We start from the raw sequence: 243793 nt of genomic DNA on the forward strand, positions 1-243793 counted from the left end.
GGGAAGCCAGCTGAAATTCCCAGAAGTAGTGGTCACAACGCTCCGGCCAGACCTTGTACTATGGTCAACTATAGACCAGAAGATGATCCTGGTCGAGTTAACAGTGCCATGGGAGGAAGGCTGTGAAGAGGCTCATGAGAGGAAGGCCCTCAAGTATCAGTCCTTGGTCCAGGATTGTAGGGACAAGGGCTGGCAGGTGTGGCTCTACCCAGTTGAGGTTGGCTTCAGAGGTTTCCCGGCCAAGTCAGTGTGGCAGATGCTGTCAGCACTTGGCCTTAGCGGGAGCAGCAAGAAGCAAGCTGCACGCAGAATGGGGGAGGAGGCTGAGCAAGCCTCCTGTTGGTTGTGGAGTAAAAGGGAAGAGGAGAGCTGGAGACCAGGAGCAGATAGGCAGTGATCTGGCCAATCACAGCCGGCCCGCCAACAGGAGAGTGTAGTGGTTGAGGGCCGAAACACTCAATGAAAGTTGGACACCACCTGATGATATCTGCTCCTGGCCGAAAGCGATAGTTACCAATTTAGGTAACAGAAAAAGGCACTTAGTGTATGTTTTAAGCATCCATCATGTATTTTATTTTATTTTTATTTATGTGAATCATAGCATTTTGTGTACGACAGATTCAATATTGTTCCCAATCTCTTATTTATTGTTCCTTTTATTGCAGCTTACTGGTACATATACCTGCAAGCGAATGACAGCCCGCTGGCCTGTGGCACTGTTCCACAACATACTTGATGTGACCCAACCTGTAATTAGGGGAAGAATTTCAAGAGGAGACTTTTCCTAGCAGAGCTGGGGAAAGCTTTGGTGACTCCTCTTATTCAACGGCGCCAGCACATTCCCCGCACACCAGCCTCTGCCAGTCTGGTTATGAGTGTGCAAGCCCCAGCCTCAGCCGCTGCCCTGGCTGCTCTCCCCCAACAAGGACATGGGCAGAAATGGAAGCACTGTGAGCTCTGTGCCCCTAGAGACAACAAAACAAGCCTGAGATGCTGCAAATGTGATGGCTATGTTTGCAAGGCCCACTCTGACCTGAGTGTCACATGCCACTCATGTGCATGAATTCACATGCACACACACACACGACTTCATGTTGAGTTTGGTCTTTGGTTTTCCATTTATTTTTTACATTACATGTTAATTTTGTAATACATTTTCAGTGCCATATTATGGAGGGAAATCCCGGACATTTTTCAAAAGGAATTGCAAATTGCATTTGCAATTGCATTTTCCATATGTGGACGCATAAAGTGTGACATATGATTCAAATGCAATTGCAAATTTTGGGAGTGACGTCACTCGCAGTCGACGACCAAGAGGGGTGTGGAAGTAAATTAATGACAAAAGTCGTTGATGAAAAAAACACGTTGAATTACACTTATCGAATAATCCAAAATTAAGTTCCAAAACATACGTATTTTAAAGTGCATGTTTATAATTCAACCACATGAATTCAGTTCATTTAATTTCGCCTCAAAATAAATTTCAAAAGAACAAATTCAGTTGAAAATATTCCATGTGTTTTATTCAAGCAGTAACATTCAGTCCTCTTATTTCTGCTTTACAATATTCAGTACCGTTATTTTCGCTGTTTCAAATACGCTGCCACAATTTCAGTGGTTTAAAATACGTTCCGAAATTCAACCCTCTACATCTGGGAATAGCAGGATGAGCGATAGACTGCCGATTGAGTTCTCTTCGATATAGTTATCTATTATAACTTATTGCGCCCCCCAACTAATGGGTTTTTATGTCAGTAATTCGCTAGCTGCATTAATTATCACCAAACTTATCTTGCTAACGTAAGATGCCTGCGGGCAACTACAAGCTGCAAGCTGGCCAGCTAGGTAGTTGGGATGGGATAGTAGTCGACTTGGGGACTGAGTTTTGGAACTTAATTTTGGATTATTCGATAAGTGTAATTCAACGTGTTTTTTTCATCAACGACTTTTGTCATTAATTTACTTCCACACCCCTCTTGGTCGTCGACTGCGAGTGACGTCACTCCCCATACAATCACGCCCCACAGTATAGACCCACCTATTGATTTTTATAAAGCCTTTGATAAAGTGATTCATGGTTTTATTTTCAAAGTTATTAAATTATTTGATTTTGGAGATATGTTTTTGAAAGCAGTTAAAGCATTGTATAGTGGGTGTAATAGTTCTGTTAAACTTGCTCATGGTACTTCACAAAGATTTGATATTCATCGTGGCATTAGGCAAGGATGCCCTCTCTCTCCCTTTTTATTTTTGTTAGTCACTCAAGTCTTAGCATCGCATATAAAAAGAAATCAATTTAATGGTATCACAGCTTTAGGTGTACAATTTAAACTTAGTCAGTTTGCGGATGACACTACAGTGTTTTTGAAAAACAAATTTGAAATACCGAAAATAATTAGATATATTGAGGAATTCACTGATGTATCAGGCCTTAAAATGAACTTAGATAAATCTGTATTATTTCCCCTTAAAGATTGCTCCTTTACAGAAATAGAGAATATTCCAGTTAAACATAAACTAACATACTTAGGTGTAATCATTTGTAAAAATGAAAAACAAAGAAGTCAGTTCAATTTTGAGCCAATTATTGAGAAAACTAAAAAGAAATTCAATTTGTGGTTAATGCGGGATCTCTCAATATTTGGAAGGGTATTATTGTCCAAGGCGGAAGGTATATCTAGATCGGTGTATACGTCATTATCGTTAGATGTACCTCCTAAGATTATTAAAGATCTAGATCAAATTCTTTATGACTTTATTTGGAGGAAAAAAACACATTATTTGAAAAAAGGGGTAATTTGTAATCCTAAAGAGCAAGGGGGACTGGAGGTCTTGGATTATAATACGCTTAATGACACTTTTAAAATTAAATGGTTAATAGAGTTTTTGAAGAATAGAGAAAGTCCTTGGAATGTATTTCCTAATTATATATTTAACACGCTGGGAGGCATAGATTTTTTGTTAAAATGTCATTTTTCTGTTGACAAAATTCCTGTTAAATTGGCTGGTTTTCACAGACAAGCCCTGTTAGCATGGCAATTGGTGTATAAGCACAATTTTTCACCCCACAACTATTTCATATGGAATAACAAAGATATATTATTTAAAAACAAATCTTTATTCTATCATACTTGGTTCAATGAAGGTATTCTTTTAGTAAGACAGTTATTTAATTCTCATGGATACTTGTTGTCATATACTGAATTTCTTCAAAAATTTCGATTACCAATTAGACCAAGAGATTTTGCTATTGTTATTGACGCAATTCCAAAAAGTGTGACAATACTTTTAAAAAATTATATTTCAGAAGGAATCAGCATAGTTAATCCTTGTGGAAACATTTTCATTGGAAATGTTGACGTGTTAAAACAAAAGTGTAGTAATAAGATTATAAGGAATGCTCTTCGTTCTGTGTCTTTACCTGCAGCAAGATTTTTCTGGTCTTCTTTATTTGATAATATCTCTTGGGTTAAAGCATGGAATCTGTCAAATAAGTTTTGTATCAATAACAAAATTAAGGAAGTGTCTTACAAAATACTTCATAGAATTTATCCTGCCAAGCATACTTTGGAAAGATTTAAGCTTAATATTTCATATACCTGTGAGTTTTGTGGTCAAGAAAAAGAAACCATTTTGCATATTTTTTTTCATTGTATTTACTCAAGAGTATTTTGGAAAGATATGGAATTCTATATTAGCAGAAAAATGGAATGTATGATAGAAATTTGTATATTTGATGTGCTTTTTTATACGGAAAGTGAAAGGTTGAATTGTAAAGAACAACATATTATACATTTGTTTATTTTATTAGGAAAATTCCATATACATAAGAAAAAGTGGGCTCGGTGTAAACCAAATTTTTCTCATTTTATTAACAACTTTAAATTGTATGTAAATCTCCTGGAACAAACAAAAAACAAAAAAGCACTGAAAACATGTAATGCTCTAAAATTATTGAAATTTATGTAATGTATTTTCTTTTCTTTTTTTTTCTATTTTATTCCTTCTTTTTCTCTAGCAGCTAATGTTAACTTGACATGATTGTGTAATACCTCTTGTTCCTGTGGCACTGAGTTAATAATAAAAAAAAAAAAAAAAAAGAGAAGTATAGACCCACCCCTGACCCTTGTAAGACATGGGAAATGCAATTGCAAATGGACTTTGCTTTTTCATTTGAAATGTGGCAGTGTTCGTTCGCGAATGCGAAAAAGCAAACGGTAATGCAAAATTTGCAATTGCATTTTAATTATGTCACACTTTATGCGTCCACATATGGAAAACGCAATTGCAAATCCAATTTGCAATTCCTTTTGAAAAATGTCCGGGATTTCCCTTGTAAGACATGGGAAATGCAATTGCAAATGGACTTTGCTTTTTCATTTGAAATGTGGCAGTCAGTGTTCGTTCGCGAAAGCGAAAAAGCAAACGTTAATGCAAAATTTGCAATTGCATTTGAATTATGTCACACTTTATGCGTCCACATATGGACAACGCAATTGCAAATGTAATTTGCAATTCTTTTTGAAAAATGTCCGGGATTTCCCTCCATACCTATTTGTATTTTCACTGCAGTTATTTTATGTCTAATTCTATAAATTAATGTTAAACACTAATTTGAGACATTGTTCACAGCTAAAGAATGTTGAATAAAAATTTGGTGGTGAAAAATGTTTTTTTTTTTGCTAATTTAAGAGCAGTTAAAACAGATCGGTCAATTTTGACTGGGAACACTAAAATAAGGGGCGGGAGGTGAACGGGACCGGAAGGTTAAGAGAGGACCAGAAAGTACAGGGAGAGGCTAAATGCAGATCCCCGAAGACAACACATTCCGAGAGAGGCATGCAAAAAGTAAGTACAACAAACAAACAAAAGACAATAATAACACTTCAAAATAAACTATCATTACTTCTATCTTTATATTTTCATAAGTGCTTGTTTAAACTTCCAATGATTATTACTTTTTGTATACCTCAGAATAAAAACCTTGAGGAGTGATTGTTAGTGTTATGGCAGGGGATGCTAAATAACAATCCATGCTGTGGCTCACATAATAGGGAATTTATTGACAACTAAACAGAAGAAACAAAAGGACCAGGAGGGATTAAAACGAAGTAGGAAGACATCATTGACTAAAGCAGGGAGCTACACAGTAGTGACGGACCAACCAATACTAAAGTGCCAACGCATGTGTCTGGTACCAGAGGCAATGTAAATGATGCCTGTATCGACGCGCGTATTGCTTTAAGGATAATCACGTGACTTTCAGTTAACGTGTCATTTACGGAGCTGAGCTGTCTGTACTGCATATAAGGAAATCAAAACTCTGAACAATGTCGCATATCGGTGCCGAAACTTGTGTTGAAAGTTTCTCAGGACATGAAATAAACATCAATAAATCCACCCCCTTCACATACATGTTCACAGGCACTCCCAGTTGCACAATCACCTTTATTCCCCCAGTTGTCTTCCCATAATATTTTCATTAATTTCCAATTAATATAACATATATTTCACCGGTTTCAAGTACATGGAAATCTTCACAGAAAATAAGATAACATCACCATATTATTCATTTTATTTTTTGGTTTAGTCAAAGTCAAACTAATACGTCGTGTACATATATTTATGGCAATTGAATCAATAAGTAGTTGATAGGATATCTCAGAAAATCGCAAAATAATAGTTGGTGTACCCAAGCCAGATTGAACGACGTCATTCAGTGGTGTCCTTCACCCTGCTATGATTTCTTCATTCCACTAGATGTCGCTAGACACACAGAAACAGCAATACTTTTCCCGACCCAGATAGCGGAATGTGTCATACACTGGATGACACTTAATTTCCCCATTATTACTACACAGGAAGAAGTACATTGAAGCAAGGAGCAGGTGTGGGTAATAATCAGATACAAAGGGTGTACCCTTTGTACACAAGAAGAAACTAGAACGCAGGAACAGAACATACTACAAGACAAGATACAACAATCAGGGATAACTAATGCACAAAACAGTTCCAAAAAGAGATTCAAGAAAACATAATTAACAAGAAGCACAACAAAAATCAGGCCACCAGAAAACAGATAGAGTGAGGCTAGTCTCTAGCCAGCCTCAAACCCACAATTGATGAGGTGCTTTGATTAATGGTGGTCATCCAGCCACACAGTGACCCACAGAACAGGGTAACACATATGGAGCCGTAGGAGTGCCATAAAAAAGAATAAATCTGTAGAAGAATAAAGAAATAAATGTCAAGTAAGAAAGTAAAATAAATACAAATAAAAATATAAGAATAAGAAGATAAATATTTGACTTTATATTTTATTAGGGGTACAAGCACTCAGTGCTGGAACCCTATTGTATTTGCTAGAATTTTTCTTCTTCTTCTTCTGCTAGAATCCTATTGTATTTGCTAGGATTTTTTTCTTCTTCATTTGTATTATTATTATTATTATTATTATTATTATTTATTCAGCACTAAAACAATATGGGGAGCAGAGATTGTAAAGTCTAGAAACACAAAATTTGGTGGAGCAGTCCAGAATTCCCCCAAATACTCAATCAAGCAAAGTCATACCCATCAGCCTGATGGTGGCGCTATTGTGTAATGTTTTACATTTTGGCCTATATTTCTGGAACCGTGAGTCATAGAAACATTTTTTTCCAGACATTTCTTGGCTCATTCCAAAAAATATTGGGACTATAGATTTTTTGCTAATTTGCATAATGTAATCTCGTTCTAGGTTTTTCATCCAATTCACACAAAATTTGAACTGCAGCATCTTCAGACTACGCAGACAAAAAGTTTTCTGTAGAATTTTGATCAGGATAATCATGGTCTTTTTGCACTTGTTTGCTGCAGAAAACACCCCAAGCACCAATGCAGTACACAGCCAGAGCTGACTGACTATGATACAAATATCAGAAATTCAGGTGGGCTGTATCTGGGATGACAGTACCAACAGTGGTATTCAGGGACCAGACATAACAGGACCATCAGTGGTGTTCAGGGACCAGACATAACAGTAACAGTAGGAGTGTTCAGCCCAAATTTAGGAGCCGAATTCAAATAACAAAACCGAAGGGCAAAGGTAAGAGGCAAAGTTGAAAACCCAGGAATCTAATGGAAACAAGGATGAGTATGTAGGCTTCCAGATTAACCCTAGCCTGCAAAAATACTCAGCAATTGGCCTCACTGCAAGCTTGCAGACTCTCATGGTCAATTAACCAGGAACACTTCTGGGTTTGATCTGTTGCGGAATGACCATCAGCAAAACAACCATGGCAAATCGTAATTATGGGCCTATTCATTTCAATGAAAAGGTCCATATTATTCTTCACCTAGTAAACAATACTTTCCAAATTTGCGCTTAGCCCTTAAAATAAATGGAACTCACTTTGGTGCCAAGTCGTAGGGCTTGCCTAGATGGATGGATTGACATATTTCTTGTCTCAGTACACCTTACAGATCGCGTACAGTTCCTTCGCAAAGTTGAATTCATTTTTTAATTTCAATGAAAAGGTCCATATTACTCTTCACCTAGTAAACGATACTTTCCAAATTTGCGCTTACCCATTGAAATGAACAGAACTGACTTCACTGCCGAGTCGTAGGGCTCTAGCAATGCCTAGCGACAGTATAGCAACCACATAGCAGCACCATAGCAACCAGCTAGCAACATACAGTAGTAGCAATCACCGAGCAATGCACATACCATCCACTTTATTAGGAGCACCAGCTCTTCCACGGTGAACAGAATAGGCCCATCTCACAATTTCTTCAGGAATTTTCATTGCATAAATGTGGGCACCCTTGTCGTTTCATTGATTTGAATACCTTTAGCACTAATTATTGGGACACAAAATTTGTTTGGTACACTCATTGACCCTTGACCTACATACACAGGTGAATCCAATCATAAGAAAGGGTATTTAAGGTGGCCAATTGCAAGTTTTTCTCCTCTTTGCATCTTCTCTGAAGAGTGGTAACATGGGAGCCTCAAACCCACAAATGACCTGAAAACAAAGATTGTTCAACATCATGGTTTAGGGGAAGGATACAAAAAGCTATCTCAGAGATTTCAGCTGTCAGTATCCACTGTGAGGAACATAGTGAGGAAATGGAAGACCAGAGGCACAGTTCTAGTTAAGGCCCGAAGTGGCAGGCCAAGAAAAATCTCATATAAGCAGAGGCGAAGGATGGTGAGAACAGTCATAGTCAACCCACAGACCAGCTCCAAAGACCTACAACATCATCTTGCTGCAGATGGCATCACTGTGCATCATTCAACTATTCAGCGCACTTTGTACAAGGAGATGCTGTATGGGAGAGTAATGCAGAAGAAGCCTTTTCTGCACACACGCCACAAACAGAGTCGCTTGGACAAGCCAGCTTCATTTTGGAATAAGGTGCTGTGGACTGATGAAACTAAAATTGAGTTATTTGGACATAACAAGGGGCGGTATGCATGGCGGAAAAAGAACACAGCATTCCAAGACAAACACCTGCTACCCACAGTAAAATTTGGTGGCAGTTCCATCATGCTGTGGGGCTGTGTGGCCAGTGCAGGTACTGGGAATCTTGTTAAAGTTGAGGGTCACATGGATTCCAGTCAATATCAGCAGATTCTTGAGAACAATGTTCAAGAATCAGTGACAAAGTTGAAGTGGCGCCGGGGCTGGATACTTCAACAAGACAACGACCCTAAACACTGCTCAAAATCTACTAAGGCATTCATGCAGAGGAACAAGTACAACGTTCTGGAATGGCCATCTCAGTCCCCAGACCTGAATATTATTGAAAATTTGTGGTGTTATTTAAAGCGGGCTGTCCACGCTTGGAAACCATCAAACCTGACTGAACTGGAGATGTTTTGTAAGGAAGAATGGTCCAAAATACCTTCAACCAGAATCCAGACTCTCAGTGGAAGCTATAGGAAGTGTTTAGAGGCTGTTATTTCTGCAAAAGGAGGATCTACTAAATATTAAGAACATAACAACATAAGAAATTTACAAACGAGAGGAGGCCATTCGGCCCATCAAGCTCGTTTGGGGAGAACTTACAGTAACTACTAGCTCAGAGTTGTTAAAATCTTATCTAGCTCTGATTTAAAGGAATCCATGGTTTTAGCTTCCACTACACTAGCAGGAAGACTATTCCATACTCTACACGCTGTGTAAAAAAGTGCTTCCTCAAATTTGTTTTAAAATTTCCACTTATGGCCACGAGTTCTAGTATTTAGACTAATATTGAAATAGTCATTTGGCTGTACAGCATCCAGACCCGTTAGAATCTTATAGACCTGAATCATATCCCCCCTTAGTCTCCTTTGCTCAAGGCTGAACAGATTTAGCTCAACTAATCTTTCCTCGTATGACATTCCTCTAAGACCAGGAATCATTCTTGTGGCCCTACGCTGCACCTTTTCTAAGGCCGCAATGTCCTTTTTAAGATATGGTGACCAAACCTGCACACAATATTCTAGGTGGGGTCTCACCAAGGAATTGTATAATCTTAGCATTACCTCCCTTGACTTAAAGTCCACACACCTAGAGATATACCCCAACATCCTATTGGCCTTTTTTATTGCTTCCCCGCACTGGCGAGAATGAGACATGGAAGCATCAAAATACACACCAAGGTCTTTCTCATAATCAGCTACCTTTATTTCAGTAGGTCCCATAAAATACCTGTACTTTATATTTCTGCTCCCTGCATGGATTACCTTACATTTATCTGTGTTAAATTTCATCTGCCAAGTATCAGCCCATTCGCTAATTAAATCCAGATCCCGTTGAAGCCTCTCTGCTGCTAGATTAGTATCTGCTACACCGCCCACCTTGGTGTCGTCTGCAAATTTAACCAGTTTACTGTATGTATTTGTGTCAATATCATTAATGTAAATTAGGAACAATAGTGGTCCTAAAATTGAACCCTGCGGTACCCCACTATGAACGGAGGCCCACTGTGACATTGTGCCTCTAATAACTACTCGCTGCTTCCTGCTTCCTGTCAGTTAGCCAGTTTTTGATCCAAGCTGCCACAGTTCCTAAAATCCCTGCAGCTTTAAGCTTTAGCAAGAGCCGTTTGTGGGGGACAACATCAAAGGCCTTCTGGAAATCTAAGTAAATCACATCATAGGCCTTTTTGTGATCAATTTCCTCAAAGAACTCAAGTAAATTCGTTAAGCAGGATCTACCTCTCCTAAATCCATGTTGGCTATCCTTTATGATGTTATTTGCATCTAGGTAATCTACCATTTTCACTTGAATTATAGCTTCCATTATTTTTCCAGTAATGCTAGTTAAACTGATTGGCCTATAGTTTGCTGGATTACTTCTATCCCCTTTTTTGAATATGGGTGTTATATTAGCATGCTTCCAATCTGATGGTACCACACCCGCAGATAACGATTTCTGGAATATTAAAGTTAAAGGTTGGCTAATAATATCCCTCATCTCTTTTAAGACTATAGGTAAGATGCCATCAGGCCCCTGCGATTTATTTATTTTGAGTTTAGCTAGGCTTAGTATCACATCAACCTCAGTTATACATATATTGGTCATAGACAATGCTGTATTCGTATTAATTGGTGGTAAGTTACTTGTGTTCTCTATTGTGAACACCCTTGAAAAATAATCATTAAACTCATTTACTATATCAATTTCGTTATCAATTATAAGTCCCTTATTATCCTGCAAATTAGTGATTTCAGCTTTTAGTGCTCTCTTGGAGTTAAAATATTGGAAGAAACCTTTACTGTCATGCTTGGCCTCCAATGCAATTTTTCTTTCTACATCCCTCTTGGATAGCCTAATGTCATTTTTTAACTCTGCCTGTAGACTTAGATACTCCTGCTTAATTTTGAAATCATTAGTTATTTTCCAATTGTGGAACAGAGCCCTTTTCCTCCTGACTTTATTCTTAATTTCCTTAGTAAACCATTATTAATGTAATTTTTCTGTTGGGGTGCACCTGCCTAATTTATGCACCTGCCTAATTTTGTTTAAATAATTATTGCACACTTTCTGTAAATCCTATGAACTTCATTTCACTTCTCAAATATCACTGTGTTCGTCTGCTATATGATATATTTAACTGAAATTGCTGATCCAAACAACCAGTGATTCATAAAGGAAAAGCATGAAAATTATCACGGGTGCCCAAACTTTTTCATACCACTGTATAAGGTATGTTCAGGTGTGTGTGAATGAGTGTCTGTGTGTGTGTGTGTGTGTGTGAGAGAGAGAGAGAGAGAGAGAGAGAGAGAGAGAGAATTCTACAGTAATTCTACGCTATCCCATTCAGTTTTCTGCTGACTAAAGCCCTATAATTGGTCTGTGGTGCAACAGTCACAAATGGAGATGAACTAGATTGTTTCAATGTGTCACTGACTTTCCTTCATATTTTTTATCTTGCTACAGTCCTTCCATGTTCAAATACTCCAATGTTTGACATGACACAATACACTGCTCACGTCAACACATAAATGGACACCATTATAGCTGAGTTTCTGTGCTAAAAGGCATCAGTGGGAAACTGATATAGACACAGGATTTCATACAGTGCATAAAACTGTCCTTCCTGTACAATAGTAGTCTGTGCTTTGCATTGTAATGAGAGCTTGTTTGTGCTTATTGATGACAGCTGTGTTTGTGTGCCTACTCTATCAATATAGTAAACAAAGTATCAATATAGTAAATAAATAATTCCATTGTGTAGACACTACACATTAGTCAGTTAATTGCTTGAATCTTGAGTCTAGATTTTCAAGTGCATACTCAGTGATTAACTACAGAGAAGTTATAAATAAAGGTGCATAGCATTGGTCAGATAGACAGGCCTACAGGCTGCAGATGAGGGAGCAGACCAAAGTGGGTTCTCTGCCACGTAGTAACCAAGACTTTCATTTCTCAGCTTCACTCAGCTTTTCTTCACGTTGATCTTTATGCTCTGCAGCTTTTTCCTAAAGCTTTACATTTAAAAATAACACAGCCATCCATCTTTTGCAACTTCTTGTCCTATTCAGGGTCATGGGGGGCCTGGAACTTATGGGTACAAGGCAGGGTTGGGGTGCCAACCCATCACAGGGCACACTCACACATGTTATAATTGACCAGAAGAAACCCCATGATGACACAGGAAGAACATGCAAACTCCATGAACATGGAATCCTGGTGGAGACTTGAACCCAGGTCCCAGAGGTGTGAGGCAACAGTACTAACCACTGCACCACCATGCCGCCCTGCACCCCATTAAAAATAAAAAAACATAAAATTTTTATTAAGTATATGAAATATTGTTGGCTTAAAGAACAAAATTATTTTAGACATTAGAATTTCAATATCTGCACTATAGTAATGTCCACCTAGTTAAGCAAAATTTTTCAAGATAAAGAAAAGCCTGACCCCTGGTCTCAAAAATATGATGATAAAATGCTTGTAAAATCACCATTTTTTAGATGGTTTGACACCACCACCAAGGTCAGCAACTCTATTGAGGATTACTGTTGAAGCTGCCTCCTCAAACCATTGCTGCCATTGTGTGTGGCAGGCATTGACATGGAGTACTTAGTGTCTGAATTCAGATTTCACTTAAAGCTCAGTGGGATTTTCAGCATATAATATACAGGACAGTTGTGTTAATCCTCCAGCAATTTTGTGATGTTTTGTTATTCATCATGCAAGATCGTAAAGCCCAGATCTGCTCCCATTCCAGTTTATCACAAGCACCATTAACAAGATTTTGTTTCAACTAACCAGTTGAGTATAAAGAGTCACAGTCACAGAGTATTCAACTGGTTGGTTGAAACAAAATCTTGGTCTGGATCTGTACTATCTGGACCTAAAATCTTCACCTCTGCTGATTACAAATGTTAATGTTCATATCCCTTAACTATTAAAAGCTCCGCCTATCAGCAGTTGTGCATGAATTGCCTCCTTGACAACTGTGTGTTTTTATCTGCCTCGAATCATGATTGGACAAAAGCATCTACGAAATAAATGGGCATGTCATTGCTTTTGTAATTGCTTTTTATATACACAGTACCAGTACATTGATGCATGTGACAAATAAAACTCTTGAATCTTGAAACTAGTAACTGATGAATAGTAGTAGTCTAATCGCTACACTTTTTTCATCATTATGTTGGCTTTTCATCATTTGAAATTTGTACTTCATTGAGTGAATGATCACTTCTGTTCATCATTCATATTGCTTTTGTTTACTGACACACTATATTTGATACTTGTGTAATGCTCTTATGTTTTCTTTATGTTCTTTCTCAGTGATGGATGTATGGCAATAAACAATATGTTCATTCATGGTAAATGAAAATTTTCATCGCAATAAACTATCTCTTGCTATCGATGGACTGGTTGATAAAATATTCTACGGTTCACAGGGGTTATTTGGAAATATCAGAGTACTTTTTCATTCTACAAAATGTACAAACATACCTGACATGAAAGGGGTCAGATAATGTATAGGGGAGTTATTGGACTGGGGTATTTGATGGGAAATAATATAAGTATATTCTTTGGAGTTACCATATGTATCTCAAAGTCCTCATGTCTTGCAGCATCAAGCCTTTAAGATGATACTGTAGCTCACTGTCACCATTCATGCTGCCTCCAAACTGGGATACTGTGGCTGTGAGTTCAGCACCACAGAGGTTTGGCAAAACCTCCCATCACCGCCTTCATTCTTCCCTCTCTTCCGTGACTAGCATCTACTCTGAATACACAGTGGCACCTGCAGCATTCCAGTTCTGTGAGCAGAGACAGAAAAGTAAGTGCAATGCCTACAACTTTAAAATATCAGAATTTCGGTTAGTGTGACACTGCAAAAAGGTGATGGAATGTCACGTGAGTGTACAGTGTAGTTTGTGTTTAGGTTTCTGCAGCCCTTATGGCTTCCTACTCCTTTAATATAACTTTTTTTTTCTCCTTAGTTTGGAGTTTTTGGTTCTTCTCCTCTGTTGTCTTTTGGCTTGCTTTATTTAATTTCTTTCCTTCCTTTTTCACATTCTGAATTTCTCTCTAATGATGTTTAATGTATCACAATACAACCCTGTAAAGCACTTTGGGATGACTGTCATAAAAGGTGCTATATAAAAATAAATTGAATTGAAGAAGTCAAGAAAGAACACTGCTCTCACCTGTAGCTGTATTTCACTGATGAGACACCTTAACACTCTTATCCTTCAGCAGTTTACTTTGTTTGCATTTTAATTATTTTTCCTAATTTATTGCAATTTGGTATATGGATTTGTCTATGCTTATAAGTGGGTTTCTTAATTGGCTGATGCCTATTGACTCATGTAGGTTTCCTGATGTTCATCTGTTTAGTTCTATAGGGATAATGATCAGGGGCAATGACACTTTGAAATTCTAAACAGTTAGATTAGTCCTAGTTTGATATAACCCATCATAATATGGGGCTGGATTTGTTATAAATACTTAAAATTGTTATAAATACTGTTATAAATACACCAGCATAGCATTTGTTTTCAAGGCGCACAAGAACAATGACCCCCATGACTAAATGTATGAATAAACCCAAAGTGGAGGATCATGTTCATTCTATATTGACTAAGGTGCATCAAACAAATAAGATATACTATGACAGGTCTGCTCGACTATTGCCCCCACTCTGCAGAGGACAGACAGTGAGGATGCAGTAATCATTCGGCTATGACAGACTAGCTACAGCTCTTGGCCAGGCTTCTCAGCCAAACAGTTACAGATTCCAGTCTGCAGCTTCAGTGAATGTGAGGAACAAGTGTCACCTGCTGCAGACACTTGAGAATTACATTGAATCTCTGTCAGAAGTATGCCAACAGACAGCAGAAGTCCTCAGTCTGGAGCAACCCCATGCTGGTGTTGTCATTTCTGATGTCTCACAGCTTGACTCCTCAGAATCCCAAATGGTTACTTCACCAGAATCGACCCAGGAATTTGTGCCCTATGCATCTTGTGCAGGACGGATTCAAAAACCCAATCCCAAATATGCTAACTATGTATCCTAGTGCCAGGTTTCTCAACCACTGGGATGCGGCCCATCAATGTCATCGTGTAGGCTGTGAATCTAAAATTGGGAGAGGCCATTGGCTCCCCGCACCATGCTTAAGCATGAGTAACTATTTTGAGTAAAAAATAGTAGGGAAGAATGATTTTTCGATTTGAAATGGAAATTGCAGTTTGAAATAATGTGATTAGAAAAAGGCTGCAATTTAACATTTGCATTATACAGCATGTCTGACCCGGGGTTTAAAATTGTGTTGAGAATAGTTTTAGAAATTCATCCCATCCTCCTTGTGTGACAGTCATTCTCACCAATCAAAAGTGGCCCAAGGCGACTATGTACATGCCCACAAACAACAAACACGTAAAACCCAAGGAAAACGTTACACTGGCAGCATGAAAAAACATCAGTATCATTGGTGAGCTCTAAGTGAATTACCTGCCTCATGGTCAGAGAGGTTTTACAGAAAGATCCTATTATTAGGGGTCCAAGCAGCATTAGCTGCAGGATCCCCATAATTTTTTCTTCTTACCGATATTGTTTTATTTTTATTATTATTACTTTATTTAACTTTATTTATTTAACACAGTCACAGCTTTTTAAATAATTGTTTAATGTGTCATTGGTCTCTGCTAATTTAACCATTTTGTACATGGGACTTTCAGGAACCACTATTATTTTTCTAAGGGTAAAAAAGCTGTCTGAGTGCTGTTTGCAAATGCAGCAGTTTAAATGTGTAATTAAAAATCCAATCACTTTACCATACTCCGGTTGCTAGCAACCTGGCACTTTTTTGGAAAATAAATAAGCGTAATTTTTTTATTTTGCCTTAAATTTATAGTAAGTTGTTGCAGATGTATGTGGCAAAACCTGAAAACAGCGTCCACATCGAATTATATGACCATTGTCATCATATGACAACGTAAAAAGTTCAGTTTTTTTAGAGACTGTTTTTAGTGTTCAGGAATGAGGTGTTCAATATAAGTTAGCATAGTTATGGTTACCTGTGGCTTGATTTTCAAATATATATTTGGACTGGGCAATAAAATGATAACGATAATTCGCAACTTAACTTCCCTCGATATCAATATCATAGATGCTCTATAAAAGTGTGATATAATATGATATGGCACACACGAGGATCGGACGAGCCGGGCGTGACAACAGTGACTGGGAACGTGGACTAACCCTAACCCTAACCTTGTACGTGTTCGAGATTTCCCTCAGCATGACAGCTAACGCTGTGGCTTTAAAGCTGCCGGACTTCTGGCCTGAAAATGCCGCTGTGTGGTTTGCACAGGCTGAAGCTCAGTTCGCCGTCCGAGGCATCACGCAGGACAACACAAAATACCATTATATTGTTGCTGCACTGGACAATGCCACAGCATCGTGGGTGGTGAGCTTTCTCCAAGATCCCCCAGTGGACAGCAAGTATGAAGCTTTTAAATCGCCGCTGCTAGTGACTTTCGAATTGTCGGAGCTGGAGCGGGCACGTCGGCTTCTTGCCTTGCCTCCCGTGGGAGACCAGAAACCGTCCGAGCTTATGGACCACATGCTGTCTTTGCAGGGCAGACATCAGCCCTGTTTTATTTTTCACAAGCTATTTATGCAGCGGATGCCAGATCCCGTTCACTCAGCCCTAGCGAGCCCCTCACTTACAGATTTCCGCGGCAAGAGAAGTGGACAGAGTTTACATTGCCAGTCAGCAGTCTTGAGCCGTGCTGGACAGCGGAGGACGTGCTGATTTCACTTTTACTGACCCTGGTGTCATTGTTGTGGCTCAGCATGACTCTAAGTCTGGTCACTGTTTCTGTCATGCCCGTTTCGGTGTGCATGCTAAGTGCATCCCGCTGTTTTTAGCCGGTGTTTTCTGTGTGACACGGGCGCTTTGGTGAGCTTCCCCCCCGCCTCACAGCTGGACAAGCAGTCAGGAGTGTGTGGTTTTCCCCTAGAGGCTGTTAATGGCACTTCGATTGAGACTTTTTGTGTGTTTGTGTGTGGATGTTAAAAATAAGTGCCTGATAAACGCAGAGACTTTCTGCTCTTTTCCATGTACGCTCAGCGGGACTGGGCCTTCCATCCTGTCTGGTATTTCTGCTTCAGCTGATGTTTTCCAGCGCCTCCTGGCAGAGTTTCTCACCCTCACCACACCCACCTTTTGTGCATTCTCGGCAAAACATGGTGTGGAGCACCACATAACCACAGCAGGCCTGCCAGTGCATGCCAAAGCTAGGCGCCTTGACCCTGTGAAGCTGGCTGTCGCCAAAGAGGAGTTTGCCACGTTGGAGCGTTTGGGGATTGTTCAGTGGTCTGACAGCCCCTGGTCTTCTCCTCTCCATATGGTGCCCAAGCCTCGGGGTGGCTGGTGCCCCTGTGGGGACTATAGACGCCTTAATGATGCCACCATCCCTGATCGGTACCCTATTGCACACACCCAAGATTTCTCTGCCCGTTTGGCAGGTACTCTCATTTTCTCCAAAGTGGACCTGGTTAGGGGCTACCATCAGGTTCAGGTACATCCCCAGGATATCCATAAGACCTCTGCTGTTACGCCTTTTGGTCTGTTCGAGTTTCTTAGAATGCCTTTTGGGCTCAAGATCGCAGCTCAAACTTTTCAGCATTTGATGGACAGCGTTGTGCGGGACATGCCTTTTCTGTTTCTTTATTTGGACGACATTTTAGTTGCCAGCACCAGTTTGGATAAGCATTTGACTCATCTTTGGGCATTGTTTGCATGTCTCAGTGCTTACGGGTTAATTGTGAATGTGATTAAGTGTCAGTTTGGTGTCCATTCTGTTGACTTTCTTGGCCACCGCATTACCTCAGAGGGGGCGCTGTCTCTCCCTGAGAAAACTGCTGCTGTTCGGGATTTCCCACGGCCAGTCACGATCAAATCTTTGCAAGACTTTCTGGGCATGGTTAACTTCTACCATTGTTTCATCCCTGGGACTGCCCGCATTATGTGTCCCCTATACTCTGCACTTAAGGGTGTTTCTTCTAAGGCAGTGGCGGAGTGGACTCCAGAGCGGTGTCAGGCATTCCATAATGCTAAACAGGCCTTGGTGGATGCTACATTGCTAGCTCACCCCTTGCCGGATGCTCCCATTGCCATCATTACAGATGCTTCCGATGTTCCTGTGGGCGCAGTACATGAGCAACTGGTTAATGGGTTTGTGCCAGTTGCACTCAAATGAGCGCAAGCACAGCACTTTTGACCGTGAGCTCCTTGGTCTGTACTTAGTTGTGTGCCATTTCCACTTCCTGTTAGAAGTGCGCCCATTCACTGCCTTTGTGGATCACAAGCTATTAGTGGCCACAATGAGCAAAATTTTGGACCCTTGGTCCGCACATCAGCAGCATCATTTGGCGTTCATTTCCGACTTCACCACAGATATCCATCATGCTGCTGGCAAACACAATGTGGTGGCTGATTGCCTTTCGTGTTCAGTGGTTGGTTCTGTCCACCTCAGTGTGGATTATGCACTAATGGCAGCGGACCAGGCAGCTGACAGTGAGATTCAGGGGTTGCGTTCTGCTGACACTGGTCTGCAGCTCCAGGATGTGCCCTTCGGTGGCGCCTCACTGCTTTGTGATGTCTCAACAGTTTGTTTGGCGTGGGCTGAAAAAGGACATCCATGACTGGGCCGCTTCTTGCCTTGCTTGTCAATGCTGCCCTGGCGCATTTTGCTGTCCCGGTGCATTTTGCTGTCCCAGTACATTGATTTGATCATGTCCATGTGGATTTGGTTGGTCCGTTGCCACCATCCCTGGGTTACACGCACCTTTTGACAATCATTGCCTGAACAACCCGCTGGCCAGAGGTGGTGCCATTAGCCTCCACGGCGACAGCAGATGTGGCTCGGGCTTTCATCGGCTCCTGGGTCTCTCGTTTTCGTGTGCCTGCTGACCTGTCATCTGATCGCGGACTGTAGTTCACATCCGAATTGTGGGGTGCAATTGCCCATGAGCTAGGGATCACTCTACATCACACCACCGCTTATCACCCACAAGCTACCGGGTTGTGTGAGCGCTTTCACCACTCTCTGAAGACTGACCTTTGTGGGTCTCTTCAGGGTGCTTCTTAGTCTGACAGGTTGCCATGGGTTTTGCTGGGTTCGCGGACCGCTCCGAAGGCTGACCCGCAGGCTTCCTCTGCTGACTTAGTCTATGGACAGCCCTTGCGGGTACCTGGTGATTTTCTACCAGATACGTCAGTTCCTTGGTCAGCCTCACAGCAGCGCTCAGCTTTTCGGGACACTGTGGCCACTTTTGGTCCAACACCCACGTCACATCACGGTTTCCTGCGATCTCATGTTCTCCCGAATCTGGCGGATGCCCATTTTGTTTTCGTTTGGCATGATGCCCATCGCAATCCTTTGCGCCCCCCTACGATGGGCCTTTTTGTGTGCTTCAGCCTGGGGACAAGTTTTTTGTTTTAGAAATAGGTGGTAAGGCCAACCACGTTTCTGTGGACCGTTTGAAGCTGGCCCATTTAGATTTAGATGCCCCAGTGCCACTCGGCCAGCTTCCTCATAGGGGTTTGAAGCCGGCCCATTTAGATTTAGATGCCCCAGTGCTGCTCGTTCAGCTTCCTCATAGGGGTCGCCCGCGCTGTTCAGTTCCGTCACCGGCCCCGGTTGTGCCTGCTCCTGTGGGGGACTCTGTGAGCAGGTCAGGGCGGGTGATCAGACCGCCTCTGTGAATTCTGGGGGGGCCTGTGTAGTGGTTTCTTAGCGATCAGAATTCTCAGGACAGGTGTGCTCTTATTCTGAAGGCTTGTTTGACTTCCGGTCAGAGTTTTTTGGTATCTCTGCGGCAACCGGATCTACTGCTCTTCTCTTCCTGTTTATTAGGGTTCAATTTTAGGACCACTATTGTTCCTAATTTACATTAATGATATTGACACAAATACATACAGTAAACTGGTTAAATTTGCAGACGACACCAAGGTGGGCGGTGTAGCAGATACTGATCTAGCAGCAGAGAGGCTTCAACGGGATCTGGATTTAATTAGCGAATGGGCTGATACTTGGCAGATGAAATTTAACACAGATAAATGTAAGGTAATCCATGCAGGGAGCAGAAATATAAAGTACAGATATTTTATGGGTTCCACTGAAATAAAGGTAGCTGATTACGAGAAAGATCTCGGTACGTATGTTGATGCTTCCATGTCCCACTATCGCCAGTGTGGGGAAGCAATAAAAAGGCCAACAGAATGTTGGGTTATATCTCTAGGTGTGTGGAGTTTAAGTCAAGGGAGGTGATGTTACACTTATATAATTCCTTGGTAAGACCCCACCTAGAATACTGTGTGCAGGTTTGGTCACCATACCTCAAGAAGGACATTGCTGCCTTAGAAAAGGTGCAACGAAGAGCTACGAGAATGATTCCTGGTCTCAGAGGAATGTCTTATGAGGAGAGGTTAGCGGAACTGAATCTGTTCAGCCTTGAGCAAAGGAGACTAAGGGGGGATATGATTCAGGTCTATAAGATTCTAATGGGTCTGGATGCTGTTCAGCCAAATGACTATTTCAATATTAGTCTAAATACTAGAACTCGTGGCCATAAGTGGAAATTAGCGGGAGAACATTTTAAAACAAATTTGAGGAAGCACTTCTTTACACAGTGTGTAGTCAGAGTATGGAATAGTCTTCCTGCTAGTGTAGCGGAAGCTAAAACCATGGGTTACTTTAAATCAGAGCTAGATAAGATTTTAACAACTCTGAGCTATTAGTTAAGTTCTCCCCAAACGAGCTTGATGGGCCGAATGGCCTCCTCTCGTTTGTAAATTTCTTATGTTCTTATGTATGTTCTTATTAATAAATAAAGTGGTTTCATCCCTCTCACGGGCTAAGCAACTACCTCCTGTATCTTCTCTCTCGCCACAACACGACTATTTACTGTTCACTTGTACAATATGATTTACTATGTGCTAATTATCGTGAGAATGTCTGAGTTATGTTAGCATCAAACGCTAGTGGAATTAACATTAACTTGCATAAATTGGTATTATGAATTCATTCCATTCAGCCATTTTTTAAGTAGGAGGTTGGAAATATTCTGGGTTATCAAGAATGCATCAATACATTGCAATGTGCAATACTACTAATAATGAATAATACACTCACCTAAAGGATTATTAGGAACACCATACTAATACGGTGTTTGACCCCCTTTCACCTTCAGAACTGCCTTAATTCTACGTGGCATTGATTCAACAAGGTGCTGAAAGCATTCTTTAGAAATGTTGGCCCATATTGATAGGATAGCATCTTGCAGTTGATGGAGATTTGTGGGATGCACATCCAGGGCACGAAGCTCCCGTTCCACCACATCCCAAAGATGCTCTATTGGGTTGAGATCTGGTGACTGTGGGGGCCATTTTAGTACAGTGAACTCATTGTCATGTTCAAGAAACCAATTTCAAATGATTCAAGCTTTGTGACATGGTGCATTATCCTGCTGGAAGTAGCCATCAGAGGATAGGTACATGGTGGTCATAAAGGGATGGACATGGTCAGAAACAATGCTCAGGTAGGCCGTGGCATTTAAACGATGCCCAATTGGCACTAAGGGGCCTAAAGTGTGCCAAGAAAACATCTCCCACACCATTACACCACCACCACCAGACTGCACAGTGGTAACAAGGCATGATGGATCCATGTTCTCATTCTGTTTACGCCAAATTCTGACTCTACCATTTGAATGTCTCAACAGAAATCGAGACTCATCAGACCAGGCAACATTTTTCCAGTCTTCAACTGTCCAATTTTGGTGAGTTCGTGCAAATTGTAGCCTCTTTTTCCTATTTGTAGTGGAGGTGAGTGGTACCCGGTGGGGTCTTCTGCTGTTGTAGCCCATCCGCCTCAAGGTTGTGCGTGTTGTGGCTTCACAAATGCTTTGCTGCATACCTCGGTTGTAACGAGTGGTTATTTCAGTCAAAGTTGCTCTTCTATCAGCTTGAATCAGTCGGCCCATTCTCCTCTGACCTCTAGCATCAACAAGGCATTTTCGCCCACAGGACTGCCGCATACTGGATGTTTTTCCCTTTGCACACCATTCTTTGTAAACCCTAGAAATGGTTGTGCGTGAAAATCCCAGTAACTGAGCAGATTGTGAAATACTCAGACCGGCCCGTCTGGCACCAACAACCATGCCACGCTCAAAATTGCTTAAATCACCTTTCTTTCCCATTCTGACATTCAGTTTGGAGTTCAGGAGATTGTCTTGACCAGGACCACACCCATAAAAGCATTGAAGCAACTGCCATGTGATTGGTTGATTAGATAATTGCATTAATGAGAAATTGAACAGGTGTTCCTAGTAATCCTTTAGGTGTGTGTATATGGCAGGGTTCTTCAAATCTGGACTTCGATTCCCAATCCAGGCCTTGTTTTCAGTTTTCCCATGTAGTTCGTTTAATGACTACTTATTCTGATTGGCCACAGATGCTTCACACTTGGCTCACAGGTAAAAGAATGCTTGTGGACTGTCATTTGAATAGCCTTGCTATATATATGCCATTTTCAGATAATCTATGCATATGATCACCAGTTTCAACATGTATTTTAACCAATTAGATGGTGGTGATGCAAACAGCTCAATTTAGCAATGCTGGTAAGTAGGGCCATGTCAGCATGGGTATGGGTCGGGTGTGGCTCACATAATGTAAAATGGAAAATCATCTTTTCTCGGTATGCCTGAGAATCAGCTCGGTTCTTGGTGGCAGTGGAAAAGCGTCATAAGGCTAACATTAGTTTTTACTTGCTAGTTGTCTACCTAGGGCAGCGGTGACCAATCTTATCCGGAAAGGGCCGGTGTGTATGCAGGTCTTTGGGATAACCTGTAGGTCAGCTGTTCAAACCCAGGTGTGAGGACTCTTCAGCCAATCAGTCCTCTAATTAGTAATACAATTAGGGAGCTGCAGCGAAAACCCGCACATACAGCGGCCCTTTGTGGATAAGATTGGCCACCCCTGACCTTGGGTCTTGAACATTTCTACCATAGCTTCCAAAAAGAATTACTTTTTTGGGCTACAAATCAGGGGACAAGTTTCCCAAAATCGTCATAGTGTAAAGATCACTGTAGCCCAAAGAACATCAAATAGCGCTTTCATTTCGAATATTAATGAACCTTCCCTTGCTGTCCTACATTTTGAAAATTTGTGTGCTGGCACTTCTACTCTGTGCATCATATTGCTACTTTAATTATCGATCCATCACAAGAGATCAATGCATCTTTACAACCTTAGTGCCAATAAAATTACTCCATTCCATCCTCCAATACATGTCTTGTGGATCTGTTTGCTATCCAGAAGAGTAAGGCAATGACAATGTGTCACATTCCATTTCCACCTAATAATGATGCCACATCATAAAATACTATTAAGTAGTGCTGGCGATAAAACGATCTTGATTTTTTATCTATAAAAAATGAGGACGTTCACGATGATACACACAGACTGTAAAACTCAATCAACCAAGTTTGCTCAGTTTTAGAGAATGCGCTGAGACAGAAAACTCAATGGCCTATCACCTATCAAGCGGAGGTTTACTGAACGCCAGCACAACAGCCAATCACCGACGACGTTGTAATTTTGCCCATCCTCCCTTAAGAAGCAATGGGTGCGTTCGACTTGGGTTTAGGTCTGTCTGCAGCTGACGTGACGTGGAGCGAGGTCTGCCAGCGGCTGCAGGGGTGGAGTATAAACTGATTGCAGCCAAGTCGGACAACTTCTACGCCTCATAGTGTGCGAGATCTGACTGCAATGGCAGCTGTGCCAGAAGGGTGTAGATAAAGCTATACAAATATCACCTGCATGCACATTACTTCTTTTACAATAACCAACTCCTGATCCAAACTGTTAGTAGTGAAAAAGAATAAACTATTGTGTTTAGTGGCCCTGTGTAAAAAGATAGCTTACAGGAAAAAGATCAAATGTATTTCAAGGATTAAAAGTTTTTATTGTCATGTACAGAGCGATTAAACAAATAAATCAGCGCAACATTACAGGAACTAACAATAAATAAACCACTAAATTACATGTACTGTTAGAGCATTTATGTAATTTATTAAAATTTTATTTTACCTGAAAATTAACTGAAAACCAGTTCTCACTGCTTTACGTGCTTTTCGGGAGAAATAGCAGATACATCGGAACTTCCTGGGATACAAACGTCATGCATGTAACTAAACTCTTTAGCCAATAAGGGCAAAGTTGTGTCGTCACGGAGGCGGTTCCAGTTTGTGCAGCCGGCTGAGAGGTGCTGCACGATCTGTCATCTTGCTCTCGCGACGATTTTGTACCATGTGACATGGTGACGCGTGGTGATGTTTTGCAGCGCCGGACAAAAAAATCTAACCATGATTTGGCATTTTTTTGAATAAGTGTTTTTTGTTTGGTTTAGATACTTTTCTACCTCAGAATTTTAAAAAGTTTTTAAGAGACCAAGAATAGAGGCAGATACTTGTTGCAGTCAGTTCTGTCCTGCTTTATTTTATGTTTGCCCTTTAACATATTTGTAATATTATACTGTTTTGTACATTGTTACATTATTATATGGTTTTGTTCATTTGAGCTATGTTTCTTAGAATACTTGAAAATTAATAACCTTTTATAATTTTAAGGGAATTTTGTATGTAAACAGTAAAATTTGTTGGAAAATAAATATTTGTTTACTAATATTGTTTATTTCAATGTATTCATTCTATTTGTCAGAATAGGGGTATTTTTATTATTATTTTGATTATTACTTTATTACATGGAACAGCATTGTGAAACTATAATGTTGCTAATTATCGATATCGGTCAATACAGGAAAAAATATTGTGATAATTTTTTTTTCCATATCACCCAGCTCTACTATTAAAGCGTTTTTCTGTAATGTCCATCACCAATAATATTTGTTTTCATAGATTATGTTAAAGAATATTTGACACCATTGCAAATCTGAATTTCTACTCTTCCTGTTTTCAGGTATCACAGATTACGTGGGCAAAGAGATGGGTTGTCTCTGGGTCGCTCTAGCAGTGACAATGCTCAGCACCATAATATGTCAAGATTATGAATATCGCTTCTACAGTCAACCTGAACCAGACTATGACCTAGACTATGAAACTCAGCCAGAATATGACCGTTCTCCTCAGCATCAGGTGGATTATAGCCGCTTAGCTGAACTGCATCCAGACTATGACCACTCTCCCCAGCATCAGGTGGATGTCAGGCGTTTAGCTGAAATAGATCCAGACTATGACCACTCTCCCCAACATCAGGTGGATGTCAGGCATTTAGCTGAAATAGATCCAGACTATGACCACTCTCCCCAGCATCAGGTGGATTACAGGCACTTAGCTGAAATGCATCCAGGCTATGACCGCTCTCCCCAGTATCAGGTGGATTACAGCCACTTACCTGAAGTGCATCCAGACTATGACCGCTATATAGATCCACAGACAGAATACAACAGCTATGGTCAACACCATCCATATTATGAGAGCTATGCTCAGCAGCAGCTGGACTATGATAGTTATACTCAGCCCTCAAATCCTGTGCTGCCCCAATGTGCTATGGAGTGTGATTGTCCCATCAACTTCCCCAGTGCTATGTACTGTGATGACCGCAATCTCCACTTCATCCCATTGGTACCCTCTGGTATCAAATATCTCTATCTGCAGAACAACATGATACAGGAAGTAAAAGCTAATGTCTTTGACAATGCTACTGACCTCCTGTGGCTCATTCTTGATCATAACCATATCACAAGTGAAAACATTGAGAAGGGATCTTTTGACAAGTTGGATAATCTTCAGAAGCTGTTCTTCAGCTATAATAACCTGACAGAGCCAGTGGGACCCCTGGCTAAGTCCTTAAATGAGCTGAGGATGATAGGGAATAAGCTGTCCAAGCTTCCCCTAGCCACACTCTCAGGACTGGAGAATCTTACTGCTCTTTACCTTCAGGGCAATGAGTTAACCTTTGAGTCTATTGATGGGGTCTTCATTGGACTAAAGTCTCTACTGTATCTGGACATCAGTGACAACAAGCTCAATAATCTGCCCTCAAGCCTTCCAACCTCCCTGGAAACTTTATATGCAGACCAGAACAACATTGACAGCATTCCTACTGCCTACGTGCAAGAGCTGCTGTCCTTGCAGTATCTACGTATCTCTCATAACCAGCTGGTTGACACAGGAATCCCTGTGGGCACCTTCAACATCTCGTCTCTCATTGAACTGGATCTCTCTTACAATAAGCTCCACACAATTCCTGAGGTCCATGAGAACTTGGAGAATCTCTACCTACAGGTTAACAGGATCAACAGTGAGTCTTTTCTCTTAGTCCATTCACTCACATTATATTGTGTATCTATTTTTCTAAGCTTGTCGCTGTGTCTCTGTCATGTTCATACAGTGGTACCTCAGTTCTCGAACTCATTAGAACTCTAATTTCTTAAAAGTCGAACCAACCAGTTCAGAAAAAAAATTACCTAGAACTCGATCTGAATCTCAGAAGTCAAACCGTGAACGACGACCTAAGATAACTTATATGCGAGGGGAAATGAGTCACGCGGCACATCTCTCAGCAGAAACAAAGGGTAACGCTTCAGTCTCAGCCTCGCATTCGCTGTGATAGCATCTTGCATGTTTACACTAGCTGAATATATATATTTATCAGGGCTAGACATAAGCCGCGGCACCGCGGCCAATGGCCGTCGTGCCTTTCAAAATTGGCCGCACGCCTCCTCAAAATTGAAGTACCTTACGGCCAAGATTGGCCTGCCTTTAATGTTTGTCTGGCCGTATGCCCCCTTTTTACCGAAAGTAACGTTCATTACACAAAAGACTTGCGCACGACACGGTCCACTTTACCTCGTCAACAATCGATGCATCTGTACTGAACCCGAACCCAACCTTCGATACGAGAAACGAGGTCGACCTGCACATCTCGTAATTCCCAACTACTGAATGAACCGCAATGAATTCTGGACTAATACGATCATGTGTTCGTCGCATGATTGGCTGGTACGGTATGTATCGTCCAGCCTACTATGGAGCCACAGCAATGACAATGGTGCATCATCGGGGGTTACGTTTTTGATTGGAAAAGCCATCCGACGGTTTCCGAATAACAGATAGGTGTCCTCTTCGGTAATCATCGTGTAGTTGTCGTCTGCTGCTTATGCTGTCACCATGCCTCGCAAAGATCGAGAACGTAAAAGAAAGCAAGCTGAACTCGCGGCTACTGCCGCAAAATGTTGCAAATTATCTACTTTGTTCAGGTAAGTGTCAGATGGTGTTGTAAAAAAACATTTGCCGAGGCAGAGCAGATTTGACTCAGAGAAGTACCAAGCTCTGCTGGGAGGATATAGGACTGGTAGCGTGCAGTGTGCAAAAAACGAACGTCAAGTCAATTGTCATGTACACTAAAAGAATACGGGTGTTCTGAGCAAACAAATACAAAAATATTGACAGCTCCTTTATTGTTGGATTTTGTTTTTTGAAATAAAGCTATATATATATATATATATATATATATATATATATATATATATATATATATATTCTGTCTCAAATCTAAGGTCGTATTGCGTAAGTTGTCTAAACTTGGTAATTACAGTAATTGGTAATTAGTGACTCAGTATTGGCCCAATGCCTTTTTGGAAAGTTTCTGCTTTTTTGAAAATAAAAAAAAATGCATCCTTTATGGAAATAAAATTCCTCCACAAGGCCCGAGGTGTCCTATGAAATTTAAATAAATGAAAAAAACATTTTTACTCCAGATTTTGGCCTTGTGCCCAGGCTTAATGGCCTTGTGCCCTAGAAAAAATATGAATAGCCAAGGCCAAAGTGGCTGTGCCCTCCTAAATCCTTATGTCTAACCCTGATTTATACAGTAAAAGTACATTTAGACAATGACAGACAGTAACAATAATTATTATTATATAATAAAATACATAAAAAATAAAGATTTCTTATTAATTATTTTAATATTAATAATAAACCATTAATGCATTTAATTATAATAATATTGTCGTGCCCAGCGGGGACAGAACGGAGACGAAGGCGCAGACGTCAGGGTATCGGGGAATATGGGGTTTAATTACAAGTAACGCAGGCAAAACGCAGACGGACAATACAATGACCGGACTGGGGAAACAAACTGAAATGGACTAAATACAGAGGACTAATGACAACAACCAGAAACAGCTGATCACACGGGGATTCCACACGGGGTTAACGAGGGGGCGTGGCACACGGAAGGAGCGGACGATTGGGGCAAGACGCATTGTTTTTTTTTAACTTTACAAATTGTTTGGATACATTTATTTTCTTACTTTACGAATTACTGTTTTGATAAATGTGTTTAGATGTGTTTAGTACAGTATATGCTTTTCTTGTTTTGTCCAGTTCATTTTGTTTAAATGCTAAAAAAACATATTTCGGTGTAATTTTTTGTGGCCGGGAACCAATTAATTGGGTTTCCATTATTTCTTATGGGGAAAATTCGATCAGAACTCAAACTTTTTAGGATTCGGTCTGGAGTTTTGAATGGATTAATTTCAAGTTCTGAGGTACCACTGTATTTGTATTTGATACAAATTTGCATTTATTTGTATTTCACATTTAATCTAGTATATAGTGCTCATTTTAAAGTTTGCTTTCTCCTCCATCTAGGATTTGACTTATCCAGTTTCTGCCAGTTTCCAGGAGTCTCTTCTAGGCTAACATATTTGCGTCTGGATGGCAATAATATATTGCGGAGTAGCTTGCCAAAGGAAATATCAACCTGCCTCCGCCGAGTCACCATGCTACTTATTGATTAGAAGCTCTTATCCACCTACTCTCTTTATTATCCTAGTAATTTAAATCAGAACCCTTACAACTCACCATCCCAATCCCATGAAATAAACTACAGTCTGAATCCCTACACCATACTAATCCTGTGTAGTAAACTATGACCTGAATCCCCATTCCATATGAACCCTATGGAGTAAACTACGGGCTAGATCTCCATACCATACTAATCACAGACTTAATCCCTCTACCATACCAACTTTGTGGAGTGAACCACAACCTGGATGCCTCTACCATACTAACCTTGTGGAGTTATCCATGGCCTGGATCAAGTGCTTCGTCCCATACTATCTCACAGCTTACCTCTGTGTTGCACTTTTAATTAAGGGAACAAGGCTTGACCACACAAGCCCATTATTTGGATTAAATTCTACAGTGAAAGCCATAATTTGATTATAACTCTATTTTGGTTATTTGATATAAAAACAACTGGCTTCACAGTAGATTGTTATTCCCAACTGATATTGATTGATTGATTGATTGATTGATGAAACCCTTTATTGCTGTTGCAATACACCATGTCACTAGTCACAAGTACCAGTGAAAAAACTGGCCATCAACCTGACCATACATATACAAACATTGCATACACAAATAGGGGGTAGACAGGTCAGGAAGACAGGGGACTATAGGAAAACTCAGAGAAACAAGATTACGTGAGGAGAGTGGAGGTGAATAAAAAAAAACAGCCCCCAGACTGTACTCCAGTAGGGAGTACAATATAGGAACAGAAAAAACACCTCAGATATTCACTATACAGTACATCTGCAAGTAAAATTTGAATATATGTATACAATATACATTTATAGAATATACATCAAAGGCTGCATTATATGCTCCTGGCTATAAGAACTCTGTGTGAGCTCTGTTGTAAACAAGCAGTAGTGGATAATGTGCTATTTAGAATGGTTGCTAATGGGTAATTGTTAGTAATACAAGAAGTATTGCACACCTTCTACACACACAAAAAGAACAGATGTAGATAATGGTTGTATGTTTTATACATGAAGCAAATTAGCAGTATACATGAACATCTTTTTCACAGAATTAAAAAAAAAATTCTCGGGTTATATTTTGACTTTCTATTTGAAATTACATTGCTTTGCTGTGTAACGACAATGTACTCAAACTAGACCTACAGTAAAAGTAAATGCACAGATCATGCTTAAATATAACTGCAATGGCAGAAGGAAAGCAGCAATGCTCAAGATGTCCTTTCAAGCAGCTAAACGATTGCTTAAAACAAAATGCTTGTACAAGTATATGTGTGACTGGATTATTAAAACTGTATTCAAACAACTTAATAAAGGATCAAATATGAATGCGTGTCTTGAAGTCTTTTCTATATGTCATCTTCATAACGATCATCATTTTCTGCTTTCATTTTTCTATTTAAGTTATATGAATAATAAATTATATTCGATGCAGGGCTACTTCAAATTTCAAAATTAAAATAGGAAAAACATTTGCAGTTTAAGATACCTTAATCATTGATTGTAGATCAATAAATATAAACAACACACACAATATTTCTGATCTCTGCAATTACTTTTTCCTTTAAAAAATACACAAATACACACATAAAATTCTGGGGGATTGACATATATATATATTCATGCTCTTGTGTGGCATTGAATGGTCAAAAATATTACATTACTACTGACATGCCAAGTCAATTCATTTGAGACAGATGGATTAGTTTTTTGTTAGTGATGAATGTGAGGTGGATCTCTCATATATTACTTTTATTTGAAATCTGGCAGATTCCTAAATTCAGTTGCTTACCTACTTATTGGCAGAATTAAATCAGCCTTCTTCCCTGCTTAGGAACTAGGAGCTTTCTCAGCCTATGCTCTCCTCCAAAAATATGCCGAACAATTGTTCAACAAGCTGTAATTAGCTCTTTTGCCCTGGATCCCAGCTTAAAATACATCCTGGTGAATATTGATAAAAAATAAGCGTCTTAAAAGTTGGAATTCTTAAAATAGTGCTGGCAACATCATGGAATATGGATAATATTAATGTCCAGGGGCCTCATGTATAACGACGAGTGTAGAATTCACACTAAAACAAGGCGTACGGACAAAACTAGGAATGTGCGTAAGCAAGAAAAAATCCAGAAAGCACTGATCTACGCACATTCCCTTTATAAATCCCAATGAGCGTGAAATTTAACGTACGTGAACGAGCCCACAGCCACCCCCCCCCGACCCGCCCATAATTATGTATATTTGCATATGTAAATCTGTATAAATGCCCGCTTTGTTCTATGTTTTTCTTAACCACAATGAATAAACCACGTGGGAAAAAGAAGTATTTCAGTGAGTGCGAAGTGGAGGTCATGTTAACAGAAATCGAGAAAAGAAAAGTGATATTATTTGGTGGTATAAGTGGCATCAGCAATAAACGAAAGTTGACGGAGTGGCACAGCGTGGCAGAGTCAGTTAAAAGTGTTGGTTCCGAAAATGGCACGGTTTCCGAAATTAAAAAGAAGTGGTCGGACATTAAAATCGACGTGAAAAAACGAGCGGCCGCTCACCGTAAGAGTCTTAAAAGCACAGGCGGAGGTTGCGGAATTCCCGGTATCACACCCTTTGAGCAACTAGTTGCTGCGATGATTGGGGACACACTTTTATCGGGTGAGGGGGACGCCGATGTCAGCGCGGGTGAGTTTTTCTCGTACCATACTTGTTTGAATTACTTGCATGTTTATGAATAACACGTAGGGCGCAGATGCGGTGTTACTTTAGTTTATTCTGTTTGTTTATTCTTACAGACAATTAGTACAAGAGGTGCCCCCAGTGCATTAATAGAGTACATTAATAAAGTGAAAGTGCTTTCTATTTACATAAGCAAAAGCAAATTCGTTCTCTGAAGGTGATTTTATAGCAATGTGCGCGCAGTCGATAATTCGACTACATTTGGAAAACCGGACATCGCTGCGAATTGCGCTTTAATGTTTGCCTGTTCACCCACAGTGTAGGGAAAATTTATATATCTCGATGACAAGCGGATTATGCCATCCCATACAGCTGGCATGGCACGACTCAGTGATGACTGAGAAATGCCTGATCGGTCCGCAAGTTCACGCTGAAAAGCACCTGTGGCTAAAAATCCGAGGGTGGAGAGAACTTGTACAGGTACCGGTAAGGCGCAATTTCTTGCAGTCTTCCTCCGTAAAGCTGGCTCCAGTTCAGCACACAGCTCCAAGAGGATAGCTCTTGGAAATCTGAATCGACTTAGTAGCCAGTCATCATCATGAGCCAAGAAATCACTGTGATCCCTGAATACGCGCTCTCTTCTGACTCTTCCATTTGCAATGTCCTCTAACAATGCAAGAGCAGCCATGGTTGGAATATTTTTTGTCTTTCCCTGCACCGTTTTATTGTCACAGATTGATTACGATCAGGTGACCGATGGCCAATTAATTTCGGTGTATTTCATGCAGATCGCGTCATGAATGCGAGTCTGACACAGTGAAACTGCAGTAGCACTCTTTTGCCAGTAGGTGCCTCCATTTTGCCAAATCGAGCAGAAACTTGCGTACGCCTTGTCTGGGGTTGCCGTGAGAATGTGCGTGGCGGTACGCCAAGTTTAGTTTTTATACATCTCGACGTGAGCGTGGAAACGGGCGTGCGCAACATTTTTGTGCGTAAGCACCGTTTATACATGAGGCCCCTGGTAAGTGAATTCTTAAGATGAAAAACTAAGGAAGGATTCTGGAGGACTAAGTCTAGGCCTCTGATAAATTCAGTACTGAAGTTAAATGTTGAAACATCAAGACACACTATAGCCTAGCAGAACTGGCTGTACTTTTATCAAAGACCGCTTAATATGCATATTTATTTCACAGTGCAAATTATTGAATATTACATATGGTAGCTAATTGATGATGCACTGGCAAACATAGATGTCTAAAGTGAGATAATGTGACAAGTGATGTGCTGTCAAGGTGGTGCAGCATGGCACACACGGAATGAAGGTGATGATCCACTAATGGCTCCAGGAGATACGGGATTTAATAACAAAACAATGATACAAAAACAGAGGACCACGAGTGGTCGTAAACAGACGGGGAAACACTGAGTTAAATAACTAAGACTTGACCAGGATACTGAACTTACAAGAAGTCTAAAGAACAGGTAAGGGAACAGAACTATAAACTGAAACCAGCAAATGGGGCACATAGCAAGCTCATGAACTTATTCACACTTAACACATTCTGACACATAGCAACAGGGGCTTGAACAATGACAGACTAGAGAACAGAATGGACACAGGCACTTAAATACACACAGGCAAGCAAGGGACAGGTGAACTCAATAATCGGTTAACCAATCAGAGGCATTAACAAAGAACAGGAACCAGGTAACCTAACAAACACTAAAGCAGGGGTCTCCAACTCCGGTCCTGGAGAGCTAGTATCCAGTAGGTTTTCTGTCCCGCTTGGCTTCTGATGACCCACACCTGTTCCTGGTATTTACCTGAGAACAGGTGTGGCTCATCAGAAGCCGGGTATGATAGAAAACCTACTGGACGGTAGCTGTCCAGGACCGGAGTTGGAGACCCCCTGGGGAAGACTAGGAACATTAGGCTACCAAATAGAAAACCAGGCAGAGCAGGGTAAATAAAAAGCAAGAACAAAAAGCAAACACAGGAAAAACTAATAATATTTAAATGATAGATGAGGCAGGCCTCTGGCCAACCTCAAACCCCTGACCAGAGGGTTTACAGTCTTAGGGCTGCATACTCATGCCCATTAAGCTCAACAACATTCTGGGGAACAAGGGAAACATACTAGGGGCATAGAACTAAAACAGAGGAGGGAACAGGATGGTCAGCAACACATGCTGGTCAAGCAGGGAAGAGACATGAAGGGCAGGGATGGATAAGCGCCAACCCTGCATGTGCATAATGATAATTACAATTGGTTGTTGTTGTTGTTATTGTTGTTTATTATTATTATTATTATTACTACTACTACTTATTGGGGGCTGCATGGTGGTGCAGTGGTTAGCATTGTTGCCTCAAACCTCTGGGACCTGGGTTCAATTGTCTGCTAGGGTTCCATGTGTAAGGAGTTTTCATGATCTCCTCATGTCATTGTGGGATTTCCTCCAGGTACTCCAGTTCCCCCCCACCACAGTCCAAAAACATGCTGAGGTTAATTGCCCATAGGTAAGCATGTGTGAGTGGTGTATGAGTGTGTTCTGCGATGGATTAGTGCCCCATCCTGGGTTGTTCCCTGCTTTGCGCCCATAGCCTCTCAGATAGGCAGACCCCCCATAACTCTGAACAGGACAAGTGGGTACAGAAAATGACTGGGTATTAATAATAATTATTATTATTATTATACAAGGCCAAAGTGAAGGAAGAAATTGGCAAGTATTAGTCTGGTTATGTCTGACCCCTATAGGAAAGGATAGGCTCCGAACTCCCCAGAATTATGTGTGTGTGTTTGTGTGTCTGTTTTTATTTATTTATTCTAAAGTGACTCCCCTTCCTATCTGGGCTAACTGGAGGTCGCTGTCTTTAACATATTTTACTCTTTTATATTACTCAAAAAATAGAAATCTGCTGAACTGAAAACTGAAAATTAGAAGTGTCCCTTCATTTTGCTGGTAAACCACAGAGATGTCAGGCAGCTGAAAAGTCTTCATGCAGACTGTGATCTGTGAAATGTGCTAGTTTGAGGTTTGCTGTGATTTACTGCACCATAGTTTGGATAGCTCAGCATGCCTTTCATCCTCAAGTTTTTTACACTGCCACGCACACCAGCTTCTGATTACCAAATGCAACAAACTGACTTCACTTAAGTAATGTGGCCCGGCTGTTGTTTCACCACTAGCGCACTAATCAATAACCAAAAGTCCAAACACTCTTCTGTCATGGATCCGGGTGGCTCGGGCACGGGAACGAGGCATCAGACAGGCACAAAAAGGGGCGGACGACCCACTGGCGGCTCCGAGACAGATGGGGTTTTAATCAAAACAGAATACACTACAAACACAAAACCAAAAAGGACCATGCGGGGTCAAACAACTAAAAAGGGATTAACAAAACTAAATAACAAAACCCAAATACACGTTGAACACTGAAAATGCCTAAAACCATCCAACATCCATGAAACATCACACACAGAACACAATGAACCACTGGTGAACTAAACAGAAGCAGGAACTAAAATACTAAAGGGGTAACGAGACTAACACAGGACAGGTGAGACTAATTAAAGACCAGGGAAACAGGGCACAGGTGAAACTAATAACTCAAAGGAACTAAAAACAGGGAAACTAAGAACTAACCAAGGAAACATAAACCAACACTAGGGAATTAAACAGGTAAAGACACAAGCAGGGGCACAAGGAACAAAACCAAAACCAACTACAAAATCAGACACAAGAACTAAAGAAACTCAAATGAAACACTAGGGAGCAAAATACAAAGGTATATACAGGAGGTGGGATTCAAACACAGGACAGAAGGGTACTCAGGACAGAAGGGTACACAGACAACCACATGCTCAACACATTGAGCCACATGACCAGACAGGTAACAGGGGAGAACAAAGACTAACATGAAGGACGGGATGACCAGCAATGCCTGCTGGTCAAACGGGGAAGGGACACGGTAGGACCACAGCAGGGGCTGACCCTGACACTCTTCTAATACATGGTTAACTACTTATATTTATTTTCTTACTTGTAACCAGTTGTTTAGTTTCCTTGGAGCATTTCCAGTGCACATATAACTAGATTATAGTGAGACTGACACTTAAATAAGGCAGGAAATTAAGTTTAATATTTATAATTGCCGTATATATTTTTGCGTCACAATACTTAAACATAAAGGCCAGTTGTGTAAGAATTTTAAACTCCACTGTAGTGTACATTAACTTTGTTAAATCCCTCTTAAAGAGTCCAAAGTAATATTTTATCATGTACTGAATTGCATGTTTACCAAAATTGAAATGCAAGTGTATTATGCACATCTGTGCACATTGACTGACCATATACAAGGAAATTGACTAGATGTTTCTATGTGCCAGCCCTGACTTTCATAGAGCAGAGGTCAACAAAAAAAAGTAGAAGAACAGATGTTCCTGTAGTTATGGTGAGCAGTTATGAAGAGGTGTAGAGGTACCCACATGCCTAATTTTGCATATTGTCCAGACATTGTACCACTGTGTACTGTGTTTTCAAAAGCAACACTATTCCAGCATTTTGAAATTAATACAATTCAGCAATTTTTGTATTTTTTATTGGGGGTGGGGCAATTTTGTGACAAGGATTTTAAAATCCCACAGTAAGATGTATTACCACTTTAATTTACAACAGTTCATAAACGTATATTGATTTCATTACACTGCTCGTATTTGTGTTTATTGCAATACGTCTGCCCTCTCCTGGTCTGGTGGAATATTACTGCTGTAGATAGAATACATTGTTACACCCATTGTTACAACCTCCTTTTCTGTAGAATCTTTTCTTACAGCTTCCATTTCTGTTTGGTTTGGCTCTGCATCATCACACTTGTGGAGACTGCAATGAATTGTGCAATTTGCAGAGAAGATTATTGGCTGTCAGCTCCTTCTGCCTGAAGCCCTATATTCATCTAGGATGTGGAATACAGATAAGAAGATTATGTCTGGCCCCTCTCACCCTAGTCAGTCGCCCCCTCTTCCAGCGTCTCCCTGAAAGCTAAGAGTAAGAGCCCTGAGTACAAGGATATCTCACCTGAACAGCTTCTTCCCCCAGGCCAGGGGTGGCCAATCTTATCCGCAAAGGGCCGCTGTGTATGCGGGTTTTCGCTGCAACTCCCTAATTAGATTACTAATTAGAGGACTGATTGGCTGAAGAGTCCTCGCACCTGGGTTTGAACAGCTGACCTAAAGGTTATCCCAAAAACCTGCATACACACCGGCCCTTTGCGGATAAGATTGGGCACCCCTGCCCCAGGCCATCGCCCTCCTAAACAAGGTTTCATGAGATGGGACCGTTCCACACTTAATAACCCACTGTACTTTAAACTCTTAAGCTTATTCCCTTATCTTATTTTCACAAACTGTTTGTACCCCACATCTTGTCCCCTCACCCTTATTTACATGCCTACTGTCATGCCCTGCATCCCTTCCCCCTCGTTCTCTCCCGGTCTGCTGGACCCCTGTTGGTCTGTGGCTGTCGTGCTGGCCCCTCTGGGCTCTCCTGCCCTGTGGTTCTGGCGGTGCCCCCCTATTCCTGCCCTGTGGCTCCCGTGGTGCTTCTCGGCCCCAGTCCTGCCTTCCCCTTGACTCAACCTGGCACTACTTGCTTCCTGAGACACTGGGGGGCTTGTGTCCCAAGGTCAATGCCCCGGTTTCTGGGGACCCCCTAGCTCAGTCCTGTCCCCTCCTGCCTCAGTTAAGTTTATGCCCCAAGGTTCAGTCCCATCTTCGTTCTTCCAAAGCCAAGCCCCATTTTCAGTTTGCCCTGTAACACCCCCGTGTTGGTTCTTTTACCCTGCCCTGTCTCAGTTCCTGCCCCAGTGCCTTATCCCGCCTTGTCTCCTCCCTTGTCTGTCTGTCACTGGTGACCCTTCATCTGTCTGCCCTGAGCTGGTCTGTGTGTCAGTGGTGTCCTACATTCCCTGTCTTGTCTGGTTTCTTGTCCATGTTTGGTTCCTTTTAGTGCGGTGCCCCTGTCTGAGTGTCACAATTATCCTGATGTATACCCAGTGCGTCTCTATGGTGTTCCATTTTTTCATCCTGGTCCTAGTTTCCCCTTACCCAATCATGATCCATTTCCCTACTCCTGTGTGGTCTTGTCCTGTTGGGTCTGGTCTCCATATAGTTCCTTGCCCCGCTCATGTCCCCTACCTGGCCCTGCTAACAGTATGCCTTATCTTCCACAGGATCTGTTTCATGTGGGCTACATGTCTCATCCCATGTTATTATATGTCTGTGGCTTTGTCCTGGTGTGTGTTGTGCGTGCTGTTCCCCTAGTGGCATCCCGTCTTGTCCCACAGAGTGCCTTATCTTGATGTCGCCCCTACCTACCCTGCTCTGTCTCATCCCCTAGTGGTGTTTGGTTCATTCTGTGTCCCTAGTGTACTGCGCCCTGTACTGTTGTGCCGTCCAGTCCAGTGTCCATTGCCCCTTGCCCTGTTTGGACATTCCCTCCCCAGTCTGCCTACACGCCCAGAGTGTGTATGTTGCGGGGGTACTGTCACGCCCTGCATCTCTTCCCCCTAATTCTCTCCCTTGTGTGGCTCTAACAAGCCACACCTGTTGCTTGTTTAATTGTACCTCTTGTTACAGCCCTTGTGTGGATCACCCCAGGTGCCTCTTGTCTGCTCCCTCACATGCCCTGTATAAAGCATCCTTGAGTCCTGCAATCCCCAGTCCAGTCATTAATGTTGATACTTGCCTGTGCTCCTCTGTGTGCCCTGTGCCTAGTGTTCCTGCCTGAACACTAGGCTCCCTACCCCGTTTTTACCCCTCGTGGTCTGTTTCCTTTACCCGTTCCTGTATTATAGTTTTCTTTAATAAAGTCCCTTTTGGTTTTCCCCTATGCCTGCCTTCGCCTCCTTCCTTGCCCTCGACATGACACCTACATGTTTATTTGTTTATTAATAGCACACTTTCTTATTCTATAGTTCTCTATGTATTTTTGTTGTATCTAGTTATGTGAATCCATGTATTTATGTATTCTTTGTCTTGACAGTGTGATCCAAATTGCATACTCATTCCACTGACAAAACAAATTCCTTGTACTTTTTTGCATGGCGAGTAAAAGATATTCTGATTCAAAGGAGCTTACTTCTCACTTTATCTCAAAACTGTCTAGCGGGACCCATTCCTCTCTAGTCTAAATAATTTAATCAGGCCCTGGGATTGCTACTTTTTGTGGTTCAGATTATTACAGAATACATTTGATTATACTACTAATTTGTATTTTGGATCACTGATAATCATATCATACAATTTTATCAAAACAAGACCTCCACATCAAATCAAGATTTCCAGCAAGTACCTGTTGTGTAAAGTTTTGTTTGGTCCAGTGGCTTGTGGTGATCCTGTTAATGACCCGTGTGTCATGCCCCGATCGTCCGCTCTTTCCGTGTGCCACGCCCCCTCGTTAACCTTGTGTGGATTCCCCATGTTTTCAAGCTGTATCTTTTTGTTGTCATTAGTCCTATGTATTTAAGTCTGCGTTAGGTATGTTTTCCCCAGTCCAGTTTTTGAAGTCTACCGTCTGTCTGTGTGCCTTGCCTTGTTATTTACAACAATAAATCCCTCGTTCCCCAATTCCTCGTCTCCCTGCTCCATGTTTAGTGTTTTTACTGAAAGATGAAGTGTTCAGTCTAATGGAAAAAAACATTTAACTGCATATATGTGCAGCTCAACTACACAGCAAATTTATCTAGGTCGGGGTATTTGACTATCAATACAGAGCTTCCATTGTTTATCAGTTTCAAAACACACAATCCAGTGTGTGGAGATATAAAGGAAGAAAAGGATCACCAACTTGTATAGGAGGACTTAGGTTGAAGTTTTATGTGTCATGTCGGTGTGGATGTTACTGTTCAATAAATGGGTTTTCACACATATATGCGCATTCGCACACCCACACATACACACACACAGACACACACACACTCCATTGAACAGACAGTGCTCCATTGGTCATATGCTTTCTCTACACTCATAGCTTGCTGACATGGACATTTGAAAGCGGTATTTGAAAGCAGACGGCAGAGGTGAGCACCATGAGTCTTTCCTGTATTTCTCTTTTTTTTTGTTTAACTTGTGTTAAAATATCATTCTTATTATGATTTATGATATAATTTATGTCAACTTATTTATTTTAAAAACATGCTTTAAAATGGATCTTGTTCCATATAAATATTTGTTATACAAAATGAAAGCGTGATGGTGGAGGTTTTTATAAATAATTTTGCATGAAGATTGTCATATATGAAGCAGAAATACAATTTAGATTTATCCTTTGTGATGGGTTATTCCCAGCTTTCAAAATAATTTCAGTTTGAAACTGAAATTGATATGTAAATTAATTTACACCTTTTCTTCGAATTTAAATTTATTGCATATTTTGATTACTGCCTGGTGAAATTACTTAAAATAGTTAAAAAATGTTTATTGATGCAAATATTAAGCGGAAATCAATTTAATACAGTTCACTTGAAAGTTTGATATTTTATACACTGAAATGAACACAGTCACACACACATGCATACACAAATGATCTGTTTTTACATGCTTTTGCATATATAAATGCATGTGTGGACAAGGTGTGTGTGTGTGTGCGTATGTGTGTGTGTGTGAGGCCTCTTTTCTTCCAGATGTGAGACCTTTCTCCGCATTCATAACTTTCTGCCTTCCTTTCCACATGTCCTGGTGGAATTTCTTTGGTACATGCCAGGGTGTGAAGTGACAGCCCCTCATAATAGCTCTCTGTCAGTAGCAATCTCTGCACCTCTCCACTTTACCCCAGGCCTCCCTTAGCTCTCGCTCATCTCACCAGCTGTCATCCCAAGATTTATGCAAGAATACAGTTTTTGTATAGGGTTATTTCTGAAACTCCAAAGCTGGGTTCCACCAACATAGATTAATTTAATCTTGGTTTACACTTACAGTAATCTACAATTAGTAATTCTAGGTTTAAACTGGTGTTTAATTAATCAGATACATTTCACATCTCAATTTTAACCCTGGATTAGTTATACCAGTTTAAACTATGAATAAAATAGCATTAACTTAGGTGCACTGTCTGCCGTGATGGATACAGACGAAATGTAAACAAATTCACAATGCATCCTAGGCTAAATAAATATGGCCATAAATAAAGTTAACACAAATGTCTCAAACTTTTAAAAAAGAAAAGCTGCTACTTTTACCACACTTTTGCTTGAGTTATGCTGATTTACTTTACTTTTTTCACAAAAAACTTGAACATTAATCGAGCAATAGTCCTTTAAATTACAAAAAAGTTCCCCATTCTCACCCCCCAGTTAGTAATCAAAATAAGCAAGGGAGATGCATTAAGTTTGTAGGTATCCCACACATTCAAAGTATATTGCCTCAAAAAACAAAATCAAAAACCTTTTCTCCTTTTTATGTTAAAGTATTTAGTTATTGACTTTGTATATGTATATTGTCTGGCTGTTTTCATGGCTCATTTTGCTAACTATTATGTTTTATGCTTTAAATGTCAATGATTTGTTAATCTTAATCCAGTCCAGGGGTGCGGGGGAGGGAGGGAATGTTAAACAAAAAGTATGAAAAAATGATGTACCATGTTAAAGTGTTAACCTGTACTTGTGCAATAAAGAGAAGGTTAAAAAAAGTTTATAGGTTAAACTTCATACATAATTTCATATGAAACTCCATGTGCATGATTCTTATTAAATTTGGCCAGATCGATCTTTCATTTTCCACAGAATAAAAAACAGTGTAACGGTATTCTGCTAATAAGTTTCACCTCCGGCACCGGTGATATTATATAAAAGTATATTATATAGCAACTGAATTTTCCAATGCAGAAATATGGAGATGCGAGCAAAAATGTATTAAGTGATGCATTTAATGTTATTGGGGTAGAAAAATAATTCCATCTGCCCAGTTTTTGCTCTGATACATCTCTTCTGCACTTCCACATAACTTCCATGTCAGCGCCGGTGCTTGTGGTCAACCAGTGAGTGAGCTATGGCGATGTGAAAGCACCTATTTCTGTAGACTGTGGTCTTGTGAACTCTAAAAAGATTGCCGTGAAGCATTTGATAACTCCCTGTAGCATAAAAACACAAAGCTACCAGGAGCTGGAGAAGTGGAGGTATAGCAGAGTTCCTCTCACTTCCATGCATGATAACTGGTCCAACTTTCCAACTGAGGTATATGACACACTCTTTTGTAAACTGACATTGCTGGGAAAACTCACTATTGCTGTAAAAAAACTCAGTTGGGCCTAACCTGTCTCAAATTTTTCTACATGGGACTCTTTCCTGTGATCCCAACCAGCAAATAAATGTAGCCATGTTGTCAATAAAACTGAAACAGGCATAACATACAGTAAACCTCCTCAAGGGGTGGTTTACATATGACTGCTAATCCATTTTTATACTAGGTTTAAATTCACTGGTACAACAGACTTGAATCTAATCTAAGTTTAAGTAGGAGTTAAAATTGAGATTACCAAAGTTTTTTATTTAACCAGGATTAATTGTAAACTAAATTTAAACTAGGTTTAGAGTTTGGTGCAACAGGATTAGTAGATATATTTTGATTTAATCCAGTTTATAAGTTAAACCATGTTGGTGCAACCCAGCCCAAGGCTTTTCTGGTTGAAATCTGCTTAATTTAAACAGCTCAAAATTTGGAATAACTTGAACTGGCAAAAGATGAATCTGTGAAGAGGTATGAGTCTGAGAATTTTGGAGAAGGACCTGTTCAATAAATCAAGCATGGCTCTATAACAGTTCCCAAAATGTGGGTTGCAAGTTTCTATCACTGTGATTTTGTGGGTTGCAGGCTGAAAAGTTTAGCAGTGGTCCCCAACCTTTTTTCCACCATGAACCAGTTTTATTCTGTTAACATTTCCGCGGACTGGGGGGAGGGCGTGTTAAGAGACGTGCGGAGACGTGTAATGGTCCCCAACCTTTTTTGCGGCATGTAAAACAATATATAAACAAACGGTATAGAAATAACTAGAAACAAAGTGCGTAAAAATACAACTCACCATCCCGCTGAATTAGTGGGCGCCTTGAGCTTGTTTCCCTCTTACGTGCCGGGTTGGGGGAGGGAGCGGAGATGTGTAACAAAGATAATGAGGTGCACAATATTTAACTTCAGTAAAATCCCGTTATAACGGACTTCAAGGGACCTGGCAAAACAGTCCATTATATCCAAAGTCTGTTATATCCAGAGTTGCTGTTTGCCCAGAACACAACTGCAGGACACCATTTACTCAAGCCACACCCCAGCAGACACATTTGTGGTATAGATTATTATATTGTACATATAGTAGTATGTAGTAATCCAACTTTACCTGACCAGATGCGTGACTATTAATAATCCCGACTACGTATCTGTGCAGAGTGTGCATGTCCGTTATAGCCAAACAAAACTACAGCTAAAAGCAGCCCTGGGGACCAAATTGTTTGTCCGTTATAAACAAAATTCTGTTATATGCAAGTCCGCTATATCCGATGCTTTTTCTGTATGTTGTTAAAGGCGCACAGCCGGGACCAGCGGACCTCGTCCATTATAGACGATATCCTGTTATAAGCGAGCCCGCTATATGATCAAGTGCGTCACCTTATCGCCACCTATGAGCCACAGATGGAAGTATTTTTCAAAATAAAACAGCCTCTGTTATCTGTTCACCGCAGCCCGGCACAAAATGCTCCCTGGCCCGGTACCGCAGTGGTTGGGGACCCCTCCTCTAGAGCAGAGGTCACTAACAGGCAAAACATAAAGTTATGATTTAAAACTTGACGGGGCGCTTCTATTTTAACTGGTGCAGCTTTAGTAGTCTTTTCGGTAGTGGTTTAATGCAGTGTTTCCCAACCCAGTCCTCGGGGGACCCGGACAGTCCACATTTTTGCTTCCTCTCAGCTCCCAGCGCACCTGTCCTGTACCAGGTATTTGATGTTCCTGATTGGCTGGGAGCTGGGAGGGAGCAAAAACGTGGACTGTCCGGAATTCCCCGAGGACTGGGTTGGGAAACACTGTGTTCATGGATGAAGAAACGCACAGACCAATTACATGCAAGTTAATTAAGCCATCCCATGTGATACCACTCAACATTATACATACCGGCAGGCAAACATATATGTTCAGTTCTATGTCACGTGATAATAAATATTGTCAAAAAGTTTTTCAATTGTACTGAATTAATTTGATTTGACAATCAGGTATGGATTACATGTAATGTACTTAAATATATATCACACTACACAGTTATACATTATGATCTTCTGGACCTTTGCTTCAAGACATTTTGTCTAACTGGACCTCTTTAAATCTTAGTTGAATACCCCTACTCTAGAGGGAGTGCTGGCCCTAGCCAAACTGAGGCCCTAAGCAGAATCTTCATCTTGCTTTAATTTGAACAATAAATACAGTGGTACCTCAGAACTCGAACTTAATCCATTCAGAACTCGGGTTCGAATCCTAAAATGTTCGAGTTCTGATCGAATTTTCCCCATAAGAAATAATGGAAAACCAATTAATTGGTTCCCGGCCCCAAAAAATTACACCTAAATATGTTTTTTTTTTAGCATTTAAACATAAAATGAACAGGATAAAACAAGAAGAGCATATACTAAAGACATATCTAAGCACATTTCTCAAAACAGTAATTTGTAAAGTAAGAAAATAAACACAGTGCGTAACATTTTTTTCTTAATGGCTTCCAAAACGATAAAGAATGTAGCCCAATACTACCCCAAGCCACGCCCCAACACTGCGCCAACACTAGACTATGCCATGCGGTCCATTGTTTATTTTTGTTATTACTCTGTATTCATTAATTTGTTCATAAATCACAAACTTTTAGCTTTTAACATTTGTACAACTATTGCGTAACTTTTTTTTTTTTTACCAAAATGATATAAAGTACAGTGTATTACCTGATATTTTCAATAAAAAAGCACTATCACCAACAAACGATGCTATCACAGAGAATGCGAGGCTGAGACTGAAGCGTTACCCTTTATTTCCACTGAAAGACGTGCCACGTGACTCATTTTCAAGTTATCTTAGGTCGGCGTTCACGGTTCAACTTGTGAGATTCAGATCGAGTTCTTGGTCACTTTTTTTCGAACTGGTTGATTCGACTAAGAAATTCGAGTTCTAATGATTTCGAGTACTGCGGTACCACTGTAAATAATAAACAAAGATGCACACATCAGAAATGTAACCATAATTTTTTAAACATCAAACAAAATGAAAAGGATATTTCTCCACTTCACTATGGTTATAATATGACCCCTATGCTAGCCATATTGGGTATATATAGTTCTGCCTGAATTACTATTCTATATATATCTTATTAACCAGATTAGCATATTCAAATATCAATGATGCATTATTCATTACCATGGGGGTGTTTTTCGTGCGTGGATTACTTGTTTAGCCAGATGTAATTGTTGACAATTTGGCATTGATCCTGGATCTGTCGGTTATTCGAAACTTTTGCTGGATGTGTTATCATAGCAACACATCCAAATCCTCAAACCTGCTTGGAGCAGGTTTGTTCTACAGTATGTAAACAAGGATTAGCTCACACACTTAATCAGTGTCCATGCATGGAATTCATTCAGTCATGGCTTCGGTATTCATGAATGAGCGACCAATTGATATCAGTGTGCAAATTATAAGAAGAGAATGTCATAAAGAGAGGGTTTTGCGCGATCTGCAAGATCCTTTATTGCTCCCGGAGGAAACTCTTTTCAAAAGATACCGCTTTAGCCGAGGGGGAATATTGTACCTCAACGATTTATTAGCACCTTATATTCACAGTCAAACTAGGTGAAGTCGGGCTCTCACAACCACACAGTCAGTATGCATTGCTTTGAGATTTCTTGCAAGCGGCACTTTTTTATTTACTATAAGCGATGCGGAAATGCTAGAGACAGAATTGTGGCCTGATATTTTCAATAATGATGACACAGTTGGTTTACACAATGTTCACATTTATTACAAAGACACTTCAGATGATTGGATCCAGCTAGACTAATCTACTCCTCAGGTGCATTTGAAAAACCTACTTAACAGGATGACTTTCACCATCGTTAACTTATCCGAGATGAGGCTTCTGATCTTGGATGATTTAAGCAACGTACGGAAAATACCCCCCATGTCTGCTTCAGGTGATGTGTGAGGCACAAGAAATTGTGCAATACTCCATTGCTCCCTCTAATGTTAGCAAAGTACCTCTATCTAGCGGCATGTTGCTTGGCATTACCAAGTTACATTGCCATGTGCAACAGAAACGGACACGGATTCAAGCCATTGTTACTGGCATTCCCATTTGAGGTGATTATATTGTAAATGCCTCAGTTTCAGGGAAGTACTCAGACTCACATTAATAGCAGAAGCCATTCTCTCTCACACTAGTGCTAACTAGCTTACGCAGTTGGTGCCTGCGTAACTGGCAAAAAACGTGACACAAGCATAGAAGAGGGAGAGATAGCTCATTTTGCTCCTTTATTTGTTTATTTAGGTAATAGGTAATAAATAACTTTTATATTATTTTTAGTTTATAGTTGCTGATTGTATTATAGTTCATATTGATACTCTAAGTAATGATGTATAAAATACAGAAGAAATAAAACAAGGAACAGGTAGCAGCCCTAAGTGGTAACTGATGTAAGGTTAGCTAGCTTATGGGAAGTTACACAAACTTTCTAAACAGATCAGCAATTGCAGCACATCTTGTGTCAGAAAATACTCCAGAGGAATTCACTGCCTGAGCAAGCTGGGTTTTATTGTAGCCAAGGCAGCCCAAACAAAATCAGAAAGCAGAGTCATGGAGCTGGCTAGGCAGAAAGCCAGGGAGATCAGTCCTACAATGATGACCCTGCATGACAGACAAGCAGAGAATGCTCAGTAAGTAGCTAGCCACATGGAACAACAATAACCCAGGATTATATAGGGAACTTCTCAGGTGCAGCTCCTTTCCCAATTGATCTGGCATTCTCACAGGCTGCTTTTTTGTGCTTTCATTTTTTTCATTTCTGTGCTAGTGACTGGTGTTGACTTGAAGCTACACTATATGAACAAAAGTATTGGGACACACCTCTTAATCACTGAATTCTGGTGTTTCATTCAGACCCATTGCCACAGGTGTATAAAACCAAGCAAAAGTGCTTGGTTTACAAACATTTGTGAAAAAATGGGTCATATGGATCAGTGAATTCAAGCATAGTAATGTCATAGGATGCCACCTTTACAATAAGTCACTTTGTGAAATTTCTTCTCATCTAGATATTCCACATATATTCAACTGTAAGTGGTATTATTGCAAAATGGAGGCATTTAGGAAGAACAGAAACTCAGCAACAAAGTGGCATACCACGTAAAGTAACAGTGGAGCTGTCTAGTGCTGAGGTGCATAGTGTGTAAAAGTTGCCAAAGCTCTGCAGAACTCCAGTATTCCTCTAGCATTAACCCCAGCACAAAAACTGTGCACCAGGAGCTTCATAGAATGGGCTTCCATAACTGATCATCAACAACTACAATGCCAAACATCAGATGGAGTGGGTGTAAAGCATGCGCCACTGGACTCTGGAGCAGTGGAGATGTGTTCTGTTGAGTGAGGAATCAGACTTCTCTGTCTGGCAGTCTGATTAATGAGTTTGGGTTTGGTAAATTTGCCAGGAAAGCATTACCTACCTGACTGCATGGTGAAGTTTGGTGAAGGAGAGTTATTTTTATGTTGTTATTTTTCAGGGGCTGGACTAGGCCCCTTAGTTCTAGTGCAGGGAACTCTTAATGCTTCAGCCTAGAATGAATTTGGACAATTATATGCTTCCAACTTTGTGGGAACAGTTTGGGGAAGGCCCTTTTCTGTTTCAGCATGACCATGCCCCAGGGCACAAAGCAAAGTCCATAAAGACATGGTTGGGTTTGGTGTGCAAGACTTTGACTGCCCCTCATAAATCCCTGACCTCAACTCCATCAAACAACTTTGGGATGAGCTAGAAAGGAGATTGCGAGTCAAGCCTTCCCGTCCAACATCAGTACCTGACTTCATAAATGTCCATGGATGAATGGACAAAAATTCCCACAAACATGCTCCAAGGTCTTATGGAAAGATTTCCCAGAAGAGTGGCAGCTGTTATAGCTGCAAAGGGGAGACCAACTCCATATTGATGCCTATGCATTTAGAATGGGATGTCATAAAAGTTCCTGTAGGTATAATACAAGTTCTTATGTTGCACTTCCGGTTATTAAATTTATTGAATTTTGAATATTAATATGCTTTGATAGAATTTGTTGTGTTGCTCTTGCTCCAGTACCGCTTACACTTGTACTGGACATTCATTGGAAGCTCTTCGGAAGCTTTTTCTCCTCATTTAAACACTCGTCTTTATGGAAAAAAACAAAAATTTATATAATAATGAATACTTCATAAAGAACTAGCATCACCTCTAAGTTTTCCTTGCCTTATGCCTTGTGCTTGCTAGGATAGACTTCAGGGTAATATTGTTGGAAGCTGTAAGGAATTTGTCAGTCATAACAAATATGTGTAAAGATTATGCAAGAAATGGTGTATCCAGTAACAATCCATCAAATAATAAGATCATGGCTCACGTTGTCATGGGGTGCATGTGGATTCCATGTCTACTGTAAAAAAAATTACCAAAAAAACCCATCTCCTTTGAAAATACATGAAGATAAATCAAAAAGTAAAGGCAACTTACCCTTTAATGCCAGTAACTCTGAGCAAATGAACATAACAGTTATATCACTTCTCCACAAAGTCTTCTTCTAACTTCTACATTCGTTAGGAGAAGAAACTTTTTGGCTGCTCCTGAATCCAGGTCTGCACTGCTTCCTTAACCCCACCATCAGAGGTGAACCTGCAATTTGGGAGCAGTTGAAAAGCTCCTAAGGAATGTTGGAATTAAGTGGGTACAAGAAGTACATCGACCTGCAGGAAGATTATGTGGATAAGTGATATAACTACTATATTCATTTACTCACAGTTACTGGTAAATTGCATTTACTTTTTGATTCTCCCTCATACCACCATAAATAGTTTGTAGTTGTCACTCATGTAAAGGTAAATATACTGACTATCAAGGGTACCCCACTGCCAAGAACCTATGTGTACAGTCTAATGTTCAAAGTATTTGTAATAGTATGTTTTTCCAGATGCATTTCAGTATTAAATATTAGGTATTTTGACATTTTGTTTGTGAAATTTGTCCTTGTCAGTTTCGCAGCGCCAGGAAAATGAGGACACTGCTGAAGGTCACGTTGGTGCTTTTCACCCTGAAAGCCACTCTGGCTATTACTTCCAGACTTGCCCGGCAGGCGGCATTCGACTCTTATGACAGTGCAAACTACGATGTGGACCTGGACAGTCTGAACTTAGAGAACCAAGACATTTTAGACTATGATGATGGCTTGACTATTGACGAGCCACAGGTGAGAACCACATCTTAACTTTGGTATGGCTCAGCTATGATAAAAATGGTCTGAGTCAGGATAACTTGTGAAATTACTTGTGAAATGTTTCTTTTCCAACCTACCTGTAGCACTGATTTTCAAAACTGACCCAAAATCATTTTGGCTGTGTAATAACACATTTTGTAATAACACTGCATAATGTAATAACTCGACAAAATGTAACAAATTTTCATTAGACAAATTAATTAAGTTTAGGTAAATTTTTGAGGGTGCATTTCCTGAAAGCTTTGTGACACTAAGTAGTTTGTTACGTCGTATTTATTTATAAATGAGTGTTTCTCAAAACCCTTTATAACTAAATTAATGAGTGGTCTAACACACTCATTATTTTTTAGGTCATTCTTTATTTGAACTTTTGCCTGCTGTTCTGTCAAAGAGGTACAGAAGTCATCCTGGCCACGTGGATCACAAAAAAACACACTGATGCTTTTTTGGACAATGTAATAATATACTTATTATTATTATTATTAATAATAATAATTATATAAAAATAATAGGTTAATGTTCAATTATAAAAGTTTAATGTAAGCTAGGAATTTGTTACATTTTGTGAAGTTATTACATAATGTGGTGTTATTACATAATGCATTGTTACATGGTGTGTTATAACATTATGTAACAACACCTCATTATGTGATGAAAATTTGTTGCATTTTGTTATTACATAATATGTCATTATTATAATATGGCATTGCTACAGGCAGGTTTTTGTGACAGATTTGATTCTTGGACATTTTATAGTTACATGTGATGACAGTGACTATTGGCCGCAGGTCTGTCTGTTTCCTAGAGGAAGCTCATATCTCTCAAGGCAAAGCATTGTATCATTCAATAATTCACAATTCATTTAAGCCTTTTATCTGTCTGATAGCCAGCACAAAATAACATTCATCATCCAACCACTCATCTGAGACATGAGGACCTGGAGCCTATTCCTATGGCAGTTGGTAAAAAGCTGAGATTATCACTCCATTTCATGATATTGTTGGTTTTAAAATATAACATTTTATGCAGTTACTTGAGTCTGAGTAGAAAACCTTCCCTTCTTCAAAGGCACAGATTCACACTCTTGCTTACTCTGCATAGTGAGTACACAGTATTCTGCTACTTTGAGTCTTTTAGACAAAAACTCCCATTAGAAACAAAAATTTCAGCCAAAGGACTGATGATGTGTCCTACATGCTCTTGTGTGTCATGAGCTCCCACTTTTGGTCTGCAAAACACAGACAGAGAGTGCAATTCTGAGTGTAGTTCAGTGTAGATCTACAGCAGAGGACTCATGACAGAACCCCCCCCCAAAGGTGCACACTCAGGGGAGGCGACGAAGGAGATGAGACCGGGGACACGGTACCTGAAAAACAATAGCAAAAACATCAACGAGGGACCAGGAACAGAACAGACTCACAGAACAACCACAGGGGCAGAAACCAAGACAGAATCTGACAAAGGACGTGGAACGTGGACAGGCACACAACAAAGGGAGAGACAGAGGGCACAGAGAATGGAGGAACACAAGGACCAGGAGAGAACGGAGGCATGACAGGGGGATGAGGAGCAGAGACAGGCAGGACACAGGGACGAGGAGCAAACAGAGGAGGCTAAACAGGAACAGACGGGGGACAAAGGGGAGCCCAAGGTGGGCGACAGGCGGCGGCTGGAGGGGCCGCAGGCGACAGGGAGGCAAGGAACAGGAGGGGAACACGAAGAGGGCAAGGAGACAAGCTGAGGGACGAGGAAGGAGTTGGAGGGGGCACTTGCGAAGGCAAGGAGGGGGGGGAAAGCTGCAGCAAGCGACAGTGCAGTCATAGCTGGCAAAGGCGTCGTCCATCGACGCACCGGAGCAGGGGGACCCGCAGACAACCGATGAGGAGTCGGAGGCGGGACCGAGGTCAGGCGACGAGGCGTCGGAGGGGGACCTGCAGGCAACCGCCGACCCAGAGCCGCAGGACCTGCAGGCGCCCCCCAAGCTTCAGCCAAAGCAAGCGAGGGCGAGCCAGGGGGCAGGGCGGGTGGGACCGTGACCCTGCGCCTGTGTCCTCTCCCCTTTCGGGACACTGACAAGTGGGGCTCTTGCCGGGATCGACCTCGCCGGGACGAGGGAGGTCCTCGAGGGGTCCCACTTTAGCTCCTCCTCCAAGAGGGAAGGAGCGGTGGTCGAGAAGTCTGGGACCTCCTTGGGGACATGGACTGGGGTCACAGGAACAGGAGTCACAGGCGCAGGCGGAGCCGCAGGCGGTGCCGAGACCTTGGGCGCTGCATCGGACGGAGCAGCAGCCGGAGCACCCGGGACCTCAGATGCGGGCGGAGGCGGGGCCGGCGCAGGAACCCCGGATGTAGCTGCAGGCGGAGGCAGAGCTGCAGCAGGAGCCACATGTACAGCAGCAGGCTGAGCAACGGGCAGGGCCGGGACCTCCAGTGGAGCGGCAAGTGGAGCCACGGGTGGAGCATTGGGCACGGATGTAGCTGCAGGTGGAGGCGGCATTTGGACCTCGGGTGTAACTGCAGGGGCCGGAGCATGGCCATAGCCCCCCTATTCGACAGGCGCGCCACCCAGTAATGGTAGGCCGCCAGCGGTGGCAGCACTGTGGCCGTAATACAGGCTTTGCGCACCTGAGGGGGCGTTGCGGCAGTGATGTCCAGTGCAATCGGGGATTCCCCCCAATCACTGGCAAGGAGAGGAGCAAGAGAGAGAGGACGATCGTCGATTGTTCCACCTCTTTCTGTTCACTTCTCCTCTTCTTCTTTCTTCAGCTGGGGCAGGTCGGTTGAGGCGGGGTTGCCTTGGAGAGGGTGAGCGGCTGGAGCCGCTTCTCTGTTACCCTGTCCATGAGCTGCCGGAGGTTTTCACGCACTTCCGCCATTACGTGCATTTCCGTGAGCGGGGTTAGTTCCTGAAGGCGGGTCCCGCTCCGGCTGGCCAAATCCAGTATTCCGGGGTCCTCCCGGACCTTCGGCTGGTGAACCCAGTAGATCACCTCTTGCAGCAGATGGATACGCTGGTCCTCCGTCTGCTGCGGCGATTCTTCATGGAGATCTGTCATTCTGTCATGTCAGCGTGCAGGTAGAATGCAGGTAGAAACGGGGTTTATTGGGAAAACACGGGGCAGACGGCAACTAAACATCACACTACATCAATGACAGATCTGGGGAATACTGACTCAGACGCGAACTAAATACACAGGACAGGCTGAACATGACAGGCAACAGGTGATTACAATCAGGAATTAACATGAGGTAACGAGGGGGTCATGGCACACAGGAGGATCAGACGAGCAGGTCATGACAGGTACATTGTGGAATTAATATTTTACTTAAAATTAATAAAGGTTTTCGAGACCCGGAGCCACAAGGCAGCCTAATATTCCCACCATTTTTATATAGTTGGTATTGTCACGTCGGGTTCAGGCAAGCAGGCGAATGAAGCCGTGGATATGAACGAAGGACTTTATTCAATGGGCAAAACTCCAAGACAAGCAATATTAATGACCAGACTGGGGACTTAAATACACAGGACATAGGAATGACACGAAACAGCTGAAAACAATTGGGGTTTCACACGAGGTAATGAAGGGGGCGTGGCACACAGAAGGATCATATGAGCAGGTCATGACAGAACCCCCCCCCAAGGCGCGTACTCCGGGCGCGTCTTAGGGGAGGCGAAGTACGAGATGATATCATCACAGTATACGAGACGAAACCGGGAACACGGAACCTGGAAGATAAAAGCAGGAACATCAACGGGAGACCGGGAACAGAACAGACACACAGAACAGGCACAGGGACAGGAAGTAAGACAGCACCTGACAGCGGACAGGAAAGGCAGACAGACAAAGGGAGGCACCGGGGGAACACCAACGGGAGGAACGAAAGGGCCAGGAGTGAACATGGGAGGCACAGAAGGACGAGCAGCAGAGACAGGAGGGACGATATAAGGAGGCCGAACAAAGGCTGGCGGACAATGGGAAGCCCGAGGGAACCGCAGCGGGCGAGGAGTGGCAGCCGGGGGGGCCACAGGCAACAGGGAGGCAGGAGCAGGAGGGGACCACGAAGGAGCCGAGGAGACAGGCCGAGGGACAGGCAAAGGAGTTGAGGAGGGAGTTGAAGGGGGCACCAGGGGAGGCAAGGAGGAAGTTGGAGGGGAGGCCGATGCAGGCAAGGAGGGAGGTGGAGCTGCGGCAGACTATGGCACAGCCACAGCCGGCAAAGTTGCAGCCGACCAACGAGTCGGAGGAGGGGGACTCGCAGGGGACCGAGGAGTCAAAGCTGGGGAACCCGCAGGCAACAGACAAGGTGTCAGAGGCTAGACCAAGGACGGGCGATGAGGCGTCGGAGGGGGACCTGCAGGTGCCCCCCGAGCCCCAGCCAAGGCGAGCGAGGGCGAGCCAGGGGGCAGGGTGGGCGGGACCCGACCCCTGCGTAGGTGTCCCCTTCTCTTTCGGGACACCGACAGGTGGAGACCTGGCCAGGATCCACCGCGCTGGGGCGAAGGTGGAGGGGTCAGTCCCCTAGAGGGGTCCAGTGGGGCCATCAGGGAGGTCCCCAAGGGGTCCCATTCGAGTTTGTCCTCCTTCAAGGGGGAAGGAGCGGTGGTCTGATAGTCCAGGACTTCCTCGGGGACTGGTGCCGGGGGGACTGGAGCAGGAGAGACAGTGGGCGGGGCCGGGACGTCAGGCATGGGCAGAGCGTAAGGCGTGGGCAGAGCAGCAGGCAGCTTGGGCAGAGCAGCAGGCCGGAGACGGTGCCTCGGGCGGCGGTGTAGGAACCGCCGGCTCAGGACCAGCAGGGGGTGGCGCGGCAGCCGGAGCCTCTGGGACCGGAGCCCCGCAGGATGGCAGTGCTGCAGGAACTGCTGGGGGCGCTGTAGGGACCTCGGGTGGTGCAGCAGCTGTAGCAGGGGCCTCAGACTGTGCAGCAGCCTTGGGCATGGCCCCTTTAAGAGCCTTTGGGACAGGTAGGGCAGGCTTGGATAGTACAGACAGGGCAGTGTCAAGCACATCAGGTATAACCGGCAGGTCAGGAACAGGCATAACCGTCGGGTCAGGAACAGGCATAACCGGCGGGTCATGTACGGGAGCCAGGGTTGGTATCTCCGCAGCTAGCGTTGCCCCTTTAAGGATTTTGGAGATCCGGGGAATGGCATCTCCTATTGACCTGGCCCCTTTAAGAGCCAGGTAAGTTCCAGGAGAGGGGCATGCTGCGGGCAACAATGCAGTCGACGGTTGCTGAGAAGAGGTGGCGGTGCCGTTGGCCGCCGGCTCCTTCCTCAACTGGAGCAGTCTCTTTATGCCATCTGCTAACCTCTCCAAATCGCCCCGGGGAGAGGTTGGGGTGAAGGTAGCAAACTCTCCCTGTAGCTGGTCGGCGAGCTGGGCTGCTTCCGGGAAGTTCTGCATGGCTGGATCCTCCAGTACCCTCCAGTATAATTCTTGGAGGGTAAAGAACTGTCTGGTGAGGGACGGATCTGTCCTTTCTGGGAGTCATGCAGGAGCATCTGCCGCCGGCAGGAACACCCCTACGTCAAGGATCGTAAGGAGCTCCTCCAGACACCTGACGGGGGAAGAAGAGAAGAGGGAAACTGCCCCCAAACAGATCGTTGGCGCATCGTCGGGTCTTTTATCTCGGCGATTTGGGCGTTCTCAGGGAGGTCCCACGGTGGATCTGGCAACCGCTCGTCGTCGAGCGGGACCCACCCGGTTCTTAGCTCGGGTAGTCTCCCCTGTAGCTGCCGGAGGTTGACGCACACCTGAACAGCAAGGTGTGTGTCCTCTTCCAGACACATCCCCTCCAGGATGTCCCGACTCTGGCTGGCTAGCACCCAGGCTTCTGGGTCCTCCCAAACCTCAGGCCGGGCAATCAAGTGCAGTACCTCATCGACCAAACCGAGGAAATCTTCCTCGGGCAAGAGGGGTACTTTCTCGCGGAGTCCGGTCATTCAGTCACATCGTGTTCAGGCAAGCAGGTGAATGAAGCCATGGATATGAATGAAGGACTTTATTCAATGGGCAAAACTCCAAGAGAAGCAACATTAATGACCAGACTGGGGAAACAGACTTGAATGCGGACTTAAATACACAGGACTAATCAGGAATGACACAAAAGAGCTGAAAACAATTGGGGTTTCACACAAAGTAATGAGGGGGGCGTGGCACACAGAAAGATTGTATGAGCAGGTCATGACAGGTATAATGTTCTTGACAGGCATTTTTTTGTGCTTTGCATGGTGTGCGCCTTTTGTTCCAGAAGTCATATTTTAAGCCCAGGGAAACTTCAAACAATTTTTTGAGAACAGAGATTTCTTTCCCCCTAGCCACCCACAAAGACCTACTTTTAGTCTCTTTCTGATTGTTGATTTATGCACATTGTTATGCCACCTGCAGAACCTTTTATATTACTTTTGAGTTCTCTGACTAGAGACTGACTAGTAAATCATACACATCAATTTAAATCAAAGTACAAATTTTCATTATTAAGATAAGTATTTAGTTTTTCTTGCAAATACATAAAACTTTATATATTTGTGTAATCATTACAGACTAGATACAGTTTTTACAGGATGGCAACGGGGGGAGCGGGGCAAATTTTAACCTATGCATTTTAAAGGAATAATTTGAAGATGGGTTTTCAGATTTCAAAGTTAGTTTTGTCATTTGCAGATCGAGATTGGCACACTGCCTCCCTTAGAAGACAATTACCAGGCCCCTGCAGCCTCACTAGAGGAAGAAGAGGAAGAGGTTCCCCTGCAACCCCGCGTGCCTTCCCCGAGCTCTGGGGGCTCTGGATTGCTCATGGGCCCTGATGCTCAAGGAGGTTTGCAGCACACTCAATGCTCAATGCACAGTAGTGTTGCGCGGGTCGGCTTCTTTTAACACCTGCCCCAAACTGACCTGTCAGGAGATTCAAACCGCCCTGCCCAACCCGCAAAAATACGCGTGGATAATGACCCAAAACCCGACCCGAGGAAAAAAAAGTGAGCATGTATTGCCATGGAACCTACCAATGAAGCGTCATTTGTGACACTGTAACCTATAAATGACATAGATTTGTGCTAGATTCGCATTGAAGATGATACAATTTTATGCAAGATTAACTGTGTACCAAACAACGACAAAGAAACCGAAAGATCGATTTTTACGTTGTTATTTATTGAAGGGTTGCGGAAAATTGCACGAAAGACATCTCTCTCGCACACACACAAACACACAAGTGTGCATGTATGCAAAACACACTAGTTGTCAAAACTGTAACATCTGATGTAACATCAGATTTGAGAACTCTATCAGATTTGAATGAACTTAGTAGAACTTAGGTCTTCTTTTAACTTAATTTTGTCTAAAATGAAGTAGAGCAGATCATACTTAACTGTGATATTTCACAAAACTAGTAGCTTATCCTACAAATTGAAAACACCAAAACTGAAAAATACACGCCGACTGCATTTATGACAGCTTTTTGGAAGCACTGTGGAGAAAGAGGATGGAATCCACCGTGCTGGGGTTTAGCCTATTTCGACGCGCTTCCAGCACGCGACCTGCTGAACTGAACGCGCGCTCGCTCGATGCGCTGGTTGCAAGAACGCAAAGCACCGCTCTTGCCAGCATCGAGAGGAGAGGGAAATCGTGACTGTGAGCCCTCCAAAAGCCAAGGCCGTCTCCACTGCATTCCTCAAGACTGAAGTGTGACTGCACATAGCGCTGTACTTCATCTGGCTTTGATCGATAATGAAATGCGTTTTGTAACTTTTTGACCCGTCCGCCCCGACGACCCGCGCATCACTAATGCACAGTGTTATGCCTTGAGTCTCGCTTCCGGCTGACACCTGTTTTCAGCATTGCCCTCTTAGCCTACCTTTCCTTCTTTCCCACCCCAGGCATGCCCACCTGCCTGCTTTGTACCTGCCTTGGGGGCTCAGTCTACTGTGATGATATCAAGCTAGAGAACATCCCCCCACTACCCAAGGAAACCACACACTTTTATGCTCGTTACAACAAGATCTCCAAGGTCCACAAGTCTGACTTTGCAGAGATGAGTATGTTTCGTTTGAACAGTTGCATTGCTTGGCGTCCAAACCAGTGGCATTAACTCATTTAATATCTCATTTAATATAATATTGAATAAAACCTCTCATAATGAATAACCATGTAGTTTCTCAAATAATATTCAGCAAGTTTTATCAATGCAAACTAACACATCTTTTATTCATCCTTCAACAAGATTATAGTTCTTATACTTATGAGCTTTTTAAAATATGAATAATCTTTACCAGACATAATTTTAATGAATCATCTAACTGAATACTTGTGACTCAATTTATGGTATTCCAGATCAGGTTTGGGAGACTAAGATTATTTTAATTTATTTAAACAAACAATAACTGCACTACAAATGTAAGATACCAAATATATCCAAATGATAAGACCAGCTACTTAGTTGTGTGTTCTGTTGCACTGCAGATAAACTAAAGAGAATTGACCTGACCGGTAACACAATCACAGAGGTAGACCAGGATGCAATGAAAGCCTTACCAGCCCTGGAGGAGCTGGTACTACGAGAGAACAAGGTGACCCGGCTGCCCAGACTGCCCACTAGCATGACTCTCATCGATGTGAGCCATAACCAGCTGGGTTCCCAGGGCATCCAGAAGGAGGCCTTTAAGGTGAGACACAAGCAAGGGACATTTGAAAATCATTCCACAGAAACGCCTCTGCAATAACATTACGTTTAATAATAATTTTTATGTTCAAACATTGCTTTCGTATGTGGCTCAGTGGGTTAGGACTCTATGCCTATAATTAAAAGGACACCCATTCAAATCCCTGGGTTGGTAGAGTAAAGTCACCATTGGGCCTTTGAGCAAGATCCCTGACCCCCAATTACTCTAGGGACTACTTTCTAGAATAAATAAGTGCATTTCTAATGCATTATTAAACCCACCATCTCATTGTGAGTAATATAGTATTCATATTTACTCATTTTAAACTGTCTTCCTTTGTAATATGTGGAAAATTGCTTTTTGTAGGAGATGCCCAACCTGTTATACCTTTACTTGACTGACAATGTCATTGACTACATTCCGCTGCCCCTGCCTGACAGCCTGAGGTCCCTGCACCTGCAGGTAAGCCCCCTCACAAATATCTCACTGCTGGTTCCTGGTGGTTAATTCCTGAAGTATAAATTACATGCATCTATGATACACTCAATTTGTCTCGAGCCTGTCCTCCTATGGAAGTACATGTCATAGTTGATTACAACCTGTGCCCTCTGTAGAGAGAAACTGAGTAAATAAATAGGAATTTTACAGATTTTTTAAAATTGTTTTTTAATATATTGATAATTTTAAAAAATCCTTTACAACTGAGGGCTGTGGAACTTTAATGAGGTCAGGATGTGAAGCACAATAAGTATCTAGCTCTTGTAAGGTTAATTGTAAAAGCCATTTCTGTACCCTTGAGTAGTTGTGGGGTGGGGGTGCTGGAGCCTCTCCCATGAATCGTAGGGCATTAGGCAGGGGTGCCCCCTAGATGGGATTCCAGGTAGGATATATAGCATTTTTTAAATGACCATGATAACATGCACTGGCTTATGGCTGTAGTCCCACACCTCAAGGCTTCATATGCTCCCCATGTTTATCTGGCCTTTCTCAGCATACTCCAGTTTCCAAGAACATAGTTAAATGCTAGTACCTATCCTACACTCACAGTCTCTCTGTAAAAAAAATGATCTGGATGCACTTTAGCTGTACATGATGGTCTGTGTGATCAGAGTTTGTGTCTTACTGGATTTGCCTATTCAACATTCAGAACAACAACATCCAGATGATTCATGAGGATACATTCTGCAACCTGAAGGATCGCAACTATGTCCGCAGAGCCCTGGAAGACATCCGACTGGACGGAAACCCCATCAACTTCAGCAAAACCCCACAGGCTTACATTTGCCTGCCCCGTCTTCCCATTGGGTGACTAGTGTAAAAGTATATGAACACATATAAATACATTACATCTGTAATACATACTTACATATAAAGACATACAAAACCATTTCAATACAAATGCAGCATATTCATTCACTGAATTCATTCATTCATATGTGCACAGAAACCCAGAAAAATGTACAACCTCAAACATATAAACTAGGTTTATACAAATAAGACACACACTAGTCTACACATAAATATTATTTCAAACAAACACGTCCTTCAGAAACTGTATAGCAGCAAACACAAAAAATAAGCACACACACAAAAATTAAAATACAAAAATGCATATATGCACATATAAAGACCAATAACTCAGACATAAATCCATCCTCTCTTATAGAGTGCAGACATGCACAGACTCAAATAAACATAAATTCAATCATATGCAATCTAATTATGTCTGTCCCTGTGATCTTCCCTGCAGCCAGTCATGGGGGTGCAAAATTTTAGGAATGTAATTCGTAAGCAATGTACAATAAGAGAAAGAAAAGCATTTCCTGAAATGATAATTTTGATGCACCTATTTCCAATACTTCTCAAGTTGAATGATCAATTTTCTCTGTATCATTAGTGGTGCTATATTTAATTAAATGCTTTACATAAAGATGGTTTTTAATGTACTGTACTCCAAGCTGATTCTGAAGCAAACTGCAGTGTTTCATACAATAACAAACAAAGACAGGTCTGCACAGGCACAGCAACAGCATTTACTGCATTTGAATAAAGTGTTGGTGGGTTCACCTTCTCATCATTCTGACAAATGTTTGTACACACTGAACTCTAAAAGTCCATGTTGCATTTGTAACACGTTATGTATAATTTGCATTAAATTAAGTCAAATAAAACAATTTACAAAATCATCATCATGACTGGGTTGCAGTACCATTACACTGTCATTTAAAAATTTACTAAAGTCACAAAAACCTGTGCTTAAATAATGTGTCTGGGAGATGTAGGTATGTCATTCTACCAAAATAGCCAAATAAGGTGTATATCTAACAGAATAAAGTCTGCGTGGTGCTATAGCCAGGGTCATAGCCGGTGCAGAAATGTTCATGGAATCTCCCAAAAGCTGCCACTCTCATATTAGTATTTACATTCCCTGGGGGGATGCTTCTAGGAAATGTCTGCGTTTCACATGTAAGAAGCTTTATAGATTATACTGTGCTCTTGTCTCTGTCAGCAAGCCTCATAGATGGAAGGGATGAGCATGCAATGCAGCAGAAATGTCCAGAAAGAACATAGTCTAAGAACATAGTATAGGGGCAGCGTGTGGCTCAGTGGGCTAAGCCTGTGTGCTTGTAATCACAAGGTCGCCCCAACAGGTGGCTGCCCTTCGCGGACAACTTACTCTACAAAGAGCAAGTTGAGGGAGGCGTAAAAACAATTTCCCCACGGGGATCAATAACGTATCAATTATTATTATTATTATTATTATTATTATTATCTAACCTCCTATACCACAGGAATAATTGACCATTAGTGTCAGTGTCACACTCGCAAGCTGGCGAGCAGAGAAGCAGGCGAGCGGAGCCGTGAAGACGGACAAACAGGGTTTATTGGCAACGGAGGGCAGACAGGCACGAACATCCGGACAATACAATGACAGAACTGGGGAATACTGACTGAGACACAGACTAAATACTCAAGACAAGGCAAAAGGAACAGGCAACAGGTGAGTACAATCAGGAGTTAACACGAGGTAACGAGGTGGGCGTGGCACACACGAGGATCGTACGGAGCTGGGCGTGACAGTCAGGCAAAGACAATGTCTTAGCTTCTATATTATAGAGATGAGTGTGTAACTGACCTTCGGTGACCAATATAGATAATGCCAAGCACAAATATTCAATCCAAGGGCGATGAGTATTGCACTTTACACTATTTTCTATCTATCTATCAAATAATAATAATAATAATACATTTTATTTATAGGCACCTTTCTAGACACTCAAGGACACCGTACAGTGAATGCAAAAGAACAATATAAATGATAAAACCATAATAATACAAAAAAACAGGAATAAAAACACAAGTTAAATTAAACAAAACAACTGAATTCACAGAGAGAAAGCCAGTTTGAACAGATGGGTGATGTTATTGATGTGAGACTGAAAGGATAAGGTACTGTCGAGGATGACACCCAGACTCTTAACCTGTGGTGAGGGGAAAACAGAGGAGTTATCAATAACTAGAGAAAAACTGTCAGTGTTGGATAGTGCTGATTTGGTTCCAAGTAGAAGAACCTCAGTTTTGTCTTTATTTAGTTTGAGAACCAGGACTTAATTCCTGCAAAACAATTAGTGAGGGAGGAAGATAATGTGGAAGAGTTGGGTTTGCTACTGAAGTAGAGCTGGGTGTCATCTGCATAACAGTGGAAATTGATATTGTACTTGCGAAAGATATTGCCAAGGGGAAGGAGGTAAATAATAAAGAGGAGGGGCCCCAGGACAGAGCCCTGGGGCACACCTGAAGTGAGAGTGGAAGGCGGAGATGTGAAAGATTTGAGCTGAATGAACTGAGTGAGGCCAGAGAGATAAGATTTGATCCAGTGTGATGGAGTGTGCCTGCATGATACCAATGGAGGATAATCTATTTATGAGGATGTTGTGACAAATGGTATCAACCCTGGTAAAAAAAAATGTATTTTAATGTACTAAATACGTACTTTAAGTTCATCAAGTACATTTGTAGTACATTACTTTTTTGTGTGCTAAATATTCGAGTGAAAAAATGTATTACAAATGCACTAATTGCAAGTAAATTTCTCTCGCAGTAATACTTAAGTTTATTAAATGTAAGTACACTAATTTATACTAATGCTTAAATAGACTTAAAGTGTACTCAAATGAAGTATGCTACCCAAAAATATACCAAAGTGTTTTATTAATGCAATAGTTAATAGTGTACTTTAAGTGCTTTAAGTACAAGTTCAATTCTAGTGAATTTTCATCTACTACTTTCAAGTTCAAATTTAGTGGATTTTCCAAAAAATATAATAGAAACGTACTAATTACTGTCACGATCCGCTCCGTTCGATCCCGATGTGTGCCACGCCCACCTCGTTACCTCATGTTCAGCCCTAATTGTGATCACCTGAGTCCTGTTATATCTAGCTTGTCTTTTGTATTTAGTCCTCATCTGAGTCAGTCTTCCCCAGATCCGTCATTGTACTGTCATGTGTTGTTCCACGTCTGCTAGTCCTATTACTATTAAACCCTGTTTTGTCCGACTTCACGGCTCAGCTCGCCTGCTTTTCTGCTCGCCCGCCCGCCAGTCGTGACAGAATGACGGATCTCACAAAGAAAGTACCCCCCCTATCCAAGGAGGATTTCCTCGGTTGGGTCGATGAGGTACTGCACTGGATGGCCCAGCCCGAGGTTCAGGAGAACCCGGAAGCCTGGATGCTGGCCAGCCAGAGTCAGGACATCCTGGAGGGGATGTCCCTGGAGGAGGACGCGCACCTTGTTGTTCAGGTGCGTAATAACCTCCAGCAGCTGCGGGGGAGATTTCCCGAGCTAAGAGCCGGAAGGATCCCGCTCGGTGACGAGCGGTTGCCAGATTCACCGCGAGATCTCCCAGAGAACGCTAAATCCCCGCTGAAGGCTGCGAATCGGAGAAAGAAGAAGAGAGGAAAAAAGCAAGAAGAGGTACCAACGATCTTCTTGGGGGCTGTTTCCCTCTCTGCTTCTCACCCCATCGGGTGTCAGGAGGAGCGTCTCCCTATCCTGGACCCAGCGGTGTTTAACTCGGCCGGAAATGCTCCTACACTGGTCGAATCTCCGGCTCCGCCTCTTAAAGGACCGGATCCGTCTCTGGCCGGACAATACTTCGCCCTCCAAGGACTGTACTGGAGGGTGATGGAAGATCCGGCAGTGCAGGACTCCCCTGAAGCTACCCAGCTCTCCATACAGCTTCAGAGAGAGTTTGCTGCCTTTACCCCAACTTCTCCACAGGGTGATTTGGAGAGGTTAGCACACAATTTGAGGAGACTGCTCCAGTTGAGAGAGGAACAGACTCCCTCAAAAGCGCCAGCTCCTGTCCAACCCGTCCTGCCTGACTCGCCGGCGCCACCCGTCCTGCCGGCTCCTGACCCGCGTGTTCCTGTCCTGCCCACAGCTCCGGCTGCACCGCCTGCTGCAGCTGCTGTCGCCGCTATACCTGAGGTACCTGCTAAGGCGCACCCTGCTGGCCACGTGACGGCGGCGCCCGCCAAGGCGCCCCCTGCTGGCCGCACGGCTGAGGTGCCTGCGGAGGCGCCCCCTGCTGGCCACGTGACGGCGGCGCCCGCCGAGGTGCCCCCTGCTGGCCGCACGCCTGAGGTGCCTGCGGAGGCGCCCCCTGTTGGCCACATGCCCGCTCTGCCCGCGGCCCTGCCTGAGGCCGCCGTTCCTGTCCTGCCCGCGGCCATACCTGAGGCCGCCGTTCCTGTCCTGCCCGCGGCCCAACCTGGGGCCGCCGTTCCCGTCCTGCCCGCGGCCCTGTTTGGGGCCGCCGCTCTGCCCGTCCAGCCCTGCTCATCGGTCCCGCCTGCTCCGGACCCGCCTGTTCCTGACCCGCCTGTTCCCATCCTGCCTGCAGCTCCAGCTGCACCGCCTGCTGCAGCTGCCACCGCTCGTTGCGAGGCGCCCCCTGCTGGCCACATGACTGAGACGCCTGAGGGGCCTGCTGAGGCCCCGCCGGGGCGCCCCCTGCTGGCCAGGAACTGAGGGTGCCCGCTGCAGCATCGCCCGAGGGCCTGACTTCGCCTCCACCAGCAGCAGAGGAGGCCACTCTGCCCGTGGTGCCCCTTGCTGACTGCCCAAAGCGCCCTCCGAGGCGCCCCCTTCTGGCCAAGTGACCGTGACCCTGCCTAGGGCCGCCTCTCCAGTCCTGCCCGTGGCCCGGTCTGAGGCCGCCTCTCCCGTCCTGCCCGCGGCTCTGGCGGCCACGCCCGCGGCTCTGCCTGCCCCGCCCGCGGCTCAGGCTGCCCCGCCTGCGGCCACGCCCGCGGCTCTGGCTGCCCCGCCTGTTGCCTCCTTAGAGGCCCTGACTCTTATCCGCCCGGCTCTGTCCTCCCTCCTGACTCCCTCGCCCTTACCCCGGCAAGGCCAACGCCTCCCAGGACCCCGCCTTTCGGTGTCCCGTAAGGGACGGGGACATAGGCGTCGGACCCGGGTCCCGCCCGCCCTGCCCCCTGGCTCGCCCGTTCGGCCCCTGGCTGTGGCTCGGTGGCTGCCTGCGGGTCCTCGGGGTCGGCGGTCCCCTCCGGGTCCCCCCCTGGATCCTCGGTGCCGGTCCTCGGTCCCGCCTCCGGGTCCATGTCGGCCGCCTCCGGGCCCCCCTGCTCCGGCTGAGCGTCGGACGGCGCCTTCGCCGGCTCCGGCTGCGCCTCCGCCTGCCGCGGCTTCCCCCTCCTGCCTGCCTTCACTGGTGTTCCCTCCTGCTCCCTCCGTCACTCCCTCGTCCCGTTCCCTTGGCCCCTGGGTGGCCCCCTCCTGCTCCCTCCTCCCTCTCCCCTGCGGCCCCTCCGGCCGCTGCCCGTCGCCCGCCTGGGCTCCCTTGTGCTCCCCTTGTTCCTCCTCCGTTCCCGTCTGTCCCTCCTGCCTTTGTTCCTCGTCCCTCTCTGTCTCCTCCGTTCACTCCTGGCCCTTTTGTTCCGCCTTTCTCTTCTGTGTCTCCCTTCCTGGTTTGTCTGTCCGCCTTCCCTGTCTTGTGTCGTGTCTTGTCTTTCTTCTCGTCCCTGTTCTTGTTCTGCGTCTCCATTCTGTTCCCTGTTTTTGGTTGACGTTCTACTTTGTTTTCCAGGTCCTGTTTTCCCGGTTCGTCTCGTCCGTCGCCTCTCCTCTGCTCGCCCGGTGTGCGCGCCTTTGGGGGGGGGTTCTGTCACATCCCGCTCCGTACGATCCCGATGTGTGCCACGCCCCCCTCATTACCTCGTGTTCAGCCCTGATTGTTCTCACCTGTTGCCTGTTCCGTTTACCAAGTCTTGTGTATATCAGTCCGCGTCTCCCCATGTATGCCAGATCCGGCATTGTATTGTCAGTGGCTGTCTTTACCTGTCTGTCTTTTGACGATTAAACCCGGTTTACCGGAAGTCCTGGCTTGCTCTCGTCTGCTTCCCGGTTCGCCCATCTCCGAACGTGACAGTATGACAGTATACCTCCAAGATGGTAACAGAAATCACATCCGTAAAACCCATTAAACTGCTTGGTGTTTCTTAGAAGTGGGCGAGCAACTGAATCTGAACTGCATATTAGAGCATACACCTTGGAGAGATGCTCTGCATTTGCATAATCTGTCCATTTGAAGCCATCCTTTCATAGAATTAACAGCTCCTCTACAAATGGCTTCAAAAATGTTAAGATGTTTGGCTTCTTCTCCCCGAACCAGGCACATGGAAGACAAATATTTGCCTTGCATTCTTTTGGTTTAAATTCTATAACCTGGCACTGTATGGGCCAGATTTGATAATTAGAGCTCCTGAACACTGGAATTCCATCACAGTTCCAAATTAACGATATATCATCCTTTCCTAATTCACCTGATTCTTTTAATTTACGGTACTGTTCTCCACACTCTATATCTGAAATGTCATCTCCAGATGCCCAATCCTTTTTTAAACTTGACTCTTTTGGTTCAAGCAATGATTTGATCTGAGAAGCCAAACTAAGAACTAGGAAAAAACTGCCATTTTTAAGGCAACTCTCTGAATCTGTTACTGTGTTACAAGCACCACACTGTAGCTGACTTGCATTGTTTCTCCCCAAGTAATATTCACACTCTGAACAGTAGAAATGGGGTTCATAATTTCCACAATTTCCATAAGCTTTCCGAAAAAGATATGTAGTTGCCGGTACCATGCCTGGGAAATGCTCATTGAAAATTTTTAGAAGATGTTCCAGTGTGTTAGGCTACGAGGCAGGCGAGCCGGAAAGCAAGCGAGCAAAGCCGAGAAGTCAGGTAGACTGGGGTTTAATCAGGACGAAAAGCAGACAAGAAAGCACATCCACAAACACTACGCTAACAATACAATGACAAGTCTGGGGAAGACTGACTCAGACGAGGACTAAATACAGAAGACAAGCTAATCGTAACAGGACACAGGTGATCACAATCAGGGCTGAACACGAGGTAACGAGGTGGGCGTGGCACACAGCAGGAGCGGACGGAGCAGGGCGTGACACAGTGACACTCCTGTCAGATTGTGCCTTAGTACATAAGACATCAGCAAGAGTAAGCTTTGTCCCTTTGTCAGAGGTGTTCCAGGGTACACAGGATCATCTCCATCCATTAACAAAGGGTGTACCTGTGAAGACATTGTTTTTTAAATACTACACTTAAACAATTCAGTATTTGTAATTTAAATAAATCACAAAATAAAGTACTACTAACCTTTTGGTTTTGCACATCTTGCTGGCCAACTGTTATTTTGGGTTCTGGTAGCTTCTCAGACACTTCCTGAAAAATCTGTAAATTAAAGCATTAAGCGTTTTTGAGGCATTTGCAGTTCAATATGAATATCTTCAAAGCAGATATACACAAGTGGCGAATGCTTAAAATTTTAACAGTTTTTCTCCCATTGGCATCAGCGCAGTTACACTATTGTTGCGATGGCAGCCCCTCTTGTATCTCAAGCAACGAGTTCGCAAAACAGTCCAATTAAGTTAGCGACTCCCAAATCATCCATTGCTTTGTTTTGTCTCGCAGTTGCGTGCACTTTGTTAAATGGGATTTTCCATCAAACGCTATTCCCACCTCAAAACCTTATTTTACATAGATTGCAAAACGCTGTGCTTCCGATTTCTGTTAAAAGCCTAAAATACTCCCAGATCGTCACGTCTTATCTTACGCTCCTCGTACTGCGAAGGGTATGCGCATGACCTCACAGCAGGCGGAAGTCACTATAAAAGACTTAGGGGCAGTGATAGCGTTCGATTTGAATTCCGCAAAAACACACATGTAAAATGGGAAAAAGCTGTCGTGCGATTGATTGCCAAAAACTAAATAAGTAAGTATAGGACGTGGATTGGTCACGCATGGCCGATTCCCGATCCGTCAAATAGGTCTGGATCGGCGCCGATACCGATATTCGGATGCATCTCTACTTGTGGGTATGTATCAATTACATTTATTTATTTATCTGTACATTTATGAGCTATTAGTTAAGTTCTCCCCAAGCGAGCTTGATGGGCTGAATGGCCTCCTCTCGTTTGTATAGTTCTTATGTTCATTAATGTTCTTTGTATTCTTTATTTCGGTATTTTTAAAAGGAGCTATGAGTAGTTTAAATCAGTAAAATAATTCATATTTATCAACAAAAGGAAAAGTTTTTATATTTAAGACATTATAGAAGCGATATTTATTTGCTCTTAGCATGCTAACCAGCTAACAGCAGCCCGTCACCACCCCACCATTTTGTACGTCAGGAGGCAATAGCGAGTTACTGTATGTTCAAGAAATAATGCTACCCTGAAATCGTGTTTTAACCTCCTGTCACTCATGTTGATGGAACATGAAATTGAATTAAGTTAACTTTACAACCATGCCCAGTACATGATTTACTGTTGTAGTAATAATTGTCTAATTGATCATCATTTATTTTACCTATTTATTAAAGCATAAAAAATGTAATATCTCTTGTAGATGGCATACTTTACAAACATTTTAATGTTTTTTATTGTTTTTTACAGATACAGTCATTGCTGAGTTTCCAGGAACAAATGTGTCTGATGTGAGAGCAGTGATTAGACGAAAATGCAACAATGAGAGTTTTGTGTTCAAAAAGAAACATTAAGCAACAACAAGTGCTGGCACTTTTCAGTTTTTGGTTATTTGTATGTACATTTTTCATGCACATTTTAGTGCACAGTTTTCAATAGCAACATTCAACAGGGCATTGCATATACACTCACCTAAAGGATTATTAGGAACACCTGTTCAATTTCTCATTAATGCAATTATCTAATCAACCAATCACATGGCAGTTGCTTAAATGCATTTAGGGGTGTGGTCCTGGTCAAGACAATCTCCTGAACTCCAAACTGAATGTCAGAATGGGAAAGAAAGGTGATTTAAGCAATTTTGAGCGTGGCATGGTTGTTGGTGCCAGACGGGCCGGTCTGAGTATTTCACAATCTGCTCAGTTACTGGGATTTTCACGCACAACCATTTCTAGGGTTTACAAAGAATGGTGTGCAAAGGGAAAAACATCCAGTATGCGGCAGTCCTGTGGGCAAAAATGCCTTGTTGATGCTAGAGGTCAGAGGAGAATGGGCCGACTGATTCAAGCTGATAGAAGAGCAACTTTGACTGAAATAACCACTCGTTACAACCGAGGTATGCAGCAAAGCATTTGTGAAGCCACAACACGCACAACCTTGAGGCAGATGGGCTACAACAGCAGAAGACCCCACCGGGTACCACTCATCTCCACTACAAATAGGAAAAAGAGGCTACAATTTGCACGAGCTCACCAGAATTGGACAGTTGAAGACTGGAAAAATGTTGCCTGGTCTGATGAGTCTCGATTTCTGTTGAGACATTCAAATGGTAGAGTCAGAATTTGGCGTAAACAGAATGAGAACATGGATTAGAGGTCGACCGATATATCGGCCGGCCGATATATCGGGCCGATATTTAGCATTTTTTAATGTATCGCCATCGGCCGATATCCGAGTGCACTATGCCGATTTTCCAGACAGGCACGTCTGCGGGCAGCCCAGTGTTGTTGTTGCTGTGAACACGTGACCCATGCTGCCTTGTGCAGGACTACAGCCAGAAGTTTTGGAAGAGTCCTGGGATAAAACGGTAAGGCTTAAATTCTGATCTTTCAATGACCTGTTTAAGTAGTTTGCTATGAAATGTTGCTTTAAAAGAAAACGCGAATTACGCTATTGGGAACTGCGGTAATGATAATGAACCTTCAACCAACTGTAGCTTACAGGTAACATTAAGGATCATTGATTCTAATAAAGTTAGTTTTGTACGCTTATTGGTGGGCTCACAGACGTTTTTTAATCGTTAAATCATTTTAATTGTTAACATCTGGCTGATATGGTAATAATTAAAATGTTATCAGTTATGTTTTTTTTTTCTTGTGTCGGAGAGTTTCACTCTGTGTGTGTGTGGGGCGGAGCAGGCAGCTCTCAAATACTGCAGCGTTTGTGAGAGTTGCGTTACTCTGCCCTGATCACAGACAGCGTCGTCCTCGGAGACACAGAGCTGCTAAGAACAATGCATGGCGGAGAAAAGTGTTTGTTCGAAAGCGTGGTTACCATTTACTTGAGCTGATGCTGACAATGGTCCTTCTGTGCAACTTTTTTTCATTTGAGACCGGAGATTCAAACAATTTGTCAGACGTCTAGATAAAAAGTGCATGACTTTGCGCAGTTAGTTTCCTCATTAAACATGTCTATCCTTTATACGGGCTTATACATAGACAACGTCACAATCACTAGGGGCTTATGTTGTCCTTGCATACAAGGCTGTGCAATACGACAGTTATTTTATTTTATTTTCCGGGATCACTAGATTCTGATTGTGAATTTGGCTTTAAGCTATCTGTCTGCTAACAACAGAAACAACATGTTAGTGTACACTACTCATCATACCATGATGCACTTAGTGTTTTTTTCCTTCAAAATGTATTAGAGTGTAATTGTTTTAATGTGCATAGAATACTGGAATTGTAGAATGAATTGAAGATGAAGGTACTATAATAAAAATTCTAATCTTTCATTTATTCTTCTGTTTTAGTAATTGCTGTCTGATGGCTGAACAAAAATCTAATCCTGTATGGCAGCATTTCACAAAGCCAACACCAGGAAAAGCCAGGTGCAATATCTGCAGCAGACTGGTGAGCTTGGGAGCTGAAGAATGAGTTTGCTGCTAAAGAGATTCTGATGCTGTTATCTTTATTGTTTAAGTTTAAGTTGTTTATAAGTTGTATTGTGTTTTTGTTATTTAAGTTTATATTTAAATTTACACAAGTCAGTATTCAATAAATGCTAAGTTGAGAAATTTTGTGTATCGTTTATTATTAATGTGATATTTTATCATGCAAATAGAGGGGAAAACGTCCAATTTTCAGCCAAAAATTATAGGCAGCATATATCGGCCATCAGCTGACCCTGACTCCAAAATATCGTCATCGGCATCGGCTATTGAAAAACCCATATCGGTCGACCTCTAACATGGATCCATCATGCCTTGTTACCACTGTGCAGGCTGGTGGTGGTGGTGTAATGGTGTGGGGGATGTTTTCTTGGCACACTTTAGGCCCCTTAGTGCCAATTGGGCATCGTTTAAATGCCACGGCCTACCTGAGCATTGTTTCTGACCATGTCCATCCCTTTATGACCACCATGTACCCATCCTCTGATGGCTACTTCCAGCAGGATAATGCACCATGTCACAAAGCTTGAATCATTTCAAATTGGTTTCTTGAACATGACAATGAGTTCACTGTACTAAAATGGCCCCCACAGTCACCAGATCTCAACCCAATAGAGCATCTTTGGGATGTGGTGGAACGGGAGCTTCGTGCCCTAGATGTGCATCCCACAAATCTCCATCAACTGCAAGATGCTATCCTATCAATATGGGCCAACATTTCTAAAGAATGCTTTCAGCACCTTGTTGAATCAATGCCACGTAGAATTAAGGCAGTTCTGAAGGCGAAAGGGGGTCAAACACCGTATTAGTAAGGTGTTCCTAATAATCCTTTAGGTGAGTGTATATGGGAAAAATAGTTGGATTTAGCTAGAGCAATAGAATTCCTGTAGTGTGATATATGGTCTTTGAACATCTCTTTGTGAATAGTGAGTCTAGTTTTTCTGTAAAGCCTCTCTAGTTGGCGACCTTTGGTTTTCAGAAGCCGAAGTTCAGATGTAAACCAGGGAGCAAAAAAACAAAAAGAGACAGATCTGGTTTTTAATAGGGTAACAGAGTTAAGAATATCACGAAGCCCAGAGTTATAATAGGAAACTAACTCTTCTGGGGTGGGTATATAGGGAATGTCCATAAGGGAGTTAATGCTAGAAATAAATAAATCCAGATTAATATTCTTAATATTGCGAAAGGAAATGAAACGAGGGAACTTCTGAACAGAAAATGTGAGTTCAACTTTAAATGAGATGAGGAAATGATCAGTTATGGGGAGTTCAACTGCTGTGCAATCAGAGGAGATAACACTAGAGCAGCAAATTAAATCCAAAATATGGCCTTTAAAGTGAGTCGGAACATCAGTGTACTGCTGAAGTCCAAAACTCTCGAGACAAGATGTAAAGTCTCTTGTAAAGGGGTTATTATTGTCCATGTGTATATTAAAATCCCCCAACAATATTATATTTGACGATAACGTAGATAAGTGAGTTAGAAAAGTAGCAAAGTCATTTAAAAAGTCAGTATTTGATTTAGGGGGACGGTAACAGTTGCAATGATGGTAGGAGTAGGTCCAGACAGTTGACATACAGTGGATTCAAAGGAACCGAATGCCTGAACAGACACCGCCAAAACTCTCCATTTCTCACGGTAAATTATCGCGAAACCTCCTTCCCGGCCGGAACCACGGGGTTCAGAGATGTAAACAAATCCAGGAGGAGTAGATTCATTAAGCTGAGAAAAGTCATCAGGCAGTTGCCAAGTCTCAGTTGGACATAAAAATCCTAGATGAGATGCCCCTTGCTCTTAAGTGAGCGGATATTTAACAGACCGAAGTTGACAGTTGAAGTTTCACGTAAAGTAGTAGTGCTAGTCGACCGAGCTAGGCTTGCTAGCACACTGTGGTCGACAGTCCTGCTGGAGTTACATGGAGGACGACCGGAGCTGGACCAGATGAAGTTTATTGTTTTCGAGGTGTCCTTCAGGAAACCCCGGCGGGACCCAGGGTGAATGTATCTTCGGCGAGGGCAGAAAGCGATGTCCGGATAAAGCTGCAGTATAGTCGGCGAATGTTCAGACAGGTGGAAACGCAGCCGGAGGAGCTCAGCCGGCAAATATTGGAGCAGACCCGTCGCAGGTTGGAAAACAAGCGGCAGTGGAGTCCAGATAAACACAAACCAGGTAAAAATGCAACTGATTCACATTGTGAGCGAGGACTTGGACAACTTAACAACTTAAGCATCCAGTGGGCAGATCCAAGGAAGACTCAATACCGGCGAGCAGTGGCAGTCAGGTCACGCCAGCGTTCGCCCAACCGGAAGTTGATTCACTACAGAGCAGCTCATCCATCCATCCATCCATCATCTATCTATCTATCTATCTATCTATCTATCTATCTATCTAATCTATCTAATCTATCTAATCTATCTATCGATCGTGATTGTAGGTCTCCCACTTGCCTGTCTGCCACTCTACTCTGAACTCTCACATAGGGAATCAGTCACGCTGTAGCAGTAACGCTCAGGTTGATAAGTAGAAAATGAGAAAAGATTTCCCTTATACGGTGTTCCACTACACATTTGAAAGAGCAGTAGATAGAATCATTTACTAGAAAAAACAGAAGAATCACTCTTGTCACCCTGAGTGACAAGTAACTATAGGCCAATCAGTTTAACTAGCATTACTGGAAAAATAATGGAAGCTATAATTCAAGTGAAAATGGTAGATTACCTAGATGTAGTCTTGGCAACAGACATGCTTTTCACAAAATGAGAGGGGGGTGAGAGCAAGAATGCTGTGTTTTATAGGTGTCTGGGGAGGGTGGGGAGGGGGTTTTATATGTGGGTTTGTTTAGAATTTAGTGATTAATTGTCATTGTTGATACACCGCATGCACACACACACACACACACACACACACAAGCTGAGAGGCAAATCACGATTTTCATTTCTACCAATCGTACACAGTAAAAGAAAATATCATTAAGCTAAGAGAAGTAGAGTTTTTAAGTTTACCATTCATGTAGTACTGGAGACTCACTCAGACCATAGAATCATACAGATTAGCATTAAAAACACAATTTAGTAATTTAAGCATCCAAAATGAGTAAAATGGGGCAGGACAACTGCTCATTTGTACCACTCCCTGTATTCTTTCTCTTAATGCTACACCATGGGGTTCCCACAACAGGCCTTAAAGAAACCTCTGTCCAGGACAGGTTACTTGTCACTCAGGTGGACCATAGTCATCAATGATGAGATATTTACCTATTTCATTAAATGATTTAAAAAATAATACTTGAATATTACAAAGGAACAGTATAGCAACATGTAGTCTATGGGCAAGAAATATTCGGCATACAACACAATGTTTTAAGCAGCAGGCAGGCATTCTTTAACCACAGGACTTGTTCACCATGTCATATTAGCCAGTCTTTAGTCCTGACAAACTGCAACTACATTTTTCCATGAGACGCTTCCACGAAATGGTCCTATATAACATGCCTTCAGAAATTCATCACACACTGTCTGATATTACATTACAATTCATAAAATGCCTGGGGTGAACCTAAAACAAAGGAAGATGACGCTTCACGATTCTAATACACATATCACTTAATTTCAGAGTACCGCAATTCACTGCATAACTTCTACTGCAAGAATCCTAAACCGACATGCCAATTAAAATCAGGCTCAGCCGACACTTCTAGCTGCGGAAAAAAAATACAATTGTGACCAATTTAAATTCGGCCTCAATGTCTGCTTTTAAAACACAACGCTTTATTCCCTATATATTTGTCTAAATACAAATAGATTTCAAAATGCTGTCGATTGATGAGCAACACATGATCTGTCTATACATACCGGCGACTGGTTTGTTCCGCTGATATAATCATGTTTCCTTGATAGCTTTAACATGTGGTGACATTTCAGTGACATTGTTTTAAAATACTCTAATTGGTGACTACGGTAAATCAGAACTAATGTAAGGTGATTAGAGGCTACTTGAAATTAAAAAAATTAAGAATGTTAACAAAACCGAATGAGCCTTTAACTGTTTTACGTTAAAGAAAGCGTCCATGTTTGTCGCTATACAGTACTTAAACACATGTTGGCATAGGCGCATGTAGTTTATTGTCCCCACGACCGTACGCTTCTCCATCACCTATCAAACACTAGGCCGACTGGGCTTAGGCAACCACGCACACACACCCACCCACACACACACACGCAAACCAGAAAAATATGCACATGCTTCTGGGAGATTTCAATAGTTTTGTACATTTATTTATTTATTTATTTATTTATTTATTTAAATGGTGATTAGGTTTTCTTCTAAAGCGTGTATGTACTGAATGAAAAGGACCAGCTAAAAAATGTTATTGCTCGCCAGCTCCCTATAAGAGTCAACAAAACCCTGACATTGACAGCAGCATTAAGCGCAAATATACACGATCCTGGCTAAAGTGTCTCGGGGATAGTTAGCCGCACCTTAAGAATGTCAGAGCCCCACTGTTCGCAGCGTTACATCAGCTAGCAGCTCGTGCGCCTCACCGCAGACTCCCTCGTGCTCAGAGCCATTGTGTCCGACATATTATATGAATGAATGGGTGCCTTTTTATTGTCACTATACACATGTACAATGAGAATAAAAGCAGATCCTCCAGTGAAAACATGTATGTAGAACACACAACAAACAATAAACAAATAGTGCAAAAAACTCAGTCACTACTGTTAACTTAACATACCGTCCTCAGTAAACATCTCAAATCAGGCGCCCGGATGTCTTAAGTATAGGCCACGGGATCACCTTGTAGGAAAACCATTTACTAGAAAGCCGTCTTTATTAAAAATAACTAAGGCTTTATTCGTTAAAGTTTTTAATGTGTTTTAATGCGACCGCTAAATGCAGTTTACAAGCTCCTACTGTTATAAATAAAATGCTATTAAACCAGGTGCACTCGAAGTTACAGCTTTTTATGCTTCAGCTAAAAAACAATTTTGGAAAACTCAGCATATAATGAATGGAAAGAATGGTTACAGATTCGTTGATACACAAAATGCTGGTGGATCGTTCTCTCACGGCGGAGACATTCTCTTGCGATGGACCTGACCCTATACACTGGGTACATGGGAACCATTGCTGAAGTAAGGATCTAATGTGTAGGTGTCGAGTCTCACGGTTAAAAGCCCCAGTCCCCGTGTGGCTCAGGGTTCAAAAGCTGCTAAAGATTGATAGATTCCACGAGAGGTGCCCACCACCCCGCAAAAATTAGTACATTTTAAAAACATGACCGTGCTGCATACATATAACAAAATGTATGTACAACTTTTATTTTGAATAATAAAATACCTGTACATGTTACATTTTAAAACTCATTTGATAAATGTACACACACATTTTTGTACAAGTTTGAAAAATAAAACACACGTGTACATGTTACATTTTAAAACCCTTGTGCAACTTTGAAAATAAATTAAAAAAAACTTGTTTAACTGTTATATTAACAAAATCTGCTTTGATAAAGAGCCTACAAATTTTTTGCAACTTTGTTTTTGTAAAATAAAAGCCACGTTCATATTAGATTTCAAAACTGATTCGCAAAATGAATGCATAAAACTTTGTACAAACATGCTTGCGCTGCGTACACATAACAAAACGTTTTTGTACAACGCGTCTAGAAAATAAAACACCCGAACATTTTTAAAGCATCTGTACATCTTACTTTGAAAAACTTTCATGTTACATTTTTTAAAACATCTGTACATCTTACTTTGAAAAACTTTCATGTTACATTTTAAAACATCTGTACATCTTACTTTGAAAAACTTTCATATTACATTTTAAAACATCTGTACATCTTTGAAACACTTTCATGTTACACTAACAAATTCATTCGATGAAATATTTTTAAAGACTTACAACACCCTTTTTGCGATGCTGCTAGTTTTTACAGTTCGGTATCCAAAAGGCAGTTTCCGCACTAGTCAACAATCTGCGTTTGTCGTAGACGTCCCTGACATTTTTATTGAGGTCTATTAAACATTTTCACGTCGCGTTTGATTTTGTTATAGTGCGGCATTATGGGGAATTATCCCGCTGCCTTTCATTTAACACGCTTAACCTTCGGCCTATGTTAGCTTTCTGTTCCTGTCTCTTATGTTAGACGGGTCGGTGTCAAGCAGCACGTGTCTTACATCAGCCATAAGATACCCTCAAAACAATTATTTATCATCCAATTTGTTTCTTACTTCTTGGTTACCTTGTTAGGCTTCCTTATCCATGAAAAGACTGGTTTTAATATTTTTGGTGTGGCTTTGTGGACCTTTCTTTTGACAGCATTCCTCTCGTTTTCAATAAAAAATAATGATAAAATAAACCTCTAGAGAATTATATAAATAAACTGAACTGGTCTTATCTTACCTTACATGTGTGGGGATGCCTTACCTTGATTTTGTTTTAATTTATTTAGTTTAAATAGACATTCCTGACAAAGTCAAAAAGCTTTGATGCAGTATATATTTCGAAAAAAAGGTTCTTGGGTGTGCTATATAGAACTATAGGGGTTCTAACCAGAGGAAATATAACCATTGCCTTCAAAAAGGTGCCATTTCTTTTAATTGAGAATGTCCAAGGAGTGTCATATATGTACCAATCTAAAAGGTTCAATATGGAGCCTTTCGTTTTAAGAGTATGGACAAATATATGTGGTGCTTTTATGCATGTTAAACTTAAAAATGGGTCGGTGCCGACCCTAACAGCACAGGAAGGTTATTAATAATGTCTCTAAGGATGGTAGCAAACAGGGCTCTTGGGCTGTCGCTTCACCAGACGCTGCTGGTGGCGAGTCGTGTTGAGCAAAGTAAACCGCATCATTTTCATCATTATTAGCGTTGTTGATGTTGTCTATTTCATTTAATAGCGCTTCAGGTATAGGAGGGGGGGGTGTTGCTCCGTCCATACCTGCTGATTCAGGTCTTGCGTAGATTTTCTCTTGACCGGTCCGCGCCGTCTCTCTTGTACATAGAAAACAGGGAATACCTATTATTAGAATAAGTTATAATGTATAGTGTTTAATGTATAGCGTTTATCATATGTACAGTATAAAAGAAATAATATACTCACTATATGGAGTTTTCTATCCGCAGCGTCTCCCGTAGAGAAAAAAAACAAACCCAAAATAGCTGAATCTCTAAAAATAAAATAATTATTTTAAGTTATTTTATTGTATGGTGTTTATCATAAAACACGCGTAAAAGAAATAATATACTTACTCTATGCAGGTCCCGTGTAGTTTTCTCTTTCCAGTAGGGCAAGGCCTTGATGATACTGGGTGGGGGTACTTGTGTCTACCAAAGGAGGGAAACCCTTCTCGGCATACTAAAAATATCTGCGGTTGGTTACTTCTTAGGATTCTTTAAGGAGAAATATACGTCCTGTCAAGTTTTATCTGATGTCTATTTCGATGTACGTTTTAACTGCGCAGACGGTATGGGGGGAGTCGGGGAAAAAGACAAAATTTACTGAAATACAAAATGTCCAACTTGATGTGTGACCCAAACTACAGTTTGACCGGGATTTGACCTATCGGGATGTACATAGGTTGCATGAGGAAAAACACAAGTTTGAAAAAAACTACCACACAAGGTCAAACTGCTACTGCTGCAGGGGGGTGTCGGCTTTCACGCACACACACACACAGACGGTCAAACTACTGCTAAGCGTTTTTTACTGGACGTCAGACCCAGCTCCTCCTCTCATTCTTAGCTCCAACTTGTTCATTCTCACAGGGTTTCTTTCAGTCTCGCGCAGCACAACTCTCAGCTCTCCGGCATCGCTCTCTCCGAGTTGCGGATTATCCAAAGCCACGGGACCTTACCACGGTACCGCACCAGACACAGCATCGCTCTCTCCGAGCCCTTTTCCACGGATTCTCCAAAGCCCGGGACCTTACCACGGTACAGCGTACGCTCACACTCCATCAGGTAACCCACCCACCCACTCAGACCCAGTGTTTGGGACCTTAACGCAACAACCCCCTGCTCAGTCCCCTGCTCGGCACCCGGTGGATGCAGACAAAACACCACACTCATAAGCACTCTCCTCAATATAAAATAATAATAATACTTAAATAATAATAAAAAATTAAATAATAATAAATAATTAAATTATAATAATTATAATAAATAAATAAACTATATACAAATAAACCCCTATCCCAACGCTCAACTGGCTCACAGCCAAAAAAATAGCCACCTCGCACTATCTCATGACGTCACCTGGCTTGCAGCCCGGACCTGTCACTTTTTGATTTATTTGACCTTTGTGACCTTTGACCCAACCTGTCATTTTGACAAAACCGGCATTCTCCATCTCTCTCATGTGATTGGTTGATTAGATAATTGCATTAATGAGAAATTGAACAGGTGTTCCTAATAATCCTTTAGGTGAGTGTAAATGGCAGCAGACAGGTGTGAGTGCAACTGCACACACACTGAGGCAAAGACTTTTGGAGGATGGCCTGGTGTCAAGAAAGGCAGCAAAGAGGCCACTTCTCCCCATGATGAAAAACATCAGGGACAGACTGATATTCTGCAAAAAGTACAGGGATTGGACTGCTTAGGACTGGGGTAAAGTCATTTTCTCTGATGAATCCTCTTTTGAATTGTTTGGGGCATTCAGAAAAAAGATTGTCTAGAGAAGAAAAGGTGAGCGTTACCATCAGTCTTGTGTCATGAAAACAGTAAAGCATCCTGCGACCATTCACATATGGGGTTGCTTCTCTAGCAAGGGAGTGGGCTCACTCACAATTTTGCCTAAGAGCACAGCCATGAATAAAGAATGGTACCAAAATATCATTTTACAGCAACTTCTTCCAACCATCCAAGAACAGTTTGGTGATGAAAAATACCTTTTCCAGCATTAATGAGCACCTTGCCATAAGGCAAAAGTGATAACTAAGTGGCTCAGGGAAGAAAACATCGACATTTTTGTCCCCAAACCTTAATCCCATTGAGAACTTCAAGAATTCTGACAAACTTCAAGCATTGATTATGCCAGAATGGGCTGCCATCAGTCAGGATTTGGCCCAGAAGTTGATTGACAGCATGCCAGGGTGAATTGCAGAGGTCTTGAAAAAGAAGGGTCAACACTGCAAATATTGCATAAACTTAATGTAATTGTCAATAAAAGCCTTTGACACTTATGAAATGTTTGTGATTATACTTCAGTATACCTTAGAAACATCTGACAAAAAGCTACAAACAAGGAAGGAGCAAACTTTGTGAAAACCAATACTTGTGTCATTCTCAAAACTTTTGGCCACGACTGTACATGCCTTGATGATAATATTTGACCGGAGTTTGATCGAAATATGTTAACCGGCTGTTGTGTGCCCAGTTCTGTTGTTGTGGAACTGGGCACATGATGTTTGTTTCACATGGTGCTGTGTTGACACACATACTAGCTATGCAATCTAAACGTAACATGTTTTGCCATTAAGTACTTTCAAATGATGAAATTGTTTTCTTGCCATGCAGCTGGGCTTTTGCCACTAGATTGTGTACTACATGGAGACTGTCTAATGGACCTGATATTCTGTACCTCTATTTACTTGAAGGCAGAACACTAACAACTACCAAGAAAACTGCTCAGGAAGCTTATATTCGATAGTTGTTTTCTTTATGGTAATTTATGAATGATGTTTTAACTGTAATATTACTGTCATCTGTGTAGAGCAGTGGATAATCAGGGTAGATCCAGTGTTCTATAAATGAAGTGTTCAGCAATGGGATACACTGAAAATCAAAGAAAAGAAGAAATCTTACTGAAATGTACAGCAACAAAAATCTGTAATTTTTATAATCTGATGGACATTGGCTTAGTATGATTTTTTAAAAATAATTCTAAGCACAGTTTTACATTTCCCTCTGAATCATCTAGTGTGGTTTTTGGTTTATTGCATCTGGAAGGTGTTGACCCCTCTATAGATCCCCCATCAAAAAAAATGCCTGGCATCCAGGATATTTGGTTTCCCCCTGTTAAAACAGGCACACAGCAACTCTGGACCTCAGTACTAATTAAACTACTGTATCCTCATGTAACAATGTACCTGAGTGATTTTCAGACGTCACACATACATCTTTGCTTAAATATTAGGGGAAACATCATTTCCTGACATCCAGGATATTTGGTTTCCCCCTGTTAAAACAGGCACACAGCAACTCTGGACCTCAGTACTAATTAAACTACTCTATCCTCATGTAACAATGTACCTGAGTGATTTTCAGACGTCACACATACATCTTTGCTTAAATATTAGGGGAAACATAATTCCTGACATCCAGGATATTTGGTTTCCCCCTGTTAAAACAGGCACACAGCAACTCTGGACCTCAGTACTAATTAAACTACTGTATCCTCATGTAACAATGTACCTGAGTGATTTTCAGACGTCACACATACATCTTTGCTTAAATATTAGGGGAAACATAATTTCCTGGCATCCAGGATATTTGGTTTCCCCCTGTTAAAACAGGCACACAGCAACACTGGACCTCAGTACTAATTAAACTACTGTATCCTCATGTAACAATGTACCTGAGTGATTTTCAGACGTCACACATACATCTTTGCTTAAATAGTAGGGGAAACATAATTTCCTGGCATCCAGGATATTTGGTTCCCCCCTGTTAAAACAGGCACACAGCAACTCTGGACCTCAGTACTAATTAAACTACTGTATCCTCATGTAACAATGTACCTGAGTGATTTTCAGAAGTCACACATACATCTTTCCTCAGAAAAGTGTAGGGGAACATATATCTTCACTTGATATTGCATATGTGCTTATTTGAAAATTGAGCCAAAGATATCCATTCACATTATTTATTTTATGTCCAGTAATAAACCATTCTAAATATTGCATGTAATATAACTTTTTAAATTAGCAACATAATATTGCACACTGATATAAAATAAACCGAGAAATTTTACATTGTATATTTTTAATCATTTTAAATCACAAACAAAAGTCAGTTTTCCAAACACACACACACACATATACTGTACATATATATATATATATATATATATATATATATATATTAACTGAAACAATAGTAAAACTTTAAGAAAGAGGTAAAAAGAGGCACAAACAACAACCTTCTACCAAGAAGCACTTTTCTAAATGCACTATTCCTCATTTCTCACATTGTACGCAGAAGAAATCCTGGTTTGCGGGTGGATTTCCAGCACAACACAAGTGAAACCACTTGTCACAGTCATTACAGGAAATCTGTTAAACAAAATGATCAGAATTATAAATGTATAGCTGTCTCATTAAGCACGTCTTGACTGTATAGATCCTATGAAATATTTTTTTACTGGTTTGCACTGGTCTTCAGGAAATAGGTTTGTTTGTGTGTGTATGGGTGTTGCATCCTTCATACCCATGAATCATCAGTCTCCGCTTCTCCACAAAAAGAGCAGACTTCACTGATGTCATCTATTGCAGATAACATAAATAAATAAACAAACAAGTGTGTGTTTATAAGTTCAAACTTCTACCAGTGTATATAAACATGGCTGTATTCACCTGATTCCTCCAGAAGCCATACGGCCATTTCTTTTCGGAAGCGGTTTATCACATCAGTTTCATTGGAAAACCAAAGACGCTGGTTTTCCAAAAGTCTTTCTGCAAACTAAAAATATATTCAAACATTTAATTTTGGTTATGCTCAAGTCACTCCACAAACTTAAAATCATGTTATATTTTTGTTTTTCAATATTTGGTAATAACCAAAACATTTATTGATGCTTACCTTGCACACAAACACCCCACATGAACTACTGTCTCTCTGAAGTGAGTGTGGAAGAGTCCCACACGTCCACCGCGACACATTGCAGCCTTTTCTCCTCATAAAGGCCCTGTAAATCAATCATCGCACATGGCGTAGTTGGTTTAATCATTTAATGAAAATTTGACATACAGGACTGTGCAAAAGCCACATTTTTAATACAAATTGTATTATAGATGTTTTTTTATGATTTCTGCATTATTGAGTCCAGATTAGATATCCAAACATTACTTTTCCAAAAAGGAATTGACTGACACACCCAAATGTTGAGTTTAGTCTAGTACTGTTTATTATTGTTTGGTAGTGTTGTCCTTTTAAGTAAAAATGTGTAGTTACAGTATATTACATTTTAAACTTATCTTTACTTGCACCATTTCTTTGCACATGCCCAATGCTTTTGCACAGTACTGTATGTTTTTGCTTTGATAGTGACAGAATCTGACATATTATTTCTGACCTTGTTGTGTCAAGGCATCGGGCGACCTTTTCCTTTGATTCTCCAAGTGAATTCAGAAAAATTGTTTTTTTTTGTGATGGATACATCGCCTAAAACAAATAATCAAACATAATTGTAAAATTAAAGCTAAACCAAATGTATATACAAACAAATGTATATGCCTGTCCACTTACAGCAAGAGTCCAGTGTCCGTGCTCACCGATCACTCCAAGTACCATTTGGTACTCTTTGGGGTTCCACTGACAAAAAAGGCATTGACATGACTAAGACATCCACTACACACTTCTTTAACATACAATATTGTATTTGTAGATATAATAAATAGATAGAATAAATAAATCATATTTATAGATATATAATCAAGAGAAGAAATGGTACCTTTCTGAGAATGTTGTATGACCCCTGCCACACCTTGGCCATAGCAAAAGAATCAATCATAAAAGCTTTGTCCTCGCTGATTTGATTGTGTTTTCTGACCATTGCAAAGATATATGCATTTATAACCTGTGACAAGAACAGCATATATATTTCTGACCCAACTTTTCTAAATAGAGTTTTATGTCACAATTTTACCTCCCTTGTACACAACTGTACACAACTGACCTCACTCTCTAGTTGTCTGCTAGGGGCAAGACGTCCGATGTCCCAGTTGAAAAATTTATAAGGGCCAATTTTGCCAAGAAGTTGACTTTTTTTGTCCCACACTCTTCCAGACCAAGCTTTGTCAACACCTGTAATTTTTTAAAATAATAACTATCAGCAAATTCTAAACTTATTCTATTTTAAACTCATTTTACTAATAACCAAATCAGGATCTTACTTTTCTCAAATTTGGAGATGCATGTAACAGCTGACGAAGAGGCTGGTGAAGGGCAAGGTGTGCTTGATGTTGTTTTTGGAGGAGAGGGAGAGAACTGAAGTACTGGAGATGGTGACGGTGGGCATGATGCTGTCTTTGTAGGAGAGGGAGAGATCTGAGGAACTGGAGATGGTGAAGGTGGGCGTGATGCTGTCTTTGTAGGAGAGGGAGACATCTGAGGGACTGGAGATGGTGAAGGTGGGCATGATGCTGTCTTTGTAGGAGTGGGAGGGATCTGAGGGACTGGAGATGGTGAAGGTGGGCGTGATGCTGTCTTTGTAGGAGAGGGAGAGATCTGAGGGACTGGAGATGGTGAAGGTGGGCGTGATGCTGTCTTTGTAGGAGTGGGAGGGATCTGAGGGACTGGAGATGGTGAAGGTGGGCGTGATGCTGTCTTTGTAGGAGTGGGAGGGATCCGATGGACTGGAGATGAAGGGACTCCATCACTTTGCTTGGCAATAAAGGATTTTTGCGGTTTGTGAGGAATCCGTGGAACATCTTCCACATAGGGAACAAGATGATCCACATTTATTTTCAGGAACTTTGTTCCATCTTCACCTAATAAGTCTGCATTTTTCCCCTCTATTGCAAGAATCTTAAATGGCCCTAAAAGGTCTTTCTCCAGTTTTCCCCCTTTTTGCTGTTGACTCCTAACATTCCTTCGGAGTACCAAATCTTCAATTTTGAACTGATATGGCTTGGCACCAGAACTCTTGTCCTTTCTTTGCCTGATTTTGTCCCTGGTTGTCTTCATGTTCTCTTTGACATAATTGAACACCTGGTCCTGCATTTGCAGAGCGGGAGTTATTATTTCTTTCAATAGCCCTTCCTCCACTGATTCATTTATCTAAAGAACAAAAAGACAATTAAGGATTTTGACTTTAACAGAAACAAAATATTGTTTTTAAATAGACATAAAAATAACAACTGCCTTTTTTTAGACAAGTTCTAATTTGACTACTTACGTCAAAAGACTCAGGGACCTCAGACAGATAACGTGCTTCCCGTCCAAATAGGAGGAAGTAAGGGGAATACTTTGTTGTTAGGTGTTTTTTTGTTCGTATGTTAAAAAGGACTGCGTCCAGATAAAGGTCCCATTTATCCAGTCTGTCTTGGCAAAGTTTTGCCAGGGCCCTAGACATAAAATAGAAGAGATCACATACCAAGTACATGATAACTGTCATTGTGAAGCAGAAATAAAAGTATAAATGAGACCTCCCTCTGTATGGTTCCATTCATTTTCTCCACAAGACCATTTGTCTGAGGGTGGTATGGGGAACACAGACTCCGTGAAATCCCAAAGAGCTTGCATACTTCCTTGTTTAACTTGTAAAACAAAAATAAACAGAATGAAAACACAGATTTTAGATACATCATAACTACCTGTTGTTACAGCAAGTGTCTGATATTAATTAATACTCTAGGTTAGTACATTTGTTATATTTTATGGTGTTATTAAGGTCATGAAAAAGCACAATTTTGTTAACAAAACTCCACAGTGAACAACATGAAAATATGGTTAAAGTGTACTAATTTATCAAAGACATATAGCAAACCTGATTTACAAACTCTCGCCCTTGATCTGTTAAAATCCTCTTAGGTGCTCCAAAACGGTAAACAAAATCCACAATACACCTTGTGACCTCCTCTGCTGTTTTAGATGCTAAAGGAAATGCCTCGACCCACTTTGTGAAGTAGTCTATCAGCACACAAATGTACTGATTTCCTTTCTGAGTCATCGTCAGCTTTCCTATGAGGTCCATGCCAACTAACTCCCACGGCTCATTTACCTTTAAAATAAAATATATTAGACATTAGCAGAGTTTTGAAGAGTTACATGTACATGTACAAATATAATATTTAACATGATATAGTGTGCTGCTTACAATTATAGGAACGTATGTTTCTGTCTGCTTGACAGTTCTCCTGCCCTGGCATGCTGAACACTGTTTGATCTGTACTTAGACAAAAACATCATTTCATTAATGAATACAGTTCTACAAATAATTTTTTGTTATACATCATATGAATTTGCAGTATTTCTCATAAATTAACCTTGCATCCCTGGACTTTCTGTGACCACTGTATTTGCACATACACAAACATACCCAGTTCTGAATATCAATATTCATCCCAGGCCAGTAGTAACGCCTGGAAATGGCATCTTGGGTTTTCTCCTTGCCACTGTGTCCACCTGCAGGGTTTGCATGGAATTCCTTAAAAACAGCATCGGCTTCTTCAGCGCTTCGAAGAACCTTCACTAGGAGCTCTTTATTTGTGCCCTTATTGCGGACATAATGTAGCACGTCATCTGAAATACGAAGTGTAAAATAACATTATTATCTTTATAAAACTATATTATATACTATAGATACAAACACTTATAATACCTATCCCTACATTATAATTAATAGCGTTATGACATAATTATTTAATACTACGTCATTTACACTATTTACCATTTATAGTCTCTTACGGTAAAACATACGTTGTTCACAGCACTTGTATTTTAAAACTATAAATCTATACATCCAACCATCCATTCAGGCCTTATAATCAGTGCTATATTGTAATAACAATCCTTTTATCATGCTAGCGGCCGCGCGTGGCCTACAGCCTCTCCAAGACAGCCTAGGGCGCAAGGGGACAATCTGATCAGCGTGCCAAACAATTGCAATAGAAATATACTTTTAATGATTATTAATGTGATATTAGGCCTATTACTTTTAGAAATAAAAAATATGCAGAAAATATAGGTTTTATATGTACTTACCTTTAACAGCATACTGATGTGCACGTCGTCGGATGACATATCTTTCCGACTTTCTCAGATTTTTGGATATTTTCCAGAAGTCAAATATATCAGAACCTCATTGTACAAAGTTGGGTCCATTTTGCAACCTATACACTTTTCAGGTTAACACAACATATAATTTATGACCTTTTCCTAGGTAGTAACGCTTTGCTATTCAAGTTCCACTGCACGCGACTACGCTCAGAACGCGCATAAATCGTTGAATGGCAAAATTGAAACATTTAGTTTCGTCACATTTGCATATAGTGAAGTAGTTTACAGCACCACTAATTAGTTATTGCTTTTAAATTATTACATCAATTAAAATATTAGACATATTAGCTATTTTCATATTACAGAGATTTACATTTACATTTATTTATTATTTAATATTAATTATTATATATTAGTTTTGTCGTTCTTTTATTCTTTAATTCGTTATGTTTTCTTTCTTTTATTTATTTTTTGCCTGCTTGCTTGCAGTTTTATTAATTTAAAATAGTTTTATAATTGACTATGTAATGGAGCTTATTAGACCTTGGTTCTCCTGAATCAAATGATATTCAGCATATGTTCTTGACAGGTTTTTCTCAAATTGCTTTAAAAATGTAAACTGTTTAAAATGTTCTAAATGTGTCTTTATCAGTCATATTGTAAAATGTCTAGAGATGTAAGTTTTATCTAGTCTTCCTCAAACAGATAGATTTTTATTAGGACATACTTTTAGTCACAACAGAGACTTCTTAATAGACACATGTATGGATACCAAATACACACATACATACACAAAGATACTGCATCATTTATTACTTTAATGAACTGTATGAAGCACAACTGTAAAAGTTCTCACAACAATATTTCATAGGATCTATACAGTTAAGGTGTTCTTAATGAGACAGCTATAAATTTGTAATCCTTATAATTTTGCTTAACAAACAGATTTCTGTAACCACTGTGACCAGGTGTGGTACCTTCTGATTGGAAGCATGCCAACATAACGCCCATTTTCAAAAAAGGGGATAGAAGTAATTTGTCAAACTATAGGCCAATCAGTCTAACTTGTATAACTGGTAAAGTTATGGAGGCTATAATCAAAGAGAAAATGGTAGATTACCTGGACTCAAATAACATTTTGAGGGATAGCCAGCATGGATTTAGGAGAGGTAGATCCTGTTTAACAAATCTGTTGGAGTTTTTTGAGGAAGCTACTCAGGAAGTTGATGATAAGAAGGCCTATGATGTCATCTACTTAGATTTCCAAAAGGCTTTTGATGTTGTTCCCCACAAGAGGCTCTCACTTAAACTCAAAGCGACAGGTATTTTAGGAACTGTAGCGACCTGGATTGATAACTGGTTAACGGATAGGAAGCAGCGAGTAGTTATAAGAGGCTCAATGTCACAGTGGGCCTGCGTTCATAGTGGGGTACCGCAGGGTTCAATTTTAGGACCACTTTTGTTCCTAATTTACATAAATGATATAGACACCAATATATACAGTAAACTGGTGAAATTTGCAGATGACACCAAGATGGGTGGTGTAGCAGATACTGAACTAGCGGCTCAGCAGCTACAGCGGGATCATAATTTAATTAGTGACTGGGCTGACACCTGTCAGATGAAATTTAACATAGACAAATGTAAGGTACTCCATGTAGGGAGCAGAAATATAAAGTACAGGTATTTTATGGGACCTACTGAAATAAAGGTAGCTGATTATGAGAAAGACCTTGGTGTGTATGTTGATGCTTCCATGTCTCATTCTCGCCAGTGCGGGGAAGCAATAAAAAAGGCCAATAGGATGTTGGGGTATATCTCCAGGTGTGTGGAGTTTAAGTCAAGGGAGGTAATGCTAAGATTATACAATTCCTTGGTGAGACCTCACCTAGAATATTGTGTACAGGTTTGGTCACCATACCTTAAAAGGGACATAGCGGCCTTAGAAAAGGTGCAGCGTAGGGCCACAAGAATGATTCCTGGTCTTAGAGGAATGTCATACGAGGAAAGGTTATTTGAGCTAAATCTGTTCAGCCTCAAGCAAAGGAGACTGAGGGGGGACATGATCCAGGTCTATAAGATTCTAACAGGTTTGGATGCTGTTCAACCGAATAGTTACTTCAGCATTAGTTCAAATACAAGAACTCGTGGCCATAGGTGGAAATTAGCGGGAGAACATTTCAAACTGGATTTAAGGAAGCACTTCTTTACACAGCGTGTAGTCAGAGTATGGAATAGTCTTCCTGATAACGTAGTGCAAGCTGAATCCTTGGGTTCCTTTAAATCAGAGCTAGATAAGATTTTAACAACTCTGAGCTATTAGTTAAGTTCTCCCCAAGCGAGCTCGATGGGCCGAATGGCCTCCTCTTAGGGGTGGAGCCGAACCCGAATACGGTATTCGGAAAGGCACAAATAATGTGTTTTTTACGAATACTTATTTCGAACAAATACTTAAAAAAATATTTGTATTCGGGAACAAGAAAAACTTTATATCAAAAAGCTGCGTTTCCTCTTGAGACCGCAGTGCATGCCCGGAAGAGTGAGTGAGTGAGTGAGTGAGTTCAGGAGTCGGGGGGGGGAGTAAAAGAGGTGACTGACACAGGCTGCTCCACACAGTAACAGAGAAGGCTCGGCTCAGCGAAAAAAGACTTAACTGTATCACTATTTTTGTTGAATAGATTTTTGTACCTTAACTGGGTTCCGGAGGCAGTTTATAACTTTCGGGAAGCAGAGTTTGATCGGGAGATTATTCCATTACGCTGCATTATTGACGTCTGCAATCAGGTGCTCTCATGTTCGCTCTGTTTACGTAGCTCTGTTAGCTCGGTAATTTAGACAATAGGCTGTTGACAGAGTAACGTTAACGTTTGGTTAAAAAGGTTAAAACAATGCTTGTGTAGTTGTGTCGAATTGTATGCACTTGTAGGAGTTATATGGTACGTTTAAGTTACTCTGTCTACTGCATATCCATAATTATTATAATGGATATAATTAAAGAATACTTACACTATAGCGTAAATTAGAAGTGCAACGCAAAAAAACTGGATTTTTACGCCTATTTTGAATTTTACTCGAATACGAATACAAATACAAATACTTTTCCCCCCTCAACAAATACAAATACAGATACAAATACCAGCTGCTTTGCACACCCCTACCTCCTCTCGTTTGTATAGTTCTTATGTTCTTATGTTGTGTTCATACATGTGTGCAATATTATGTAGTTATATTATATATGTCACGGTTGCGGGGCAGGCGAGCCGTGGAAGCAGGCGAGAGCAGTCAGGAAGTCAGACGAACAGGGTTTATTCGCAGACGGAACAGTAACAGGCATTAACACCAAGACAATACAATGACAGATCTGGGGTACACTGACTTAGACACGGACTAAATACAAGAGACAGGCTAAGGGTAACGAATCACAGGTGAGAACAATCAGGGAATCACACGAGGTAACTAGGTGGGCGTGGCACACATCGGGAGCGGACGGAGCGGGGCGTGACAATATACATATACATATACACATAAAATTATATACATGACATATAATATATACAGCAGTCGGACTGGAAGAGCATGGGGGGGTCATGAGGTCACTGAAAAGTGGTGTGTGGCGCTTCCAATACCTGTGCAAGAAGACAAAAGTCCAAATCTTTAGAGTCCTGCTGCTCCCTGTCTTGCTATATGGCTGTGAGAAATGGACACTATCCAGTGAGCTGAAATTAAGCCTGGACTCCATCGGTACTGTGTCTCTTCGGAGAATCCTTGGGTACTGCTGGTTTGACTTTGTGTCGAATGAGAGGTTGAGTCCTGAATGAGGCACATTACCTGCATTGTGAAGGAGCGTCAGTTACGGCACAACGACCATGTGGCGCGTTTCCCAGAGGGTGATTCGGCTCGCAGGATCCTCATTGCTGAGGACCCAAGTGGCTGGACCAGGTCAAAGGGACCCTCATGTAACATGTGGCTGCGGCAATTGGATGGCCATTTCCGGAGGGTGGGACTGGACCATGTATCTGCCTGGGGGATCGTCGACCAGGATCCTGAGGAATTTCGCTGTGTGGTGGGTGCGGCAACAGCACATGCTCCCCAACCTGACCTGACCTGAACCTATTATATACAATATTTAGAATGGTTTAGAATTGATGGCAGGAAATAATGTTATTACATTATTTCATAATTATTACATGAGGATACAATAGTTTTATTAGCACTGAGGTCCAGAGTTGCTGTGTGCCTGTTTTAACAGGGGGGAACCAAATATCCTGGATGTCAGGAAATGATGTTTCCCCTAATATTTAAGCAAAGATGTATGTGTGACGTCTGAAAATCACTCAGGTACATTGTTACATGAGAATACAGTAGTTTAATTAGTACTGAGGTCCAGAGTTGCTGTGTGTCTGTTTTAACAGGGGGGAACCAAATATCCTGGATGCCAGGAAATTATTTTTCCCCTAATATTTAAGCAACGATGTATGTGTGACTTCTGAAAATCACTCAGGTACATTGTTACATGAGGATACAGTAGTTTAATTAGTACTGAGGTCCAGAGTTGCTGTGTGTCTGTTTTAACAGGGGGGAACCAAATATCCTGGATGCCAGGAAATTATTTTTCCCCTAATATTTAAGCAACGATGTATGTGTGACTTCTGAAAATCACTCAGGTACATTGTTACATGAGGATACAGTAGATCGTCACGCATAATATAGTCTTACAAGTAAGACTACCGTTTTCAAGAAATATCTCTATCCAGCGAATTAAATAATTTCATTTTGTATTTGCAAAAACAAAGAAGCATCGAAAAGGCATGTGATGTTTTAAAATATAGGGTTTGTTTACCTCAAGAGCTTCGTAGAAAGACATTAAAACGACAGAGAAACCATCTAACTAAAGTGAAACCGTCTAACGCTAAGTAGCGGGTGACGTCATGATTTAAATCAGTGCGCGACAGGAACACGGGGGAACTGAATTTCCCGTAACACCGGAAAGCTCGCAATTTGTACTATAGGAAAATGCATGAAAGTTCCCGGGGCAGGATTTCTAAATGTGCATTTCGCCCTGTACACTGTAACCATGGGGAAGCTGCCATCCATAATCTTAAACTAAAAGTCCACGGAAGTGGCACGTAGAAATCCTGCGCTAGGATAATTCATATAGTTATACTGCCGGAAAGCTCGCAATTTGTACTATACGAAAATGCATGAAAGCTCCCAGCGCAGGATTTCTAAATGTGCATTTCGCCCTGTACACTGTAACAATGGGGAAGATGCCATCCATAATCTTAAACTAAAAGTCCACGGAAATGGCACGTAGAAATCCTGCCCCGGGACATGTGATATACTGCCGGAAAGCTCGCAATTTGTACTATACGAAAATGCATGAAAGTTCCCGGGGCAGGGTTTCTAAATGTGCATTTCGCCCTGTACACTGTAACCATGGGGAAGCTGCCATCCATAATCTTAAACTAAAAGTACATGGAAGTGGCACGTAGAAATCCTGCCCTGGGACATGTGAAATACTGCCGGAAAGCTTGCAATTTGTACTATACGAAAATGCATGAAAGTTCCCGGGCCAGGATTTCTAAATGTGCATTTCGCCCTGTACACTGTAACCATGGGGAAGATGCCATCCATAATCTTAAACTAAAAGTACATGGAAGTGGCACGTAGAAATCCTGCCCTGGGACATGTGAAATACTGCCGGAAAGCTTGCAATTTGTACTATACGAAAATGCATGAAAGTTCCCGGGGCAGGATTTCTAAATGTGCATTTCGCCCTGTACACTGTAACCATGGGGAAGATGCCATCCATAATCTTAAACTAAAAGTCCACAGAAGTGGCATGTAGAAGTGAGGCCCCAGCACATGTGATATATTGCCAGGAAGGTCGGAATTTGTACTTAAAATTCAAGATTGAAGATTCAAGATTCAAAATGTTTATTCGTCTCGTACATAGTTGTACACACACAACATGTAGTGGAATGTAACCCTGGTCACTCTGAGCAGCTGTGCATGATAAGAGAGTAACAAAATATAGAAAAATATAAGAAAAATAATAAGATAAAAAATATATGAAATGTTCAGCTGTACATAATCTATACATAAGTGATAGGTAAGAGGTATTTTGCTGTGCAATGTGCAAGAGGCCTGAGGTATGTGCCAATGATTTGGACTGTGTGAAGCAGCACCTAGTGGCATTGAGTATTGTCCTGATTTAGGAGCATTATGACCTGGGAAAAAAAGCTCCTCTTTAACCTTTCCGTTCTGGGATGCATTTCCCAAGACCATAGTGGAGCAACACTGTTGTAAAGTTGCGTAGTTCGAACTACAGTTCTTGAGCTGTAGTTAGAAGCTTAGTCCCGGATAAATACATCAGCGATGGTGGAAAATGCATTCTAAGAAGGGTATAGTCACCGTGTAAGTAAGAAATTTAATAATCTTTCATAACTAATAAGGAATAATTTAGCTCTACGATCACATATAATGTGAAGTTGTCTGAAAATGTAGTTTGAAACGTAATTGTTGTGTGGGTCTCTGGTCATAAGTATGGTAACTGTCGGTAGTGAGCAATAGGGACACCTTGCTGGGTGATGCGGGAAGAGTCCTCTGTGTGACCCATCTGGGGTGCGTTTCTCGAACAACGAGCATTAACGTTGCATCGTACTATGGTAGTTCAAACTAACCAACATCCGACCAATGACTGTTTCTCGAAACCGTCGTACCACAGTTGTTCGAACCACGTTAGTTAGTTAGGACTTATGTAGTTGGAACTACAGTGGTTCCAGCGCTGATTGGTCAGACTCACGGCTAACCTACCGTAGTTTAAACCACAATGGTTCCAGCGCTGATTGGTCAGACTCACGGCAAGTCGTGCGCAACAACTAACAACGCACTTTCACAGCCGGTCGCGTACAAACACTCGCGAACTGTGTAAAATATATAATAATCACACACACACACACACACATGTATATTTATTTGTGACATCAATTTCTGTCAGTCACATAACGCCAATAAAATGAAAATTAGCAATCGCAGAAAAATAATGCGACGCTCCTTGGAGTGATAAACAGAATAACTTTTATTCCGACGTTGTCGCTTACAGAATATTGTTATACTGGCTGACTGGAATACACAGGTGTGTGTAATAACCAAACATTACAGACGTAATTTCCCGAGAACAAAGGCATGGATTCGTATCTGGCCGCTGTAGTGTCATTCTGCTCTTACTGGATAAAATTAGCCACCCCTGTGCTAATTAATACTTTGCAGTCTGAGATTTGCTCACTACAGACAGTTACCATACTTATGACCAGAGACCCACACAACAATTACGTTTCAAACTACATTTTCAGACAACTTCACATTATATGTGATCGTAGAGCTAAATTATTTCTTATTAGGTATTAAAGATTATTAAATTTCTTACTTACACGGTGACTATACCCTTATTGCACTGTATTTTCCACCATCGCTGACGAATTTACATATAACTACGCTTCTAACTACAGCTCGTGAGCTGTAGTTCGAACTACACAACTTAACGACAGTGTTTGCGAACGTTCGTTCGAACTATGGTTTCGAGAAACACCTGCGTCGTTTAACGATGCATCGCACCACGTAAGTCCGCAGTATCGTTACCTATGTAGTTTGAACTATGGTTTCGAGAAACACCTGCGTCGTACTTACATAGTTTGAACCACGCAAGTTGCTAACGTAGGTAGCAACGATGGTTTCGAGAAACGCACCCCTGTACGTTGACATCAAACTTCAACTTACCAGTGGCACTTGCACTCTCATCTAGCACATATTGTATGTTCTAGTCACTCTTTGGCTTCTTCTCATGTTTAGAAACATGTGTGAACAGTTTTGAGTTATTGTGTTTAAATGATGACTACTGTATGGTGGCTGTGCTGAACTTCTGCAGCCTGTGTTTTCTATTTTGCATCAAAGTTCACCACAGTGCAAAATGTGTTTTGATGAATGGGAATGTGTTTAGAGTTTTGCTAAAATCTGCAAATTGTGTTTAAAGTTTCACTAAAAGAGTGATTGATTCAATAAATGAGTTTTGGCAATTGGAAGTTTTGTTCCAAGAATGAGGTTTAGTCTTTTAGCAATTCAGAAAAACTGTAACAGAAACATAAGGCAAGGTAAACTTTAACTTACCAAAGCTCTTTGGGGCGGTCAAACCAGATGTGTCCAGTTTATACAGATACTGTACTGCACAGTTAGGGGTAAAATGCTGTTATGGGCAGGGTTAATCAATTGTATACTTCTACTTAAAATGGGGGTATAAAATCCTTCAAATACTACAAAAGTTATGTAAGAGAACTTTTGTTTTTTGTTTTGTAAACAAGTACACCTACTCTTACAGTTTTAGACTTAACAGATTTTAAAGAATTTTTGTATTATATTATATTATACTATATTATATTATATTATATTATATTAACATGACTATAGTGAATGTCTGTCAGCCCCTTTTTACAGAAGGGCCTTTTAGCTATGTTTTCATAGAATCTGAGCCGGAAAAGTCAGATTGCTATGCCAAGAGTACAACTAATTTGAGATAATGCAAAAAACAGTGTGTGTGAAGTCATTTGAAGACTGAATTGTGTTACAGTGAAAAAAAAACCACAACAGCACAATAAAGTGCAAGTCATTCAGGCAAAGTCAGTCAGAAGGGTGTGTGAACATGATTGGCAAACTGGGTGATAAGTATAATGATGAATGCCTGCTCACCAGTAAGTTTATGCTTATTTCCTTACAGTATCTCTTGAGGAGGCCTGCCAATGGTGTGGACAGTTTCAAAATAAAGATGGTGACTGGGTGAGGAAAATTACTGTAGTCATTTGATAGATGGGAAAATATGGCTACTTGTCCTATACTGTATGTTATTAATCCCACTGTAGATACTCTGTGATGGATGCCAGAGGTGGCAACACATTGTCTGTAGTGGCATGACCAAGAGCCAATTCAAACACATAACAAATGTTAAATGGTATTGCACAGCTTGTGAAGAGAAGTCTTCGCTATAAAAACACAGCCACACTACAGTGGTATGCAAAAGTCTGCAACCGCTTGTTAATTTAGCATTTTTTCCAACTTTTGACCTTTTATTTTTAACCCGTTCGTTGAGCCAATGCATTTATTTGAAAAACAGTGTTACAGGGGACACAGTTGGCTATTAAAATCAAGTTTTTATTCTAGCTTGGCTTTACTTTTCTGAGTTTGTTAAAGTTCCCATGTCAATCGTCTTTTTGAGTAATTTACGTAATGTACTTCTCTCGCCAAAGGTGCAAAATAAATGAGTAATACTATATAGTAGAACAGACATGCGTCAAGTTTTCTTCATGTTCCTGTAGGTGGCCTTGAAAAAGGACATTTTGTGTCTCAGTGATGGCTCAGTATCTGGTGGGCCACACTTTGTTCTTCATCACCTGCCTGCACCGTGTTGGCTTTGAGTGAACCAGTTTGATGAGGTGATCATGGGTGATAACATGGTTCCAGGCTGCAATGAGTGACTCAATCAACTCATGTTTTGATTTTGGATGTCTCTTGGATATCTCCAAAGCCACCTTGTGCCACAAGTTCTCAATGAGATTCAGATCGGGGGATTGGGCAAGCCAGTCAATTGATCGATGTTGTTCTGACGCTTCCAGTTGATCACCTGTTTGGAGCAATGGCACGGTGCATTGTCATCTTGGAACAGGAACCAGCTTGTAAACAGCTGCTGCACTGATGGCACCATACACTTTTGCAGTACTGTGATGTACTTGGTCCCACTGACCATGCCGTTAACAATGTGCAGACGTCCGACGCCACTGGCAGCGGTGCAGCCCCAGACCTTCAAAGGATGCTTCACAGTGAGGTTGAGGCACTCAGGCTTGAACTCCTCTCCAGGAAACCTCCTCACATAGGTGTCTGCCTGGCTACCAAACAGGCAGAAAGTGCTTTCATCGCCGAAAAGCACCTTTTCCCACCGTTTCACATGTCCAGCGTGAGTTCTTCCGTGTCCAGTCAACCTGGTTGCACCTTTGGACATCAGTCATCAGTGGCTTGTTGCGTGCTTTGCAACCCCGCAGACCAAACTGCGGGCACCGGCGACAAAACTGTTGATGAGGTGACACTGAAATGGCAGCTGTCTGACCACTCACGCAGTAGCTGAGGTGAGGTCAACTTTCGATTGCTCAATGGAATGCGTCAAAGTGCATGATCCTAGCATGATTGTGATGCTTGTGGATGACCAGACCAAGGCGTGTCTGCCACCAAACTCACTTTAATCTTTTGTAGAATCCTTACAAGTGCTCTGTGACTGCAGCCGACTTTGTTAGTAAACTGGCAGCATGAAAATCCATGAAAATTTGTTGTTCCAAGGAATATTTCTTAAATAATAGTTTATTTTCTTTTGTAATTCTTCATTCTGCCAATGCATATTTATTTGTCTAACTACAAAAAGTAATGTGAGAACATAGTAATTCACTACATTCACTACTGTTCATGGCTTAAGGGCCATTTGTTAGACTGCATAACACAATTGTGAAAGAAGGTGAGAGCTCCCCTAGTGGCTATGGGAGTGTATTTCCATAGAGCAGATATTATGTGTGGCAGCCTCATTGCTTTTAGAGCACAAGGTGGGATAGAAGGACAAATCAAATCAATTTGCTCATTTAATATTTAAAAAAAATTTTTAGGCTTGATTTCTGGAAGCCCAAATTTAGAAACCCACCGCAACTGAAAATGGAATGCCACAGATATAAGTCTCTTCCATGTATTGTTAACCATTTGTTGGCCCAGAGTAATAGCTTTTATGCTAGGGATCTATGTCAGCAATTGGAATATTGCTGGCTTAAATTATGTGAATGCCATGAAAAATCCTACTTCAGCACTTCAGTACTTCAGCAGTTGCTCTATTTTGGGTGTGATGTTGATTTTTTTCTAGCCTGGTAGGGAGGTTCAATGTACAGGGAAATTGGGTGGTTAGTGGCTAAATTATCACTCCAGCTGCTAGAAATAAACTGTGCATAGTTCTTGTGCCTGAAATGGCTTGTTATGAGGACACAGCAACATTGTAGCAGGAAAAGAAGCATTGAGAAAACACTTTTTTCTTTCATTATTCCATGGACATACAGCTTTCAAGATACCACCAAAGTACACAAACCAATAGATCCTACTAGGATCTGCTGCTGGAAATGCAGTCACTACTTAATGTCTCTGGGGTATTTATACTGTTGCCCTATTCAACACCATCATGGTGAAAGGTTAAAACAAAGACAGTACCCTGTCATTCTATGCAAATATACATCAGAGCTATTGGTCTTCAGGAGAGTGGGCAGGTCCAGGAGCTGCAGAGTGAAACAAACTTTATAATCTGTTTCAATGAGCACTGCCTTGCCTGAAATGCTTACCTGGAAATTAACTTAAACGTGTATTACATATTACAGGAGAAATACTTAAAAATTAATTAGATTGGCTGGCTGGCTCTTGAAAGTAGGAACTGTAAATAAACTGACCTTAATGAGTTTTATAGTCAGGTACATTGCAATTCATTCCACTTGAAAAGTGAACAACTTAAGTAAGTTCAGTGTAAGTGTATAACTCTGTAGTCTAAGTATATAGCTCAGTAGTCTAAGTATGTGGGCTTGTAATCCAGAAGTTGCTGGTTCAAATCCAGCTTCAACTAGATAAGTGCATGTTTATGGGCCCTTGAACCATGAAAAGTAGTGAATTGCCATGTTCTCAAATTACTTTTTGTAGATTTGTGAACAACACCATTTATTAAACAAACAAATCTGCATTTGCAGAACGAAGAATTAAAAATGAAAATAAACTATTATTTAAGAAATATTCCTTGGAACAACAAATTTTCATGGATTTCCATGCTGCCAGATTATTAATAAAGTCGGCTGCAGTCACAGAGCACTTGTAAAGATTGTACATGAGAAGAAAGCGAGTTTGGTGCCAGACACGCCTCAGTCTGGTCATCCACATGCATCAAAATCATGCTAGGATCATGCACTTTGACACATTCCATTGAGAAGTCACAAGTTAACCTCACCGTGTCATGTCAGTGTCACCTCATCAACAGTTTGTTGCCGGTTCCCACAGTTTGGTCTGCAGAGTTGCAAGGCACGCAACAAGCCACTGATGACTGATGTCCAAAGGTGCAACCGGACTGACTGGACACGGAAGAAGTCACGCTAGACATGTGAAACGGTGGGAAAAGGTGCTTTCCAGCGATGAAAGCACTTTCTGCCTGTTTGGTAGCCAGGCAGACACCTATGTGAGGAGGTTTCCTGGAGAGGAGTTCAAGCCTGAGTGCCTCAACCTCACTGTGAAGCATCCTTTGAAGGTCATGGTCTGGGGCTGCACCGCTGCCAGTGGCGTCGGACGTCTGCACATCTTTGATGGAATGGTAAGTGGGACCAAGTACATCACAGTACTGCAAAAGTGTATGGTGCCGTCAGTGCAGAAGCTGTTTAAAGGCCGGTTCCTGTTCCAAGATGACAATGCACAGGTGATCAACTGGAAGTGTCAGAACAACATCGATCAATTGACTGGCTTGCCCAATCTCCCGATCTGAATTTGATTGAGAACTTGTGGCACAAGGTGGCTTTGGAGATATCCAAGAGACATCCAAAATCAAAACATGAGTTGACTGAGTCACTCATTGCAGCCTCAATCATGTTATCAGCCATGATCACCTCATCAAATTGGTTCACTCAAAACCAACATGGTGCAGGCAGGTGATCATGAACAAAGTGTGGCCCACCAGATACTGAGCCATCACTGAGACACAAAAAGTCCTTTTTCAAGGCCACCTACACGAACATGAAGAAAGCTTGACGCATGTCTGTTCTACTATATATGATGTATACTCATTTATTTTGCACCTTTGGCCAGAGAAGTACATTACGCATATTACTCAATAAGACAATTGACATGGGAGCTTTAACAAACAAACTCAGAAAAGTAAAGCCAAGCTAGAATAAAAACTTGATTTTCATTAATGTGTCCCCTGTAACACTGTTTTCAAATAAATATATTGGCTCAATGAAGGAGTTAAAAGTAAAAGGTCAAAAGTTGGAAAAAATGCTAAATTAACAAGTGGTTGCAGACTTTTGCATACCACTGTAGTGTGGCTGCGTTTTTATAAAGAAGACTTCTCTTCACAAGCTGTGCAATACCATTTAACATTTGTTATGTTTGAATTGGCTCTTGGTCATGCCAGTACAGACACGGTGTTGCCACCTCTGGCATCCATCACAGAGTATCTACAGTGGGATTAACAACATACAGTATAGGACAAGTAGCCATATTTTCCCATCTATCAAATGACTACAGTAATTTTCCTCACCCAGTCACCATCTTTATTTTGAAACTGTCCACACCATTGGCAGGCCTCCTCAAGAGATACTGTAAGGAAATAAGCATGAACTTATTGGTGAGCAGGCATTCATCATTATACTTATCACCCAGTTTGCCAAGCATGTTCACACACCCTTCTGACTGACTTTGCCTGAGTCATTTGCCCTTTATTGTGCTGTTGTGGGTTTTTTTCACTGTAACACAATTCAGTCTTCAAATGACTTTTACACATACCGTGTGATGTTATCTGTCATTGCAACCACACATCCATTCCTCTCACACTGTTTTTTGCATTATCGCAAATTAGTTCTACCCCTGACTTTTCCGGCTCAGATTCTGTGAAAACATAGCTAAAAGGCCCTTCTGTCAAAAGGGGCTGACAGACATTCGCTATAGTCATGTTAATATAATATAATATAGTATAATGTAATATAATATAATACAAAATTCTTTAAAAACTGTTAAGTCTAAAACTGTAAGAGTAGGTGTACTTGTTTACAAAACAAAAAACAAAAGTTCTCTTACATAACTTTTGTAGTATTTGAAGGAGTTTATACCCCATTTTAAGCACAACTGTACAATTGATTAACCCTGCCCATAACAGCATTTTACCCCTAACTGTGCAGTATCTGTATAAACTGGACACATCTGGTTTGACCGCCCCAAAGAGCTTTGGTAAGTTAAAGTTTACCTTGCCTTATGTTTCTGTTACAGATTTTCTGAATTGCTAAAAGACTAAACCTCATTCTTGGAACAAAACTTCCAATTGCCAAAACTCATTTATTGAATCAATCACTCTTTTGGTGAAACTTTAAACACAATTTGCAGATTTTAGCAAAACTCTAAACACATTCCCATTCATCAAAACACATTTTGCACTGTGGTGAACTTTGATGCAAAATAGAAAACACAGGCTGCAGAAGTTCAGCACAGCCACCATACAGTAGTCATCATTTAAACACAATAACTCAAAACTGTTCACACATGTTTCTAAACATGAGAAGAAGCCAAAGAGTGACTAGAACATACAATATGTGCTAGATGAGAGTGCAAGTGCCACTGGTAAGTTGAAGTTTGATGTCAACGTACAGATGGGTCACACAGAGGACTCTTCCCGCATCACCCAGCAAGGTGTCCCTATTGCTCACTACCGACAGTTACCATACTTATGACCAGAGACCCACACAACAATTACGTTTCAAACTACATTTTCAGACAACTTCACATTATATGTGATCGTAGAGCTAAATTATTCCTTATTAGTTATGAAAGGTTATTAAATTTCTTACTTACACGGTGACTATACCCTTCTTAGAATGCATTTTCCACCATCGCTGATGTATTTATCCGGGACTAAGCTTCTAACTACAGCTCAAGAACTGTAGTTCGAACTACGCAACTTTACAACAGTGTTGCTCCACTATGGTCTTGGGAAATGCATCCCAGAACGGAAAGGTTAAAGAGGAGCTTTTTTCCCCAGGTCATAATGCTCCTAAATCAGGGCAATACTCAATGCCACTAGGTGCTGCTTCACACAGTCCAAATCATTGGCACATACCTCAGGCCTCTTGCACATTGCACAGCAAAATACCTCTTACCTATCACTTATGTATAGATTATGTACAGCTGAACATTTCATATATTTTTTATCTTATTATTTTTCTTATATTTTTCTATATTTTGTTACTCTCTTATCATGCACAGCTGCTCAGAGTGACCAGGGTTACATTCCACTACATGTTGTGTGTGTACAACTGTTTACATGACGAATAAACCTTTTGAATCTTCAATCTTAAATTTTTGTAAAGTACAAATTCCGACCTTCCTGGCAATATATCACATGTTCTGGGGCCTCATTTCTACATGCCACTTCTGTGGACTTTTAGATTATGCAGGGCAGCTTCCCTATTGTTACAGTGTATAGGACAAAATGGATAATTACAAATGCTGCCCCAAACACTTTTAAATGTTTTCGTAAAATACAAATCTAGCCTTTTCCACTACTATATGCCAGGCCTGGGGGACTTATTTCTACATGCTACTTCCATGTTTACAGTTTTTTCCAATTGCTAACACACTAAAATCTAATGTAAAGCTCAACTGCAGAAACTGACACTCAGAGAACAAAATCTCTCCTCACATTTGCTATATTCAAAACACAAATCACACCTTTGAACACAATAAGCAATTAACTTGACTTCTTTTGCATTAGAGTGCACACACTTTCCTACAGAAAACACAGGAATCTCACACCAAGACACTTTTAGCCATTTCCAAACACACCCAATCAGAAAGCCACACCCATGTGCCCATTAGGCTAAAACAAATGTCACCTGGTCAAACACCTGACTGCTTATTAGTTAACTCAGCAATCAGAATGTGAGAACTATAAAACTCCACAGATTTACCAACATTAAAGAACAATGGAAGCCGGAGGGAGAGGAAGAGACGTTAGAGGTAGAGGACACGTAAGAGGTGGAGGTGGAGGTGGAGGTAGGGGTAGGGGTAGGGGTAGGGGTAGGGGTAGGGGTGCACAGAGAGGTGAAAGAGGACAAAGACAAAGAAGACAAGCACTCTCCAATGAAATTCGGGCAACATTAGTCGACCATGTTATAAATCATGGATTGACAATGAGAGAGGCTGGACAGAGAGTCCAACCCAACCTGAGTCGATTTACTGTTGCTTCTGTCATCCGTACATTTCGACTTGAGAACAGGTATGTTCTGTAACACCTACTCTGTATATATACAGCAATTCAAAGTATCTACAGTATGTATATTGTATATAGAGTAGGCTAATACTGCATTCTATATTTACAGTATATGTGTATGTGTTCTTTACTTGTACAATACTACTGCATAATCTTCATTATAAGCAAGAGAGGCTGCATACCAATATATACATTGTTGTCTTCTCTAAGGACTGAGAGACAAGTAGGACGTGGTGGAAGAGGTCGGATGTTCACAGAGGCACAGGAGCTAGAGATCATAAACATGGTTTTGGCAAATAATGCCATAAGACTTAGGGAAATTCAAAGCCACATTGTGAGAGACGACACTGTTTTTGGCAACATTAGGCAAGTTGCCTTGTCTACCCTCGCTCGTGTTCTCCAGCGACACCAGGTACGAATGAAACAGATATACCGGGTGCCTTTTGAGAGGAACTCCGAAAGAGTCAAAGAACTGAGGCACAATTACGTGCAGGTAACTATTAGACTACAGGACACTACATATAATGCTGCATTTCTCCAGTACTAAACATAAACCTAAACCATTGCTTATGTAATCTTTTTTTTTGTTTTCAGACAGTGCTGGAAATGGATTCAAATGTGATCCCACATGAGTTCATTTTTATTGATGAGGCTGGCTTCAACCTTACCAGAACCAGAAGAAGGGGAAGAAACATAATAGGTCACAGAGCTATTGTGAATGTTCCTGGCGTACGTGGGGGAAACATCACAATGTGTGCTGCTATCACAGGACATGGAGTTCTACACCACCATGCCATTCTTGGTCCATACAACACAGGGTTGATCCTGACATTTCTGGACAGATTGAGAGACATCGTAGAACAGGCAAACCACACAGATGATGAAGGGCAACAGCACAGATATGTTGTAGTGTGGGACAATGTGGCTTTTCATCGTGCAGCCATGGTGCAAAATTGGTTTGCCAACAACCCACATTATATAGTGCTTTACCTTCCCCCTTATTCTCCATTTCTGAACCCAATAGAAGAGTTCTTTTCAGCATGGCGTTGGAAGGTCTATGATCATCAACCCCATGTGCGTGAGGGGCTTCTACAAGCAATGGAGGAGGCATGTGAGGAAGTTGACGTAGGAGCCATCCAGGGATGGATAAGACACTCCCGACGCTTCTTTCCTCGCTGTCTAGCAAGGGAAGATGTCGCATGTGAAGTGGATGAGGTGCTGTGGCCAGATCCACTGAGAAGACATGACGCTGCATAAATCTTGTTTCGTTTTTCATTTGTTTTTTCACTTGCACGTTTCTCATTCTGTTTTCAAAGGTTTAGAATTTGTTGAATTGTACAGTAATATGGATTTTGTTGGTTTTGTATTTTGTTGGTTTTGTAATTGTAGCTAAATAAATGATTTGTTGGAACCGAATTTATTTCTGCACATATGTCTCTGTGTCCAATTCTCAGCATTTGCAGTTCTGACAGTCCCTAAAGAGATAAAAGTGTTTTGGATTTTACATAGTGGTGTTTGGTTAGTTGGAGGAAAAATTTAGGCATGGGAAAGAAATGTTTACTATTTGGGGCAAAAGTTTGGTTTTCATAAGTGTTTATATAGTTTTGACTGGAGAGCTTCATTTTGCAGGATATGTGAGGTGTTTTGCTCTTTGGGTGAGGTGTTTTGTGAATTGTGCTAAATGATTTGCAAAAATGAGCCTTGTTGTCAAAATTGTGCTTTAGCAATTGGAAAAAACTGTAAATGTAACAGATCTGCTTTGCAATTTTCTTTTTCTTTCTTGTATTAATTCTGATATAATGACTTGTACAGTGCCAACCAATGTGACGTTTCTATAATTGTGTAGATATTTCACATGAGTGTTTGCAAGGTGTACAGTAGCCTTACTTATATGAGAAAATGAAACCAGACAACACGAAGACATAGTTTGATAGTGTTTCGATATGAGATCTAGACTTAAGAATACACTTTATTGGTGAAAGAAACATTTTTATTTATTGCTCCTCCTTGGATTGCCACCTTATCGTGGTGGAGGGGTTTGCGTGCTTCTGTGAACCTGGGGGCTATGTTGTCGGGGGCAATAGCCCCTGGTAGGGTCTCCCAAGGCAAAAAGGTCCCAGGGGAGGGGCCAGACAAAGAGCAATCCAAAAGAACCCCATGAAAAATGATAAAATCAGAGTCCCGTTTCCCTCGCCCGGACTAGGGTCACCGGGGCCCCACCCTGGAGCCAGGCCTGGGGGAGGGGCCCGTTGGCGAGCGCCTGGTGGCCGGGCCTTGGCCCGTGGGGCCCGGCCGGGCACAGCCCGAAAGAGGCACGCGGGACTGCCCCCAGGTGGGCCCACCACCCGCAAGGGGAATGTCAGGGGTTCGGTGCATTGTGGATCGGGTGGCGGCCAAGGGAGGCCCTGGCGGTCCGATCCCCGGCTGACAAAACTGTCTTTCGGGACATGGAATGTCACCTCTCTGGTGGGGAAGGAGCCTGAGCTTGTGCGTGAGGTTGAGAGGTATCGACTAGATATAGTCGGGCTCACCTCAACACATAGCTTGGGTTCTGGAACCAATCTCCTGGAGAGGGGCTGGACTCTCTTTTACTCTGGAGTTGCGGCGGGTGAGCGACGCCGGGCTGGGGTGGGGCTATTGGTGGCCCCACAGTTCGGTGCATTAACAACGGAGTTTACCCCGGTGAACGAGAGGGCTGTTTCCCTGCGCCTTCGGGTCGGGGATAGGTCTCTGACTGTCATCTGCGCTTATGCGCCGAATGTCAGTTCGGAGTACCCGGCCTTCTTGGATTCCCTTAGCGGTATGCTATTTGGCGTGCCGCGGGGGGATTCCATCGTTTTGCTGGGGGACTTCAACGCTCACGTGGGCAATGACAGCGTGACCTGGAAGGGGGTGATTGGGAGGAACGGCCTCCCTGATCTGAATCCGAGTGGTGTTCTGTTATTGGACTTCTGTGCAATGCATGGTTTGTCCATAACGAACACCATGTTCGAGCATAAGGGTGTCCATAAGTGGACATGGTATGAACATGCCCGGGGCTACAGGTCGATGATCGATTTTATAATCGTATCATCTGATCTGCGGCCTTCCGTCTTGGACACTCGGGTAAAGAGAGGGGCAGAGCTGTCAACTGATCACCACCTGGTGATGAGTTGGCTCAGGTGGCGGGGGAGGAAGCCGGTCAGACCTGGTAGGCCCAAGCGCATATTGAGGGTCTGCTGGGAACGTCTGGCAGAGGCTCCTGTTCGCTGGAGCTTTAACTCGTGCCTCCGGCAGAATTCCAACTGCATGCCGGGGGAGGTCGGGGACATTGAGTCTGAATGGACACTGTTCCGGACCTCCATTGTGGAAGCGGCCGTACGGAGCTGTGGCTGCAGGGTGGTCGGTGCCAGTCGAAGGCGGTAACCCCCGTACCCGATGGTGGACACCAGAGGTGAGGGGGCCGTGAAGCTGAAGAAGGAGGCTTACCGGGAATTATTAGCCTGGGGGTCTCCGGAGGCAGCTGACGGGTACTGGCTAGTGACTTTCGGTCGGCCTCAAAAAGGTTCTCGCAAACCATCTGGAGTATCAGGAAGGGGAAGCAGCTCCTGGTTCCTACTATTTATAGTGGGGGGGGGGGGGGGGGGGGGCTGTTGACCTCACCTGGGGACATCATCCGGAGGTGGAAAGAATACTTTGAGGACCTCCTCAACCCTGCCTCAGATACATCTACGCACACTGCCTTTGAGACATCTGAGGGCACAGAGCCCGAGGGTGCTGGGGGGGGGCTTGCCCATCACTGGGGCTGAGGTGGCCAGGGTTGTTAAAGAGCTCCGTGGCGGCCGGGCCTCGGGGGTGGACCAGATCCGCCCGGAGTACCTGAAGGCTCTGGATGTTGTGGGGCTGTCGTGGCTGACACGCCTTCTCAACAGTGCGTGGAGGTCAGGGACGGTGCCGCTGGATTGGCAGACCGGGATGGTGGTCCCCTTATTTAAGAAAGGGGACCGGAGGGTGTGTTCCAACTACAGGGGGATCACACTTCTCAGCCTCCCTGGGAAAGTCTATTCCAGGGTACTGGAGAGGAGGGTGAGATCGATAGTCGAATCTCGGATTCAGGAGGAACAATGCGGTTTTCGTCCTGGCCGTGGAACACTGGACCAGCTTTATACCCTTGCAGGGGTACTGGAGGGGGCCTGGGAGTTTGCCTATCCGGTCTACATGTGTTTTGTGGATTTGGAAAAGGCTTACGACCGGGTTCCCCGAGGTGCTCTGTGGGGGGTGCTTCGGGAGTATGGGGTCCGGGGTCCGCTATTGTGGGCGATTCGGTCCCTGTACGAACGGAGAAGAAGCTTGGTCCGCATTGCCGGTAATAAGTCGGACGTGTTCCCGGTGCGGGTTGGGCTCCGCCAGGGCTGCCCTTTGTCATCGGTCCTGTTTATAATAGCCAGGGTGTTGAGGGTGTCCAGTTTGGTGGCCTCAGGATTGCCTCGCTGCTCTTTGCAGACGATGTTGTCCTGTTGGCTTCATCTGCTGGGGATCTCGAGCATGCACTGGGGCGTTTCGCAGCCGAGTGCGAAGCGGCAGGGATGAGGATTAGCACCTCCAAGTCCGAGACCATGGTTCTCAGCCGGAAACGGGTGGTTTGCCCTCTTCGGGCCGGGGAAGATGTACTGCCTCAAGTGGAGGAGTTTAAGTATCTCGGGGTCTTGTTCACGAGTGAGGGTAGGCGAGATCGGGAGCTGGATAGACGAATCGGAGCGGCGTCTACAGTTTTGCAGGCGCTTAACCGGTCCATCGTGGCTAAGAAAGAACTGAGCCAAAAAGCAAAGCTCTCGATCTATTGGTCCATCTTTGTCCCTACCCTCACCTATGGTCATGAGCTATGGGTAATGACCGAAAGAATGAGATCGCGAATACAGGCGGCCGAAATGAGGTTTCTCCACAGGGTGTCTGGGCTTTCCCTTAGGGATAGGGTGAGAAGTTCGGATATCCGGGAGAGCCTCAGAGTAGAACCGCTGCTTCTTCACGTCGAAAGGAGCCAGTTGAGGTGGTTTGGACATCTTGTGCGGATGCCTCCTGGGCGGCTACCCGGAGAGGTTTTCCGTGCATGTCCTGCAGGGAGGAGGCCCTGGGGCAGGCCCAGGACTCGCTGGAGGGATTATATCTCTCGGCTGGCCTGGGAACGCCTCGGTGTCCCCCCCGAGGAGCTGGTAGAGGTAGCTGGGGAGAGGGAGGTCTGGGTGCCTCTCCTGAAGCTGCTGCCCCCACGACCCGAACCCCGGACAAGCGGCAGATGATGAGGATGAGGATGAGGATTTATTACGATTTATTTTACTCATCCAGAACAGGCACCCACAAACTGTGACGTTCATGGTACAGTAGCTGGACGTCCAAATGCAAATTATACGCGACTAGAGAACGCTCAACAAATGATATATAGAACATTTTAAATTTTTTTTTTTAAAAAAACCAACAATAAAATAATTGTTAAACATTAACAACAATAAGGATTTCGGACAATCGTATTGTACTCTGTAATATGGATGACAAAATTGCACTGGCTGAACGCGCAGCTGCTGCGCCTTGCTGAGCTCCTCGAACACTCATTTGTTTACATCCAGCGTATACTTCACCCCTGCAGCCGACGGCAGATCGCGCTCCACGTCACGTCAGCTGCAGACACACCTCGAACGCACCCCGTGATTAGGTAACGTCGTATGGGTTTCTTTCTATGCCACGTGATCTGTCTACGCGGTGTGCGTCATTTGCGACACGTCTGTTTATAAACACGGAATCCGCTGTTTGTAAACGGTCCGCATTTTACCCTCACCCACTGGCGTCGTAGTACTGATTAGCCCCGATAGAGTCAACATGATTTTGTCAACCTCGCGTTTGCAAATTACCTCGGGGTTAAGTCTGATTTGGTTAAACCCCCTTCGTAGTACAGGCCACGGGAGTGACACAGGCCAAAGCAACAAACAAAACACCGCTACCGAATGAAACCCAAGCTATACTATCCTACAGGGGGGTATTCCAGAAAGCAGGTTATGTGACATACCCGGGTAAGTTTAGGGTAAGTGGATAACCTCAATTTTCGGTTCCAAAAACGGAGGTTAACTTTCTGGGTATGTACGTAACCATTGCAGCTTACTCTCTGAAGATAACCTGCTACTGAGGTTATGTTCCAGGGTCAGTTTGTTGCAGAAGGTTACTGAGCATGGCGTGCCCTTTTGATGACGATCCTGTGGACATGGAGGCATAAATTATACAAGGTTTTTTTCGCCGGGAGAGAGTTTTAAGACCGCGTATTGATGTCTTTTCATTTCCTAATGATTCTGTGCATAGCACTTCGGTTTTTTGCGTCAGGGCATTTTTTGTACAATATGGGCGACGCAGAGCATGTAGGAAAGGCAACTGTGTGTAGAGCCGTTCGCACAGTATGTCTGGTACTTAACGCTTCTTACACACGTTTGTACAGTTCCCTGTCCATAAAGCTCTGCGTGTTAATAAAGAGGAATTCCACAGAGTGGTAGGTTTGTCCTTTGTAGTAAAATCTATGATGCATATTTAATATGTAGTCATACTATTTATATCTATAGCCTACATGTATTCATCCTGCACACACACACACTTCATACTTCCATATATGACTTTCTATTTCAGGGTTTCCAAATGTAATTTGGAATAAATGTAATACATGTATAGTGACAATAAAAGGCATTCATTCATTCATTCATAATTGGGTGCATTGATGGCACCTACATTCCTATTAAAGCTCCTTCAATAAATGAGGGAGACTATGTTAATAGATAGATAGATAGATAGATGTCTTTATTGTCACTATACAAGTACAGCGAGATAGCGTAGGAAATCTATTCATAGTATCAATGTGCAGGTAACTTGATTTTGTATCCTTAATTTTTTGCCTTGTTAAAATCATCAAACTCATTACTTTTTTCCACTAACTATAGGTAATCATTACAGGACAGTACAATGCTGGTTACCACTGGTTGCCCTCAGATGGGGTGAGGGGAGGTGGTGGTGGGCCCCCGCCAGTTAGACGGGCTTCAGCCTTTTTTCTATTAGCTACATGACAGAAAGAATATACTAAATCGTGTTTAATAAATAGTTAAGTGATCGTGTAATCAATTACCTTTTTCCAGATTGTTTTTGTGATTCATTTTGACTTGGCTCAAAGTTCTTCTGGCTCCAGACGGATTACACCTTATTAAATAAGAAACCATATATTCCTAGTCGATACACATTGTTATTTTAACCTAAAGACATGAATGGCAGGAAAACTAAATGCTTTCATAGTGATTTAACAGTCAAAAGGATTCGGAAGGGTTACGTGTTTAATTATTTTGCATTATAATAAAAGGGGAGGCGATGTCAAATTTGCAATTTAATACACACGCATTTACTCTGTCCGTTATTTTTTGCCAAGCCAACTCTTTCTTTAGCCGATGCAGCCGTATTGCTTTTTTTCATTATTATTGGCTTGAATTCCTCATATGCGTGCATTACAACTTCCAACTCCGCCTCTGTGAAGTATGCCGCTCTCTTTTTTTCACTTTGATTTTCCATTCTGACTCGTGAAATCGGCGATCAATTGAAAACGTCTTTATGTATGCACGGTGCACGCGCATTAACTCTGGGTAACCAATAGGAGGTTGATTGAACTTACTCTTCTCAGGTGTTTTGGAACCGACATACTCATGGTATGCGGATTTGGGGTATATCAACCCAGAGGTTAAGATTTACCAAATGGTAAGTTAACCAAGCTTTCTGGAATACCCCCCAGGGCAGAAGTACCAGAAAAGGGGCGAAGCGAAAATCAGAAACCAAAAACCAAAATCGTCATACACGAGAAAGCAAATCAAGAAATCAAACCACACAATAAATCAGCAATGAGCAAGAGCTCCCCAAGACACGATCCATTGCCTTTTCTCTGCGGAGAACCGGAAACAGGAAGCGGCGCCGCAGACGGGAGAGGCCAGGTCCGGGATGCAGAACCTAAGGGAGCGCCTGGCGAATGGCGACTGGAGGGTAGGAAGTTCGGAGATTCAGCAAGGACATCCTTAAAACACTTACATGCAGAAATATACATGAAATATGAGCTCGTAATGAGTGCAGAATCTGATCAGGGACCAAAACTCATATAGAGTTCCTGGGAAGTCTAGTACAATATTACTCAAATTTTAAATGATGATTAAATAATGAACTTAATATCAGTCTTTCACCAAGGAAGAATTAATGTATATGATTAGTCAGTTACAGTATGGTACGCATGGACTCTTTCTGCAACTTTTTACCTGAAATGAAGTGATTGGGCTATGAATGTTCTATTGCTGTTGAAGGGGACTTTCTCAGAATTGTTGGTTCCCATAACAGATAGCTCCAGTTTGTGCTTAATTTCATGTTTCTAACATTCAACTGCATCATAAAATGTACACCTTAAGTACCAACAGATACCTTACTCAGGGAAGATTTACTGTTATCAATTGTACAAATTCTACTAAAAGTACAAAATTACTCTACGGGAGACTTGTAATGACCTTTAAATGGATAAAAAAATAATAATAATAATTTAAATGAAACATTCCACGTATGACAAAAAGTAGGAAAAATGGAACAGGTGCATCCTGGCATTAGATGGATGAATTGACATACGGATATGCACCTCTATCCTTGAGGCCAATGTGACACACATCTAATTCAAGTCAATTCAATTTTATTTGTATAGCACATTTTCACAACATTAAATTGTCTCAAAGCGCTTTAGATTATCCCTGCCCAAAAACTGTCAGTCAGCAAGCCAGAGGCCAGAGTGGCAAGGAAAATCTCCCTGGAAGGAAGAAACCTTGGGAGGAACCAGACTCAAAGGGAGAGCCCATCCTCCAGGGACTGGCAGAGAAAGTGAAAATAACAAGATGGCAAAATCTCAATCTACATGGCAAAACTCTTAAATTTAAATTGCGATGGAGCAGGAAAGTGATAGTGCTGTTGCAGCTTCTGACAGCAGGATGAACAGTGGAACAGCAGCAGGGCAAAGCAGGAGAGTCACAAGCAGAAGGGCAGGCAGACTAGAAAGACGTGACAGGTAATAGAGGTATCGCCAATGATCCAATTCATTAAATACATATGTAGCAAACATATGAATCACCCCTATTGATCCAACGCAATACAATGCAATGAAAAAGAATATTAGTCTATGTATTTCAATATGGCTCAGATGCAGAAACAGTCAAGAAAGGGGGAATCAATCTAAATATAAAATAGTCACCTTTCTAAATAATTTCATGTGCCTAAAGCCAGATTAGGTAGTCCTTGCCTTCGACTGCCTCCTGATATACATTGTACCCAACCCCCATGACTCCTCTTGCAGGTGGTGGGCCCACAGGAGGGCACACCTATGTTCTCCTTTCGAGCTATACCTGGCAGGGCCCCATGGGTAAAGACTTGGCCACCAGGTGCTTGGCCCAAGCTCTCCCACCCCCAGGCCTGGCTCCAGGGTGGGGCCCCGGTCTCCCTAGTCTGAGCAGGGTCACACTATCCTTTGTTATTCTTCATGGGTATTATCTGAATCGCAGTTTGTCTGGCCACTCACCTAGGACCAATATGCCTTGGGAGACCCTACCAGGCTCCTAGAATCACAGGATAAGGTGGCGATTCATATAGACAGAGAAGCTGGAGGAGGTGGCTGGAGAGAGGGGAGGTTTGGGCATTCCTGCTTAGACTGCTGCCCCCACGACCTGACCCCACATAAGCGGTGAAAAATGGATGGTAGAGGGATGGATTTCTAAAACAAAAATGCATAGGGCCTCTGCTAATAATTATATATTAATAAGCAGGATTTTACCAATGCAATGCTAGAAATAACCCATCCTGAGTTCATCCCAAATTATATCTGGTGCAAACTATTTTTAATTGGGGCAACTGCATTGTGAACTTTTATGCCAGCGCACTGATGCAAGTTGGCGGATCTCTACTTGAAACCAAAGTTCCTTTCCTTGACAGTGGTATTGGTTGATGCAGTTTAGTGCAGGGTGGTCCAGATTCCTCCACTGAAATATGGAAGATGATGTAGATATATTGGACGAGTATTTTTTTCCAACATCTTGACTGTTATATTCAGGGACATCACTATTCTTTGCCCCCCTACAATGTAAATGTACACTAGTTTACTTCTCATTTGTTTTAATTAAAATTATACCTGCCCTGTAAAGGCTTAGCCCCCCCTTTTAATAAATCACTAGCCAAGTTCCTGGTTACATTACGTGGACTTTGTCTGTGTTTACTGGTTCATTTTATTTAAGTGGGACGGACAGATGCCCCCTTATGAAAATTTTTTTTGTTTTCTATTAGTTTTTGGGTTACATAAGAACATAAGAACTATACAAACGAGAGGAGGCCATTCGGCCCATCGAGCTCGCTTGGGGAGAACTTAACTAATAGCTCAGAGTTGTTAAAATCTTATCTAGCTCTGATTTAAAGGAACCCAAGGATTCAGCTTGCACTACGTTATCAGAAAGACTATTCCATACTCTGACTACACGCTGTGTAAAGAAGTGCTTCCTTAAATCCAGTTTGAAATGTTCTCCCGCTAATTTCCACCTATGGCCACGAGTTCTTGTATTTGAACTAATGCTGAAGTAACTATTTGGTTGAACAGCATCCAAACCTGTTAGAATTTTATAGACCTGGATCATGTCCCCCCTCAGTCTCCTTTGCTTGAGGCTGAACAGATTTATCTCAAATAACCTTTCCTCGTATGACATTCCTCTAAGACCAGGAATCATTCTTGTGGCCCTACGCTGCACCTTTTCTAAGGCCGCTATGTCCTTTTTAAGATATGGTGACCAAACCTGTACACAATATTCTAGGTGAGGTCTCACCAAGGAATTGTATAATCTTAGCATTACCTCCCTTGACTTAAACTCCACACACCTGGAGATATACCCCAACATCCTATTGGCCTTTTTTATTGCTTCCCCGCACTGGCGAGAATGAGACATGGAAGCATCAACATACACACCAAGGTCTTTCTCATAATCAGCTACCTTTATTTCAGTAGGTCCCATAAAATACCTGTACTTTATATTTCTGCTCCCTACATGGAGTACCTTACATTTGTCTATGTTAAATTTCATCTGACAGGTGTCAGCCCAGTCACTAATTAAATTAAGATCCTGCTGTAGCTGCTGAGCCGCTAGTTCAGTATCTGCTACACCACCCACCTTGGTGTCATCTGCAAATTTCACCAGTTTACTGTATATATTGGTGTCTATATCATTTATGTAAATTAGGAACAAAAGGGGTCCTAAAATTGAACCCTGCGGTACCCCACTATGAACGCAGGCCCACTGTGACATTGAGCCTCTTATAACTACTCGCTGCTTCCTATCCGTTAACCAGTTATCAATCCAGGTCGCTACAGTTCCTAAAATACCTGTCGCTTTGAGTTTAAGTGAGAGCCTCTTGTGGGGAACAACATCAAAAGCCTTTTGGAAATCTAAGTAGATGACATCATAGGCCTTCTTATCATCAACTTCCTGAGTAGCTTCCTCAAAAAACTCCAACAGATTTGTTAAACAGGATCTACCTCTCCTAAATCCATGCTGGCTATCCCTCAAAATGTTATTTGAGTCCAGGTAATCTACCATTTTCTCTTTGATTATAGCCTCCATAACTTTACCAGTTATACAAGTTAGACTGATTGGCCTATAGTTTGACAAATTACTTCTATCCCCTTTTTTGAAAATGGGTGTTATGTTGGCATGCTTCCAATCAGAAGGTACCACACCTTCAGATAAGGATTTTTGAAACAGTAATGTTAAGGGTCGGCAAATAATATCCCTCATCTCTTTTAACACTATAGGTAAGATGCCATCAGGGCCCTGTGATTTATTTATTTTGAGCTTAGCTAGGCTTTGCAAAACATCTGCTTCAGTTATATATATATATTAGTTATAGACGATGTTGGATTAGTAATAAGAACTGGTAAGTTACTAGTGCCCTCAACAGTGAATACCCGTGCAAAACTATCATTGAACTCATTTACTATGTCAATGTCGTTTTCAATTATAAGACCCTTACTATCCTGCAGATTAGTAATTTCAGGTTTTAGAGCTCTTTTAGAGTTAAAATACTGGAAGAAACTTTTAACGTCATCCTTAGCCTCCAATGCGATCTTCCTTTCGACATTCTTTTTAGCTCGTCTAATGTCATTTTTTAATTCAGCCTGTATATTTAGATACTCTTGCTTTATTATGTCATCATCAGTAATTTTCCATCTCTGGAACAAAGCCCTTTTCCTCCTTACTTTATACTTTATTTCCCTATTAAACCACCTAGGTTGCAATGTTCAATGTTCATTTACACTAAAATGAGATTCCTTGTGCTGTGTCAGCTGTTACCTTTCTTTCACAAAGCACACTTATGGAGTGGATCCTCCCTGATGCACTGGGCTGCCTAATTAGATTACTTGAGTGGCTTTCATAGGATAAGTGTCCCTCCTGTGCAGTGACATGGGCCAGAGTGTGCAGTGAAGATCAAACACTCACTGAAGGCAGAATTTCAGTGAAAGCTGAAACTGGAATTAGTAATGACTCTAACAGGGCTTATTGAAAACAGTATGGTAGAGCTACTGTTCATAATTATGCATTTAAGGGGAATGCGATTTCAGAAAAGGAAAATGACTTGAGCACTTGTCTGTGTTTTATTGGGGTTACTGAATACACTGTAAAACCCTTACACACATTTTCTTGAGGGAAGAGATAGGCTGGCTGGTTGTTTTTTTTATTCCTGTCCTTTGGGAATAACATGCTTTTGCGCACTAGGAATGCACATAGAGTGGTTATATAAATACCAATACATGACTATGTGGAAATGATTGTATAATAATAGCCCAGTAAACCAATTTGGTGTTTGATGTGGGACTCGCTAATCCTGCTTGTCCCTGGCTGCCTTTCATGTACCTGCACCAGGAGAGTTTCTTGCTATTGGAAAGACCATGGGATATGTCAAGGATATGTTTTTGAAGGAATACTGGCAATGGATGTACAATAATCTGGGCTAGGCTTAAAATACTTGGGGCTATAGCCCTGAGTGATCGGACCTAACAATGCCCATGACCTGCACAATGACAATTTGTCATCTGCTCTGCCTCGTTAATGGTGGTTTGGAGGTCTGTATGTAGACAGATGTAGAGTTTGTCATGTGGGCTGGTGAGCGGGATAAACCCAGGAACTGTAAAAAGTTCCTTATGATCTACATGGTGTCATACAACTTCGTCTGGTACTGGTGTGAATATATTAAAGTTTTTATATATTAAAGTGAAAAATATTTATTGAATGATAATTTGTTGACTGAACACTTAACAGTGGAATTATTTGAGTCCCACCCCTATCTTGTGTGTGGAAATTCCGTGTTCCCCTGGTATCACACGGGTCTCTTCTTTCAGTTCAAAGATGTGTTGTTAGGCTAATAGGAAATAGGAATCTAAGTTGCCTGTAGTGTGTGTGTGTGTGTGTGTGTGTGTGTGTGTATGGTCCAGGTATACCTTATATAGTAGGGACCAAATGTCCCCACAACGTGATAAAAACCTGTTATTTTGATGTTGTGGGGACCATTTTTCTGGTCCCCATAAGGATATCCTCAATTTTATAAAAAATCGGTGACTGCAATCAAAAAAGTTAAAAATGCCAAATGACTTGAATTTCATTAGGCTATTTATGTTTAAGGGTAGGGCTGAGTAGGGGTTAAGTCATCATTTTTGGATTTTGGTTTTTCCCATAGATATAAATGGAGGGTCCCCACTAAAATATGAGTACAGGTCTGTGTGTGTGTGTGTGTGTGTGTGGGGGGGGGGGGGGGGGGGGGTGCGTGCATACATGCATGCAACTATGCACTTGGCGATGGACTAGTATCCCATCCAGGGATACTAGCCCATCAGTACATCAGTAACATGTTCTGTGGTGTTTAGGATAGCCTTCAGCCATCCCTTACCAGGATAAGTGGTTGGGTGGATGGTGGATGGATATTTTTAGTATGATCTAACAGCACAATGGGGCAATGTATGATTTGGTTGGTATATTTCTTAGTGTATCAACTGATTAATTTTTTGTTATTTTCCATTTTCTTCCTTGATCTCAAGGCACAATAAAGATTCTTTAAGGTCTCTGAACGTTATTCATTATTATGCAGATTTTGTGATTTTACAGAAACCAGATCTGATCCAACTTTTTTCAGAGAAAAGCAAGCCAGGGGTTGAAAATTATTGGAGTAGGGCATTCAGTAGGAAATGCTACTGACAGACACAGAGCTGATCCCTTCTTCTATCCTGCATCCCTCCTGACCTCTTGCTACTGTTATATGTAGCTACTGTTATGATAGCAATTTGGCAGAAGAATCACTGCAGGAAGTTGGTGGCATTCATTACCAAGTCCAGCGGTGTAGGTGTTCCATGGTTTATGGTTCAGTCTTTCCCCACATCCCTCCACTGAGTTTTATTTTATTTTATATAGGAACTGAAGGCTATTAAGATGTAACAGGCGTGAGCTTCCTGAATCAGTTTGGAGCAGTGCTGTAATGTTGGCTGAATTTTCTTTCTTTTTTAAGGCATGTTTCTGTCTGTATGACAAGTAGGTTCCCACGCCGTTCCTCAAATAAAGTTCTGGTATTTTTTCCTTTAAATGGGTAGTGTTTCATGTTGAGTCCATGCCAGTGACCTGGAGTTCATCAATTCTATTTTTAGAGCAGGCTGTGCTACCAGCTACCAGTCATAGCAGTTGATCCTATTGAAATACTGGTAGTCAGTGGCCTTTTGGTGTTTACACTGGGATAGAAACTGCATGCTGCCACTGACATCCACTACTACCATTGTTTTTATACTGCAAGAAAAGCAAGGGATGTTAACATTGTAAACTCCCAGTCTCTCCCAGATCTTCCCATGCTGATATCCTTGGGACAGCAGTTGGCAGCATGGAGGAATAGACATGGGACATTCGGAAGGAAATGGCTTTTAATTTATCCAGATTACACTACAAAGACCTGAACGTGGCACAGCTCTGAAGGATTGAAAACGTTCATGGAAAGTGCTTTATTCAGCTAAGGATATTGCTGTTTTGTTCATGGGCCTTCCTTTGCCAAAGCTGTGGTGATACGTGGCAAGGAAACATGGCAAACAACTCTTATGGCGGGGAAAAGAGCCCCCCAGACCAGGACTACCAGGAGCAGGAGTTTGGTTGTACGCTGCAAGAACTGCGCTCACTCATGGAACTGCGTGGGGCTGAAGGACTACAAAAAATACAGGAATCATACGGTGGCATCCATGGACTCTGTTCCAAACTGAAATCATCTCCTGTAGAAGGTAAAAATCTCCTTTGTTGTTCCAGATTTTAGTGTGAACAAATAACAATTAATAATCCTACAATGGTTTGGTTACATTTTGTGCAACAAGAGTTACAGTGCTTGGATTTAATATATCCTTTTATAGATTGATGATAATCTTTCAGTGGTAACTTGGGCCTAATATTTGTAAAAGTAAAACTTTTTTCAGGTCCATTCTGCAAATTAGTATGTTTATTATGGGATATCTTTGTTTTGTGTTGTATTGTCTTAGACAGAGAGGATAGGTATTTATAGCAAAGCTTAAACAATGCTCCTTAAGGTGTCTGTTACCTCTGTGTTGCTTGCCTTATACCCAGTAAATGACATTACATTGTGAAGTAAAGCTTCCATGTTATCTCTGTTGGCCAAAAGCTGATTATCACCAAAGAGTACTCAATTTTATTTTTGTACCATATGTTTTACCTGTGGGTTCACAGGAGCAGCTGATTACCAATGTTTTTTTTTTCTTTCCCACAAGTTTGTTCACAGATCATGTAAAATGACACAAAAAAAATAATGGATTAGTCAGCTGTTAAACCTTTATCCCTTTGTTAATTGTCCCATTGGTTGGCTAAGAACAATAATAATGTTTAGGAAATTTATTTGTAGAAAAGTATTATATGTTTAATTTAGTGCTGTCAAACAATTAAAATTTTTAATCAGATTAATCACAGGGTTGCTGTGGATTAATTTTGATTAATCACAATTAAATATCATTCATTTTTAATTTATATTAATCGCTTTTCATTTTGCATGAGCAAACAGATTCAAGAAAAAAGGGAATATATATGCACTTAACATGTTTACTGAACATCTTGAACACGAGTCGGATGCAATCCATCTGCCACAGAAGTGCAATACCATGGACCCATATCAAAAAGCAAGATTTTTTGCTTAGCCTGACAACTTGTCAGATTTAAGGTACCTCAGTTTAAATGGTCTTTATCTTCTTTCACTTACAATTAGCCCAAACTACCGTAAATCCGACAAATAATCCGACTAATCATAAAATCCAATTCTAGCCTGGTTAATTGCCATTGTTAGCAATATCAATTGATAACACATTACGTGTGGTGCTTTACGTATAAAACTCCGTAGCAACACGTCCACAGATTAGTTGGACGGTATAGTGTGTGCGACCGATTTAATGAGCCACAAATGAGAAGTAGTGCTTAAACAGTATAAAACTACAACTTTCCCTTCTGTTGATAAAGGGCGCAGCCATCTTTGATTCTGAACTCGGGATCCTCTGTGCTGCTCTGAGATATTTCTCAGATCTCCAAGATACGGGAGCGCGCATGTCGTCACTCAGAAGACAAAACTCAGAATCTGACTCGGAATATGAGTTCCGAGGGCAAATGGAACGCACCAAAACTGCCTGAAATGGGTTGACAGAGACATTTCAGGGATTTTGAGTCATTCCGCACTGCAGATGGGTTAATTGCGTTAAACATTTTAATCAGATTAATCATGATGATGGATTAATCCGAGTTAACACGTTAATTTTGACAGCCCTAGTTTAATTATAAATTATTTTGGTTGGTTTTGGATGTGTTGTGAGTTTACTATACAGTCTCTCCCCGGGTTACGATGGGGTCACGTTCCAACAAAACTATCGTAAGGCAAAGATATCATAAGGCAAAAATGCATTTTAATACAGCACACCTAACCTATCAAACATCACAGCCTAGCCATTAGCCTACCTTAAACATGCTTAGAACACTTACATTAGCATACAGTTGGGCAAAATCATTTACACAAAATCTAATTTATAAAAAATAAATGTTGAATATCATTTCATTTATTGAATAATGTACTGAAAGTGAAAAACATTTACCCATTGTAAAGCTCAAATATCGTAACACAACCATCGCAACATGGAGAGTGTCTGTATATTGAAATTATGTTAGAGAATGGCACTTTCATACAGAAATGTGATAATATACTGTAGCTAGTCTGTGCTTTGTAAAAAAATATTGCCTTTTATGATCTATTATCATCTTTGGTGATTGTCAGTAATTTTTGAAACTGTCTGTTATTCCTCTCTGTTTTTTCTATCAATATTTTGTTGCATGATAAAAGATGTACAATGGAACAAACCACAGGCCTCTCTTATGAAGCACTTGTAATTGTCTTGTGGTTTTGGCAAATTAAAAATGCTTGTTGTGAAATACATCCCCTGAAGACCCAAAGCACATCCAGCAGTGTTCCAGTGATTCACTTAGTGGCCTGTACCACAAAGTCCTTAAGCATTATTTCCATGCTCATGGGAAGACACAGGCTATGCCTGACAGATTCTGCCCACCTGCTACCAAAAGTGTACCATGACACAATACAGTGGTACCTCAGAACTAGAATTTAATCCGTTCAGAACTCTGGATCGAATCCTAAAAAGTTCGAGTTCTGATTGAATTTTCCCTATAAGAAATAATGGAAAACTAATTAATTGGTTCCCGGCCCCAAACAGTTGCACCCAAATATGTTTTTTTTAGCATTTAAACACAAAATGAACTGGATAAAACAAGAAGAGCATATATTGCACTAAACATATCTAAGCACATTTATCAAAACAGTCATTTGTAAAGTAAGAAAATAAATGTATCCAAACAATGTGTAAAGTAAAAAAAAAAACCAACGTGTCCTGCCCCGATCGTCCACTCCTTCCGTGTGCCACGCCCCCTCGTTAACCCTGTGTGGAATCCCCGTGTGATCAGCTGTTTCTGGTTGTTGTCATTAGTCTTCTGTATTTAGTCCGCGTTTCAGTTTGTTTCCCCAGTCTGATTATTGTATTGTCCGTCTGCATTTTGCCTGCCTTACACGTTATTAAACCCAGTATTCCCTGATGTCTGCGCCTATGTCTCCGTTCTGTCCCCGCTCAGCTTGACAATATCATTATAATTAAATGTATTAATGGTTTATTATTAATATTAAAATAATTAATAAGAAATCTTTATTTTTAAATGTATTTTATTATATAATAATAATTACTGTTACTGTCTATCATTGTCTAATGTATTTTTTTACTGTCTAAATTTATGTATTCAGCTAGTGTAAACATGCAGGATGTTATCACTGCGAATGCGAGGCTGAGACTGAAGCGTTACCCTTTGTTTCCACTAAGAGATGTGCTGCGCGTACAAGTTATTTCAGCGTTCACGGTTTGATTTCTGAGATTTAGATCGAGTCCTAGGTAATTTTTTTTCGAACTGGTTGGTTGGACTTTTAAGAAATTTTAGTTCTAATGAGTTTGAGAACTGACGTACCACTGTACCAGGACAAAGGGTTCCGAGCGACCAGGTTTATTGAGGATGAAACAGAGAATGGTCAGAAGTCATATCAGGGTCTTAACAGGAATCCTTCCGTTTATATCGGCAGAAGCCAAGATGTGTCCAGATGCCGTAGTCGAGAGGGGGTCCAAGGATTGAATAGTCAGGGAGTCTGTCCAAGGATGCAGACACACAAAGGAGAGGAATCCACGAGGGAAGTCACGGGGAGGGCGGACAGGAAAGTGGGCAGGCAGGAGGCGCGGGTAACTCGGGGAGGGCTAGACAGACTGAACGTAACTGTGGGGAGAACAGAAAGTTAAAGCGCTTGGTAGTGACATGCCAACAATATCTTGCACCGACCTGTTGCTGGTGCGAGGCTCAAATAGGGAGTCCCATTGTCTGTAGGCAGGATCAGCTGTAGTTGCTGACGTCATGGAATGGGCGTGACTGGGCGGGTGTGACAAAAAGGTGTTTCACATGTTTCCAGCAATCTCGTGGTATAATCTAATGTATAACAGTTTTGAATTCTACAATGTACATCTATACATTAAAAGTTAAGTTGACATATACTATGAGGTTTTAGGATTTTTAATTATATACACAATTTTGTGGGGGTACCTTTTGGGAAAAAATCCCTCTCATGGATAATAAGAAAACTCAATAAAGTAAAATGTCACTAAATGTGAGTGGAGGATGTTGGAGTGTATTGATTACCCACAATGACAGTTAAATGAGGGTGTGGATGCTAGAATGCATTTACTGCATTTCATTCTCACATTTTATGGCATGTTAGATTTTAGCATTTTACAGCATTTATTATAAATGTGGTATAAAAACTATAGTGTTTAAAAAAATATGTATTATGATTTATCTATAACCACAGGGTCATGGTGAAGGTGTAGTGTCTGCCAGGAAGCTCAGGGCATGAGGAAGGCAGGGGACACTGTGGACAGGATGCCAGTTTATCTTAGGGCACACATTCACACACTTAGTCATTTAGAGTCCCTAGTTTGCTTGACCACCAAGTGCAGATTAATTTAATTGGGGACCTTAGGCTGCCACCTGCATGGAGCTGCCGCTTTAACTAACTTGCATTTTTCCCAAAGCAGGGCAAAGCCCTGATGTCTGCTGTTGCCCTAAGCTATAGTCTTGGATAACCCATGCATTAATCCGCCCTTGATAACCACGTATCTTTGCACTGTTGTGGAAGTTGGTCTCCTTTTATAGTGCAGGACTGTTATCTGTTAATGGTCAGGACAATTTATTTCGTCACACATAGTGATTCCACTGTAATTTAGCTTTCATGGGAATAGCTGCAGTTTTATCAAAAATAAACAGACACTATCTTAATCTGTACTCTGTATTGTTTTAGCACTTCACTGTTTTGTTTGTTGATTGCTGTAGATTCTTGTTATTTTCTTAAGTAATGTTCTTAGCATAATATCTATCTATCAGATAGATAGATAGATAGATAGATAGATAGATAGATAATCTGTCTATCTATCTATCTATCTATCTATCTATCTATCTATCTACCCATCTATCTGTCTGATCCTGTTGAGGTAATAAGATTCTGTAATGAGGTTGCTTTGGGATAAATGCACCAACATCAATTTCACTCTTAGGCAGTAGCTGGAATCTTTAAAAAAGGGATGTGCACGTGGTGTTGTGAGTGTAAATGGAGGTTGAACCTCAGTACCCAGACATTAGGTTTATGTGCATGATACATAAATATGTTCCTGTTCTCCTCAAATTCTTTTCTGCACCTGTCTGCTTTTTTCATTTCGGCATCTTCAGGTTTTACTCTAAATATAAAGATACATGTGTTGGAACTTGGACATGACATGCATCTGTACATTATATATCATATGTAGAAAAATGATTTTTGTGTCTTTATTTAGAAGCTGGTTAAAGAAAATACAAACTTTCCTACCTAATCAGTGTTACAGTTTGTTCATTCACTAGTAGGTAAACTGTGGTGACTCTTCCTTGTAACACTAGAGGGAACTCTAGGAATCACACCTGAATTGCTAACTCTCTATAAAACAGGATATAAAGGTCACTGGAATAGACTTTTATGGCCCTTCTCTACTTAGTAAGGTATCTAAACTGAAACCCATCACTGTAAACTGGAAGAAATGATTAGTCTATACTCCCTAAATATGTTTGCTAATATATCCCAAACCAACCCCATGACATGATTTCATAGTCCTTTAATCACGTAGCAATGTGTCATATCTGTTGTCATTCAACATTTTTAAATCAAATTATATTATGAAATTATATATGTGACAATAGATATTTTAATGAGAACAGGGGAATTCCTTGATGCAGCTACTATAATGATGGATTGGTGACCCAAGGAGTAGCTGTAAATTCTGGATCCTCTGACAAAATGTTACCTCGGGAACTTGAGCCCTGCACTAGGGGTGCCACTTTCAATACTGGCCTCCCACGGTAAAATTTGCTGAGTGCCAGTCCCCCATGATTGATTTACAGTTTCTCAGTCGCTTTCATGCAATTTCCTCATCAGAAACACCACTCACCACTCTTAATGCAGTTCTCAAAACAGTTCATGCATTTCTCCCAACACTGAATCACCCGTGCAGAAGCTACTAAAACAATCAAAACCTTGTGCACGTGTGTCAGAGCATATAACATCAGTCAATCACTTCAACACTGTGACAAATGAATAAAACAGTTTCACCAGTGCATTGAGACTTAATCAGCAAATGCTTTAATCTTTTCAGTAAATCTGTACTCAAATCTAATGGAGAGGAAAAAAACACAACACAGAATAAAATGTAACACAAAACATTTGTAAATATACAGATAATTACTATAACTGAGAAAGCATGGCTAAACCTGCACCAAATTACATACACATTACATTACGTTAGAGCAGGGGGAACACAGATGTGCTGTGAAGTCCCTCATGGGGCATAAGAACATAAGAACTATACAAACGAGAGGAGGCTATTCGGCCCATCGAGCTCACTTGGGGAGAACTTATCTAATAGCTCAGAGTTGTTAAAATCTTATCTAGCTCTGATTTAAAGGAACCCAAGGATTCAGCTTGCACTACGTTATCAGGAAGACTATTCCATACTCTGACTACACGCTGTGTAAAGAAGTGCTTCCTTAAATCCAGTTTGAAATGTTCTCCCGCTAATTTCCACCTATGGCCACGAGTTCTTGTATTTGAACTAATGCTGAAGTAACTATTTGGTTGAACAGCATCCTGTTAGAATTTTATAGACCTGGATCATGTCCCCCCTCAGTCTCCTTTGCTTGAGGCTGAACAGATTTAGCTCAAATAACCTTTTCTCGTATGACATTCCTCTAAGACCAGGAATCATTCTTGTGGCCCTACGCTGTACCTTTTCTAAGGCCGCAATGTCCTTTTTAAGATATGGTGACCAAACCTGCACACAATATTCTAGGTGAGGTCTCACCAAGGAATTGTATAATCTTAACATTACCTCCCTTGACTTAAACTCCAGACACCTGGAGATATACCCCAACATCCTATTGGCCTTTTTTATTGCTTCCCCGCACTGGCGAGAATGAGACATGGAAGCATCAACATACACACCAAGGTCTTTCTCATAATCAGCTACCTTTATTTCAGTAGGTCCCATAAAATACCTGTACTTTATATTTCTGCTCCCTACATGGAGTACCTTACATTTGTCTATGTTAAATTTCATCTGCCAGGTGTCAGCCCAGTCACTAATTAAATTATGATCCCGCTGTAGCTGCTGAGCCGCTAGTTCAGTATCTGCTACACCACCCATCTTGGTGTCATCTGCAAATTTCACCAGTTTACTGTATATATTGGTGTCTATATCATTTATGTAAATTAAGAACAAAAGTGGTCCTAAAATTGAACCCTGCGGTACCCCACTATGAACGCAGGCCCACTGTGACATTGAGCCTCTTATAACTACTCGCTGCTTCCTATCCGTTAACCAGTTATCAATCCAGGTCGCTACAGTTCCTAAAATACCTGTCGCTTTGAGTTTAAGTGAGAGCCTCTTGTGGGGAACAACATCAAAAGCCTTTTGGAAATCTAAGTAGATGACATCATAGGCCTTCTTATCATCAACTTCCTGAGTAGCTTCCTCAAAAAACTCCAACAGATTTGTTAAACAGGATCTACCTCTCCTAAATCCATGCTGGCTATCCCTCAAAATGTTATTTGAGTCCAGGTAATCTACCATTTTCTCTTTGATTATAGCCTCCATAACTTTACCAGTTATACAAGTTAGACTGACTGGCCTATAGTTTGACAAATTACTTCTATCCCCTTTTTTGAAAATGGGCGTTATGTTGGCATGCTTCCAATCAGAAGGTACCACACCTTCAGATAAGGATTTTTGAAACAGTAAATTTAAGGGTCGGCAAATAATATCCCTCATCTCTTTTAACACTATAGGTAAGATGCCATCAGGGCCTTGTGATTTATTTATTTTGAGCTTAGCTAGGCTTTGCAAAACATCAGCTTCAGTTATATATATATTAGTTATAGACGATGCTGGATTAGTAATAAGAACTGGTAAGTTACTAGTGTCCTCAACAGTGAATACCCGTGCAAACCTATCATTGAACTCATTTACTATATCATGTAATTTTCAATTATAAGACCCTTACTATCCTGCAGATTAGTAATTTCAGGTTTTAGAGCTCTTTCAGAGTTAAAATACTGGAAGAAACTTTTAACGTCATCCTTAGCCTCCAGTGCGATCTTCCTTTCGACATTCCTTTTAGCTCGTCTAATGTCATTTTTTAACTCAGCCTGTAGATTTAGATACTCTTGCTTTATTCTGTCATCATCAATTATTTTCCATTTCTGGAACAAAGCCCTTTTCCTCCTTACTTTTTACTTTATTTCCCTAGTAAACCACCTAGGTTGCAATTTCCTAGATTTATTCTTGCTGGAAAGAGGTATGAAGTCCTCTTGCACTTGCAGTAATGTACTTTTAAAAAATTCCCATGCCTCTTCAACAGTTTTGTTATTTAACTCCATCCAGTTCACAGTTTCTAGTTTTAATATCATACAATTGAAGTTAGCCTTCCTAACATTATATATTTTTGATTTGGACTTTGCTCTTCGGGCACTAAACTTAACCTCAAATTTAACCATGTTATGATCGCTACTGTCAAGTGGTTCTAAAACATCTAATTTACCAATCCTGTCCAGGTTATTAGAGAAAACAAGATCAAGAATGGCATCTCCCCTGGTAGGGGTGTTAACAAACTGAGTAAAAAAACAATCCTGTACTAATTCCACTATCTCCAGTTCATTTTCAGAAGAGCCAGCAACAATGTCCCACTGCATCCCCAGTAGATTAAAATCACCCATAACTACATCATTTTTATTGCTCATAATCCTAATATCACTGTATAACAATCTGCTTTCCTCGGCAGCTACATTAGGTGCTCTGTAACAAACACCGATAATTAGGCTATTTGAGTTTTTAGCATCTAATTTTACCCATATAGCTTCCGTAGTTTTACTTATATCAGTAAGCTCCCTTGCCTGCAAGTTTTCCTTTATATATACTGCAACACCACCTCCCTTCTTACCTATACGGTCTTTACGGAACAACGTGTAACCATCCATATTATATTCTTGTCCATCCTTTTCTCTCAACCACGTTTCAGTAATTCCTATAATATCATAAGAGTCCAATGAGATAAAAGCCTCTAAATCATGAATTTTATTCCTAATACTCATGGCATTTAAATACAGACAACAAAGGGTAGGCCTATTACGGTGCCCACTTATAATATGATTTTTTGGGGCTTTCCGTTTCCCCCCACTTACATACTTAACTAACCTCCCTGCCCCCCCCAGTCCCTAGTTTAAACATTCCTCAACTACTCTACAAATACGTCTTCCCAGTACACAACCCATCCGGCTTGAACAGGTCCCAACTGTTCCAGAAGGTCCTCCAGTACCCCATAAACCTAAACCCCTCTTTCCTACACCATCCTTTTAGCCACACATTTAATCTCCTTATCTCAGCTAACTTAGCCTGACTTGCACGTGGCACGGGGAGTATTTCAGAGAATACCACCATGGACGTTCTTCTTCTAAGCTTATTGGCGACTTCTATAAATTTATCCTGCAGAACAGCCCTCCTACCCTTGCCTATGTCGTTGGTGCCAACATGCACCACGACAACTGGATCCACCCCAGCTGGGGCCAAAAGCTTGTCCACACGATCTGGAAGGTCTCCTACCTGGGCACCAGGCAGGCAAGACAACGTACGGGACCCTCTATCACGCGTGCACACATAACTGTCTACTCCTCTAATAATTGAATCCCCCACTACCACAATCTCCCTCTTCCTGGGGGGAGGGGGCTCCTCAGTGCCCAAGGGCCCACCTGCCTCCCCAGTCCCTTCCGGCTCTAAAGCTGGAAGCACCTGAAACCTGTTAGACACAGTGACCTCAAGTGATGCTGCCTCTGTAATGTGTGTACGCCTTTTCCTGCGTCTACAACCTACGGTCACCCAGCTCTCTCAACCTCTCTGCTCTTCATTCTCCCTCCTTCCCGCTAGTGGCGTACACACCATCTCCATAAACGGCGTATTAACTAGCTCCTCTAACTCACTGTTGCATTGGATTAGATCCAGTTGCTCCTCAAGGTCGCGAACCTTGACCATGAGTGAGTCCACTAGCTTACATCGCTCGCAGATGAAGTCCGACTGGACACTAACGTCCAGAAGGGCTAACATCTTGCAAACGCAACACTGAGCCGGCCCCATAATTAACTAACTCACAATGACCCCGTACTCCCAGCCCAGTAAATTTATATAGTGTATTTAACTATAAAGATTAATTTGCGTAACGATAAATGCAGTAAAGTGCTGAGTACACTAAAACAACAAGTTATTACTTGTGTTAAAACGGAACTTAATGATAATTATTTAAAATTTTAAACCTGAAATTTATTACTACTTACCAGAAGAACTTCTGCCTGAACCAAGTATGAACTAAAAACAAAGCGAAATCGAAGTTGCTCTTGGGAGGTCGAAAAACCACAAAAACCCCCTCACAGCAGGCTACTGCCGGAGCAGGAAAAAAGTGGAAAATGTCCTCCCGGCCCCGACTGGCAACCGAGCAAAGCTCAGAAGCAACTGTCCTTTTCCGGCGCTGGGTAACGATACCGACGTTAGATATTATTAGATATTATTAGTTATTATCACCCCGCGTGTCACGATCGGGAACAGGCGAACCGGCAAGCAGGGGAGAGGAGACAGGAAGTCGGGTAAAAACGGGGATTTATTCAGGAAACAGGACCAAGGTAGCACGATGGCAAACATCAATGACAAGTCTGAGGAAGACTGACTCTGACGAGGACTAAATACACAAGACAAGCTAAGGGTAACGAGCAACAGGTGAGAACAATCAGGCAGAAACAGGAGGTAATGAGGTGGGCGTGGCACACATTAGGATCGGACGGAGCTGGGCGTGACAGAACCCCCCCCCCCAAAGGCGCACACACCAGGCATGCCCGAGAGGAGGCGACGGACGAGACGAGGGGCAGGAGCTGAAAAACAAAAGCAAGACATCAACGGGGAACCGGGAACAAGACAGAAACACTGAACAGGAACAGGGACCAGAAGAAAGACAAGACCTGACAAAGGACGAGGAACGCAGACAGGCAGACGGAAAAGGGCGACACGGAGGGAACACCCACAGGCGACACGAAGGGGCCAGGAGTGAACGGAGGAGGAACAGAGGGACGAGGAGCAGAAACAGGTGGGGGAAAGGGAAAGGGAGGAGGAACAAGGGGAGCCCAAAGGAAACCAGACGGGCGATGGGCAGCGGCCGGAGGGGCCGCAGGCGAGAGGGAGGAGGGAGCAGGAGGGGACCACACAGGGGCCAAGGGAACGGGTCGAGGTAGTGACGGAGGGGACACGGAGGGAGCAGGAGGGAACACCGGTGCAGGCAGGCAGGAGGGGGAAGCCGCGGCAGGTGAAGGCGTAGCCAGAGCCGGGGAAGGCGCCGTCCGACGCCAAGCCGAAGCAGGGGGGCCCAGAGGCGGCCGACACAGAGCCGGAGGCGGGACCGAGAACCGGGACCGAGGACCGGCCCCGAGGAACCAGGGGGGGACCCGGCGGAGACCGCCGACCACGAGCCGGAGGACCCACAGGCAGCCACCGAGCCACAGCCAGGGGCCGAACGGGCGAGCCAGGGGGCAGGGTGAGCTGGACCCGGGCCAGACGCCTGTGTGCCCGTCCCTTACGGGAAACTGAAAGGCGGGGTCCACGGGGGTGTCGGCCTCGCCGGGGCAAGGGTGAGGGAGTCATCAGGGAGGCCCCCGAGGGCGGATGCTCAGGCAAAGCAGGGGGCGTGGCCGTAGGCGTTGCAGCCGGAGCCGCGGGCTGGACGGGCAGGACAGAAGAGCCGGGCTGGACGGGCAGAGAGGCGGCCTCAGGCAGGGCTGCGGGCATGTGGCCAGCAGGGGGCGACTTGGCGGGCACCTCGGGCGTGCAGCCAGCAGGGGGCGCCTCGTCGGGCGCCGCCAACACGTGGCCAGCAGGGGGCACCTCGGGTGTGCGGCCAGCAGGGGGCGCCTCAGCGGGCACCACCAACACGTGACCATCAGGGTGCACCTCAGCAGATACCTCGGGCGTAGCAGCGACGGCAGCTGCAGCAGATGGTGCCGCGGGCAGGGCGGTGGCAGCAGCAGCAGGCGGTGCCGCGGGCAGTGCGGCGGCAGCTGCAGAAACTGCAGGCAGAGCGGCGGCAGCTGCAGGCGGGTCAGGCTGGACAGGCAGGTCAGGCAGGTCAGGCTGGACAGGCGGGTCAGGTTGGACAGGCGGTGCCGCTGGCAGTGCGGCGGCAGCAGCAGCCAGTGCTGCTGGCAGGTCCGGAGCAGGCAGGTCCGGAGCAGGTAATCCTGGGACTGCCCCTTTAAGGGCTTTAGGGACCCGGGGAATGCTGTCTCTCACGGCACGTATCCCTCCATGCCCCAGACGCTCCGGCCGATATTCATACGCCTCCATAGGAGGTGGCTTTCCATCGGTGCCCGGTAGAGCTGCACAGGCGGGGTCCTCCCAGGCAGGGAAAAGCGAGCACGCTCCCAGGAAGAGCGTCGGGGCGGCTTCCTCCCCTTTCCCCCTTCGCCTCTTTTTGCGCCGACCGGGACCGGTAGGTGGGGGCGGGGTTACCTCCGTGCAGGAGAGTGGCCGGAGCCGCTTCTCTCTTACCCGGTCAACCAGTTGTTGCAGAAGGGAGCGCACTTCCGCCATTATGCGCTCCTCGGTGCGTGGGGTAACCTCCTGGAGGAGATCCCAGCTTTCCTCCGTCAGGGCGAACAAGCCGGGATCCCCGCGGATCTCCGTCAGCTCGCACTAATACGCGACCTCATGCAGCAGGAGGAGCCAGGGATCGTCCTCCCGCTGCGGTGCGTCTTTACGGAGACTTGTCATTCTGTCACGATCGGGAACAGGCGAACCGGCAAGCAGGGGAGAGGAGCCAGGAAGTCGGGTAAAAACAGGGATTTATTCAGGAAACAGGACTGGGGAAGCACAATGGCAAACATCAATGACAAGTCTGAGGAAGACTGACTCTGACGAGGACTAAATACACAACACAAGCTAAGGGTAACGAGCAACAGGTGAGAACAATCAGGCAGAAACAGGAGGTAATGAGGTGGGCGTGGCACACATTAGGATCGGACGGAGCTGGGCGTGACACCGCGGGTGTTTGTTACGGAGTTAAACGCGGACAGAAAACGCCGCTCACGCGACACCTGCAGCTCACTGTCGGTAATAATCGCGCTGTTACTGTAATTAACAGACAGGACAGACAAGCACTCTCTTCCCTGTTAGGCCACATCATTGCATCTACGTCACACCTGATATTTTCTCTTCTGAGACAAAGCGGGAAAAACCTTTTGGCATGCTGCACCCAGGCCTGACAAGCCTCAGGTGTGAAGTCCCCACAGCCAGCATCCATTGCCTCCAATAATGACATTTGATCATGGGGCCTGCAGTCATACACCTTCCACCTCCAAGCAGAGAATAATTCCTCGATGGGGTTGAGGAATGGTGAATAAGGCGGCAGGAACACCATCATCATTCATTGGTGGGTTTCAAACCATTCCCTCACATGGTTTGAATGGTGAAAATGTACATTGTCCCAAATCACAACAAAGCATGGCATGTTGGCCCTCACAACCCCCCTAGCATTTTCTGGAATAAGAGCATTGTAGAGCTCATCCAAAAACTGAAGAAGCCGGTCAGTGTTGCAGGGCCCAATGCTGGCTGCATTGTGAATGACTCCATTTCAGCAACAGCAGCACACACTGTGTTGTTGCCCTCACGCTGGCCTGGGACATCTACTGTGGCCCTCTGACCTATTATGTTCCTGCCACGTTGCCTTACTTTGTTTAGGTTAAATCCTGCTTCGTCTACATACACCAAAATGTGCTGGGTCTCACTGGCCTCCAACTCAAGTATCCTCTGTAAAATAGCAACACAAACATATGTAACATTCATATATACAAATAAAGAGCAAAAGAGAGCAAGAGTGATCATGAAATCTTGTCAAGGACCAATATGCATTTCCTCACCTGTACATACTGGTATCTTTGTTCTTTAACCATTTCACTGTTCCTCTCAAATGGAACCTTGTACAGCTGTTTTGTTGAGACAGCATGCTTTTTCAGCACTCTGTCAATGGTGGAGAGACTCAGAGGTAATGTTCTCAAAAATGCCATTGTCCTCCACAATATTACGTTGTATTTATTTTAGCCTAATTGCATTGTTTTCCCTCACCATATCCACATATCATATCATGTGACAGAAGTGGGCCTCTCCCATCAGAATGAGGCAGTGGTTCTATTCTGACAACACAAACGGGGACATCAATTGTTATCCAGAGGTAGCTGACTCTTTGTACTGCATACTACAGAATTGTATTTGATACACTGCATATGAAACAGAACTAATGAAAATGTTGGACCAGTTACCTGCTCTCAGTCCTGAATGTCTGTATAATAGATGCCACAGTACATCGTGCCACCTGAGGCTGCACCCGCCTGCCAGCTTCAGCAAAGCTCATGCCATGATTGATGACATTATCTACAATTGTTGCCCGTATTTCTGCAGTGACCCTCTGATATCTACCCGGTTGTCTTCCGTGAGCCCTTCTTTGTCCTCTGCGTGCTCCTCTCCCTCTTGCCATTCGAGCCTCATGGCCTCTCACAACTTCCTGCTCCATTTTCAGCACTATGCACTGAGTGGAACCTGAGCATCTATATATCTGCTTGTGTGAATGCAATTTAGAGGCATGACATGCACCTGTGATATAAGATTGTGAACATGTGTTTCTCTTTGTTTCAATTGATTCTTATCTGAGAACATGTAATTCTACTTATTTTCAATTGAAGACCAATTTTATTGTTACCACTAACAGTGTGTGATTGACCTTACTCTTTACTACATAACTGAAACAAGTTTAAAATGATTCGATTGATGGCACTAATGCATTGCGCAACAGTATCAAAACGAGTGAGAGACCTGCAACTCTCAGTGATGAATGCATGAACTGTTTTGATGAATTGTCAAAGTCAGATGAGAAATGCTAATTTATGTGGGAGACTGTGTTACTGTTCTGAGAACTGCATTAAGAGTGGTGAGAATGGTGGTTCTGATAAGAAAATTGCATGAAAGCGACTGAGAAAAACTGTGAAGTACAGGACCCCATGAATCTCCCAAGGCATCCCTCCAATGCCCCTGCATAGGAGAGAACTCTGAAAACTTAACTGTTTAGCTTTCAGTAGACAATAATTCAGGTTCAACAGTGATGTTGAATTCTCAAATCTGATTGGTCAGAAGGGTGCTGAATGACTTTCTCACACATAGTGCCAGGTAGGTAGTAGTAAACCAATGAGCTATTATAAACAATGGACAATTTCTAACTTCTGGCTTATAGTCTTACCAACAGACAATTTTCTAATTAACAATGGTAAGATGTTTTTGTGCTTTTGTATGTTTTGTGCCTGGAGAGCATTTCTTTTTCTAGAACACCAATCAAATGCCAGTACATTGTTCTTAGCCATGAATGCCAAAGTCATGCTATTGTAATTAAATTGAATTTTGTGTATTTATGTGAAATGAGTTGCTGGAGATCCAGTCATACAGTGTTTCTCAACCCAATCCTCTGGGATCCCAAGTCCACATTTTTGTTCCTTCCCAGCTCCCAACCCACCTGTACCAGGTATTCAGTATCCTTGATTGTTTGGTTCAGATGTGCTGGCAGTTGAGGGATAACAAAAATGTGGACTTTCTGGGGGTTCCTGAGGAATGAGTTGAAAAACACTGCACTAAATTGACTAGTAATGACTAGTAAAGACAAGAAACTCTTGTTGGTAGACTTGGTAGCTATTCATAGTGTGTTAATACTATGGTAGGCAGCATGAATTTAGGCTTCAGATAAACTGAATGTCTGATTCAACAATCAATATAAGCATTTAGTTTTAACTTAATTTTGTGTTGTTGCATCACCTTTTCCAGGGTTGACTGGCTACCCTGCAGAAACTGAGAAGAGGAAAGCAGAATTTGGGCAGAACCATATACCACCAAAACAGTCAAAATCCTTTCTTCAATTAGTGTGGGAAGCATTGCAAGATGTGACTCTCATTATTCTGGAAGTGGCAGCCATCATTTCCTTAGGCCTTTCTTTTTATAGACCTCCAGATGCAGAGAAAGACTGTAAGCACATTCATGCTCATCATTGTCTGGTGGAGTCTCTCTCATGAAGCTGTATATGAAATGTCAGTGTTTTAGCCTGATAATTTGTTCTGGAAATCAGGTACTTGCTGATATTTGTATGGTGATTTAAGTCCAAAACTAAACATTTTAAGTGTCTAAATGATATGGAGAGCTACATGGAGAGAAGTCATAGATAATAGGAGAAGGATTTGATGAAAGATTAGAGCAAAGTGAGGAGAGAATTTTCTCTTGTATCTTTCATATCTGCTTTGCAGTGCATGCTTTTTAGACCAGATGCATACTAGTGGACATATGTAGGCATGTGTTTGTGTTGGTAAAAATTGTTTTTGCCTGTTATAGACTGTAGCAAAGGGGCTGGAAGTGTGGATGAAGAGGACAAGGCAGAAGCAGGCTGGATTGAGGGAGTGGCCATCCTGCTATCCGTCATCTGTGTGGTGCTGGTGACAGCCTTTAATGATTGGAGCAAGGAGAAGCAGTTCCGGGGCCTACAAAACCGCATCGTACAGGAGCAAAAGTTTTCTGTCGTACGAAGGGGTCAAGTTATCCAGATACCTGTAGCAGAGTTGGTTGTTGGGGACATCGCACAAATCAAATATGGTAAAATGCTTTCTTTGGAGGCCATGTGGTATTTTTGAGGCAATGCATTATATTGTAGATGATCTTGTTAACAATAACACAAATGTGGGAAATAGTTTGTTTAGTTATAGATATGCTCTATATGAGGTATGAGTTTCGGTAATTTTTTATTCATATGTCACTGCATATAACTGCATTTTGCATTGTTCTGCCTTTTATATAACTGTACTTTTTCATAAAAGGCAAAGAAATACGTATTCTGTGATTTTTTTAGTTAATTTATGACTTTTCCTAATCTGTGTGTCTGTGGCAGGTGACCTCTTACCCACAGATGGCATCCTTGTTCAAGGCAATGATCTAAAACTTGACGAGAGTGCCCTCACAGGGGAGTCTGACCTTGTAAAAAAAACACTGGATAAGGACCCCATGCTGTTGGCAGGTATAAAACCATGTAACTAATGACCAGTAGGTCCTTTATTTATGCTGAAACTGGTCAAGAATTCTTTTGTTGATAATGTGCCCTGTGATGGACTGGCATCCTATTTGAGGTGTCCCCAGGATTATGCCCTGCACTTTCTAGAGTAGACTCTAGGCTCACGGCAATCCTACACTGGACCAGCAGTTCTGGGAAAATGGATGGATGGATGGATGAAATCCATCATGGTTCTTGTAAACCTTATTGTGCTTTTAGCCTGCATTATTCCCCTTCCCCAATTAAGTAACAGACCATTCTGCTGTTTTAGATCCTGTAATCTTTACATTTTTTCTTGTCCTTCAGCTGTTCCAATGTTATGGAGCCCTGTAGGGGATGGGGTTGGAAAATCTATGCTTTTAAAACAGCTTTTCGTTCCCTCACAAAACCCCTGTGTTCCCTTGCAAATGCTTTTGCATTTCCTTGCAAGACATTTGCATTTCCTTGCAAGACATTTGCAATCCCTGTGAACTGTTTTTGTGATCACTTGCAAAACATTTGCATTCCCTGTGAGTTGTTTTTGTGTTCACTTGCAAAATCTTTGTGTTCCCTCTCAACTGTTTCTCCATAAAATATTCATAGCATGACAAACATTTATCATTTAATTCTCATTATTTTCACTCCAGGTACCCATGTCATGGAGGGCTCTGGTAAGATGTTGATCACCGCTGTTGGTATAAACTCCCAGACAGGAATTATCTTCACTTTGCTGGGTACTGGAGAGGATGAGGATAATAACAAAAGAGCAAAGAAGGAGCAAAAGAGGAAGAAAAAAGAGGAGAAAAGGAAAGAAAACGGGAAAAAGGAGAAAGAAAGTACGTGCCAACCGTAGACTCATCCAATCATCTTCTAAACTGCTAATCCTGATCAGGGTTGTCGGTGAACTCCATATTTAAAATGGGTATAGGGGAGCTAATTTATATGCTGGTCATGACCATGACCAAGGCCCTAAATTTCAACTGTACGTATGAATATGACCATCAGTGTGGACCGTAGATGACAGCATTCGTGATATATGGATTTATCTGTGGGAAGTCTGGACTATAGATAAAGTGGGATTTTATCTGATACTTTCACATCTTTATCCCATTTTCCCTCTCAGACAAAGAATTGGATGAATCTGCTGAAAACCACAAAAAAGGTGAGTGACAGGTACCACTACATCGTTTCTAGAAACTGTATTGACAGGTAGAGCAGTGCTCATTCTACCCTCACTCTTTCATGCTCGTTTTATACTTCCTATCTTGTGCCTTTACTACTTTTATACTTACCATCTTGAACATGTGCTGGTTTAAATTTCGGAAACACAAATCCTCATTCTGACCACTTGTCCCTGTCAGACCTGCTGAGTGGCAAGGAACTCTTAAATCCTACTCTGGTAATTAGTGACCATGGGATTAAAGGTCTTTAAGAGGCCTGAAGCAGAACCATGACTTTTTTCCTGTCTGATTTTAAAAAAATTCAGGTCTGCATCCGTGGGCATAATTTTTAAGATAATGTCTTCAATGAGATAAAAAAAATCCTGGGAAACAGACATTTTAACAGTGTTCCTGGAAAACAAGAGTAAAAACTACAGTATTTGTTATTACTTTTCATCTGCATTTTGAGTCATGGATGCTAGTTACATTCTACTTTTGTTTCAATGAATGCAAAACTTGAAAAACAGTCTGAAATTGTATGTACGTGTGGGCAGTCTGGGCCTATTTCTCAGTGAGGATTGTGGCCATGTTGGATTGATGCTTTTTTTCTCCCACCACAGATAAAGCTCTAGATGGTGTAATGATAGAGATGCAGACCCTCAATGCCCAAGAAGTAGGTGATGGTGAGGTCAAAAAGAAAGTTAGTATGTCAAAAAAAGAGAAGTCTGTTCTTCAGGGGAAGCTCACTAAATTGGCAGTTGAAATCGGCAAAGCAGGTGAGACTAACAGAGAGATACACTAAAGGGGCTATATGTTTTGATACTTGCATGGATGTGGCTAATTTTGTGTGTGTGTGTTTCCAGGCTTGGTCATGTCTGCCATGACAGTCATTATCCTGGTGGTCCTCTTTGTGGTTGAGACTTTTTGGGTCCAAGACCGATCCTGGGTCAAGGATTGCACTCCCATTTACATCCAGTTCTTCGTCAAGTTCTTCATCATTGGCGTCACTGTGTTGGTTGTAGCTGTGCCTGAAGGCCTTCCATTGGCTGTCACCATCTCTCTGGCCTACTCTGTCAAAGTAGGGGCCATCTCTCACTGCTTCTGTCTGTTTCTCTGCTCCTTGTTCAGTTGCTACTGTATGCTTTAGAACAAACACTCATATTTGTTCTAAAGACTCTGGAAAGCTGTATATTTATTTCACACATTTCCTCACATTACATACCTAGTATATGTTATTTGTGTGTTATATACCGTACAGTGCAATAGTCTTAGGCAGTGAAAAGAAATGTTTACAGCAATTTTTCTGGGTAGTAAGTGCACTTTTGCTCAAAGCACTAATTTAGTTTTAGAACTTGTAAAAATTAAGAGTAACACTACAAAAACTAGTAAGAATCTCTTCTGTTTTCAAAACAGTTACTGATATCTAGTTGGATGGCTAGATGTAGACTGCTTCAGCTCCCAAATCTCTCTTCAGGGGCAACTCAACCATTCCACACATTTATTAAATTTCACCACTACCCCATTTATTAGATAGATAGATAGATAGATAGATAGATAGATAGATAGATAGATAGACAGACACAGATGGATGGATAGATAGATAGAGACGATATTGTGTTTTATTACACAAGCATTGCAGATGTAGAGCGTGCATCTATGGATGCAGTGCAATGGTCAGTACTTTGAAGAAGCTGTATAGGTCAAAGTGACTATGTGTATGGATAATAATAACTACTACCATACATTATATATATAGTGGTACCTCAGCTCACAAACTTAATTACTGTAATTCGAGGACTTTGCGACCTAAATCAATTTTTAAAATTATGTAAATACAAATAATTCGTTCAAACACTGAATGTTTTTCTGTGATCAAGAATATAGACTTAAATTAAAATAACCTTAATTATACACAAATGCTAAATTAAATAAAACAGTACAACTGAGCATACTTGTCACGCTGGCCAGCGGGCGAGCAGGGAAGCAGGCAAGCGGAGCCGTAACGACGGACAGACGGGGTTTATTTAGGTGACAGGACTAGCAGACAAGGAACAGCACTTGACAATACAATGACGGATCTGGGGAAGACAGACTGAGACTCGGACTAAATACAAAACACTATCCAGAAATAACAGGACACAGGTGATCACAATCGGGGATGAACACGAGGTAACGAAGTGGGCGTGGCACACATCAGGATCGGACGGAGCGGGGCGTGACAATACTCTTGTTGGTGGGCTGGTAGCTCGAAAGACACCAAAACACAGAAAAGAACCACCAAATATCTCCCCCAAAAAACAATTAACAAGTAACAATCAAAAACAATACTGTAATTTCGAAAATGTAATTTTTTTATTATACTGTACATTTTTTTCATATGCCTAAAATTTTGGGGTTGTTTGTGTGTTTGCAGCCTGAAACACTGTTTGTGAACCGGTACAAACATCTGGTTTGTAACCCGATTTGTTTGTGAACAGGATGGTTCGTGGGTCGAGGTACCACTGTATATGATAAATAATAATATAAAAAGTATAATATATAAACCAGATACTTTACCATAAAACTCTGCTATCCGCTGAAACACTTTGACAGGCAAAATAGCAGTTTTACACAAACATGAAGATCATTTAAACATCATTTTCTTTACCTAAGAATTTTGCACAGTACTGTATGTTATGACATCCTTTATTGCATACAACCTTACTTACTTAAAACATATAATACATAGCAAATAAAAATTTAAGGCTTTTACCTTGTGCCAGGGATTTTGAGGTTTCCAGTAACCTTTAAAGTCAAGCTGTATAAGTGCTTAAGTGTATCTTAAATGTCGACCTGCAATATCAACCAAGATGGACACTTCAGACCAGTGCTGATGGCATGATTTTTGATGCACCTCGACTGATACCCACGTTAATTAATATATCATGCATCTCTACCATGCACTTCTTAGGTACTATATTTTGGGTGTTGTGTTTCTTTCAGTATTTGGCATTTTCAGTTGGCTTTTTCAGATACAGTATCACTAATTCTTCTCCTAAGATATGAATTGCCCAGTGTGTTTATGAGTCTGGTTCCTTAACAGCTACAACATCTGCATTCACCTCACTATGACATATGTACAAGGTTATTAATGGCCCAGACTAAATAAATAAATAAATGACCGGCTGTGGGGTTGTAATGTTTTTTTTGTCTTTTTTTAGAAAATGATGAAGGATAACAACCTGGTGAGACACCTTGATGCCTGTGAAACCATGGGCAATGCAACAGCTATTTGCTCTGACAAAACGGGAACTTTGACCTTGAACAGGATGACTGTTGTTCAGGTTTACATTGCAGACACATACTATAGGCGTGTCCCTAACCCTAAACACATCCCAAGGAACATCATGGACCTTCTCATTCAGGGCATTGCGGTCAACTGTGCATATACTACCAAAATTCTGGTGAGTTTTTTTTTAGATCCTATGTTTGTGTTTCAGTATGTGCGATTATTGAGCTGTATATACTGTACTCTTAGTGATTTTGGATTTTATGCCTGACGAGGCTAAATGTTGAGAGGTCAACTGCGTAGACAGGAAGAGAGCTGACTAGGCTAAGGTGAGTCTTTGTGACTACAGTGTCCAGACAAAGAGGGAGGACTGCCACAGCAAGTGGGGAACAAGACTGAGTGTGCCTTGCTGGGCTTTGCCCTAGCTCTGCAGAAGGACTATGAAGCAATCCGTTACGAGATCCCTGAGGAGAAGTTCTATAAAGTATATACCTTCAACTCCATTAGAAAATCAATGAGCACTGTTTTGAAGAACGCCGATGGAAGTTTCCGCATGTTCAGCAAAGGAGCCTCTGAGATCCTCCTCAAGAAGTATGTGGAATTTCTACATTTGTTGTGCAAAGTACTTATTATATAGCACAAAATTTACTGAAGGTGATATTTTCCTGAGTTCTGAACCTTTTCCTTGTTGAGGAAAGCAGGTCCAAGTTATACTTTTATATATATATATATATTTTCTTGTACAGAACTTTTAATGAATGGTGGTTTTGTTACAGATGCAATAAAATCTTGTTGTCAAATGGCGAGTGCAGAGAGTTCCCACAGAGGGCTCGCAATGACCTTGTGAAGATGGTAATTGAGCCTATGGCATCAGAGGGCTTGAGAACCATCTGCCTGGCCTACAGGGACTTTCCCCTGACTGATGGAGAGCCTGAGTGGGACAATGAGGCGGATATCCTCAGATGCCTCACTTGCTTGTGTGTGGTAGGCATTGAGGACCCAGTCAGGCCAGAGGTTGGTACCACCATCTTTCTTTTCTGTTGTTATATACTGAAAAATTGCTACATATTTATTCAGAATATATGCTTGATAAGTGTTCTCTTGTTAATGACTGTAATAGAGTGTACTGTATTTATCTGCTTTTATTTTTTAAATTACAGCACATATCTCCACAACAAATTTAGAGGTAAATGAAAGGCTAAATGGCTTTTCCACTGCATCAGGTACCATACTTTCAGTACAGTACTTTCAGTACTTTCCTCTTTCCAGTGACTACTGGTCAAGTTCCAGTAGCAAAAGTTCCAGGACCCAAAGTACCAAAGCTGGGATACTTTTTTGGTACTTCAGTACCTTAGGATACGTAGAACTTGCAAATGTGTTCATTGTAGATTGGTTATGCAAATAGCCTGCCTCTGAAACACAATGCAAATGCCATCTTGTAAAAGTTACGAACTCAGAAAACAACGATACACAAAGTAAAAAAAAAAGTTAGAATAATGTATGCATGGACAAATCAAGAGACCCAAGCTCAGGCCTGGAGTGGCCAATTGTACAAACATTCTTTTGAGGTCTTATCAACTCCTTGCCCAGTTGTAGCAACTGCAAAAAAAAAAAACAATTCTGGTTACTTGTACTATTGTTCAATATCTTGGACGTCTCCCCTTATGATGTATTTTTCATATTGGGACAAAGGAAAGCTTCAGAGATAACTGTCTTCAAAAACTTGGCAAGGAATTGATAAGACCTCAAATCCAAAGTGCTATTTCGTGAAAATGGTATGGTAAAAGTTGACCAGTTATCTTTTGGAAATAGCTAAGAACCCTCCCTTTCAGAAAGTATAAGACTTATTTCTATCTTATGGGAAAATTCTGAGAAAGACTTGTCAAACTTGGCTAATATACATGCAAACACGTATATTAGCATAGATTTCAAAGTGCATTTTTAAAAAGATGGTACAGTAAATGTTGATCAGTTTTTGAAAAAAAATTAAAAATATCCTTGCACCTTACCTTTCAGAAGGTTTACACTAGTGCTGGGCGGTATACCGACTGATACTTCTATTATTGAATTTTTCATATACTGCAATTGTCACACTACACGGCGCACGGAGCGTTGACAGAAGCGCAGGAAGCCAGTAGTCGGGGCGAACACGGAGTTTAATAGGAACAGCAAAGATAGGGACAGGCAAAACAAGGGATAACATTACATGCAACAATGCAATGACCGGACTGGGCAAACAAACGGAAACGCGGACTAAATACAATGAACTAATGACAACAATCAGGAGCAGCTGGTAAACACGGGGAATTCACACAGGGTAAACGAGGGGGCGTGGCACACAGGAGGAGCGGATGATCGGGTCATGACAGAACCCCCCCCCCCCCCAAAGGCGTGCACTCCGGGCACGCCCCAGGGGAGGCGACGGACGAGACGAGACTGGGGACACGGGACCTGGAGAGACAAAAAAGAACAACAACCTCAACGGGGCACAGGGAACAGTATGGACACACAGAACTGGCACAAGGTGGACAACTCAAACAATAAGCCACAAACCACGGGGAACGCAGACAAACACAAAGACACCAACAACGGAAACATGGGACCCAGGGACACTAAAGGGGACAATGGAGGGACCACACAAGGGGGCACACAGGGACGAACAGGGGGCGTGGGCACAAATGGACGGGAAGGACACATAGAGGACACCGAGGGACGAGGGGGACCCACAGGGGGCACAAAGGGACCAGAAGGGAGTAAAGGCACGGAGGGACACGGAAGAGACACAGGAGGCACAAAGGGACCAACCAAAGACGAAGGCACTGAGGGACGAAGGGGAAACATGGAGGGCCCGAAGGGACCAGAGGGGAGCAATGGCACGGAGGGACGAGGAGCAAACATGGAGGGCACAAAGGAAGGGAACGACGGTGACACAGGACGGGGAGTGAACACAGGGGCCAAGGGATCCAAGGGCAGGGGGCAACAGGGAGCAGAGGGGACCTTCAGTGGGTGTGACGTAGGGCAGGTTGGGGCAACAAGCCTCTGTGGGGCCAGAACAGGGACTGAGGGTGGCAAGGATGCGGGCAAAGGGGTTGGTGGAGATGGCAAGGAGGGAGCCAAGGGGAAAGCCGCGGGCGAGGGGCCCGCTGGCTGTCGAGGGGACCCCGGCGGTCGGGCTGTGGCCGGCTGACCAGGTGCCCTGGGTGAGGCTGGGGCCAACTGCCGAGATGGAACCTGGGGGTGTGAAGGGGCACCAGGGAGTCTACCCCTCCCTTTCCGGGAGACCGAGAAACGGGAACCCGGCCGTGAACCACCTCGATGAGGTACAGGTGGTTGGAGTGACCCCCTGGGGGGGTCCACAGGCACAGTCAGGGTGATCCTCGAGGGGTCCCACTCCAGCTCCTCCTCCAACTCCATTGTGGAGGAAGGTGCGGGGGTTACGTTGTCAGGGACCACCTCGGGGACTGAGACTGAGGCCGAGGAAGCAGGGACTGGGGAGGCTGAGGCCAAGGGAACCGGGACCGGGGAGACTGAGGCCGAGGGAGCTGGGACCGGGGGGAATGAGGCCACATGGGGCGGCGAGTTGGCCGCCTGGGAGTCTGGACCCTCGTGGGTCGACACGTCGGCCTCCGGGGCCGGGGAGTCTGGACCCTCGTGGGTCGGCGCGTCGGCCTCCGGGGCCAGGGAGTCTGAAGCCGACGGGCGTGGTGCGGGCGGAGCCAGGGCCGGGACGTTGGACACAGGCGGAGCCAGGACCAGCTCCTCAGAAGGGGGCGCCAGAGCAGGAGCCACGGGACCTGGAGCCGCAGGGGACACTGCAGGGGCCATGGGGGACACTACAGAGGCCGCTGGAGCCGCGGGGGACACTGGAGGGGCCACTGGAGACACTGCAGGGGCTGCTGGGGACACTGCAGGGGCCGCTGGGAGCTGAGCGGGGAGCTCAGGGGGCTTGCGAGAGGTTCCGTGACTTTCTGATTGGGAAACACTTCCAGCTGGAAACAGATCACAAGCCTCTCTTGAGTCTCCTGGGGTCTCAAGCGCTGGATGCTCTACCTCCTCGGATCCAACGCTTCAGAATGTGTCTGATGCGCTATTCATACTCTATATCTCATGTGGCAGGGAAGTGTCTGTGGACAGCAGATACGCTGTCACGAGTGCCAGTCAAGAGGGAGGTAACACCGGCTGACAAAGAGCTGTTAGAGGACACTAACATCTACATAGACACAGTAATGGAGAACCTACCTGCAAGCACTGCTTATCTGGAGGAGCTGAGAGACCAGCTGCAGAGGGACAGTGTGTGCGTACGTGTGATGCAGTTGTGTGCAGAAGGCTGGCCAACACACGGCATCCATGAACCTGCACTCAAGCCTTACTGGAGTGAACGAGCTTTTCTCACAGTCCAGGATGGTCTCCTGTTGAAGGGGCAAAGACTGGTTATACCATCAGTAATGAGAAATGATGTTCTTGCCAAGCTGCACGAAGGTCATCAGGGCGTGGTCAAGTGTAGACAGCGGGCACGACAGTTGGTATGGTGGCCAGGGCTGAGCCAGCAGCTGAACGAACTGGTTCTCGACTGCCGAGCATGCTGCCAGGAGAGACAGAACCACAGGGAGCCGCTGCTGCCAACACCATACCCGGGGCGACCATGGCAGAAATGTAGGGTGGATTTGTTCATGTTAGGGAGCAAGACCTACCTGCTAGTGGTGAATTACGCATCAAGGTATGTGGAGGTCTCACTGCTGACTCCCACAAGGGCTAATGACGTGATTGATCACCTGAAGTCCATTTTTGCATGTAATGGGATCTGCGAGACCCTAGTCACAGATAATGGGCCACAGTTCTCAGGTTTAGCCTTTGCCAAGTTTGCAGTCTTATGGGTTCCACCATGTGACTAGTAGCCCAAATTACCCCCAGGGAAATGCTGAAGCTGAACATGCAGTACAGACGGTGAAGGGGCTCTTGAAGAAGTCAGAGGATCCCTACCTCGCTCTGCTTGCATACAGGGCTACCCCACTACAAAATGGGTACAGTCCAACTCATGGGGAGGAGGCTTCATACCACTGTGCCTATATTCCCTGCACTACTAATTCCTGCTCTTCCTGATGGAGCCGCGGTAATGCTGAAGGAAAGTGAGAGGAAGAAGAAGGATGCGCAATGCTACAATCTGCGACATCGTGCACAGAATCTCGGCAGACTGGCTCTCGGGCAGGATGTGTGGGTCACAGACCAAAGAGCAGCTGGAGCTGTCATTGGAAGCTACACTACAATCCGCTCATACCTGGTGGAGGGTCCCCACGGGATCATCAGGCGAAACCGTCACTATCTCATTGCTATGCAGCCCTCGCCAGAGCAGAGCAGTGGTGGAGCAGTTGAGCATATCCTGGGAGGCGTTCCAGAACGACCTTCAACAGAACATCCTGCAGCAGCAGTGCCGCAGCAGAACGTTTTAGAACCACCATCTACTCCTACTCTCAGAACCAGGTCGGGGAGAGCTGTAGTAAGACCGACCCGGTTAGACTTATAGTTTTGTTTACAGTTTAAATGCCTGAGAGGCATTTAAAAAAAACAAACATATGTTCAATATTGTGAATGAGCCATTTCATGTTTTGCATTGTTTGAATGTAAACATTTAAGCATTAGTCTCTGGGGTGAGGACAGACAGCACAGGGTTGGTATTGTATTTGTAATTTATTGTTCCAAGTTAAGGATAAAATGCTGTGTGTCTGTTAGAACATAAGAACATTAGAACTATACAAACGAGAGGAGGCCATTCGGCCCATCGAGCTCGCTTGGGGAGAACTTAACTAATAGCTCAGAGTTGTTAAAATCTTATCTAGCTCTGATTTAAAGGAACCCAAGGATTCAGCTTGCACTACGTTATCAGGAAGACTATTCCATACTCTGACTACACGCTGTGTAAAGAAGTGCTTCCTTAAATCCAGTTTGAAATGTTCTCCCGCTAATTTCCACCTATGGCCACGAGTTCTTGTATTTGAACTAATGCTGAAGTAACTATTTGGTTGAACAGCATCCAAACCTGTTAGAATCTTATAGACGTGGATCATGTCCCCCCTCAGTCTCCTTTGCTTGAGGCTGAACAGATTTAGCTCAACTAACCTTTCCTCGTATGACATTCCTCTAAGACCAGGAATCATTCTTGTGGCCCTACGCTGCACCTTTTCTAAGGCCGCAATGTCCTTTTTAAGATATGGTGACCAAACCTGCACACAATATTCTAGGTGAGGTCTCACCAAGGAATTGTATAATCTTAGCATTACCTCCCTTGACTTAAACTCCACACACCTGGAGATATACCCCAACATCCTATTGGCCTTTTTTATTGCTTCCCCGCACTGGCAAGAATGAGACATGGAAGCATCAACATACACACCAAGGTCTTTCTCATAATCAGCTACCTTGTGTGGGTCGGAGTGGTTCAGGATTCAGAGGGAGCAGACCTTCCAGCCACAGGGGCAGAATAATCCCCTAAGGTCTTGCTGAATCAATGGTAGTCTACCCATTGATTCTTAAAATGGGAGATGTGGTGTAATTGGTTATTCAGTTGGAGACTATGGGGTCGGTGAGTGATGACGTCGGGGTGACAAGGTAGACGAGAGTAGCGGGGAATCAGTAGAGAGTGAATGAGAGAAACGGAAAAAATAATGAAGACACGCTACAATAACAGTCGGACTCACAAAGTGGTTTTTAATAACACGACAATGACTTTCATCAAAAAACAAACTGATATTTATTAACTTTGACGTTTACACAACAACGTATGCAATTTTTCATTGTATGTGTATGTGTGATTGTATTGGTAATATTGCAGTTGTTGTTAACTGTGATGTAGTCCTTCATACTCATGCATATGAATTTGGCTTAAGTAAAGAAAATAAGAACTATATATACATGCGTGTTTATTCAGCATCGACACCTTTTCTGCTTTTTTACATAATTTTTTTATTGTGAATAATCAAGCTGAATATTTTTGTTGAACACCAGCGCCATCTTTCAGTCAAATGACGTAACCTTGAGACACCGTTAGATTTATTATCCGATCCCACGATTTGTTGAGTCATAGAGTCAGGCGCAAAAAAAGACAAAAAAAAATGTGAATCATAGAATCGATTTTAGAATCGATTCATTACAACGGACAGTTCGAAAGAAAAGAATCAGTTGAGTCGAACTTCCTATAACTAAGGCTACATTCACACTGCCAGCCACATCGTTCAATTCCGATTTTTTTTGCTCAGATCGGATTTGTCTATCTTGACGGTTTACATTCATAACTACAAGTGACCTGTATTTGATTGTAATGTGAACGCATTGGTCCTCCAAAACGTCACACATGCACACATTGATACGTTTTTACACGGGTCAACTGCATCACCAACAACAAAAAACATCATATCTGTGGGACGACTCATGGCATTAAAAATGGAGGCATTAGTAGCTCACTCATGTATAGCACTTTGCTCTGGAGGACAACAAACAGTGAATCAGCTGTACATGAGCAGGTCGAAAAGGAGAAAAAAACTCAGGCGGCTAGCTTTTTCTGTTTTCGCAGTTATTGCTGGAACTGCTGCACCAAAAGATGTGTGGGTACGAGAAAGGAGCCAGCAATGGTGGGACCGTGATGTGGATGGATGATGGCAGCGCATGCGTATAGGCAAAAAGCCACATGAATTCCGATCTGAGCATTCATATTCAGGTTGCATGGCCGCGAATCAGATACGTATGACATTTAGTACCACATATAAAAGTGACACAAATCTGATTTGAAAAGATCAGATTTGAGTGTCCACACAGCCCTGAAAAGATCAGATCTGTGTCACATTAAGGCAAAAAATACGATTTGAGTCACTTCAGTATGGCAGTGTGAACATAGTCTAAGCACCACTGCAGCGCAGGCGCTCGCGCAGCCCCTCCTCTCCTCAGCCGCTGAACGCATTCGCGCTGGTTAAGACACACATACTATGGTGTTAAATTGGTGCCAAAACTTGCGCGCATAAAAACCGTGCGCGTATGGCAAGCCGTTTTGACATTTAATCACTAGACTGGATATGCATTGCAGATATCCGTAATTCAATTCTTCCTAGTCAAAAAGAGCATTTCAGATATCCACAATGGCATTCTTCCTATCCACAATTGTCATTTCAGATATCCACATCGTCATTCTTCCTAGGAGAAATTACGTCACTTTTGCCATTCATGTCTATTGGGCTTTCAATTTCAGATATCCACAATTACATTTTAGATATCTAGAATTAACAGAAATTGAATTCTTACTAAGAAAAACTCCCATTTCAGATATCTACAATGCAATTGTTACTAGCAGAGTACGAATTACCCTTCCATAATTGGGGGGTACTGCCTTCATAACACATCTGTGACCATTATGGTCCGCTACCGCGTCAATATGAATAGTCGCCACCAGGATCAATGTTAAGAGTGCAAGATGTGCTAGGGGTGTTTACTAACATGTATGCAACACATGGTCATGGTCTGGACATGCGACAAAATGAGAATCAATACAGAAGATCTCATTATCCTTATCCCTATCCAAAAGAATTTGGTTCTGATAACTCCCAGGAATTATCCTAGAAGAAGTATATTAGTAAAAGTAATAAGCCTATACATTTACAAACAGCCTGGTCTGGTGTTATTCCTGCCCTCTCAGTCCCCCCAGCTCCAACAGCCTTCAGAAATAAATATTTGCCTATTAGGCTAATATCTGTCTTGATGATACAGTAGATCTTAAAGTACAGCCTAATTTCTAACTCACCTCTTGGTCCTGCGCGCTGTCCTGCCATCTTCCTGCTGCCTGCACACTGTCCTCATCCTGCCATCTTCCTGCTGCCTGCTCACTGTCCTCATCCTGCCATCTCCCTGCTGCCTGCTCCTGTGCCTCTCCTGCCTTCTGCTGACCACCACTTTCCTTCATACACATCAAGTTTGCAAAACTGCACCGATACTTTTAATGTAATGTTCTGTAGCTCTTAACACTATTTCCTACTTACTCTTCTTTTACCACCAAAAAAGTGTCTGATGTCTCCATCTTCCCTTTTCCTCATATTGTGTCTGTGAATAAAATCTAATCTATATTTAACAAAACAGTATCTGGGCTCAGATGAAGGTTCTAAAAATGTCTATAAATATGAAATTGTGTAATGCAGAATCAATACCACTAAAATTCAAATAATAGGGCTTATTATTTGCTAGCTAGTTTTTTTTTTTACGTTGCTATAGGTTTCACTTATAGTAATGTTTTTTCAGAGCATAACGTTAGACCTTCTTATGCGTTAACATTATCCTAATAACAAACCATACAGGCTAAGTGGCGAATTAATTTCAGAAAGGCACAATTTATTCGTGATAAAATGAGAATGGAAACATAGGGAGTTCATCTCCTTGGAAAATTACCATGATCTATTTTAACTCACCAAATAAGCCTGGTTTAAATATATAGCACTTAGCTTATCTTGCTAGTTACCATAACTAACGTTGGCTGTACCGGCGTTCTGTCCAGTTGAGCTACTTTGTCGAGGTAATCTATGGTTAAAAGCTATCGATTAGCACTACGGTAGATTACCTCGGCAAAGTAGCTCAACGACAGAACACCGGCCTCAGAAGGACAATGGTCCTTATAAAGACTTATAAATATGTCAGCTTGCATTAGTAGATGAAACACTTAAACAAATAAATTAAGGTTGTAAAATAACACATTTTCAACAGGCTAGACTTCTGCTGGCTACTCACATTTACCAACGCACGACAAACAGTACCAGTAAAGTGCAATACGAAATGCAATTCAGTGCCTTGTTATTCTATTTATTATTCAAAATATTTTGAAATTAATTAAGGATTGCATAAGATTAAATATTGAAATAACAAATGCATGCATTGAATTCCCAATTGCAAAATGAATTGCCATTTGAATTTTTGTGCTTATAATCATCCATAGTAATTTGCCCATTAAAGCCTTTGCAATAAAAACCAGGCAATTCCTTCTAAGAAAAGGACATTTATATGCAGTTAGCCAACAAACACGTTAGCCATCTGTTATCGTTAAGGTAGCAGATAGGCGCAATGGCTAATAATAAAATAATATAGTTAATGTAGAGACAATACAAAAACGCAAAACAAAAATGAGTTCTGTAAAATGCGAGTGCGAGCTGATGCTGTTATGTTACGTCTATGCGTGCACCTCAAATTTTAAACGCGGATGATTTAACCGTGTATCGGCAAAATGCGGATAGATTGACCAAAGTAGCAGACTGCATTTTGAATGGAAGTGCACTCAGAGATGCAGAGAGTGCAGAAAAGGTGGATGTAAAATGGTACATTCCATTTGCCCTCAGAACTCGGATTTCGAGTCGGAAGATGCGCGTGACGACATGCGCGCTCCTGTTTCTCGGACATCCGAGAAATATCTCGCATAACGCAGAGGATCCCGAGTTCAGAATCCAAGATGGCTGCTCCCTTTATCAACAGAAGGGAAAGTTGTAGTTTTATCCTGTTTAAGCACTACTTCTCATTTGTGGCTCATTAAATCAAGATCCGATGAATGCGGTAGGCAGGTATCTAAAGTCTCGCAGACTCGCATGGCACGCGTTTTGCCCCTAATGTAATCTCACTCCAAACTTTTTATGCAACATGAGAGCCTTGCATAGTGATGTTTCATTTTTATATTTATATTTTACTTTTGTATTTGCATTTACTTTTCTGCCATACATATGAAGAAATTTTCTTCTTGAAATTTCACTAATACATTTATCGGAATAATAAGACTTTAACTGTGCGTCATTCATCTAATTCCCCTAGAATTAGAGCCATGAACTTGCGTTCTCTGAGCCAATCATAATCATTTTCATCTCACAGACAGTGTGGTGCATTTGGACGGGTTTCTTCAAAGGGCACGTCTGTTTATATCTGTGATCTAAAGCTCAGAGCAGGTTTGAGTTTACGGATTGGTTGCTGTGACAACCAATCCAGTTAGACTTCCGAAGGACAGAGAAATCCGGGATCTAGTCAAGTAGTCAAGAATTAAATCCAGATAACTCGTTAATCCATGTAGGAGGAACACCCCCTGATTGTAAACAACATAAGAGTTTAGGTCCTGACGTGAAAACATTCAGTTAGTGTTTCAGGTGGAAGCTGATTGTTACTGGGTTTATTTCATTGTAAAAAGTATGTTTTATTTTACTGAATGCTTATGTTTTAAAATATTAAGGTCTTTCATGTGCATTTTCAGTCATTGTCAGGCTTAGGTTTTCGATTTTTAGATCTTCAAAATGAAAAGCATTGAAATTTAGATTGTACTGTATTTTTGTTGGAAATTAATAATCTTTACATCACAGTCAAGTTAAATCATTAAACAAATATTAAAATATGGGCCATTCTTATGAACCAAAATGTTACAATGAAATACAGCATTTATTTTTTTGTATGGATCAACTATCACCTTACCTTGTTACATATATGTAACTTGTCATTTCTTACTCTGATGTGATTTTTGACCATTTCCTCCTTAGCCACAAAACACAAACACAAAGCTAGATCAAATAACTGTTTCCAGCTCTTCCTAATGGTCAGGCACCATGTTGGGAAAGTAATCATTTTAATGAAATGTTTTCATTCATTTATACTTGCATTTAAGATTTGTGCACAGCAAGCAAGCCAGAAAAATGAATGGAGGGGGGCAGATGCAGTCGGGGTGCTGTTGGTTGCCCATCTCTGAATTCATCACTACCCGTTTGGATTATTGTAACACATTATTTTATGGCCTCCCTAATAATCATTTCACTAGATTGCAGTATGTTCAGAACTCTGCTGCCCGTCTACTTACACACACTACAAAATCTGCTCACATTACTCCTGTCCTCCAACATTGGTTGCCAGTCTCTTCAAGAATCAAATATAAAATTATCCTCATCACCTTCAAAGCCCTTCATGGTTTAGCCCCTCATTATCTATCTGAGCTACTCTTTCCGTACACTCTTGCACGTGCATTAAGATCGTCCGATGAAGATTTACTCACTCTACCTAAGCACAGGTTATCAACTATGGGTGGCAGAGCATTTAGCGTAATAGCTCCTAAACTTTGGAATGCTCTTCCTCTTAGTCTCCATAAGGAAAAATCTGTTATCCATTTTAAGCTCCTGTTAAAAACACATCTATTCAATGAATATTATTCGTCCTGTATGTAACTTGCCTCCCTTGTTAAATGTGTTTTTGTAAAGTGTCCATGAGTGTATGAAAAGCGCTATATAAATAAAACATTATTATTTATTATTATTATTACAGTATATTGAATCATTTTTGAAAATCTGCTATATACTTGGGTTCTGTTCAGTTCAACTGAAGTTTCAGTACCAGTCCAATCAGAGCACTGTTCAAGTCTAAGGAACTTATTTATACCGAGCTTAATTGTATTCCCCGGATGAACCCTCCAAGGACCACGATAGTCGACTGTGTTAAGACAATAAGTTATACTAAAGCAGTTCTGAGGAAACAAAATCTAGCAAGCTTTGCAATTTTAATGATTTTTCCTATCTAGTAAAACAGTCTAAAGTTTAAAGTTTACTGCCACTGGATTTGCATGAGCTCTGAGCTATGAGTTTGCATTCTCTGAGCCAATCATAATCATTTTCATCTCACAGTGTGGTGCATTTGTGAGAAATTTTATAAAAACAAGGAAAGTGACCAAGAACTGGTATAACCTTGTGTCTGTTAGCACAACTCACAGCAACACCACCAACTTATTTAACAGCCTCTGTTGATTGATAACAAGTTCTATTTGGCTACAGTTTATTTCAGGTAAATTTAATCTTTTTTGTCTTATGCCAGTAGGTGACAGGGCTATCCAGGAAATATATCATGTTCATGCATGCTCATCATTCTAGTGTTATAATAAATATATAGTTTTATTTTCAGAGTTAAAATGCTAATATAACAGCTTTTTGTTTGCTTGTTTGAAGTGTTTAGTGTTCACAAGTTTGGGATCTGGTATATTTTACAGATTTTATGTACACTATACTGTGCCAGTCTTTTGCCAGCTAACTGGAGCTTGTGTTTATACATCAAAAACAATCTAGGTAGCAGTAACATTTGATCTCAGAAAAAACCACAATGGGATCTGTATGTGTGTGCCTGTTTGGCAGTAGATGATTTTTACTTCGTCATACCGCTGGTGTGTCTGTTACGGTTATTCTTAGTGTTCTGTCACAGAAAACATTGGGCCTCGTTCACCAACCGTTCTTACGAACAAATTTGTTCTTAAACCCCATGTACGCACTTTTTTACGAAGATTCTGACATTCACAAATGCTTTCTTATCTGAATTTGTTCTTAGCTAAGAACAGAATCTACACACACTGAAGACCATACGTACGCACATTTGAGTAATGATAGGTTGTTCAAAATAATTGGTTATAGCAGTTTTGTTCATTCTACGGTTCATAAAATTAAAGTATTTGAATAATTTATAAAAGTAAAATATAAAAAATAATTTTAAAGTGTAAAAATTATTTTCATGGTAGTAATGGCGATCATGCGGATTATAAATAGGTCTGTTTCATTGGCCTTGCTATCAAAATGGCATTTCTGTTACTTCTTGAAGAGCTTGGCAGTCGTGCTCTGAGAAGGGAATGCATGTTTGAAGATCATTTAGATTTATTTGGCACACAGCGTTCACAGAGAAGGTGATATCTTTCCATGTATCAGCTTTCTTTGGGGCTTTATATCCACTGGTTAGACTACTAAATAACCTGTGTCTATTTGCATTTACCTCCTGTACAGTAAGATCCAGTTATAGCGGACTTCAAGGGACCTGGCAAAACAGTCCGTTATATCCAAAGTCAGTTACATGCAGAGTTGTTGTATGCCCAGAACACAACTACAGGACACCATTTACTCATGCCACATCCCATTAAATTATTATATTGTACACAGTGCTTGAAGTGGGAAAAAATAAGTGCAGGAACTCTAATTTTCCGACATTTGACAAGTCTTTAGGATGTGTTGGTTCAAAAACTATTTTAATTTAATCATTCTTCCAAGCAATAACCTAAAGGCATAGGCTACTTTTTTCTAATTCACAAATGGAATACTGAAAAACCATTCAAACAACATGAACCAGACCAGTGTGATACTTGTAGGCCTAACAATAGACTAGGGCTAAAGCTGATGTGATTGGTTGGGACTCAGTGGATGCATATGATAGGGCACTGTCATGGCTCATGGGTAATGTAGTCTTTTATCGGTCTTGTGATATTGTCTATTCTTGGGCCACTGTCGCTGCATCGGATCAGTTTCAGTAAGTACCGGAATGCAGAAAAAAGTGGCGGAAAAGTGGTGGAACCCAAAAGACGAAAATACAGAAGTTCCGGAACTGTGTTCCGCTGCGTTCCGGCCCACTTCAAGCACTGATTGTACATGTAGTAATCCAACTTTACCTCAGCATTATAATTAATAATCCCGACTATGTATCTGCGCTGGATATCACCGGCACACCACACGCTTGTCGGCAGAGCCTCATGTCTGTTATAGCTGAACAAAACTACAGCTAAAAGCGGCCCTGGGGACTAAATTGTTTGTCCATTATAAGCGAAATTCCATTAAATGCGAGTCCGTTATATCCGATACTTTTTCTGCATGTTCTTAAAGGCGCACGGTCGGATAAGCGGACCTCGTCCGTTATAGATGATATTCCGTTATAAGCGAGTCCACTATAACGGGATTTTACTGTATTAATACTTCTACTTCAGCATTACTGAAGTTTTTTTTCCTCTTAGTACCAAGCAGCTCACAACCTGCGCGCCTCTTCACCATTCCTTGCACACGGCCCTATAGTCTCATGCCCTTTTATGGGAAATTGCAGGGCGTTTCCCTATGCTAATTAGGACAAACTGGCACGTGCTTTCAATTACGAAGACGTGGGATTCACCATTCTGAACAATTCTGCTACTTAAGAACACGTCATGAATCCGACGTAGGTTGTTCTTAACAAATTTCGCAGGAACAAATTTAAGAGAATTCTTAAGAAAATATTGGTGAATGAGGCCCATTGGTAATAGTGCAAATGAGAAAGTAATAAATAGAATATATTTTTTGACATATAAAGAACATATATAATATGAAAGACATTTTAAGACATGGACATTAACACATAGACAAAGAAATATAGTTGGTGGGGAAATATTGTGCAAATTGGCATGTGGAATGCATTATAAATGAATAGGTGCTGTATCAGAGTCAAGTGTCACAGTTAGGACGGAGCATTTGGGCAAACACATTTATTGATATTTTCAGTTAATCCATCCATTAATTCTACAAGCTGTAGTGGTTGGGGGATGTAGGAGGTTTAGGGAATAGATTGGGGGGTGTCTGGGGAATGGGTTGTCGTTCTGACAGCACATTTTCTAGTTTTTGAGTAACATAAGTGTTACTGTTAACTATGTAAAGCATTGAGCTGGTGCACTTACAGAAAGGAAAGTGTAAAGCTTCTTTGGTTAATCACTGTGTTCTTTTATAATGTTATCCATAGTGTGTCACTGTAACTTTGGTCACAGTGTTTCTTTTACAGTGTCCTTTGTTCAAATGTAGGTCCCAGATGCCATCAGGAAATGTCAGCGTGCTGGAATCACAGTGCGAATGGTGACAGGGGACAATATCAACACAGCCATAGCCATAGCCACTAAGTGTGGTATCATTCAGCCTGGGCACAACTTCCTGTGTCTGGAGGGAAAGGAGTTCAACAAGCTTATACGCAATGAAAAGGGCGAGGTGGTTTTTTTTTCATTCATACATAAATGAGACCCCACATTCTTTTCCAGGGCAAGTAAATAAAGTGAACTGTCATTGCAGATTGAACAGGAGCTCATTGATAAGGTCTGGCCAAAGCTTCGGGTGCTAGCCAGATCGTCCCCAACTGACAAACACACTCTAGTAAAAGGTACTGTTACCTTGCTTCAGCTTTTAATTTAAGATTTTTTTCCAGTGCACCCCACAGTGTATTTGGAAGGAAAAGAAGTGTTTGAGTTTTGGCACAGATTCAGTAATTATACACAAAAATATCTGCAGTTGGGTACTTTGGTCTGCAGCTTTGGAAGTTTTAGCCATAAAATGTCATAGCAGATGTTTGTTTTACTGACAGGAATAATTGACAGCACTGTAACGCAGCAGCGGCAGGTGGTTGCAGTGACAGGAGATGGAACTAATGATGGTCCTGCCTTGAAGAAGGCTGATGTGGGGTTCGCCATGGTAGGTTACACTTTTTCATATAATGTTAGAAAAACAACAAGCTTCTGTTTACAATTTGTTGATTTTCTGTTGACAAGTTTTTTGTCTCTGGCTGAAACCTTTGAAGGTTTTCCATAAATGAGTTAGTGGAAAGTTTTATGTATTTAGCTTTTGTTCCACATTCTGAAGCTCAACTCAACATGTCCAGCCTTTAGCCTGGACTTTGTGAGTAAGATAAAAAAGGTCACTTGTTGGGAAGGCACAGCTCAAGAAAACCTGTTTCAGGGCATTGCTGGCACTGACGTAGCAAAAGAGGCTTCAGACATCATCTTGACGGACGATAACTTCACCAGCATTGTGAAAGCAGTCATGTGGGGGAGGAACGTGTATGACTGCATTTCCAAGTTCCTGCAGTTCCAGCTGACAGTCAATGTTGTGGCTGTGGTTGTAGCCTTCACTGGAGCCTGCATCACTCAGGTATGGTACATTTTTTGGGCTGGGCTGTTCGGGTTTCATGACGTTATACTGCAGTAAGTCTATGGAGCTCAATTGCGGATAATTCCAGATTATTGTATTCCTGGGTGAGGGAACGGATATGGTTTTGGCACTGGTCCTCTGCCACAGGAAATACTTTCTCATCAGTGCAAAATCTGAAAAAGTATTTCACATATCTTTTTCAAACTTTGAAAACACATTGTCTGTGTGGCAAACTGGAATTGATTAAATTATGAGATAGATCACACCAAATTGAAGCAGCACTGCATAGTAATAGCAAATAAAATGGCAGTTTTGGACACTTGATCCCATTAGCATGATAACTCCAAAACTACTTGACAGATCTTTTTCAAATTTTGCAGAAACATTCTATTGGTGTAATATCTGTAGTCTACATGCACTTGTCTTTTTATGCACATTGAGCCTGGAGATACGCAATTTCGTTCAGATATGCATCCGTTGTTGTACTGTTTTATGGTGTAAATGAACAATAAAGTTCACTTACTTATTATTAATCCCACTTAGTGGCAGCAAAATGACTACAGACATATGTGATAAATCAAGAAGTATTTGATGGATCTTATTACTACTTTACATAAACATTACAGTATATGGATGAAGATTTACACCTAGGGCTGGGTATTAAACTTCGGTAGTTTGAGGTACTGACCAAAATGGTCCAATCCAATTTTCTATTGCTGCCAAATTCGGAGACTCAAGCAGTAAATCTCAGCGTCTGTTAGCTAACAAGCATGCAGCATACTAAAGTCTAAAGTCGCTGGTGATTGGCTGTCTAACATAATGTTTCATGAACATGTCATATAGGCCAGAGGAAAAAAAATGTATGCCCAGAGACAAACTTGTGAACTGGTTCTTGTGTGTGTGTTGTTTTTTTTTTGTCGCATAGTATAAAAAATGCCTAAGAAATCAAAAGTGTGGCTCTGCAGGGTTCCAGGCTACTAAATTATATAACTAGGCGCACCAGTGCGATTGCAAATATGCCCCCCATATACCACATCATCATATATCACGTGAAACACCCGGAGAGAGCTAGAATTAGTGTGTATGCTTATGCATACGTGTGTGAGTGAAATCATTGCTACTTGGTCCGATTCAGTTCCTCGGAGGTACTTAGTCATTAACTTGCTGATTGCTTAACCACAAGCACTGGCGCTAACATGAAAGTTACAAGGAAGTGCAGAAAAAAGTAGATTATTTAGGGATTATTTTTGCACCTCAATAAGATTTTGCCTGCGTTTCCAGCCAGTGCTGGCGGTGAAATGTGTCGTCGCTTATTAGCAGGATAACGTTACATTTTTTATTCTGTGGAAAATGAAAGAGCGATCTGCCAGCCAGATTTATCTATGAATTAAAAACATGTCACAGGTCGTATAAGTAAAATCAGGACTCATAAGTCTCACATACTGACTGTGACACACGCATTTCAATCAGTTCACACGCTCACACGCCTCACCTTATGTTTCTCAAGCATAACGGATAACGCCACCAAGGTGTTCCATTATGAGGAAATTAATGGATGAGACACAGGTGTCACGATCGGCAAGAAGGCGTGCAGGGAAGCAGGGGAGAAGAGCCAGGAAGTCGGGTAAAAACGGGGATTTATTAACGTGAAACAGGACCGGGGAAGCACGACAGCGAACATCAATGACAAATCTGGGGAAGACTGACTCAGACGAGGACTAAATACAAAAGACAAGCTAAGGGTAACGAGCAACAGGTGAGAACAATCAGGCAGAAACAGGAGGTAACGAGGTGGGCGTGGCACACATTAGGTTCGGACGGAGCTGGGCGTGACATAACCCCCCCCCAAAGGCGCGCACACCGGGCGACGGACGAGACGAGGGAACAGGACCTGAAAGACAAAAGCAAGACATCAACGGGGAACCGGGAACAAGACAGAAACACCGAACAGGAACAGGGACCAGAAGAAAGACAAGACCTGACAAAGGACGGGGAACGCAGACAGGCAGACAGAAAAGGGCGACACAGAGGGAACACTCACAGGCGACACGAAGGGACCAGGAGTGAACAGAGGAGGAACAGAGGGACGAGGAGCAGAAACAGGCGGGACGAAGGGAGGAGGAGCAGACAGGGGAGACCAGACAGGAACGGACGGGGGAAAAAAGGGAGCCCAAGGGAGCCCAGACGGGCGGCGGCCGGAGGGGCCGCAGGCAACAGGAAGGAGGGAGCAGGAGGGGACCACGAAGGGAACAAGGAGACAGGGCGAGGGACAGACGAAGGAGACAAGAAGGGAGTCAGAGGGCCAACGGCAAAGGGAAGGAGAAGGGGGAAGCTGCAGCCAGCGAAGGCGCTGCCACAGCAGGCGGAGGCGCCATCCGCTGACACGCTGGCGCAGGGGGACCCGCAGGCGACCAGAGTCGGAGGCGGGACCGAGGCCGGGGGATGAGGCCGCGGAGGGGGACCCGCAGGCAACCGCCGGCCCAGAGCAGGAATAACTGCAGGCGCGCCCCGAGCCCCCGCCAAAGCGAGCGAGGGCGAGCCAGGAGGCAGGGCGGGCAGGACCCCGGCCCAACGTCTATGTCCTCTCCCCTTGTGGGACACAGATAGGCGGAGTCCTAGGTGGGGTCGCCCTCGTCGAGGCGAGGGAGGAGAAGTCATCAGGAAGGTCCCTGAGGGGTCCCATTCGAGCTCCTCCTCTATGGAGGTGGGAGTGGCAGTCAGGCTGTCCGGGACCTCCTCAGGGACTAGGACCTGAGCTGGGGGGGCTGGAGTCAGGGCCTCCAAAGAGGCAACAGGCGGTGCCACTGGTGCCGCGGGCGTGGCCGCAGGCAGTGCCACTGGAGAGGCAGTCAGGACGGGCGAGCCGGGCTGGACGGGCAGGACAGAAGAGCTGGGCTGGACAGAAGAGCCGGGCTGGATGGGCAGGACAGGAGAGCTGGGCTGGACGGGCAGGACAGGAGAGCCGGCCTCAGGCAGGGCCGTGGGCGTGTGCCGCCTCGGCGGGCACCTTGGGCGCGTGGCCAGCAGGGGGCGCCTCGGCAGGCACCTCGGGCGCGCGGCCAGCAGGGGGCGCCTCGGCGCGCGGCCAGTAGGGGGCGCCTCGGTGGGCGCCGCCGACACGTGACCAGCAGGGGGCGCCTTGGCGGACGCCGCCGTCACGTGGCCAGCAGGGGGCACCTCGGGTGTGCGGCCAGCAGGGGGCACCGCAGCAGGCACCTCGGGTAGAGCAGCGACAGCAGCTGCAGCAGGCGGAGCTGCGGGCATAGTGGAGCCAGCAGCAGTAGGTGGTGCCGTGAGCAGAGTGGCGTCAGCTGCAGGGACCGCAGGCAGGACAGGCGGTGCCACGGGCAGTGCGGCGGCAGCAGCAGCAGGCGTTGCCGGCAGGTCCGGAGCAGGCGAGTCTGGAGCCGGTAAGCCAGGGACTGCCCCTTTAAGGGCTTTAGGGACCCGCGGAATGCCGTCTCTCACGGCACGTATCCCTCCGTGGTTCAGGCATGCTGGCCGGTAGCAGTACGCCTCTAACGGAGGTGGCTTTTCCTCAACATGAGGCTTACCGGCATCAGCGGCATCTTCCCAGGCAGGGAGAAGCGAGCACGCCTCCAGGAAGAGCGTCGGGGCGGCTCTCTTTTTTACCCTTCGCCTCTTCCTCTTAGGAAGAGCAGGGCTCTCTAGGACCCAGGGCAGGTCCTTGCCCTGGGTGCGTTGCCCAGGCAGTTCTCCAGAGCTGGGGGGTTGAGCGGCAGAAGCCGCGTTAAGCTCAGTCTTGCGCTTTGGAAGAGTCGTCTTTCGCTGGGCGTCTAAGGCTGCAGCCTTTGCCGTCTTGCTCTAGACCGGGATGGAGGCAGGTGGTGAGTCGGGGTGCGGTTCCCAGGCAGCATACCCCAGGTGGGGCAGCCAAACTGCCGCTCTCTCCTTCAACAGCCGTAGGTTTACACCCACATCTACTAGCTGCTGCTCCTCACTGGTGCGGAACCTCCTGTCCAGGAGTTCCCAACACCTGTCAATCAGCCGGTGGGCTACTGGATCCTCCTGGAGATCGAGCAGGTTCGTCCACCGGATGACCTCCTCTTCCATGGGGAGAACCTCCCCAGTAGCGCTGAGCTTATTATGGAGATTTGTCATTCTGTCACGATCGGCAAGAAGGCGTGCAGGGAAGCAGGGGAGAAGAGCCAGGAAGTCGGGTAAAAACGGGGATTTATTAACGTGAAACAGGACCGGGGAAGCACGCCAGCGAACATCAATGACAAATCTGGGGAAGACTGACTCACACGAGGACTAAATACAAAAGACAAGCTAAGGGTAACGAGCAACAGGTGAGAACAGTCAGGCAGAAACAGGAGGTAACGAGGTGGGCGTGGCACACATTAGGATTGGACATAGCTGGGCGTGACAACAGGCATACAGGATAGAGTTTCATAAGCTGTCTGAACGATGCCCAGCCCTTATTTACACCAGATTTAGTTTTGAAATAAATTACCACAGCAGCACTATGTGGCTGCAAAGGAAGGAAATGGCAGCTGTAGAAGACACTTGGTCTTGTGAACACAGTAGCTCAAAAATATTTTACAAATCTTTTTCTAACCTTGCAGACACGTTGTAAAAATGATCAGAATTTTTTCAGATTTTGAGAGAAACCACCCCAAAAATGAAGCAATACTTAGTGTCAGCAAATGGAAGGGTGACTGCAGATGATGCTAAACATTGTCAACAGGATAAATCGGTTTGATCTTATTACCTTATTTACTCTATGGGATCTTTGATGAATCTTGTTACCACTGCACAAAAACATTGATTAAAATATGTAGGAATTATTAGCTCAGGTACATTTTAATATCTCCACCAATATGTTTGAATTAATTAACGTTTAATTAATTATTATTTAATGCTGATTATTAATCAATGGTTATGCCGAATGGTCGGCTCCTCCAAACTCGATTGCAGTATCCCCGTGAGTCTGTTAATGTGAGACTTAAATGGGATTCACTAATTACCAGTATCACTTAGTAACCTGGGTTAGAAGGCTCGTCCACCGAGCTGCGTCACCAGGTAATGTAAACAATTGGTAGCAAAGCTCCTCTCACGGCCGATGAGAGAGAGTCTCGCGATGTTTCAGGCGAGTTTGAGGTTCAGAGCGTGTTGCAAGATCGCACAAAGGCAGGAACTTATTGTGGAACACTCAATGATGGAGGCTAAAGTTGTGTAAAAGACACGCATTTATTCCTAGCTAACACTACAACTAACACAAACAACAAACACGAAATAACGGAATAAAACAAACGATGTAATTATGAAAATGCAATGACTGGATTTAAATGAGTAACCTTAAATGGGAAATACTGTTCTGCAAAGCAAGCACAGTTTGTGGAAACAAGACCCTAAAGTCTTATAGCAGGTTAACAGAACAGCTTAAGTTGTTAGAATGAAAGGAAGTTGGTTTACTTGGTTGAAGAGTGTGTGGGAGGGGGGGTCTTGGCAGTTGATGGCAGAGCTGCTGAGCTGATGGCACTCAGGAAGGCGCGGCGTTTGAAGCAGTGGAGTGGAGCCCCTTTGGATTCTCTCTCCTGGTGAAGCTTTGTCTTGGGTGCTGTTCTCTGTTCAGCTGGGCCTTCACTGAAGGACTTCTTGTGGGCTTCTCTTCTCCCGGGCTGATGGTCTTTTTCTGCACTGCTGCTGGTTGTTCTCTGCGCACCTTTGTTCTGAGGTCCAGGTTTTTATGGTCTAAAGTTCATGAATAGGGATGACCAGGAATTCGACTCCTGGCCCAATGGCTGGCCATCCATTTGGCGGGCTTTTGGAAGGGGGTCTGTATCAGTCCTTTTGGGATTTATGGCCCGACTGATTCTCCCTTTACTGATTGTCACGCCCCGCTCCGTCCGCTCCCGATGTGTGCCACGCCCACCTCATTACCTTCTGTTTCGTCCTGATTGTTCTCACCTGTGGCTCGTTGTCCGTGGCTTGTCTTTTGTATTTAGTCCTCGTCTGAATCAGTCTTCCCCAGACTCGTCATTAATGTTGCCTGTTGTGCTTCCCCGGTCCCGTCTTCCTCGAATAAACCCCGTTCAACCCGACTTCCTGGCTCCGTTCCCCTGCTTCCCTGCTCGCCTCTCCACAACCGTGACACTGATGATTTTCATTAAGCTGTTATAACTTTTGATACATCCACTTTTATGGTAATGACTGACCAGATTTGGAATCAGGGGTGATTAACAATCAGTTTGACACCAAACATGCCATACCAGTTTCACAGGTACATACCTCATACCATCTGTATTAATTGATTAAACAATTAATTATTTAATCTAAGTGACTGATTCACATCAGTATAGGATACAGGTGCTTTGGGTTGCACCTGAACAGATATTACATCAAATATTCATATTAGAAACAGCACATCTTATCCATAGATAGGCGTGGCCGTTAGTTTGTGGTAATATCAATATAAGTTGCACATCTGGAAACAACACATTTTGTTTGGTGTGGCTTATGCCAATTCATCTTCTCCAGAATGGATAAGATACACCTTAATTCAGTTCTTTTAACATAGCATGGTAGAAACAAAGAAACTTGGTGACTGTCCACCAAGATCAGATAAGGACCACAAAGGAATGTTGGAAGAGAAGGGGGGGTTTTAACAAAGAAGACTCTCTAAAAGTTAGAACACATTGGTTACACTCACTTTCCAGATTCTTCTGGTATACCATGAGAACATATATACAATGGTAGCTATACCTATCTATTTATTTAAATTTATATGTGTTCAAGTGCAAAGGGGTAAAATAGGCGATACTCCGTGAACATGGTTATAAGGGTGGCACACAAAACACTAAGATTGTCTAAGGACACATACAAACATAACCTATCTGTATATTGAGACTAGTAGTCGTGAGTAAATCAATATACAGGGTATACAAAAGCCAAACTTAAATGAAACTTCCTTTAGGGTGTTCATCTGTTGGGTGAGTGATATGTAAGGCAGAATGTATGGGGAGGGGGTTGTGTGCCAAGTCGAGGGACCCCTGTCCATTAGGTCCACTCTGCTTGTCTGTAGGTCCCTAAATCTTTGGGCAATAAAAGTTGGAGTGCTGGCCTCCCTTGTTATCTGTGTGTGTGTGTTTATGCGTGTAACCCCCCTTTGGTGCCTCTCGTACCAGGTTCGGCCATGTCTCAGGCCACCTGGAATTTAGGCCCTGTGATATGTGCATGTGTGATCCTACAAATATATCTGAAAATGTACACCTGATAGACCTGAGACAAATGGTCCCAAAACTGAAACAGCAGCAATAGGCGGCAGCAGAAGACGGAAATGGCAGTGATAGGTGCCAGTGGAGGGTGGAAAGGGAGGCGCAGGTGCCATCCTGTGAACACAGCAGTCTGAAATCTGAAAGTCTCTTTGTCAAACTTCACAGGAACGTTGTACAGGTCAGTGATTCTCAAACTATGGGCTATGAGATAATTTTTGGAATATTGTAAAATAAAATGTATATACTTTTTTGTCATCTGCTATTTTTCCATTACAGTGGTACCTCAGAACTCGAACTTCATCCATTCAGAACTCCGGATTGAATCGTAAAAAGTTCGAGTTCTGTTCGAATTTTCCCCATAAGAAATAATGGAAAACCAATTAATTGGTTCCCGGCCCCAAAAATGACACCGAAATGTGTTTTTTTTAAGCATTTAAACACAAAATGAACCGCATAAAACAAGAAGAGCATATACTGTACTAAACACATCTAAGCACATTTATCAAAACAGTAATTTTTAAAGCAAGAAGATAAATGTATCCAAACAATGTGTCCTGCCCCGATCGTCCGCGCCTTAAGTGTGCCAGGCCCCTCGTTAACCCTGTGTGGAATCCCCATGTGATCAGCTGTTTCTGGTTGTTGTCATTAGTCCTCTGTATTTAGTCCGCATTTCAGTTTGTTTCCGCAGTCTGGTCATTGTATTGTCCGTCTGCGTTTTGCCTGCCTTACCTGTAATTAAACCCCGTATTCCCCGATACCCTGACGTCTGTACCTTTGTCTCCGTTCTGTCCCTGCTGGGCACGACAATATTATTATAATTAAATGTATTAATGGTTTATTATTAATATAAATATAATTAATAAGAAATCTTTATTTTTAAATGTATTTTATTATATAATAATAATTACTGTTACTGTCTATCATTGTGTAAATGTATTTTTACTGTCTAAATATATGAATTCAGTTAGTGTAAACATGCAGAATGCTATCACAGCGAATGCGAGGCTGAGACTGAAGCGTTACCCTTTGTTTCCGCTGAGAGACGTACCGCATGACTCATTTCACCATGCGTACAAGTTATCTTAGGTTGGCATTCACGGTTTGAATTCTGAGATTCAGATCGAGCTCTAGTTAATTTTTTTTCAAACTGGTTGGTTCGACTTTTAAGAAATTCGAGTTCTAATGAGTTCGAGAACTGAGGTACCACTGTATATAAAGTTCATATACTATACACTCACCTGAAGGATTATTAGGAACTCGTTACAACCGAGGTATGCAGCAAAGCATTTGTGAAGCCACAACACGCACAACCTTGAGGCGGATGGGCTACAACAGCAGAAGACCCCACCGGGTACCACTCATCTCCACTACAAATAGGAAAAAGAGGCTACAATTTGCACGAGCTCACCAAAATTGGACAGTTGAAGATGGGAAAAATGTTGCCTGGTCTGATGAGTCTCGATTTCTGTTGAGACATTCAAATGGTAGAGTCAGAATTTGGCGTAAACAGAATGAGAACATGAATCCATCTATGCCTTGTTACCACTGTGCAGGCTGGTGGTGGTGGTGTAATGGTGTGGGGGATGTTTTCTTGGCACACTTTAGGCCCCTTAGTGCCAATTGGGCATCGTTTAATGCCACGGCCTACCTGAGCATTGTTTCTGACCATGTCCATCCCTTTCTGACCACCATGTACCCATCCTCTGATGGCTACTTCCAGCAGGATAATGCACCATGTCACAAAGCTCGAATCATTTCAAATTGGTTTCTTGAACATGAAAATGAGTTCACTGTACTAAAATGGCCCCCACAGTCACCAGATCTCAACCCAATAGAGCTTCGTGCCCTGGATGTGCATCCCACAAATCTCCATCACTGCAAGATGCTATCCTATCAATATGGGCCAACATTTCTAAAGAATGCTTTCAGCACCTTGTTGAATCAATGCCACGTAGAATTAAGGCAGTTCTGAAGGTAAAAGGGGGTCAAACACCGTATTAGTATGGTGTTCCTAATAATCCTTTACGTGAGTGTATAACGCTTATGTATGTTGTCAGCTAACTGGAGCTTTTGTGTCTACAGTCAAAAATTATTTGACTGACTTTATTGGTTGACAAAAACAAATTCTATTTGGCTATAGCTCTATTGGGTAAATTTTATCTCCTTTTTGGTTTCAACAAAACCACAATATTAACTGCAAAAATTTTAAATATTGCAGTACGAAAATTTTCCAGTATTGTGTAGCCCTACACTCAAAAAAATAATTTGTCAGATATAATAAATTTTATTATGATACCTATTTCCATCTAATTTAATTAAGGAGTTCTAACATAAAAAAATGTTACACAAAAGTTTTACATACATTTATTATGTAAGTTTAATACATATTTATTAATTAAATTGAACAATAAATATTTTAATTGGATTAACTTAATATATATGTTTTAATTTAGTTTATAATAAATCCTTAAATTCTACAAGAGCAAAAGATATGACTAATAACCCCAACCCCTATTTAAAAATTAAATACATTTACAACACAATATTTTTACTGTTCATTTATTTATTTGAGCCATCAATTACTTTGTGAATAAGAAAGACCTGTTATTGCAGGTTGAACAAGTTTTTTCCATGTCAGTGACAAAACAGCAGAACCATGCATGCTAATGTCTGAGCTACATCCATGGCCATGGCCCACTTGCCTGCTGCTGCCGCTATACCTGCGGCGGCCCCTGCTGCGACCCCGCCTGCTGCCACCGCTCTGCCTGATGCGGCCCCTGCTGTGGCTCCGCTCGTCCTGCCTGTCTCGCCGGCTCCGCCCGCTGCTGCTCCCGAGGCTCCTGCTGCGGCTCTGCCTACAGCTGCACCCGGGGCTCCTGCTGCCCCAGAGGCGCCAGCTACAGCCCCGCCTCCACTCTCACCTGAGGTCCCTACGCCGGCTGTCTCGGCTCCGCCCGAGGCTCCTAGACCTCCACCTCCTGCTCCGCCCGAGGCCCCGACACCAACCCCTGAAATCTCTGTCCCCGAGGAGGTCCCGGACTGTATTACCATCGCTCCTCCTCCCTTGGTTGAGGAGAAGGAGGAGCTTGAATGGGACCCCTCGGGAATCTACCTACTGAGTCCCTGTGGTGGTGGAGCCTGACCGGGTCCCTGAATATCTGTTTTCCGAAAGGGAAGAGGATATAGACGCAGGGTGGGTCTGGGTCCCGCCCTCCCTGCTCCCTGGCTCGCCTGTGCGTCCCCTGGCTGTGGCTCGGTGGCTGCCTGCGGGTCCTACGGCTCCGGCCCGACTGTCGCCTCCGGGTCCCCCTCCCATGCCTCGTCGCCCGCCTGCGGACCTTCCGACGACGCCTCATCGGCCGCCTCCGGGTCCCCCTGCTTCGGCTTGGCATCGGCTTACTTCGGCTTCCCCGGCTCCGCCGTCGCCTGCCGCAGCTTCCCCCTCCTGCCTGCCTGCGCCAGTGTCCCCTCCTGCTCCCTCCTCATCGCCTCTGTCGGTCCCTCCGTCTGTCTCCTTGTCCCCTATGTGGTCCCCTCTGGCTCCGGCCTCCCGTCCGCCTGTGGTCCCTGCGGCTGCTTTCCCTCGCCCGCCTGGGTTCCCTCGGGCTCCCCATTGTCCTCCCACCTTTGTTTCGCCTCCTTCCTTTGTCCCTCCTGTTTCTGCTCCTCGTCCCTCTGTTTCTCCTCTGTTCACTCCTGGCCCTTTCGTTCCATCTGTTGGTATTCCCCCTGTGTCTCCCTTCCTGGTCTGCCTGTCTGTGTTTCTCGTTTTGTGTCAGGTGTTGTCTTGGCTGTTGCCCCTGTGCTTGTTCTGTGTTTCTGTTCTGTTCCTGGCCCCTCGTTGATGTTTTTTGCTCTTGTTTTCCAGGTCCCGTGTCCCCCGTTTAATCTCCTCCGTCGCCTCCCCTGAGGCGCGCCCAGGGTTCTGTCATGACCTGCTCGTTCGCACCTCCTGTGTACCACGCCCCCCTCATTACCTTGTGTTAATTCCCTGTTATTTCGGCTTGTTCCATGTATATTACTCCACGTCTTCCTTAGTTGGGTGTCCACTATTTGCTCTGTCTCCCTGAATAAACTCTCGTTTCCCGCAGTCCTGCTTGCTTGACTCGTCCATCGCCGCTTCCTGCCTGCTCAACCGCCGTGATCATTACACGTATTCAGCATATGAATTATTGAAAAGGTGTACAAGTGCAATATCTATTCCTGAACTAATTTGTTTTTCAGGGCCAACACTTTAGGGGACAGCCTTTGTCCACTCAGATTCATGACAGCCTTCTGTATGAATTCAAAGGTGCATTTTAGTTTGTCTGGAAAGCTGAGGTTAGGGGCATATTTAAGTCCAAAGAACATGGCACAGCCTAGAGCCACATTTTCCACCCCTTCAATTACAATGCCTACACGGGCAGGACATCAGCTTCGGCACTCTCCCTCCTGACTGTGTTCTTCTTCTCAGCCTCTTCCAAGTCCTGGCAAAAAGTACACAAACAAATTAATTTAAGATTTAAAAACAGACCCTAAATGTTATTAAAATGCTGCAGTTGTTGACAGTGAACAGGCCTACATTCTGAATACTAAAATCAAGTAAAAGAAGAATTTGCAAAAGAAGAAAAGGCATCTAAAATGTTATGGATTAATTCATAATCCCATTACACTCACTTCATTTGATTTTGATACACAGCAAAAACTACTTTAAGAAGACAATATTCTACATTGTGTCCAATTTATTTTATCTAAATATCTAACACCTCAAAGCATACTTGAACATTTACACACAATATAATGTATACACGAATTAATCACACAATCCCTTTGAACATCTATTGAGTTGTTCTATAAATCAAGACAATATTGCTTTTTATATACTGTGTATTAAAACATGTGAACTACTACTCTCTTGAGTCAACCAAAAAGAAAAAAATAATACAACTAGGAATTTGTGTAAACCACTTTCTATGATCCTATAAAAATAATTTCAGTTGAAGAGTCAACAAGGTGTAATCGCTACTAACCTGAGATACTGTAAGCCCTCCATTACCCTTCTTATTTTTCTTCCACAAACTCCTCCCTTGCTCCCAAAAATTGTCATCAATTTGTCTGTTGCTTTGTCAAGACCTGCAAAGAAACTTGACTGCAGTGGGACAGTCGTAATCCGGAGGAACTCTGCATTGATCTGTAGAATAAACACAATAAGGTAAAAGAAAATTAGACATTACTGCCCTAAAGGTAGAGATGCACCAATACTCTTTTACTCATGAGGGTCTTGTTCATTAGATGGGCTGAATCCAGTGTGTTTATCAAGATCACTAAAACATGCAGTGCAGGGGATACTCCTGGGGCCTGTTTCACAAGCTGGATAACTTGCCAGATTTAAGGTAGTCTGGGCTAAATGGAAGTTGATGAAAATATGGTCTATTTAGCCCAGACTACCTTAAATCTGGCAAGTTATCTGGCTAAGCAAGAAATCCTGCTTTGTGAAAAAGGCCATTTCAAAAGGTTAAATAAGCATTTGTTTTATTTGTTTTTATTCATTTTATTTAGCATTTGTTGACGTTTAGAATCATGTATCCTATCTATTGTCAACCTATCTAAAGACCAAGTCGAGTCGAGTAATGGTTGTAATGAGCATTCTTTTGTCGACTATCCGATTGCTTACATTATGTACAGCTGACGTTACGCGAATGAATACAAGAAAGACAGACATTCAGCTCATCAGACATTTCCTTGTAATTTATGCACTAAAATAAATCAATAATAATATGACTTAAAAAAATAAAAATTATGAAAGAGAATATTGGCTGTATTTTCGAATCCAAGGCATCGTTAGCCTGCTAGCGACTGTTAGCACGTTAGAAAATTAATGTGCATCAAATCCTAGCAAATCAGCTAACTGTTAAAACAGCTTAATGAGTAAAGGAAACATAAATACTGATATATAATTAATGATTTGGGTACTTACATTCGTGACGAAGCACAAAAAACTCCCGCTCTCTCCAGTCAACCGTGAAATCCGCCTAAAAATGAAAATGGTGCCTGCTTTCGCTGTAAAATCTCGCAAATCCGGTTAGGGATGCGCATGCGTAGTAGAAAAACAATTATTTTTAATCAACTTGATTATGTAAAGCCAACATAAAATTATTGTGTTTAAACAAACTTCCACAGATTTATGTTCAACTGTCATAAGGTATTTATGTACAACACACCGACTTATGTTTTTTAATTAATCTCAATTCAATTTATATGGTTAATTTGAACAGACCTCAAATTTATTTTTTTGCCATTTTTATGCGTGTTCATTTTAACTAGTGTAACATTATCATAAATATATTAGTTTATTTCCATAGATAAAATGCTAATACAGTGGTACCTCAGTTCTCAAACTCATTAGAACTCGAATTTCTTAAAAGTTGAACCAAGCAGTTCGAAGAAAAATGACCTAGAACTTGATCTGAATCTGAGAAGTCGAACGTGAACGTCGACCTAAGATAACTTGTAAGCGCAGGGAAATGAGTCTCGCGGCACGTCTCTCCGCGGAAACAAAGGGTAACGCTTCAGTCTCAGCCTCACATTAGCTGTGATAGCATCGTGCAAGTTTACACTAGCCGAATACATATATTTAGAAAGTAAAAATACATTTAGACAATGATAGACAGTAAGAGTAATTATTATTATATAATAAAATACATTTTAAAATAAAGATGTCTTATTTATTATTTTAATATTAATAATAAACCATTAATACATTTAATTATAATAGTTAAACGGAACGGAGACAAAGGCGCAGACGTCAGGGTATCAGGGAATACGGGGTTTAATTACAGGTACGGCAGGGAAAATGCAGACCGGACTTGGGAAACTAACTGAAACGCGGACTAAATACATAGGAGTAATGACAACAACCAGAAACAGCTGATCACACAGGGATTCCACACCAGGTTAATAAGGGGGCGTGGCACACGGAAGGAGCAGACGATGGGGGCAGGACACATTGTTTTTTTTTTAACTTTACACATTGTTTGGATGCATTTATTTTCTTACTTTACAAATGACCGTTTTGATAAATGAGCTTAGATGTGTTTAATACAGTATATGCTCTTCTTGTTTTATCCTGTTAATTTTGTGTTTAAATGCTAAAAAAACATATTTATGTGTAATTTTTGGGGGGCTGGGAACCAATTAATTGGTTTTCCATTATTTCTTATGGGGAAAATTCGATCAGAACTCGAACTTTTTATGATTCAAACCTGAGTTCTGAACGGATTAAGTTCGAGTTCCGAGGTAACTTTTTTGTTCTTTTGTTGGTCTTCAGTTTTCACAGGTTTTGAGATGTGGTACATTATACAGATTTTATGTACACTGTGGAACAGTTTTTTTGTCAGCTAACTGAAACTTTTGTGTGTACAGTCAAAAATAATCTAAGTAGCAGTAACATTTGATGGCACAAGAAAAAAACTATGAAAGATTAAGATTAATGTGATCTTTATGTGTCTGTATGTCAGTACATGGTAGTTACTTAGACATACTGTCACGTTCGGGCTAGCGAGCTGGCGGTCAAGCAGGCAAGCGGAGCCGTGGATCAGGATAGACGAGGTTTATTCGACGAACAGGCAGGGAAACGGAGGCTGGACATCAAACGCAACATTACATCACAATGACAAATCTAGGGTACACTGACTGAGAATAGGACTAAATACATGAGACTAGGCAAACGTAACAGGCAACAGGTGAGATACATCAGGTTTCGACAGGAGGTAATGAGGGGGCGTGGCACACACGAGGAGCGTTCGGAGCGACGGACGAGACGAGGGGCAGGAACTGAAAAACAAAAGCAAGACATCAACGAGGAAGAGGGAACAAGACAGAAGCACAAAACAGGCATAGGAGCAAAACCCACGACAAAACCCCACACAAGACCGGAAACACGGACAGACAGACAGAGAAGGGAGACACGGAGAAAGCACCCACAGGCGCCACGAAGGGGCCAGGAGTGAGCGAGGGCGAGCCAGGGGGCAGGGCGGGCGGGACCTCGGCCCGACGTCTATGTCCCCTCCCCTTGCGGGACACAGATAGGCGGGGTCCTGGGGGATGTCGGCCTTGCCGGGGCAAGGGCGAGGGAGTCTCAAGGGAGGTCCATAGGGCAATCCCCGAGGGATCCCATTCAAGTCCTTCCTCCTCCCCAGAGGAAGGAGCGGCAGTCAAACAGTTTGGGACCTCCTCGGGGACAGTGATCAGGGCTGGGGGAATTAGAGGCAGGGCCTCAGGTGAGGTTGTCGGAGCCGCGGGTGTGGCCGCAGGCTGGACGGGCAGTTCAGAAGAGCAGGGCTGGACGGGCAGGACATGAGAGCAGGGCTGGACGGGCAGGACATGAGAGCAGGGCTGGATGGGCAGGACATGAGAGCCGGGCTGGACAGGAGAGACGGGCTGGACGGGAGAGCCAGGCTGGACGGAAGAGCCGGGCTGGACGAGCAGAGCGGAGACCTCAGGCGGTGCCGCGGGCAGAGCGAACGTGCGGCCATCAGGGGGTGCTGCAGGAGGAGCGGCGGCAGCAGGCCGCAGACGGAGCAGCTGCCTCAGGGTTTCTTCCACCTGGGCTAGCTGTTGGAGTGGGGAATCGGGCTGCCGTGGCAAACTCCCTGCGGAGTTGCTCCAGGAGCAGAGCTGCCTCCAGGGAGTCTTTTATGGCGGGTTCGCCAACTACCCGCCAGTACCGTTCCTGCAGGAGGTGAAACCTGCTGCCATCCTCCAGACAGGGCTGTGGCTCAGGAACCCTGTGGGATGCTGCAGCAGGCACCTTGGCCGTGTGGCCAGCAGGGGGCGCCTCGGCGGGCGCCACCTTCACGCAGCCAGCAGGGGGCGCCTCGGCGGGCACTTCGGACACATGGCCAGCAGGGGGCGCCGCGGCCAGCAGGGGGCGCCTCGGCGGGCGCCGCCGTCACGCGGCCAGCAGGGGGCGCCTCGGTGGGCACCTCGGGCGGTGTCGCAGGGACCGCCGGCAGAGCAGGCGGGTCAGGCAGGACAGGCGGGTCAGGCAGGACAGGCGTTGCCGCTGGCAAAGCGGCGGCAGCAGCAGGCGGTGCCGCGGGCAGAGAGGCGGCAGCAGCAGCAGGCGGTGCCGCGGGCAGAGCGGCGACAGCAGCAGAAGTAGGTGCTGTTTGCAGGTCTGGAGTCTGCGGGTCCGGATCCGGTGCGCCTGGAACTACCCCTTTAAGAGCTTTAGGGACCCGGGGAATTGCCGTTGGTACTCGGTCTGCCGCTTTGTGCTTTCTTGGAGATTTGTCATTCTGTCACGTTCAGGCTAGCGAGCTGGCGGTCAAGCAGGCAAGCGGAGCCGTGGATCAGGATAGACGGGGACGAGCAGAAGACCCAAAAGACGATAAACTGCGTTCCGGCCCACTTCAAGCACTGCCTGTAACACCATCCAGCTTCTCCAACTGGAGAACAAGCTCAGGACAATGTAGCTTGATGCCCCCACAATCTCCTTAATCATGCACTACCTAAGTAACAGATGGCAGTTTATGAAGGTCCGGGGGACTGTGTGTCAAAGATGGAGGCGAGCAACACTGAGACACCTCATGGAACCGTCCTCTCCCCTTTTCTATTTACCCTCTACTCATTGGACTTCCAGTACAACTCCAGCTGTTGCCATCTACCGAGGTTCTCTGACAACTCTTCCAATTGTAGGATATATCAGCAATGGAGATGAGTCAGAGTACAGTGGTGCAAGGAGAACATCCTGCAGCTCAACATCAGCAAGACAATTCATGGTGGTCTTCTGGAATACCAGCAAGCCCCTGAGACTAGTCACCATCCTGGGAAAGGAAGTGGAGGTGATGCAGGACTACAAGTACCTGGGGGGTACACCTGAACAGCAGACTGGACTGGGCAGACAACAGCGGCAGTGTACAAGAAAGGCCAGAACAGACTCTACTTTCTGAGGAGGCTCAGATCTTTTAACATGTGTGGCTAGCTGCTGCATATATTTTATCAGTACATAGTGGCCAGCATGCTTTTCTATGCTGTGGCCAGTTAAGGAAATGGGATCAGTTGAGGCACTGTCAAATGCATGAACAAATTCATTGAGAAGGCCAGCTCCATCACAGGCTGACCCTGTACCCACTGGAGGCAATAGCAGAGAGGAGGGTGTTAGCAAAATGGCAATATTATGAAACAATCCTGGAGCACATTTAACCACCAGCTCATTCCACCACAGTGTGCCAAAAAAAAAAAACTACTGGAGTCATTCCTGCCTGCTGCCATCAGACAGCACAATGCCTCCTCCCAACATGCCATTCCCCCTGGGATCAATAAAGTTAATCTTCCAGATCTGTACTGGATATACTAATATGCAGGCCCTGCTGTGTGGTGAGTTTCTAAGGTGTGGTTTTTCCAAGGCTGTATTTGTCACCTTTCGTCATATATTTTTTTGATCCTTTAACTTTCCCTCACATTCCCTTCATACTCTCAATTGTCGATGTAATTTTGTGCAAACTTGTCTGGCATCACATGGTCTATGTTGTTTTTTTAATCAAGTTAATATATTTTTTCTCTTATCTTTCCTGTCCTGCATACCTGCATTGCAATCTATTCTACACATTGCCTTATTTACCTATAAACTTTTAGAAAGGATGTATGGTGCTACTATCCTGTATGGAGTGTAAGTGTAACATGGTGTAAAACCAATAGGGACAGTCACACAGAGCCTTTGGCTTTTGTAGTACTATATTTTACAGAGCTCTAAAATTATTATCTAAAATGAACTTAAAACAATACCTCAGAAAGACTGCATTAGGGCTTGACCTATGAGTAGTTTTGGACAAAAGGATTTGCAAAATGAATATATGTAAATATAAATCAAGATGGGTTTGTTTGCTCGTATGTCCTCAATTTGATAATAGCCTTTCTACATTTCTGTGTTCCTGTATCTCAGCCTGATTATGTGTCTCTTGTCTGTTTGTGGATAGGACTCTCCCCTGAAAGCTGTGCAGATGTTGTGGGTTAACCTGATCATGGATACCTTTGCCTCCCTGGCCCTGGCCACAGAGCCGCCCACTGAGTCACTGCTCCTCAGAAAACCATATGGCCGCAACAAACCGCTCATCTCCCGAACCATGATGAAGAACATTCTGGGCCATGCAGTCTACCAGCTCACAGTTGTCTTTACCCTACTGTTTGCTGGTAAGCTGCAAGTGAAATTGTTCTTTACAAGTCAAGCTTTTCAACCAATCCTGCCTATAATACAGTGAGGTCCATTAGCTGTTGGGTGCACTCTTACTGAGATGCACAGGGCTTTGATGCCATATTAATTCACACACTTCCCATTAATGATTTTTCTATTCTAATTTATGCCATTCGTATGCTTTAATCGTACCCGCTGTGTTTCAAAGCCCCATCCCAATGATCAGTGCACGGGTATTTGCTGAAGGTGTGGTGCCTGGTCCTTGGCCACCTTTCCTGCAGGTGAGCGGTTGTTCGACATTGACAGCGGCAGGAGTGCCCCGCTGCATGCCCCCCCCTCCGAACACTACACCATAGTATTCAACACCTTTGTCATGATGCAGCTGTTCAATGAGATCAATGCTCGCAAGATCCATGGTGAGCACAACGTGTTTGCTGGCATCTTCAGCAATGCCATCTTCTGCTCCATCGTGCTGGGCACGTTCATCATCCAGGTAAGGACATGGGCATGCTATTTGTGATAGCTGTTATGCTTAGCTCTGGTGTGGCAGTGGGTGACACTGTCACCTTACACCATCAGGGCTAAAGGTTTTAACTCCATCTTGACTCTATCCGAGTGAAGGTTGCACATTCTTCTCATATTGAACATGTATTGTCTAGGTCCTCATGCAGGTAGGCTAACTGGCGTATCTAAATTGTCACACATGGACTAGCATTTAGCTTGGGGTATTCCCCTGTCTTGTGTAGTATGGTGTCTGGGATATGCTCTAAGCACTCCTAATCCTGCATAGGCTCAGGGAATGGAAAATGGATTGATGTATATATGGATGGAAACATGGTATTTATTCAGGCCTTACTGACTGAAATAAGGATTAAGGTATTCCCCACAAGTGGACACTAACTTTGCAGTTTTCCCGCCACAGATTGTGATCGTTCAGTTTGGAGGGAAGCCATTTAGCTGTGTAAGTCTCAGCTTTGACCAATGGCTGTGGTGCATCTTCCTGGGGGTGGGATGTCTGCTCTGGGGTCAGGTGAGTCCTTGGTACATGGCCTCTTGAGAGTATCATACCTTGTCTACTGCATCATATAAGAGTTTTGTCTTTTGCTGTGGGCAACTTTCACAAAAGACTAGAAGCAGTAAACCACCTAAGTACAATAAATGAATTTTTGTTCTAATGCAAGCAGCAAAGCATGAATTTTATGACATTTAAAAATCACAAATAAGTCTGATTTTTTTCCTCCTTGAATATTCAGTGCTCACAGAAAGTCTTGGGAGGCTGACTTAATTCTGTAAAAATGTTGCAAATTTATTGGTTTCATAAAAAAGTCCATTGGCAAGCAATGTTTAACATATCTGCACATATCATCCTCCACACAGAGGTTTTCTGTTTTTTTGTTAAGTGTCATAATTTTTTGATTGACTCATTCAGTTCTGTTCTTGCCATTTTGCTATAATTGCAGTTGGGGTCATTGGCATCCAAAGGGATACTAAACATAAATGTTTGGTGTTTTATGTTACTGTACAGGTGTTACTAGTTCAAAAACACTCAATTAGTTTGCTTGTCAATGAACTTTTTAAGTTAGAATAGCTCTTTTTTTCATAATTTGAGTTTCAATTTATTACTACTTGAAATTAATATTTTACTTTAAACTATTGTTTGTTTTAATGTCCATCCATCTATCCATCCATTTTCTGCTGCTTATCTGGGGTTGGGTCGTGGGGCCAGCAGTCTAAGCAGGGATGCCCAGACCTCCCTCCAAGTACCAAGAGTACCAAGGCATTCCCAGGTGCGCTGAGAGAGAAAATCTCCCCAGCGTTTCCTTGCCTCCTCCCGGCTGGACATGCCCGAAACACCTCCCCAGGGAGCCATCCAAGAAGCATCCTAGATAGATGCCCAAACCACCTCAACTGGCTTCTTTTGATGTGGAGGAGCAGCAGCTCTACTTTGAACCCCTCCCGAATGTCTGAGCTCTTCATCATCTTTAAGGCTGAGCCCAGCCACCCTGTGGAGGAAACTCATTTCAGCTGCTTGTATCTCCTTCTTTCGGTCACCCAGAGCTCAAGACCATAATTGAGGGTAGGGATGTAGATTGACTGATAAACGGCTCAACTCTCTCTTCACTATGACAGAACACTACAGCATCCACATTACTACCGACGCTGTACTGATCCATCTGTCAATGTCACGCTCCCTTCTTCCCTCACTCATGAACAAGACTTAAACTTAAAGTCATCCGCTTGTGACAGCAACTCATCCCCCACCAGAAGAAGGCAATCCACCCTGTTCCGGATGAGAACCATGACCTCAGACTTAGAGGTGCTGATCCTCATCCTGACCACCACATGCTCAGCTGCAAACTGTGCCAGTGCATTCTGCAGGTCATAGTCCGATGACTCCAGCAGGATTATATCATCTGCAAGACGTAATCCTGAGGCCCCCGACCTGGACCCCCACGCCTAGAAATTCTGTCCATAAAAGTTATGAACAGAATTGATGACAAAGGGCAGCTCTGATGAAGTCCAGCACCCACTGCGAAAGAGTCTATCTTACTGCTGGTAAGTCAAACCAAATTTTCGATCTGTTTGTACAGGGACCTAATGGCCCACAACATTGGACCCAATACTCCATACTACTGGAGCAACCCCCTCAGGACCCCCTGAGGGACACAGTCATATGCCTTTTCCAAGTCTACCAAAACACATGTAAACTATTTGGACAGACTCCCATGAACCCTTCAATATCCTTGTGAAGGGGAAGTGATGATCCAGGGTCACAACCAGGTCAGAATATGCAGTGTTCCTCCTGGATCTGAGGTTTGACCAATGGACGGACCCTCCTCTCCAGCATAGACCCTCTCAGGGAGGTTGAGGAATGTGAACACTCTAAAGTTGGAACACATCCACCGGTCCCCTTTCTTAAAAAGCTACCACTACCCCAGTCTGTCAGTCCAAAGGCACTGTCCCCGACGGCCATGCGATGTTGAAGAGGTGTGTTAGCTATGACAGCCCCACAACATCCAGAGCTTTGAAGAATTCTGGGTGAATCTCTGCTATCTGAGCCTTCCAGCTCTACTTCCTCCAAGGAAATTATATGGGTGGGATCTTCAAAATATTCTTTCCACCGCCTGAGTATATCCCAAGATAAGGTCAACAGTTCTTCATCCCTACTGTAAATGGCATTGGTGAAGCCCTGCTTTTCCCTCCTGAGTTACCTGACAGTTTGCCAGAGCCGCTTCCCACTTAACCTGCTGGTACCGGTCAGCTGCTTCATGAGTCCCACAAGCTAACTAAGCCCTGAAAGCCTCCTTCTTCAATCTGACAGCTCCCTTTACCACTAGTGTTCCATCACCGGGTTCGGGGATTACCACCGTGACTGGCACCAACAACCTTACTGCCACAGCTCTGCACTGCCGCCTCAGCAATGGAATCCCCAAACATGGTCCATTCAGGATCAAGGTCCCCTGACTCCCTCAGGAAGTTTTGCCAGAGGTGTGAATTGAAGATCTCACAGACATGACTCTCTCCCAGCACACCCTCACTATGTGTTTGGGTCTACCAGGTCTATCTGGCATCTTCTCCCACCATCGGATCCAACTCACTACCAGGTGGTGATCAGCTGACAGCTCAGCTCCTCTCTTCCCCTGAGTGTCCAAAACATGCAGACACAGATCCAACAATACGATTATAAAATCGATCATCAAGCTGCTACCTAGGGTGCTCTGATGTCAGATGCACTTATGAACACCCTTATGTTCGAACATGGTGCTCTTTCTGGACAAACTGCACAGAAGTCCAATAACTGATCTCCGCTCGGATTACAATCAGGTAGGCCATTCCTTCCAATCATACCCTTCCAGGTTTTACTGGCATTACCCACATGAGTATTAAAGTCCCCCCGCAAAATAATTGAGTGCCCAGAAGGAGCGCCTTCCAGCATCCCCTCCAAGAAGGCCAGATACTCCGAACTGGTGTTTGGCATGTACACACAGACAATAGTCAGAGCCCATCCCCCGACTTGAAGTGAAAGGGAGGTGACCCTCTCGTCTACCAGGGTGAACTCTAATGCACTGGCATTGAACTGGGGGGCTATAAGTAGACCCACCGCTGCCTGGCAGCTCTCTCCGAGGGCAACCCCAGAGTAGAATAGAGTCCAGCCCCTCTCCAGGAGTTTGGTTCCAGAATCCAAGCTATACGTTGAGGTGAGCCCGACTATATCTAGTCGGTATCTCTCTACCTCCTGCATGATGATTGGATGGTCGAGGCCCCTGCCTTCAACTGCCAACCGATGTACATTGCACCTGAGCCCCACGGTTCCCTCTGCAGGTGGTGGGCCCACAGGAGAGCGAACCAATGTTATTTCTTCGGGCTATGCCCAGCCAGGCCAGGTGCTTGCCCTTGAGCTCCTGCCCCATGCCTGGGTCCAGGGAGAGGTCACTCCAATCCGGGCGTGGTAACATGGTCCTTTATCGTAATCGTCAATGGAGTCTCTTTGAATCGCACTTTGTCTGACCCCTCACTTAATACCAGTTTGCCTTGGGAGATATTACCAGGGACAATTGCTCCCAACAACATAGCTCCTACACAATGGCGAGGTAGGAGGCGGTAATGCTGTGAGATCTCGCGAGAGCTGTGCGTAATCCAACATGGCAGCGTCCTACTAAAAAAAAACAAACAAAACTTACTTCGATAGCCAACTTAACCAAGCCAAAATATTAATAATAGTATTTATAGTACTTTATCGGATAAATAAGTTCACTCATTTACATCCTGGTTGAAGAAACCTTGGAAGATTTACAGGATTACGTGGACGAGTGTTACGAACGACTCATCATGAAGAAGAACCAAGTGACTCCGTCCACGAAGAGAACCCGCTCGGACTGTACTTCAAACAGCCCCTCAAGCAGCCCTTCATCGCCGGATAAGGAATACGGAGATATCCTAGAGTCCATGAATAACAAACTTTCCAGTTTTGACGCCCGACTGGCACTTGTAGAAATCCTACACAAGGAATTTCAAGCATTATGGGAATCTCTGGAGTACAGTCAACAACAGGTTGAATCGCTAGCATCTGAAAACAAGATTCTCAGAGACTCCGTAACATCCCTCACGGAAGGTATGGCGAAACTCTCCACAGAAAATAAGCGCATGAAAGAGTCCCTGCTTGATATTCAAGCAAGAAGTATGCGGGACAATTTAGTGTTCGCCGGAATTCCGGAGCGCGCAGAGGAAGACGCAGAAGCTACCATCAGAAACTTCATGCAACAAGAACTTAAACTTCCCCGGGACACCGTCAACAACATCACATTTCATCGGGTCCACCGCATAGGAGGGGTGAGGAAAGAAGCTCAGCGTCCAAGACCTATCGTGGCCAAGTTTGAACATTTCAAACAAAAGGAGCTGGTGAAAAGCCGAGGCAGGGAGCTCAGAGGAACGGACTTCAGCGTCAACGACCAATTTCCCAAAGAAATCCTGGATCGTCGCAGAATCCTGTTCCAGCTCAGGAAAAAATTCATTGCGGAGGGAGCCCGAGCTATCATCGCAGTAGACAGACTGTATGTTAATGGACAACTATTTCGCGACCAGAACACCACTGCTTGGCTCTACTGAAACCACTTCCGACTAAGGTAACACGCATTTAACAAACTAACTTTAAAGTTTGGCAGTTAATACAGGTTTTTAGCGCACGCCGCACACTAGACGGCTTTGTCTAAGGACTATTAAGGCTGGGTCACTTTATATCCCTTACTTTATATCCCCCTTGTTTAATGTCTCACTACAGTCGCAGTTGTTGTTGGTGTTGTTGTTGTTGTTATTGTTATAGCCATCATTGTCACTTTGGTTGTTATGGTAATTGTTGCATATCGATATTGACGCTCAAAAATGTTTTATCTGGAAGCAGTCTACTAGATACTATACACCCACACCTACACGTAGGTAGTCACACACTCGCATGCATACACGCACCCCCTCATCTTAACATCACACATGTATGCATTCATACACTCACATATACACATGCCCACTCAAGCTCAGACAGATCTCCTCACCTTAATAGCACACATGGAGACATTCACACATTGACATTTGCACACACACTGACACATTCACACTCATACACACACAGTCATTCACATACACACACAACCGTCCATTTTAACATTAGATTGCACTCAGGGGGTCTAAGTTAGGACAGCATGAACTCATTACGCTTTGTCACTTGAAACGTACGTGGTATTGGCTCATTTGCTAAGAGACATAAAATCTTAGAATATCTAATAACATTACAGGCAGACACTGTCCTACTGCAGGAAACTCACTTAGCCAAAACAGGACAGTGTTCCATTAAATTCACCAGAATTTCCACACATATACTTAGCTAGTTATAATTCAAAGCAAAGAGGTGTAGCAATTTTAATCAACAAAAGAATATGTTTCAACTGTAAAGACACTATCGCAGACCCAGAAGGTAGATTCGTAATTATTAAAATTTCAGCATATAACAAAGAGATATGTATTGCCAATATATATACGGTCCAAATAGTGATGACTCCTCCTTCTTCCACCACCTTTTTGCTGCAATATCATCACACTCAGACACAGAACTTATACTGGGAGGGGACTTCAACTTAGTACTGAATCCAGAATCTGACAGACGTAGTACAGCAGCTAGTTACCGTACTTGCCAGTCATCTGAAACAGTAAAACAATATATGAATGATTTCGGCCTATGTGATGTATGGCGTACTTTTCACACCACGCTCAGAGAATACACGTTTTTCTCACCAGTCCATCATTGTTACTCCCGGATAGACTTTTTTCTTACCAGCAATACAGTTCTGAAAGATATATGTGACACACAAATTCACCCTATAACAATCAGTGACCATGCACCTGTCACTATTACGGTCACTGTAAAAGTTAGTGCACCACCTTTTAAACGGTGGAGACTGAATACATCATTACTAACGGACTCAGAGTTTCTAGAAGTTATTAAAAAAGATTGGACAACATTTATTGAAACAAATGACCTGCCAGGTATCTCTGCGTGCATTCTCTGGGAGACAGCAAAGGCTGTAATACGAGGCAGAATAATTTCATATTCAGTACATAAAAAGAAGAAAGAAAAAGCACTCGAAACAGAACTAGAACAGAAAATTAAAACTTTGGAATCAGCACATGTTGCCTCCCAAGAAAAACACCTTCTCAATGACCTGAGAAAAAATAAAATAAAATTGCAAGAATTAAGAGACAAAAAAACTCAGTTTTACATACAGAGATTACGCTTGGACAATTTTGAACATAGTAATAAATCAAGTACATTTTTAGCAAACCAACTAAAACAGAATAAAGAGAAAGTAGCTATCTCTTCAGTTACAGACCCCAATGGGAAGGCAACTCGTAGCCTAGGAGAGATAAAAAGGATATTTAGGGACTTCTATAAAAAATTATACTTAATATATACCTAATATTAATCCAACCAATTCTGAAATAGAAGAGTTCTTAAACAACATCGACCTACCAAAATTAAATAATGAACAAATAACGGCATTAGAGTTACCTCTCTCAATAGTGGAACTTCATGATGCACTACAATGTATGCCTAACAGGAAAGCCCCAGGTCCAGATGGATTTCCAGCAGAATTCTACAAAACATTTTGGCCTCTGCTATCACCACTATTACACCTGAGCCCCACGGTTCCCTCTGCAGGTGGTGGGCCCACAGGAGAGCGAACCAATGTTATTTCTCAAACCTGACAAAGATCCTGCTCTCCCCTCTAGCTATCGACCAATATCACTTATAAATGCGGACCTTAAAATCATCAGCAAGGCACTGGCTAGTAGAATTGAAAAAGTGACACCTTATATAATACATCCAGATCAAACGGGTTTCATTAAAGGCAGACAGTCCACTAACAACATGAGGAGACTAATTGGCATAATAGACTACTGCAACATTCAAAATAAGGAAGCCATAATCATGTCATTGGACGCAGAAAAGGCTTTTGACAGGGTCAACTGGAAATTTCTAATGGCAACCTTACTAAAATTTGGATTTTGTGAGAACTTCGTAACCTGGATTAAAATTTTATACAGTTCACCTAAAGCCTGCGTAAAAACGAATGATCAAATCTCCCCAAGCTTCAGTCTCAGAAGGGGCACTAGGCAAGGTTGTCCACTTTCTCCATCACTATTTACTATATTTATTGAACCATTGGCAGCAGCAATTCGGAATAATAATAATATCAAAGGTATTCAAACAGCAAGTATAACCCATAAAACTAGTCTTTATGCAGATGATGTATTACTTTTTCTTCAAAATACACAGGGTTCCCTCACGGAGACGATAAGACTCATAGATAAGTTCTCCTCCATATCAGATTACTCTATTAATTGGAACAAGTCGACTACTCTTCCAATATCTTGTGATTTCCAGTCCAATCCAACTATCCCACTTCAATCTGGGAACATTAGATATCTGGGTATTAACATTTCTGCCAAGCTGTCAGATCTGACGCGATTAAATTACAGTCGGCTGCTTAAAAAGATAGAAGATGACCTTGCACGGTGGAACAATCTACCCACATCACTTTTGGGAAGAGTAGCTACAATCAAAATGATGATCCTACCAAAAATTAACTACATGTTCTCAATGGTTCCGAGTCAACCTCCGCGGACTTGGTTTAAATCACTGGACTCCTTAATTTCAAAATATCTATGGAAATCCAAACCACCACGAATAAGTTTAAAAACTTTACAGAAATCCAAAAACTGTGGGGGTTTGGAGCTTCCCAATTTCTACAACTACTTTCTTGCCAATAGATTGATATATGTCCTAAAATGGACTACGCAAAATAACTTAGACCATAACTGGCTGGATATTGAGCAAACTTTCTGTAATGATATTCGAGTCCAGGACCTGCCTGTCACGTTCAGGCAAAGGAGGCGAGCAGGGAAGCAGGCGATCGGAGCCAGGAAGTCAGGTAAACTGGGTTTAATACACCACGGACGGACATCGACGGACAATACAATGACAGATCTGGGGTACACTGACTTAGACACGGACTAAATACAAGACACAGGCTAAGGGTAACGAATCACAGGTAAGAACTATCAGGGAATCACACGAGGTAACGAGGTGGGCGTGGCACACATCGGGAGCGGACGGAGCGGGGCGTGACACTGCCATTTATCAGTCATATACTTAAACGACATTGCTGTTTTAAGAGCATCAACATCAGCACATCGCTGACAGCCTGGTGGGAATTTCTTAGAATGAACCAAACTTCAGTGGTCCCATGCAAACTGACACCCATCTGGAACAACCCTGACATCCTGTTAAATAAAAAAGTGATAAACTTCCTGGCTTGGCATAATAAAGGAATCAAGCGCCTTGAACATATAATCCAAGACAATTGCATGATATCATTTGACAAAATTACAGAAACTTATAACATTGAGAAAAACAAATACTTAGAAAAAACTTAGAATACTTCAACTTAAATCAATAATACATAATAGATGGTGCCGTAAGCAATTAGATCTGGAGCTTTCACCTAAAATAGCAAACTTCTTAATAACTCCAACTAAAAAACTACTGTCTAGGATTTACGTGCATCTAGCAGAATCTGATACAACGCTCTCACTCCCTACCCACAAATGGGAAAGGGATTTACTCATCAATCCAGACACTAACTTCTGGAGGCAAATTTGCTTGAATACCTTTCGAATGAATCGGAACTCCAACCTGCAGCTATTACAGTACAAAATTTTACACAGAACACACTACACAGGGCAGAGGATGTTCCAGATGGGTATCAGAGATACTGACATATGCCTAACTTGTAAGAAGGATGCACCAGATAATTACCTGCATGCTTTCTGGTATTGCACACCGGTCAACGAATTCTGGCAAAGGATTTGTGAAGACTTATCGACACACCTAGGGCATCCCATCCCACCCTCCCCCTCACTCTGCCTGCTTGGGGACCTCACTAACACTAATATGGACACGAATAAATCTTGCATGCTTCTCACAGTACTAACCATTGCTAAGAAAACAATCCTTCTGAACTGGAAGTCAAAAGAGGACTTAAACATAAATCTGTTCAAAAATCTACTCTTGGATTATGTTTCCATGGAGAGGATGTCTGCCTGTAAGAAAAATCATTTGATCGATTTTGAAGACAGTTGGACTCCAATAATTAATTTTTTAATGTAATGTCGTCAGGGGTGGTGGGGCCTTGCCGTCACCGTCCCGGGTTGGGGGCTGGGTTGTTGGGGTCCTCTGGTGTTTCTCTTGGTTGAGGGCGCGTGGTCAGTGTCTCTGGGTGGCCGCTGGCCTGGCCTGTTGGGGGCGGTGCGGGGGATGGGGGGTTCTGCCCACCGCGGGGTGGGTGGCGCGCTGGGGGGGGATCGGGGGGTGGGGCCTCTGGGTTCCGCCTGGGCCGCTGCGCTGGGGTGCGTGGGTTTGGGGGCGTAGGCTCTATCTGCTGGGGCCGCTGCTCCGGCTCCCGGACGGGTGGTCGCCCGCATGCTGGGGGGCCTGGTCTGCCCGGGCCCGTTGCCTGGTGGGGGCGGGTTGTTGTCTGCCGTTGGCGATTCCGGCGCGGGGCCCTCGGGCGCTGTGGGGTGGTTTTGGCTGCTAGCTGGGGTCTCATCGGGCGTGGTGGGGAGGGTCTCTCCCGGTCTGCGCCTGGGGGGGGGGGGGTTCCCTGCTGCCGGGCTGCCTGTGGCACCCCTGAACACCTCGGTTGGCCGTCTCTGCCGGCTGTGCGGGGTCAGGGATGGGGACTAATCGGGGCCAGTCGGGGATCTGGCCCCAGTGCCGGGGGGGGCCCACTCCAGGCACGCCCTTATTGCTCCCCTGGGCCCAACACCACATTTCACACAACACTAGGGCCTTGAGGGGCGGTGGGGAGGTGCGGCGAGACACTGCCCCTCAATTTTTACTTGCATGTTAGACACCACATGACACTAGGGCTGAGGAGGTAGGTTGAGGCAGGTGGGGCTCTGCCGTCTGCCAGCGGTGGGGTGCCCATGCCTCAACTGCTCGCCCACTTTTTGCACACAGTCCATATTACATTAGGGCCTTGGGGGTGCGGGGAGGGGGATGGGGGAGGGGCCAGTGGTGGGGCCCTCATACCCGAACTGCACCCACTAATTTTAATGCATTGTAGACATAAACACACAACTCTCTCACACATATACATGCACACTTCACACCAACATGGGTCGGGGAGGGGATGGGGGCCGAGGGGCCCCCCCTAACTCTCTGTCTCTGGCCCTGCGCGGGTGGGGTGGCCCGCCAGGTGGAAGACCCATCATGGGGGGTTTCGGGCGGCCCTGGCGGGTGTGGGCGGCCTCCTCTCTTGGGCCGCGGGCCGGGTGGTGCTTGGCTCTGCTGCGCCGTGGTGGGGCCCTGGCGGGCAGTCCGGGGAATCTTGGGACGCTCTGGGCCCTACTAGGCGGATTGGGGGGTTCATCCTGCAGTGTTGGGGGGGAGGCGTGCCGGGTCGCTGCGGTGGGCGGCGGCTGGGGAGGCTGGGGCTCCTCTGGTGTGTGGAGGGCCGTCCGCCGGGGGGGGGGGGTGGTCCCGGTGTGGGGGTTGGCGCCCCCTTAGTCCCTCGCGGACTCCCTCTCGGTTTGGGCGGGTGGTTGTCTCGGGGATGCGTGGCTGTGGGCCCTTGTGCCGGGGGGGCGGTAGGGTGGCCTCGGTTGCCTGGTTCTCCTGCCTTCGCCCTTGGGCCTGGGCGGGGGGAGGGGTGCTGCAGCCTCCCCTGACGGCACATCCAATGACAAATCAGGTCACACCTACACTTGCACATGCATACAAGATTGGTTGAGCAATCAGTATCATTATTATTATTACTTTTTAGGGTATGTTATAGATTTAGGAATTGAAATATACATATATAACGGTACGATCACGTGTGTCTGCTACATATACTGTATATAATACCGATTTGTCACATTATTAATTATTATTATTATCACTGATGTTGTTATAATTCTTGTTGTTTGACGAGTGTTATGTTTCTTATGGTTGTTTGTATTCTGTATTCCCCTATACTTAATTTTTTTCCACCCCACCTACATTATTAGTGTTATTATTTCTGTATACCTTTTTTTTTTTTCTCTCTCCCCCTCTCCCCATGTTGATTGATGTTTGTTATTGTTATGCTTGTTGTTTCTGTTTTTTTTTCCTTTTTCCACGGTACTGGTGAGTACGGAGCGACCACACTCTTTGCTCTTGAATGTAATGTAAAATAAAGTTGTCCTCCGAAGAGGGGGGGTGGTGGTGGGCAATAAAAAAAAAAAAAAAACATAGCTCCTAGAATCATAGAGCCACACAAACCCCTCCACTACAATAAGGTGGCATTTCATTGGAGGGGACCCCTCATGGGGCTCATGTTTCTAATGTGATATGTATGCTTTTTGTAAACAAATTAAACTTTGTTATAAAAAAATATTGAATTTTTATTGAATTAAGCAAGGGTCCCAAGACCTTCTGTGAGCACTGTAGATTTCTTTTGCATTGTATTGATATAGGCAAATGTGATCAGTAGGTTTAACCAAATTTGATATTTTTATTGTTTAATAATGTAAGACTGATTTATATGAGGAGGCTCTTTGGGTTTTTATCATGCAAAGATTGTTTTAGCAGAAAAGGGCTATATTTCCCAAAAGTGTTACCTAGGCTTGCCAGGGTTCTGACTGGAGCACTCAGTCCTTTCATTTGTCATTCCTAAAAGTATAGAAGCTTGATATTTCATTAGTTTTTTGTAGACAGTTTAGCATAGTCTATTGTGTGTTTCTGTTGTTTCAGTCTGTTGGCACTTGTTCTTTGTCCTACTCTGGCAGATTGTCTCCTCCATTCCTACAAGTTGGCTTACGTTTCTGAAGCCAGCAGGCCACGGCACTCAGATGCAAGACGATGATGACATGGATGACCTGGATGAGATCGACTACATAGAAAGGGAGCTACGACGCGGTCAGATCCTCTGGTTCAGAGGCCTTAACCGGATCCAGACTCAGGTAAAGTGTCAGCTAGCTGTCATCGGCAGAAAAGCTCTTTGAAACATTTTTCTTTTACAATACTCATTAATTAATTAAGTTTTTTCAATCCCAGCAAAAAAATGTAAGCTGAATTGCCCTTACATTTGGCTGCCTGAATTATTATTGATGGTTGTCTGAAACAGGGGAATTTCTAGCTATTGAAAAGATCCTGGGGCTTGACTTTTTTATTTTTGAAGGAAGACTGGCATCAGGGCTAAAATACTCCGGGCTAGGCTTACAATACTTTAATTTAAAATATGTAAACTGGAAAATAGATTTCCTAGTGATCTGACATTCTTATGGACACACTGATGTAACTGTCTTTGCTCAATCATAGCTGTCAAATCTCCCGTTTTGGCCGGGAAACTACCATATTTTACCCCTCTTTCCCGCCGTCCTCCCGTATTAATATTTTCCCGTAAATCTCCCGTATTAGAATATCATTAAAAAAAAATTCCTCTGCCTCTCCAAACTGAACTGTCAGTAGCCTCGCGAGAACTGCCACCTGCAATAGTCTGCAGGTCATTTACAACATTAACCAGGTCGGAGGTTAAAATGGCAATGCTGTGTGCCAAAAACATCGTTACTTTCACCTTCTGTGACGACTTCAACAAGGATACAAAGTCTGCAACAAATCTGTATAATAAGTCATTAGTGAATGCCAGAGAGCCACATGAGTGAACATGAGAAATTAAAAGAAAATGTGTAATGAAAATAAAATGTAAATGACAAGTGGTTATTTTAGATTTCTTGTACACCTGTCTTAAAATGTAAGGGATACTGGAGCTTGGTTGGGGTGGAGGGATGGCTCGCGGTGGGTGCCGGAAAATTTCCCTTATTTCCCTTATTTTCAAATCCAAAACTTGACAGGTATGCTCTATAGACACACACTTTCTGGGCTTTCCTGCTTTTGCGGTCTGATTCCTTGCAGATGGACATTATCAATGCTTTCCAGAGTGGAACGTCCTTTCAGGGATCTCAACGGTGCCAGCTGTCCAGCACCATCTGTCCAGTGCCAGCTAAACCAAATAGCGTAACTGATTTTGTAGCTCTGCACATATAGTATGGCCCTTTGCTACTGAGGGTATTAGCGGGCATGAGTGGGTGCATGAAGTGGCTGTTTTCTCTGAAACTCAGACTGCCACTTTTGGTTGTAAGCACAAGCTTTTTGTGTGAAAATTATGCACGGCTTTTCTTATTTGTGAACTCTGTGTTTCATTTATATGCAGCCATTCTAATGCTGGCCCATGACTTAATTAAAGAGTGGTGTAATTATTACCTAAAATATCACTATAATATAGTCTCATTATAATCCCATTGACCCATTGGTTCAGTGGAGCTAATTTAAGCATAAACAGGAAGGAAAGGTGTCGGCAGTGTGTTATTAGTATACTACACAGAAATTACATTCCTTCAGTGCTCTAGTGCTTCCCCAGTGGAAAAACTAAGTAGAATTTTTATATCACTGTGTCTGTATTCCAAAATGCTTTGCTGGATTATTATTTTTAAGTTCATACAGGCCACATGACACAAGCTGTGTTCAGCCCACTGGCTTTGAATATCTGACTGGCTTTTGATTATCAATTTTTACATGACAGTAAATGATTAAGAAACATTGGAAATGTTTAAAATTGAGCTTTCTCTAAACTTAATTTAGTTTATATTATATATTACAGTACTATATTATATGCTGACAAGAAGGGGCCAGTGGGCAAAATTAATTATTATAATCTCAAATTTTCATAAATGTAAAAAGCTGAAATAAACACACTTACTAGAAGGTTGGACAACTTAACCTTCTTTTATCATTTGAATAGTTTTTACTATGAAAAAATCTGGAGAACATACTGTGTACATACTTCAGTTGAAACTGGTTTTAATAATTATTTCAGAAAGAGTTGATATAACAAAATGCTGTTTTATTATTGTGCTTTGACATTTGCCATTTCATTCTGTCAGACAATTAACATTTTTAAGCCAAAACAAAACTACCATGGTGTTTTGGTCACTGCTTTGGGGTTGACTCTTTTAAATATATTATTTTACTCTCTGTATGTTTGGAATGTTTGGGATGGACAATGTTTTCCCTTAATTAAGATGCTCATTGATGGATATGTTAGTCAAGAAATTATTGTCAGAAAGAAAAATCTTAACCCCAGGAAAAAAACAGAAGATACAATACTGAGGAATTTAGTGATTGATTCTACTTTTATAAGATACTCTCATATATGGCACAGTGGGTCAGTGTACCTATTTTTACAGTCTACCACATTTGGATCACCAACAACTGAACAAAGCATAGCGGTACGTCCTGTGGCAACATTGTCCAGTCAACATAAAAGCATAACTGAAATCAGACATTATACTAACATTTCACTAATTTGAACATTTGGTTTCTCTGAAGTGTTGTTCATCACAAAAAGGAAAAACCATAAATTTCACCCATTAACTAATCCAATAGAACAACAAAGATTGGCAAGCATTTGTCAAATTTAGTGGATTTAATTGGTGATTTTAATATCAAGCTAGCTTGCACTGTAATACAAAATATATGTGCTTAATAGTCTAATATGTTTTTTTTTACATATTTTAGCAAAACCATACACTTTCAGGAAAGGGGTTTTGCCCTGGTACAGTTTTGTTCCCCAAGATATAAACAACATCAATGTACCTTCAATGATACAAAAATGTTCCTCAGAGTCCATTTCTGTACCTTAAAAGGTACATTTAACCTAGGGCACAATGGGCAGACCCTTGAGGATATAGCCCCAGTGGCAAGTAATTGTTCCCTTAAGGTACAAATTAATACTTTTTCTGATAATTGTACACAATTCTCAGAACTCAGCTTATTGTGTTAATTGCAATATGAAACACACTGTAAAAAAAATCCCGTTGTTTTTACGGAAAAAAGCTGGCAGCTGTGGTTGCCAGAATTATTCTGTAAAAAATACTGTACAGGTGTAAACAACTTTACAGAAACATCTATAAATTGTACTGGATTTCAATGTAAAACAACCACCAACTACATGTAAAGTTTACTTGGTTTCAGTGTAGAATAAACAACGATTAGATGTAAATTATACTGAAATAACTGGTACAACAGCAGCATGGCCCTGCTAAATTAACAGAAAGAAGATGTTGAATCTACAAATTAACTAAGTAAAAGTTATAAAGCTGTTTACATTCTTAACGAATTTATTTACAGAATTACTCTGGTAACCACAGCTGCCAACACTCTCTTGCCGAGGTAACACGCTCTTTATTAGTAGTCCAGACAAGAACTACATCAGGCACCCAAAGAGCACCGAACCACTTATATACAGGAAACACGAGGTTGTCAGACGCTCAACTGTAAGACGCATACACGGTGGGAGATTTACGGACGCTAATTACACACGAGGATCGGACAGGGTACACATACAGTAAGACACAGGTAAACACGCACGACAATAAGGAAATATAACCATTAGCAATAACAACAACAATACAAGGGCTATTTACAAGTGCGCGCGGGGCATGCTGGGACATGAGCCCCACCGGTGCTGCAGTATTTTTTATCACCTCAGTGGAAAAATACCTTCTTATCAACGGACCAGAGGTGTTGCCATGAGGCGAAGTTCTGACGGTAGCCCCAAATGTACCGTCAAAAGCTGTCTGACAAACCAGAAATCCTGAGTTGTGTGGACTATTTCTTGTTGGTTCGTAACGCACGTAGCAAAAAGCAAGTGTTGATATATCATTTAAAGTTTTATTGTTTCTCATCTGTAAAGCACAGAATATTAATTTGTAAAATGTAACACGGTTTTTTTCAGTATAAACAAAGTTGACCTGATTAAAAAAAATATTATTTTCACACCGTTATGGTGTAATTTTAACTGTATTGTACTGGTTTTTATATTACAGTTTGTTTGCGTTTAAACTACAGTAATTTGTTAACTCTACCAAATTAAAAAAAAAAAAAAAAACATATTTTTACTGAAAAATTAACAGTTGTTTTTTGTTAAGTATTTTACAAAATCTTAATGTCAAATATACGCTGCTCTATTGTTTTTCCTTTTACAGTTTTTTTATGTCGCTATTTTACAGAATTTCTCAGTTAATTTTTTACAGTGCACTAATGCATTCATACAAGTTAAATCCATGTCTAGTTATTTTAATTATTATTTTCTATAACTTGTACAGTTTTTTAAATATTACCTATTCATTGACCAGGCCCTAAATTATGGAATACTTTTTTTTTCTTGGCAGCTCTTTTTCAGAATTGATTATGAAATTTTTTTAAATCCATGCGGAATTCCAGTCTAACAAACTGTTTTATCGGACAATTTTATAAGCATACAACCACTCGACATGGACAGAACGTGTCAACAGTGGGGGCAGGATCTATATCCATAACTCTGGAGGCAACAGCACTGTCCCGACTTGAAAAATATCTGTTTTGGTGCAGAATTTTCCAGTTTATCCTATATTCCTATATTTTTTCCACCATCAACACTCCACTTTAGGTTCCCGATTGTAATGCAAGAAAAATCATTGTACTTGTCTGGCATCATATTAGGAAAATGGCTTTAAGCTGGTAGTTCTTTCAAGCTCCTTTAGTCTTTGTGCAGACAGCATGTTTCTGGGCAGTTTGATGTCTAGACTCACTGCAGTGGACTTTGTTTTAGCATTAGCATGCAGTCAAGGCAGACTTTAATCTTTCATTTCTGCCCCCTTCCACAGATGCGAGTGGTCAATGCCTTCCAGGACTCACTCACCCCCTATGAAGGTCTGGAAAAGCCCCAGTCTCTCACCTCCATCCACAACTTCATGACTCCCCCAGAGTTTTGGATGGAGGACTCCCAGCCCCATGTCCCCTTGATTGATGACACGGATGCAGAGGATCATCTCCCCACCAAACACCACTCCAAAGCCTGTGCCCTCCCCTCACTTAACAAAAATAATAATGCTGTGGATAGTGGTGTCCATCTGTTTCTGGAGAGCAACAAGTCAAGGCCCTCAGCCCCAGAAATTCCCTTCCCTGGAGACCACTGTGTGATTGGTTCCCCAAACCCTGGGTGTCTGAGCTGTGAGAACTTGAACATGGATAAAAAGAAAAGATGCCCAAAGTAAAGCAAAAAAAAGGGAAATATCCATCTTGCTCCTGGACTGTGTTCTGTGAAGCTATTCATCTGGACGACTGTAGTTGGACTTGTACTTCTTCTATAATGGCTGATACAGTAATACATAATTCAAGATAGCAGTTGTTAACAAGGTTTTTAGGTACTTTATGCTTAAATTTATAGCTAAGAGGTTCCAGGAGAGGAAGATGCTGAACAAAATAAAGGGGGAGCATAGCTCATATTTTGTATTGCTGTTTTATAAAGGGCTTGTAAAAGCAGAATTGTCTTGCCCTTTTTTCTAGTTACATATACTGTTAAATGTATCCAAGTATCAAAAGGGTGATGGTACTAATAAACAAGGGCCACAGACACAATTACAGTGGTATTGCTCTGCTTTGACAACAGCTCGGAGTTTGCTTTGAGAATTAAGAATGCTTCTCATACTTTGATTCCTTGGAGATGAATGAGTGGAGGTAATGGCCAGTGATAGTAGGGTTCTCTTAAACTGAGTAACGTGCACAAAGTATATGACGGAACCCCTATCACAAAGGTTTAACTGGTTGGAGGCACTGCCCTGGTTATCAGAAGTGCTACTTGAAATGAAATGGTTCACTGTCCATCTTCTAGTATTTACTGAGCATGTCTAAGGACTGTACTGAAAATTAAAAGAAGACATCAGCAGATTTGGTGTCATTATGCAGCAAGACTGCATTTGTGTGTTTTATAAAATGTCTTCCAGTGAACTATGGCTTAGTGATATTTCAACAGATATGGGGACAGCCATTTCTGGATTAAGAGCTAAGATACAATCCTTATAATACTTAAAAATGCCTATTCCTAATTATCTACACACAGAAGTTCAAAAATAATGAAAGCTTTTTTTTCTTTTAAATCACTATGGTCAGTGTACGGGAATTCAATACAAAACTTTGAAGAACTGCTTTTATTTTTACCAGTGGAAATGAATTTGGACAGTGTTGTCTTTTTAAAATAATAATAATAACTAGTAACTGCAAGCAGTGACAGAAGGGTCCAAAGCGTAGGACGATCGGACAGGTAATAGAGGAATAACGGCAGAGAACCGGCTGCAACGGTAGTAGAAAGTCAGACAGAATTAGACTGCCATAACAGGATGTAGAGTTAGTGTAGGTCGAGCGGGACAGTAGATGTAGGACAGAGCAGGACTGGTTTGGGTGAGATGGTCTTAATAGTAGGTAGAAATTAGGATGGAGATGGTTTTAGTATAGGCGTAACAGGTCAGTAGGTGTCGGAGAGTACGCTGTGCACATCAGGCTGCCTAACTCAAGTACTCACCGGAGCTGGGTTCAAACCGCTGACCCTCTGATTACAGGCACACAGACTTAGCCCACTGAGCCACCCATTGCTGTTCATAAGATGGGTGAGATCGGTAGACACCTTCCTACCTGATCTGGTAACTCATTTTAGCGGAATTAGCCAAGGTGGGTCTTAGACATATATAAACAGTGGACGTAGCACTCCCGTTTGACTGATCGACACAAAATTTGGAGGGTCTGTCTGTGGTGAAGCCCTACATTAGTCAAATTTGGTAATGATTGGCTGAAACATGCCTGAGATATAGCTGTCTGATTGAAATGGGTGAGGCACCAGTAAAGTCAGGAAAAGCCCCAGTCTCTCACCTCCATCCACAACTTCATGACTCCCCCAGAGTCCTGGTGGCCATACCTTATCGAAAGTTTTTTTTCTAAATCTTTAAAAGGACTGTCTCCTGATTTGAATGACACCAGATTTATGTAGGTTTAGTGAAAATCCTAGGAGGTTAACGAAAAAACCTGTTTTCAGACAAATATAAATCTTGCAAAAATGCAAAGATGGAGAACCAAGTTTTATATATAGTTGGATTTTTCACGACAATAAATTTCAACTGTAGGCTTGGCAGTTCTGGAGAAATAGGCAGAAATGCAAATGGGGGCGCTGTAGCACCTCCATCTGGCTGAGTGAGGTGTCATTTACATGGATGGCTGCGGGTCAGAGGAGAAATGTACCATCCAAATTTGGTTTGGATTGGTCATTGATAAGCCTGTCAAATGGCTGCTTGATTTTGATTGGCTGAAGGCGGCCACTCTTGTAGGACTTATACCATTGTACGTGTCTGACCTCAGGCTGGGTCCTAGAACATATCTGCCAAATTTCAGTTGGATTGGCTGAGGCAGTCAGGAGATATGGTAATTAGGTATTTGTAGCGCTCCCTATGGACGAAATGCGATCCGCCTTGGACCGTGTCCCCAGAATGCTGTTGGGAGGGAGTTTTTCAAATTTGATCAAGGTAGGCCAAGGCATGGCCAAGTTATAGCAGTCAGACCAAAATGGGTCAAATTTGGGAATTGTTTGGGTGTGGCTAATGGCCGTAGGATACAAAATGTCCGAATTTTTCGACTAATTATTGATCAGTTCAGAGTTCTGATTCGTTTGACACCTTATTTGTCTGATTTGGTAGGACAAGCTAGGACTTAAAGGGATAATTAGGATTTGCAAATTAGCAAAAAATCTAATTAGGCGGAGTTTCATGGTCCAAATGGCCAGTTGGTGTCTCTATATGTGGAAAAAAGAATTTTGATTGTAGGACAAACAGGACAGGAGATATCGACCGAAAGGGTTTGGGGGGCGCTACGGCACATCTTGCAGCCAAATTTGGTAGGCCTAGGACTACGGTATAGGCTGGGCATTCAGTTTTAGGGAAGAAAAATAATAAAAAATAATCCTAACAAAAACAATAAGGTTCCATAGCACTACGTGCTTTGGACCCTTAATAATAATAGGTACTTTATTCATCCCCTCTGGGAAATTCAGGACCATCTATGGAGCATCATCAAAACACTTTCTTCTGCAAAAAGGAAAAAAAATACTGCAAATGCACAGACATACTGCTGCATATTGATACAAAATCAGCAGCTGTGTTCCTTTGTCTTTTTTCCTTTTGATTTCCAATCCATGCAGAGTAAACACTGGAAACTGGACAGTTGTGACCATGAGGATTGTTTTTATTCTTGCAACATTTCAACTGCACTTACTTATTATTCAACTTCTATTTTATTTTTGTTTAAAAAAATCCAACTTTCAAGTTTTTTCCCCTTTCAGTGGGAATGGATTTTTTAGCATATGGAAAAATCTTTGTTTGAAACAATGTAAATGGTTATTGTGTTTCAGTTGTAAAAAAAGTAGTGCTGTCAAATGATAAAAAATTTTAATCAGATTAATCACAGGGTTTCTGTGGATTAATTTTGATTAATCATGATTAAATATCATTCATTTTTAATCTATATTAATCACATTTAATTTTGCATGAGCAAACAGACTTAAGAAAAAAGGGAATATATATGCACTTAACATGTTTACTGAACATCTTCAACATGAGTCGGATGCATTCCATCTGACACAGAAGTGCAATACCATGGACCCATATCAAAAAGCAAGATTTTTTGCTTAGCCGGACAACTTGTCGGATTTAAGGTACCTCTGTTTAAACGGTCTTTATCTTCGTTCGCTTACAATTAGCACGAACTACCGTAAATCCGACAAATAATCAAACTAATCATGAAGTCCAATTCTAGCCTGGTTAATTGCCATTGTTAGCAATATCAGTTGATAACACATTACGTATGGTGCTTCACATATAAAACTCCGTAGCAACACATCCACAGATAAGTTGGACGGTATAGCGTGTGCGACCGATTTAATGAGCCACAAATGAGAAGTAGGCTAGTGCTTAAACCGTATAAAACTACAACTTTCCCTTCTTTTGATAAAGGGCGCAGCCATCTTGGATCCTGAACTCGGGATCCTCTGTGCTGCTCCGAGATATTTCTCGGATGTCCGAGAAACGGGAGCGCATGTAGTCACTTCCGGCTTCAAAACTCCGGAATCCGACTCAGAATACAAGTTCCGAGGGGAAATGGAATGCACTAAAACTACAGGTACCCGAAATGGGTTGACAGAGACATTTCAGTGATTTTGAATCATTCTGCGCTGCAGATGGGTTAATTGCGTTAAAAATTTTAATCAGATTAATCATGATGATGGATTAATCCGAGTTAACCCGTTAATTTTGACAGCCCTAAAAAAAAGTAAAGCTTTTCTCACCTAAGCTACAGTGGTGCAGTGGTGGCTTGATGGTTAGGGTAGCGCACTTGTAATTGAAAGATTGCAGGTTTCAATCCCCCACCAGCAAGTCACCACTGAGGTACCCTGAGCAAGGTACCGTCCCCAAGCACTGCTCCCCGGGTGCTGAATTAGCTGCCCCCTGCTATGTCACGAAAGTCACATATGGGTCAAATGCAGAGGACACATTTCGTTGTTGTGTGCTGTGGTGTGTTGACAATGACCACTGATCACTTAATTCTAAATAACAATAAAGGTAGTTTTTTTAACCTAACTGTAGAACAATGTTTTTGCACTAGTACCACACACTGGCTTTTCTGATATCTATGCAAAGAGGACTTGCTCTTGTAGAACTATACCCACCTTTGTAATGAAATAATGTAATTGGTGCATTACAACAGTGGTTCTCAACCCAGCATATAAAAATGGACTGTATGGAGGGCATACAAAAATCATTTTCAAACACCTACCTGTATTTTCCTACAATCATTAAAAAATCCCAACACATCTATGCTGTCCCATTATTCAGAATAAATGACTGTAAATAACCCCTTGGCAGTAGGCAAATGACAGCTATATATTTTTTTTATTCTAAAGTACAATGGTAGATGTCTTAGTTTGAAATGTTAGCTGTTAACATTTTCATTAATATCTTCAATCTTTTATTTACACAGAGTACAGAACGTGCTCAAATAACTTCTGGATAAATATAAAAGTGTTTACAGTTTGTTCATCCATCTTCCATCCATCCGTTTATCCTGGTGAGGTTCACAGGAGCCTAGAGCCTGACTCCAGGCAGCAAAGGAGAGGAGAACACTGTGGCCGAAATGCTGTCCATCGCAGTGCACATACACAGTCATGTTCTATGGGCACTTTAGACACAGCAGTTAGCTTAACTGCTCATCTTTGGACTCATTTTGGAAACCAGAGTACTGGGTGTAAACCTGTGAGAGACAGGAAGGACATAGGAACACATACAGAGAAAAGGTAGGATTCAAAACCGAACAACAGTGCATGTTGGTGTTAACATTATCCAAATCCATCTGCAAAACCTTGTATAGCCTCATTTTCCTGTAGCACTGGTGGTAAAAGGCGCACAAGCTTGCCAATGCCGTATACTTGTCTTGTATTCCCAGGACGGGGAATACGTATGGTATTAGGACCAATCCATCACTGTCACAGACACTTTCTTGTTAGTGCGATAACTCGATGGTTTGATGGTTCTTTAACAAATGTTGCAGACACATTAAGATCTGGAACTGATAAAATTTTGAGATCGCACCAAAACTGAAGCAGCACCACTGATTTTGACATTTTATGACACTAACAACTCAGAAAGTATTTGACTAATATTTTTCAAACTTAGCAGACATGTTATATGGACTTGATCAAATTTTGAGACAAACGGCCACAAAACTGAAGCAATGAACTTAGTATCAGCAAAAGGGAAAGATGACGACAGACAACACTTGACATGGTGAACGTGATAAGTTAAAAAGTATTTGATGGATCTTATTACCAACTTTAAAAAGAAATTATATGGATGATGCTCTATACCTGATTTCACTTTGAGGCAAATCACCCCAGAGTTGAAGCAGCAGCAGTATATGGCAGCAGAAAAAGGAACTGAAGCAGTGTCACTTAGTGGTGGCATAAAAGAGACCAGCCATATACATGAAGAACGTGAACCTGATTACACAGAGACAAGAAATGTAGCTGTTGGTGGTATAGGATGCCTACAGAATTAGTCCAAATATACCCACTTCCTCTCTTTCTTTTCAAAGGTCTGTCATAACAGTTTCTCTCCAGTGAGACTTGGGAAGAGAGACGTTATTAGACATGAGAATGTAAGAACATAAGAACATAAGAACATAAGAACTATACAAACGAGAGGAGGCCATTCGGCCCATCGAGCTCGCTTGGGGAGAACTTAACTAATAGCTCAGAGTTGTTAAAATCTTATCTAGCTCTGATTTAAAGGAACCCAAGGATTCAGCTTGCACTACGTTATCAGGAAGACTATTCCATACTCTGACTACACGCTGTGTAAAGAAGTGCTTCCTTAAATCCAGTTTGAAATGTTCTCCCGCTAATTTCCACCTATGGCCACGAGTTCTTGTATTTGAACTAATGCTGAAGTAACTATTCGGTTGAACAGCATCCAAACCTGTTAGAATCTTATAGACCTGGATCATGTCCCCCCTCAGTCTCCTTTGCTTGAGGCTGAACAGATTTAGCTCAAATAACCTTTCCTCGTATGACATTCCTCTAAGACCAGGAATCATTCTTGTGGCCCTACGCTGCACCTTTTCTAAGGCCGCTATGTCCTTTTTAAGATATGGTGACCAAACCTGTACACAATATTCTAGGTGAGGTCTCACCAAGGAATTGTATAATCTTAGCATTACCTCCCTTGACTTAAACTCCACACACCTGGAGATGTACCCCAACATCCTATTGGCCTTTTTTATTGCTTCCCCACACTGGCGAGAATGAGACATGGAAGCATCAACATACACACCAAGGTCTTTCTCATAATCAGCTACCTTTATTTCAGTAGGTCCCATAAAATACCTGTACTCTATATTTCTGCTCCCTACATGGAGTACCTTACATTTGTCTATGTTAAATTTCATCTGCCAGGTGTCAGCCCAGTCACTAATTAAATTAAGATCCCGCTGTAGCTGCTGAGCCGCTAGTTCAGTATCTGCTACACCACCCACCTTGGTGTCATCTGCAAATTTCACCAGTTTACTGTATATATTGGTGTCTATATCATTTATGTAAATTAGGAACAAAAGTGGTCCTAAAATTGAACCCTGCGGTACCCCACTATGAACGCAGGCCCACTGTGACATCGAGCCTCTTATAACTACTCGCTGCTTCCTATCCGTTAACCAGTTATCAATCCAAGTCGCTACAGTTCCTAAAATACCTGTCGCTTTGAGTTTAAGTGAGAGCCTCTTGTGGGGAACAACATCAAAAGCCTTTTGGAAATCTAAATAGATGACATCATAGGCCTTCTTATCATCAACTTCCTGAGTAGCTTCCTCAAAAAACTCCAACAGATTTGTTAAACAGGATCTACCTCTCCTAAATCCATGCTGGCTATCCCTCAAAATGTTATTTGAGTCCAGGTAATCTACCATTTTCTCTTTGATTATAGCCTCCATAACTTTACCAGTTATACAAGTTAGACTGATTGGCCTATAGTTTGACAAATTACTTCTATCCCCTTTTTTGAAAATGGGCGTTATGTTGGCATGCTTCCAATCAGAAGGTACCACACCTTCAGATAAGGATTTTTGAAACAGTAATGTTAAGGGTCGGCAAATAATATCCCTCATCTCTTTTAACACTATAGGTAAGATGCCATCAGGGCCCTGTGATTTATTTATTTTGAGCTTAGCTAGGCTTTGCAAAACATCAGCTTCAGTTATATATATATTAGTTATAGACGATGTTGAATTAGTAATAAGAACTGGTAAGTTACTAGTGTCCTCGACAGTGAATACCCGTGCAAAACTATCATTGAACTCATTTACTATGTCAATGTCGTTTTCAATTATAAGACCCTTACTATCCTGCAGATTAGTAATTTCAGCTTTTAGAGCTCTTTTAGAGTTAAAATACTGGAAGAAACTTTTAACGTCATCCTTAGCCTCCAATGCGATCTTCCTTTCGACATTCCTTTTAGCTCGTCTAATGTCATTTTTTAATTCAGCCTGTAGATTTAGATACTCTTGCTTTATTATGTCATCATCAGTTATTTTCAATCTCTGGAACAAAGCCCTTTTCCTCCTTACTTTATACTTTATGTCCCTATTAAACCACCTAGGTTGCAATTTCCTAGATTTATTCTTGCTAGAAACAGGTATGAAGTCCTCTTGTACTTGCAATAATGTGCTTTTAAAAAATTCCCATGCCTCTTCAACAGTTTTGTTATTTAACTCCATCCAGTTCACGGTTTCTAGTTTTAATCTCATACAATTGAAGTTAGCCTTCCTAACATTATATATTTTTGATTTGGACTTTGCTCTTCGGGCACTAAACTTAACCTCAAATTTAACCATGTTATGATCGCTACTGTCAAGTGGTTCTAAAACATCTAATTTACCAATCCTGTCCTGGTTATTAGACAAAACAAGATCAAGAATGGCATCTCCCCTGGTAGGGGTGTTAACAAACTGAGTAAAAAAACAATCCTGTACTAATTCCACCATCTCAAGTTCATTTTCAGAAGAGCCAGCAACAATGTCCCACTGTATCCCCGGTAGATTAAAATCACCCATAACTACCACATCATTTTTATTGCTCATAATCCTAATATCACTGTATAACAATCTGCTTTCCTCAGCAGCTACATTGGGTGCTCTGTAACAAACACCGACAATTAGGCTATTTGAGTTTGTAGCATCTAATTTTACCCATATAGCTTCCGTACTTTTACTTATATCAGTAAGCTCCCTTGCCTGCAAGATTTCCTTTACATATACTGCAACACCACCTCCCTTCTTACCTATACGGTCTTTACGGAACAATGTGTAACCATCCATATTATATTCTTGTCCATCCTTATCACTCAACCACGTTTCAGTTATTGCTATAATATCATAAGAGTCCGATGAGATAAGAGCCTCTAAATCATGGATTTTATTCCTAATACTCCTGGCGTTTAAATACAGACAACAAAGGGTAGGCTTATTACAGTGCCTACTTATAATATGATTTTTTTGGGCTTTCCGTTTCCCCCCAGTTACATACTTAACTAACCTCCCTGCCCCCCCAGTCCCTAGTTTAAACATTCCTCAACTACTCTACAAATACGCCTTCCCAGTACACTGGTTCCCCTCCGGTTCAGATGCAACCCATCCGGCTTGAACAGGTCCCACCTGTTCCAGAAGGTCCTCCAGTGCCCCATAAACCTAAACCCCTCTTTCCTACACCATCCTTTTAGCCACGCATTTAATCTCCTTATCTCAGCTAACTTAGCCTCACTTGCGCGTGGCACGGGGAGTATTTCGGAAAATACCACCATGGACGTTCTGCTTCTAAGCTTATTGGCGACTTCTATAAATTTATCCTGCAGAACAGCCCTTCTACCCTTGCCTATGTCATTGGTGCCAACATGCACCACGACAACTGGATCCACCCCAGCTGGGGCCAAAAGCTTGTCCACACGATCTGGAAGGTCTCCTACCTGGGCACCAGGCAGGCAAGACACCGTACGGGACCCTCTATCACGCGTGCACACATAACTGTCTACTCCCCTAATAATTGAATCCCCCACTACCACAACCTCCCTCTTTCTGGGGGGAGGGGGCTCCTCAGTGCCCAAGGGCCCACCTGCTTCCCCAGTCCCTTCCGGCTCTAAAGCTGGAAGCACCTGAAACCTGTTAGACACAGACACCTCAGGTGATGCCGCCTCTGTAACGTGTGTACGCCTTTTCCTGCGTCTACGACCTACGGTCACCCAGCTCTCTCGACCTCTCTGCTCTTCATTCTCCCTCCCCCCCGTTAGTAGATTCTACGCAGTACATTGATTACATAAAACTACTCCTCTTTTGTGTTTATTGGTTTCTTTACATTTATACATCTGTCAATTATGTATTTATTCCACCATTTTCACCCAAGCTGAAATAGATGATTAAGCCCATTGTAAATTACTTGCAATTCGTTCACACTGCATGAAGCCAGACCTGACCCAGGCCATACCATGGATGTCTGTGTTCCTGCTTCTTAGAGGAGCAATGTATGTGTGGACAGTGCTATTCATTTAGCCCTGTTGGTGGTACTGAAAAACAATATTACCTCAAACAGATAAAATCCACTGACTGATGTTTCAGGGCCTCTTAGGCAAAGATGGCTAACGAGGCACAAAGAATCACCTCTTTACACAGTTTAACTATGCAAGTACAGTAAAACCTTGGATTGTGAGTAACAGTCTGTGCAAGACGAGCACAAATTTTTAATAAATTTTAACTTTATAAAAGAGTGAGGCCTTGCAATATGAGTATTTATATGCTTTGTCTGCCTAGCTTTAAGTGATCACAACTGAGTCGATAGTTCTTCTCTCTTTCTCGCTGCAGAATTGTGGGTAATCGTTAGTGTTGTAGTTCTCGAGACCGGTCTTGGTCTCGAGACCAATTTTTTGTGGTCTCGGTCTTGTCTTGGTCTCGGACATAGCGGTCTCGATGGGGTGGGGAAAAAAAGAGAAAACTGCACATCCTCACAGAACAGTATCATTATTTATTACGCGCCTCAATTCAAATGCAACCAGTCAGATGCATCCATTTCAAAAATGTTACATTTTATACATTTTCTTCACGGACACTGCCAGTGCTTCACAGTCCACACACATTATACACATCGTATCATACATCGGCAAAGAAATGTCCGAAAATGTCTGCGAAGTCTATAGCATAGTTATAATCCAAATAAATTAGGTATTTTACATTGATTACAAAGCACGGTCTTGGAGGTGCAAGTCAATCTGGAGGCTCATTCTCTCCATTCTCTTCAATTCAAAGCAAAGGATCATTACATAGCTGTATTCATAGCTTACCCGAGGCCTCTGTCCCTGGTATAAGAGACTTAATATGAACATCTTTCTGGTACATTCCATCTCTTTCCCTTGACGAGGTCTGATAAAATGGTTATAGGAGAGGATTGCTGAGAATATTATTTTCCATCAGGTCTCGTAACTATGACAAATCTGGGAGATTTTAAATGAGAGACATATGGACATATGGACAATATAATTGAAAAGATAACATGAATTTGATTTAACGAGTAATGACACTTTACAACAATACCTTTTTTCTCTACAGTTGATCTGGGTAATGTGATGTCGATTCTAGCCCTAGTCTGTTTTCGGTCTTGGTCTTGGACTTGGTCTTGGTACCCTCAAGTCTCGGCAGTGTCTTGGTCTTGATACCCTCCGGTCTCGGCAATGTCTTGGTCTCGGTTTAGGCGGTCTTGACTACAACACTAGTAATCGTTTCCCATGCTCGGTCTTAATTGGCATGCCTCACTCGTATATTCAAAATTTTGTAGAAAAGCGCCATCTGAATAAGGCCGCAGTAGTGTGTGCGATGAATCTGTTTAATGATATTGCAATGTCACATTTCCGCAATCGAAAATGTCATTGGATAGGTTCCTTATTAAAGGTGCACAAAAAGAAAAAGATTCTAGTGAGCCAATAGATAGTAGTGATTCTGTTAGTTATAGTGAAAGTCGTCCTACAAAATAACCCGCCTCTTCTCTCTCTCTCATCTCCCTCACACCATCCACGATTCTTTTCAAAGGTAGAGTGCAGGTTAATTTGTTTGATGTATTTTTACTTTAGATTTTGTATTAATCATTTTACATGAAAATTTTTGGGTTGTGGCACAAATTATCTGAGTTTCCATTATTTCTTATGGGAAAATTTGCTTTGGTATATGAGTGCTTTGGATTACAAGCATGTTTCCGGAACGAATTATGCTCACAAACCAAGGTACCACTGTACATATTTTTTAAGTACTCACTCTGGTTGTATTTGTGGCTCTTTCTGAAATTGTCCATTCCAAGATAACATTTCCAAGGCCTCCAAAAAGGAAAAATTGTACTCTCTTCTACACATTTATTTTTAACCGTCCGGGGTTGCAGCGTATTTTTCACGTCTATTTCAGTTTATATCTCGCTTAAATCTTTATATAGAATCATGATTTAGCCAACTAAATCCGTAATCTGACGTCTTTTCAAAATGTCCATTGTCGGAAGTATTAAAGTTTTTAAAATTAGGTTAAATTGGCAAAAAAAGTAACCTTTCTTTGTTTTACCTGTATCGGGGGACATGTAGTACTGTCCTCACATTGAAGATTGGGATTCGCATTCTAAACAGCCGCATTACCACATATTCAAATCGCATTCACATGGTAATTTGATGAAAAACGCAACAGTGAAACGCAATCCAGATACATCCCCATCAGCACCATAAAAAGGGGGGGGGGGGGGGGGGTGTGGCCAGGTGTGAAAGCTCCTACATATTCAATGGGAGGAGGCCAGAAATAGTGCATAATAAGAACATAAGAAATTTACAAACGAGAGGAGGCCATTCGGCCCATTAAGCTTGTTTGGGGAGAACTTAATAGCTCAGTTGTTAAAATCTTATCTCTGATTTAAAGGAACCCAGGGTTTTAGCTTGCACTACACTAGTAGGAAGACTATTCCATACTCTAACTACACGCTGTGTAAAGAAGTGCGTCCTCAAATTTGTTTTGAAATGTTGTCCCTTTTTTATTGCTTCCCTACACTGGCAAGAATGGGACATGAAAGCATCAACATACACATCGAGATCTTTCTCGTAGTGACATGAGTTAGGTTTTTCTTATTTATTTATCCAACTGAATGTTGCAACTACACCATTTAGTCATCTTCGTGTACCCAAGACTTTGGTTATCAGATATCTTGGATCAAAACAAACTGGCACCATTGCTTACTATGCACTTTCATAATGTTTTTGCAAGTGCTCCAAACTGCATTTTGCAATGTCTATACTTTGATGTCAGATTACAAGCTTAACATACACTCACCTAAAGGATTATTAGGAACACCTGTTCAATTTCTCATTAATGCAATTATCTAATCAACCAATCACATGGCAGTTGCTTCAATGCATTTAGGGGTGTGGTCCTGGTCAAGACAATCTCCTGAACTCCAAACTGAATGTCAGAATGGGAAAGAAAGGTGATTTAAGCAATTTTGAGCGTGGCATGGTTGTTGGTGCGGGCCGGTCTGAGTATTTCACAATCTGCTCAGTTACTGGGATTTTCACGCACAACCATATCTAGGGTTTACAAAGAATGGTGTGCAAAGGGAAAAACATCCAGTATGCGGCAGTCCTGTGGGTGAAAATGCCTTGTTGATGCTAGAGGTCAGAGGAGAATGGGCCGACTGATTCAAGCTGATAGAAGAGCAACTTTGACTGAAATAACCACTCGTTACAACCGAGGTATGCAGCAAAGCATTTGTGAAGCCACAACACGCACAACCTTGAGGCGGATGGGCTACAACAGCAGAAGACCCCACCGGGTACCACTCATCTCCACTACAAATAGGAAAAAGAGGCTACAATTTGCACGAGCTCACCAAAATTGGACAGTTGAAGACTGGAAAAATGTTGCCTGGTCTGATGAGTCTCGATTTCTGTTGAGACATTCAAATGGTATCAGAATTTGGCGTAAACAGAATGAGAACATGGATCCATCATGCCTTGTTACCACTGTGCAGGCTGGTGGTGGTGGTGGTGTAATGGTGTGGGGGATGTTTTCTTGGCACACTTTAGGCCCCTTAGTGCCAATTGGGCATCGTTTAAATGCCACGGCCTACCTGAGCATTGTTTCTGACCATGTCCATCCCTTTATGACCACCATGTACCCATCCTCTGATGGCTACTTCCAGCAGGATAATGCACCATGTCACAAAGCTCGAATCATTTCAAATTGGTTTCTTGAACATGACAATGAGTTCACTGTACTAAAATGGCCCCCACAGTCACCAGATCTCAACCCAATAGAGCATCTTTGGGATGTGGTGGAACGGGAGCTTCGTGCCCTGGATGTGCATCCCACAAATCTCCATCAACTGCAAGATGCTATCCTATCAATAGGGGTCAACATTTCTAAAGAATGCTTTCAGCACCTTGTTGAATCAATGCCACGTAGAATTAAGGCGGTTCTGAAGGTGAAAGGGGGTCAAACACCGTATTAGTATGGTGTTCCTAATAATCCTTTTGGTGAGTGTATATATTGTAAATATGTCAGATTTATTAAAATTAAGATGAGTGTAATGCCAAAACAAATACATAAGAAAATTTGTTTGCCATGAATTAAGTCTATAATATTGAAAAAAATGTGTGATCATGCCCCAGTCAGTGTGTTCCCTACCCCAAGTTCCCAGAGGGTTAACAAATGAAATATAGGTAAAGGACAAGAAAAAAAAAAAAAACCTAGCTGCAAGGAAATCCCACCAACTGAGAAATGTCTAGGAATGGGTATAAAATAGAAGAAAATACACATAGGTCCCCATGATGCACCATTTTAATTAAACAATAAGAAAAAAGCAAATTTGTTAGGAAACTGAATACATGGAAGCTATTTGTCAACTAAGCTGCACAGCCTTTACTGATTTAACATGTAGGCCAAAGGTAGGAAACAGATTACACATATTTTAAATTTCCTTACACAAGCCTGCAGGTCGCAGGCTTTTGGCTAGCCGAGTAGGCTAGCCAACTGACGCCAGAATGACATCGACCGCTGTCTCCTCCCCACTCCGCACAGTCACCTGCATGGTGACCCCATCTGCCAGAGCCAGGCGTGAGCGCACCAACACATCATGACCCCCTCGAAACACACCTGCAGTGACACAATGACATCACAGTTCAGTCAGAGGCTCCTGCACTAAGGATACAGCAGGTTCAAGTGCAATGCCAGCATCATAATGACATGTTATAATGATCTAGAAACTACATCTACATTCTAAGGTATGGGGGGGCAGGGCGGATAGTGATCTACCAACTTTCTTAACAAGGAGTTTATCAAAAACCACCACATGCGGGGAAACACACATGTATACACAAGTTCAGGACTCAAACCAGACATGAATTGAACATTAACATGGGCTAACATGAAAGTGTCCATTCAAAGTGTTTCCTATTGCTCTTACCCATTTCAAGGTCAAGGCATGACACAAATGACAATATTGCATGATGCCCAAACAAAAAGCCTAAGTGCCTTACCTGCAAGGAACAGGATGTGGGAATTCTTATTCTCGGGGACCTTGTCAGACCGCTCACAAGGCTGCATGCCAAGGAAGCTGACAATGTTGTTGACAGCCTCTGTGGGTTTGCAAAGAAGTAGTCAGAGACCTCAACAGGTTAAGCAACTGAATGAGTGTATAGCCAATCTGGTGCTATTACTATTCCCATCAGACAGTTTTTTTTAAATGAATTCACAGTATTACCTTCAAGTGTTCTGACAGAAGCAAGTGCGAAAGTCTCCTCCTTCTCAAATTCGTCGCCCACCTCCTCCCATGCTGCAGCAAAATTGGGCTTGAGAACTTTCTGTATGTGGTCTGCTACTGTTACCTCCAGATCTTCCAGCTGCCAACCAGGGGGAGGGGGTCAGTATAAAGGAACCTCTATCATATAAGATATTCACATAGGTAAATATTACAGTATTTATGTTTATGCATATTTACATTTGCAAGCTAGTGCACTATGGAAAGTGTACACTACTACATTACGACTGTGATACTGTGAAATTAATAGGGTTCCTCCATGCTGGAAATCACAAATCTGAAAGTATGAATGTGCAGAATCCAATCCACTGCCTTTGTTAAATATTACAGAAGCTGAGTGTTACATAAAGAAGCTAAGATATAACCAGGGAATAGCACTGGGCATAAATGACATATATTCATGAACATCGTGGACAAAACAAACATCATACCACATATTCGTCATCATAGCCGTCATCATCTGGCTCGCCTGTGTTGGGATCACAGTCCCGCACCAAGTATTTCATAGTACAGCTAAAGGTGCAGGAAACTGGAAAACAGAGCGGAAAGTCAACAGCAGATAACCTGGAACAGGAGACAAGTCAAGTCCTGGAGCTGTATGTGGGACCTACCTGCTGTGGGGTCATCCTCTGGCAGGCGGACAAGGCTGTAGCAGGAGCCTGGCTGACTGTAAGGCAGGCTGGCTGCCGGAACATACTGTACAATTTCATATGCCTCGGATGGCTCCATCTGTACCACCACCTTCTGCAGGAGCTGGTCGTTTAACGTGTTTGTGCAGTCAAACTAAAAGACAGTCAGTAAAAAAATGTGAAAAGCTTGAGCACTGGAAGACGGATTACACCAACACAGCGAAGTACAGCTGAAAGCCAAGTTAAGACATTGTCAACAGTATCCTGTCAACTCAATATTTATTTCTTCTTTGCATCTTAAGCTTTGAAACTCACAACTTTTTGCACTCTGTCTTGATACAAGCCACCTGATTAATGTACTAGATATGGAAGCATAAAGAATATAAAGAGTGCAAGAGGCTTACCTGGAAGACCATGTGACTGGCAAAGGTATGTTTTATGCATCGTACCACATACTCTGTCTCTGCCTCTGTGAGCTGCACAGGCTCTGAGGACTTGAAGAGAGGGCCAAGGCCCTGAAACTCTGGAATAGCAGCCAGCTGTTCTGCAAAGGGCAGTAGGAAACATTGTGAGAACAGTGACAATTGATAACCCTGCATGCTGTGTTGGAATATGCAACTGGATGGAGCGTTCTCTGCTGCTAGCCCAGAAATTAAAGGGAGGTCAAGATGCCCATATCTCATTAACTATAGGCTTTGAAAAGGGGCCTATTATGGCACTAGAAACTGACCTTCTAGGACATGAAAGAACATCTGAACAAATTGGGTGATTAATCATAGCACTACTGGTGAATTAGTTGCATGCCTGTTTGGATTAGCTGCATGCACGTTCTTCTCTTAAGCTGTTACTGTTCATGTATGGATATGACCTTAGCCAAGAACAAGTACAAGGGAAAAGTCCCATTGATCCCTGGGAACACTCTTACTTACTCGTAGTAACACTGAATGTATTCAACACTGATTTGTTGAAAATCTTCCAGAATTCTTGGCACAAACAGAGTCACAATACCCAAGCAACACAGGAACTTCCTGAGATCGGCTGTTGCTTGGAGCCTAAATTAAGGTAAGTGAATGCCTTTCCAAAAGTGCCACTGAGGGCAGTCTGTGCATGATGAGGTCCCGGTACGCTTCTTGGATACGCCATGACGTGATAAAAACACATATTATTTTATGTGATTCAAAATCTAGCATTCAAGTCCCACATCATGCAAAAATAAATGCAACTATAGTTCAGTGACTAAGAAAGCCTCTTGCTACACAGCCCCAAAACTGTGAAACCAGCTCATCTACAGATATAAAGGACGTCCCTGAGGGACCCAGTCTTTAAATCATAACTAAAGTCATTACTTTAGCTTAGTAGTGCACACTACATAATGCTCTTGGTGACACTTGACATGTTCCTTCCCACCTTGTGACAGAAAGCCATAGCTAACAGGTCTTACTGATATCTCCAGAGATCATACCAGGATCAGAACAACAGAACCTACTTCCCCGTTGAAATTTAGACATTTGAACTTTTATGGTTAGCATGCTCATGAAGGGTGGGCATCAGATGGCACTGGTGTTATTACACTTCCACTAACAGGTTTCTGATACACTCCTCCAATGTCTGGTGGTTTTTAAATGTTTGCAGTGTACTGTGTGTTCACAAATGTAAATGTAGAGCATTTCAAGGTATCTATTTTGGAAGGGAGCTTAATAAAAAAGCCAAGTCGAGGTGATCATACCTTGGTAGATATCCTGACGGGAAGGAGCCAGCTTCTCAGGCAGCTTGCTGGAGGCCACGGGAGCCAACTCTAAAAGAGGAGAACATATCCTCATGCCAAGTCAGACTAGGTACAGCAAGGCCAAGTGTAATGCACTTGTTTTAGGGAAAGTACATAAAAATCTGAAAACCACACCATACTAGTTATGAGTAAAACACTTTTAACAAAACAGTAAAACATTTAAGTAAAGGTAAATGAGTAGGCTGACTATACCGGTCTTCTGTTCTGAGACTGTTGTGGTAGCCAGAGGAACAGTTTTCATGTCAAATGGCTTTTCGGATGGTTCCAGTGTATACTGGTGAAGGGACTTCTCAAGACCAGGTACAGACACCGAGAGACCTAAGGCCATAAAATACCCCACCATCACACAGATATTGAGACCTAAGGTGATAAAATAACCCACAATCATCAGGAAAAGGGAAAAAGAAACGAAAAACCACACTCAAATTGTCATAAAGAGTAGCATCTGCAGCAAGGATTCTCAACAAGGCCCAGTTGCTGCCCTCACAACTAAACATTTTAAATATAAAGGTTAATTTACTGTCCCTATCGTAAATGTTCTGATTGTAATTTGCAACAGATAGCAGCACAATCAGATTTATCTATTGTTTGTATTTGTTGTAAAGAGTTCAGAAATGTAGTTATTGACCGAAATGATGCTCATCTGTACTTATACTTTTGAAACTTTAATATTAAATAAATTAAAAAGCACTTTTGGTATAATGAGTCATTCTTTTATATGTACATTGTTTTACATACCTTAAGTTTATTATTACTACAAAGTAGGGGTGGGTGATAATTTTAGATCCTATCACAGTATTACAGTGACGGTAATATATCACAGTATTACTTTTTTGCAAGTTTTGGACATGTATTTTCCCTGTAAATAATTTAAAAAAATCATAATATATGAACTGGGTTGTTAACTTTGGTCAGCTGCCATGGCATGAACACACATTTACATGTATGTTACAGTTTATTACCTTGGAATCTGTAGGGTTTTCAAGTTACTCCAATGCTGTCACTAATTCTAGGTTTATAATGGAATAATGTGTTTGCCATAAAATTTCTTGTGTGAGCGCGGGTCTGATAGCGTGTCATGCCAGATGCATGAGAGTTGGCAACTCTGAAAACGCGTGTTTTTTTGTTTCACCAGAGTTGATTTGCATTAAAAAATTACATTACTTTTTACAGTTGTTACAATTACTTTTTACATATACAGTGGTACCTCAGAACTCGAATTTAATCCATTCAGAACTCCGGATCGAATCCTAAAAAGTTCAAGTTCAAGTTTTGATCGAATTTTCCCCATAAGAAATAATGGAAAACCAATTAATTGGTTCCCGGCCCCAAAAAATTACACATAAATATGTTTTTTTTTTTAGCATTTAAACACAAAATTAACCGGATAAAACAAGAAGAGCATATACCAGAGGTCACTAACAGGCGGACCGCGGGCCGGGTCCGGACCCAGAAGCTGTCCCATACGGACCAGACCGATAGCCAAAACATTAAGTTATTATTTAAAACCTGACGGGACGCTTCTATTTTAACCGCCGCAGCGTTTGTAGTCATTTCGGTAGTGGTTTAGCAGTAGAGCCGCCATTTCCCATGCCAATGAACGTCAAACGCCTTTGACCGCCAAGCAAGACGTAGTTCGGCGTATGCAGCCCTTTGTCTGCACTAATGTGTCGTTAGTGTTAGTAGCAGCATCTAAGCTAAAACCACAACCAAAAAGCCGTAATGTTCCTAACAGAGTGACTGGTCTGTCCTGAAATCATAAAGCTGAACAGTTTTCAAATACATTATGTATTATATAACATATTGGATAAATAGACATAGTTTATTGTTGATTTCATGTTCGTTGAAGTTTCTGCTTTTTAACATATGTATAAAGTAATGTTATCTGTTATATAAATTAAAATTTACATTTTCATGGCTGCCAAATCTCAAGCATCTGGCATGACACTCACGCTTTCAGACTCATGCTGGAAATCTTATGGCAAATCTATATTATTTCATTATAAAACCTAAAATTAGCTACGTTAAAAGTGTATTTACACAGTTAAATACAAAAGCAGACTATTTATAAGGTAAGAACTGTTACATGTGTGTGCAGACATCTCGAATTGAAAATCTCACTCCAGCCAGCTGGCCAAAGTTCTTTGTCACGTGACAATAAATATTGTCAAAACATTTTTGAATTGTACTGAATTAATTTGATTTGACAGTCAGGTACTGATTACATGCAATGTTGGTACAATTAATAGGCTACTTAAATGTAGATCACACTAAATAGTTAGACATTATGATCTTTTGGACCTTTGCTTCAAGAAGTTTTCTCTAACTGGAATTTTAGTTGAATACCCCTGGCATATACTGTACTAAACACATCTAAGCACATTTATCAAAACAGTAATTTGTAAAGTAAGAAAATAAATGTATCCAAACAATGTGTCCTGCCCCGATTGTCCGCTCCTCCTGTGTGCCACGCCCCCTCGTTAACCCCGTGTGGATCCCCGTGTGATCAGCTGTTTCTGGTTGTTGTCATTAGTCCTCTGTATTTCGTCCGCGTTTCAGTTCGTTTCCGCAGTCTGGTCATTGTATTGTCCGTCTGCATTTTGCCTGTAATTAAACCCCGTATTCTCCGATACCCTGACGTCTGCGCCTTTGTCTCCGTTCCATCCCCGCTCGGCACAACAATATTATTATAATTAAACATATTAATGGTTTATTATTAATATTAAAATAATGCATAAGAAATCTTTATTTTTAAATGTATTTTATTATATAATAATTACTGTTAGTGTATCATTGCCTTGTATCATGTATTTTTACTGTCTAAATATATGTATTCGGTTAGTGTAAACAAGCACGAGCTATCACAGCGAATGTCAGGCTGAGACTGAAGCGTTACTGTTTGTTTCGGCTGAGAGACGTACCACGTAACTCATTTCCCCGCGCGTACAAGTTCTTAGGTCGGCATTCATGGTTTGAATTCTGAGATTCAGATCAAGCTCTAGGTATTTTTTTTTTCAAACTGGTTGGTTCAACTTTTAAGAAATTTGAGTTCTAATGAGTTCGAGAACTGAGGTACCACTGTACTATATAAGGAGGATTATTCAGATTACCACTGAAGCTTTGAAGAAAATAAAATGCTTTTTATAACTGACACCGGTGTACCGTCCACCCTACTACAAAGTGTTTCTTGTAAAGGAAAGTATTGCTGGTTAAGTGGTCAGATAAGTTGTTAAATAATACACATACTCAGATTTGGTTTGTTTGTAAACAAATAAAAATCATGATCTATACCATGGATCATGATTCTAAACAAAAATATAGTGATATGACACTATTGCCATATCGCCCCCCACTTATCTAGAGCAGTGTTTCCCAACCCAGTCCTCGGGGAACCCCGGACAGTCCATGTTTTTGCTTCCTCTCAGCTCCCAGCATACCTGTTCCTGATTGGCTGGGAGGGAGCAAAAACGTGGACTGTCCAGGGTTACCCAAGGACTAGGTTGGGAAACACTAATCTAGAGTATTTTTTGATGGCCTTACCATTGAAGATATAGGCAGCATTTAGTGCTTTCTGCTTTTGCTGCAAGACATTCATGTAGAAGGTGGCCCTGTCACGCACCTCATCATCACTGTCCATCATACACCTGTGAAAATCAATACTTTGAATATGCTAATTACAAAATGTACAGAAGTGAGTAAAGATTCAAAGTTCTTCATTTCACTTTAGCAAAAATAACAACACAACACTAACACAAATGTGACTAATAAGGAGGTAATATCCTGGATTGGTGTCAAGCACAAACCCATGTGTTCCCCTGACTGCTCTACCTCAGCATTTAAAGGGGCCCTATTATGCTAATTTTCACTGTTCATTTTATTTTTGGAGTCCTCTGAAATATATTTACATGCTTCAATGTTCCAAAAACACATACAGCGCTACCCTCCCTCTGTCTGAAATGCTATGTTGGAGCTTTAAGCCCCATCCCCCATGAGCCCAGTGTGATCTGATTGGTCAGCTTGCCCAACTGGTCAGCTTTCCGCCCATCTTGTTGACTGTAGGCAAATCATTGCAGGTAGGTGGCCAATAAGGATTTTGTTACGAGGCGACCTCACCACGTCATGGAAGAAAAGGCTGTTGACAGGGAGGTATTTCAATCAGAATAGAGAAGAGTGGTTTTCTGTGGTAAGAGTTACTCCCTTTGGCTTTAAGACTTTGCAGACCATTAATATGCAGAAACAGCTATACAAAAAAAACAGAAAAGCATAATAGGGCCCCTTTCAGTTCATTTCACTGAATGATTTCCATGCAAGTTCCTGTGGTAAACGGATTACAAGAGAGCCCCTGCAGAAATCAAATCTACCTCTGCATGAGCACCAACACGCTTGGAAGTAGGTCATCGTTCTGGGCTCCAAACTTTGCCAGAGCACTGACCGCAGCTGGGAGAGGAAATGGAGTGATGTTAGCCACATTTCCCAAATATCTAGGCACAGAGAATAGCAACACAACACAATGGCAAGATGGCATCAGCAGTATGACCTGGGTTTTTTGGACACAAGGTGCCACACGAGGAGTAGCCCTACTCACCGGCACGTACGGCCTCACTCTCCAACACGACACGGTTGAAGATGAAGCGGATGTACTTGGAGGGTGAAGGTGTGCGGGGCCCCTCCCGACCTAGAAGGTGCAGGATCTTGGTGGCCAGCACAGTGTGTTCACAATCCTCAATGAACTCGCAGAGATGCGCCAGCCCAGTCTCTTTGCTCTCAGGGTTTTCCTCGATGATGCTGATGATGCAGTCCACGATGGCCCGTTTGTACTCGAACCCACCCTGTCATACACAAATTCTTAATACAAGGCTGCTGCTCAAATCGGATGCATCCAGTTGTTTAGACATAAACTCACATCGTCTCTCAGCATGTTGGACAGGAAGTTCATCATGACACTGTGCTTCCTGGGGTATTTCTGACAAAGTGCGCTGATAGCCTGCACCACAACCACCTGCAAAGTGAATGCAAAGCAAACACATTAGTGCCCACAAACAGTTACTGAATTCCAAGACACAACAAAAATCCAAAAAGGAGCCTTAATGCTTTATCTGATTGAAGCAGAAAATGTCTCCTGGTAAATTACACTGAAAGATGCATTTTCAATATTGATCCACTTTGAATACCACAGAGGTGCTTTAGGGTCACATTCTTTTGAAATAAAAGAGGTAGCTGGGGGAGGTCAAGAAACAGAAGTCACCTTAAACTCGTCGGAGATCTCGGATACAAAGGAGGAGATCTGTTTCATGAGGCGGTCAACGCTGCTCTCACTGCCCGTCTTCAACAGCGTGGTAATAGCCAGTGTGGCAATGCTGCGGTTTGAATCGGTGATTAGGTTCTCCAGGTCCAGGTTACAAGCAGTCACTGCAGAAGGGTGCTTCATTGCCACCTGGTGAGATCCGCAAGGTATGATCCGGGTTCATACACTTTTCGATCAACAAATTTCGATGACTTTTTCATGACTTCTCCAGGACTTCAAGATAAATTTCCAGGAATCGATTCAAAGAAAGATTTTTTTGTTCAATCCATTCAGGAAAAGTGTCTAAGTTATGTGATCATCATTGCATGACACCATCACAAACATGTACCTTGTATGGAGGAACCACCTGTTATGATCTTGCATTCATCCTTTAGATATGGATGTATCTTCCATTGCCTATAATTTTACGGATATGTATGTTGCTTTTCTCTCTTGTATAGACACACACTATCAAAAAAATCTGCATAATTTAATTTATATCTGGCCTAATAATGATGAGCTGAGCATTATTAACCACACTAGACTTTTCTAGCTATCACCAGATAAATTATTCTCTATTTCTTACATTTGCAATAATAAAAAAAACACTAATTATTGAGATGTAAAAGTTAGTGCTAAAAGACAAAATTACTTGGGTGGGCCATTATAATTACCCTAATGTGACATAAGCAGAATATACGTGTCACACAAGAACAAAACAATGATAACCCGACATATTGTAGAATGTGTAAAGTTGAAATCAGACTTTCTAAAATAATAAAATCATGCCATAAATTAATAATTCCATGGTGTACTTTGCATGTCAACATGCAGAAAGGAAGATCCTTGGGTATGTGTATGAGTGCAACTGTTAGCACCTGTCAGGAATTAGAAGATAGAAATGACTTTGTATCTTTTGTGAAAATGATACTCCTCACGACCAGCACTGACATGGAAACTATAATGAGGATACTGCTTGAGAAAGAAGGGGTTATATCGCGAATGTGGATAAAAAAACGTAGTTTTCAAAAATCCCATGACTTTTGCAAAACTTTATATTTTTTTTATTTCCATAACTAGGGATGTAACAATACACTCAACTCACTATTCGATACGATTTTCTCACGATTTTAACAGCTGCAGACAAATTTATTCAAAAATATTCCTTTATCTTTCTAAACTGTGCAAAACATGTCTTCTTCTTAACAGTGCAACTGAAATTGAATAAAATACTGTTTAAAAAAAATCCCATATCAAAATGAGTAAAAAAAATAATAAAAATCTTTAAATAAATAAATGGTAACACTTTACATTAACTGCACCTTCATAATGCTTTTATATTGCATCCATAAAACATTCAGTACACCTTCATAATGTGCCAGATTACGATTCAATGGGCCGCTGTGTATGTGGATTTTTGCTGCAGCTCCCTAATTAGATTACTAATTAGAGGACCGATTGGCTGAAGAGTCCTCACACCTGGGTTTGAACAACTGGCCTAAAGGTTATCCCAAAAACCTGCACACACACTGGCCCTTTGCGGATATGATTGGCCACCGCTGCATTAAGTATTCAGAAATCATTCATAAACATCATGATATATGTAAAACTTTACATTCTAATACCCCTTAACAGCTGTAATATACATTAATAACAAACATCATAATTGGATAATCATGTAATGTGTGTTATTAATGTATATTAATAAACATTATAATTGTATAATGTTATTAATGTACATTAAAGCTGTTAAGGGAAGTTAGGATGTTAAAGTCTACTTGCATGCTGCTTATGAATGTTCTATGAATGCATTATGAAGGTGCACTGAATGTTCTATAATTGCATAAGGAATGCATGATGAAGGTGCACTTAATATAAAGCATTACCAAATAAACTAAGGCTTGCATGTGCAGCTTTTTAGCGTGGTTTGCCCTTTTAATAATCTTTGCTCTGGCGGTGGTGAATTGAGCTCACTGTGGTGCCAGTGGACATGCTAAAGCATGTTCGTTGTGCTATTTGTGTATGTTATCAGTCTTTTACAATGTTTGCACACAGTTTTGTCTTGTCTGTGCTCTTCTAGCTGTTTTTGTTTGTGATTACCGGAAAGCTAAAATGCACCACACTGCTGATTTACGATCGGGGGGTGTGTCCTCAGTTTCAAATTCGCTCGCCATCTCGCGTTCGGTGAAAACCAAAAACAAACGTACGACGTGAACATGAATACGCAGTGACATCTGACATCGAGCTGATGTTGTGAAATTAAATGAAATATTACACCAGTTTTTCGGTTAAATAAAGTACCTTGAAGTACTCCTAAAGTAGGGATTCATTTTCCACATTTCATACATTTACATTGATTTTTAACCGATTTGTGATTAATCATTACATGGTCATCCATAACTTTTCCAGGTCTGGAAACCATGATTTCTTATTTTCATGATTTTTCCTGGATTTTCATGACCGTATGAACCCTGTATGGTAACGTAAAAAGAAGTCGCCACACTACGACTAACCACTCAATTTTAGGTTTACATTGTAGAATCGATTCACAAAGATCAGCATCAAATCAAACATTAACCCAACTTCCTGTCATGTAACTGACCTTGTTTAGGGTCCTGACAGCAGCATATCTCAGAGCTGCTTTGGGGGAGCTGCAGAAGAGCTGGAGAACTGGTGAGGAACATAAAGAGTTACACGATATAAAGGCACACATGCATAAACACACAGAGGTGGTTCTCTAACTCACTCACCTGACACAGCCGGGGCCAGCTCACGAGCTGTGCAGTTGGGCATGTGCACAATTGCGGAGGCAGCCTCATAGACCACCATCTCATGCTTGTTCCTCAGACAGCTCTCAATAAAGTCGAACAGGGGGCTGTCATGCCTAATGACAGAGGAGTTGTTCTGATGAGCTCAGCCGAGGAGTGCGTGCATACGCGTACAAAGACACAGACTGACACCTACCCTCCCTCAGTTTCCTCCAGCAGCCGGCTGGCAATGCGGATGAGCATGCAATAGGCAAATGGAGACTTAAGGCCAGACTTGGTGAATTTATTAAGCATCTTGGAGACAGCCAGGCGGTCGTTCTTCCGCAGGTGGTACAGCAAGCCCAGGGCATGGTACTAGAGGTCAGAGGGATATTGCTAGAGAACTGAAGAGCATCACACAAATCCATTTTTTCTTCTGTAGACTGTACTAAAGTTATGGGCACCAATAATAAAAGCAGTCTAGAAAAAGGTATGAAGGGAAGTTCTGCCCACCTGAACCATGATGTTGTCACTGGAGGCAGCTTCCTGTGCTTCATTCACCCAGCGCTTGACCACATCATAACTCATCCGCACCATGTGCTGTACACACACAGAGGGTAGCTTAGAATACACACACACAAACAACCTACCTATGGTCAACGTAAACAACTCCGACTCACCAATGAGGAGACCAGAGCTGAACTGGAGACACTAGGGACCTTGTCCACAATAGCCTGCTTCATGTACCTCTCTATAGCTTGCAGCATGGTGGTCTACAGAAGAAACCACACAATTAAATTAGAATCACTCAGTAACTGCATCTATGCAAACCATACGTGTGGGCTGTGCAGCTCAGCAGGCTGGGCCTTCATGCCTGAAATAAGAAGGACAAAGGTTTGAACCCAAGCCACAACAGAATAGTCACATGTCCATGATTCCTTGAACGAGGTCCTTAACCTCCAACTCCAAGAGTGCTGCACACTGACTAATCCTATACTGCGACCCCCAAGCTTGCTCTCACCTGTATATGCATCTGTTTGTATCACTACTCTAGTATCACTATTCGATTCTACGTGCTCCAAAAACTCTTCCCAAAATAGGTGAACTAAAGGGGAAAAAGATTTTTCTGTACCTGTTCAAGATATTGTAATACAAAACCCACAACCTGCAGAACCGAAAAATCATATTCTTTTTGCAATTAAGCCCTAATTAAGTAGAACAAGAAATGATAAAAAAAAGTTATTTTATCAATTTAATAAAGTTAGACTAAGCAACAGATATCCTAAGTCAAGTCAATAGTGTAAACAGCAAATATATGGCAGCCATATTAACAGAACAACAACAAGAAATAACTTTATAAGAGAGGGGAACATCTCACATCTGTGATCCGGCAGAGAGCCCTGATGGCCGGACCTCTGTACACGTCCTCCTTTCCAGTCATGTCCTTGGTCAGACTGATAAGGAACAGAAGGCGGTTATGAGAGCCTATCACAATTATTTATTAGTTAAAGAGGAAATACTTGACTTGACTTTTTGAGAGATGACATCCAACACATAAGAAAATCTCTTGGTTTTCAACCTGGAACATTCTGATCACAAGTTCAAACCCCACGAGATGCAATGGTGGAATCATAAGAGACTAATCAGTACCTGCTAGTGACAATGATAACATCCTCAGAAATGTTGGCCATCTCCTTTATGGTCAGGTAGCACATCCGACGCAGTGTTTGCTGCAGCGACAGATACAAATTTAAAAACCTTGACATGTACTGGAAAACTTACCCCAGAACAAAACAGCATATTCCAAGATAAAAAGCAGAAGTATCAGTTAGGGATGGGCCAATCCACATTTTCTCAGTTCCGATCCAATCCCGATACACAAGTGCCAGATTACGATTCAAGAGCTCTTTTCAATTTAATATAATAAATATATAAAGTATAAATGTATATTATACATTAATATTTTTAAACTAGTAAACAGATGAAAAAATGTATGCCAAAAAATCTTTAATTAGGCCACTAGAAACACTTAACGTACTGTTCCACCTTGTTTAAGCATTTTTGAGACACATCAAAAATGGGAAAAAGCTGTTGTGCGATTGATCGTACTAATAGATTGAACACGAAAAAGGAGAAGATCTTTTTAGAGACTGCCAAAAACTAAATAAGTAAGTATCGGACGTGGATCGCTCATGTAGGGCCACACAAATGCAATCACAAGATAAGCATCAAAGAAAATGGTGTGTTTAAACTTGTACAATCGATTCAAAGACATGCTCGACACGTTTGACTGTCAGTATGAGGTCCCAAACCACAAGTACTTTGCGAAAACTGCCATATCAATTTACTACAATAAAATGTGTACAGAACTGGAAGCAGCCATAACGAAAGGAGACTGCTTTTTGTTAAGTCCTCAGTATTTTCACGTTTTTAACTGAATAACCACACTTAATTACTAAACCTCTATTATTATTATTATTAACAACACCAAAAAAAGATACATGGCATTGGTTTAGTTGCTTGTTAACAGCTCTTGCTAATTGTAGTTTCACTTGCAGCTAGAAGTGACAGGAGCTAAAAGCCACCTTGTGGCCAAATAATGAATTTTAAGTGATGCTTTTTTTTCTCTTACTAATGTAAATGATAATACAGTGGTACCCCGTTTCTCGAATTTAATCCGTTCCGGACTCCGGACCAAATCCTAAAAAGTTTGAGTTCTGATCAAATTTTTCCCATAAGAAATAATGGAAAACCAATTAATTGGTTCCCGGCCCCCCAAAATTACACCAAAATATGTTTTTTTTTTGTTTTAAAGCATTTAAACACAAAATGAACAGGATAAAACAAGAAGAGCATTTTTTTCTTAATGACTTCCAAAACGATAAAAATCTTACCCCAACATTACCCCTGCCCTGCCCTGATCGTCCGCTCCTTCCGTGTGCCATGCCCCCTCCTTAACCTCGTGTGGGATCCCCATGTTACCAGCTGTTTCTGGTTGTTGTCATTAGTCCTCTGTATTAAGTCCGCGTTACAGTTTGTTTCCCTAGTCCGGTCATTGGGTGCGTTTGACTTGCTTACAGCGCTGGCTTAAAGCAACACATCCTGATCCTGACGCAATGCATTATGGTCAGATGCATTGCGACCTCTCACCCGGCTGGAACCGCCTCCGTGACGACACACCTTTGCCCTTATTGGCTGAAGAGTTTAGTTACACGCATGACGTTTGTATCCCAGGCAGTTCCGATGCGTAATCTGCTATTTCTCCCGAATATCACGTAAAGCAGCGAGAACTGGTTTTCAGTTAATTTACCTGGTAAAATAAAGTTTAAACAAATGACATAAATGCTCTAATAGTACACGTAAGTTAGTGGTTTATTTATTGTTAGTTACTGTAATGTTGCGCTGCTTTATTTGGTTAATCGTCCAGTCTGTGAAGAAGGCATTCAAGTAAGAATTGCATTGTAGTATGACTAATTTCCTGGCGCGTACAATTAATAATAGGTCAGCATTCACAGTTCGACTTCTGATATTCAGATCAAGTTCTAGGTCAAACTGGTTTGTTTGACTTTCAAGAAATACTAGTTCTAGTGAGTTCGAGAACCGAGGTACCACTGTATTGCCTATCGTGAGATTATAAAAAGACATACCACTGAGTTTGACAACCGAGTATCATTCAATCCTAGTCAAGCATCTCCTGTGCTTAAAGGGTGAGGGAGGTAGAGAGGAAAAGGAATTTGCACCCCGAAACTTATAATAAAATCAGACAAAATAATCACCCTCAGAGACAACTGAATTTTAATAAACAACTAACTTAATGATATGGAAAAAGTATTCTTCACATTGAGTGGTTAAGCCAGTGAATATACCATTAACTTGTAAACTGTAACCAGCACACCCTCACATTGTATTCATGTGTAGGACTACAAAAAACAATAACTAGTCAACAAGGAGCAGCTGTGGCTCGCAATAGAGGTATTTACTTTTGATAAAGAGTTTGAGTAGTCCTGTAACTGCAAAGGTCCAGACCATGAGACCCTGCTTGCAATGCATCTCTCCTAAGACCAAGCACACTCGTCTGTCTTTAGATTACAGATGTACTTCAACGGCAGTTAGTGATAACAATGGGAGAAAAAGGCATTATGGTGTTATGCAGACATACCCCTTTAATTATGAACTATGCAGCTTTAATCTCTACATCACAATTAACTGTCAGTAATAATTTCATACAATATAGAGTGACACAAAGAATGACAATGATGCAGAAAACAAAAGTGCTTACGTCATTGGATTGGAAAAGCCGGGTCATCGCGAAGAAGGCTTCAGTAGCCTCTGTGGTCCCAAAATGCTCACCCTGAGAGAGACATCAATGAATGGAAAGAATTCTAATTTAAAAATTCCATGTTCTCAAAATTATAAATATTGCTGCTCATTCAGTCACAATTAAATTTCTCAAGTCTTTAGCATTTACATTAGTGATGCACTGTTAAGGAAATTTTTGGCCAATGGTTTTTTTGAAATTGATACAGATTGTTGGGGGAGGTTCTGCTTAAATAAGTTTAAAGGGACTCTCCACCCAAACAAATTAATAAATAAATAAATAAATAACATTGCAAAAATATGGAGAAAAAAATCGGAGTAAGTATTTTTTGGCACGAAAATACCAACTCTGGCAATACAACGAATTATAATGAAATCTTAGAATACTATACTTTTATATAACATATTGGCCCTGAAAAATCACAACTAATAAACAGGGGTCATCTTATATTCAAAGACTAGAATTTAAATGTTATTACACACATACAACAGTAGATGGCATAAATTATCTCCATCCTAGCCGCACGCTTCAAACGTAATTGCCTGTAACCATACCCTTGATATTAGTCATGGCATCTTGGTGGAACATGTATCTATTATGCCTCAGAGTCCTCTGCTCTCAGATCATTACTTGTTAACGTTTGAAATCCAGTATAGCCTCCCATTGACCACAGCTCCAAAGTACAGAATCAGACGTTCCATTGCCCCACTAACTACAACAACATTTACGAAACAACTTCCACAGTCCTTCAGCCTTACATCTGAAGCACCGTGTATAAATGAACTTGAACAGGCGACTGCAAACATGGATAAATCCCTTCGTAGCACACTGGATCTAGTAGCTCCACTTAAGAAGATAAAGCATAGAGATAAGAAACCTGCCCCCTGGTACTCTGATCATACACGTGAACTCAAACAGGCATCACGCAAGCTAGAGCGCAAATGGCGCTCAACTAAACTAGAAGTTTTCAAATCTGCATGGAAAGAGAGCCTGTCTAAATACAGACAAGCACTAGTGACTGCTAGGTCTGTGTATCTCTCCAGATTAATAGACGGGAACAAAAACAATCCAAAATTCCTATTTGAATCCGTGGCTAGGTTAACACAGAATTCTCCATTAAACTCGCAAGTCCCACAATCTCTTAAGAGTAATGACTTTATTACATTCTTTAATGGTAAAATAACTAGGATTAGACAGTCCATCCAGTGCACGTCCTTAGCTACCTATGACTGCCAGACTCCTGCTAGTCTTATGCCTATCAATAATGAGACTTTTGAATCTTTCATTCCTATAAAACACCCAGAACTCCTGAGCTTAATTTCCTCCTGTAAATCCTCTTACAAGCCTCATAGACCCAATTCCTACAAAATTTTTCAAGGAAATCGCATCACAGATTAGCAATACCCTGTTAAATGTGTTAAACTCATCTGTTAAGCTTGGATATGTTCCAAAACCTTTTAAAATGGCTGTTATTAGACCCGTTCTAAAGAAACCAAATCTTGAACCTAGTGTTTTAGGAAACTATAGACCGATCTCAAATCTTCCTTTCATTTCATAGATCATGGAAAAGGATGTAGTTCGTCAGTTGTCTCCTTTCCTACAAAAAAATTATACTAATGAATTATATCAGTCTGGCTTTAGACCAAACCATAGCACAGAAACTGCTCTAGTCAAAGTAATGAATGATTTACTTATGGCTTCTGACCGTGGCTTGATATCGCTGTTGGTATTACTAGATTTAACTGCAGCATTTGATACTGTGGACCATAATATCCTCTTGGACCGGTTAGAAGGTGCGGTTGGCATTACAGGGACAGCACTCTCTTGGTTCCGCTCATATTTAACTGATCGCTATCAGTATGCACATGTGAACAACGAATCATCCAAGGCCACCAAAGTCACATACAGTGTCCCACAGGGATCAGTACTAGGCCCACTACTGTTTACCCTATACATGCTACCGCTTGGTAACATTATTAGAAATCATGGTGTTGGGTTTCATTGTTATGCAGATGATACATAGTTATATATATATATATATATATTTACCCTGATGATACATCACTCCTATCTCGGTTAAAAGATTGTCTGTTAGATATCCGGTGCTGGATGGCAAAAAAATTTTTAATGTTAAACACAGAAAAAACAGAAGTACTGGTGATTGGTCCCAAGGCTGCAAGAAATAAGTTTTACCACCTCAGCATTAGTGGCCTTCCTACACAACCTAACACAGTGGTTAGAAATCTTGGTCTTCTAGTAGATTCAGATCTATGTTTTGATGCTCACATAAGAAGTATTACTAGAACTGCGTTTTATCATCTACGAAACATAGCCAAGCTTCTTAAGATGCTCTCACTTCGTGATGCAGAAAAATTAATACATGCCTTCGTAACTACCAGAATAGACTACTGTAATGCCCTCCTTTCTGGTCACCCATCTGGTTCCTTAAATAAACTTCAGCTGGTACAAAATGCAGCAGCCAGAGTTCTCACAAACACTAAAAAAATTTGATCACATCACACCAGTCTTATCCTCCCTTCATTGGTTACCAGTTAAGTCTCGGATTGACTATAAAATACTACTGTTAACCTATAAAGCACTGAATGGCCTTGCACCAGAATACCTTAGTGATCTGCTGACCACATACAATCCCCCACGCTTGCTTCGATCTCAAGGTGCGGGATATATGTTAGTACCTAGGGTAGAAAGAGCTACGGCAGGCTGCAGAGCTTTCTCCTATAGAGCTCCTCAGCTGTGGAACGGTCTTCCACTAGATGTGCGGGTTTCAGGCTCACTCTCAATATTCAAGTCTAGACTAAAAACACACCTATTTAGTTTAGCTTATAGGGACACTAGTTCTAGCTCTAGCTAGCTTCTCACTCCCAGTTAAACCTATAGTGTGAGGTATAGAGCTGGGTGGGGATCGGTGCCATTGGCTTTGAATAAACTGAATTGACAGTGCTGTCACTCTAGCTTCACAACTGCTTGTGGGATTGGAGTGCTGACATTTCAGGGACTCCCCATGCCTGCATTCCCACCTGCCTCTCCCTCCTACTTATGCTGCCATAGCCATATCTGCCGGAGCATTGCACTTCATATTGCACTCAACTACCTTATAGCACTGCCTATAGTCTCCCCTACTTTGACTAATTGCATTTATTTCCCCTACTTCTCCTGGAGGGAGCTGCCTGGAGACCTCAATCTATCAATATGTCCAGCACACCCTGCAACATGTGACGTCGCCACTACCAATGACGTCCGTGCATCCAGCTCGCCGTTCTGCCTGTGTCATCTTCCTTGTATGAAACGCTCCCTGCCTTCTGGCTGCCTGGCGATTGGAGGGAGCGGTGGCACCGGCTTGTCATCTCCCCCCTGCTCCCCGTTTGTGTTTCAGATTTAACTGTATTTGACTCTCTCTGCCGGCCCCTGGAGGATGGGCTCCCCCTTTGAGTCTGGTCCCTCCCAAGGTTTCTTCCTTCTAGGGAGTTTTTCCTTGCCACTGTCGCCTATGGCTTACTCACTGGGGGCTTTGGGTGGGGATGCTGTAAAGCGCTTTGGGACAATGTAATGTTGTGATAATGCGCTATACAAAAATAAATTTGTTGTTGTTGTTGTAATTGACAGAATCGACATTGTTTATGACATCATATATCAGCATCATTAATGTCACTGCAGACACCTGTACTTGCCATCCTAGCCACCAATTATCATCATATGCAGCCACGACATAACCTTTGATGCTTGCAAAGTCGAGTGATTCCCTAAGTGTGCACTTACACTGGACTGATTTGCACACCTCACTCACCTCTGATGAATGCAGGGCATTTATTAGCCATATTTACTAGGCATGTGGGCCTTTTCAATAGTATGGCAAGTACAGGTGTCTGCAATGACATCAATGATGCTTTCATTAAATTTTAGTGTAACATATTTGTAAATTATTGTTATTACTTACACCTGTGCTTGTTATACTATTACGTGTCAGTTTGGTTGCCATTAAAAAGGCCCATTAGTGATATGAAACCATGTGACGCTACCTTTACGTGTAGAAATCTCAGCAACTTCTAAAAAACCAAATATCAAATTTTCTGATTTTCATGACATTATGATCTAGCTTTAGTAGAGCTGGACAATAGCTTTAAAATAATATTAGGACCACTTTTGTGCAGCTTACATTTAGGTAAATATAGCCAGTCAAAGTCATAGCCCCCCCCCCCAAAAAAAAGTTAAAACTTTGTTCGCTTAAATCTCCCTCAATATTGATCCATTTCACTTTCATGAATTACCCCTGTGACCAAATCAGCAGGCAAAGTTTCGTTAAAATCTGTAACGATGAGGTCCGAAACTGTGATGATTTGACATGGAATGACCCTTCCATTTCAGAAACTCTTCATATACTTTCAGTCTCTGACCTTGAGATGAGCAATCAAATTTGTTGTGTTAATTTTTACTAGTAGATCCTGCTCATAAAATTTTTACAGAAAAATGTTTGAAAATGCATTTCTAACATTGCGTTCACAAATATCAAAGAAATTCCAGTCGGAAAAACATTTTTCTAACTGTTTAGTATGTGGGCTTGCAACTTGTATGATTCTCAAGCACCATGGTCCACCATTTTAAAGGGGCTTACCAGCAGCAAATATCAGCTCACTTTTAACAATCAGTCAATGGCCAAATTGTTGCTGTACTGGCCAATAATGTTAGTTAGCTGATGCATTGAGTTCATCTCTAATTTCCATAAATTCTGTTATGGGCTTGGCAATCCCACAAACAAGCGATGGAATGCCTGGGAGCAGAAGCTTTAGGAAAACCTCACCTGGTTGAGAAGATAAATGATTTTGGTGAGGATGTGCAGACATCGTCGTGGGTTAATTGGGGTCTCATTAAAGATGCGAGCCTGAGAACAACAAATCACTAAGTTATAAATATCGTATTGAGAAAGTCCTGGAGTATTAGGGGCACCTGAAATGTCAGACTGCCAGCACAACAAGAGCATGCAACTGTGCCTCATCTGCAAAAGAATCAAACTGCCAGATGTTATATCCTTTCAATTATTCACTATGAAGTTGAACACTGTTAAGATGCACTTCTCCATTATTACAAAAATGAGAATACATACCTCTTGTAATACCGCACTTTTCTCCAGGTGCTGAAAGGGGTTTGAGCCACTTCCTGTTTCAAGAGAAAATTGTGAAGTAGCTTAAGAGTGCAAATAAACAAAATAATGAAATTGCTTCCCCTGAGGGAAAAAACACTAAGGATAAAATCGTATTCTGGGCAAAAGCCTTGACAAAAGATGATTCAAGCTTAACAATATTAATGCTACAAAATTAACTAACCCAATACATTCGCTACCTATACATAGTTTAAAAATGCACTATATCGAAAGATAACTCTCACAGACATATTCAGCTATGAATTTCAGAGCAAAAAAAAAATCATGCGATGACTAGAACCATATGAAGACAATCAGGTTAGCTTTGACATGCATATATTTATGTTTTTAAATAATCCATGACATTTTAGACATTACTAGATATTCACTCATATTGGCAATTCCATGCAGAACGCATGAGTTAAATTAGACTAGTAATTATTAGTATTACAGTGAGCTTTGCTTCTAGTCTAAATTCGCTAAATACCAATATCAGTTGCTCCAGAGTAATGGTATTCATTTATCTTTTAAAATAAACCAAAAACACTAGTTATTCCTTAAATCGGTACACGATAGGTTAAGGTTAGCTATAGCTAACGAGGCCTACAGTAAGCGGACAACTGACAGATTATATACAATTTATTTAGTCCTATTATGGGTATGCTTTCTACAATCATGATTGTATTTTACTTTAAAATATAGTATATCTTACCAGACTCCTCGTCCTTTTTATCAAATTTCTTGATCATTGTTGCTGAAGCGCTACCTCTGCGTCCACGTACAAATCCACTTCCACGTCACTCTCTCGACCGGAAATAACACGTCGACGGAATATACGTCAGGCCCATGTCAGTCACTTTCACAGGGGGCAGGCCTAAATGAGGAAGCAGAGAGAAGTCAAATGTTTGGAATACGTAAAAGTGTGAGTTGGGCAATATTACAAAGCTTAAATGTTTAAATACATTACAAGAAATAGTATTAAACATTTACTGAAATTGTAATTATTCCAGTCTTTCATGGCGCGAGAAAATATATTTTATGCACTCCGTTGCCTAGTTACTTCTGTACAGTTTCCTTTGTTTATGTTGTTCTCATACCAGTGGCCTGTACTACGAAGCGGGGTTACTGGCTTATCGGGGTAACTTGTCGTATTTAAGGTAGTCTGCGCAAAACTTATGTGAACGAATATGAAGTCCATTTAAACGGTGGTACCTTAATCCGACAAGTTACCCCGATAAGCCAGTAACCCCGCTTCGTAGTACAGGCCACAGTCCTTTTCACAGAGCCTTTATATTTCACTATTTGAAATAATACAAGACGGTTTGGAGAGTTTATAATTCGTTGTAATTATTTATATTCCAATGCTTATCTTTTCAGACGTCCTGCAAGTATTGACTCTTTATGGACATACGAGTGGATATGTATTAGTATTTAGCTAATTCGTAACAATTGGGGTTCCGTGATATAATTTTTATTAGGCCTATATAACATTTATTTGTGGATGGTTGCTCCACTGGTGAAATGTACGCTGTTATAGCAGACAGGAGGCGCATTTTGATTTGCCGGCAGCACTGCGTAAATGTGCCGGGTACGTGACCGCGGTTAAGTTAGTCTCATATTCGATATTTAGTTTTCTAGCTTTAATAACTTTTCACGGAAGTAAGGTGGGGCGTTTTTAGTGATAAAATCGTGTTGTCCAGTCCACAGACAACGATGCACACCGATTATTTTTTCGCTTCAAACCATTTCGTGATTTGTGCAAAATCGTGTTAATAGCTAATAAAATAGGTCCTGTCAGCTGTAATGACATGGTCGTTTAGCATTTTGGGCTCATGGCGACTGTTGCACACCCCTTTTTTTCCCAGATTGCTTTACGTACGATTTTTAATTAATTTTTGAATGTTCGAATGTATCCGTATAATGTGCAATGGGACAATACATGAATGGGTTAATAACTTTAAAACTAGACGAGACAGGCACATCTAGTGAAGTGTGCTTTGATCAGTGGACTACAGGGAACAATGCACACCCCTTGGATTTTCAGATTATATTTGTCTGTAATAGTTATTAATTATTGTATTGCATCCATTTAAAGTGCAATGGGGCAACACACTAAAGGGTTAATAGCTCTGAAACTAAATGGGACAGCCATGTTCCATGAAGTGTGCCTTGATCAGTGGATTCTGGGGGACAATGCACACCCCTTGCATTTTCAGAATAACTTTCTCTCTAACAGCTATTAATTAATACATTGTATGCATATTACATGGCATAGGGGCAATGCAATAAAGGGTCAATAGCTCTGGAACAAAATGGGACAGCCATGTCCCATGAAGTGTGCCTTGATCAGTGGACTCTGGGGGACAATGCACACCCCTTGCATATTCAGAATAACTTTCTCTCTAACAGCTATTAATTAATACATTGTATCCATATTACATGGCATGGGGCAATGCACTAAAGGGTTAATAGCTCTGTAACCAATTGAGACAGCCATGTCCTATGAAGTGTGAAGCGAAAAAAATAATCAGTGTGCATCATTGTCTGTGGACTGGACAAAACGATTTTATAACTAAAAACGCCCCACCTTCCGTGAAAAGTTATTAAAGCTAGAAAACTGAATATCGAATATGAGGCTAACTTAACCGCGATGAGTACGTGTAGTACGGGGCTTCAGTCACTTGTACTTTTTTGAGACAATTGCCTCACCCGTGGGGCTGTACTGAACTGCTTGTAAACATTGCATTTTTACATGTAAAGACCAGTACGTTTCGCATAATAACATGGAAAACTGATTAAAAAGAAATGTCAATAAAGGTGGTGATTGGTTAATAATGTTTGGTTACTTGGCTGAAATGCCTTGTTAACGATGTATTACATATTAAATGTTACATGTCAGAGTATGAGGGTGAGAACCTCGGACATTCGGAAGGGGCTTAAAGTAGAGCCGCTGCTCCTCCACATCAAAAAGACCCAACTGAGATGGTTTGGGCATGTCTAATACCGCCTGGACACCTCCTTGGGGAGGTGCTTTGGGCATGTCCAGCCAGCAGAAGACCCCAGGGTAGACCCATGACATGCTGGAGAATGTATGTCTCTCGGCTGGTCTGGGAATGCCTTGGTATTTCCCCAGAGGAGTTGGAGGAGGCAGCTGGGAGAGGGAGGTCTGGGCATATTTGCTCAGACTGCTGTCCCCACAACCCAGACCTTGATAAGTGGTGGTGAATGGATGCATGGATGGACTTTAAACTGTGATATAAAACCACGTAATGCTTCTGTTAAACATTCCAGAGCAGTTGCCTGTACTACAAAGCGGGGTTACTGGCTTATGGGGGTAACTTGTCGGACTTAAGATAGTCTGGGCAAAATGTAAGTGAACGAATATGAAGTCCATTTAAACTGTGGTACCTTAAATCCGGCAAGTTACCCCAATTAGCCAGTAACCCCAATTCGTAGTACAGGCCACAGACCAGGTTAGTTTAATTTTCTTCATGATCCATTCCACAACTTCTAACTAAATGTCTATAATTAAGTGATTAGTGGTCATTGTCAACACACCACAACGAAATGTGACCTCTGCATTTGACCCATATGTGACTTTACCCTTGCTCAGGGTACCTCAGTGGTGACTTGCTGGTGGGGGATTCGAACCTGCAATCTTTCAATTACAAGTGCGCTACCCTAACCATCAAGCCACCACTGCCCAACTAACCAACTAGACTAACCAACCCTCTCTGTGTTTGGAGTTTGCATGTTTCATGTTCCATTAACTTGTAAACTGTGGGATTCCTTCAGGAAGTGTGATTTTCTAATGCAGTCCCAAAAGTATGGTTAACCGAATTGTTTTGTTATGTGATTTTGTGAGTACATGTCCGGTTCATTTGCGTGTGGCATCCCATACAAGGTGTACCTGCCTTGTGCTTCACTGAACCTTTGTAGTGGATATGGAGTTGTGTAAATGTATTGCTAGTTAATTTAATTGAAGCCTGTTTCCAGTCATGGATTTGCAAGTGCTTTGTTTATTAGACGTACAGTAAAATACTACATTTGAATATAAAAATAATTTACCAGATTTTAAAGTTTTAACACTGCTATGCATTAGGAAACCAAACCAAATGCCCATCAATCTGCTCTAAGATAAACGTATATAATGTGATAATTACAATCAAGATCAGAATGTTGTGACATATTTCCAGGGTGCAGTTAGATCTCCTTTCGTAGAAAAGGTATACAGTGAGGTAATCACTTCGACAATAAATTTAAGGTTTGACGGACAAATGGCTTACCAAAATCCAAACACAAGATTAATGACATCAATTGGAAACTTCTTGGAAAATAAAACATCTTTTAAAACACACATATGCACATTAAATAAAAGTTAAAGTGCTCAACATAAGCTACATTTTAGTCTTTACTTCCTTTTACCAATCTGCGCCAGCAAACGTGCGTTATCGTCGGCTTTAGCGCGAAGGTTCTTATCTTTGGCTATGCTGAAGAGGATGTTCATGATATTAGTTGGTACATCGAGAGATAGTGTGAACTTTGCTTGCTGAACGCTTTTTGGAGCATTTCTTTGATCCACTTGCTTCAGGTAAGAGGTGGGAAATATTCTTCTTCTCCGAGACTCCTGAGAATCAAAGGTGCTTTTGGGCAGATTTCGACTGCCCAGCCCATCTGCACCGGTGAATTGGTAATTTCTCGCGGAGATGTCTCCGTCCAGAAGGCTTGGTTCGGACTTATACAGTTTGATGCGGTGACAGGATGTGGAAGTGCAGAGTACAGTAAGCACGAATAGGGGTTTAATATAAGACATTTTCTGTTCAAAGAAAAAACATATGAATCAGTTCTCATTTAAAAAAAAAAAATCTGTATAGCCTACTTTTTCTGTAATTTCTCAGCCCAGGGGAAAACTCGACGCATTAAATCGGGTGGTTTCGATCTGAATGGGACCACCCCCACAAAAAAAAAAAAAAAAAACAGTGCAGAAATAGAATCCTCTTGAATATTTTTCGTGGCGACTGGTGGAGACAAGACTATCAGCGTCCTGGCGTTCTCAAGCTTTACCGCACTGTGAGCATATACAGGCTTGCCGTATGACTGTCATGAACCAAAGTTGTGGCACTAATGCAATATTCTTTTGCTTGTGGTGTCTTAAAAGTTATTCTAAAATAGCCCAGGAGTATTCTTTAAAAAGAAACATCCGCACTGACAGTTATATGCGCAAAGTTTTTTTTTCTTTTTTTTTTTGTTTCAGCTCCTTTTCAGCTCCAATACATTTCAGGCTATGATGCGACACATGCTATCTAAATGTAACAGAAGAACAGGGAAGAATAACTGTGCATTTTTACAGCAAACTCAACGATCTATATTTAAGATATTAATTTATCCTGCTGTTGTATGGAAAGATACATCTACATGGATAATTTCCTATATATTTACAGGAAAAAAACTTACCTTGTGTAAGACGAAATGGTTGCAATGTAGTGAAATATAGAAAAGGCTGAGAATTAATGTTTTCTTCTTCTTCTCCTCTCTTTTTTGTGTCTTGATAAGTTCCCCTCGCGAAAATTGCAGAACCAGTCTGTATTTAAGGTAAAACCTAATTCCATAAATAGCGGTTCCGTTAAAATGCAATTCTCTGCGTGAACAAACGTCATAGATATAAAAGACAAGCCGCACAGCTACTAAGACGTGTTGTTCCAAAGGCAACCCTGAGTGGGGAGGGCAGAGCCATAACCGCAAATGCCTTTTATAATAAGTTACACTGTGGACCCGTATCTCTGAAATGACCATTAGATGATTGAATCATCTGTACTTAAACACCATAAGACTGATGCAGACCACGCGGCGTGTCACATATCCATCACCGCGTGAAAATGCCTAGGTAGCTATAAGTAAATTTTTCGTGAACCCCCTAAAAATTACCCCAAATCAATTATAAGTGGACACAAGTGAAAAGTTTGAAAGAAACATTAATGAAGACAATTAAGTGCATTTTGGCAATATCGAAAGTGTATTGCATCTAGCTTAGCTAGAATGTGTGACCATCATTACCCTGTCACATCTCACTTTAAAATTTAATTGTAACATCTGTAAAGGCAACGAAATACAAAATCATATTCGTACAATTCTTAAGCATTCCTTAATCGTGTAATATCGTTTGGACTGAGCATTTTTTGTTCTTTTGTGCTGTGTTAATCATGCTAGTAAGAAAGTGTGTGTCAATAATGAATTTTAAACAATGAAAAAAATGAAATAGATTTTTAGATTTTCTCTCTTGCATTAAAGTTTTATTTATCTGAAGTTAGAAATCGTAATCTTTTTGTTATAACAATAGTTTTAAGTGGCAATAATTTCAGGTAAATAGGATATAACAATGTTAGTGAGAGGTAAAGTGAAGTTCAAGCAATGATTTGATGGGTCTGTGTGTTAGAAGGTGAGTGAAAGATGTCATTGTTACAGGGCAGGGGTCATTAATGACAAAGGTATTTATAGGAAGTTATGGTTAGTATGGAACTGGTTAGTAAAGAAATGTCATTATAGGTTTTGGATACTGAAACAAATCAGTATGGAGTAGTTTATTAGCTAGCTGCTCAGTGCTCAGTGGGTAGCACTGCTTTGGAGACAGCTCAGGTTGAGACACCTGAGACAAGTAGACCCCTCAAAGATGTTTCTATCCAGTTCAAATATATGGCTCTCCCAGTAAGGGATACTGCACAGTAGGCCTCAGTGCTGGCCTCAGCAGGCAGTCCTTTTATTTTTCCATCAGCAACCAAAAGGTGCATTCTACCAAAAAGGTAAGAATGTCAGTCCATGAAATTATAGAAAGTGTATCCATACCCTTAAAATACATACACATTCCTCCTCGATTGAGATTCCCTAAACCAGGGGTATTCAACTAAAATTTAAAGAGGTCCAGTTAGAGAAAACTTCTTTAAGCAAAGGTCCGAAAGATCATAATGTCTAACTATTTAGTGTGATCTACATTTAAGTAGCCTATTAATTGTACCAACATTGCATGTAATCAGTATGTGACTGTCAAATCAAATTAATTCAGTACAATTCAAAAACGTTTTGACAATATTTATTGTCACGTGACAAAGAACTTCGGCCAGCTGGCTGGAGTGAGATTTTCAATTCGAGATGTCTGCACACACATGTAACAGTTCTTACCTTATAAATAGTCTGCTTTTGTATTTAACCGTTCTTATCTTATGTTCTTACACTTTTAACGTAGCTAATTTTAGGTTTTATAATGAAATAATATAGATTTGCCATAAGATTTCCAGCGTGAGTCTGAAAGCGTGAGTGTCATGCCAGATGCTTGAGATTTGGCAGCCATGAAAATGTAAATTTTAATTTATATAACAGATAACATTACTTTATACATATGTTAAAAAGCAGAAACTTCAACGAACATGAAATCAACAATAAACTATGTCTATTTATCCAATATGTTATATAATACATAATGTATTTGAAAACTGTTCAGCTTTATGATTTCAGGACAGACCAGTCACTCTGTTAGGAACATTACGGCTTTTTGGTTGTGGTTTTAGCTTCGATGCTGCTACTAACACTAACGGCACATTAGCGCAGACAAAGGGCTGCATACGCCGAACTACATCTTGCTTGGCGGTCAAAGGCGTTTGACGTTCATTGGCATGGGAAATGGCGGCTCTACTGCTAAACCACTACCGAAATGATTACAAACGCTGCGGCGGTTAAAATAGAAGCGTCCCGTCAGGTTTTAAATAATAACTTAATGTTTTGGCTATCGGTCTGGTCCGTATGGGACAGCTTCTGGGTCCGGACTCGGCCCGCGGTCCGCCTGTTAGTGACCTCTGCCCTAAACAGTTCAATATAAAGACATGCTGTTCGTAAACACCATATACTTACATATTTTGATTTGTAAATTCTTTTTACCATCATATGACTTCATAGGACACTTAGGTACAATAGGATTGCAACAAGCTTTCCTCACCATTCCCCAGCTCAGGTGGATCTCCTTCTCTGCTCTTTCTTAGACTCATTAACCTTAATATGAGGCCTCCTCCTCAGCTCAGGAAAATTAAAAAAAGGACTGATGAGGTTCATCCAGCTCGAACCTCCTGTCCCTGCCCTGTAGGACCAAGCTCCGAACCTGGGGGGACAGAGCCTTCTCCATCGCTGCCCCCACCCTTTGGAACTCACTGCCCAAATCCCTCCACGACTGCTCTGATCTCCCTACTTTTAAGAAAGAACTCAAAACTCACCTGTTTAAAATTGCTTTTAATGTTTGATTTTATGTTATAAATTGTGTGCTATTTTATTCTATTGTGTTGTGAAGTGTCTTTGAGTGTCTTGAAAAGCGCTTTATAAATAAAATTTATTATTATTATTATTATTATTACAGTGGTTACACTGAGAAGTGGTTGGAAGACAGATGGATGAGTTTCTCCTAGATCTCTCTCACTGAGTATCGAGTATCTCACTGAATATGGCTGTGTGTGTATGAGAGTTTATAAATTCTTTTATACATATTTCTTGTCGTCAATGTTTTGTTACTTTGATGAATGTTTTACCAAGAATAATTGGTGCAGCCGTTGTGGAAGTAAAATTTTCACACGTTTCAATGAAAAAATTCTATCTAGCAAGACAGCTGCATATTTTAATTGTTTTACTTTGAATAGGGGGTAGCATGGTGGTACACTGTTGCCTCACACATCAGGGACTGGGGCTTGAGTTGCTTCATGTATCTAGAGCAGCAGTGGCCAATCTTATCCACAGAAGGGCCGGTGTGTATGCAGGTTTTTGGGGTAACCTTTAGGTCAGCTGTTCAAACCCAGGTGTGAGGAGGACTCAGCCAATCAGTCCTCTAATTAGTAATCTAATTAGGGAGCTGCAGCAAAAACCCGCACACAGCGGCCTTTTGCAGATAAGATTGAGCACACCTCATCTAGAGTTTGCATGTTCTCCCAGTGTCATCATGGGGGTTCCTTCTGGTGCACAGTCCAAAAACATAGCAGGTTGAACGGAGTTGCCACATTGTCTTTGTGTGTGCCCTGCGATTAGTTGGCACCCCATCCTGGGTTATTCCCTGCTTTGTGCCTGTAGCTTCAAGGATAGGCTGCAGATGCCTGCAACCCTGCATAGAACAAGCAGGTATAGAAGAAGGGTGGATAGTTTGAATAGTGTGACTGTGGTACATAACATCATACTGTATTCATGGCTAGCATACTGTAAAGATGCCTTACATATAACATCATGTGTACTATCCTTTTCCACATAGAAATACATTGAGGTAAGGGTTTTTTATGGAATTGTCTCATGCCCTGACAATATCCGTCTTGGTTGTAGTGACAATGCTGAAAATCTCAAAAACATTCAAGAAAAAAGATTGATAAGTGCTTATCAAATTAAATGTTGGGAGAGCACACATTACATTGAATAAGCTGCTTCTCTTGGTGGTACCCCTCCCTCTTCCCTCTCTGCCAGATAAGCAAAAACAGATGGTTCCCTGCATCTGTCTGGAGAACTAGCATTTTTGCAAGCCTGCATCGTCTCTTTAGCTCTGTGTACACAATGCCTCCTACTGCTCAAACATGTGTAATAGCATAGACAAATACAAGAACCTGCCAAATCAAACAGAGATGCCAAGGTTTTGCTGGAAGAATAACTCTTGTGTGGATTTCTAAAAATGAAAGAATATGAGGAATGCCCAGTTTCTACTGTCCCTACTGTCTGGTTTTCCAGCCCTGGGGGACACTGTATAGACACGACATTGACAGCGGGTGCCGGCAGGCTAGGAGCCAGGAGGGTGGGACTACACCACACCCTGTATGGGAGCTGCAGAGGAGGTCACGACACAGAGAATGCCATTCTCTCGCTCACATTTATCAACACCCACTCTACCCATATTCAGAGGGCCAGGACTCTGTATCGTGTTAAGCTTTGAAGCAAAATTGTCAGTGAAAAGTATATTTTCCTTGCCATCCAATATTGAACCCATTTAAGGGTGCAAAGTAAAGCATTAATCACTCTCAGAGCACTCTACTCTGGAGTGTTTGGAGTGCCATAAAAAAGAAGAAATCTGTAAAATAATAAGTAAATAAATGTTCAATAAGAAAGTAAAATAAAAATAAAATATAAATAATAAGAAAATACAGGCGTTTCTTTATTGCTTCTTCCATATTGCTTTTGCCTTTTCCTAATTGATTTTGCTTTTTCTCGAATGGCCAAACTGTCAATCAACTGGCTTTGGGAGGGCCTTCCCACAGGAACATGCCCCCTCAGACAGACTGAGTAGCAAAACATGGCTGATGTTAGTCAAGGAAAGTGTAAAACAAATGATTATTTGCTTAAATTAAAGGCAGTTGGATTAAACAGGGATCCGTTCAACTTCCCGTAGTACTTGTGGACCATGGACATTGATGTATGGCCAGCAACTGGGTTTCCTGTCAACATACTTTGCAGAATCTTTAAAAGTTATCTGGCTAACTGTCTAAACGTTTTTGTGAAGTAGCCCCTTATAAGGAAAACTAAGTTTATCTTGACTAGCCAACACTAACCACCCCCCACTTTGTTTGTATTAGTATTATTTATTTATTTCACACTTGGTTCAACAGTTTGTCTTTTCATACACACAAACAGTGATTTCCCTTGATATAACACTGCACCAATGAGTGAAAAGGAGCAGGAAGAAGAAAATTTTCTTATTAAACCCTGCCCCCTATCTACATAATATTACAGGTAAGCACCCTTAACCAAGGAACACACTAGAATTTATCTACAAATCATAACTCAAACTACAACAATAATACAATCTGCAATATATCACACCACATAATAAGGAGAAGAAAAAGAAAAAATAATAAATAAATAAGAAAAGAAGTAAATAAAAATAAGGTTCTTTAGTTAACTCATATGTCTTTCATGTATTTCATATTGACTTATTGTTTTAAACATGTAGCACTTTTTAAAACAATGTATATTTGTACAACTCCTAAGATTATAATGAAGAGAGTTCCACAATCGTATACCCCTAACTTTTGGACTCATTAGTCTTTGTGTAGTCCTAGCAAACTGATGCTTAAAATAATATTTCCTTCTGCTATCCTCACCTCCTAAACACATTGAATATAATCTTTGTAACTTGAAAGGCAATATATTATTTTTAGCCTTAAACATATTTAGTAATGTCCGTAATTTCACTAAATCTTCTAATTTCAATAGTTTTGATTTTATAAACAATTTATTTGTATGTTCTCTATATTTAACATTATGAATCATTCGTATCACTTTCTTCTGTAATAAGTATAGAGGTTTTATAGTAGTCACATATGTATTCCCCCAAACTTCCACACAATAACTGAGATACGAAAAAAACAATGAAAAATATAAAATAGTCTAATAAATCTCTAACATTTCCCAAAATATAAATATTTTTGACCATCTTTTTTCTAATATACTCAATATGAGATGAACTTTTCATCTACTATTACACCCAAAAAACGGAATTCATTAACTCTTTCAATCAATACTCCATTAATGAACCATTAACGGTGTGGTACGGGAACTGCACTGTTCAGCACCGGAAGGCCCTGCAGAGGGTAGGCGCACAACAGAACGCACCATGAGAACCCCTCTACCAGCACTGCAGGACATCTACACTGAAAGGTGCAGATCCCGGGCCATCAGGATCACCAGTGACTCCAGCCATCCCTCCCATAAACTGTTCAGGCCACTGAGGTCTGGGAAACGCCTCTGTAGCCTGAAAACAAGAACGGAACGGTTTAGGAGGAGTTTTTACCCACAAGCAGTGAGACTCCTAAACCACAGCACATAACTGGGCAACACAATGGACAACTACACACACAACTTAATTTCTTCCATCTGTAAATTATAAAAACATCTGTACCTCATGGCACATCTGCACCTTACCTTGTCTGCACCTATGGCACTTTATTTATTACATGGTAAATGCATATTTACTTCTGTATATAGATGTATATAAACTCATTTATCCTCTTTTTATACTTATCCTCTGTTAGTACTTATATACTTATCCTACATCTACACAGTCGGAGTTCAGCCAGGAAAACACATTTCACTGTATGTTGTACCAGCTATAACTACATGTGACAAATAAAGAATCTTGAATCTTGAATCTTGAACATAGTTACTTCTTCCTCCTTTACACGATTACCAAATATCATGAATTTCGTTTTTGTCAAATTCAAAGATAATTTATTTACATGAAACCATTTCTTTAATATTTCCATCTCAGAAACCATAATTTCAACCAATTCTTTCAAATTCTCCCCTGAACAATAAAAATTTGTATAATCTGCAAATAGAACGAAATTCAACAGTTTTGAAACGTCACAAATATCATTGATATATAAATTAAAAAGTTTAGGTCCCAAAATAGAACCCTGAGGAACGCCACATACAATCTTTAATCTTTCCGAGGAGTTACCTAAATAATATACATATTGCGACCTATTTTCTAGATGACTCCTTAACCAATTCAGTGCAACTCCTCTCACACCATAATTATACAATTTAGAAATCAAAATAGGATGTTGTAGTGTATCAAAGGCCTTTTTTAAATCAACGAATACCCCAACAGTGTACCGTATTTATTATTATGTGTTGCAGATGAAATATCTTCAATAAAAGTCATCAATGCTAATGCTGTTGATCTATTTTTACGAAATCCATATTGATTTTCACTTAATAATTGTTATTGTTTATAATTGTTTATTTTTTTCAATAAAACTATCAAGTCTTTGCGCAAAAAGTTTTTCAAGCACTTTTGAGAACTGTGACAAAAGTGACACTGGTGTCATGATCCGCTCCGTCCGCTCCTGATGTGTGCCACACCCACCTCGTTACCTCGTGTTCATCTGTGTCCTGTTATGTCTAGCCCGTCTTTTGTATTTAGTCCTCGTCTGAGTCAGTCTTCCCCAGACTTGTCATTGTATTGTCCGTCGATGTCCGTCTTTCGTGCAATAAACCCACGTTTACCTGACTTCCTGGCTGCTCTCGCCTGCTTCCCTGTTCGCCTCCAAGCTGAACGTGACAGAATGACAAGTCTCCCGAAAGACGCACCGCAGCAGGGCGAGGATCTCTGGCTCGTCCTGCTGCAAGAGGTAGCGTATTGGCGAGAGCTGTCGGAGATCCAAGAGGATCCCGGCTGCTACACCCTCATCGAGCGTAGCGAGGAGCTCCTCCAGGGTGTAAACCCTCGGACAGAGGGGCGCTACATGGAGGAGGTGCGCTCCCTCCTGAAACAGCTCGTCCGCCGGGTAAGGGAGAAGCGGCTCCAGCCGCTCGCTAGCACGGAGGTAACTCCGCCCCCACCTACCGATCCCGGAAGGTGGAAAAAGAGGAGACGAAGGGGCAAAGGGGAAGAAGCCGCCCCAACGCTCTTCTTGGGGGCCTGCTCCTTACTCCCCGCCTGGGATGACCCTGTCGCTACCCACCTGACCAGCGCCCACCCGGAGAAGCCGCCTCCATTGGAGGCGTACAACTACCGGCCAGCGTGCCTGGGGCAAGGTGGGATACGCGCAATTGGGGATGCTACTCCCCGGGTGCCGAGAGCCCTTAAAGGACCAGCGCCTACTCGCTCAGCGCCTCTCCTGCCGCTGGTGCCGGACCTGCATGCTCCGGACCTGCCCGCGGCACCGTCTGCTGCTGCCGCCGCTCTGCCCGTGGCACCGCCTGCTGCTGCCGCCGCTCTGCCCGCGGCACCGCCTGCTGCTGCTGCCGCCGCATTGCCCGCGGCACCGCCTGCTGCTGCTGGCACCGCCTGTTGCTGCTGCCGCCGCACTGCCCGTGGCACCGCCTGTCCCGCCTGACCCGCATGCAGTCCCTGCAGCTGCCACCGCTCTGCCTACGGCAATGCCCGAGGCGGCGCTCCCTGCTGGCCGTGTGATGGTGGCGCCCCCTGCTGGCCGCGTGATGGCGGCACCCCCTGCTGGTCGCACGGCCGAGGCGCCCCCTGCTGGCCAAGTGACTGCGGCACCCGCAGCCCTGTCTGAGGCCGTCTCTCCTGTCCTGCCCGTGGCCCTGTCTGAGGCCGCCTCTCCCGTCCAGCCCGGCTCTCCCGTCCTGCCCGCGGCTCCGGCTGCCCCGCCTGCGGCCACGCCCGAGGCTCCGGCTGCCCCGCCTGTTGCCTCTGTAGAGGCCCTGACAATTGTCCGCCCGGCTCTGTCCTCCCTCCTGACTCCCTCGCCCTTACCCCGGCAAGGCCGACGCCCCCCAGGACCCCGCCTTTCAGTGTCCCGTAAGGGACGGGGACATAGGCGTCGGGCCCAGGTCCCACCCGCCCTGCCCCCTGGCTCGCCCGTTCGGCCCCTGGCTGTGGCTCGGTGGCTGCCTGCGGGTCCTCGGGGTCGGTGGTCCTCTCCGGGTTCCCCCCTGGTTCCTCGGTGCCGGTCCTCGGTCCCGCCTCCGGGCCCCCCTGCTCCGGCTTGGCGTCGGACGGCGCCTTCCCCAGCTCCGGCTGCGCCTCCGCCTGCCGCGGCTTCCCCCTCCTGCCTGCACCGGTGTTCCCTCCTGTTCCCTCCATGTCCCCTCCGTCACTCCCTCGTCCCGTTCCCTTGGCCCCTGGGTGGTCCCCTCCTGCTCCCTCCTCCCTCTTGCCTGCGGCCCCTCCGGCCGCTGCCCGTCGCCCGTCTGGGTTCCTTCAGGCTCCCCTTCTTCCTCCTCCCTTTCCCTTCGTCCCGCCTGTGTTTGCTCCTCGTCCCTGTGTTCCTCCTCTGCCCGGTGTGCGCGCCTTTGGGGGGGGGGGTTCTGTCATGATCCGCTCCGTCCGCTCCTGATGTGTGCCACGCCCACCTCGTTACCTCGTGTTCAGCCCTGATTGTGATCATCTGTGTCCTGTTATGTCTTTTGTATTTAGTCCTCGTCTTAGTCAGTCTTCCCCAGACTTGTCATTGTATTGTCCGTCGATGTCCGTCTTTCGTGCAATAAACCCGCGTTTACCTGACTTCCTGGCTGCTCTCGCCTGCTTCCCTGTTCGCCTCCAAGCCGAACGTGACAACTGGCCTATAGTTGTTAAAATTATGTTTATCTCCCGATTTATAAAGGGGTATCACTTTTGCGACTTTCATTCGATCGGGAAATACATCCGTATGGAACGAAAGATTAAAAATATAACAAAGAGGAATACTTATACAATCTAATGTCTTTTTAATTATAACCATATCTAAACCATCACAATCAGTAGATGTTTTACTTTTAAACTTTTCTACAGTTGCCACTATTTCTTTTACAATAATATCTGTTAAGAATATAGAGTTAACCACTGTACTTTCACCTTTCCAGACTTCCTTATATTCTGGCTCATCATGTTTTCTTATTAAATTTGCTAAATTAGGTCCAATATTTACAAAAAAGGAATTAAATTCATTTACCACTTCGTTCATGTCATCAACCATTTCATTTTTCTTATTAAAATAAATAGGCAGATTTAAGGGTGCATTCTTATTACCCAATACTTCTTTAAAAATATTCCAAATACCCTTAATATTATTTTTATTTTCTAGAAAAAGTTTATTATAATACTCTTTCTTGACTTTCCTCAAAATTAATACCAACTTATTTTTATAAACTTTATATTTCATTTCAGCATTCTTTGTTCTATGTTTTATACAGTATAATCACTATATAATTTATTTTTCTTTTTTCACGCATTTGCTAGCTGTCACGTTCAGCTCCGAACGATCCTCGTGTGTGCCACGCCCCCTCATTACCTCATGTCGACTCCTGATTGTCATCACCTGTTGCCTATTCCTTTTGCCTTGTCTCATGTATTTAGTCCGAGTCTCAGTCAGTCTTCCCCAGATTCGTCATTGTATTATCATGTGTTGTGCCTTGTCTGCTAGCCCTGTTACCTGAATAAATCCTGTCTGTCCGTATTTACGGCTCCAATCGCCTGCTTTCTGGCTCGCTTGCCCCGCAAAGCGTGACACTAGCCCCTTAGTTATCCAAGGTTTCAAATTCGTTTTCTTTTTCTTATACTTAAATGGTACCAATGGACAATGTTTACCATACAATGCCAAATAAGTATTTAAAAACGCTCCATACGCAACATTAACCTCATTAACATAAACCTCCTTCCAGTCCACTTCCATGAGATCTTGTCTAAACTTATTAATTGCATCATTGTTTCTTATCCTTATATAACTTTCCAAACAAACTTCCTCCTTTCTTTTCATATTAAAATCTAAAGTACAAAAGACTGGTAAGTGATCTCATATCGTTTATCATGAGGCCACTCTTAATATTACTCCCCAAGCTATTAATAAAAATATGATCAATTAGTGTTGCTGAATTGTCCGTTATTCTACTCAGCTTTATAACTAGAGGATAAAATCCATTTCCAAGTAATAATTCAAAAAAATCTGATGCAGCCTTATCATTTGCTTCTTTTAAGAAATCAATATTATAATCACCACACAAACATAAAGTCTTATTTCCCTTAACCTTACTCAGTAAATCTTCTACTACCTCTGTAAGTATCTCAATCTGCGACCCCGGTTTCTTATATATACACGTAACAATTATATTGCTTCTTCTTTCTATATCCAA

General features: G+C 42.2%; 5 protein-coding genes and 2 long non-coding RNA genes across 11 annotated transcripts; 4 read left to right on the plus strand and 3 right to left on the minus strand.

Annotated features, from left to right (window-relative positions):
• The first annotated feature begins 13714 nt into the window (after window positions 1-13714).
• LOC111841240 (lumican-like) lies at window positions 13715-30197 on the plus strand. The gene is made up of 4 exons (XM_072710305.1): window positions 13715-13788; window positions 21745-21801; window positions 25004-26347; window positions 28702-30197. Exons 3-4 carry the CDS (start codon window positions 25030-25032, stop codon window positions 28848-28850), a joined length of 1467 nt encoding a protein of 488 aa, XP_072566406.1. The 5' UTR covers window positions 13715-13788; window positions 21745-21801; window positions 25004-25029; the 3' UTR covers window positions 28851-30197.
• A 1334-nt stretch (window positions 30198-31531) lies between these two features.
• LOC111841241 (epiphycan-like) lies at window positions 31532-59996 on the plus strand. Its single transcript, XM_072710306.1, has 7 exons — window positions 31532-31547; window positions 48824-49036; window positions 55732-55885; window positions 56946-57104; window positions 57529-57731; window positions 58095-58190; window positions 58876-59996. The coding sequence occupies exons 1-7, from the start codon at window positions 31536-31538 to the stop codon at window positions 59035-59037; spliced, it is 999 nt and encodes a 332-aa protein (XP_072566407.1). The 5' UTR covers window positions 31532-31535; the 3' UTR covers window positions 59038-59996.
• Window positions 59997-67735: 7739 nt separating this feature from the next.
• Window positions 67736-70055, plus strand: LOC140588392 (uncharacterized). Its single transcript, XR_011989742.1, has 2 exons — window positions 67736-68843; window positions 69792-70055. It is a non-coding gene; the product is annotated as an uncharacterized lncRNA (long non-coding RNA).
• An 11017-nt stretch (window positions 70056-81072) lies between these two features.
• LOC111841239 (uncharacterized) lies at window positions 81073-86081 on the minus strand. Of its 2 annotated transcripts, none has more exons than XR_011989738.1 (14): window positions 85865-86081; window positions 85200-85402; window positions 84978-85046; window positions 84648-84881; window positions 84057-84417; window positions 83053-83938; window positions 82836-82963; window positions 82611-82736; window positions 82406-82471; window positions 82233-82321; window positions 81740-81845; window positions 81514-81619; window positions 81368-81423; window positions 81073-81213 (listed from the first exon to the last, which is right to left on the minus strand). It is a non-coding gene; the product is annotated as an uncharacterized lncRNA (long non-coding RNA). The 2 variants fall into 2 exon arrangements; XR_011989739.1 differs by having other exon boundaries at window positions 84978-85051.
• A 30612-nt stretch (window positions 86082-116693) lies between these two features.
• LOC111838113 (plasma membrane calcium-transporting ATPase 1-like) lies at window positions 116694-196501 on the plus strand. 4 transcript variants are annotated; one of them, XM_072710308.1, is made up of 21 exons: window positions 116695-117309; window positions 133135-133332; window positions 133693-133950; window positions 134243-134368; window positions 135028-135216; window positions 135504-135542; window positions 136161-136316; window positions 136404-136618; window positions 138741-138983; window positions 139158-139399; window positions 139585-139822; window positions 154411-154590; window positions 154672-154759; window positions 154961-155067; window positions 155332-155523; window positions 173723-173936; window positions 174219-174430; window positions 174860-174967; window positions 186799-186972; window positions 187925-188026; window positions 190199-190843. In XM_072710308.1, exons 1-21 carry the CDS (start codon window positions 117117-117119, stop codon window positions 190346-190348), a joined length of 3624 nt encoding a protein of 1207 aa, XP_072566409.1. In that variant the 5' UTR covers window positions 116695-117116; the 3' UTR covers window positions 190349-190843. The 4 variants fall into 4 exon arrangements, with proteins under 4 accessions (XP_072566408.1, XP_072566409.1, XP_023656500.1 ...); XM_023800732.2 differs by lacking the exon at window positions 190199-190843 and adding an exon at window positions 191716-196501 and having other exon boundaries at window positions 116697-117309; XM_072710307.1 differs by lacking the exons at window positions 155332-155523; window positions 190199-190843 and adding an exon at window positions 191716-196501 and having other exon boundaries at window positions 116694-117309.
• Window positions 196502-206296: 9795 nt separating this feature from the next.
• Window positions 206297-228068, minus strand: copg2 (COPI coat complex subunit gamma 2). Its single transcript, XM_023800730.2, has 24 exons — window positions 227925-228068; window positions 227177-227229; window positions 226874-226954; window positions 222019-222090; window positions 219390-219469; window positions 219118-219193; window positions 218420-218512; window positions 218253-218339; window positions 217957-218114; window positions 217743-217876; window positions 217595-217662; window positions 214954-215142; window positions 214612-214707; window positions 214294-214537; window positions 214070-214145; window positions 213249-213352; window positions 209901-210026; window positions 209649-209717; window positions 208327-208466; window positions 207905-208076; window positions 207725-207822; window positions 207237-207375; window positions 207013-207111; window positions 206297-206629 (listed from the first exon to the last, which is right to left on the minus strand). The coding sequence occupies exons 1-24, from the start codon at window positions 227959-227961 to the stop codon at window positions 206499-206501; spliced, it is 2622 nt and encodes an 873-aa protein (XP_023656498.1). The 5' UTR covers window positions 227962-228068; the 3' UTR covers window positions 206297-206498.
• A 3217-nt stretch (window positions 228069-231285) lies between these two features.
• Window positions 231286-232746, minus strand: LOC111838112 (urocortin-3-like). Its single transcript, XM_072710309.1, has one exon. The coding sequence runs from the start codon at window positions 232023-232025 to the stop codon at window positions 231624-231626; it is 402 nt and encodes a 133-aa protein (XP_072566410.1). The 5' UTR covers window positions 232026-232746; the 3' UTR covers window positions 231286-231623.
• Between the last annotated feature and the right edge of the window lie 11047 nt (window positions 232747-243793).

The sequence above is a fragment of the Paramormyrops kingsleyae genome, chromosome 3, assembly GCF_048594095.1.
Source record: "Paramormyrops kingsleyae isolate MSU_618 chromosome 3, PKINGS_0.4, whole genome shotgun sequence".
NCBI lineage: Eukaryota > Metazoa > Chordata > Actinopteri > Osteoglossiformes > Mormyridae > Paramormyrops > Paramormyrops kingsleyae.

Excerpts from the sequence above, each read along its gene's own strand:
- LOC111841241 (XM_072710306.1), top strand. Across the intron at positions 55,886-56,945 it reads GGGCCCTGATGCTCAAGGAG|GCATGCCCACCTGCCTGCTT; the intron begins GTTTGCAGCACA and ends TTCCCACCCCAG. Across the intron at positions 58,191-58,875 it reads TGAGGTCCCTGCACCTGCAG|AACAACAACATCCAGATGAT; the intron begins GTAAGCCCCCTC and ends TTCAACATTCAG.
- LOC111838112 (XM_072710309.1), bottom strand. The coding sequence starts at position 232,025 with ATGTCTTATATTAAACCCCTATTCGTGCTTACTGTACTCTGCACTTCC.
- LOC111841240 (XM_072710305.1), top strand. The coding sequence starts at position 25,030 with ATGGGTTGTCTCTGGGTCGCTCTAGCAGTGACAATGCTCAGCACCATA. Across the intron at positions 26,348-28,701 it reads ACAGGTTAACAGGATCAACA|GATTTGACTTATCCAGTTTC; the intron begins GTGAGTCTTTTC and ends TCCTCCATCTAG.
- LOC111838113 (XM_023800732.2), top strand. The coding sequence starts at position 117,117 with ATGGCAAACAACTCTTATGGCGGGGAAAAGAGCCCCCCAGACCAGGAC. Across the intron at positions 117,310-133,134 it reads GAAATCATCTCCTGTAGAAG|GGTTGACTGGCTACCCTGCA; the intron begins GTAAAAATCTCC and ends CACCTTTTCCAG. Across the intron at positions 135,543-136,160 it reads TGCTGAAAACCACAAAAAAG|ATAAAGCTCTAGATGGTGTA; the intron begins GTGAGTGACAGG and ends CTCCCACCACAG.
- copg2 (XM_023800730.2), bottom strand. The coding sequence starts at position 227,961 with ATGATCAAGAAATTTGATAAAAAGGACGAGGAGTCTG. Across the intron at positions 227,230-227,924 it reads TAAAAAGGACGAGGAGTCTG|GAAGTGGCTCAAACCCCTTT; the intron begins GTAAGATATACT and ends CTCTTGAAACAG. Across the intron at positions 208,467-209,648 it reads CCGTCAGGATATCTACCAAG|AACAGCTGGCTGCTATTCCA; the intron begins GTATGATCACCT and ends TGCCCTTTGCAG.